The following is a 214,497-nucleotide window of genomic DNA, read 5'->3' on the forward strand; positions in this document are numbered from 1 at the left end:
TACTTAGTGAATGAAGGGAATAAGGATCGGAGTACCCACATACTGTACGTAAGGTGCTATCGAGCTGACTGAAGTACCTATTGTGCTTTACTCAATCAGCGACTCTCTTCCTTTAGTTTTGGCTGATGAGGACGCAGGAGTCTTTTTGCAGCTAGAGGTAAAAGCAGCATTTGCGCAGCTCTAATAATCCTGCACAGAAAAAAAAAGAGAATCACAGTTTCAATACAAACTAAAATTGACCCCATCAGTGAATGTATGTAGGCTTAGGACACTATAATGCATGTTCATTGCACTGCTACAGAGAAGTGTGTCTTCAGAAAGGCGAACAAAGTGTGAGAAATGAAAAACAAAAAGGAAAGAGACAATTTTGGTCTTTTGTCCAGTCAAGTGAAAACACACCAAGAACAGGAAATGACACTAAAACAATAATAAGGAAGATGGAGCCTTTTTTTTTTCAGAAACTGAAAAAGTTGACTTAGACAGCATCAACACATGTGAGACATAACGTCAGCTCTCAGTTCATTCAAGTGAGTCCGTCAGGAGACTGGATGAGAGTCTTTTAGTCTATTATTGCTTCTCTGGCTGTCTGATACAGATTTAACACCTCATCCAGAGTTTGGTTATTGCTTAGTCTTTAGCTTATATGATATCAAAAGCATAAACACAACATACACACGTGTACATCATGTGTAGCCCATGTTGGTAAATAAAGTGTAAGTTTGTCGGTTGCATTTGTTCTTTCTCCTTCCTTCCTCTTGTTCTCTTATCTCTTCTTCTTCTTCTTTTTCTTCTTCTTCTGGGCTCAAAATCAAGTCATTTTTGCTCCCTCCACAGAGAGAGCAGTTGTTGGTCTCGAGCATGGTGGTCGTTCTACTTCACCATCACACAGCTACTGAGCTGCTGCCCGCCCAATCCCAACTCCTGCATGTCGGGATCTGAGCCGGAGGCCACACCCAGGCTCCACACCGCTGGCTTGGACAGAATGGGGAAGGTGCCTTGTGTTACAGATGGTGGCAGCTGCTGGAGGCTGGAGTGGGGATGAGGGTAAGGTTGCTGGCTGATGTGCAGGCGAGCCTCGAGAAGGTAAGCAGCTGAGGCCACGGGGGACAGCGAGGATGAGTAGCAGGACGAGGAGGACGAGGAGCAGCCGGTGGAGGAAGTCTCTAGGGTTTGCGGCCAGGGGTTCTGCTGTCCACTCACTGAAGGTGGCTGAGGAGGCAGGGCAGAGGTGGTGGGGGTGTCAAACATGGAGGAGGAAGCAAACACAGTTGTGGGCGGAGGAGAAGGCGACTGCTGCTGCGCCAGAAAGAGCAAGGGATTCTGGGTAAGTCCAGTCTGAGCTGCTTGGACCTGAGGCTGCGGCTGGTGTTGGATCTGCAGCATTCTGGAAAACAGAGACAGAAGATCGGACTTATTATAGGGGATGTGTGTCTGTTTTGAAACTGCAGTTCCCAAAATGCTTTGGGGCATATACAAAGGGAGTATGATTCTTTCATGAGATTATTTCCTCACAGTTTTGACACCTTCTGTGCTTCATGATACAATATTTAGCGTCTCACCTTTGCTGGTGCAGCACCTCCTCCAGCATGCTGCGGTGCTCAGAGAGGGCAGGAACCAGTGAGCCTCGGCTGCCACGGTTACAGGAGAGGGGAGGAACAACCTGCCTCGTCAGACCCTTGATCTTATTTAATCCCAGAAGCCCTTTAGTGCGTGTGTTTTTCCTCAGCTGCTGACGGAAAGCTTTGAGGCCTGAAGAAAGAGCATGGGAAAGTGTTACACAATACTACTACTCTGATCCTTCACTGTGACACAGTAGATGTGAGAAAACTTGAATCGGATTAAACAGTCGATGCTTGAATTCACGATCCTGCTCCTGTACCTTGTGTAAGGGAGGTGTCGGAGGCTCGGCGACCTTCCTGGAAGCTGGCGGCTGGTAGGCTGCCCTGGGCCTGGGGAAGGAGGTGGGAGGAGAGGTTCAGAGGAGCTCCGGCTGGCAGCAGAGCCCCAGAGGCCGGAGGTGTTGACATCTCACCCATAGCAGCCTGTAAAGTAGTGGTGGGACTGGATGAGGACTTCAGGCAGCTGTCAGAGGAGGCGCCATCAGAGGGACTGACCACAATACCTACATTTAAAAGAACAAAGAAGGAATTACATTAAGTGGAGCCGATAGAGCGAGGATTAACATTTCCCTTTGACGTTTGTCCGTCATACTCACATGGAGGGTTGCACTGGTGGAAAGGGGCCGACACCTCAGCCAGAGTGTGTCTGCGGGAGGTGGTGGTGGGAGGGAGAAGGGGCCCAAGAGATTGCGATGCCTCCTCCTCCTCCAGATCTCGGGGTCGCACCTCCTCGCTGATGCTCGTCTCCAGCAGGCTGTTGGGTGAAATGGAGCGATTCCAGAGCAATCTGTTAAGGCTTGCCTCCACTGGAAACACCACACGCTGAAACAGAGGCAGGACGACCGTGAGCCACTGAGGAAGACGTCTGAGCTCCTGGATGCTGTCAGGTTTTATTGAATGTGTTTACCTGGAACAATCCGCCTTGATCACACTCCATTTCCGGGTACACAGGGGGAGTATTTTTGGCTGGAATTGAAAATGCTGTGGTCCTAAAGCTGTCAGGGGACTCCATTATGACCTGGGGGTAAACAGAAAGCACACAGTGTTTCAGACTTGAACTACAGGATGCAGGTTGGATCAGGACTAGTCTGGGCTCGATACATCCAGCTGGACTGCTCACCTCTGGGCCAGTGGAGTCTGAGGTGCTCCTGGGTCTCTGGCTCCAGGTTCCACACTGGCGGCTGAGCTGCTGGGTGCGATGCTCTCTCACTCTCTCCAGCAGCAGATAATATATAGCGGAGAAGTGATTGTAGCTGCTGCTCTGCAGGGACTGAGGGGAAAAGGATGGAAAAAAGTAGATTAGTGGTTTGGCCGAGTTTATAGTCATCCCTCAGTCTCTTTATAGCTTTCCTCAGCTCTCTACCTCTCTACGGCTATAAAAAATAATCTGTTTGGTGACAGCAAAGCGAGAAGTCGTTTCTGCTTTTGGAAACAGAAGGATAACTGTCCCAGCAAGCTGAGTGATAAAGCATGTAGGGATATATGGTGGGCCCCAATGTGATGCCATACATGTCTGACCTCACCTCATGAAACAAGTCTCCTGAAACTGTTAACCCTCAGTTTATAATGCCACTATAACATTTTTACAATAAAACACCAATTTCTTTCTCGTTCAGTCACCTCAATAGTCCTCTGACGGTCGATGCCCAGTGTGTTCATGATGCCCAGGACGGGTTCACTGTAGTCGCCCAGGTTTGAGTTGTACTCGGTCAGTGGGCGGCTGAGCGTCTTGTGGGCGGCCGTTGGGTCCGCCAGCATCCAGCGGTGCTGCTTGATCTGGGCCATGCTGATTCTCTTGGCTGGGTCCACCACCAGCATCTTACGGATCAGGTTTTCACAGTCTGGAGGACGTGAGCAACAAATGATTGTGAGCAATTTGCATTTAGATAGAATTGGTAATAGGCAGTTATCGTCAGATGTCAGTGTAATGGATACCTTGAGACATGAAGAAGGGGATTCTGAATCGTCCCTCTGTGACTCTCTGTCTGAGCGCAGGAAGGCTAGGTCCGTCGAATGGAAGAGAACCGCACACAAGAACATAAAGAACGACACCAAGGCTCTGTGAAGAAAAAGCAAAAAAGCCAACGTTTAGTTTTTAAATGTTAATGGTTACCTTTTATTGATTCATGAAGTCTATATTCTCCCTATTCAAACTTACCCAAATGTCAAGCTGAGGCCCCTCATACTCTTTTCCTTCAAACACCTCAGGGGCAGCGTAAGGCGGGCTGCCACACCATGTGGACAGAGGCTCCCCTGCGTTGTAGAAGTTTCCAAATCCAAAGTCTAGAAGACACATAACAGTTGTGTTATTTAAACTTGTTTGTTTTCTCTGCATTCCAGTGTGAGCTGCTCAGGGCACTGGGACACAGATGTGTGTCCTTCCTTTCAACACTGTGTCTTGTGTAATTTGTCATCCCGATGATTAGGCATTCACAGATCATATTGAACTAATGTTAACATATCCTCATATTCCCTCTCACAAAGGACTGTTGTCTGGCTCTGCCCTGAGAGTTGAGCAGGAATATTTCGTTATGCAACAGTGTCTGCTTGTGCTCTAAAGTCATTTCTGCTGTTTGATACTAATCTTGGTTAAATTAGTGAATTATTCACACTTAATTAGCACAAAGACAGCACGACAATGGTTTTAATTAGCACAGGAATCCAACAGCAGCCGATGCTGTCTCCGGGCGAAAACTGAATAGAATACTGACGTAAAATCAGATTAAGGAATTGTCTTCTAATAAAAATCAAGTCTCCTATCGTAAAGCCTCTTGTAACCATGGTAACGATGAATGGCGTATCACAGACCTACCAGCCAGTTTTATATTCATGTTGGCGTCCAGCAACAGGTTCTCGGTTTTTAGGTCGCGGTGGACGATGTGGTGTCGATGGCAGTAGTCCACCGCCGTGAGAATCTGCCAAAACTTATTTCGTGCTTCTTCCTCACTCATGCGGCCATTTGAGGTCAGGTGGTCTGCAGGGGACAGAATGTTTCAGCATGAGTCAAGCATATTGTGGTGATCAACAGAGTCAGATTACGCTCTTATTTGCAAATTTGAGAGCTGAACTCACCGAACATCTCTCCGTTCTTTGCGTACTCCGTCACGATGTACAGCATGTCTTTGGTCTCCATGACCTGAGAGACGGAGAGATGAAAAGAAAACAGTTGATTTTAACTGGGCCATGGGCAGCTGGTGTGACGAAGAATTTGTTTTCAGGTTAAAATCAGTTCAAAGACCTTCCGTTGAGACTGCTCTAGGCATTTCTTGGACTGGGACATTTTTATAACCACAAAAATCCCCTTCTCATACTTCTCCATAGACTTGTTCCACTCGCACAAAACACCCAGGATTTCCATGATATGTCCTGTTGCATAAGCAGGCCGTCAGCAGCTTCCTGTGTGCTTTTATATCATGTCTGGTTAAAGTGTTTATACCAGTAAACACAGACCAAAACAGTAACACCCAGACAAACATATATTAAATGGTTAGAAATGTTTCCCTGAGGCACTGGTTAGCAGCTTGGTACTGAATTTCAAGCTATTCTTTATTTTGATGTCTTGGAAACAGAATTAAATGCACACGGGCTGTTCACACGGGTTCCGTCTAATGTATCACAAACACCATCAGTGCGATTGCGCAGTGCACTTTGTGGGCCTGAGAGAGACGCAATGACCAATCCTTTTCAGGAGCTCATAGAAAGCTTCCATTTCCTGGGAGAGCCCTCGGGAACAAAGCAGTTTCGCTGAAAAGGTTCCAAAACAAAACAATTTTTTTTGCCGGATGACAAAGCCCTGTTTGGGCGACGCTGCCGGCCGAGTCTGAATTAAATGTCACTAAATTCCACTGAATGGTGGAGCGTGATTCTTTTCAAGCCACCAGCCACCTCAGAAAGCCGAGCAGAGCGTGATTCAATGCACAGACTCCTCCGAGCAGGCAGTAGTCTTTATCTGTGAGATAGGGCAGCTCTCTGGGGCTGTCACCTTGAGGTGCGGATGACGTCATGGTTCTGAAAAACAGGCACGGCACGTCAAGGGCCATCAGCACCCAACCCCCAACCCATTTCCTCCAGAAGGAGGATTAACCCCTTAACATCCATATTTTGCCATTTTCTTTGCCATTAAGTAGCTTTTAGAAGATCTTTTACATTTAGAAACTCTGGGATCTCCACTATAATCTAAAATATATGTTTTATGTTTGCACAAATTTATGCTTTATAGCATTTCTACCAACCACCCCACCGGTGGGAGGGGGGGGGGGGGATTTAAGGAGATAAAGAGATGAGTGTGCTCGTTGATACAAGGTCAAATAGAGGATGAGACAAAGACATGGGGAGGGAGATTTCAATGATCCTTGACAATAAAGGGAGAAAAGACATTTTGTTCCCATGAGACCACATGAGAGAATGGAAACAGCAGCTGATTCATCAGGGCCAGAGGTCTCAGACGGCTCCCCCGAAAAATTGCAGCAACGCTTCACAGGATGCAAGACTGGGATCACATGATGTTCCTGGTACTGACCAAGTACCAAGCATCTGACTAACATTACCTCCCACAACCCATGGGAGACATGGAGACATTCACAAAGACAAATGACAAACAGGGCACAGATAGATAGAGATCACCCAAACTAGTTTACAGATCCAACGTATACAAATATAATCGAATAGTTTATATTCTCTTAATTATCACATGTTGAGATCTATAAGTCATTGATAGTGTGAACAAAGAACATTCGACCTCTGACTCTCATTTATTGCATTTTTTAATTCTAATTTTATATGTTTCACACATTTCTGATTGTGAAATTAAACAATGAATTTCAACAGCTGTTATATTAGCCCTGAATGGAAACGCAGTTAAAACCTCTGAGCTGGCAAACGTGTAATATATTATATAACAGAGATTTTAGTGTATCATTACTTTCTAATACATATTGTCTTTTCTCATCCAACAATTGCATTATGGTTAACTACTAATATTCCAACTTATTTAAATTCTTAACAACATATAATGTCACAGCAATTTCACATCGCTGACCCATGTTACATGACATATTGCTGAAGAGCACTATTACACATTTCTGTGAACATTTTAAAATATATAACGAGCAGTTTCATTATTGATTTATCCATTAATTATGTTTATGGATAAAGAATTAATTATTTGATGTATGAAATTTCACAAAATAATTAGAAGAGATTTGTTGATTTATTTTGGTTGGCCTTTAAAGTTATTTTGACCAACAAGACAAACCACAATGATATTTAATATTTTCTTGACCATCACATAAAACAAATAAAAGCAGCAGATGTTCACAATTGAGAGGCTGCAAAATTAACTAAAGCATCAATTAACAATTATCAAAATTAAATTATAATGGATTCTCAACACTCAGCTTCTACTGTGTATAAAGGGATATAACGTCAGCCTCTTATTTTTGCATGTAAAATAAGTGGGCACTGTTCACCTTCAGGTATCAAGTAATTAAAGAGTTAAACAAAGGGCAGACACAAAATCCAGAATTAGAAAAAAAGGAATTGTGTGTTGATTTACCATGGGTGTTTGTTTTGTGTGTTTACCAGCAGGCATGTGCCGCTGCACTCATAAGGTCGGCTGAGGGAAAAAAGCGGATTCTTCCCACTAAGTCCTCAATTTGATTAAAGGTAAAGCAACGTGTTGGGTAGTCGTACTTCACGTGAAGAGCGGACACATTGCACTTGGCTTGAACAGATGCTAAGTGGACTTAACGCTCAGACCAGTGGTCACAGCTTTAACCAACACTGTCCTGACCGCCCTGTTTCCCATATCTCTGCAGGCACCTGACATTTTATATGAGAAAACAGCTGATTAATGCATTGTTCTCTGGTGCCCATGATCATTCTAACTGTAACACACACACACACACAAAGGGAGAGGTCAAATGGGTTGCACTAATGCCACTGTGCTGTTCTTATGATTCAATGTGCTCTGAGAGACAGCAGCTCAAAACAAGCCAGTTCAAACCACCTGGACAACAAATGCCCCTTATCCACATGTCACCAGTAATGAGGCACACAGCTCTGCACCACAACATTGTTACTGGGGGAAACACATTTGTCTCCCACTTTCAAAGCTTTCCGCACTTAACTCCCCTGCACATGGAGCCTTCCAGGCTGCAGGGTTTGGACACCGTGCGGATGTGATACCAGTTGAATAACACACTGCTCCACTCACACAGCGTTGTGCACACATACAAACACATGCATGTGAAACAGACACACAGCAGGGAGATGAAAGATGATACACACCTGGTACAGCTTGATGATATGGGGGTGGTTCAGCAGCTTCATGATCTGCACTTCTCTGTAAATTTTCTCCAGGTTGGAGGGATTCAGCCTGGTCTTATCTATGATCTTTATGGCCACCTGAGAAGAAAAACACCGAAAATTGAATATATAGAAGGTTTTGCATCTAAAATACACATGGGCCAACACTATAAGGAGAAGAGATGCTGACCTGTGTTTTGGTGACTTTATGTCTGGCCAGTTTCACCACTGCAAAGTTGCCTTTTCCCAGGGTGCGGATAATTTCGTAGAAGCCGACCTGCAGTGGTCTTCCCTGGGCAGGGCTGGACTGAGTCCCCCGGCTGGTCTCTGTCATGATCACCATGCTGCACCAACAGTCTGACGTTACACAGTTGGAATGAATTAAGGCTCGTACCTGCAGAGGCAAAGACAGAGTTGCAGACTAAGTATATCTGGTAGATTCTGATTATTCACTAATGTGAATATTTTACATTATTTAGACGAATGCTTTTATCCAGGTATGCAAAAATATAAGAGTCAGTATTTGTGGGTCTGTAGTGCAGCAGTGTGAAAACTCTCTTCATCATTCGTGAGTTCAGTGAGGAAAAGAAAAGCGTAGAGTCAATATGGTGCTAAAATGTTTATAGTTAAACAGTGTGCGTGAAGATAAAGGTAATTTTAAGCGTACAAATGTTTTTCAGTTGTTCATTTGTGTATTTTCATTTATTTGTAGTTGTTTTTAAGTGAAAAATGAATTACAATTGTTAGATGTTTTTGAATGTGTTCGTTGTGGCTGATTTATAAAGCGCAGGAGGTCAAACAAAGTTCCACAGAAGAGAAGCGTTGTTGACTGAAATGAACAGTGAACAGTGAGTCCAGCTGGAAAAGTGTACAAAGGGAGTTTTACCTTAAACAGCGGACATGAAGAGTCTTCTCTCGCAGTTCACACAGATCTCAGAGGAGGCATCGACCATTCCACAACCAGAGACAAGTGTCAACAAGCACCGACACAGAGAGACACCACAGCAGAACACTACTTTCCCTCCTCCGTCTCCACTTGGACCGGGTTGGACTTGTTGTGTTCGGGGGCCCGGGACTGCGGCCGGTGCTTGGCTGTGCGCTCCGGCGGAATGCGGAGCTGAGGGCTTCTGCTCTCACAAGGGGAACTCCTCCTCCCTTCCTCCCTCCTTCCTCCCTCCTCCCTCCACCACCATAACAAATTGATACCCACCTTATTAACGTCACACCCGCGTCAGAGCTCCGCGCTGGGTGCAAGGCCTGGCCCGAGCGCAAGGTACGGGTTGCCCGGCAACCGCGCGGCTCGGGCGCACGGTGACGCGTGTGCTGATGGTGGGGTTGCTCTGGAGATGGGGACGGTGACGTCAGTCGTGGGGATGTGTCACCACGTGATGTTTCCCTCTGCCGGGGCCGCTGCTCGCGGGCACCCGCGCGCTCACTGCGCCGAGCGACTCCAGCAGGAGCCAAGTTACTGATCTACAGTCAGACTGAATCCAGTGTGTACTTATTCTACACCGTGAATAGTTAGTACATTGTTCTACTCTACAGATTCTACTCTAAAGATTCTACTATACTCTATTCTACTCTACAGATTCTACTATACTCTATTCTACTCTACAGATTCTACTCTACAGATTTCACTATACTCTATTCTACTCTACAGATTCTACTTTACTCTATTCTACTCTACACATTCTATTCTACAGATTCTACTCTACAGATTCCACTATATTCTATTCTACTCTACAGATTCTACTATACTCTATTCTACTCTACAGATTCTGCTTTACTCTATTCTACTCTACACATTCTATTCTACAGATTCTACTTTATTCTACTCTACAGATCCCACTATACTCTATTCTACTCTACAGATTCTACTTTACTCTATTCTACTCTACAGATTCTACTCTACAGATTCCACTATACTCTATTCTACTCTACAGATTCTACTTTACTCTATTCTACTCTACACATTCTATTCTACAGATTCTACTCTACAGATTCCACTATATTCTATTCTACTCTACAGATTCTACTATACTCTATTCTACTCTACAAATTCTACTTTACTCTATTCTACTCTACAGATTCTATTCTACAGATTCTACTCTACTCTATTCTACTCTACAGATTCTACTCTATTCTGTTCTACAGATTCTACGCTACTCTATTCTACTCTACAGATTCTACTTTACTCTATTCTACTCTACACATTCTATTCTACAGATTCTACTCTACAGATTCCACTATATTCTATTCTACTCTACAGATTCTACTATACTCTATTCTACTCTACAAATTCTACTTTACTCTATTCTACTCTACAGATTCTATTCTACAGATTCTACGCTACTCTATTCTACTCTACAGATTCTATTCTACAGATTCTACGCTACTCTATTCTACTCATTACATATTCTATTCTGTTCTGTTGTATTCTATTCTTATCTATTCTACAGCTTCTACTCTACTCTATTCTGTTCTATTCTACTCATCACATAGTCTGTTCTGTTCTGTTCTATTCTGCTCATGCTCAGCTCGTATTTAATTTTAATTCTACTGTACTCTATTCTATTCTATTCTACTCTTATGTTCAGTTCATCGCAGCTTCTATTCTATTCTATTATTATGCTTTGCTCATCACACTTTCATTCTATTCCTTTCTATTCTATACTGTTCTGTGTGCTCTGCTCTGCTCTTTTGCTTTAACTTGAAGAATAAAACAATTAAACAGTAAGTTATTTGTTGGCTTGTGCTTCACGTGAACTTGACCACCCCCATTTGCTGACTGTGTTCAGGCACAGGCTGATAAGCTGCTTTGGGATTGTGAGGCAGCCTGAGGCTCAGGAAACTGCACAGACAGAGAGAGGAATGGATTCTGCTTAATGTCAATACAATTTGGATGAAAATATCTGCAGTCATTCAAGAAGGGCCCAGGCAGTGATCCAAAACAGAAATCCACCATGAAGTATAGACAACACGCGTGTAGAGAACGGCCTAAAGATATTTCCAAATATTTATAAAGCATGAATTTAAAGTCTCATTGCTGGCGACAAAAAGTGTTGAAACTTTTGCACATGCCACAATTACTGTTACTTTCCCCTTATTATTATTTACTATTTAATAAAATAAACACAGCATTAATATTTGCAGGAAAGTATTATCTAACAAATCTGTATTCTTTTTGATTGAGAAAAATGTGATAAATTATTTTTTATAAGCAATACTAATGATACAAATAACTTCTAGACTTAATTATAAATAGTGTCTACTATTATAATTCATGACCATGAATTAAGGTTTGTGCAGACAGAAATCAATAACTCTTTAACTGTCGGCTTCCTTCAGATACTCGTGTCTATTCGGATGCTGTTAGGGTTCATTAAACGCTATAAAGCTTATTTGCTATTTACTCAGTGGCTCAGCAGTAAATCAGGTCAAAGCACTGTACTGAAAAAGCACAAAAAGCTCCCTCTCTGCTCTCAGCTCAAAGCAGGTGGGACATAGAAGAGGGAAGCAGCACTCTGACAGAGAGAGAGCGAAGCAGTTTGAGACAGAAAAGAACAGACGAGACAGACGGACGGGAAACAGGGAGGGAGGGAGCGTTTCCAAAAGACGAGGAAAAGAGTTGCATGAGAACCAGATGACACGGTGACACAGAATAGATACGCACATGCTTCTTATTCTTCTGAGTTTGGTTTATTTGTGGGCGGCAAAATCAAATGTAACTGGTATTTGAAGGAAGAAATTAGACTGCATCTAATTGTCAAGCAACTAAATGTACAATATGAAACTTCGCCAGTGATGACATGGTGAAGCAGTGTGGGATCATGGGAGTGGTTGTCTTTACCACCATTGCTGATGAAAATCAACCTGATGCAACTCAGCCGCAAATCATGTCCACGGATGTTTTATTCAAGTAATGCAGCAAACAACAATAGATAATCGTGATCCATTAGTTGAGATCAATACAAGTGAAAGGAAAAAACTGGCTAGCAGTGTGTTTTTCCTTTGCACCACAAGTTAAATCTGAGAGAGGCAAAGCCACAGATAAAATGGATATGACGCAATCAAAAGAGGATAAAATGTATCATCCTGTTACTTTAAAAACATGGAAAACTTTTTGAGATATTTCCGATAATGTAAATACACAAGTCAACAAAATATATAACATGGGTCAAGTCGATTTTTTGACATTTTAATGAAGAATTGTATAATATAAAAACACACATAATAAAGTTACATAAAGTGTCGCCACTGTCTGTTGTGCAACCAGAGACAAAGTTAAAACCAAATGAAAGATGACACTTATAACACGTTACAGGTGTTGGACAGACTGCAGCATTTCATAACATGCAGAGTCAGAGCGGGTGAGAGCAAACACCAAACATCAACCTCAGCACAGGAACAGACTCAACGCTCCCTCAGTCTGAAATGTTAAAGAAATGCAAACCACATGCAAAATGTTACAGCTGAAAGGTCACACAATATTTTGATGCACACTCACGACAAAACCACACAGCCCACTCTGCTCCTCGTCTCACTGTTGTCATAACCAAACGTCGTTTGAATATCGGCCTCACTTGCGTGCTACAGTTGTTGTACTGCTTGAGTGTGGATAAAGCAGACACAGTTGTGTAAACTGTGCGATGAGATGACAGCATGAGCTCACGTATCCGTGAGCAACCTGGGCCTGTGTTTTTCAAACAAGTCAGACTTTGGAAAACTAAACTTTAGGACTTTTAATAAACACACTGTGACGACAAGTAGTTGTTAAGAGATACTGGTGCATTGAAACTGCCTTTAGTCAGTTAGATTGTGTATGTAACCTACTGGTTTAAAAAAAGACAAAAGAAGACTTGATAAATATAAATAAATAATTAGAATGAATCATCATCACATTTAAAGTCTTTTTTGACGTGTAATTCTAAGAAAATTCAGAACTAACATGTGGGGTCAAGCTGGGAAGGTAGTTTTTGATGCTCAACCACAGCACATAGAGATAATCCTTTTTCCCCCTGAAGAAATTAATAACAGTCTTGTGAGCAGGAGACTTGAAAAACATGTTGGATGTGAGTCAAACCTCATTCAACACAAATGAGCCTTACAGGAGCAACCTTTATTTACTGGAAATGACTTGACACCACACACACACACACACACACACACACACACACACACACACACACACACACACACACACACACACACACACACACACACACACACTTATGATATTAATTGTTTGTGAAAGTCACGTGTTTAAGTCACAGTTAGAGTTTGCTGGAAAGAAAATACTGAGATACTTGTGTAGATTATCTGCTTCTCTCCTCTATCAGTTGTGACTAAAAACAGGTGACTTATCTGACACATTTTCCTGTACGCTGTTTGTTTGTTACCACAATGATAGAGCCACGCGTGGGTTTGCTCTTTTTAGAGTGTTTCTGGTACCTTGTTGTCTAATGTGGGCGCTCAAAGGTCAAGTCAAGGGGTATTTCAGTCCCTGGTTTCATTTATTTAAATTTCAAAGGCTTCAGATACTTTCCTTTGCAGACTCACTACGAACACATGGGTGTATTACAGGATGTAATGAGAAACACTTTTCACCCGTGGACTTTTTGCCTTTTGGTTGCATCTTTTCATGAGTACTCAGACTAACCGCTGCCTAGATATCTGAACACATCGATAAACAGCAGGCATGCAGGGTTTAAAGATCACACATCGACGTCTGTTAAACTGGTGTCATGTAATTATGACTATCTTTCAGATCTAATTGAATTCCAATGTCCCCTGGCTGCACTTTTCTGACAAAACATATCAAGGTTAATCTGGACTTGGAATTCAAGATCACAAGACGACAGAAAAGCCTTTGATGGTGAGATGTGTGTCTACCAAACAAGATTAAAGCTGGCACTGTGGGAGAGGAACAAATCCCATGTTTTAAGTGGGGCAACACATAATTATACAAAAAACATTATAGACGCTATAGCTGACATCTTATTTTTCACATCCACAGTTTGTTCAGCTTTGGAATCACTGCTTTTCTGTTTCTCACAGTTACTTGTGGTTGACTTAACTGTCCAGACAAGATTTTCAAATTCTGTCCTCACAGAGACCTCTCAGCACTGACTGAAGGGACCACTGTGTCACACGTCCCAACTCTTAAGTGTGATACTGTGTGCTTCAACATCTGTACAACCTGACTTACTAAAGAATTAGCCTGAGATTGTTTCCAGGCTGATCACACACACTTTCTCATCCTGATAGTGTATAATGTTCATTTACATTTGAAGTGCATGGTTATTATTTACAACTGCCTATTTATTAGATTTATTCATACGGATGAAGTTTTGTACAGGTTCAAATTTGACCTGCTGATGGCTCGAGAGGAGAAGTCAGAAAATAACTTAAAGCTAGGGTTGGTAATCATGGAAAAGCTAACAAATGCAGGCTACACTTTGGAAATCATATCATGCACATCCCCCCCGTCTTTCATCTGCCTTCTTGTCAAAGCTACACCCATATAAACACACACTGCCTGACGACTGCTAGAGGATAACTTTTTTGTGAGTCACTTGCTAACTTTTGGCTTTTGTCATTGCTACTGTGGTGTATGCCTCTCCACCTCCCAGGCCTGTGAAGACTTTGAGCATGTGCAGTGAGAGAACGGAAAGGATGTGCTCAGGCAGGTTGGTCGGTTAGTGACACACAAGTACACCAGTGGACCATTTCATTCAAATCCTGTGGGGAACATGAATGGTTATTCTGAATGTGTGAACCAATAGTTATCATGTAGTTAACATAAACCTCACACTAGAGGAAAAGTCAGGGGAGCATCAAAATCATTAAGACAGAGTCAGATTTCATTGACGCCCATTCAATTGTTCCTGAGATATTTTCAGTCTGGACGAATTTTGTACTCTGAGATTGCCATCCATAGAGACTAAAAGTCACCTGTAACAGCAACTTACTATGACCCATACTTACTTTTTATTGTTGGGCAAGCTGTAATGATCATAGAAACTATGATAGGGACAAAAGACAAGGAACTCAGGTGACACCGCTGTAGAACATGTAGTCCATGTTAGGTGTAGGTTTAAGCATGATTACACCTGTCCTCAAACAAGAACTAGTGTTAATGCCAACCCCAATCTTTTCTTATGTCAACCAAGGTGTGCCGAAACAAAACCAAGCCTTGATCGTTCCATTAGCTTAACAGCATGTTCATTATTGTAACCATGATGAAGAAGGGCTGGTATGCTCGTTGCCTTTTGGCTCGCTATTTCAGAAAATACCCACATGGGTCTTATCAGAGGGGAGAGACAAACGACCCATAGGTGTTGAGATTGGAGGATCTGTTGCATCCATGCCATCTATAGCATAATCACCACAGCACCCGTCAGCTCGTACAGGATACGCATACTCACATGATTAGCAACTACAGTAGCTTTCAGTTCAGGTCTGCTGTGAGGTCATGGATGCTTCCTGTTTTGCCAGTGTGATTTGCATGTTATTTTCTCATTAAACATAGAACTTTTTATTTTATTTTGCTGTATATTTGTGAAACATATGTACATACACATCTGACAAACCTGGGGCTGATGTTCCACTCTCCGATCACCGTCCATTTATCCATCTTACTCCTTGGTTTTATGGCCCCCGACAGTCTGTGAAAAGCGCCTTTGTCTGATCATTTGGTGTCATTGTGTGTTGCAGAGGACAGGAGAGCTATTCTTTCTGGGTAATTAACGCTGGTCTGTCTGTGCTTGTTGACTTCGGCAGGCAGGGGCTGTCCTCGTGAGTTTGTGCGTCAAGCTATCATCCAGGAGGTCCAGCACCAGCCCTCACCAAACAAACAATTCCAGTGAAGAGGTCTCACAGATTTCTTACTAATATCTCACATATTTTGGGGTTTGTGGTCAGAATTACTGTACAAATCATATTTATCAACGATAATCACAGATATTCCCATGGATGCCCCAATGAAATTCATCTAGGTTGAAATGGAAAATCACTCTATTTTTAACAGAAAACACATTCAGTTATATAATGTGGTGGAAATACAAAATGTTCCCTGAGAGACAGGGATTTACTAAATTGAAATTAAATTATTGTAATCAAGTGATCATCTGGTCGTGGTTCCATAGTTTGCTGGTACAGGCCTCAAGGGCGTCAGAGTCCTGGAAAATGTTTGATTCAACATTGAAAATGAATAACTTTATTCATCTTACTTGCATTGGAAGCCACGTGCAAAGATAGGCTTCAGATAGCACAAGTTCTTTTTCCGATTATCTTTGAGATAGTAGAGTGAGCTTGTTGACAGCTTGGCTGAAAAATGGCATAGATCTAGGCATACTTATGTATTGTAGACATATATAGTAAGACAGAGCCTGATAGAATGATTGGTTGGAGTTGTTGTCCCATAATCTCCCCAAAAACCAATTAACTGAGTTATATAATTAGCAATCTGATTTGTTAAGTTTTCCTGTACTTTGTCACACATTAAAAGTCAGGGCATAGACATAAAAATATTTTATACCCTGTATTGTATGAAAGCGCTCTATACCTGTCACAGGTATGTTTTTTTTCTTTTTGCAACTATCAAGAAATAAGTGACGGAAAAAAAGAGCTTTGAACAAATTAATGTGTTGGCCTAGACCCCTGTACGCATTTGGTGAAGATAGTAATGCAGTGAAAAGGTTAGCTTTGTAGTAAAACCATTTAAATCACCTAAATTAGCAGCTTTTGTAGCCTCATTTGTCGTGTCGCATGTTTAGAGCTGTTTATTAAAGCACTAGTTCCTTTGGGCAAGCTTCCTATTTCTCTATTTCCAGTTTTTAAGATAAGCTAAACTAAGCTAAGCTGCTAGCGATAGCTTAGTTTATAGCATAAAGACATCCGTGCGTTAGCAGTCTGCTTTTGTAGGGCTACACCTCAGCAAAAAGCAAACACTGTAATTGCCCAACTGATAAGCCTTCATGAAGCATTATGCTGAATTGATTGTGTAGATTTTATTTAGCAATGGAGGCCTTTGGACACTTCTGTGGAGATAAAGTGAGTAAAAGATTCCTAGTATCTCTCACTCAGAATCACAATTGGGCTGTGAACTGTTTTTCACCCCGTTACCTTGTAATTATGTTCTGAGTAATGTGACGTCAAAGCGGACGAAAGCATGGCAACTTATTCCTTTTATTAGTTTAAAGCTAAACACGTAAACATAAGACACACAGAGAAAAGCAAAGTGATCATCAGATGCATCCTTGCTTCTTCGACACTTGGTGGCTATATATATCAATTATCAGTTTTTTATGTTCACCATACATGAAAGTAACAAAAGCCCTTTCTGCTATAGAATGCACAGGGTATTGTACTATCAGCAGGGTCGCTGATACAGTAGTCCTGTGGTGTCAGTTATCTCAAGATGTAAATACCTGGCCTCTGCCTGTGTCTGCACACCAAGTTACACAAAGCCTTTATGAATGCTTGTGTGCGCAAAAGCCCCTCTGGAGTCAGAGCTATGTGCGTCATACCATGGATCAGCCTATTATCCTGGGCTGAGTGTGGCAGGGGAAGAGGAAGTGGGGTATCCAGAAAGGTGACCGTAAGCGTGAAAATGGGAATTAAAAGAAAAGTAGATCAAGCATCACAGTTGAAAAACTCAATGAATTGATAAAATGGAAAAGTATACAGAGAGAAGGTAAAAAAAAAAAAAAAAAGGAGGGGGGGGGGCATTTCATAAAAAAGAGATGAGAGGGTACAAAAACAGAGAGAGCAGCGATGAGGACATGATGAAAAGGTCAGTGCTGAGTGGAGCATGATGATGCACCTCTTGTAGTGATTTAGTGATGTAATGCTCTTATTCCTGCTCCAAATACATAGAGAGTGAATGAATTAAAAAGAAAAAAAAAATTCTGGGTCACTTTTATTTGCCTTTCTCTCTCCCCTCTAAACACACACACACACACACACAATCTGGACTAACAGGAGATTTATTGAATTGTCTTGCTCATGATGAAATAGATTTGATATACGAGACAGTGGAAAATTGGTGGAAAGGCATGAACTGATTACAATCGTGTGTAAAAGAAATAAAGCCATCAAAGCTCTCATCAGACTGCAGCATGTAGACGGGGATAAAGGGATGAAACTGAGCGTATAGGGGATCGAAAGCCTCATCCTGTGAACAAACAAAGCTAGGAGCTAAGATACTGATGCGGTTTAAAATTCTCACCATCTTACACACCAAGTAAAAATGTGTCTAATAGTTTTTTATCTAAGATAATTTTTCCCTACAACACATACAGTTTAACATATTTCCAGCTGTAATCACACTCAGGATTGAACATTTTCAATGTGAGTACATCCCCGTGAACTGCTTTCAAAACTGCAGGTGGCGCCATCTTGGGCTGGTGACATCAAATCGCGAGTCAGTCTACCAATTATGATGTTTCACCGCATTCTCATCCCATCAACTTAAAACCAAGTTTACCAGTGATAGGAACTACATAAAATAACTGAAACCATCTTAGAGAAAAATGTATTTGACATGTCCATGTCCCATTTGCTAACATGGAGGAGGCAGGATTTAGGACCTATACTACATCCAGCCACCAGGGCTTCACTTTTTGGGAGCTGTTATGTCGTCCATTTTTATATGTAGTCTCTGGTTTGTCCATTTCCCTTGGGAAGCATGTCATAGTGCATCTATTTTTCTTGACAGGCATCATGATGACCGTGATCCGACACACAGCCAGAAGGGCCCACCATGAAGGACATGTTCTGCTGCATTATGTTGATTTAATTTATCGCAGAAATAAATACATGGTTGTCATGAGATTTTTAAATGTTTGTGAGTTACTGAGTTGAATTGTTTCATGGCTCAGATCAGATTGTTTTGTTGGCTGTATACGGCCTGAGGGCCGGAGGTTTCGCAACACTGATATACATAAATGTTTCTAATGTTTTGCACCACTTATTACCAAACAAGAACATAAACAAGGCATAATGTGTTTGACTTTAACAATGATTGGAATGTATCAGTATCCATCAATTTAAGTGCTGCTGTCAAGGCTGTTGCTGGCTGTTTAGTCTGAATCTGATAGGGTGGTAACGTTTCCTGTAATGCTGTCACATGTCTTCACAGCTCCAAGAGGTTTACTAATTCCTTTGTGAGGTACCTGGCAACAAAAATGCTGCATTCATGGTGCCCATTGTGTTAAGAGGTGTGCTCAGTATGTGTATTAAGTACTGAAATAATGTCCCTCTGTTCCAATGAAGACACCTGCGTACATAAGCACAAACATATGCATGAGCATGAACGCACAGGGTTTGAACATATTGTAGCCTAAACCCAGGGTATTATCAAAATCTGTAGGATCCTCTTTGAATCATCAATGTCTGTAGTGTAAGGTTACGTCCATTGTCGTTTGAAAACACATCAACTTGCTATGGATACAACTGGCGTGCACACTACTCCGGATATAAATCTGGAGGCAGAGACTCAGATTTTGAAACAATGACATAGACCCTAAAAACTTCTTGCTGATTGGGTATTGTCAGTCATGACGTAGAACCCCTCCTGGAAGAAAACAAACAGCATCAGCCTCGAGTAGAACACAACATGGATAATCAATAACGAGCGTTTGCTGACCGTGTTGTCTTTGCCAACAGCTGTTGTGCTTATATGCATAGGGGACAAGCAACTTGCAACAATTCCTATGTCCAGCGGGTTGGTAACATACCTGCCTATCTACACTGGCACGAGTGGTCATGTGATGTGTGTTTTCACACGGAGAGAAACTGTTAGTTGGTAAATGCCATTTTCAAAATGTAGTAGTGTGGCTGTAGCCTAAGAGCGGTTGGCTTGGCAATCGGCCATACTGACGTAATTCTCTGACGTAATTCATTAGAGGAGGTGACAAACATCACCGACTTGAAAGTGACACTGCAAGAGTCCAGATGGAAGGAAAGTTGTAAATGTAATCCCTCCAGGTGATGCTGCATCTTGTGCTTCTGACCTCTCTGCTCAGTGTCCATATGGTCTCTCAGCTGGCTGAAGTCCAAACAACAGCTTCTAAGAAGGCAAAGGAAACAAGTGCAGTTAGAAGTAAAGACACATGCAGCTTCAGCGGTTTGTTAAAGGAAGCAGCATCTGGTATTAATTTAAGTTAGGGGATAACATTTGGATGCAGGGTGAGACTCCAGCAATGCTCAGGTGGTTCATCATCAGTTACTCGTCCTTGTCAGCGCTCATCTAAACCGACCTCTCACTCTTTTGTCTATGCCAGAGCCAATGCGTCATAACTCACTTTATTCATTTCCTCATTTTCTTTGTTTGATGCCTACCACTTGACCTCCATCATCTCCCGGCACAGCTGCCGGTTCGGAGGCGACCGGCAGAAATGCTCTGCGTCAAGCGTAATGTGTTTTTGATTCGGTGCTGGAGAGTTTGAGAGACGTCTGCCAGGGAAAATACAGCTAAGCGTGGATTAAGAGACCTAAGCTGGGTGAAGGAGGGTGTCTGAGAGGCAGAAATGACATCCAGGACATCTGTGTGTTCGCCTGCTCTGGCAATGTGAGCACGGGGAAGAGGAGGGGGGGTCCGCTTCTGCACCAAAACCAAAAAAGGAAAGCTAGAGCCTGGGCCGAGAGGTCATTCCTCGATGTTTGTACGATGAGTTGTATTGTGGTTATAAGTTCTTCTAACTTTCCTTTATATCCATTTTCGTCCAACTGGAACAAACGTATGTAGACACATAGTGGAGCAACATTCACAGACAATTGAATTACCGACTATTGGAAGAATTATATATATTTAATCAATTGTTTTTCAAGCCAACACCAACAGGTTAGTTGTTTCTGTAAATGTTTTTGATGGATAAGTTGACATGACAGAATGTAATGTAGTCATTATCTGAGACAAAACTTTAATCTTCAGCTTCTTTCTTATCTCCTGCACAAAAGCACTTATGCACTCTCTGCAAACACATACACACGTACACGCACACACACACACACACACACACACATGTACACACACGCACACACACACACGCACACACTCTCTCTCTCACGCTCCTCACTCGTATGCCAGTGATCCTGATGTGCCAGAACAATAAATTCAGAAAATATGTTCCAGCTTACTGTGGACCCGCAGGACTGTGGGATCATTCAGTCTGAAACGGGTTTTTTTTATTCAATTTTTGATGTGCCGCGCTTACTGGTGGTATCAAACTCCACGTGCTACTGCGCAGAGCAAAAAAGGGAAGAACACAGTGTACTAAAACCACCAGGCACATGAAGCATGCATTCATGAAGCATGCAATTATGTGTCAGCATTCAGCTTTTCACAGCTTAGTATTTCTGAGTAACTCTTCATTAGCATTATTCAACATACATTATGCAGTGAGAGCCCGAGTATGGTCAAATTAAGTTCTTTATCCATCCTTTCATAGAAGTACTACATCTTTCCGAAGCTGATTTCAAACACGAAGTCTGGAGAATGTCCAGAGAATTCGGTCTGGACTTTCTCTGGAGTTTGTTTTTCACATATGATGAACACAGCAGGAGATTTTCTGCTCAGACGTGTTCACAAGGACACAGAAGTCACCGGAGCGTTCAGGTTTTTGTTTACAGCACAGTGACAATGGTATTGGCCCTTATCACCAAAAGCTCTCTTGACGTCTTCCTTTTTTCTCTGGCTTCTTCTACATGTACGGTACCGCTTTTTTATCTTGAGACATTTTGTGCTTTTTTTTTGCGTATGTTGCACGTGAGAAACATCGTCAACACGCCCACTTGCACACAGTGAATCCTCTCGACGATCTCGTGCTGTTTTGTCACATGGGCTCAGTTGGACATTTTCCAGAGTTTTTAATAGGGGCCTGGCGGCAGAAGGTCAGAAGAATGTCAGGAGATTATCTGGAGTTCCGCACATGGCCTGAAAGCAGCTTAATTTGCACCTTTACTAGAGCGGCTGTCTAAAATGTTGTCAGACACACTAACAGACAAGAAGCATCGGAGCTGGTCCCTGTCTGAACCACACAGTGTTTAGAGTTGTGTTTAGCTTTGTTGCTAAGGGCTGCCGTGAGATAAAAGCCAGCAGGAGATAGTTCCTCCTCTGGTCCCCTGTCTAACACGACCTGTTCCCTTCATCCAGTACCAGGCCACCCACTGCTCACTTTAATCATTAACCTCAGATTAACTGCAGCACAAAGACCCTTCTTTGTTTCCAGGCTTTTCAACCTCCCAACCCCCCACCCCCCCTTTGTTTTCCTTCCCCCTGCTTTATCTCCTCTCAGTAGTTTCTGCTGCAGCCAGTAAATGTCAACCACTTAGGGAAGAAAAATAAATATCCAAGAGTGTGGAGCAGCCAGAGGAGTCACCTGCCACACTACGCAGCAGCATCTGCTCATCCACCATAAAACGCACAATTCACTGTCAGACCTGATGCCATTTTTAGCAGCAGGGATAAAAAGCTGCTCGACTCCAAATCAGCACAAAACACCTGTTTAAAGAGGATGTGACTGATTATATCTAATGAATTATGCTCTTTTCGGCACCAGCTACAGCATGTATGACGTCAGCCTCATTGTCTGCAGTGTGCGCTGCTCTCTAGGAAATTTTCTCCTTTTCATGACATCCATGCCTCCCACACTATGAGTCAAATATCATTACCTCAGTGTGATACTGTGTATAATTAACATGAGGTGCATGGTGACATTTCTGCAACCCCTTAATGATGTTCTGGGGTTTTGAAGATGAAAGTGGTGGAAATATATTCCTGCAGGAGTGACTGTATAAATATCTTGGTCATGCAGCTCTGGTGGGCAGATGAACGCCTCATACCATCAGATTTTTAAAGCCAGCCACAGCAGGAATTTCTTCCTCTCTTTCTCCTCCTCATCATTTTTGGTTTGATCAAATCAGTTTTTTCTGCCACAATATAATTAATTCAATCTATCCTCCATCACATCAGGCATCTTCTTTTATGGATACGAGAGTCACTGTCACTGCTCTCCTCCTTTTCTCTCTCCCCTGTCCCTCCACCCTCCTCCTCCTCTGTGGCAGTGAGCGGTGAGCAGACTGCTTGGTCAAAGAGACGTATGGGCAATGATGTCAGCAGCCTGCGTCAAAGTCTCGGGGGCACGTTTACAATCTTCTTAACCGAACTGAGCCTTCCATTGAGATCACTGCACACTAATCAAATCTGCACTGCTCGCAGTGCATCTTTGTGTATATCTACGTCAGTTTCCTCCTCCAGCTCAATCCCTCAATTTCTGAGAGGAAGAAAAAAAGTGCAGCCACTCTTCACATGTGCAGTGCCTTGGGATAAACAGACACCAGCACACATGCTCGAGACATGTGGGGAGAGATAGCATGTAACCTTGAAACAGCACCTTTTCTTCTTGGTTGATCAATAGAAGTGACTGAGTTGCATCAATCCATCATAGTTTTCCCTGTGGACTGTGGCTTTGCTGAGAAAGGAATAACATTATTTCTGTAATTTTTTGTTATTATTTTTGTTTTGCTATTTTTGTATTTTTCATTTTACTCCAGAATTCACTTTGTTGACTGCAGGCCACCATTAGTGTATGGTTGTTGTGCTGCTGAACGATTTTTAGCTTCCAGCAAACTGAGTCAGATGCTCTGGGGTTTGCATTTGTGCATGACTGCACCATTAATTGCCATAAACACGGCATGTACTCAGGTTTGGTTTCAGAGTTGGTAAAGACAAAGGGTGGAGTGGAACGAATAAACAAGGTCGTTAAACCAGAGGTCACTTTGTGGTTACATTTGTAAGAAAGCCACATTTGCATCATCAAGGACGTTTATAAGACTTGGTTTATTATTTTTTGACACAAATCACGTCACTCTCATTACATTCTGTTCTTATTTACAGCATGCAGCAATTCAAATCAACTGTGTGGGTGTACAATTCTGACCTGATGACAAGGCGGCTGTGGCTCAGGAGATAGAGTGGGTTGTTCTCCTACATTCCGCATGCCGAAGTGTCTTTGGGCAAGATACTAAACCCCAAACTGTCCCTGTGATAACAGTGTGTGAGGGATGTGAAATAGAGTGCACATAGATGCACTGTATGTATGTGTGTCATGGGTTAATGGCAAAACTGTAAAAGGATTTGAATGTTCATCAAGTCTATATAAAAAACTATATGAATACAGAGCATTTACATGACGAGAACAAAGGCTAAACAAGTCAAGAAAAATAGTCTGGGAAACACAAATGTCACATATGTTTAAATATTTCACCGGACAAATGCAAGATCTGACTAAATGGCTGCAGTTGAGAAAACTCAACTCTAACAAATGACATAGCAATCTATCCATTCATTGTCAAGATGGACCAAAATGAATAGCTGACTGAGATTCTCATCCCTAGAGCCATAAAGATTTAATGAGACTGTCAGGGTTATTCTGTGAACCTTCTGAACCCTCCTTTAAAGAAACAGAATATATTATAAAACTGCTTTAACAGGCAGAACATTGCTCCTCATGAGAAATAAACCAAACCAGTGAGTTCTGTCCCTAATTGAGCTGCTGCCATGTGTAGGTACAGCCCAGTGAATACAGCGACTCTTCACAAATTATCTCAAGCTTATATGCCCTCGACAGCCTGAACTGGCATCATTACAGACAGATGAGAGTCTGTTACTGTTTTCCACTCCAGTCGTCAATGGGCTCTCAGCAGCTGCTCGGGCTCGACTGCAACATCCATCAGAAGGTTCAGCAACATTGCAGAAGTAGGTTGTTGGGGAGAGGCAGGGAGTGTGAGGTAACCCATTAACTGGTTAGAGCTGTCAGAGGGGCTGTGACCACACAAACAGAGCATTTGTGCTGCATTTACGTCAGACAGCAGCTGTGGTTCATCCCTTCCCCCTGCATTACTATAAGAGTCAGCCAGACGAGCTTGCACGACTGGGAAAGAAAAACACTGCAAGGGACCATATGTTTGCGTTTGCGGACACGCTGATACACTCCACATTGCACAGACGCACTAATTGGATTAAAGTGGTTGCCGATGGTCTTTCCACTAAGGTGACAGAGAGAGATTCATACACACATACATAGGGAGCTTCCATAATCCATGACATCTGCTATAATCCTCCTTGGCATTTAGTGCATGAGGGCTGAGCGATTATAACAGGTGTCATGTCTTGTTTGAGACAGGATTATTCTGGCTTTCAACAGCATGTGTCTTGCAGCCAACATAAGTGTGCACGACGGTGTGAAATCACTCGGCTGCTCATAAATGGCGTTTATTGTTTTAATTGGAGTGACGTCTACTGTTTGACATCTCATCTCCCCTCTGCAGAAACTGGAGCAGAAAAATATAAAAGCAGAATAAAACTGAAGCAGCACAGGGTTAAAGGTTGGGGTAGGAAAATAAATCAACAGGAGAAAAACAGACAAAGAAAGAAAGAAGAAGTCGTCTGCACCAACTGTACTTCACACTTCTCTTATTACTTTTGTTTTCCTTTCCTCTCATTGACGTCAAAGTAGAATAATGTAATAGAAGAGAATATATAGAGGGCATTTTTTTGCCGTGACAGTCATTGATGTGTGAAAAGGTGTGTGCGTGTGTGCGTGTGTGTGTGTTTGTGTGCCCAAACTAACTGGGTCACACTCTCAGTGTGTAGCTTTGCAGCATGGTTACAGAATTATGCACAGTTGTAGCTCAGGAAATGTGAGCTCTCAATGTTACATAAAGTTTACACAGCACATTTTTAGTCACACAAAGTTAAGAGGAAATGGACTGAAAATGACACGAGGACTGTAACACTGGTGGTCTATTATGAAGAAAGGTCATGAAAAGACCAAAACAAATGCATTAGTCTGTCAATCAGTACTTTTCAACTTTCCCAACCTCGATACTGAAGATGGCTCATCATAAGAGGAACAGGAAGAAGACTTTGGACTAACATTCATTTTAAAATGAGATTAAATGACAGAGAGGAAGGTACAGATTATCAAAGTTAAATATTACATTTAATTTAGTTTGCCAACATAAAAAATACTTATTAACAGAGAAATGAATTAAGTTTGTTTAAATTTTGTTTAACAAGTTATATTAACACAACTGACAAATGGAGCGAACCCTGCGAGCTACTTCAGGCAGCCAACTCGAGCTGCGCTGCTCCAACCATGTGACACACATCTTGTGACATACCTCATTCTCCACAATCATCTATTATACACACCCACCTTATTAGGCGGTCTATTTAAGGAGAGAGAAATTTCCCATCAACCCCTTTGCTTGCACTGCTGCTGCAGTATTGCTACCAGTTGCTTCAGTGCCTCCACCACCCCAGCATCCACCTGTAGCCTCCGGGGGTTACAAGTATTTGCTCGTCACTCCCATCATATCTGTGTAATCGTACTGGGGGAGTAATTGAGTCGGAGCCTAGACGCCAAACACAAACTATGTTCTAATAGTGCAAAAAACTGTTGAACGTGAGTCGTCTGATTGAAATAATAGTAATATTTGTCATAAATATAAATATCATATAAATATACATAGGAATATCACCAACTTAATTTTTTGTGTTCATGAAAGTTGGTTAACTATTTCTTTTTTTAATGTATCAACATACAGATGGACTCTGGTTTATTTTAATTAAGTTATTACATTTCTTATTAAGTCTGTTAAAAGCCATTATTCTTAGTTCAACTAACTATTTTCTTCCACCCAACATGTGTAAGAGGAAATAGAGATATCTGTGTATTTTAAGCTCTTTAGAAACTCTGCATGTTTGAGTGGCATTAAATGAGAGAAAAACTACATGCATGTGCACAATGACAGTGTTATGCATGTACTTTTCTGTTTTGAAGAGTCTGTCCCTGACCTTTAGCGTTCAAGCTCCCCAGAGCAAAATTGAAAGAGAAGCTGCAACCGGAGTCCTGATGGACAAAAAAAGTAAAACAACAGGTGTTATTTGTAATCTCTGTGTGAGAGCCGACACAGCGCTGCCGTCAGAAGCAGCTGATGTCACCTCCAAAGCCGCCCCTCCACACACTGCATCACTGCTGAGCCCGATGATCGCCTTACTTCTCCTGGGAGAACACCTCACTGAGTGCATAGTGACTAATGAACTCCTCCCAAAGGTACATCTCTGCAGTCATGTTGTCTTTTTTTGGTGCAGGGCCTGATGTAATCTGATGAACCAGAACTTCAGTATCCGCAGGTGCTCCACAGTCTATTGTAGACTCATGTCCTGCAGCTAAACATTCATATAGCTGAACATATAGGACACAGAGCAATGCAGTGCAGCATGATGAGTACTTTCAACTGATGGTGTAACAGTGTGTGTGTGTGTGTGTGTGTGTGTGTGTGCCCGCAACAATAGAGGGAAGAAGAATTACTCTGCTTTGTGTACATTTGGTTGATTTGGTTCCAAAACATGTAGCTCTGAGATAAGGCTGAAACAAATATCTGTAAGCCACAGAGTGATGGAGGAGGATCTCACATTCCTGTGTTAGTATATGTTAAAATAAAAAGAATCAAATAATCATGTGGGAGTTATAACATGATATTCTGCATAATGTCTATATAATGCCCGTAGGAAGATATGAGGCTCATTCATTATCTTTAATGACATTAAATGTATTATCTGAGTTGTCCCTGCTGTCTTCTAATAGGTTCCCTGGAAATGTGTTGACTGCACTGAATCAAAAGTTATTATCAAGTTTAACCACCAACTACTCTCACTTATGTCAAATTTCAGTATAAATTGATTTGAATGATATGTAATAAAACAGGCTTGTAGTTTTTAGTCTTTCTGTGGAAGAATGTTAGATGAAACCATACTGATAGACAGTCCAGCCCTGACAGAAGATTCAGTTCTTACAATAGAGACAAAGAACTTTTTTTCACAAATGACACAGAAAAAGGTCAAATTATCATGACTGTTATGAATTTTATATATGTGGCCTCTGAATATGCCCCTAACTGGATGTATTGTTGCAGTAATGATAACAGTAATAACTTGTCGTGATTAAAAGCTACCCTGACGGCATCAGTGTAAATAATGTCAGGACATGATGCAGTTGTTCAAATGTAGCTTCTCATTTATCCCAGAAGGCGGAACATTAAACTCGTGAGCTTGTTCAGTGGAGTGTAAATGTTTGTCATGTTGACATGTGAAACATTGGTCAGACTGAGGCTTCTGGGAAAAGATTTACAACAGGAGGAAGCAGTGGTCTCCAGAGCAGGATTTTTACCTTTGACCCAGATAAACTGTGTGCAACTTGTGTAGTGAGTAAATGAGTAAGAAGTTGCTTACTTCCAGTGTATGTTGGAAATATAAATGCATACAAACATACATACTGAAAACACAATATCTTTAAGATAGTGATGTTTTTTTATTTGTTGATAAAAGAACTTTAAATTTGGCTGACTGAAAAATACTATGAGAACCATAAAAATATTAATGGTAAATATTGTGTATTTCATTGTAATTGTGTATTTCATAGAGATTTATAAAACAGAAGAATAGTTTGAAAAAGCAAAACTAAACAGAAGTTGTAATAAAATAATTCAAATTATCTCAGGATTTCATCATGACTCAGACAAACAAAAATATTTCACCTATAATTCACGTATAAGTCTAATAAATAGTTGCAGTAAATGGGTGTGGGAAATGTTTTTGTTGTACATTTTCTTGCTGTGACCAAAAGGATATTAACTTAAATTGAAAATGTATTTCAGTACTTCTAATAGAACATTTATCCATTAATATTAAAAGGGTCTGAAAATAAACATTAATTTAAAACTCTAATATTTCTGCAGAACTTTTGCAGAATTGTGTTTTTATGTTTTAATCCATGAGTTACAGTTGACACCATCTTAAACCTTTTAAGCTTTACCTAAGGTGGTTGTCGGCTCATTTAACAGTATCAGAAATGTCTTATCCATAACTTTACAGTGTCATAATCAGAGTTCGAAATCAACCATCTGACCGTTACACCACGTTTATCTTCCTGGTCACATCAACTAGTGGCACAGTGGACATAAACCACTTTACAACATAATTACTTCTTGGTGAAATAGTGACAGAACGTTGTAAAAACATGTTAATTCCGAGCACGTTTCAGCTGTAACACTAATCAATGATTTCCTCTATATGACCGGTAGAGCCCCAGAAACAAACATCAGCAAATTCTTGTAATCCTAATAAAGTGGCTGTTTTTAGGAAGTTTTCATCAGTTGTAAGAGCCACTTAGCAACCTGCACTTGTGTGTTACCAAATATTCGTGTTGGTTTGACATGTTACTTATGTGCTTAAGTTATTCAAGTTTATACAACAGTTAAGGTATATTTTGAATTGTATGTATTTGCTAATTCATTATATATTGTTTTAGGTGCTTATTTACAGCTTATTGTTTATGACAGTTGGAAATTCTGTAGTGCAGTTTAGTAGCTTAGCTATATATTATTGACCACAGGGATTTGTTAAGAGCGTGAAGTCTGCTTAGCAGTGGTTCCATACAAGTTTTTGACCGTGACACTGTGATATATGAAACGTGCAACCTGCAACTGGCAGTGTGAATAGAACAATGGAGATGTAATGGATATTTGGGCCATATGCATCCCCAGGTCGGTAATGGACAGAGCTAAGGTGTGTTGATAACTGTTTTGGCTGAAACTGGTCAAACAAACCCTCTCAAGTTTTTCACCGCCTGCCATTGAAGAGTGTTTCTGTTGGACGAGTCAAACTTAGTAATCACTCTGCTGGCTAACATTATGTGGCCTATTAGAATATGGAACAAGGTAGAATGGCCACTACATCAATGTTGCCAATTTTTTTTTATCATTCTAAAGCTTGAATGGTATATTTCTGTCTTTAGTCTGCTTGAAAATCTGATGCTGCCTTACAACATCCTCCTTTAGCTTTAAAGGAGTGAGTGTAGATCTCAATTAGTTGGAGGATTCTCGATAAAATTTCATAAACCAATTTAACTCACTCATAAACACACAAGTGCAGCACATTACCATGAGGTTGAGAAAGCACATATAACTCTTTGTGTGGTTTTGTCCATGTGTGTGTTTGTCTGTGAGGGAGAGAAAGGTTTAAATCATCTCACTCACTTTCATTTAAGTCCGATGTCTGTAACCCACCAATCCCCCTTCTGTTTACTGAAGTGAAACCTAACACCTTTGCGTCATTCCTCTTTCGTGTGTGTGGAGTTGACTCAGAGCTGTGTTATCAAAAGAAAGCAAACAATCCTTTGAAACATGCAAAGGGAAGATTGGGGAGATGGTTTCGACAAAAGGGAAGCTGTCAATGGAACTGCGCAAAGAGGCAAGTATACGTGAACTGAGCTGAGGTTGAATGAAGAGTTTCAGGTCAGTGTGGCCAAGTTGAGCAAACAGACAGCAGACAAGAGGGATATCGACCCGGGCTGATAAGCTATCAGCGGACATTCCTGTGCAGATGTGTAGCCAGAGCCACCTGCAGACATCAGGACACAGGACCTGGCAACAGGTTTCTAAATTCGCATCGGAGTGACGCACGACGAGGGAGAAAGATAACTCATCAGAATAACTTGACACTCAACAGAACTGAGTGTGATTCACCCACAAACAGGTTTCAGTTCATTCTTTTTTCACTATAGTGACCCAACACACACACACTTACATAATACATTCCCTAGCCCCTTACCCTAACCTTAACCACCCAAACTAAATGACTAACCCTAAAACCAACTTTTAACCCTCAAACAGCCCATTGAAAAAGTGAGGACCAGTCAAAATGTCCTCACTTTCCAAAAATGTCCTCGGTCTGTACGGTCTATGCTTAAAATGTTCCTCACAAAGATATAAGTACAGGAACACACACACACACTACCTTGCCCTTTTCTAATGATCAGTGTTATGACACATAACACTCAAGATAAAATAGATAATATCTGAAGTGTCCTTTGAATCTCTTATTGTGTTGTGGTATTTCATTATGCCATAAATATGTTGTCTGATTTACATTTTATCTTAAAGGCCACATCTTTCAGTGCAAAATATTTTGTTCTCGAAACCCGGGGGAAATAGGCTGTGTCCCGATTCAGGGGCCCCACAGCAGTTTTAGCTCTTTTGTGCAGCTCAGCCACCCGCATGGCTAGCTTGTTAGCTTTGTCACCAAAACACACTAACACCTGGGACAGGTGAGCCTGAGAAGGATCCAGCTGTTAAATCTTTTGTTGTAGATAAATATTTGTTGGGGCCTTTGAAATGGAGCAGCCTGGTTCCACCGCCATGACAGAATCAGTCTTGAAATGCAGCTTTGAAAGGATAGAACCCCTGAATTGGAACTAAATAGTGACTAGAAAACCATTTTGGATCTTTGGCTTTCCGTCCCCTCAGAGGCAAACACTTTTAAGAAACACATAGAGGAGCTGCAGTTTTCCTTTATAAAAAAGTAGGTTTCTATAATGTTTGCATTTCTCAATAGATTTCACTGAGTTGTATTGAAAGTTTTATGATCTTCGTGGAGCACTAAAAAAATTTTTCCAGTTACTTAGAACTGGAGTGAACCAGTTCACAAGTGCACCCTTCACCTACCTTCTGCATGTGGGTCAGGGTGGACAGTGCAGGGGCATCATTCTATGAAACCAAAATAAATTTCTACAACAGAGGAGCTTTAATTGAAGTAAAACCTACATCATTGCTTCTAACAGCCTCCATGAATCACAAAAAAATACTGTGTCAACTGTGTACCAGCAGAACCATGTTCCCACCCTGAGCCTGATCAATATAATCAATGCAATTAATGTATTCACCAGTGATGACAAGGAAGGAGAATGTAGTGGGAGAAGAAAAAAAAGTTTTGGTCCTGCATCACTTTTGATCCTTTTTCCTGTTCAACATTAGTCTGGTAATAGGAGAGAAATATTAAAACGGTGGAAAACGACATGGAGCTGATTATACCCATCATTTCCAACATTTTGATGCCACAGGGAAACCTGACAGAAGACTTAAATCAACAGTAAATTTCCACAGTGCACCTTTTTCCTCTTTCAGTGTTTGTGTCTCTTTTAAAATAATCCATATTAAATTGCAGGATTTGAACACACTGTGACTTCTTCTGTGTGGCAGTACATTAAATATTCTGTTCTATATTTGGAGCATCAAGTGTGTGTTTTAAGTGTGTGTGTGAGTAACGTACAGTATTTGTGCATAAGTAGTAAGGACAGTAGGGAGAAGGGAGGAGTGCACTTGTTGTAAACTGGTTTCCTTCAGCTTGAAACATTTCTAGCATACCATCGTGCTGCTTCATACTAATTAGTGTCCAAGTCCATAAATATTGACCTAGATGTCACTGGCTGAGAAGAGGTGAAGGAGATGACTCGGGTGAACTGTGCCTCCCTCAGCATGCTCAATGGTTTGCTGGTGAAGTGGAGCATAATATCATCACACTGATATTGGAATGACGCACCTCTCTGAGGTTCACTAACATTCTCTTCACTCCAAAGCTTTCCTCATAAGAGAAAATGTCTCTGCAGTTCACCCAGTGCAGGCACAGGTTGACCCGGTTGGTGAAAATGGACGGGTGGTTGATGGATGGAGCAATGAGAGCAGGAGGGGAAAAAACTTTCCAACACTGTCTCTGAGTACATGAGATACTTCCACTCGTTACAATTTTGAGGTACTCAGAGTATTTCTATTTGTATTTTACTGTCTAGCTCTTCACCACTGCAATTCAGGGGGCTGTACTAAAGATATACTATAATGAATAAACCAATAAAATGTTTCTCCAGTGTTTGCTGAATAATTACATCTTCTTTTTTGTCTGAAACCTACCAACTGATAATGACAATGCCGACATAGTGTCAGGTATGGATGTTAGACTGCAGCTGGACTGATTCACAGCCAGGGATATGAAATTAAATGACATGATATCGACCCATAACTGGTCACTTCTGGCTCAGGAGGGAACTCACCAGTGACTCACTATGGTCAATATCTCCCCCTAGTGTACATGAATAACAATTCAACACTAAACAGCTAGTAAATGGTTTGCCATTTCAAAATAGCTCATGTGGATTGTTATAGTTTTTTTGTTTTCAGCAAACCTTGTGATGAAAGATAATTATACCATTAATGGTAAGATGGGGGGAAAAAGACGAGCAGATATTTTCTGGTGTCACTGCTTGTGTCAATCAGTGTCAGACCCTGTGTGTCAATCTTTTTATATCCGTCTATGGTCAGGGCTTGTGTTTGACCAGTTCTTGTTGTATACTCCCATCCTGTGGTGAAAAAGAAACATTACATTAGGAATTTAGAAATTACTTGTTTCTCATCAATTACGGAGAAATAGATCTTTAACATTAAAACATTACTCACATTTGTATTACAAGCATTAATCATTAGTCTGTGTGATTCAAGCTGGTGATCAATATTCTCTTTTAGCTTCACAGAGAAGAATCTGACTGTAGGGATACTGAAGGTAAATGGATAATGGAGTCAAAGTTATAAGTTACTAGTGATTACAGTACATACAGTGAGATTAAAAAAATGTTTACAGAAGGGAAGAGTTGATACTGGAACATTAGGTGTCAGGGTTATGGTTAGTACTCACTGGTGCATCACTACTGTTAATAAAGAAAAAACTATAATCCTATTGTGGCCAGTAATATTAATTAAAATAGGTGAGCAAAAATGTCATAAAGTAAAAATACAACAAAATGCAACAAATATGGGACCATCCTGTAAATGGGCGACAGGACAGCTCCCCAAAAGTGAAGCCAGCCAGACCCCCAGTCACGTCATGTATGTCAGTCTGGACAAGTGTCACAAGATAAGGGACGTCGCTCTGCGTCGTTCTTTTTTTGAATCTTTTATGGTTGGACAATTGAAAATGAAAAATGGGACAACGCTACCCCTTCACAGCTACAAGCAAAGTGAAGGTGTAACGCAAAGTGTCAAGGCTGAGGGGTGAGACCTATACAGTCTATGACCAGAGGAGAGGAGGAGGAGAGGAGGAGGAGAGGAGGAGGAGAGGAGGAGGAGACGAGAGGAGGAGGAGAGGAGGGTGAAATCCAGTCCGGAGTGTGAAATCCAGTCCGTTGTGTGAAATCCAGTCCGGAGTGTGAAATCCAGTCATTTGTGTTAAATCCAGTCCGTAGTTTCTTGCTCTCTCTGCGTATCTCAAGTTTCACTCCGGCGCGTGCTCTGCCCTCTCGGCTTTGTGTTGTCAGGCAGAAAGCCCCCCCCACACACACACACAAACACACAGAAGGGTGGCCCTGACACACACACTCACTCACACACTCACTCACTCACACACACACACTCTCACTCCACCATCTACGATCACAATCCGCCTCTCGTCCCGTCGTCTGTTCAAACCGCGGTCAGCCATCGTCGGTCATCTCTGCACCCGCGCTGCGACCATGTCGGCGGGAGTGGAGTCTGGATTCTCGAGCGAGGAGGTGCTGAACAGCCGCTTCCCTCTCCACCGGGCGTGCAGGGATGGGGACGTCGGCGCCTTGTGCTCCCTGCTTCAGTGCACATCCAACCCGGCTGACCTCAACGTGGAGGACACCTTCTACGGCTGGACGCCCGTACACTGGGCCGCTCACTTCGGAAAGGTAGGCCGGGTTCTGGTGTTTGACGGAGCGGGTCTTTGTTCATGGAGCTCGGTCTGGTCTCGGCCATTTCCTGATGTTAACTGTTCGCTGATGAGACCAAACAGCAGCCATGGTTTACTGGAGGCGGACAATGGACCATTAACACGAGCAGGCAGCTTCCACATTACAACAACACCGAACAACGGCGTTCATCGTGTTTTAGCCACTTATTGTTAGCTAGCTAACATTTTATTATTATGAGCGGGAAAATCTTCAACGTGAAGTCAATGTCCTGTTAGATGAGAACAATGAAACTTCAGCCTCACCAGACAAAACACTAGTTATCTTGGCTAATCCAAGTTAACTTAGAATTCAAATAGTTTTATAAAACGAGTGAACACAAAGCTGGAGTAATACAAGTAATTAATGTTCTGTACGTGTGTGAGCTTTTTACAGGAAACATGGCGGACACAAAAAGTCCCTTCAAAGACAACTTTAAACGCTAATAACACGTTTCTTACGAACTTCATCGACCCCAGGTAAACACGCTCAGAGACCTGTAGTAAGATTAGTTTCACACCGACTACTCTCTGGAGAAGGGCAGGGCTATACCCTGCAGGAATTGGATTCATGCCTGAATCAATAAAGGACAGAGACAGGCTGAGTGTAATGTTTCATTTGTGCTTCTCTTGTCTGAACCCGCACAGTGTCACGTCTTCTTCCAGAGCAATGAACGGTGATTACTGCAAACGTGCTGTAAAGTGTCTGACTTCCTCATCCATCCATCCATTTATTCTTCCCTCCCCTGTCTCTGCACAGCTGGAGTGTGTGATGCGTCTGGTTCAGGTGGGATGTGGTGTGAACGCGGTGACCTCCAGGTTTGCGCAGACGCCCACTCACATTGCTGCATTTGGGGGCCACCCTAAGTGCCTGTTATGGCTACTGCAAGCTGGTGCAGACATTAACAGACAGGTAAGGCATAGGATGCACTCTCAACACACGCTCTGCACACTTGGAAAAAGGTTTCAGACAGACATCGAACTCTTCCCCAGGGGTTGTATGTGACAAGGCTAATGTCCCCTAGTAAAAGCTCCAGAAGATGTCAGGCCGTGGCAGCACGCAGCAGGAAAATGTCCAGAAAATTCTTTGTGAGTGAGTTGATTATGTTTCTGACTTGAGACAGATGTAAAACTGGAAAAAAAAACAACAAATATCTCAGGATGAAAAATATTTCTAACACACAGACGCAGATGCAGACGTCATCTTGAGAAGGTGTGGAGCTTCAAGAGTTTTTGGGGATGCAGGCCAATTTCAATGTGTGAAGAAAAATGTGATTCCTGCAGTGAAATGTGTCCATCAAGTGTGCGCCAACCAGCCTCGCCTGAACATTACAGACATTTTCCTGTCGTCATGATTGAGCCTGATCCAGACAATCTCTTGCTATGTTTTACTTATCTGTAAGGCAAACTCTGGAAAATGTCCTGACCCTATTATCTGGAGTTCATGTGTAAAAAAATTAATACGCCAGATAATTTAATAGTTCAGGCGGGTGCTTTCAAAATCACTCAGCAAGTCAAGAACGTTCACAAGAATTTCACTTGTTGACATTTGCCAGAGAGACTCGTGTAAACATGATCTTTCACATGGTTTGCTGGCTACGCTGCGAGGACAGCAGCACATAACAGAGTTACGTTTAACAACAAGTCACTTTTTCATTAAAAAATGAAAGAACATCTGCTATATACTGGCAGTGGCACAAATGCTAGAGTGAAAAGAGCAGAGCTGTGTGAGAGGCTGGGCTCACGCTGATCCCATCAAAGAGGATCATTCTAACTCGAGGTCATGATCCTTAGCATGTATTGTTACTACTTAGCCCTCCACTTGACCTATATTCAGATTATGTGTGTCAGCTCCACTACTTTTTGCCTGTGACGTCTTTGCCTCCTCATGTATTTTCATGCTCAGGCTCTGGGGGTTATGTTTTATGCTGCGCTGCACCGCCGAGAGGAATCAGATTAGTAGGTCACATTCACATAACATGTTGTCGTCATCGCGAAACACATTAGTAGTGATTTAGCTTTGAATTTGCTCAGCAGATGTTAAAACACCTGGTAAAACTCTAGGATTTCCCTTTTTTGGATTTATGATATTTTGACTGTTGGGACAGTAGATGAGTGTAGCATGTGAGCACAGCCCACAATACATTGTGGTTTGAGACAGCCTTCTTAGTGTGTGCTTTTGTTCTCTTGCTCCTTTCTATCCCTCCCCTCCATCTGCACTAATGTGCAACTGTAAATGTGTGTGGGTGGTGGTGAAGTCTCTGTGAAAGGTTCAGCCTCTGTTACACCCTCTGTTACACCCTGTCATAGCTCATGCAGTTTATTTTTTCTAACTGTGGAAATGTAGAAGAGGTTGTATTTGATTTAAAAACTGCGTCATACATATTTATAGTTAGTTTAGGAAATAGAGAAGTGAAAAGTGTAATTTTGGTCGCTACTGCTTCTTGTTGTGCTTAACATAGGCACAGAAGTAATGACATCTGATCTACTGAGCGAGCCACATGGCTCTCATAGCACTGCCATACAAGCCAGTACCCAGTCAGATTTAACTTAAGCCTCTTTCATTCAAAGTTATTGTGATTAAAAGGCTGAAACACCTCAAGGGACCATTGAAGATTATTATTTTCATGACAACAACCAGTCTTACAGAGTTCAAATGTGATGGTTAAACAACTGTTCTGTGGCCCTTAAAATTAAACTGTATTGAATACCTTTTATTATAAATCATTCTTTTTTTTGCTTTGGATTTTTTTTATAACTTTGTTTAGATAAGTGCAATACAAATACAGTTATATAGTCTCAATGTTTTTGTGTGTAACTGCAGTCTTTTGTCGTCACTCAGGACTATGTGGGCGAGACGCCCATCCACAAGGCTGCTCGTGCGGGCAGTCTGGAGTGCATCAACGCTCTCTTGATTCAGGGAGCGAAAGCTGAGTAAGTCCAACAATGGGTCATGTGCCCACATTTGTTTTTCCTCTGTACTATCCAACTACGTAGTTAACACCTTTACAAGGGATCACCACCAAACTCAAATCACACACGTAACAAAATCTAATGACGGATTTAAATGCAGCTTCCAAATGTCAGAGAGTCTGTGAAGCAAGTGAGGGAGTGAGCAAGTTTGTACAAGAACTGTTAAAAGAAGTATAAACTTGACATTTTTGATACCATGGCTGTCTCACTCATACTCAGCCAGAAAGAAGCTGCTTTAATATATGGTAAATTAGCCATAACTACATTAAAGTGGTATGCTATACATAATTGCAAATGAAAAACCAGCATACATTGTTTTTCTGGTGGTAAAATGTGATGCTGGAAAATGTCAAGAAACATTCACATTTAGTTTAGTTGAGTTTATTTTGCACAAAATTGTGTGAAACAAAAAAGTTACATGGATGAAATGTTAAATACTTATAGGGTGTGATAGAAACCAGTAATGGCTTATATGAAAACTACAACCAAATATAACAAATAAATACAATACTTAATATTCAATATAGTTGTATATTAGTTTACAAGAGTAAATTGGACATTAAATAATATCCCATTAGCGTAAGTAGAAGCATTTCATTAAATAGTCACTTTTGTGACTTTTTGTCGGAACGGTAAACTGTTGATAAAAGACAAAAAAACCCCACAGTGTTTATCGTTCAACCACTTCAGCTCAGAACAGTCTGATCATGAGATGTGTTGTTAGAAAGTAATAGAATTGATGGTGCTCCCTTGAAAATGTGACACATTTTGTTAATCCTTGAAATTGTTGTTTATCATTGCAACAATTCACATTAAGTTGCCCTCCGTGTGTAATAATGTTAACAATCAAACTGATTCCATAGACGATGATTAAGTTCCTTTTTATTTACTTTCAGTAAACACCTTTTAAAATTCCTTTGTAATTTGAGGAAGGGCTGTTATAACAAAGTTTAATAATTAACTTGGCACCGCGCCCTCGATCCTAACCAGCGCCTGTAAATTCATAAAGTTTATTACTCAGACATGAGGACAACTTAATGTAGAAGTTGATAAAACTGCTTTTAGACTTGTAGATAATTTTGCATGATCTTTGTTAAATCTAGAGTGTGGTTTTCTTTGTTAACATTTGTTTTGGTTATTGTCTTAAATAAACAAAGCCTGACTAGATGACCAAATGCACATTGCCTCCTTTTTTAATAGCTTTTCACCATCAGAAAGAAAAGATGATATTTCTGTTGCACAGAATGAAACTATTTATTTCACACTGGACGTTTCCAGGAGATGGCACAAGATCTGCAAGATCCGATTATTTGAGATTTGTCGACACTATTTTGACAAAAAGACAATTCTCACCCTTTCCCCAAATACAATGAGATAAAAAATAAGTAAATATGGACTTTGAAATAATAAGCAAAATGACTTTAACCGGCGTAGACCATGTTGTTACTGTTGGTAGTTTTAGTTTGTGGATGAATACTTTGCCTCAGTTGTAATGCTCAGCCACACCTTTACAACTGGTAACTGTTTTTGTGCTTTGTCAGGATGGTAAAAGATTTAGTTACTGTTGGTGCAACTGAGGCATGAACAAAAGCATAAAGAGACACAACTCATCTTTCCTGTTTTCTAAATTTAGATCCAAGGCCTGCAGGGAGGTGAAACAAATATGGGTCATGATTATTATTTCTAAAGGCCAGGCAAGTCAGTCAAGTCAATAAACTAAGCACTTGATTTTCCACATGTCAGAATTAACTATTTACACACTATAAAAATGTGTAAACATTACATCTGTGCTGCTTGTTAATATTGCTCGAGCATTGATTAAATAATACATTTGTCTTGGGTTTTGCCGGATTAAAGTGTTTTTTTTAATGCAAAAATGATGAGATGTTAAAATATGCAGACACATTTAAAGTTCTGTAGGTTGATCAACCAGTCTTTCTTCTCATCTAAACTGAATGCATTACCTGCAGTTTCATTTTTTGCCACAAGCTTTATGCCTTTTCTTTCTGATCTCATTCAAGTACAGAAGCTCAAAACAACCAGGGAGATTGCAGATGCCAACTTATTGTGTGTAGCTTTTCTATGTTTTTATGCCATCAGCAGAGAAATGGTCACTATGTGGTCAAATAAATGAGTTTACCAAATATTGTCATAAAAAAAAGAAAAAAGAACCATTAATTCCATTGTGAAATAAAAGCTTAAATGGGTGGGCACATGTCAGTATGAAGATAAACAGTTTGTATTTGATGATAATAAATAAAATATAAGAATAGTATTGTTTACTTTTGGCCTCTGGTTACCTCTGGCATTCAAGAAAGAATGCAACCAAAGCTAACACACCTTTTTAAAGGTTGTTGAAAGACGTAGAATCTCTTCCTCATTGTTTCAGAGACCACATGTCCCACAGACGCTACATAGAAATAAAAGGAAATATATATTTAATGGATGAAGGGCGAGCCTTAGGACTAAGTCAGTCAAGTCAAACTTTGACAGGATGATTTGCTTTTTACTTCTAGTTTAAAAGTTTACTTTCCCCAGCATATGAACTCCCTGGTTGCTTTGACTGCAATGCTTTTTACAGACATGTTTTTGTAATTACTTACAAAAAACCTTTCTTATGGACATCATGTAATGTGCATTTGGTTATCAGCTGATGAGTGATATTTATGATAAAAATTATATGTGATTTTCTTTTCCCTGCAGATTACAGATACTGTATTTAGTTTAGTTTATCATTAAGACATTTTTTTGTTATGACACAGTAATAGTGGAGCTCAACAGGGAGGGAAACTAAGAAACACAAGTGGGAATGAGGCTCATGATAAAATAACGACCTAGCTTAAAAATGTAATTGGTGTCAAAGGTCTGTTAATGATGTTGGATATATTAAAAAACAAACCCAAATCTTAAAATCATTCAAAAGCCAATTTATACACAATGTTCTTTTTTTTTTTTTCAAATTCAAATTAAATAAATATATGTCAATCTGGAGAAATAATATTTTATTGCTTGTGTGCACATTAATGTTTTTCATAATACAAATACTGAATTCAATTAAGAACGTTATCATTTATATTTAAAGTTATTAATGAATTAAAAAAACAATGAAGTTGATGCATCAATATTTTCACATAAGTCATAATCCTAAATACAAGACCATTACTGCCCTATTAAAGTTGCGTTAACACATTTATACAATTGAAAATGAGTTGTAGTTTACTTTTCCAGCTGTTACAACCCAGTTTTAATTGCCGTAACATTTCAGCAGAGAAACAATAAACATAATGATCTACAGTTTAGATTAGCTTCATTAATATTTTGCATGTATATATTTTTCCTGGTCAGTTACAGTCAGTAGAACCTGGATCACTTGACATGAACATTTTACTGGACACTTACATGCGCTCCTTTTTCTTCTTAAGATCTTTGTCTCTGCCACAACAAAAAAACAATGACATAAAAACGACGAACAATCTTTGGTGGAGCCTGTAATGATAATTTCTAAAAGCTATAAAAGAGCTAAGTCTCCTTTTGGAAAATTCTTTATCTCTGTTTCTAAAGTTGCTGAACGCCAGCCAGAAAGCATTCTGGCTTACACTGTGGCTGAGTCACACACAAACAAATCAGGATCCAGTATTACAGAAGATAAATTCCAATTTATAGTTACACCTATCAAATGTAAAAGAAAATACTTTAATGAAGCTCTAGAGTCAACATAATCAGTCATGTTTTCAAATTTAAATCCTGTAACCTAGATAACCAAATAAAACAGTGGTATTGCTATCTATATTGCTGCACACAGACTGGATTGGCATTATTCAATTTAATGATACAAACTTTATGTGAGTAATATTTCACTCCTTGTTATCACAGATATTTCATCACTTGAATTCTTCTGCTCACGCTTCAGCTCGTTGACTCCCTTTGAGGATTCTTGAGTATGGAGACATCTCCTACTCTCGAATCGCTTTGTGCCACCACATGCTTTCTCTTATCTTCTGTTCCCTTGGAATTTGAGGAGACTTTGCCGCTGGGGCTCCTCCTGTTCTTCTACGAATCAGCAAGGTGGGTGGAAAAAAAGAAGCCAAGTAGAATTTAGGAGAAATCACACTATTTTGATTCATCTCTGATTTATTAGGCGGGACAGCATCGACCATCTCTCGCCATCTGCCACTGATTCAACGCACTCAGTTGGCCGAATGTGTACATAGACTCACTGTGGACACATTTATTGTCCAACAGCCCCTGATGGTTGAGCGTAGGTTTGATGAGATCATCGATCTGATACTACATCTGTTTTGAAATATTTGAATGTATTTCATCATCTAAAATATGAAGTACAGCTCTCGCCCTCAGAGACTTTAATACATTTAAATGAAACTTCAGCTTCACAAAATTGTCAAACTTTTTTTAAATAAATGAACCAGTGGTGTCGTGGTTGGAAACTTTCTTCTTGAGTGGACTATTCTCATCACTTCCTATGTCCCAACCGTCCCATCGTCTTGCACTCTGTCTGGACCGAGGAATTTATCTTGTTCAGTGGCAACAATAGAAGAGTCTCCTCATCCCCATGTGATGCTCATCCTTCTCCTATTAGATAGTGAGTCCAGCTTTCCACTGGGACAAGAATTTCACATCTGCATTATCTTTAACTGGATGAGACTGGAACTCACCTGTGGTCTTTCCCAGACTTCATTAAGAAGCGTGCCTCATTCGTCCACTTCCTCTTATCTCTTCTCCATTTAATCCTAATTACACCAAATGCTGAAAAATCATCAAAAGTCATTGGTTCTGTTTCTTGTATCTAAATTGAAATTAAATCATTAACAGACCTTAAAGGATTTTTTTCCTACAAACACAAAAATATAAAAAAATCTATTTGAGACAATGGAACAAAAACCAGCTTAACTTCATTGTGTGATTTAAAAACAACATTTAAATCCCAAAATAAATAAATAGATAAATAATATCTAAACAAAGCTCTAATAATTTAGTTTTTTCGTCCATAGATCTCACTTCATAACCCATTGCTTCCTAGATGGGTTCAAACAATTGTGGATATTAAAAACATGACCTATTTCTTGAACTCCAACAGATATCCACATTTGGTCACAACAAAACGAAAAGGTTTTGATGTATTTGTCATGAGCCTCAAGGTGGCGCCCTAGAGAGCTAGCAGCAGGTAGGACAGTGTTTAGATGCTTTGGTGATGAGAGTAGTGCAGAGACAGAGGCTCAGGGCAGCTGAGTGAGATGGGTTAGATTTGCTTAGCATCTTGTACTGAACTATTAACTGTTTAATGCTAACACTCATCCTGTTGCAATGGTTATTCACTGTCATTTCACTGTACCAAATATTCTTTACTTTATACTCAGAAATGTTTTGTTTTGTATGTCACAGTATTTATTAACCCTATACCGTATCATAGTCTGTTTTGACATCTAATCTTTGTCACCTTTTTCTTTATGAAAGTGACAATAAGTTACGAAAAACGTTTTCTACACTGTTAACAGAAACGGAACCGTACGTCTTAATGTTTTGCAGCCATTGAATTGGAAATGACTTGGTTTTTTCAAGTAATCCTAGAAAGGGGGAGAATAGACACTGCTGAGTCTGCCCCGTTCCCTGGGATAGCCGCACTGTTGTGGCATTGAGTGTTCTCACTATCGCTTCCTATCTACACACTGGCAAACTGTTGAGGTATTTCTTGCGGTGATTGGTTTTAATGCTAGGTTTTTTTATGAATCAAAACTGAAGTTTTAGACCTGCATGCTTTGCTTATTATCCATAATTGTTCCTGTATATAGTATTTTTTATTTTTGTTTGTATTTTATGATTTGTTTTTGATTTTGTGAACTAACCATAGGAGCCCTTTATATGGACAGGTTTAATCACGTGAGTCCCATATCAACATGTAGCATGATAATAGGCTGCCTCTGGAAGGTTAGACGATAGTTAGAGAAGATACATAATGTGTGCATAGGACGGAAAAGCAAAGCATACCAGGCATTTACAAAGAATTAACGCTTCCTTTTTAAATTTCCACATTCAATTTGGATTCATTGGTGTTATTAACACTTCCATGTTATTGGATCAATTCATACTGTAGATGTCAGGTCTCACTAAAGGAATATCAAACATTTGATCATTGGTTTTTTTGTTATCATAAAGGGATTGGTGCATTTCAATAATGCAAGGGTCATCTAATTATTAAAGCTAAAAGATGGTAAAAGAAAACTAAGTTATGAGGAGGTACATTAACTAAATGATATTGGAATTTAAGGTGCAGATTAAAATGAAGATTGTGGATACATTTTGAGATAAACAGAAGAAATGCACTGAAACAGAGGAGAGATTTGTAACTGTGGGATCATCTGTAACTATGTTTTTCCACAGATCATTTGTCAGTGATTTAAGGAGGTTCAGACACTCCTGGACATTCTTATTATAAATCTTATTTCAGATTGTCCAGAAAGTCTTTTTGTTTGTATCCAAAATGTTTGAAAGCCATTATGACCTCAGTAAGAGTCTATTGGAGTTTCTACAATGGCTAATTGGTCAATTAATGTGACATATTATATTTTCTAAAATGGAGAAAGGTCATTAAATGCCATTTTCATCATGGTGGGCTTTGTTCTGAGGTCAACACACATGTTTTACCACTGTACTTCCTGTGGACAACAATCCTGATTTAACAAAGAAATTATTAAAAAAGAAATGTTTCTGGTCAAAGAATAAAATACTGAAGAACTGATTTTGACTTAAGACTTGTGTTTGTAAAAATAGTAAATTGTTGACTTATCCAAAGATTAAAAAGCAGCTGATTACATTTAAAAAGGAGAATTTCTATTCCTTGAAGTGAGACAAATTCATCTACCTTATCACAAAATGGTTCTCGGTATAAATGTAATTTCTTGGAAAAAAAGAAACAATCCCTTGGAAGCGTTAATTTTGAAGGGGACGGGTAATGTGCAACATGTTATTGTGTGATTATCTTTTTACTTTTGTTGCTTTTCAATTCTTTATGAAATGTTTTTCATGTGCACTAGTTTTTGAAATGTTTCTTTTTTGCACAATTGTTTAGAGAAAAATGCAGAGAAAGAAGAAAATCTCAGCAAAATGAATGATCGAACAGCAACAGTGCATCTGAACTGATCTCTTGTGCCAACCATTGTGTGGACATCAATGTACATGGCTTCAGCAAAAAATGGAACAGAATAAAGCTTCTAATAATAATCTCGTTATTAGAGAACCCACCAAGTATGGCATTTTATTCAACGCAGGTGGGCATTCATTGTCCTCTAGTGTATTTTTATATTAAATGATCTACTTATGGACAAGTTTAAATGATTTTCTTCACATTTTTGATTAAAAGTAGAAGCTTGGAAATGGGCCAGGAGTCCCACTTCTTCAACAAAGACCTGGCTGTTTGCTTTGAGAGCTCATTTTGCAGTGCGATGACATTTACGCTCAGAACAAGCACAGCATTGTTTTGTAACTGACCAATGGACAGAAGAGAAAATCTCATCATTAAGCTTAACAAGAATCTGTTGGTTAGTGGGATATTTTCCCTCTAAATCGCTGACAAGCTGACATTTGTTCCTGCACGGTAATTTCACAACAGCAGGAGAAAATAGATTTTTTATCCAGCACTGAATTTACCAAAAACTGCAGTAATTCATATTTAATTAAAATGATTATTCTTCTGTATTGTTTTAGTTGCATTGATATGACTATTAATTAGTTTTATTATCCAGTGGAATTCTTTCCATACTGTTGTAACATGTACAGGTCTCAACATTGAAGTCCGATGACACTGCATTGTTCCTTCATTCATTATTGCACAAAATCAACCTACTCCTGCTGCAACTGGAAACGATTAACACAACTGTGTCTGCACAGCCTCTACTTTGAGTTACGGATGGTTGAACAAATGCCTCATACAGTAGCACACTGTCTCTTATTTCATTGTCTTGTTCATTTTTGTTGAATCAAGATGAAGACAGGGTCTTGGGAGTTTCATCTTCTCTGGAGACACACCTGGATTCCTGATGCTTGAAGATTGCAGTTGGTTCTTTCTTCATGCTGTATAATCACCACTAATTCTGTGGCTCTTCCTCTGAAGATACAAGTGGGTTTCATGCTGGCTTCCTTCGGATCAAGAACTTCTGGATCTCGTACTTGTTTGGAAGAGTTCAACAATCTTGCCATGCTGTGTCACTCTCACAGTGTAACCCTTTCACCCAGTGTCTTTGTACACAACCTACAGTCACATGCACGAGTGATCTTGCTCTTTGTGCAGCACAAATTTGGTGAATGTCAAAACCATAACCTGGAGATTCCATGCAGAAATTCTTGAGCAGTGTCACTTTTGGAAATCTGAGATTACCGTGAACTTCATCTCCAAACCCTCCATGGTCTTGTCTTTCTTGAGCTCTTTACATCACCTGTAGAATCAATCTTCTTTGGATGAAGTCATCCTCTACAAGTTGTCGAGTTGTTTCAGGTGAAAATGAACAGGTGCATCCCCACAGATGTCTTAGTCGTGTCCTTTTGCAGCAGACGATTCCCCAATCATTTGGGAAGAGTAGTTCTTTGGAAGATCCAAATGATCCAAAAGGGATCAGTCGTCATCTCATGAAGATGACGAAGAGGATGTGAGGTGGTAGAGCAGCACAGGCTATTTCTATACATCTGTATGTGTGTTCATTTGTGAACGTTTGCTTTATGAGTCTGTATGTGTGTGTGTGTCTGTGTGTGTGATTGGATGTGTCTTGTTTTGTTTGTTTTGGATTTGTGTGAATCAAACGTACAGTGCGAGATTCTAACACTCCCTCTTCCCGTTGTGCAGTATGAGGAATGCCAGTGGGCTGACTGCTGCCGACCTGGCCCACGCCCAGGGATTCCAGGAGTGTGCGGAGATTCTCTCCAATGCCCAGAACTTCCAACAAAACATGGCTCTGTCCCATAACGGGACTTTTCTGAGCAGCATGACCCAGAATGGTGGCCACATCCAGGGACGCAGCTTCCTGAATGGCATGCCCAACAGAAAGAGGTCATTTGATGGCATGGAAGCAAACCCAGTGAAGAAGTCGAGACCTAACGGTGGGTCACTAAGCCTATCAAATGGCTTTTTAGTTATTTTTCTATTTTAATGTCTTCTAAAGCAAAATTATATTAGTTTGTTGATGCTTAAACATGCTCCTAAGGTGGTTCAAAATGTATTTTTATGTAGACTTAAAAGTAAAGTAGTAGTATGCAAGTACACAACTCTGCTCAACACAGTCCAGGTAAACTATGATTGTTGTATCATTACTCTACTCTCTTTTTAAATAAGTATTACTTATTTTAGAATTAGAAATTGATTGTAAAATGCAGTATTTCTAAATTAATTTAGCCTAGTTTTCAGCAGACTTGTTCATTGATTTGTTTGCATTTTCTTTTCAAATGTGTAACATATTTTTTATTTTATTCATGACTTTCTCTTAGGTATGAGCATGCCACCAGAAATGCTGAATGGTAGCAGGCCACTGGGTGGAGCTGGAGAGACCCAGATGGAGAGCATGAGCATGGAGCTGACGGCAACGGTAACCTCAGGTGGGCCGGGACCCTTTGCTTTTGGGCTGAATGGGTTTGCACCTCTAGGGCCGGGGCCCATGGATCATTGTGAGGACCGGAGGGGACTGGACAGGACGAGCCCTGCAACTAAAGAGCTGGAGGTCATCACGGTGGCACCAATGCAGACCCCATGTCGCTGCACCAACTCTTATGCCTACCTGTAGAGGGCATGTGTGTCCATTCACACATTCTAATGCTCCTGGGTGTCTTTTTGGTTTGGCTTAGCATTTTTTTGTATTATACATGAATAATAGACATTTGTTTTGATTTGGTGGTTAACAACATTTAAGAGATGTATAGCTGTCTGTGCTGTATTTTCTACTTCTCTGTGTACCTCATTATACTTGGATCGTTAAAAGTATTAAGATTCCTTTGTTTTACAGTTTATATTTAATACATCTCCAGTTATACAGATAATTGTGTAATCCTTATTTTTTAGATCTAGAATAAAAAGACGAGTTTTGTTTTGCACAATTATACAATAGCATCCTAGATATTTGTATTCTCTCGACACAGTTGAATCCCCTGTGAAAACGTAGGCCATATTGGATTAACAGAAAGTCTTAGTCATGTTCAGTCTTTGTTGTTGCTTCTCAAATTGTGCATTGTTCCATTGCAGTGTAGGAGCTAGATGATTGGTCAACTGAAGATGTTTTCATTTGCCTTGTGCTGAAAAGTCTGTGAATTTCAGTAGCATGTCACCGGTTAGAAACTGTAACGTTTCTGTACAGTTCCGTTAAGAGAGGTGGCCACAAAAGAACTCCCTTAAAACTCCCATGAGTTCTAAAACCTAAATGTTGATTTGAAGGTTTTCTGTTCAGTTGCTCCAATATTCATGATTTCAATGAACGTTTTGATTGAATACATTTCTATGAACAACGATGTGTGCCTGAGCACTCTTTTAATGACACTGGGGAAATGTCTCCTGATGTAAACTGCCACCATGCATTAGCTGATGCTGTTTTATATTCTAGAATTACCTTATGCCAAAGCATATCCCAACATGAATGTAGCCTGTAAAGTTTAAATTATTCACTGTGCAGCTTTTTTCTTTTTTTTTTTTTGTAGTTTGTCGATTATGTACTAAGACATTGTCGTCCATAAGCTTGGATTTTTGTTGTTCCCCTGCAATTCCTCTGTATTCATTCTGGCTATGTGCTTTATCGATCTTAAAGTGTGGTGTGAGTTTACTGTGTGCGTGTTAGCAACGTTTTTTTTAAGGAACTAGCAGGGCTTGCACATGTGTTATATAATACGTATGTTATATTATAATAATATTAATACCCAGTCTGATTTTGAAACAGATTTTTGGCCATTTTACAATCAGTAGTTGCGATTAAATAGTTCTGCTCAAGAAAATTTGCATGGATTTCTAAACTTTGCAAAAAGCCTTATTTCTTGAGATGTATTGAATAGTTAGAACAGTAAATTACTGTTTGTTGTTTTCAACTTTTATAGCAAGTGGTAGGGAATTTCTTTCTGTATTTTGTAGTACTACTCAATGTTAAAGGTGGTGTCTGATCATTTTGTGTTACGTGCCAGGTTTGAGTGTATAGTTGACTCAGTTTGGAGCATTCAGTGCTTAGTGGTGCGCAGGATTAGCTTTGTACTTGATTGTATGAAAATATTAAATGTTGATCAATTTTATAAACGTGACTGTGGTCGGCCTGTTGTTTTCTTGATGTGCCCTCATGCATCTATCAAGCCCGGTCCTGTTGACATTTCTGCTGGTGTGCAAGATAAAATAAGAGGAGTCATTTTCACTTTAATGTGAAGGAAGAATTATAAACATGACATTTTTACTTGACTAAACTTTTTTTAATATAAATCCTCTTGCTTGGTTGTGGGTTTTTTTTGTTAATGGTGTCCCAACACGTCTGGAAGACTTATCTGTGGATAAAGAACTAGGTCACTAGTGTCGTACAGCACTAACTGTATGCTCAGGCACCCAAAGATAAGAATGTGACCTATTTAGAACGAGGTCTCTGGTCAATACTTGTATGACATAACACTCTGCAGTGCATTCCAGTGCCTTTAATTGATTAACATGTAACTTCTAGTGTGTTGAAATTTGGCCACAAATAGACCTCGATAGTAGTGCAAAACAAAATCAATCCACGAGTATCTTTTGGCAGCTCTTGCTTCAAATTGTCTTTACAGAAGCAAGGATATAGTCACAAGTTCATTCTCTACGTGCCTTTTGACTTATTGTCTCATTTTCAGTGGCAGGTGAGAGACGCTGCAAGGATCTTTTCTCAAACGGTCACAATGAACCGCAGCCTCCGCTTGGATTTGAAGCAGCAGCAGAGATCCTCAGCGGTGACAGCTCTGCAGGCAGCCTGGTGGAGCACCTGAAGTCTGTTAAAGCACAGCAGCTGTATGACCAGGTCTTCTTCAGCACCATGCTCCTGCACCATGGATCATAAAGAACAAAGGAGCTAGTCGGCGGTCCTTTTGTTACTTGAATGTCATGTCATCTTAACAAGAATTAATTTGCCTTAAAAACCAGAGTGGTCCTGTAATTCATTGATCCATTTATTTTTGTGTTGTTGTAAGGGGCAGGCCCGTTGTTGTGCATGGATCTGAAATGTGTAAGTGATGAGTTTGATTAGCAAGTGGATTTTTGTTTTCTTAGTACTTAAAAGTTTGGTTAAACTGTAAATAGCCTTGTTTTGAGTCGTTATCTCGACCATGTCTTCTGATTCCGTCTCAACTAGAACTGGGGTGATCCTCTCTTGTTAACAAAAGCATCCCTCAATAATAAAAAAGAGTTTGCAAAAGTTAAAGCTTCCTCATTTTTCATTTCATCTATGACTCTTCATCATATCTTATCATGCCAGCGATCTATTCTAGAGCGGTGTTGTTTGTCTCTTTCAGGTCTGTATTTAAATGGGACCAGTGGGCTGATGAGTCTTGCAACAGGGAAACTGAGCGTTGGTGTAGATTCACCCACTTTTGTAGATTGTCCCCGGTTTTGCCTACTTTTACCCTCGCTAAAAAGTCAAATATATTACAATACAAAACTACACATTCAAAGGTGCTTGAACTTTAACTGTATGGGTTGGGTGTGGATAGTTACTGCATCTCTGACACAGTGTAAACGACACAGTTTCCAGTGGAACTTAAAAGTCGGGGTTTACGTACACTTAGATGAGACCACAGGAACTTTTCATGTTTTTATCAGTTGTTCTTTTTACGTTTGAAGAATCAAAACCTCAGTCACTTCAATTATATTGGATTTGTCCACAACTCTGTTCACCCCTGAAACTCCAAAAGTGTTTTGTGGACTCAAACACTTCACCCACCCCTCCATCTGCAAAGTGGTGAGTAGATAATAACGACTTTTGAGTGAACTACCCCTTTAAATAAATCATAATCCTGGTAGAGATGCCATCTGAACCCCTGATCTATGATACAGATCTACTTCTCCATATTCCTTCAGCCCCACAGGACAGACGACAGGACTTGTTTCCCCCCTCGTGTGTCTCCAGTGGTCTCACCGCTCTCCCCCTCTGCAGCCTCGCGGGCACAGCTGCTGTGGGTGAGCCCAGCTGTCAATCACCTGTCAGCGGGCTCGACCTTCATCACTGCGCTGCTGCACAAACACCACGTCACCGGGACCACGCCCCGCGGCACACAGCGCCCTTAACACTTACGGGGGGGGGGGGCGGGAGAAATACTGGAAACTACTAAAACAATATCACACATTCACGCATCTTAATTCAGCGTGATTCGATTATAAGTCTTAATAATTAGTTGCAACTAAAGTAAAGGCTCGCGCTGATATTCCTTGATGTATGTTTGTAAAACGTGGCACTTCTGACCCCCCCCCCCCCTCCCTCCATCCTCTCGTGACATGGTATGGTCCGGTAAACCTAGCTGGCCTAACCTGAGGTTCAGGATAATCCAGAGAAACAGTTCAGCCGCTGAGGGGGAACCAGACCACCGACCAGCACCACCGACCAGCACCACCGACAAACACCACGGTATTAAATACAGAGACAAACCGCGGACGCACCGGTGTTGTCACTACGTGGCCTCTCAAGATAAACCATGTCGACCCCGGCCAGGAGGAGGCTCATGAGAGATTTTAAGCGGTGAGTCAATACCGAGAAATTACGCGGATGTTGTCGGGTGAGATATGATTTGCCAAAAAAAAAACCAAACAAAAAAAAAAACAGCTAGCATTAGCTTAGCTCCTCGTAGCTAGCCAGTGTGTTTGTTGTTGTAACTTTAAGTCTGAAACTTCGCCGGAAGCCGCAGTGAACTACAGGCCCGGCGCGAGCGACGCGTTGCTATCGTGTGTGTTTTCAAGAAGCGGAGACCTTGAAGTGAAACTGTGTTAGTTTGTGACGAGCGCCTCGACCGAAGCTAGGTGCTAACGTTGCTAACAGGCAGGGTATAGCAGCTACTGTTTACGACTGCTTCAAACCAGCTTGTCTTTAAATGTCCCTGACAAGTGGCCGATCGGCCACATTATCCTCGGTCAGGACACATTTAATGCCACTTATCTGATGTTAATTTGACCCAACATCACCTTTGGTCAGTGAGAGATGCTAACCAGCGTTGAAATGAGACATCCACACGGTTGTTCACTCGTGTTAGTGAAAGTTTGGTTGGTGTAAGGTTGTTAAATCGCTCATGGCGGATTTATTCTTTAAAAAAGGTGCAATATCATTAAGTATCATCCGAACCCATTGAGTTGATTGTGAGGATTAAACTACCTCAATAGAAGCAGTAGATTGATGATAGGTGTTTTCTTTGTGACCAAATGTTTATTACCCACATGGAAGAGGAAGACAAACCACACTGCTGTGTCTCTCAATGAGGAAATACATGTCTCTGTAACTAAATGTACATTACCTGATTACTTTTTGGGTGTTTTAACCTCATCAGCGTCAGATTCTATGGTAGTTTTTGTGTTTTAACTTCTGGCTGGACTCTTTACCTGCATGAATTTGGATAGGTGTTGGAAGTGATGTGGATTTCAGCCCTGATCTGTAGACAAGACCTCGGAATGTAGAAAATGATTGTATTTCAGAACAGAGAACTAGAAAACAGACGACTGACAGCTTTGATTACTGTGATTTGTTTGTACAGCGTGTTGCAAAGGGTTTAAGAGTTGAAAGTTTTCTATCTGTTGGGGTTAATGTGGTGAGAACCTTGATTTCTCTTGTGTTAATATGCAATATATACCCAATAATATAATAATAATATACCCAATATGTAAGTTCTTATAAAAACTGTTCTGTTACTGTAATTGCAAGTCTGTGACTAACTAGTTTGTTATGATGTCAACGCATCTCTATTCATAACATCATAAAGATGTTATGTAAAAGAGAATATTGAACATTTATGCATAATCACGCCACAGACCAAATTGATTTACAGGGACAAAAGTACGAGTCATTACATTGGTGAAAGTGACATAACCAAGGTGTGAAAATATTCTTTCATTATTTTATCAAAACCACTTCCTCTGTGACGAGGAGGTGGAGTTATGTTTGTTTGAAATGTGAAATTTGGATGTTAAATTATTTAAGAGGCATTTTGATTGTGGCTTTCATCTGACTCTACTGTACGGCTGAAAAAATCTAGTTATCATAATTGAATAAATATAAGGGTTATAATGGTTTCTTTTTTTGTTATGAAGATTACAAGAGGATCCTCCAGCTGGTGTTAGTGGTGCTCCATCTGAAAACAACATTATGGTGTGGAACGCAGTCATTTTTGGGTAAGACAATGATACACAGCCTAAAATAATCAGTTCATATTGAACATAATGTTCAGTGACTAATGCAAATCAAACAGGTTTGTGTGTGACGCATTTAATTCATGTCTTTATTTTCCTCTACCCTCACAGCCCTGAAGGAACTCCCTTTGAGGATGGTAAGTAATTCAATGTAGCAAAGTATGAAGTGAGAAAGTGATCGTATTTCCTGGAACTTGACTTTGCAGAGGCACACGTGGGGGCAGTAGTTCTTACTTTGATGTGTATTTGTTTTAGAGTGGCACTCGACCCAAATCTAATTTAGTTTATCTCATTAAACTCACCATAAAAATTTGAATGATGACATTTTGAATCCTCCGTGCCTGGAGGCATTATGTTGTCGGGTTGTCTCTTCTTTAATCTCTTGCTTGTGAAAGCAGATTTTCATAAACGTCTCAAATGAATTCCTTAAAATTTGACACAAACGTTCCGTTGATAAACTGAAATCTGGTGATAAAACAAGGTCATTGTGACCTTACAGAACATGTTTCTTGCCATAACTCACAAAACACAGGGCGGACTAAGGGCGGAGCGATATGACTTCAAATCATTATCACAATTATTTCAAACTTTTTCCTCCATAACGATTAATGAATTTTATTTTATGACGGAACATAGTGGAAACGTGACGGTTCGTGAATGCACGTACTGGGAAAAATATCAACAGCATTAACCCACAAAATGAGGTCGGTGAGAGTTTATAAGTGTCGGGTTTGATACATTTTTATTAATTGCCCAGCCCTATGACCTTTGACTAAATACCGTCTTCTTCTTAATGAAACTTGGACTTAAACTGTAACTTGACAAGATCTAAGATCAAAAGTCAGTAATTCAAGTTCAACATTTAAAACAAAACTTTTCTTGGGTTTTACTCTTCCACGCACCTTTTCTGCCTTAAAATTTATTTTTTTGTTCTGAACCAGAGAGACGAGTTCAGTTGTTCATATTTTTTTGTCTTTTGTTTGTGTCAAAGGTACATTTAAACTAATTGTAGAGTTCACAGAAGAATACCCCAACAAACCTCCCACAGTACGATTTGTGTCTAAGATGTTTCATCCAAATGGTAAGAACATTGACTCATGAACTGGCACATTAATGCTTTACTGTTATTTGTGGGTAGTTTCTAACAGTTTTTATCCTCAGTCTATGCAGATGGCAGTATATGTTTGGACATCCTACAGAATCGTTGGAGTCCCACCTATGATGTATCTTCTATTCTCACATCTATCCAGGTAAGACGTTTCCATATGCCTTATTTCTGTTTTAAAACCAAAAGTGAAGAAAAACAAAGATGTTTCCAACTTTAGAAAGATGCAAAACTGAAAACATGTCTCATTAGTTTCCTTTTTTAAAATTCTTATTTTTCCATTTATCAAAACAGTTAAAAAATATCCATGATAGGCAGATACTATTCTCTAACTGATATATCAGATGTGCTTTAAACAGCAGCCTGACCTGCTTTGTATGCAGACTCTGTTGCTCTATAATACCTATAATGAAAGCCTTTATCGATAAAAATACATTTGTTGACAAAAGAAAGACACGAGAGTGATATTGTACACAAGTTGCTGACATAAAATAAATGCACCCTGTGTTTAAAGAACATGGAGAATTAAAAATCACCAGGACGTAACATGAAAGCTTTTAGTCATAGACTGTGGTAGTGGTGCACTTCAGCCTCTAGTGGCCACAATTAATACTACAGAAACACAAAAATATATCATGGCTCTTTTTCTCAAATTAGTAGGAAAAAAAAATCTCCTGTTTCACAGATAAAATTATTAGTTTAAAAAAAGTTAATCAAAAGTATGTGGGTAGTTTTCTTTCTGAATAACAGCTGAACTTGCTACATGTTTTACCATAATAAACAGAATAAATTGTTAAAAATTAGCTTATTTACTTTACTTGAAAATGGGAAAATACTTAATTTAAAACTCTTGTAAATACTGTATTTTCGAATTCAGAGAGATTTTCCATTTGTGTGACTACTAGGAAATGTTGTCACTATTAAGAAGAATGGTGAAAGGGCCCCCCTCACTTTCCTGTTTCAACAGTTGTTTCAGGACAACAATTAAAAATGTATAATTTTACACATTTTAAATCTCTGGATTTGAGATGCTGGAACTTGGTTTGTTTTTTTCGAGAAAAAGTTTTTTAAAAATTCCAATTATCAGTCTTTGCACCTGTTGTATTAATAATGGTGATATAGGAAACATTTGTTGAACATTTTTGGAAATAACAATCACAGTCACAGTAGTCTGGTGTAAAACTTCCACACGGAGCTGTTAGTGCTTAATAAGCCTGACGTGTGTGTGTGACTAATATGTCGATGCAAGTTTGGTGGTTTTCCTCTGAAACGCTCTCTCACTGTCAGTGTTTATCTTCTCATCCTCAGTCTCTGCTTGATGAACCAAACCCCAACAGTCCGGCCAACAGCCAGGCGGCTCAGCTCTACCAAGAGAACAAGCGGGAGTACGAGAAGCGCGTGTCTGCCATTGTAGAACAAAGCTGGAGAGACAGTTGACCTGACAATCCTGATAGCTGCTCTCTCCATTGTAAAGCTGTGTGTGCTACAAATTTTGGTGGAGTATCTCTTAATTTCTGGCCCCCTCAATCTTTTTGATTTTACGCTTTTATGCACTTTACCTTCAACCTCCCTTCATAGATTGTTTTTTCTTTCTTATCCATCAGGAGGAATTTATTTTTTCTATTCCCTGCCCCTTTTCTAGTCCATCAGGGGAAATGTGCTGAATCTTGCCTTGATGTTTTGTCAATATGGACTTGTGAGCCATTACCCAAAAATTCTGGTGTGTTCTAACATGCTGTTGTAACTCGTGACTAACTATGTGAACCATCTCAGAGGGTGTCATCAGTTGGTCATGGGTCGTCCTCTGTTGTGCCCCTGATCTGTTCTGTTCGTGTTCACAAGGCTCCAGTGTGATCACCCCCACCTTTCCTCAGAAGAACGAGCAGCCTGAGCGTTACGGACTACGACGAAATCAGACATCTTAATACCGTGTATTTTGCTGTGTTGTGAACTCTGTTACATGCATGACAGTAAGAGTGTACTCACGTTCCTGTTCAGTACTCATGTATATAAGGAAACCTGCAACTGAATTTATGTACAGATTTTGCACTGGTTGTCTCCCATGTCATTTTTTTCAGCACTTGTAAATAAAAAGGCAATTTCATCCTTAGGTTGTTTTTCTTTTTACGCGAATTAAACATGTGACCTAAAAGAGTCATTTTGTCTGGGACCAGGATCTGAACCATGGTTTTGTGTACTAATGTAATCATCTGTCCTGTAACATGGAGGTTAAAGCCTTGATTTAGTAACATGGAGGTGCACTCTTGTTGAGATGAACACGTACGACAATGTTAAAGGTTTGCTGGTGAAATTTTAGTGAGTTTATCAGATTCACTTCATCCGGAGAAATGTTAAAGATCACATACGTATTTGTTTTGAAATGTTTTATTGGTTAGTTGAGTTTATATAATGGAGTGGGGCGATGCTGAAGGCAAAGTGAAGACAAGGGAGGGGACAGCTGGTTACAAACATGCAGTTGTACTGTGGCAATTCTTTACAGAATTTAGAGAGAACAATCGTTTCTCAGCTATGCAGCAGCTACAAAAATAACTATGTACAAGACCCCTCTAGTCAATATTAAAACAAGTGTTAACAGTAAATGGAAACAGAGACGAGACATAAAATTAAATGTAACGCAGAAGTGTTCGTAGGGTCGGGCAGAACGAGCTACCTGTTGTATGCCCTCTCCTTTTTGGCTCGTTCTAAGGCCTTGTCCATGGTCTTCTCATTCTCACCTCGACACTTGGGGCAGTACCACTTTCCCTTGGGCTTATGATGGAGCCCGACGCAGGAGAAATGAAACCACTCGATGGGACATTCGTCGTTATCACAGCCAATCATTTCGCCGTAGGACACCTGCTCACACAAGCAGTACGTGGGCTCATCTGGATCAATGGGAAGGTCTGGAGGTGACACTTCTCTCTCAGACTTTCCTTTTGACCGTTTCTTCTTCTTGGAGGATGTTTTGGCACGTTTTTCCCGAGACGCCCCCACTCCCACCTCTTCAGTGTGATCCAGACCCGCGTAGCTTTCACGATTTTCTCCATTTTTCTGGCGTCTTGAGCGCTTCCCTCCGCTTTTGTCCAAACCAGCAGAGCTCGGTGTCACTTCATCGCGCTTCTTGTCGTGGTGGCTGGGTTTGCCTGGAGTGATGGTGGCTGATGATGTGGACGTCATGGATGCTGCAGTGGTTGTCATAGATGTCGCTGTGGGAACGTGGGTCTCGGGAACTTCTTGAGAGGAGAGGAGAAGTTCAGAGTGCCAGTCGATTTGTCGTGTTCGGTTCTCGACCAACTCCACCTGAAACAAAGCACATTTAGCTTTTACTGTCTGTTTTTTGTTTTTACACAACTTAACTTAATGCTTATAAATGTAAAATAGAAGGTTTATCGTGGGTCAACCCCCGTTTGATGAGATTACATTAACCACTTCTCTGGGAGATAAAATGAAGTTGGATCTTTACGTTAAAATAAAATGAATGAATAAACTATAAATTGTATTTCTCACATAATAGACAAATCTAATTTCAACTTCTCAGAGGAGACGGGTAAATATGGTATTTTATTTCTAATAAGGTTTTAGTGTGTATCTATAAGTGGGACAGGACAGGACTCTCTAAGATGTTCTCTCTACTTTTGTTTTTTGGTGAAATCCAAATGTGAAAAATACAAAACATAATACTATTAAAATAAAAACCAAAATGTCTTTTAGCAGGTCTACAAATTCTTTTCACTTCCTTTATCCTATTTATTTGGAGTTGATTTTCAGAGTGTAACTGTTGCAGGAGCTGCTTAATCCTCACACGTTCACCTACATTCACATTTAGACGTTTGCAAGCGAGCAGCTCTGCTGAAGAAGCTGCAGGATGTTACTTACTCACCATCTGACCAGCAATCTGGATCTTTTCATCCCCGAGCTCTTGACTGCGGATCAGTGCCCTCTGAATCGATAACTGAAGCTTGCGCCTCTGAACTGAGTCGGATTCCCTTCGATACCGTTCGTAAGCATCATCAAGCTCCTTCAGAACATCTGCCAGGAGAGAGGAAAAGAAAATTCAGGTGGAAAAAGGAATACTTGAGTTTAATCATTAGCATAAAAGGTAAAAACACAAATGTTGTCCTGTAGCTTATTCCTTGTCATAATGGATTAATTTGCTTTTCATCTATTGTGAAGAATGAACGGTGCTTTGATACAGTCTGATACCACAGCGCTGCAGTAAATACTACTTGATTAAAATATTGCTTTTGATATATCATTAGTGTTGATTTGGTAAGTACATGCTTATTTGCACAGTAGTATTAAGAGGCCATGAGTTTAGTGTGCTTAAACAACAACTCATGTAAAACTGGGAGGCGTTTTCTTTGTTACGGTATAATAGTCAGTGTTTAGTGTACTGTGATCCACTGTCTGACTTCTTTACCTTGATATCTGGCATCGATTTCCTTCATGAGCGACACACTCCTCTGCAGGTCAAAGGGAAGCGATTCCACCAGGTCCAAATACTCCTCAACATAATTCACAACAACGTGGCCTGGGTCGCCATTGGTCGGGTTCAACATCGCGGATCCCCAGGACTCTCTGACACATGCACCTGTTCAAACAGAAATCGTTATTAAAATGTATTAAATTGTCATTCTGTGAGCTTTTTGACAAACGTGTATTTTCTTTGCAACTTCAACTTAATCCCCTTGTATCAGATGTCTTCAAAACTTTGTCATTTGCACAACGATTACATACACTGGTGACCTGCTCTCTCTAAGCATGCTCAAACATATTTAGAAAGAAAACCACACAAGCAAAAAATGTGAAAATAAAAACTCAAATTAATGTTTAAACTAAAGGAATAAAATAAAAACATGCACCTAAAATATAAATATAAACTAAGCACAGATATTTAATGAGATAAATATGAGATAGAATGTAAGTCATACTGCTGAACAGGCAGCTTTGTCACCTCGTGTTTTTGACAGGACTAACACAGATGTCTGTGCGGTGACCTGAGATCAGCCGGTAAAAAACCGTGTGGTGAAAATGTGACGGTTTGAGGGAGCCACTGATCTGCGGTCAGCCATCCCGAACATGCTACGTGTAGTAATAATAACCTACCGACGGAAAACAGAGTGCAAAGCTAGTGAGAGACGAATATAAATAAACTGCAAGTGATGAATAACAGAGAACATGATGCGACCGGGCTCGGAGCGAAGCTGTTAGCTTAACACTCAGCTAGCTGCGTTTCCCGGTTAGCTGTAGCGTCAACGCCGATGTGGATGAATCACAACCAGACATGCTAACATGAAAACCATCAGCTCCACTGCTTCGTGTTACCATCACCCGCAGACCTCAGCACCGGTGAGCTACATTAGTCGCGATTGCTGATGCTAGCTGATGCTAACTTAGCGTGGAGAGTTCACGTTAGCGTCACGTAAACGGCAGCCAACTTTCTGCTCTGCGTGAGTTTCACACTCAACGCTTGATTCGCGATTCTTGAATAATTGTGGCGTTGGCCGCAAACGTTGGCGAAGATTTGACACAAACAATAAACACACAACATTTGTTAAAGATGAACACGTTCCAACAACCACATCGTTTACTCACAACAATCACACACAACTCAAAATCCACCCACTGGCGTTACACACACACACACACAACAAACAAACACACACACACACACACACACCGGAGCTTTAAGACTCGTTTCTACCACGTTAACTACAAAGTGACTGCTAGCCAAATTAGCTTATGCTAGCCTTTAACGTAGAACGGCACTGCGCGGAGCACGCTATTAAACGCAACACAGACAAACAACAGGAAACGCGCAACACTTGCACAGTGAGTGAAAAAGTCACTCCAGTAAAAACTCACCAGTTTGTCTTTAAAGTGCTTTTTTTCCTGTCGCTTGTCTGGAGCTGACGTGATCACCGGACACTGGGATGCTGCTCTCGCTCCTGGCGCTAGATCGTGTGTGTGTGTGTGTGTGTGTGTGTGTGTGTGTGTGTGTGTGTGTGTGTGTGTGTGTGTGTGTGTGTGTGTGTGTGTGTGTGTGTGTGTGTGTGTGTGTGTGTGTGTGTGTGTGTGTGTGTGTGTGTGTGTGTGTGTGTGTGTGTGTGTGTGTGTGTGATGCTAGACCCACAGCGGCTAATTTTAGCTGGTGGCTAAAGTGCCTGAACAAATATACATCAGTGTTAATGTAGACGGTTACAGCAGATCCAGGCTGAACACATTAATGAAATGATAAGTATCATCTCGGTTTTACCACTAACGAGATTTCTGTCTGGTTTCATAGTAACGTAACAAAAGTGTTTCCATAAATCAACATCGCCACCATGAGGCAACAACAACGAACTGTGATGATGATGATGATGATGATGAGGAGGATTGTGTTTTTAAAAAAAGGTCACTCAAAACACAAACTATAATTTATTATTTATTTCAAAGTTCAAACAGGTGTCTAGGTTCTCTGTGTCTTTGATGGGCATGTTTGGTGAATGCATTTAAAATTCTACGTGACGGACGGAAGAGACAGTGTTGGTTTGTTTGTTTTCCTGTATTTAATGAACCTCATCCAACAAGTGGGTGTGTGTGTTTTATTTCCAGCGCTGTCTTTTAAAAGGAGACAACTCTGTAACCTTCTTTCAAATTTAACTAGGGAACATCCCGTCCACCCACAGGATCTACTACCAGTCTTTTAAGAATGCAAAACTGTGTATGGATCTTTAGCTTTTTAAACAAGTTTGACATGAGTTGATTGTTTTCAGCTTTCAAATAGCTTTTTAAAGGCCGAGCCAATCTCCGGGATCATGTCCGAGGTGGTGGTGGATCTGCCGTGTCGCTGGAATGCTTGACTGTTGCACTGCCTGGTGAGCGAACAGGCTCCGAATGCTGCAACCACTGATGGATTCATACTGAAGAAGACACAAATTATGGTTTTACTTAAAATAAAACAACACAAATATGGGAAATTTATTTAATCTTGCAATGTGACAAAAAGCATGTTTGCATGTTTCAGCCGCTAACTTCCGGTTTGCAACCCGACAAGTTTCCTACGTGACAATAGCAATGTATTTGAACTGAAACTGGAGATTTCAGTTAGGTTGTCCACCAGTTTCCCACAGGGACTTCTATAAATGTGATGTTTTCATTTAGGAGAAACAGGAAGAATAAATAAGGCAAAGCATCATCCTAATTGTTCCGGCTTGAAAATGTCCTCAATCAAAACAGTTAAGGATAATTTCTTTGTCGATCAACAAATAAATTATTTAATCTCAGTTCCAAAACACACTAAATATTATCTGGGATGATCAAGCAAGTTTAAACACGTAGCAATTTGAGTTTCATAACATTGCGAGGTGAGTGCAAACCAATAGATGCTGTGAAGGTCTGTACAAAATAAACCGTTTGGAAGTAGTTACCATAAGTTTGTAGTTTTTGCAGAAATAAGATCATGTGCTGAAACATGTACAGACACCGGTGTGTTATATGCTACCATTAAAAGCAAGTGTGTAAGATTTAGGTGAAAGGGATTTATTGGCAGAAATTGAATAGAAAATAATCCCACTGATGTTTTCACTAGTGTGTTTCATTTAAATTGTACAAATTGTTGTTTTCTTTACAGAGAACGAGCCCTTTATATCTTTTATTAGATATAATAAAGCGGGTCCTTTCTACAGAGGCCAACATCTTTTTTTTAAAGAAAACTGGACAAACTAAACACCTTTTGAATTTTTATGACAACTGAAGGCTCCCACAGGTTCTCTGTGAGGGGTATTCAGCTGCAACATGCAACGCCACCACTAGATGTCACCAGATGCTTCACATTGAACCTTTAAATCACAGAGCACACACAGCCAAACATGTCTTCACCTTTTGACCCCTCCAGTTGCAGCGGCAGCATGAGCCCAGTGAGCCAGCACTCCCATAGATCCAGACAGGAGGTCGCCCTGTCCGCCACATCTCCTCCCACTGCCCTCAACACTGCACCAGATCACTGAAAACAACAAGTGTCCACTTGAGATGACAAAAACAAGAGTGTCTCTTTACACATCTAAGTAGCAATGGGAAATCTGAAAGCTTGTTAAAGCATGTCTGATGAAGTTGTGTTTTTACTGACGAGATGTGCTTGATACTGACCTTTACTGCCATCTGTGATGAGATCCTGTTCTCCTTTTAGCACCAGAGTGAGGTTGCCCATGGCTACACTGAGCTGCAAGATACTGCGTTGATGGTCACTACTGTCCATGGGTTCGTGGTGCTGTCACAGCAACACACAGAAAGCCACACACACACATTAACATACACAATCATGTGTTGATTGTCAGCTAGTAACCGACTGGACTCTGCGGAGGGACCCACCAGTGCCTCATATAGTCGCGTGAACTCCATGAAGTTAGGTGTGAGGATACCTTTCTCGTACCCTTGAATAACAGATGGTTGCTGTGTAACAAGCCATAATCCATCCTGTTGAACACACACACACACACACACACACACACACACACACACACACACACACACACACACACACACACACACACACACACACACACACACACACACACACACACACACACACCATGAATCCAGTGAATCCCATCTGCTCAACAGCTGAAACATGATTTGATGAACTTACCGCATCGATGATTATAGGGATATCTCTTGCTTTCGACTTCTCTATCACCTCCTAAAAGTGTGAGAAAAAATGTTATCTAGAAAAAAAATAAATATATAATCCTATGTACTTATGTAGTAGAACATGAAACAAGCCAACTAACATTCTCTTTAGGCTGCATTAAACCACATGTTTATGTACTGCTATACTGTACCCGAGTCCTCATTCTACACAGTCACATTCCACAACAAACTGATGGGTCAAAGCTAAAAACATCAGCAGCAGGGTTCATGTGCTTTTTTCTCAGAAATATATAATCATCATCTTTCTCCCATCTCTCTGACAATCCCACACATCTACATACTGTAGTGGGTAAACACATGTGCTCTTTACTGATGTTTTCTGGGAAATCAAATTACACTCTCCTCAGTTCTAGATCATAAACGTGTTATATTGTGGTGCACAGGTTAAAGTAATCACAGATCTCTCTAACAATTCTTAGGCGGTGATTGTTGTTTTCAACCCAGTTCATTTGTCAGTAGGATTATGCAAAAACTACTGAACTGAAATCCATTAAACCTGATGGAAGGACGGGACACGAGCCAAGTACATTTTGGCGTGGCTCCCAACAAATGGGCGGACGCAGAAATTTTTCAATTGCTTCTTTTAAAACTGTGAGATAGGGTATTTCTTTGACATTTTGACTTAATAAATAATACATGCATTCTGATGAGAAACACCAGGAATGGTTTGGGAACTGTTATCTATGAGTGCGTGTAATTTGGCGAGGATCCAAATAAAAAAATTCAGATTTAGCAAATGTGGTTTCATCATCTGGACTGGAGATTATGATTTTGTGATCTGAACTGTTTTGTTGGCACAGCTTTGAGGCTTGATGAATTTAAGGGGACTTGGTGGATGTGTGTGCTCTGCTGAGTGGAGGATATGTTATCTTATCTTTTGTCATGTTAGATGCACAAGTAGCTAAGACGCTGTTTTGAGTGAAAGAGAGAGAGTGAATATTTCCCACGTGCCTTAGCTGCTTTCAGTAATAAGTCTTCTCTCCCTAGACCTGGTCCCACCACAAGGCCGTGCAGTCTCGGGAGCCATTTTTCAATCTCCTCCACTGCATTAGGACTGTCCCTTGGTAGACACATGCACAAACACACAAACACATACATATTAGATGTGTTTGAATGCACACATTATTGTGTATTACCCTGGTTATTTTCATTTTTCCAAAAGTCATTCACTTTCCTTTGTGTATAAATAACCTGCCTTTGTAATAACACATGCTTATGGATCGTCACTATGACAACCATTGTGCACAATACAACTCTGATAATGTATTCCTGAAAGCAAATTAATAGTTTTTATACTTCATGATGAATATAGGCATCATAGAAATTGTTACCACACTTTTATTTTTTAATCAAAGTTTTAATTTCCTTAGTAACAGGTGCCACTGATAAAAAAACACACACTATTCCTTTTACTAATGATCATACTGTTGTCAGAAATGATCCTGTACTCACAGAACAGGATGAACTATAAGCTCAGGGCTGTATGACTTGATTACAGTCGCAGCATCTTTGGTGCAGAACACATGACACAAGTCGGCCCCCTGGAGACGAGAAAAAAAACAGTCACAGCGTCAGACGATAATTTTAGTCTCTTCAAAGTGAATGCCAAATCTGTCAGAACGAGTATTTACCACTTTCAGCGCAGAGATTGCAGCAAAGTATGGGGCTCCAGTATAGCTTCAGGGGGTGAAGAGAAACAGTGTTGGGACAAATGTAGAGAATAACAAATGAGGGATGATGTTTCTATTGAGGAGGATTTGGTCTTTGTGTCACATACTCTTGGCATCCTCCAATGATCCCGATACGTCCAGCTTGTCCCTTGTGCTTTTTGGACGTCAGTGGGGGGACTATGCTCTTTACTAGGGAGATGATTTCATCGTCCATGCCGCTGTGTGAGGTAGACCCCAAGCTGTAGTAGCGTTCAAACACTGAGGGCATAAACAGATAAGTCAGCAGATAAGCGATGTCTTAACTTTCCATGGACACACGAGGACAAAAGTTTGGCAGCAAAGACAATGAATACACAATTAAAACCAAACTAATGTACGGTAGATAAAGGCTAAATTAACATGTGGCGCGACAGCTCCATCACTGAGCGCTCACACGACAGCTGACACGCCTGTAATTTCCAATTTCCTCTTCACACACTCCACTTCCCCGCTGCACACATGACATCAAAACCAATACCTAATGCCTGGGGATCTGGTTCCAACAGTTGACTCTGTTGGCTGTAACAGTCTGTTTGGGGTAAAGGACGTCTGAGATGACCTGAGAGGCCACGTGCACATGACGGGGAGGCACTAGAGAACACAGGCGCACGGGCAGGGGTGGAAGCCGTCTTGGAGGGAGTGGCTGCGGAGCTGGCCCTGGCTGAGGAGGAGGAGGAGGAAGTGGAGATGCTGGAGAACATCTGGCCGAGCATCTGGAGCATGTGCAGCTCCCTGGCGTGCTCGGCCTCTCTGCGGCGGTCCTCTGCCTGCAAGCGCTGCTCCTCCATGCGGTAGAAGTTGTCCTCGGCCTGGGCGCTCTGCTCCAGGAACTGCTCCATCAGTTTCTCCATGGGGAAGTTTGCACGCCTCTTCCTCGGCCTCTTGGGTGCTCTGGGTGGCACGTTAGTAGTGGACTGGGTGCTGTTGTGTGGCCTCACTGAGGTGCCTTGAGTGGAGAGAGTGCGGGGGATTATGTGATGCATCAGATAGTTGAGGTATAAATGATTAACAACATACAGTCTGCATCCATCCAAGAGAAGTAGAAGGAGGGATCACTTACTGTTATTCCCTGCTGTCACTTTAACTGGAATCGGGATGGGAATGGTTGGGTATTCCAGCTTCACCTCAGTCTCTGCAGGGTAAGGACACTCCCCTGTGCAGTCCGAGTAAACATCCTGGGCGTCCTCTCCATCCTCCTCCAGGCCATCCACGGCCTCCTCTCCTCCCATCCCGCCATCCATGAACTCCCGGGGGTCAAGAGCGGGCCGGTTGCTCAGGATTCCGTCCATGGCCTCGTAGAACTTGCAGATCTTGTGATACTGGCCGTTGTTGCGCAGATTGCCCTCCTTGGCCAGCAGATACTGCCTCTTGAGGCTCTTGATGCGCACCCGGCATTGCTCCGGCGTCCTCTCGAACCCCATCGCCCCGAGCCGCCGGGAGACGTCGCGGTACACGAAGCTGTTTCGGAAGTTTCCGTCCAGCGCCGCCTGGATGTCCTGCTCCCCCCAGATGTTCAGCAGGGTCCTCGTCTCCACGTCCGACCACAAGAAGCCCCGCGTCGTGTTCGCTTGCATGGCGGAGCCCGGGAGTTCTCACCGCCCAGCGGCGCTCGGACTTGGACGGAGGTGTTGACACTGCGGATTATGACGGACGTCTGGATGTTGGCTCTCCGCCGCATCAAAGCCGCGGGGCGCTGCCGTCCCGAGCCCCGTCAACACCGACGAACCGGCCCGCTCGTCTTCTCCCAGGGACTGAATACAGCTAACAAGTTGTCAACCATCACATTAACCTGCACACATCAACTCTTTGTACGCTAGCTAACACCTAGTCCTCTGCGTGTGGCCTATTACGTCTTTAGCTAAATACGTCGCACGGTACTTGGGGATAAACTGACCGGGGATCGGCTTCCTGATCTCTGAACGCAGACTCCCCCTCCACTGGCTTCGTTTAGAAACTGACCTCTGATCAGTCCTGAGGGGGGAGGGGGAGGTGGGGCAACTTCACCTTTCTCCCCCGCCCATGCCCGGTGTCTGCGGGGTCCTAGAGACCCAAATCAACCCTTCACCAACATGTAGCTAACAGAAGCTAAGCTAACTAGCTATGGAGTAAAATGTCGGCTCGCTCCCCTGCGTGTTTACCTCTCCTGTTCAAACACACGTGTGTGGCGAGAATAGACAGTGTGAGTGTGATGAGGGTGAAGGTGAACATCTGGATGTACTGCGGCATGTTGTCACCTCTGTCCCCGCAAGACACTGACTCCTCTGCCTCCTCTTACCGACACTGGATCTGCGCCTCCCCGCTGACAGCTGCAGACACACGGCTCTGATCATGAGGCTCCGCGGTGCAGGGGGAAACTTATGGTGCCTTTACAGCCTCCTCGGACACTCCACGATCCCACACTGTACAGGTCTGTCAACAAACCAGGAGCCAAGCGGAAGTGACTTAAAGCTGCAGTTCCTCTAACGGCCTCCAGGTTTGCTTCACTGCAACAACAATGCTGACTGATCGCACTCTTACAAGTAACACACACTCCATTTTGTGCAGCCTTTTTTTTTATACATGTTAGATTTTTCGTTTTTCTATGGAGCCCCTGAATTCCCCCAAAATATATATTTCAAGATAATTATCTAATGGGAATAAGATATTTATCTTTAAAATGTTGCTCCTTTTTACCACACAACATGAACGCAGCACAACGAAGCTGGAATTTGTTTAAAATCTTGAATCTAAAATCCTAAGATTAAAAAAACTGCATGGAAAAGGCAGAATATAAAATATTACACCGTACATTCATATATAATAATAATAATAGTGTTGTGTTATATTGACAAGAGCCTCTCAAGTAGAAAAGCTCATTTGGCTTTTCTCCTGTCCTGTCCTGTGGATTTCAGAAGTCTGAAGAAGTTCTGTCCTCACAGTTTTTTGTGGTAAAGTAAAATAATTGTGTCACAGTAAAGTTCATGTATAAAAACAACAAGTCCAACATGACCAACCAGGCTCAACGCTCGAGGGGGTTGTGCCCTGAGTTTTGCCTTGCAGGTACAAATAAAGTAATACATAAACAACATGACTCCCAAACTTGGCTGTAGACAGTTATTTCCTTCTTTTTTATACTTTTATACCTTTTTTTGCATCTCCAAAGTAGAAATGTCCTCCTCTTTTGGACACAGTCATTTTCAATAATACAAACACTCATTTTCTGACTATGAAATTGATAATACCACTGGATAAATATAATATTAACACGACAGGTTGAATTCTCCTTTTCTCCGCTCAATTGTTCTTTGTTTATTTATTTTTTGCGGGATGTGTTTTAAAAAAAAGTTAGGTACGGTTTATTACATATCACCTTGGTAGATCAGATGTCACAAAATAATTTAGAATCCACAAGAAAGAAATACAAAACAAATGAGAGATCAACCTAGTTATTCAACAAATGTCTATCTCACTGTGGAACATAAATGGCTAGTGAACCGTTCATCTCATCTAACCTGCCCCAGTAGATAAAAATCAGAATAACATTATGACAAAAATAAAAAATATGTTGGACCAGCCGCAGACGAACCTTCCTGCCAGACAACACTCAGGGCAGGTCATTTGAAAAATACATCACAATAAAGGATAAATAAAATAGGAGAAATACTATTATCATATTATTATAATTAAATAACACTGTTAATGGCAGTGTTAGAAATAAACTCTGGTAGAAACTGTGGCGATGACCCAGACAACACGCAGGGAAACCCTCCTACCTCTGCCTACCAGACAGCACTCGAGGATTAGCTTCCCCACTCCTCGCCTGTTCACCTACTTCCTGCTTCACCTCAGTAACTTGTGAGGTCCAGGCTGAAGCAGCGGCTCTGACGGGTCCTCACCGAGCCTCGCTGCGGGGAATGGCGTCTGTCAGAGGAACTTGTGCGAAACGAGGAGCAAGTTTTACGAACTAGACCCGAACTTATTTTCCCACGAGTCATAGGAAAGCGGGAGCTCTACCCCCCCCACCTCCCTCCCCTGTCCCCCGGCAGCATCACCAGCACCATGCCCGAGGTGTCGAAGATGAAGAAGCCCGACGTGAAGCTGGTCCTCCTGGGGGACATGAACGTGGGGAAGACGTCGCTGCTCCACAGGTACACGGAGAGGAAGTTTAAAGACACCGTCAGCACCGTCGGAGGGGCGTTCTTCCTCAAGCAGTGGGGGCCCTACAACATCTCGATATGGGACACAGCCGGTAATGACCTCCCCTCTTCGTCTTTTCTGTCTCACAGTCTGTTTTTTTTTAACTCTTATCCCGTTTTACTCACCTGAAAACGCGTGATCCCGCCACCTGAGACAATCACCGGCATGTGACCGCTGCTCAGAGCCACCAGTTCTCATGACATGAGTCATGAGTCATGAGAACTTGTGGCTCTGCTGCTGGACATGTCTTATTTACCTTCAGTGACAACATGTCCCGTAGAGTCCTGATCCATGACAACTGTCCAGGTCAACACATCAGGAGAACAACATGTGGAGCCAGCTCACTGATGAACAAACAAGCTGTAGAAACAACTTCACATCTAATCTCTGAATCTGTGCACAGCCACACAACCTCTGCAGCAACACCAGGTCACACTAACCTGTTTTCATAAACCTTCAAACCTGCGGTCATTAATACAGGAGCAGATGAGGACGTTTTTCTCAAATTCAAGTTTATCTCTCAGAAATGGAAACTGCAGTTTAACTGTTAGTAAGATACATAACATGGGCTTCATTAGGTTTTACTGTTTCATATTTATTGTCGCCACCCAGATTATTTAACGAGAATAAACAATGGCTTCTGGCTTCATGTCAAGCTAAGCCTTAAAATTAAGTCAGTATGTTGTGTCAAATCAAACATACTTTATTCTGCTATAGCAAGTGCAGAACAGTACATTGTGTAACAAACAACAACAAAAAACACTATACAAGGACACATAATGTATTACCCAGAATAATAATGCTATGTCGTATGCTTTAATTTTTAATCTTACAGAAACTGTTTAACACTCATTTATTGTAACGTTTAACTGTAATAAGATGAATAACATATGCTCCAGTAGGTTTTACTATTCATAGCAAATTATGTATTTGTGGGTAATGCCACACGATGTTATAAAATTGTCAATATAAAACAATAAATTATGATAATTATATAAAAAGAGATTGGAAATTGATTCAATTTCTCCCAAAAAATATTCTACTATTCTGATATTCAACTTTTAACTGTTTAGAGTGAAATCGTATAACTGAATATATTAAATAACTTAAAGTGAATTTGAATAAATGATGCAATGAAGTAAAAGGTTGAAGCATTTTCTTAAGAACAAAGATCTGTTTGTAAGTTGATCAAACAGCCATCACGTCACTCATCAAGTCAATTTCATGTTTTAGTTTCACGTCACTTTTAAATTGCTGATTCTAATTTCTGGTAGCCTGAGAAAAAACATTTTTAACACGCCCATCCTGGCTTTGGAAATCTGCGATGAAAGTTTTGTCACACACATGCTTCTCCTGAACTTCTGTCCCCGAACAACCCAGAGGATGTCGTAAAATTAAAAATTTCATGAAGTAACCAAATCAGGGTCTTTCCATCTGCTGTGACTTGAGTAACAGTACATTTCTGCTGATGTATAAAGCCTCTAACTGCGCTACATTCCAGTATTGAGTAAACATGAATTACTGTAACTCTTCTTAGGCAAATACACACTTCACAGAGCTAGTCAGTGAGCCACAGAGATAAGGAAACAAGGCCCATGTTACCAGTAAAACCATTTCTGGCCTGTGATCCCTAACTCCAGGACCTGTGACAGGAGGCTGCAGCTTTTATTTCTCTTAGTCAGTGTGGGGGAGAATTCTCAGATCAGTGCTGACTCATCAAACTGTGAGACGGTATCAACAAAACGGAAGCTGTGACACAGTGATGGTGATAAGGCTGACAGTCAGTCAGACGTTTGGCTTGTCATTTTGAAACCTGGCGAAATCCCTTTCAGTTCTACAGACGTTGCCCTTTTAAGTTTGACAGTTTCTTTGCAAAGCTCCATGCCGCCTTAAAAAGTGACTACCCTCTTCCTCTTCACAGTCACATGACAGGGTGATGACAGGAAGACTTGACTCCCCTGTGCTCTAAACTGCCTTTTCCAAACTTATCTGCAATACTGCTTTCCGGAGGCAACTTAGGGAAGAGAATGACAAAGTTAGTAAGATAATAATATGCAAAACTGAGTATCTTTTATTACCCTGTTTACATGTTTTGGTCCCTGTCCGTTTGTTTGTTTGTTTGTTTTCCAGCTAGATTACACAAAAACGACTGATTAGATTTCCAGGAACAATGTTGGAAAGATGGGACATGGGCCAAGAAATAACCCATTACATGTTTTGTGCATATCCGGACCAGATACTGGATTTTTTTGTGTTCATTTTCTTGAACATTGTGAAATATGGTGAGAAAGCATTTTCACACCTTTCCCAGGAAATAGTGCTCAGATTTTTGATCTTTGATAAAACAAAAATATTTAGGGGACAGAAACCAACAGATTTACTGCAGTACGGTTGTATTGGCCTTTATCTCAGAAAACATTTTAGCATGTCTTATCAGAGCAAACATAGGCGTTACTGATAACATCAACACTGTGTCTTAGTGTGAAAAATACCTGAAACTGAAGCAGCTAAATGGAAATCAGCAGTTTTTCCATTGTATTTACACCTGTGCTTCTCCTGCTGTGACATGTTGAAGTATCTTCTGTGAAAAAGGCAGATCACATTCCATTAGTTTTAGTTAACAACTGGTAACCACCAGATGCCCCCAGTGGAAATGTTTTCACACAATGTCGCCTTTCAGGGATCCCAAATATTTCAAGAACAAAGGATGATTCTGTGCTCAAACAGCTGACTGTCTCGCACAATCTCTCGCTGTGTCTTTTCTCATCTACTCCTCTTGCAGTTGTTGCCGTAATGACCATTTGTTTATGTGACTTTGTCTCCGCAGGTCGTGAACAGTTCCACGGGTTGGGCTCCATGTACTGCCGAGGTGCGTCGGCTGTCATCCTCACCTACGATGTCACCAACTGGCAAAGCTTGGCTGAGCTGGAGGAGCGCTTCCTGTCCCTGACCGACACCGCTAACCATGACTGCATTTACGCCATAGTGGGCAACAAGGCTGACCTCACAGACCCTAAAGCCCAGTTGTCCAACGACTCAACTGGAGTGTCTGAGGATCACACCCAGTGTGAAGAGGAAAGGACAGAACCACAGATGCTGTCCGCGTGCCCAACACCCCCGGCCTCCCCTGCGTCCCTCTCTGGGCTGATCCTAAACAAACAGGTCACCCATGAGGATGCGGTGGCTCTGTATGGGAGAATACTGCGCTACAAGGGCCTGGAGGACAAGAGCAGCCTGCCCCCAGAGAAAATGTGCTTTGAGACGAGTGCCAAGACGGGCTACAACGTGGACGCTTTGTTTGAGACGCTGTTTGATCTGGTGCTGCCCTCCATCCTGAGGAAGAGAAACGAGAACCGAGAGTCTCCCACAGTCGACCTGGAGGCCGGCAACAGGCGGAGCAGATCGACTTGCTGCTAGAATCTGTTTTTGTTGACTTGTTTTTAACAAAAGACAGTCAACAGGTTGGTCTAAGCACCAAATTCATGCTGTGATGGTACCAATTATTTGCCTTGATTAAGACCACACACACACACACACACACACACACACACACACACACACTTTGATGCTATGAAGATGATCAGAAAAGTTCAGTGTCCAGAGACATTTCCTTTTCAAAGATTGTAAATCATGTTTCCTCATTACTCTGTGCTTTTTGAAACCTTCCACACTTTCAACTAAAACTGCACTTGTATCCCAAAGATGTGTCTGTGGGAAAATAATGCACGAGTCAATCACTGCTATTTTTTAAAATTGAAATTTAACAGCACTAATTGTTAGTTGGGTGGCACATTTCACTGTGTTTATTAGAGTTGAACCTAAAGGGGTTTTTGATGAATCACACTTCTTTTATTTACTGATCTTTATATATTATTGCCACTTGTGGAACCTTTTCAATGAGTGTAAATAGTAAAAACCCCTGTTGAATTTTTACATAATAAAGATTTTTATTTTGCAGTTTGCCTGGTCTGTCAGATTAAGAATTCAGTATTCAGACACAAACTCTGGAAAATGTTTGAAATCCGCTGCTGAAATTACATGTTTTTGTTTACAACACATTGACACCAGTGTTGACCTTAATCCTTATCACCAAAAGCTCTCAAATCCAGTCTTTCTAAGTCTTTGTTGGCATCATCTCTTTCTCGTCCTGAGATATTTGTGTTCCTCTAGTTTTGCATCAGCTGTGTTTAAAAAAATACCAACACACCCACTCGCTTCCTGCAAACTTTCATGCCCTATTCTCACATGGCGTCACTCTGCCATTTTCCAGACTTTTCACGAGGGGGATGTCGGGCAAAAGGTTCAGCAAAAACGTGTGGGGCAAATGACTCGGACATTTTCACTCTCTCCTCTGGAAAATGTCTGAAAAACGTTTGGACAGAAGCTCGTGTGAGAAAAGTGACACAGCAATATAACAAACAATATTTATTTTTTACATTCCAATGAAATGAAAATAAAATAATTACATTGCAGTTAAAACAAGTCAGTATTTTCCATTTGCATCAAACTGTTTATTTCCAAATAAGTGAATGTAGATAAAGTGGAACATTTGACCTACTTTGTAAATTGGGTAAAATACTAATAACCCCAGATCAGTGACCAGACCGAGGACTTGCTGCAGTCAGACCTTTGATCGAGGCTGTTTACGTTCTGTCCTGTTGGCAGCGGTTAAATAATTAGTAGATTTGCAAAGGGAAATGAGTGTGGCATGAGTCATGTTAGATAAGGCATACATTTAAAACTCTTTGGGAACTGGGTCAAGTTGGTTCGGCTGGTTTAAATACAAAGAGAATCAGTGCATTGTATGAACATTCGGTGCATGAAAAATAAAGAGCTGTGGGCTATTTTTGCAGTAGTCGGATAAAGTAAATGCATATTCTAAAAATAGTTTTTTGTAAGAGCTTTGGGATAAAAGCAGTATAGTGACACCGCAGACAACACTCATCATATGGCTGAGAAGCGGGGTCAGTGGTTTTATGGCGGGCCGTAAACCCTATAAACAATAAAAACATCTAGATAAACTGAAGCAGTGCATACACACAGGCATCTTTGGTTCAGCTGTACGGTGTCTGATCTGTGTCATAGTAGCTGAGGTAATAAGTTAAAACAGTAAGCACCAATCCACATTTAACATAAAATACTTCTCCCATAAGGCTGTTGGCTTCGTTATGGGGCTTCTGATTTATCTACAATGGGACATTTCACTCAAAGAGGAATCACACAGTCATTTCATATCTGAGTTCTGTGGGAGAGATTTTTGCTCCATTTGCATTGATCTAAATCTGTGGTTTTCGTATATCATGGATAGAGAGATTACACAAGACCACCGGCGACGGAAGGATCAGTTTCTTTTGTGTCTGTTTGGTCTCTCACAAGTTCTTCATGCAGACCTGGCAGCGGCTGATGCGTGCCAGGAGCTGGCCTGCTTTCAGCGTCTCTGATTCTGGGTTAGCGTGGAATGACTGATCAATGGAGGTTAGCCAGAAGCTCTGCTTGTTAGCGAAATAGTGGCACGTCCCTTTGGCTCCATTACACTCGATGAACGGTGTCGTGCGGAAGTCCTCCAGGCAGGAGCCGGGCGACGACAGGGACTGACCTCCACCCTCGTTTCCTGCTGCTGTGTGCTGTGGACATAAAGGCGAGAGGGGGAGGAAGGAGAAGCCAAACATTCAATAAATAACATGGAAAATAATGGAAATAACAGTGAATACGTTTCTGCCTTGTACAGTCAAAAACTGAAAAAAGACAGGAGATAAAACCAAGTGTTTCAGACAGAGGCTGAAAAGAGGGGCTGCAGCAGATTACTCTTCTAACTCCAGAAATGAAATCAGGACTCACCATGAGGTAGGAGTAGCCGATCCACAGGCTGCGCCAGCCGGCAGGGCACTGTGGGATGGTGATGTCTTGACTGTGGACTGCGATGGCAACCGACGGAGCTTCACACACCGAGCAGCGGCTGATGTATGGTTTTATGTCTCCCTCTTCCACGGGCATCATGGGAAGAGGAGCCGTTGTCGACAGCCAGTAGGACTTGTCATTTCTGCTGGCGTAGTAACATAGGTCTCCAGGATTGCAGTAGAGGAAGGGCATGGTGCTGAAGCGTGGGAGGCAAGAGCCGGCCAAACCTGAAAAGGACGAATAGGCCAAATTATACTTTGCAAAAAGACAACACAGATTTGGTTGTATGACACATTTCATACACATTCTAAGAATGACCCTAGATAGGAAGTATATCATTTCACATTTAAAAAGGATTGAAAGTATAAACTAAAGGTACCATGTCATGAATGTATGCCTCCGGCAACCGGTGAAGTTGCAGGAAATATGGTGTTAAACAAATGTTTTTCATTTCATGTCACTTCACTATTTTATCCAAATAGACATATGTATGAAAGTTGGTCAATTTTAGAATATTAATTCTTGACTTACTGCGCCAAAAGTGTTTTGATAAAGTACGAGTGCCTTTTGACCTTTGTGCCAAGCTGAATGACATTCCTTCAAGATGTTCCTGAGATGTTCAGTTCATTAGAATGGGATGGACTTATATAACTACAGTATATGTTTGTTTGGATGACCATGGCAATAATCCTAGTATTTAAACATATATTGGGAATTAAAAGTTGAAAAATTTGCGGCCAATGAGCCAGAACTGAAAATTAAGGGGGAACAGCAAATCATAATCTAGATAAACCCAGATAAACATAAACCAACGTTAAGATAACGGAAGCTAGCATTAGACAAAATTACTGCAGAAAATCCCCTGAATGAACTGAGCTATTCATGCATTTTATAACTTATGACTTCACCTTTTTATTTGTAAGAGGAAGAATGTTGAAAACTAAAGTAAGCATTACATCTGCTGCTAATGTTTTCCAGCCATGTGGGTTGGCAGAGCTAAGAGCAGGCTTGTCCTGGCTGGCAAACTTTAATTAGATAGTGAGTTAGCGCTACTTGAAATGTGAAATATTGTCATGCCCTGAAACTATCGAACTAACTAACCACTAGCAGAAGGAACCGATGAGGCCGACCACTCTGGTGCGTCTTCTAGTTCACTGGATCATGTCAGAGCAGTTTAATGTGGGGAAGAATGAATGCATTCTGACAGGACTGCACTATAAGACACTCACACTGGTATATGATAACACAGTGTTTTATTCTTCCAGAACTGTTTGTAACTTGTAGAATTTAGAAATGAAATAAATCTTTTGTCCATCCCAACTTACCGAGGTCCTGGTTGTGGGCTTTTTCCTGGCCCTCAAGGTACAGCAGACTGTAGCCGTTCCACAGTTTGGACATACCCACGGGACACATGGGCGTCTGATCTGACTGACTGTGCTTCACCAGTAAGTAGCCAACGCTGACACTGCGGCCGGCCATGCCAGGTAACCCAGGGTTTCCAGGGCTGCCGCGGTGACCTGTTGGTGAATGAGGAGGTGTTTTTTGCAGAGTGAACTAATTCTTCTTAATAATAATATCCAATCCAAAAACAGTTACAAAACATGTTTTTATAATAGGTATTTGAAGATTTGAACCTATATCATTGTAAGCTTTTCCTTATCTGAAAATAGCATGTTTACTCAGTTTACCCTCAAACTCTGACAACTTCATCGTCTAAAATGTTATTTAATACAACATCTTGGTCTTGAGGAACATTCAAGTCATCAGCTCACTGCGAATCATTTTCATTTCAGTGCTCAATTGTTCATTCCCTGAAACAACTCTCACAAAAAATAACAATCACAACCCTCTCAGTGACTGGTTCCCTGCTTAATTCTTCACCTACTTTAGAGCCTTTAATCCAGGCTTATCAACCTAATCCTAAACTGCCCCACAGAGTCAGACACACCTTCCATGCCTTGCAGACCGGGGTGGCCCATTTGTCCGACTTCTCCACGGAATCCAGATGTTCCTGGTGTTCCACTGATCCCCGGCATGCCCTTCTGCCCAATGGGTCCCACGAAACCTGTAAAGTAAGCGGTGACGTGGATGTTGTTGAGCAGGACATTTCTCACTCAGAGATGCTCAACAGCCTGGTTTTATGAGAATAACTGACCTGGATCACCAGGAGGACCCTGTGGCCCTATTTCCCCTCTAACCCCCATCGGTCCAAGGATACCCTGTGGTCCCGCAAGGCCCCTCTCTCCTGGGACTCTGACGGGAACTGGAGCAGGACCCTGGCTTCCTGGGAACCCACGGTAACCTGCAGCAGGGATGGATTTCATAAAGACAAACACAAAAGGGCACATATGCTGCAGATACATGATATCCAATGAGCAGTTGGTATATTAGTGCATAATGTACCTGATTCCCCAGTATTTCCTTTTGGACCAGCTGGTCCTCTTTCTCCCTTCACTCCAGTCATACCAGGAACTCCCATCAGCCCTTGCTCCCCTTTCACACCTATAAGAAAGAAAAGATTGCAGATCATTTTATCAAACAACAATATACAGCACCGGTGTACCATCTTTGGCACTGCAAAGTTTATTATTTATATTATCGCTTACTGTTTTCTTTGCAATTTTTTGTATTATTCTGTATATTTTAATATTTGCAGGTTATTTGACTCTTGAATTCTAAAACACTGACACTACAACTAATATTTTATCATTCTAATTCTGAAAAATGTATTAGGATGCTGTGTTGAACGTTGACCCCTGTCTGTCCTGCACCATGAACTCAACAAAAACATGTTCTGAGGTCTTAAGGTTTGTTAGAACGGCAATAAACTCAACTCAACTCAAAGGTTAAACAAACATTAACTGCAAAAACACTGAACTGCCATAAAGTAGTCATACAATCAGTGATACAATAATGTTCAAGTATCCTAACATAATGATATTGTTGTCATTTTACAATATATTATTATACTGATTATTTATTCCATCATATCACATATCGTCCAAATGGAATAGACTGAAATGTATGCCGTTCATCATCTGTCATTGCATTTGAAATTTAATTCATCCTAAAACCTTCTATTTAAGAAATGGCACTCATGGTATTGTGGTCATTTGAAGGCAACATTCTGGTAAATACTTAACTTTGAAAATATTCAATATTTCATTCATACCTTTCTTCCCAGAAACACCATTAGGCCCCCTGTATCCAAATGATCCTTGATCTCCTTTAAATCCTTTTATACCAGGGACTCCAGGAAACCCATTATATCCTGATATGCCCTTTTCTCCAGGGGGAGCATCCAGGCCGGGAAATCCTCTTGGTCCAGGGAAACCTGAGGAACAAATCATTTAGTGTTGATAAATAGACATAAAATGACCAAGAGCTCAAAGTTAACACAAACTGATGCTTAAATTATGCAGATTCAGCAAACAAATATTATATTATATATTATAATATACAATCAACATTCTCTGACTTTAAGTAAAAATATCAAAATAACACTTTGAATCACAATCCTGAAACTAATCGAGAACAGTTGGAAATTTCTCCAGGCAAGATTTCTATTCAATGCATGTACATTTTTGTTTTAAAATCACAAAATTCAATGCTGGTGTAAAGGGTGTGAGATAAGGTTTGTTAAAATCAATTTGATCTAAGAAAATGTTTTAAATTCTCTGTAGCAAAAGCAGAAAAACAGATGTGCTCCAATGTACCAAAGTGATCCCTGGTCACTTGGATTGACGTTTCCTGTTCATTTTCTTACCTGGTAATCCTTCACGTCCTATAAAACCAGGGTCCCCACTGGTTCCTGGTCTGTCTGGGGTCCCATCTGGTCCAATGGGGCCCCGGAATCCTGGTGGCCCAGGATGACCCTGGTCACCTGAACAAATGAAACAAGGGATGTTTCAAGTCTCAAAGTGGTCCAAGCACATTGCAGCATACATTATGAGCATCATTAATTCTATCAGTGAGATGTCAGCAGCTTGAAGGCCTATGGTCAAACTGGGGGCCCTGAGAATGTAGCAGAGTAGTGGCTGACCTGGAGGTCCTTCGAAGCCTTTCAAACCCGCAGTTCCAGGAACGCCCGGCTGGCTGTTGGTGTCACCGGTCTCTCCCTTCGCTCCTTTGACTCCGGGCTCCCCAGCTGGTCCAACGATATCCAGACCTGAGAAGAATATGGCCAGAACAAATACACATGATGAAGAAAAACTGAAAAAGCGCATGTTTCCTTTAAAGTATTTCTCTAAAAAACAAAAAAGAGAAAACAAAATACTCATAACTGAAAAATGCAACAGTCAAAGTTAAATGAATGTAGGTATTATAAGTTTACATCTCACAAATTTAGCTAATTTTTTATATCAAGACTTCGTAGGTGTGTTTTGATCAGATTTGACTGACTGAGAAATCTCATGAGAAATAACTAAAACAATTGTGTGTTCATATTGAACCTGGTTACAGAGTTTCTTTGTCCTTTCTTTTGTAAGCAATCTTTCTGTAAGTAGTATTTTAAACATTAATGGTTTATTCTAGTAATGATAGATACACAAAGGGATGGTTTGGATAAATTCTTGTCATACCCGGTGTTCCTGGGATACCCTTCTGTCCTTTCAGTCCATGTAATCCATAAAGACCCTTCAGGCCAGGGAAACCTGCAAACATTTGCACAGATCAGATGGAGTCATATGGTGGAGTGACAAGTATTTTGTTTTAGGAGAAAAGAAAGACTTAGCACCGATCTGATCTTGTTACCTCTGTTGCCTGGAAACCCAGGAAAACCCGGGTGTCCATCTTTTCCAGGAATTCCAGGAAAGCCTTTTTGACCCTGGTTACCAGGAGTTCCCCTCTGCCCATCTGAGCCTGCAGAAAAACAAAATGTACATGGTTCAGAGTGATTACAGTGCAATACTGCTATAATACATACCATATAAATACCATGATATATCTAAAATGAAATGTGTGAGTGAATAAAATCTCTTACCGCTGTGTCCTGATATTCCTGGATCACCTGGACCTCCTCTTTTCCCTTCAATGCCATCAAAACCAGCAGCACCCCTGTCCCCAGTGTATCCAATCAGTCCTTTTTGGCCTGTCAGGAGGGTATCCAACATTAAGGATGAGAATGCAAACAGGTGCGATCAACAAAAGAGAAGAATTAATAAAGCTGCATGAGCATGTACCGAGAACTCCTTGGAAGCCATCCTCTCCTCTCAGTCCAGTGGGTCCTGGAAGGTCTATCCTAGGACCTTTTTCACCTGTAAGAGTGTTCAAATATATTTTATCACAGTGATTTTAAAATTGGAAGCTGAATCCCACATGGTGTGGAGTTTAAAACTGAGGTTGTACCTATGACCCCCTTCCTTCCCTTGTCTCCTGATGCACCATAGGCTCCAGGACTTCCTTTAATTCCCTGAAAAGGAATACATGAATATGAAATTAATTATCGTTGCAAATACATCACTTAACCTGAGATGTTGTGGTGAAAGAAATAAAATGGACATTAGAAGGTTTACTCCAGGAATTTATTATGACGGGGGAATAACAGGGGACAGATTTAAAGAAGAATGGTCAAACTTAAGAGGCCGAGATATGCTGAGAGCTTTATCCTCTAGTATGGGTCCACAAACACTGCATCGTACATTTTTCACATTTTATTGATTCGTTGATTTGAAAACTCCCCAGAGCCACAGAAAACATTTTGTAAACTGAACTTTGAAATTGTGAGTGTCTTTTGGGACATATTAATCAGCACTGGGGGCCACTTGCATGCATTTTCTCAGCATGGTTCTGCTCACCCTGTTTCCCGGCATTCCTTGAAAACCAGAAATTCCTCGATTCCCAGTGGGGCCTGGCATTCCCTTTATCCCTGGGAGCCCCTGTGCACCTGGATCTCCGTAATATCCTTTCTCATTGCTGGGATCTCCAGGTAAACCATGAGTTCCCTCCTTGCCAGGGAAACCGGGGAAACCCTTAGAACCTGGAGGAAAGAGTAAGATGTAAGAAAGAGAAGCCTGGGATGACAGAGAGAAGGAAGGAGTTGCTGATGTCAGACTGTAGCTCCGCACCTCTTGGCCCAATGAAACCTTGATTTCCTAGATGTCCGCGGTCTCCCTTAACACCCTTCATGTCAACAATCATCTGGGCAGGGATCTGAGGCTTTGACCCTTGTTGACCACTCACACCACGTTCACCTGGCACAAGATGGTGAAGAAGAACGGGATGGTAAGTTTATGTGGGGGTCTCAACAGAACACAGCAGACTGACACATTTCTTGAATCGCAAATATTATTAAATTATAAATCAGTCTTACCCTTCAGTCCACTTTGACCTATCACTCCTTTTAGGCCGACTTGGCCCGGCACTCCAGGTTCTCCTTGCAGCCCCCCGAAGCCCTTCACCCCGAGATCACCCCTTTTCCCCTCGAAGCCTGACATGCCGGGAGATCCTTTGTATCCTGGGAAAGAAAAGGACCATCAAAAGTGAAAAACAAAACAGAACAAAAAATTCATGATATTTGATTTTCAATATTACTCGACAGAGTACTGACAGGATTATCAAGTCAAATATTAGGAACAAACCCTTCATTCCTGGGACTCCTGGGCGTCCATCTGCACCTGGCTCTCCGGGATTACCAGGTGGGCCAAACTCTCCAAGGACACCGTCATCACCGTACCCCCCAGGGATTCCTTTTAATCCAATTGGACCTGGAGGGCCTGATTCTCCTTCAGCTCCCCTCTCTCCAGTGAAACCTGAGCAGGATGATGAACCATAAGGACACAAGAAAAAAGACGGTCAGAAAGGAACAGGAACATTTCTGAGAGAGGGTATCGTGTGTTTGCCATGTTGGCCTCACCTGGCTGTCCAGTAGCGCCACGAGACCCAGGTGGACCTGCTTGCCCAGGGTCTCCAGGGTAGCCATACTTGCCAGCAGGCCCAGGCCTCCCTTCCTCCCCCTGCAATCCTCTAGGTCCATTCTCTCCTTTGAAGCCAATCATTCCTGGCATGCCACCCATTCCTGGTTTGAATGGAAGAACAAGAACATGACACAACAGCTCCCAAATCCTTTACTATCCTACAAATACTGAAGGTAAGGCAAGAAGTCAAAGTAATACAGGAAGGTGAAATAAACTGTTGAGTTTGAACATCACTTACCTGGATAGCCGGGTTCTCCTTGATTCCCAGTCTGGCCTCTATTTCCTTGAAGCCCAGGCATCCCAGAGTCACCGGGAGGTCCAGGTGAAGCCCCAAAGATCTCACCATGGAAACCCTTTTCACCTTGTGCCCCGTGTCGGCCGGGCACACCGGGCAAACCAGGGGCACCAAGTGAACCTTTGCTACCAGGAAATCCCAGGTCACCACGTGCGCCGGCAAAACCTTTTGGGAAAACCATTAAATTAAAAGTAAAAAATCAGGAAGAAGGATACAATTCAAGTCAAATTTCAGATGTGATCCTCTCTATCTGATGATTGGCCTGTGTTTTCTTGTCATTCCTTACCTGGTGGTCCAGAACGGCCACCTATGCCTTGCTCTCCTGTTTCTCCTTTCTCTCCTTGAACACCAAGTAGACCCTGTGTTCCTTTTTGGCCTTGTAGACCTAGTTCACAAAACATAAAAAATTATATAAATGATTCATAGATATTCACATGCAGGGAATACAGAACAATATCTTCTTGTTGAGTTACCTGGGAAACCTGGTAATCCAGTGGGTCCTGGAGGGCCAGGCTGCCCAGGAGGTCCTGGATCTGCATTACAAGGACCTGAAATTAAAAAACAGAGGGTTACTGTTTAGGGCAACATCTTGGTAAAAGTGACTGTTTATGTGTGACTGTTTTATATAAAACTATTTTGATTGTTGTCTGCTGCCCAGCGTGGGTTGTTTTTTATAACATGACACTATCATTACATTAGCTGGTATCTCAACACACCGAACATCAAATTAAATCATCATGCACACAAGTCAAATAATAAAAAGGCAAAGCTGTTATCACAGAGCTGTTAAAAAGGAAGCAATAAGGTGAAAACCATTATACCGGCTACCTGTTACAGTCCGTCCTCCATCTCCTGTCGAACTACAGCCGCCTTTTAGTTGAAAATGAGAGAGAATGAAAGAGACAGGCATTCGGAACCAGAGTTATTCAAAAGCACAAGTATTATCTCAAACAAGCTCAGCTGCAGCTGGTTTGAGGGATGCAGTCCCTGCATCAAGGAGACAACAGGGGGCGAAGAGAGAGAGGTAAATTAAATGGCAACATAACCTCCTCATGCTTCCTCCTGTTTTAATCACAAGCCATTAATGTTAATTCCCATTTCACTGCTTTGCATAAGAGAATATTTTCAGACAGTCATGGTAAAATCAAATATTTAGATTGAAAACAGTTAAGAATCACTGTAAAGTAGTGAAAGCCTTGAAGGAGTAATATGCAACATGTTTAAGACTTGATGAAAAGGAAGAAGGCAGTGGTCAGCTGCCTCTTACCTGGACTACCAGCTATTCCAGGAACTCCATCATAACCTGCCAGACCGTCGTCCCCAGGTAAACCACGATGGCCTTTGGGGGCCCCAAGGACTGCACCTGGCTCTCCTCTCAGTCCAGCTACACCGGGTTGACCAGGTCGACCTGGGAAACCTTTGTCTCCACGTTCTCCCCAGGGCCCTTCTCCCTGTTGACATGAACCAGTTATAATGTGTATCTGACCCTATGCTCTTAATAATGTAATTGATAATGATTTTAAATATGATGAGTATGTCATTATAACAATGACCGATGGACTCACCGGAGGACCTTGGCTCCCAGGGATTCCTGGTAAACCGTTTAGGCCTGGAACACCTTGTGCTCCTGACTCACCGTCTCTTCCAGGATCCCCCTGATCTCCAGGATATCCTGCGTAGATCAGACACACATAAAGATATTAAAAAAAAAAATATATATATATATATATCTATATATCTATATATATATATATCTATATATAGATATATATATATATACAATCCATACACTCCTGCATCATCACACATGTACATGCAGTAGACAGTTGGTTACTTTATTCTGCACTTGTAGCCCTGGTGCTGATCTGAAATTAAATAACATATAGACTGCACCTTTCTGTGTTGCCACAGTTGCTTCCCCTTTTTGGCCTTTTGGCCCCGGTTCCCCATTGAGCCCATGTGAGCCCTAAAAGACATCATATGAAAGAGTGAGGGAACTAAAAAGAACGTAAAATAAACAATGGAATAAAATAATTATGAGGATATATGAGTTTGTAATTCTTTTTTAAAATATGTTTTTCATGATTTGTCTCTTACAGGGAACCCATCATCGCCTCGGGGACCTGGGTCTCCTGAATCACCCTCCTGACCAAACTCTCCCATCATCCCAGGATCACCACGATCCCCAGCAGGGCCAGGAAGCCCCGATGGAGAGTTTACAACACTGCACTCACATTCTCCATGGTCACCTACAGGGACAGAACATGGTGCATTATGAAGTATTTAAAGAAACACTGATTCTCCTGTCTGACCAAGATATTACCAATAATTCATCATGATGTGAGCAATCATGGTTACAGCACCTTTCACTCCTTTATAGCCTGCATTGCCAGGCCGTCCTCTCCCACCTGGAGCCCCCTTAAAGAACTCAGACCCTGGGAACAAACAGAAATACAGCAAATTCATTTTAGAAGAAAAGGAGGGAATTAAATATAGATAAAACTTAGTATGGGATTATCAAAACAAATGCACAGTAAACCACTCTCTCACATGTTCCTATTGCTCCAGGAGGACCCCTGATCCCTTGGCGCCCGTCGACCCCTGGGGGTCCTACACTGACTGCAGGGCTCCCTGGTTCCCCTGGTGGGCCCTTCTCTCCTTGTTCCCCCTTTATGCCAAATGGCCCAAAAAAGTCCCACACTGAGAGAAACAAATGGAAGAAGGTTCATATAACAGACAAGTATGTGCAACACTCTAATGACTACAATGAATCTGAGTCTGTGGATCAAAGTGTGGAGGATTCTCTTTGTTTAGCTTCAGCTGATGGACCTTGTTGTTGCGTGTCAGAGGCAGGACGTCCTGGGGGTCCGGGGAAGCCTTGATCTCCTACTGGACCCCTCTCTCCATCTGGACCCTGCTCACCAAGGGGACCTGGCGGTCCAGCTTTTCAAATCAAAGCAAATAGAAGAAACATTTGTTAACTGCAACAGGTAACCTCGACTGCATGAATCCATTCTTTAACCCATGTAGCGCTCCATCAGATTATGGATGAAAGTTTATAAAGGGGTTCTAAACTAATGTAGCCTCATTTGAGCATGCTGTAATAAAATAACAATAATAAAAATTGTTGTGTTTATTATACCAGATTTCTTCTCTTCATCTGTCACTAGGTTTCTCTGTTGTATTTATTTGAAAAAGACCCTTAATTTATACCCAATCAATGACTTTTAAGTCATTAATTATTTTTCATCTCATCCAGCTGCCCCCCGACACCACCTGGTCTGCATCCTGTCAGGTGACGCCCCTGGAGGACAAGAAGCTTGATTGTTCCTCAGTTCTCTGCTATGAATATGAATAACCGTCATCAGGTCCATATTTATCTTGAGCACTTGACTTACTGTGGTCGATTAGAGCTGAACTTCAGTAATAAAAAAATGCCCCTACCAGAGTTTCACTTCATGTCAGCAACAACTTTTTAAAAAAGGCCATGAACACTATCGGATGTGTCACTCTCTGTTTCCTCTTTTCTGTTGACTCATTTTTCTTTTGTTCTAATCTACATACCTGCCGTAGACCAAGGCCAGGATCCAGATGAGATCAGCTCTCCTGGTTCACCTCTGACTCCCTGAGGCACAAAGTTAACGTCAGTCTTTGCGAGTCTGTGGTTTCAGTGTCATTATTTTGCGTGAGCACAAAGGTGAGATGTGGACACACTGTTTGAAAATGACAACCACACTTGTCCTGTTGCTGTAATGTGTCTGATCAATATCCTGTTTTTCCTTTTTTAATCGCTGTGTGTTGTTGTTTCACTTCTCTGGGGCATTTTTCACTGGATTCACTCGCTGCTTAACTTATCAAATGGAAGCATTACACATGTCTATTCTACAATTTAAAGCAAAGTTTTAGAGGTTTCAACAATATTTGATGTAGTAACAATATCTTACTGACACCTAGTGGTGGAAAATAACCTTCATTTTCTTGAATATTTTGCACATGTTGTGATAATAGTGAAATACTCAAACACCATGCATAATTTTGCAGCCTCAACATTACATTGGAATATTTTTAGAATCTTTAAACACAAACATTTGAAATCTATGAAAATTTGAAATTCCCTGCCAGATCTTAAAAAAACATATAACTTTGTAATAATGACAAGTTTCCCACCAGTTTGTGTTTCAATTTTTTCAAAACACATCATATGAAAAGTACATGACAGAAATATAATTAATTAATATTGTTTTCGTAAAAAGGAATTAGTGATTTGTCCCGACAACGTGCGTGAATTTTAAGAAAATGTCTTATTTTGTTCCTCTGCAAGTAAAACTTGCCTAAAAAAGGTTAAAAATAAATAAAACTCTTCTAAGAGTCACAGTCTTGCATTAAGCATTATCATGAACATGTACATAAAGTAAGAAGAGTTAAGTTACGTTTAATTTTAGAGGGAAGCCCCCTGTAAGTGTTAAAGTATAAACTAGGTTATTATTACAGATGCATTAATGTATTAGTAGCATTTTACTGTTCTGGATCTGGTTGAGTGGAGGTAACTTTTACTTATTCATATCATTTATAGGTAGTTTGATCTGTATCATTGCATCATGATTCAAAATTTAATGGTAACGAAGAGGAAAGTAACAAGTTACTTCACAGTGCAAATAACTCTGATTTGTACAGTGCAGTACTTGTGTAAAGGTACTTAGTTACTTTGTCAAAATACTATTATAAATGCATATATTTTTGTCATCAAGTTGAAAAAGGTTTGAGAAGTTAAAATCCAGGAATCACACAGTTGTGTTGCTTTCTCACCTTAAATCCATCTCTGCCTCTTGGTCCTGCTTCACCAGAATCCCCCTGATCGAGATTTTTCATTTATGAAGTTATAAAATGACATTTTATTCAGATTTGAAGATACAATAATAAAAGAATCTTTCACACAGACATACCCTTGGCCCAGGTCTCCCATCTGCGCCTGGTTCACCCTGGAACAGCATTCAAAAACAGCATTAAGGGCAAATATCATGTGGATAGAAGACAGAGTTTTGCTGAATGTGAAATAATTCAAGTGTGCTGACCCGTGATCCAGGGAATCCCATTACACCAGTTTCTCCTCTGTATGACTGAGATCAAAGCAAAAAGTGACGTCAGTGTCATGGTGACGTGTGGATGTTTGTGTGTATGTGAGTATAAATAGATATAAATGGGTAAAATCACCAATGAAACGATGACATACCTCATCTCCTCTTTCTCCTTTAACACCTTTTTCTCCACGATGCCCCTACAATAAAGACAGTTGAGTGTTTTTGTGGAACATCAGTTTGAGTTGCTTACAGCAGGGTAATGACTGAAGATTAGCACATGTTGCTGATGGACAGACCGGGATTCCATAGTGGGGTCCGTAGGGGGGCTCAGAATAAGGATGGGTAGAGTTTCCTTGCAGCCCTGGAGGTCCAATGTCCCCCTGTGGTGGGAAGAAGGAAGTGCCACACAAGTCAGTCAGCTCAGAGAGAAAAAAATCATCATTGGCTGCTCACATCCTCATCCTCTACATGTGTACCAATACCAAGTCCTCTTGTTTAAACCTTACTGGTAGAATTACAGAAATATAAGCAACAAGTAAGTAACAGTTTGATGTATTTCATGAGCTCATCATCTGTTCTAATGTACAATTTATCACATTAGTTTGGTGAATTGTAAAATGTATTAGAAGTTACATTTAATTCAAGTATACGATCATATAATTGTACATAAGTACAGTACTTAGTTAATGTACTTTGAAAGTCTTATAAATGACTTCATGTTGTAACCACTGACTGGACAGACATTAGTGATGCATTTGTACAAACATGGCCACTCACTTGGTCTCCTCTGGTTCCTTTAATCACTTTGGTCATAGTGCCCTGCTCAGAAAAACAAAAATACAAGTGAGGTTGTCTTCTTACATTTGCTACAGTTCACACACTCTCTGCAGTATTTACAGTCATGCAACAAGTTTGGATTTTGTTATATTATGTTCATGTTGTTGTTACGTTACCTTTGGTCCACGAGGCCCGGGAGGCCCTGGGGGACCCTTTCAAAAGACAAACAACAGGACCCTGATAAGTATTTTTACATCATAATAGATTTGGCTTCACAATCCAAACAATTGCACAAGCTTCACCTTTGGTCCTGGGAAGCCTCTGTTACCCTGCCATCCTGGCTTTCCTGGAGGCCCCTGAAAAAAAACCACATGAAAGACCAAGTCAGTGGGAAAGAATTGCAATTGATGAAAAGTACATTTTAGATTATTCATTGGATTTAACTTGTCTTACAAATATTCCGTGGATCCCTGGTGTGCCTGGATTTCCCTGTGGAGGGACGATTAAAGAGTTATGACGTTAGCAACATCTGTACGACTTTCCAGCTAAATAAAGGTATAAATGCATGTTTATGGAGCCAGATGTCATTAGTAAAGCAATATGTGATGTGAACTCACCCTGAAACGCTCCATGTACACACTCAGCTCCAGAGAGTCTCCCTTCTCTCCCTTCCTGCCTGATTGTCCCTTGGAGATAAAAAGCAATGGTGAGGAAGTCAAACTCTACATGGTTTACACGTCACTATCTAGACAGGGTTTAGAGTCTCACTTACAGGAAAACCAGGTGAGCCGTTATAACCAGGTTGTCCAGATAAACCTGAGTCTCCCTTCGTCCCGTTACAACCGTCGGCACCCGGCCTCCCTCTGGGCCCAGCTTGTCCTGGGTGACCCTGCAGTGAAGTCAAATCAAAACAGTCACATCAAGCAGAATAAATGTGAAAATACAACTTGATGACTCTGCTTTCATCCAGACTGGAGGATGGACTTACAGGTATGCCATCATTTCCAGAAAAACCAGGAATGCCGGTTTGTCCCTGTGGAGCAACAAAAATGAAACATTTAAAAAAAGATTTCACTGTAGTTTGTTTTAAATAAATATATATATTAAAAAAAAGACAATGATATTTTACCACGCTTCCTTTAGGACCTAGGATGCCACTATGGCCACTGTCGCCTTTGTGGCCCTTTGGTCCCTGGATGCCGTGATCACCTGGTCTTCCAAAAGGCCCCTGTGTACCATGGGGACCAAGAGGCCCAGGTTGACCCTGATGTCGGGAGGTTAGAAAAAAAAACAGATTAAGTTAATTTCAGTGAATGAATTATTCAAATAAAGTATTGCCCTCTGTACTTTAATTGAAATTAATAGTTTTATTAATCAATCAATTGCATTATCATTTTTTGTCATGAGTGTTGTTTAACAAAAGCCAGACTAACAATGGAGATAACCTTGGTAAGAAAACAAAGTAAACTTACCTTTGGATGAATAAGAGGATTTAAAAACAGGAAAAGTGTTAATTAAGGGTTTAGAAACAAAGCATCACAACAATGCAACAAAAGAAGTGAGATCATACATTTCACACCATGTGACGATGTGATCATTTGATTTTGTGTTTCCGTCACAAGGGGGAGACAAACTATTCTATTCCTCTTCATCAGCGCTCCTCGCTCTCTACAGCCCCCCAGTGGTCACTTAGTGTACTTGAGCTTCAGAGCTTTAAAGTCACACAGACAGGACACTTCTCTAGAAGAGAAGGAAACAGGTGATTTAAAAAAACACTCACACAATGATTTTCAGTTTGTGTTACTGTCATTCACGTGTCTGGGGAGATGCTCGAGGGGCAGAAAGAAGACAAGGGTTGGTGGGATGGAACCAGAATATGAACAGAACTGCCAGGGGTTGAAAATGAAATGCAAGGGTAAAGACACGAAGAGAATTTGGTGTTTGTATGTTCTAAGGTTGATGGGGTCAAAAAGTAATGACCTGTGAGGTTTAGGGGCCTGACAATGTTCCTGTGAGAACCAACAACCACAGCGATGTTATACGACCCCAGACAGAGATACTTTCTGGGCCCTGTGATATAAAGCTCGAGCCAAAGGGTCTCGAGGGAACTAATGAAACTGCAGGGAGCCTAAACAATGTCAAATAACAATTCAAACAATCTCACTAACGAATCCTGATGCAGATAGTGTGAGATAAATATAAATGATGCATTTGCACTTATGCAGCTTGTGTGACCTGTGTGTGTGTGATTGTGCGTTTCGGGCCAAAAAGCCACCCATAAGGCTTTTTAACAGGAGGTGTGTGTTTTCTCTGTGCAGCTGCTGCCTATAGAGCCGACAACAGACACACACCAGTCCTGTGAAAACAACTCAAACACCACATGAACAACAGGAGTGTTTTATAGTCTCTGCTGTGATTTTGTACATTTACAAATGAAAACAGCCAGAGTTTCAGACTTGATGTGATAAATATATTCAATTTAATTTTATGTGTATAGCACCAATTAGCAATACATATTATCTCAAGGCACTTTACGTAGAAGGTCGAGACCTTAAAAATGACAGAGAACAGTTCCCAAAATGAGCAGCGCTGTGACAACTGTGGAGAGAAAAACCTCCATAACTGGAAGGAACCTTGTACATAGAACCTCTAACCAATGTATCTTGCCTCACGCTGGTTATTTATCATTAATAAAAACATCACAAAAATACACCTTAAAATAGAAATCATCACAATCTGGATTTATTCACAATATTATGAAGGGTTTCCAGTATAACGGAGTTTTAAAGACACCTGAGATGAAACTGTAGTCTGCAGGCAGCTCTGTGAAGCTGCACTTATCTGTTGGTCCTTGAGCTAAATGCTAATGTTAACAAAAAAGACACAAAAAAAGTCTCTGCCCAAACACCGTTCACATTGAAAGGATAATAATTAAGCAGACTCATTTAAAAAAAAAAAGACAAATGGTTCTGTCAAATGAATAGTTTGACAATAATTCACATGGAGGGAGAAGTTAAATATACAGTGATGGAGGAGAGGAGCGAGCTGGAGAGGTGTTATTCAAAAGTGGTTTATTATTACTGGGGAGGGGGGGGTTCAGTATGCACCACTGCTGACTATCTTTCTGCATGGCTTGAACACAGGTCAGATAAATACCAGGCTCCTTATACAACTGACAAATGGGGGACATGTTTCAAAGGTCATACTGTCTAAGAAAACATCGACAATGCTGGATCTAAACACTGAAACATAAAGGGAGACATGCACCTTTGGATTCCATAAAGTTCATGCAGGTATACAGCTGTAAAACTGTTGTTCCTTTACACCTCATCATTTCCTTATTCCTCTATTCTCTCCTGAGCCGGTCCTCCCCTCACTTTAATTACCAGTCCACTGCAGCTTCACTTCTGTCATCCCTCCATACTCCCCTCTCTTATCTGCTCACACTACTTCCACACAGCATTTCCTTGCCCTCCCTAAACTCTGGGGACTCGTTACATACCATCGCATCTAATCTATCCCTCCTTTGTCTGTCTGTATTCTTTCCCTTCCTGTCTCGGCTCAGCAAAGACTAATCAACATGTTAACCTCCAAATGAGCCATCGACAGATTACGAAGAAAAGAAAAAAGAGACGGCATGAAAAAGTCACAGGAGATGAAAAAAAGTATGGGAGGAAGCATAAAAAGGACTGGTATTGAAAAATACATGACAGGAGATTGACGGTTCAGGAGATTGTTCGGGTCAGACGTGTTCACAGAAACTGGAAATTGTCCAGATTATTCAGGTGAGGGACGTTTTTGTTTTTGATGACATCTTCGTCATCATCTTGTAATGTGTACGACTCGTCGTTTTCATCCTGACGTTTAAGTGTTTCTGTTTTGCCTTCCACTCCCTGGCAGTGACTTCTCTGGACAATGTCCTGCTGTGTCCTCACATGGGCACACTTGGACAATGTGAATGTGAAGGAGTCGGACATTTTGGTTCTCACATATGTTCCCTTCGAGAATATCCCTAGTTTGGATGATTTCAGGAGATCATCCAGAGTTCAGTGCACGTCTAAGACCAGGTGTATTGTGACATAGCTTCGGGTGGATGGACATGTAGTGGAGCAGAAACCATGAGACACAGATCCTGACATCTAGATGAGTGGAAGCTGAGTGATCTTCAAACAAACATGATTTAGATTCCCTTAAAGGAAACCGCTCACACACACATGCATGTCTGTTCAGGTCTGAGTTCTTCTCTGTGAGTCTTTGAAGGCCCGTCATGACTTTACCAGGTTATGAAGCTCAGACATGTGCTTCTCTTGGCTCATTTCTGTAACTGTAGCTGTCTGCGCTGCTTTATTTTTCTTCCCGTCACAGTCGGCTCATGTCGTACCTTCAGCCTCACGTCTTGTGAGCTCCGTAATGGCGAGCGGTGAGCCGTCAATCAGCAGTCAGATCTACTAAAGTCACAGAGGCGTCTCCACAAGTTCAAACTTCTGGCTTCAACCTTGGTTCTGCATGTCATGAAGTCAATTTACTTTTAGACTCTGAATATACGAGAAAGTGGAGTTTTTAAAACAGAGACACCAGGACTGTGAAAACTTCTCACCCCCCCAACACACACACACAAACACACACACACACACACACACACACACACACACACACACACACACACACACACACACACACACACACACACACACACACACAGGCCGGCTGAGGTTCACAGTTCATTCCAACCCAAATATCCAAACTAAACAAGGTCCAAAGAGGTTGATGTTTTACAACTGAATATGAGGAGCCAGAGGTTCAGGTGTCTATGTTAGGTTAGGGTCAGTTCACCTGAATAGCACATAAAACATATTTTCTCACATGCTCTTTTTGTGTGGATCTTCAGCTATTTACTTGTAAGGTGGGATTTTGTTTGTGGTGCTCACAGCAATGAAGGACATATTCTATCTAAAAAGTTCAACAACTACATCACTTTAACAATTTATCCTTTTCTTTACAAAAACACTATGAACATTTTATCAGCAGTTATGTGGGTCAACTTTTCAGCATAGAACAGTTTCAACCAAAACAAAAGATCTCACTGTGAGATGTGGATTATAAATCTAAATACAAATCGGAATCTAAAACAAACACGTTTTTGGCATTTGACATATTTAGGTTTCAGCATTATCTTAACCTTAACCTGATCAAGTGCCTTTGTGGCATCTCACCCGTATCCAGACATCTCTGGAAAGTCCCTGCTCTTCACACTATAAAATGCAGTAAGAATATTCCTCTCCTTGTGCGTATGTGGGTGTGTGTTTGCATTTCTCGTTCCTAAATCACAGATCTATTAAAAGTTCCCCCCATCTGACAGCATCAATTTCATCAGACTGTCCCTTGGGTGGAGGGATTTGGGAACGACCCACTAAGAACAGGATGGGAACACGCAGCCCAGAGTGCAAACCTCTGACCTCAGAGTGGAATAAAATAAATCAATAAACAACTGGCCGGAAGCCTCCTCCATTATTCAATCTCTCTGCCAAAGACAAAAAAAATATATAGATGACGTTTTGACTCTCAAACGGAAACTTATACAGATTAAAACCCTAATTCAAAGGTGGGAGGTCAACAGAGGAAGGATGAATCCCAGGAAAATATCAGTCTTGGATACAACCATTAAAAAGTGCCATTAAAAAAAAAGAGAACAAAATCTAGTTTTGTTTTTCATGAATATTCAACCCTGTATTTACTCTGTTGCAAACAAAGCTAATTCCTGTCCATGTCCAGTGTACTTCCAGTGGTTGTATATACTGCATCTCCTCAGAAATAACATAGAATCTAAAGTGTCGGGGTGAGGTAGGACCAATGCTATGTGTTGTGAACTTTACCCTCTGATGTCATAAGTGTGGGACAGGGTGCTGCCCCCCCCCCCCCCCCCCCCACAACACTCGTGTCATGTTTGCTTGTTCTAATTAACTTATTATCCTGGTGAGTGTCTGTGAGCTGCCTGCTGCAAGAATGTCGACAGAATGACGACAGTAACTGAAGAGTATTTACAGTACAAATCAATCTTTATATGTTTTACTAGACTCATATGCAGTCACTGTGACTTTTGACCACTGAAATCTAACCAGTTAATCTTTAAATTCAAGGTACATCTGGTCAAAATTGAAATTTCCCAAGGGCAGACTTGAGATATATGTTCAAGAGGCCGAAAACATGATTTGTGAGGCCACCATGGTCTCGACCTTTGACCTGTCGCCACCAGAATCGACTCAGTTAATCCGTGAGTTGAAATGTATATTTATACCAAATCTGAAAAGATTCTCTCGATGCGTTCCTAAGTTAACACGTTCACAAGGCAAAAGAGATTCACACGGTCACAGTGATTTTGACCTTTGACCAGTTCATCCTTGTGACAACTGAACGTTTGAAGTTTAAAGAAATTCCCTAGAGGGGTTTCCAAAGATATTACCTTCACAAGAATGGAAAAGATGGATGAACAGACAACCTGAAAACATAAGGCCTCCAGTCACTGGCTGTCACAGACACTGAGGCATGAAAATATTACGATAAAACAGTTGTAAAATATTTTAAAAATTTAATTGGGCAATAAAAGAATTAAGAACCATAAGATCATACAATTGCAGGAAAATTGTTTCATTTCTAAGACATAAAAGCCAATCACTGCTCTGATCTGGTATTGGAGTGGAATGGAGGGAAGAAAGCAAAGATGAATAGAACAAATGAAGGAAGGAAAAGTTGGTGTGGAAAGGGGAAATTTTACAGAATGATTCAAAAAAAGAGGAAAGGGATAGAAGACAAAGAAAAGCGAATGAATTAACACAAGGAAAGAAAGAGGAGAGGAAGGAACGTAGATAAGAAGGATATGAAATTGGAAACAAGGGTGGAAAAGAAGTGGCCAGGAAGGAGAGTTGCAGCACATAAACACTAAATATCGCTTCCTAACTCCCACATCAGGCCTCAGACGCTCTGGTGGATGGGGTCCCACTGCTCTGTGACCCTCCTGAAATATTTTTCTTGGACACATTTTTCTTAGACTCATTTCCTGAGGATCTGCATCTGAAGCCCCGAAGGGGAAACAGAGAATCAGCTCCCCTGGAGGGGTAAGGGGAATAAGGGGTTAGGGTAAAGCACTGAGAGGGCCCTCAACTGGAAGCCCCTGAGGAGGAATCAGGCAGAACAAATAAACATGTGTAGATGATGTTTAGATATCTATTAGAGTGTGTTTAGATCCCCTGGCTGTAGTCAGGGAGGTCAACTTTCTGGAACTCCTTGATGGAAGAAAATGTCTTCTAAAAGTCCCAGATGATGAGGCCGTACAGGCTACAGGTGGGACAGGAAGTTATGAAAAATTGTCTCTGTTGCCATGGGGACAAACCTCAAAGCCATATTCCTTTGAAACATAACTTGAACTTTCGTGTTCTCAGCTGCACAATGACAAATTCCACTGACTCATCTGCTTAAAATGCCCCATGGGGAAAGAGATAGATGAAGTACAGGGATAAAAACAGATGACGTTCAGACAAACAGAAGTCATTTGTTTGTCCCCTCGCTTTGTTTCTCATGGAGATCTGCTGCTCTTTGTTTAAACGCTCACAGCACAGTGGTTTGGCCCAGTTTACATTAGCATTAATGTGTTTAGGCTCTGAGCTAATTTCTGCATGCACGTGTCGTTTTTCCGTCGAGCACGTGCAGACGTATGTGCCAGAGATCCGATCCGCATTCAGACCAGAGCGAGGGGTCTGATAATGACCAGTGGTTGGCCTGACGTTTGTGTGTGTGTGGGAGAGAGAGTCTGCATGTGTATTGAGGGTGTATGTTGAGGAGCAGGACTTGAGGGGGGATCCCAGGCTGAGAACAGAACAGCTTGCACCTCCAACTATCCCAGAGGTCTCTGGGGTCCGACACCTGTGCTATTGCCTCATGGTGGAGGAACGAGGCGTCTCATGTCTGTGGTCCAAGCACATGTGTCTAAACAGTTCACAGCTGCAGCTTGCATGTGTATGTCTGTGTGTGTGTGTGTGTGTGTGTGTGTGTGTGTGTGTGTGTGTGTGTGTGTGTGTGTGTGTGTGTGTGTGTGAGAAAGAGCGAGACATGGTGCAAGGTCTCGAATGAGGTGTCGCCCTCACCTCAGAGACCAGCCACCTGTGAGCTCGTATCGGGTGTCGGCATGAGTCTGTTCGTAATGAGCTCCATCATGGGCGTGCAGCCTCTAATATAATCTCACTGTTACATTTATCACTGCGATATACTGACATTACACTTTCCATACAGTGGATCACCCAGAGCGCTGTGTCTTTGTGTTTATAAAGGCCCACAGAGGAAAACTCAATTTCCTAAACAAAGCTGTTCTCTGACATTGAACATCACACCCCAGGGCACAGAAATATGTGGATTGTATATCGTGTGAAACTGTTTGAAAGGACACAGCAGCAATGGGCACATGTAAGAACGTTGTTATAAACCCTATATACTTGTTTTTTTGTATTTTTCATTAGGATTTGTTATTCTTACCCAAAGATGGTTTCACTGATAACAACTGCAGTAAAAACATTATAATCACTAGTTGTCAGCAAATAGAACATTGATAACTTTAATGTATAAATAATAAATAGCCTGAGGTTCTCAGCAGATAATCAATCTCGATTGGTGTTGGTTTGGTCCCTTTGCCTGGGGCCTCCAAAGTCCCTTGAAATGCTTCCGATCTCAACCAAAGCCCATGGTCGTCCATTAATTTGTTGTTGCAGTATTTGACTCTGGACTGACACTGTTGTCCCTGCAGCCACACACTTTACCTGGCTGAAAATTACCAATGGATTAACCTATAATGAAAACTGTTAATTGCAGCTCGAGTCGACGTCTGTCTTTATTTTTTATGAATGGTTTTAAAAAATAAAACAACACACAGCAATGGTGAAAACTCATGTTTGGAAAGTGAGTTATAGAGTCAAATACCCAGCTGTGACATTGGCGCTTCTTGCCATGGACTTCAGCCAGTCACATTAGTGTCAGGGATACCCATAATCCTCAAGGTTTCTTTCTGCACCCTCTAACCCGTCCAGCTGGCCCGGCCCATGGTACCATTTTTGCCAATCTGTGAGACTTTTTCCATTTTCCCACATGGAGATGCAGCACCCACTGTCACTCCAGCTGCAATACACATTTCTCGATGGTTTACGAGGGAGCAAATCAGGGCAAAGGTCCAAGCATGTGTATGGTTTACTGAGTAAACGAATGAGTTGATTATCTTGAGTACATAAATTACATCAAGTTGTTATTCTTAATTTGAGGAAGCTGCTTATGGTGTTTTACCAAAATTGAAAACAATTGCTCCATGAGACCTCATCTCTGCTCCTGAGAAAAAAACATCTGCACTGAAAACATGTCTTCCTCATATAAGTGGAATAAAAATGAGAGGCTTTAGAGGAGATCTAATTGTTTCCTGTGCAGCCGGCCCCCGATGTAGGTTTCACAACAAGGCCTGATGGGGAACACATGCCGTTGCTGTGGTGACCCAAAGCTCTGGTCACATTTTTCCTACTCTGAGGATTGTCTTTGTGGAGCAGAACATTCCCTGAGCACAGCTTACAAATCAAATACAACTGTCCCAGAGGAGGACCAGCATCAACACCTTGTTTACCCAAATTTCATATTGTGAGAATACAGACTGAGACACATATGATTGATGTGGAAAACATGGTGTGTGTTTTCCAGTGAGAGGGAGATAGACTGAAACACTTCGCAACCATATTTCTCTGTGACCAAAATGTGACAAAGGGTGGTTAAGTTCAGAAAGCCGTGGGGCAACAATCTCCAGCCACAACGTTTCCCCTCACGCCATGTTCTCTGCCTGATGATAACAGTCAGGCTGCAGATGATAACAACAAGGCCAGTGTCTACCGCCAAAATACACACAAGTGCGTTATGTTTAAAAAAACGTGTTAAAGGCAGCACAAGTATAAACTACAGACCCTAGGGTGGCTGTGGCTCAGAAGCGGTTTGAGGTTCGATGCCAGCCTCATTTCAAAATGTCCATGGGCAAGATACCGAAGCCCAAACTGCCCCAAAGGCGGAGCTGTCAGTATATGAATGAATGGTGTGTGACTTGTATTGTAAAGCACTTGTTGATAAACCTGGAAAAACACAAAAATCTGGGTTCCACCGCATGTTCGTTATTTTTTATTTAATAAAACCTGTAACGTCACAAAAGCTTTTGTTTGCTAATGAAATGCTCCCTGGCGTCGGAAATATCATATTTAACTGGACTACATTACTACGTTAAGCTTATCAGCCAGACATGCTGACATTTGTAGATTACGTTTCAGCAGACAAAGAGGAGTTAAACCAGTCTGCCCTGTTTTTTGTTTTTTGCAGGATAAATGAAAAAGATTCAAACCATGTTGAGTAGTGCTCCCATCACGGCGCCATACAATCCAAGAAATCCAAAACTTGACAGACCTGCTATTTCTGGTTAGGTTTGCTGAGCTACGAGATCACTGTTTGTTGACGGTTTTAGCAAATGATTAATGTTCTGAAGCACTTTACAATTACTTTATCTTTAGTAATAATATATGCCTTTTTGTGCATGGTACCCAGTGTTTGTGTGTGTGTGTATTTTAAAAAGAGGAGCTCCTTTGTCCGCACGAACAATAGTCCTCTTGTTCCCAAACCGCAACCATCATCTTAAAATGTGAGAGCGAGCCATTTTTACAGGCTGTTAAAGGCTGACCACAGAGGGGTGCAGAACGGAGGGTCAAACCCAGCTTTGACATTTATGGAAAAAAAAGAGAAACGAATGGAGTACAGAATTTCTTTTGATTTTAGTGGCAGATGAAGATGTCAGTGAAGAAATATGATGTGAGCATTCAGTTTGCTGTACAGTAGAGTCACTCTGATTGTCGTTTGACTTTCGAGCAAGGTTTGTTCCTCACACAAGCTTTTGTGCTGGGTGAAAAGATCATGTATAATGTGAAAAAGTTACTTATAGTGATGAAATAACAGCAAATTATCACCTACTCTGCAGATCTATGCTCTGTGAATTGTGGTTTCAGCTCATCGTTTTGGTTTTTCATCATGTTTCTCTCCTGTCATTACTTTCAGTGATGTTGTTTCCAGATGCAGCAGGCAGCTGTTTCCAGCCAAAACTATCTCGATAAACTCCAACCGCTCAGCCCCAATCATCAGACAGACCAATTGTGTGGATAGTTGATGGAGCATTTAACAGCTGAAACTCAGATTTGGATCTGTCAGGTGGTCAGAAACATGACAAATAAATGTAAATGTTGCTGTGTGTCAGCTGGATGTGTGAATACACATAATTGCTTGTGACAAGGTTCTCTAAACAACTTCACGATACTTAAATGGATAACACTGTTGTGTTTAAAGGTTGTTATCAAGCCTGCAAGTTGTCGAAAAAGTAGATGTATTGATTATTTTCCTCATGAGGTAATGTTATCAATCAAATTGTAAAAAAATTAAAAAACTTAAAACTTGAAGTTGCTGGAACTGATTCTGTCAATTTAAGCTGTTACCTTTCACACTAAGAGTTCGTAGCCGCTCACCAAAGTTACAGAGTGGAAATGAAAGTGGCACCACTCTCTCTATTCCAGGTCAGTGTGTAGTTCAAGGTAAAAAAGTTGCATAGTGTTGCTTTAACTTGCTGTTTTTAGAACAATTTAAACTCTTGAAAAGTTCTTTGGACCGTTGTCCCAAATGTATTTTTGGGATTATGATGCTTATTATTACTTTGCTCATTGATCTGTGTGTTCAGTAAGTGGAGGAGTGAAGTCAAACAAACCACATGAGGAATGTGTGAGGTGTGGACATTTAACAGGCTATTGAAGACTTTCTCCTAAGCTTGACTTTAACGTCTTTAACCATAACTTTTAACAGGTTCACACAGTGGCTGAGACGTCTTTAAACCCCTGACCTGTAGCAACAGCCACCATAGATGCTTCTCTCCATCTTGTGCGCGTTACTGTACATTACCATCACTGCGCTGTGTTAACACACACAAACAGCTGCTGAGAGTCTGTTTGTCTAAGCTCCTCTCCAGACATGTCCTACTGCTCCACAGCTTTAATTTTCACACAGGACAAAGCCATCTCATGATCCCTGCTGAATTCCTCTTTCCAACAACCTAATGAAAGAAAATCCTTCTGTCTGAGAGTTTTAGTGAATGCAGCAGGGTTGTAACCTCCCACCCCTCTCGTATACTCACACTCATGTGCACCATCTTTTTTTACTCCACAGTTGATAGTTGTTCCTTGACAGGCCCAGTCAAGGTCAGAGTCAGGGTAGAGCTCAGGTTTGCATGTTTTGATATGAGGGACTTAAAACTGTCATTATAAATCATTTACCACTGACATGTGAAGCTACAACAAGCCCCTAATGTAAACCGACATGCCATGATACCGCCAGCAAATCAGATCACAAACTTATCAGTCCTCCTCTGCTGTCAGACTAATACTTTCTGTCTGAGGGGATGAAAAATGACTGACCGCTGACAGAGAGGCAGCTCTAATCAGAAGAGCTCATTCTGATTTAAGGTCAAGAATTCAGAGAGTTTATTTAAAACGCACAGGCTTCACATGCATATCACTACTGTCAGTTGAAAAAGTCACCAGGGGCAAAGGGAAAATTCCTGCTTTCCAATGGACTCTTGCAGCGCCCGTTCTAAACTTCCCTGTTTAAAATGGGCTATTTACTTGACCGGTGGTGATGCTAGTTGCAGTTTAGTAAAGCTTTAGAGCACTGGTCACCTGTTAATTCAAATTAAATTACTTTTGAACGTATCATGTGTCCAAGTATGACTTAACTCAACACTGCATTCCCTTTGGCCCTAAACAATACACAAGTGTGAAGCCGATAACATAAACCGGAAAGATTTCTGGAATTATTCGACGTCATGTATTTTTGAGTTTTAGGATTTGCTTTGAAAAGGTTTTATATATGAAGTGGTTGTAAAACATTCTCACTGTGCAGAGGTCATGGTCATGCAAGCACAGTCAAAACCCAACAAACCCCCCGTTTACGAGTTTACATCCTTCAGCGCAAACACCCTAAATTCAACTCTTTGATGTCTTTGATGAACGTACAGCATTCCTCTTGGTGCCGCTATCCCATCCTTTAGCAGACAGGAAAGTACATGACAGTCATGGGTACTGGATTCAGAAAGTAGGTATGTATGGCTTGTTTTTCATGGAACAAGGAAATCTTTGCCATTTATAGCTTCAGCCAAACACAGACGATCTTGTTCCCACAAAAACAGGGACTGTCCATATTAAAAAAAGATCAGTAGACCGTCATTGTGCTCAGCTTCCTGAGACGTTTGTCATATCCTGATCTTCATCAGCTGTGACAACCTTTTCCAGGGTGGAAAGGCCTGCATCCCTCCATCTGCACAGTGTCTGCGATGGTGACTAAAATCGTCACTTTCACACACACCACCCACATTATCTTTCCCTTCCGAACATATCATCTGTCTCTTAATGCATTTTTTTCTCTGCTTGTCCACTGTATGGGACGCTGAGCTCATGCAGATGAACGCTACTGTTCGCAAATCCAAAGTTTCTATTTCTCAGCACACGGTGCCACTCCCCAATTCTGAGAACTGAGGACACAGAGACTCCCGGCAACAAAAGACAGCATTGATGTCCTGAGCATATTTTCTGGTGAGGACGTGGGGAAGCTTGTGTTCAGTTTCTCGTGCTCTCCTTGATTTTTCATGCTTAAGACGTCTATTTTTACAGCACCTGAGATCATCTCTCGATGTGTCTCTCTATCTTCTAACACTCTGCATTTTCTTCGTAAAGGAGCCGACTCTATTGTCTGATTACAAGTGTGCCCTTTCCCTTCAGCTGTAAAGTGCACTCTTGTGCACAACTACTTCAAATGCTTTGTATGCCTAATTTGTTTCCTCATTATTCAGTTTGAACTTGATAGTTCTCCCTTTTTATTTCCAATCTGAGGAATCCAATCCAACACTAATGCAGGAGAACAATTAGGACTTTATGAAGTATGCTGCAGGCAGCTTGATATTTTTCTTCCAGGGGCAGTGGGTGGCAGGGCCAGAAAGACGGCTTGCCAAATCTCTTCCCTCCCTCCAAAGCAGAAAACTGGTGGAATTAACATATTTAGCCCCCACTGAACAATCCAATTCATTCTTCCTGTCTCTCTCACGCTCTCTCCGTCTGTCTCTGTCATTTGAATCCACTCAACGTCTCACTGTCTGTATCATGATGCCTGTTCTACCACATGAATTCTAACATTCATTCACAAAGTACCTTGTGTGACCCTCTGTCTACTGAAACATAATTCATGTTCCTTTCCCTCATCCATTACATTTTCATCTCACATGAAAAAAACCTCTTTGTCATTAAATGATTTTTTGGCCACTAAGGGGCAACATGACGCGCCGTCAAGACCTTTTATAGTTATGGTGAATGTGTTGCCAAGTAGTTGTTTATATACACACCCAACAGACACTGATGTCTATTGGCTGTTTGGTGGTAAACAGGCAGAGTACTGAGGGTTTTCAGGGTTTTAAAAAATATTGACTCCATCTTAACTTCTCCCACTGGTGATGATTCTTCTCCAACAACTGAATCCTACAACCTCACAGAGCAGCCAAACCAAGATGCTGACATGACCACAGCCGTCCATTAACAACCATCATCTAATCACCACAGCTGCAAGTCTCAGCAAATCCAGGCATCTGTGAAGGATCAGTTTGATCCGTCCAGGGAGGCGTTCGTCGTCATGACTCTTCTCTCGGGGGGAGAGATTTGGACGGACCGGAGACAGACAAGAAGCAAGAGAGACGGAGGGATGAACACATCTGTGAGAAAAGCCATTTTGGTTTCCATTGCATTCACAAACAAGCACATCTGTTGGGTAATGCATATGGGGGGGGGGGGGGGGAATTTACTAGATGCAATACATCAGAGATCACAACTGATGCACAAAATACAAAGACAAATGTCTGGATTCTTGGAAAGTCTTATCTATTAGTTAGAAATATAGCAACATGTAGAGAAATGTGACTGTAATTCATCTTTACCACATCAGATATTACAAAGCACTTAGAGTTCCCTCGCTGTTGAACTTGCTACATAAATAAACTTGCACTGGATGTGTAGAAATGTTGGAACTATGACCAGAGTCGTTTCGTACTTTTATCTTCTCTTATTTTTAAAGACAAAGCAAAAGAGGATGTAGAGTTCTGACTAAATAAAAAGCTCTTCACTCTCTCCAAACTGTCATTATCACTTCTTCACTGAATTATACAAATTATTTCCCTCACATCTTGTTAATGGAGAGAAAGAGGAAGAGAGAGGTGGTCCGCTGACTCCGTCATCGGACTTTTGCGTCCTTCAGATGTGGTACATGGAACTTCCTCTCTCTTTTTATCCTTGCGGGGTTTCCTGTATCCATGGCAAGCCTGCCAGTCAGAGGTCAGACTACTGTAAAGTTGATCTGGTGAATTCCTGTTGCGTGCCAAAAGTGCAGTTGCTAGACCAATCCTGTCTTCACTTCAGTGTTTTCTTTAAAAGAATGGTTCCCTCAGGAGCTGTTCTTCTGGTCGGCAAGACATTTCTGAGAGAACATTTCGGTCCTTTACCACATCACACAGATAAAACTGAGACATTAACAGTTCTTGTGTTCCAGTTTTTTTAAAGGGATAGCAGAAGCAAAGGAAATAGGTCAAATCTGCAGTGGAACATTTGTCTTTAAAACATACAATAGGTAAAACTAAATTTATATTTGGTTGTAGTTATTTGTGTTTATTTCTTTTTCTCTTCTAAATTTATATTTATTTTCAATAAGGTTTATGGTTAAATTGTAAAATATCAAGCCTCAACTACAACATCTTACATTTTTTAATATATATATATGTATCTGTATCGGCATCGGTCCCCCAAAATAATAAAAAAAACATCTAATAAATAACATAAAAAAATTAAGCAGACAGCAAGAATACCAGGGTGTTAGAGTTTGTTTTGAATTTGACCTTCCCCAAAATGGTAAACGCTATATTCTGTAGCTCAACAAAGAAGTGTTACAACTAAGCTCAGTTCGTAGCTTAGTTTTTGAAGATGTTTATTTCTGCATTTAAAGCTTGTTTCATCATTGAAAGGTACAAAAACAAATAAAAAGTTTATTATCACTGATAAACACATGTGGCCAGTCGTTGTGGAGATTATAATGTTGGCTGTCTGATTCTGAAAATGATAAAACTTTAAGTGTGTGGAACCTGAGCCCAGCTATCAAATGATCACTACAGCACATGTGAGGCAGTTTTATTCATGCAGATCCTCAGTCACTCACTCAACATTTGTTATCTCAGAGTGTTTAGTCTACGTCCATCTCTCTCAGATATAAAAACCCTCCGGCATCATGTCCGTCGCTTTTTTCTGTCTGTCATTGCTCTGCCTGATGTGTCTCCCACACTCCCTCCACTGAGGCCTCCTCTTTTGCTGAGGTTAATGGTTTGAACCTTGTCACTTTAACTGTAGCAACGTCTGATAAGTGTTTCAGAATAATGAGTCTCAGCAGCACAGTCTTCCACGTGGCTGAATGCCCACGTCAGTCTCATAACTTCACATTAACCAAAATGTTCACAGTTCATTGTTGTGATGCTTTGGTTTTCCACGAAAAGGGCTTTGATAAGACATGATGCTTCTATGAATTGTGTTGGAAACAGAGACAACTTTGCTCACATGAAGCACAGATCAGTAAATCACTCTGATAGTCACACAACATCCACTTAGTATTGACTTTAGTTAATCTGGAGAAATAAATGGTTTAAATCAAAGCAGCTTGGATGCTCTCCTTGGGTTTAAAGGATGAGCTTTTCAGAGAAACTTGGAAAAAGTCTCCTTCTGCAACCAAATTGTTGACATTATTACAGTTTCGGGCATATTTAGGAAGCATCATGTGCGATCATGGCCTTATTTGGTATATTCCAGAGAGAAAACCAAGAGCTGGTTAACACACAGGATGAGATTAGGAGAGAGACAGAGAGCGGCACATTTACAGTGCTAGTTAGAACAGTAGTTGGAGTTTGGGACTTACCCTGGCCCCCTTCTCTGGGAAACATTTGCAGTCTCCGCTGCAGTCTCTTCCTCCGCAGGGGCCGCTGTGCTTCTTCCCACCCTGTTACACACAAAAACACAAAACATAGAGATCAGCGATAGACTAATAGAGGTCACAGTGTGGATTAAATTGTTGTGTAGGTGTGACCGCCTGTGTTTGGTTACATGTGGTTTGTGACACGTGCATGCAGCGCTGTTGTACAAGTGTGGATAGTTGCTGCAGTGCTGTCTGCGCCATTGAGTAAATTGGTCCACTGTGCAGAGAGGATGTTTAGGATGCGTCTCCAATGACTCATGATGGAGATCCAGACATAATGGACAGCCATTAAAGTCCTATTCATCACAGAGGCTGTGTCCTGGTCCCACTGGACAGGCACGAATTGTCTTTGGATGTCTGCCTACCAACAAAACCACCCACCATCACAGGCCGATCTGTGCTAGGAATAACACGAGCACACACACACATGCAGCCCATGAGGTCAGCATTGACATGACTCGATCAAAGAGGTGACACAAACGGGATTTCCCAACCCACAGGTCAGAGGTGTCCTGAGCCTGCTGAGATATCTGGAGACATACATGACGACAGAACATTTGCTTTTATGTTATGTTTTAAAAGAAAATGTAAAATTCACACTGAACAAATTTGTTTCAGATCCTTTGCACATGAAGAACGCTCTTGAATCTTATTGTCTTTCTAAGTTGACAAACCGCTCGCTAGGAATTTTCCTGCTGTATTCACACATGGGCTCACTCTGATGTTTCCTGGAGGCTGGCGAGTAATGTTCTGTAAAATGTCTGAATCAACGGACACCGACAATTGCGTTCTCATATACAGCCTCTCTGGAAATTTTCAAGAAAATGTCTTGTGTGAAAGCAGTTCACATATTATGCTGAGAGCCACATCTTCACCTCCAGTGCTGCAAAACATCAAGACTTTAGCTCAGATTTATTGCTGGAATCAATGAATCACTGATCTAAATGCTCTTTTAATGGATGTGTGGGTTAATCAGTGACTAAACCCTGCAGCACTGTTTCCATTTAAATGCCTGGCTGGAAAACAAAGCTTTATGATAGTTTAATTATTCCACTGAACTTTTCCCGGGTGAGAATACAGATGTAACATGCACGATTGAGCTGTCGACTCCAAAATTTAGGTAAAAAAGGCTTTTCAGTGGCCTTTGAATTAGCGTATAAGTAATGTGAGCAAAACTGACTATACTATGCAGAGAGGGTCTGTGTCGGCCCACGTCCTCCACCCACGCAGCCATACCATAGCCTGTTCAGGCAGCAAATGCCTTGATACCCTCCCTTCGCCCTTGGCCACTTTATGCCCACAGTGGTAACAAAGTGGCTGATAAAGAATCAGAAGATTTCTCCCTCCACAATTTGACAGCAGATCCCAGCGATCCCGGAAGACAAAGGCCACATTGAGACCCTCCTCACAAACAAAGACCGTCTTTTACTGTGCAGACGCCGTCCTTTAATGATCCCCTATCGCCTCAACAAAAAGACCCTCTTCCTTGCCATCATGGAATGCACAAGGCTGCAGTTCTTTGCTAACTATCAGTGGATCTGAGGGGTTCCTTTCAAACTGCTGTTGGATCTAGTGAAGACAAGCTGTGATGAGCTCAGTTTCAGTCTGAAGTACGATGGTGACTGACTCCCCATTCTTCATTCATGTCCCTAACTTTCCAAACCAAGCATCATCTCTGTGAACACCTTGGCAACCTTTTATCCTCTTGAGTGGATGAAAAAATGTGACCTTTCTCCACAGTGAAGTGGAAATCCAAAACACGGACAATAGACCACATCATCCCCGGACACACTCACAAAGGAACAGCTCCCCATAAAGGCGATGACACATCACATAGCAATGCACCATCAATTCAACTTTATCGTTCACAGGTTCAAAATAGCTGGTGGCTGTTTCAGCAGACAATAGGATTGTGCTGCAGCATCCTGTTTTCTCCCCCCGACGACATAATAACACACTGGAAAGTAATTGGATGATAATGTGGGGGTGCATTTTCAATGAAGCATTGAAAAATAATACAACATATTTTTTAATAGAAAAACTATTTCACCAACTTTTTTCTATTGCTCTTCTTTTTCAGGGTGCTTCTGCATTGGTGCCGATTCACAAATACACAAATGAGCAAATCAGTAGACAATAGTTTAGGCGAGACAATCACAGGACACGAGGATGAAGAAGAAGACTTTAATAGGTTGATCCGCTTCCAAGAAAACTTGCACGTGAATTGTGGTGTATAAGGAAAGCAGATTTCCTTGTTGGGTCTGAGAAAACTGGACTAGAGATGAGACAGTATATTCAGATTCATGAAAAAAGTTTAAGAGCAGGCTTTTTAACCATGCACTGTATCAGATCAAAACTACAGGCCCAGAAGCTGCAACATGTAAAAAGAAAGACATGGATCCAGACCCCCCAGCAACACAGCAGGGGGTCGTACAGACCATTACAAATAAATCTGATACCTGTTAACAGTAGTGAGAGAGGTCGGGCTCCCAGTTTCAGTATTGAATATTTTATCAGGCTATTGCTACTTGTCTAGTAGTGAGTGGTGACACGTACCCATGAGTTGACGTCGCCCTGCAGCGTTTCACATTTTTACATAAAGAACCCATTAATATCTCCTTTCTTTATTCGAGAAAGAATTTAAGAGCGTAATAAACAACTTTCTTTATCTTTGTTATGAGGGCTGTCAAACAACAGCGTATATGACATGAAACAATGACAATACACACAGAGCAGTTCCTGGGATCTGGTTTGTTGTGATTATTCAACCAGGGCCTCTCGTTTACAGAACGACTCTACGGTGATGATCAGCTTTTATGTCCTATGAATTGCCGTCAGTGCCACAGATGTAAACATGCTTTCCACACAGATTCATACACACATTAACCTGTGCATCTGGGTACATCACTCAGACCAAACACGTGACAGCAGAATAAAACATTTTATGGTTGAAGCAGAAAAATAGGTCGAGTCCATCAAAGTAGCAACATGCTGTTTTCCACTTAGAACCAACATGGCGTCTCCTGAGCCAAAATAAAATCTATTCCTCTGCCATATGTTTAGAATAACAATAAAGATGGACGACAGGAAAGCTACTCCAAAAGTGAAGCCAAAGTGTCTCAATTTCCCCCTGGTGGCTGGCTGCGGTATAGGTCATGAATCCCACCACCTCCATATTAACGAATGGGAACAAACATGGAACAAATTGAAGTGTTATATGTCCAGCTCCATCTTCCGATCTCTACTGAGCAGATTCTGGCTCCGACTGATTGATCTTTGGTGCAAGGCGGCAACATTCATATCCAGGATATTTTGGCCTCATTTCTGGATAGTAGGAGAAGGTGAAGATGCGTCGTCCATCTTTATTTACGGTCTTTGTACTACTTTTTCTGTTTTATAGTTTTTTTTAAGGTACTTACCACCACCAAATATATTAACTTATACAGTCTTATGCTAACCTTTTTTTTAAGTGCTTCCCTGAATAACTAATTAAACACTGACACATGCTGTATGAGGATGACCTGTACATGTTCGTCGTGCTATTGGTCACTTTAATGCCTCCCTGACTGAGAAATGTTGTTTTTGTTTCCTCCCTGTTCCTTATGGCTGAGCTGTAGCATCACTCTGAACGACTCCTTCAATGTACAGTGAATGAAACAAAAGCAGCTGGGTCAGCAGCAACTCTTTCTCACTCTCCCTCCTCCTTCCTGCCGACACACACACATTCACAAATCATTGTGATCAATGCAGTTAAAATGAAATACGGAGGGTTTATTTGGCTTTGTGAAGCAGGTGAGAATTTGATTACATTTCTCATCTGTAAAGAAAGAGCGGCTACAGATGCTTTTACAAGCCATTAGCAATATGCAATGAGACGTGATGGAGTTTAAAACATTCCTCCTCCCCTCATATTCTACTTTATTATTATCTATAAATGTGAAGCATAGTTTGGTGGAGAGAATCACACTCCTACCAGGAGTCTGATAAAGGAAAATGGAGGCAGTGGCACTGAGTCTGAAATAATACAATTTATTCTCTGTGAAATGAGCAAAAATATCAAAAAGATAAAAAATGTTGGATCTGTTCCGTAGGCCAGATCCACATCAAACTTTAATGTGTTGATTCATGCACCATGTCCCACTGTTCCCCCAAAGTTCATGGAAATCTATTCAGTAGATTTTGCATAATCCGGCTTAAAAACCAACCAACCAACAAAATAACAAGGACAGGGGTGAAAACATAACCTCTTTAATTAGACACAAAGCTTTTTTGGGAATACTTTACTTTTGATTGGTGCCTTCCTCTGCTGTATAGAGTCTTGAATTATTAGTGCCCTTTTTTGGGTCTCACGAGTGAAAAAAACACCAAATTCCACATTTAGGAAGTTGGTAAACATAAATGTTTGTCCTTTCACTTTGGTTGATCATCATCTGTGAACGGACTAATTCTTACTCTCCAGTCTTTTACAGTGCACCACCATCGCACCATCGTATCATTCAGATGTGATGATCGACGGTTTGTTTGATTTGTCTGTGGTCAGCTTGGATCGCCATAGTCTAGTTTTTCTTTTTGTGAACAGTAATTTTACCAGAGACATAACCACTCTCTGTCAATGTCAAGCAGCCAAACTCAACAGCGTCTCTGCCACGAGAACAGGCCGTCCACCAGACAAAAACATACGACAAACGCAGACCAAACAAACTGAAGGCAAATTATAAATACAGATCCAGAGGAATAATTTCAGCTTCAGCTGATGGAGGCACGTTAGGGCCCTGACCTCCAGCTGGAATCAAAAACCAGAGGATTGTGGGAGGATTATGGTAAATTAGAGGAATCAGGACCGTCATAACGACGTCTACAATGATTAGATACATAATCCCTGCATAGTTCAATATTAGAAATGTCACTTTAAGACATAAGGGGAGAGAGCCATTCAATTTGAAATAATCTTAAAAATGTAGGTTAATGGAGGGCACTGCACAAAACACCCATTAATGGAATTCAGAAAATGCTTTGTGAAGCCTCTCCCCTGTGAAGAGCACAGAAGGCATAAAACAAGCACACACACACACACACACGCAGAAGGAGACAGATGTGAGTCCTTGGTGTTGACACATATATGTACATTCCTATCTCTGTCTGCAATCACTCACCAAAAATCCAATGATACCAAAAAGATTCCTTACTTATTTCACTAAAAACAAAACTTGACATCATTTCATTTTATTATTTCTGATTTGCTGTTGTTCAAACATTCTCAGATCCAACTTTGTGCCACAGAGAGATCCACGTAACACAGATCAGTCTGAGGCTGGTGATGGAAACGTCAAACTGCCTCTTTGTGCCGGTTCCTCAGTTTTCACACATGAAACGACAGAGAGGAGCGTAAACAGTGTTTGTGTGGGACCCCTCCTGTGTTTGAGGTATCATATGAACTGAGATCACAGACTATCACAGGACAGCATGCGTTTGATCTGAGGCTGGTGGTGACACAGTTGTTTCCCTTCACTCCCTCTCAGAATGAGGAGGGAGATGGCTGCTGTGATAACGGTAATGAAGACTCTTGAGACGAGGACACAGAAACTAAATCCCACTACAAGAAAACCTTAAGTGGTTAATCTATGGGCTGTTTGTCAGGGGCTGTTACTCATCATGTATAGAGGATTTGACCTGTGGCCTTCCCACTGACCCAGAGGAATCTCTGATCCCACCATTCAATTCTTAGAGTGACCATTTCCCTTCTGTGGTTACTCGTCAGGAATACTGGACCCTCAGAGGACTGAGAGAAGTGCCACAAAACGTAAAACCTTGACAGGAGGAGTAAGTAAAAACCAACACCCCTATAATCATGCCAAGCAAGTAAGCAGAGTTTGAACAAAAGGAAATTGTTTGAACGTGACCCACCATGACAGGAGAAGCCTTTTAGCAGGTTGACTCATATTTGAAAAACCTGCACATTTTGTGTAAAAAGTGTATAAATCAAAAAGAGCACAGGTTCAGTAAAACCACAACTCACATAGGTGATTCAGAGGTACATAAGATATTCACAGATGAATGCAATTTAGGTTATTCACTTACTTTAATCTAACTATATACTAAACTACTAACATAAGAATTGAAAAACTTAATGGAACAATGTATGTATGCGTATTTTTCAAGTGCATTGCATTTTCTGATGACTCTGCAACTGAGATGAGGGTTGGATGAGGTTGTTTTAAACAGCTCAGCTTTAAATGCCTCTTAACTCTTAATGCAAAGTTTAGCTTATAACCAAGTGGCAGCGCACTGTGTCGTCACCCACTGGTCTTTTAGCTGCTCAGCTGAAGCTTGGCTGAGTTTGGCGTTTCGGCCAAAGCCATCTTGTTTTTGTGAAACCAGAAGTAACCGAGTTTAGTGCGAGCTCGAGGACACTGAACACATTGATCAGTAGTGATTTCTCTTTGTAACCAGTGGAGTCGCCCTCTACTGGTCATTAGAGAGAATACAGTTTGAGGCTGAACTGAACTGACAATACAATATGTAGTTTCTTTTGGAACATCAATTTTGATGAAATATGATGTCATAAATTATCCAGGAAGAGGAACTACACGGCATGTTGCGTGTGAGTTTGCACATGTTTTAACGATTTCATTTGGATTGTGTGTGTCTGTGTGCATTCATACATGCACATACGTGCATGAGACCATTTGTCACTGTTATGACGTGCTAAGGTTACAGCTGCTCTTCTTCACACTAATGATGTGAAGAGAACGCGCAAAACTTTGAATTTGAAACACCTGGTTCCTTTCAACAAGAATCTCTGAGACAGATTTCTCTACATATGTGATGGAAACAGATGAGATATAACTTGATGCATATCTGTGCTATATCTCAGTGTCAGAGCGAGAGCAATTCAATACTGGGTGTGCGATACTCCCTCTGCCAGCTGAGAAGCATCTCTGGGAAGGACTCACTGTAACGCCAGAGTTAACATCTGAATTATGAGGAACGTTTTTATCTATGCTAGCTGATAAAGCTCCATGAATGGGAACTGCTGTTCCGTCAACCACTTTGTTCCTGACAAAATATTTCAAAATCTTTAAAAAGATTGCCAAGAAATCTGATATGGACATTTGGATGGATACGTGTGTGTAATGTGATGCTGTCCCTAACCTTTTCCTCCAGTTCCGTGCAATTTGGTTTTAGAAATCCACCCCCTTTAGTGATCAGTTTAGCCCTGGACAAACATCATCACTGTAAGCAGTTTCTACTGTACTAGCATTCTGTCAGGACGTGAAGGTTATGACAACGTCCTCCAGTGTCGATGTTTGTTGTTGTCAGAAACTCATTCAACTCTGCACGGACCTCTGGTGGTTGTATTGCTTTAACAACCTTGGTGGAAGTATCCAGGGAGTAATGATACCATAATTTGAAACGGACATATCTCTTTTCGTTGACGGCATTAATGAGCCGTTAGTCTTGTTCAAAACTAAAACACATTGTTTGATTTCTCAATTTGAATTTTTGCTGTTTTATAAAAAATCTGTGTAGTTGGTCGGGAACCTCTTCTTGTTTTCATCAAATGAGCATTTACACAGACAAAGATCCTGATTTTACAGACATTTCACATCTTTTCACAGTGAGAATAGACAAACGTGACCATATCACTTCTGAGGAGGGATTTGGGTTTTGTTGGATATAAAAGAGGAGGGAAGCTCGTTTAAAAATCCCTGTGACTTTGTGTGGGAAGATATAAATGGTAAATCATAAATGTCTGTGCGAAGTTGAGAACTGAAGGAGTTGGTGACCACATCATGCTTGAGATTGTTTCTGTCTGGCTGTATGACTCACATGTGGGTGATAAGAAATGTTATCCTCACAATATGTGTCTGAAAATCTGCTGTTGCAAAGCATCTGTGAGCTTTAATTAATTGCCGGATACAGAGAGAAACCTGCTTGATCTCCACTGAAGACATTTCAAGTCACAAGTTAATTTGGTATTTTATTTGTCAGCATAATAAGTACCTGTTTTTAAAAAATGGAAGTGAAGTTGTCAGAATGTCAAAACAGGGGTTTGAACTTCTTGTGCACCTTCGCCAACTGGCAATAGTGCAACATAGAATTGTGGCAAATAATCAGATTACAATTCTCAAACAAACAAAAAGGTCAGACAGACGCACACACACACAGAAGAAAAATATCAAACAAATCCCTGGCACTGGTGCAGTTTTTGTTGAGCCACGTCTCGGTGTATAACAAATGTCCCCAAGGCCTTGACTAATTGTGATAAGGGGAATTCTCATGGCAGCTATAATGGATTCTACAGATTTTATATGCGATAAACAGTAATGCTTGTCTGCACCATTGCTTCTTTACACCTCATTCTGCTTCCTGCCACACCACCATCAACTTCCTGTTTCAGAGTTAAAGTGCTGAAGTCACTGCAGGCATTTATTTAACACCCAGAGAATATGTTTACACTGACTGAAAATCAGAAGAAAAACAGACAAAGAGAAGAGAGAAAGAAAAAAGACTGAATGAAAAAGACTGAACACATGAAGCTGTGATTCTGTGCGTCAGTGTAGAGCAGCTGTAGAAACCGATTTAACAGTGAGTAACATCTTTAGATCACATGGATCCATACCAGTTGATGTGTATTTTATAAAAACCAATCAATCAGCTATGTACTTTGCTGGTCTTGATCACTACTCACTGCACTTTACGGAGCAGTTTTGCCATTCAGCCATTCACACACATTCATACAGTGCATGTATGTGCAGCCATCAGGGACAATTTGGCGTTCAGTATCTTGGCCAAGGACGTGGGAAAGACTGGGATCAACCCTGTGGATGGTGGACAATCCACTCTACCTCTTGCGCCTGCAAGTGTTGCAGATGTTCATCATTATGCATCATATACACATATTTCATTTTTTACTTCACACCCTCACAACGACTGACAGTCCATTTCTTGGACCGAAATGAGCAGCATAAAAACGTTGACTGGATTTGTGAGGTGATACGTTACAAAAAGTGTTGAGCCAAAGCGCCTCAAACTTTACATTAGACTCATCACAGCTTTTATATATTAAATCTGGCTCTGTCACACGTTCTTTCATAGAGACTCATCTTTTTATTCAGAGACTGCACCTTATAGAATTTCACATTTTAACCCTTAGGAATCCTAGACTAGTTTTGCCGTTATTGAATGTTGTGGATTTTGCTTTTATACACCACTAATGTCTGGTTTCTGTTTTCAGCACAATATTGCCTTTATGATGCAGATTTACATTTTTCACAGTTTTTGTTTTTTTACACTGTGATTTCTTGGTCTGATTGGCAAATCCTGACAGTTCATTCTTTTCAATTTTAAACCTGTATTAAAAGTAAAAAACCTTTTTAACTTCATTGTTTTTTCACCATGGATATGACACAACAATTTGTGCAAAAAGTTGGCTGTTGAATACAGAATAAAGCAGGGGGACTACTGAGAGGGTCCTGCAGACACAGGGGACAGGGTCACTCTGCAGAGGGCAGGACGTGATTTTGAAGGAGAACATGAACTCATGAGCAAAGGGACATGGAAGAAGCAGGACGGAGCAGAGACTCCCACCGTATCCTCTGGTTCAGATCCAGTGTAAACACAGCTCCGGTTTCTGCCCCAGGCCTGACACAGCTGGATATTCCTCCTCCTTTAGGCCTCAGGTCATCAAGAGACTTAACTCCATTTCCCAGAGGGCTGTGCTCCTAATGAGGGCTTCCTGCTACAGAGTGAATTAAATGGAGCTGCTCTGGTCTTTGGTGCCAAAGGGCCGACATGTCAGATCTGGTTATGGTGATCGCTTCTGCTCGCCCCTGATCCATGAAATCCAGATGTGAGGACACGTTCAATAACACGTGGGCACCTGAGGATGCATCTGTTTGTTTTACATCTGTGTATGACAAGACAACGTCCTCACAGGGAATTCACATGTGAGGAACATCATCCAGAATGAGAGATGAGATTGAATCAGCTTTAACTTAATTAGTCGTGTACATAGAGTTCCACACACTAAATGGTTTGGATGGCAGGATGATGTGGGATGATTCATCCTAAAATGGAAAATGATTGTGTGAGCCAAATTCAACTGCAACCCATTCCATAGTTTTTGAGAATTTATACTCCAGTTCACAAACATAAAGCATTTATGAAGCCAGAGGAAAAGTCAGGAGCCAAAGTCATTGAAAAAGTTTTCATACATAAACTCCGTAAAATGTCTGGAAAATGAGGTCCCGACATGCAGTGGACTTCCACACTTGACGAGCACAGAAGGACATTATCTGTTTCCGATGCGCTCGAAACAACAGGAACATATCCGGAATGTTCAGATGAGGGGAGGCGCCTGAGTAGAGCAGGAGGCAGAATATGATGTATGAATCCCGCTGTGGAGATCACATGTTTTTCTTTACACCACATCAACATCAGCTAAAAGCTCTCGAAAGTGGTTTTCTTTCCAAGTTGACATCTTTGTCTGTGTTTTCTACATGTATGATGCTTTTTTTTCCACTTTTGCATCTGTCGCGTGTCATCGACACGCCCACTCCTGCTGTATTCTCAAATGGGCTAATATTTTCACAAAGGTGCAGGAAAGGTTTCGCAGCAACTGACTTGGACATTTGTGTTCTCATATACAGACCCTCTGGAACATTTCAGGAAAATGTCCGGACTTCGGTTCATTTCTAAAAACAGCATAAGATTGATACTGTGGGCACTGTGTGTGGATTTAAGTTTGGAGGAAATCTACCAAATACTTTCTGAGATAATTCAGTCTGGACCAAAGTAATTGCAGGCAGACAAGCAAATGTTGCCATGTATGGCGTCACACCACTATTACAGCTAAAAGAGGAGGAAAGAAAACATAGAGTAAGAGCGAGAGAAGTTGGACACGGTCTTGTTATCACAAAGTGTGCATTTAACTTTGTTAACATTTTTCCCATCACAAGAAGTTATTCACTTTAATCAATTAGACCACAGCTGGGATGGAAATGAATGGTCCAAGTCTCACAGCAGTGAGATCAGTGAATGGCCCTCAGTGTCTCCTCCACTCAGCAGGCACCTGTCGAACCAAACAGCTCAAAGCTCAGAGTGATGCTGTGAGAAAGGAGCACGTACTGTCTTTAGGTAAACACAGCTGACACAATCCTTCCACATGAGCTCACTAGGAAGACTCACCTCAACTGAGGACAGACAGACGCACATGTCCGAGGGCAGCACGAGGGGGGAGGTGAGGGGGGATAAATGGGGAGAGAGCTGAAACGTGAAGGAGACAAGCTGAGGGAGGACAGACTCTCTGCCAAGTGTCCCTTTCATAGATAGATGGAGAGAGAGCAAGGGGACAGAAGACAGGGCAGACAGACCAGGGGCAGAACAAGGCTATAAAAGGAAGTGAGAGACTGAAGCATGGGACGACTGGGAGGACGGAGCCTTTGGAATTCCTTCAGCACAGCCTGATGGGACCCCTGTGTGTCCCACCATTAATCACTGTGAGACAGAGAGAGGGCAAAGGACAGGGGTGGATATATATTTATAAATATACAGTAAATGGGAGATTTTCCAAAGACAACTTCCAGAATGAACCTCACTTCCGAACTCAATTCCAAGTCAAATAAAAGTCAGATCAAACTGACAGAGTTTACGAATGCAGGTTAACTCGACACAAACCAGAGAGGTGATGAAAAGTGTACATTGTGCTTCCATCTTAGAGTTATTCAGCAACAGAGGTACAGAATGGATAGCGTAGGTGTGCAGACCATAGACTAAATAGATGATGCATCCTCACTTTCCCTAAATATCCAGAAATGAAGCCAAAGAATCCTAAGAACGCTGCCATCTTGTGTAGTTGAAGCCAGAGTCTAATAAGTCTGTTTGTGTACATACAGCTAAGATAAGCACTTCTCAGAAATCAGTGAAAGTCAGAGAGGTTGTGAGTCGGCTCTTTTAGTGTAGCCTGTGTTGTACCAGGGCAGAGGTTTGGTGTGTGCGACCACAGGCTGTCACACATGACTGGAAATGAAAATGAAGCATGAACAGTGATTATCCACGGACTCATTCCACTTTCCTGTTGCCCTTTCTCCTGAACTTTTACATATTTTCTCATCATTACAACAAAAGAATAATTAAAAAGTCTTGATGCCAGGCAGCCCAGAGGAGGGATGGGGGAAGGATCTGCTGACCAAGCTGACAGTGTGTAGTGCTCTTGTAATGTGATGGAAGGCAGCACATTAATGTAAAGAACACGTGTTCAGTAACGGGATCAAGCCACGTGGACCACACAGCACCAGGTAACATCAACCATCCACTGACATGAACATAACTCACCCATTTTGCAGGTAAAACATAGATGGTAAAACTCAAAACTTAAAGTTTAAGGCGGATCTATATATATTGGCCCGGGTGGTTTATCCACAAATGTGTGGACACTTTGAGGAATGAACTGAGCACATTTAAAACAGGACTTGAATTTTAATTGATTTCATTTAACATCTAAAATGTAATACATTTTATGCTGCAGAAAAATTACTCACATCAGACAAATAAAACAGCCATCATGCCCTTACACATCACATACTCTTCCCCAGCCCTGTCTCATGTTGCTGCTGTAACGTATGAGCAGGCCTGGGTTAACATAGTGAACATACATCCCAGTAAATGCTCTCTGGAGTAGTCTAACTATGTGGGGTCCGGCAGGGCTGTAAAGCAACTCCTGACATATTTAACTCCACCCTGTTTCCTTTTTCCTGTTTAGAGAGCTTCTCTGGATAACCTATTTTCTCTTCACACAATTCTGCTCGCAGGATGTTTCCCATAAAGTCAAACTTCGCTGAGCCCAGAGATAAACACAGCCCCCACACTCTGCACGTGCAACAGAGCGAGAGAGCGAGAAAATTAGGAACCTAAACCAATCTCTCACAAAGGTATCATAACGCTCTGATTTCAACAGGTCCTGTAATAATGCAGGCGATGCTTGTTTAAACTGGGATGTCTGCGCCAGTGGGGCAAACATCCGAGCTCACCAGGCCTTTCCTCGCTGTTACAATGAAGAATCACAGACTAATAAAATAATCAGCACCACAAAGTTACAAAAAAAGGGAGGAAAGAAAAGAAAAAGCAAAGAAAACATGCACATAAAATACATGTGTCCACATTACACAGACGTAACGCAGAACAAATGCAGAGAGGTCAGAGGGGTGATGGCAACACCTCAGTGGAAAGTGCATGCCTCCCCTGCTTCAGCCTCTTAATTAACTCCCCCCCCCCACACACACACACACACACACGCAGGGAAGCCCCACACGTAGGCTTCTCATCTGAGCCTGTGGTTTCCTGCAGCAGCGCACAATGGGGCTCTTCCACTGATTGTTACCGCCGCGCGATCTCGATATCACAGCCACAGTTTTGGCAGGGGATGTGCTTGCCATATTTCTGCCCTTATCACCGGCAGACATCTCCCCCCTCGCCCCGAACACACGCCTTCCTCCCCCATAAAACAATCACATTTGAAAGCTCGGTCACGTGTCTGCTTTTCATTTGGTGACCCCCATCACCCACCGCCCATCCACATCGAAAAAAGCACCATGCATCGCCTTACACCTTTTAACTAGTGTGAACTGCATTTCCATCTCTTTCCCCTATTCTCTTGTGGATACTAAGAAAAGCTTGAGTGCAGTTTGACTTGTGGAATACAACACCAAAAAGGCAAATGCAGCAGAAACATTTATCACAATCATCCACGGAGCTGAAAAGAGGGTAATTTGTAAAGCAGACGTTTCTGCAGGGCTTCCAGATACAGTCGGGATGTGAAGCCAAAAACGTTTCATCCCCGGCTGCGGACGAAATTTCCACAACTCACACATCCGTCGCATCATCCCCTCATTCCATTGCGCTCGCACACATCTTGAAATATATTCTCAAACACGAGAATCCAAGCCCCTCAAAGGATCCTATACAAAACATCCTGTTAACATTTCTGCCTCAAGAGCCTTCCGTCCTCCGCCAACAGACACTGATAAATGGTATTTGTGTGCGTGTGCAGAGACGGGGGGTCTACCTGTGCAGAGTAATGTTTTTGCCATCATGAGCCACAGGGTTTAATTTCCTTACAAAGGTTTGACACTGTGTCTTCGTGTATATCTCAAAGAAGGAGTTACAGAAATAGGATCATCTGCTGAGTCGTAAAACCTGTCCTGTAATGTGTCACAGTGAAGTCGAAGAAGCTTTGACCCATAAATCTGACTTCGTTTCATGGTGTAGCACTGGGTTGCACTCGTAAAAAAGAGACAGGGGTAAAAAAAACAAAGAAATGGAACATGAATTGGGCCTTTGAGCTGAACTGATTAGTAGATAAAGTTCTCATTGTATCAGTAATACTGCTAATTTGATTATTAATTATCGACAAGCAGAGGTCCAAAATATTTGGTGTCTCCGATTTCTCGAAGGAGAACTGTTGTATGTCATACGTGCGTCCTACACAGCTTTGTGGGCTGCATCGACCTGTACTCACTTATGTATGACGTCAGCAGCATGTTGCCTAATCATCTGTTGTCTTCACTAACTGTTTTGAATAAAGTGCATTAGTCTTTCTGTTTGAAAGGAGACAATAGAGGAACAGATTCAATCTGTCAATTTCGTTGACATTATTATCGTTTCCCAGCAAAATGAACGTCTCATTGTTAAATCGTCAAAGACTACAAACAATATACCTTCATTTAATTCTTCTATTCTAACTTCTAATGCTGTCTCAACTTCCTGCAACAAGTCATTACTGTGCTTTTCATGCTGCAAACCATTCATTGTTCAGTTCGGACTGAGGAATCTTTTACACCTGTTCATTTGGTTCAGAAAATAACAGGTAGGTTCAATAAACTGTTGGATGCAGCCGCACCCCCCCTCTACCACAACAACATCAGAAAGATGTCAAGGTTACTCATGGTGTCCAGGATGTTTCTGTTCTGAAGGTGTGTTGAAAATCCTGCCACCGTAGAGAGAGGAATGACTTAACCAAAGTTCAGACGGGGATAACGTCAGTCTCTCTTCTCATCATCGTGTTGTACTCACTTGTACACATAAAAAGTAATGAAACGTATGTTGCGAATTAAGAAAAAGGATTTGAGAGTGAAGCTTTGTTTTCTCACCTCCACACACCTGGAGAATCTGTGTGTTGGGAGAGTTTCAGATACGTGAGTGAGTGGTCAGGTTTGTGAAAGTGAGAAAGCAATAAAACTTTGACCTCTGTGGTTCAACAGTGTCTAATGAAGGGGGGAAGTAATCCCCATATCTAAATGACCCCCCCCCCCCCCCCCAACATGACAGGGCAGAGTCCCACTTGGCAGTGGGACGTGAAAATCAGGGAAACAACAAAATTGAATCCCACATGCAAAATATCTGCAGAATTACATTTTCAATAATCAGGGGGAATTCCAAATGTAAGAACGTCACGTGGAGTCAGATGGTGGGAAAGAGCTGTGCAGCCTGTAGGCGGGGGTCTGCTTCAAAGAAGTAAATCAGTCCCGAGGGTTACATTTGGTTTTGATATTAAACAGAAACAGACACAGAAGATTGAGAAATTCTGTGTCAGATGGGAAACATCATACAGTGACACTGGATCTGTTACCACTTCCTGCACCATTTTTACATGTCAAATCAGGCCCTAACCACCTCCAGCTCACGACTCAAACTTGTTTTCCTTTCAACAACCTCTTTACGCAGGCACATGGAGATATTTTTCCAAAAAGTCAGATGCTGTATTTTACGTCACATCCAGAAACTGAAGGTATCTTGTTTTATTTTGTGTGGAATCAATGTGAGCTGTTTCTTCATTTCAGAGTTAACTTGCCTGCACTGAGCACATGGACATTGCCAAAACTAAAATTAGCCTCCAGCCTCTGAGTGTCACCACACTGGAGCGAAGCTGCACAATTAACAGAGGAGCCGAGCTGGGTCACACGCTTTTAATCGAGCCCCGGCGAAATCTGATAAAGTGAGACACAACGGGGCCTTTTCATCACACCCGATAAATAACTTTTCATCTGACAGCCTTGTGTGTGATATTAAAGCTCGGACAGAGTCACTGAACATCTGACATCCCGCACAAGCTTCAACTGATGAAAAAACTAAACATGCGCTTGGGCAGCAAGTTCACAAACATGCAAAAACACAATGTGCACAGTCAGCGTCACATAAGCGTTCGGTCTCCTAATGGGAAGTTGAAAAGTAATTCACAACAACCATTTTCAGTTTGTTGCAGTCAATCATCACCATCATCATTTAATGTAACATCTGTCGAAACGTTTGCGACGACTTGTGGGACTGAGGTGAAATCCAAGAGAGGGTTCGAGTACACATGTAGGTGTATAAAAACAACGTCTCCATTCACATGAGTAGGAGGTTGTTTCCAAAGTGGGAACAGTGACGTGTCAAGTCAGCAAACACACAGAGCTGCTCTGCTGATAATGACTCTGTATTTTGTTCAATAACAGGACATGCACCATGGGTCCATTCCCCCAAAGACTTTGCCTGTACATTTTAAATTAGCTCATATAGAACCAGAATAGGAACGAAAACAAATTTCGCCAAAAGGTGGTTGGCTGAGGCTGAAAGGTTGATGGATAAATTAGGGCTATGACGATTCTGAAACTGTGACTCAAACATCCACCATCTTGTTTCATGACGCAGGACGACAGAGCTATGATATCGCACCAAACCATAGCAACCGGCCCACCGCCCTCACCGGATGAGCTGCCTGTTGAGCTCCAATAACTTCACTGATGAAACAAAATTCTACAAATTACATGATAATAAAATGTAAATAAAAAAACTAGAACAGTATATTTCATAATTACTTCACTCAACATCTAGTTTGTTGTTTTTCAGTTGATTCACAAGAGCCCAAATGATTATTGGGTCCAGTCCTGATCCTTAGCTCAAGATAAACAACAACCCTGAGCGTTGTTGGTAAAGGCCAATGCTGAAATCTTCAGACTTAAGTCAACAACCGGCATTAATCAGTTGTTTATCAAACAAAACACAGAGATTGCATCATGTCCTCTACCCAAGTGCCAAACCTCGCCAATACCAAATTTCCAGTAGAGGAAAAATCTGAACTTAGCCTTGAGCTAAAAATCACAGAGACAGTGCATGAGATCTTCTCGTGATAAAGTTACGGATATTTGGGATCTTTCAAACTGACCGACACAGAAAAGATAAAACTTTAGAAGCACAGACACGATGACAAACTTATACTCAAACAGATCATCACGTCCACTGAGGTCATGACCTCACCCCTCGACTCAACCCCTGTAGGGTCAATGGGTCGAGCAAAGCACAACACGTAGCTCGACATGACATCACATATCTGTTTATTACCTCAGCCAAGAGGTTATGTTTTCACCCGTCTGTTTGTTTGTCGATGCAAAAAAGCACTGAACTGATTTGAACCCATTAAGTTTCCATGATGATCTGGTTAACGTTGCAGAGCCATGAATGTTTTTAATCACTCTTCCCAACGTTTTGATGCATTTCTCGACAGTTTAGTCAGTTTCTCATAATACAATGTGATGTTCTTGTGAAAAACGGACACATTTGTTGTGTTGAATCTATGATTCTTTGTTCAAATCCACATCAGAATCCAGATTTGATGAAAACATGTGTTTGGTCTTGACTTTAGGAATGTGCCCTTCTGCTGTTTTAGCTCATTCTGCAAGATACAAACTTTGTGAATGTGCTAATTTCAAACAGAAACATTGCAACACGATTCATTCCTCAAGACGCTGCTGCTCTGAGTTTTACTGCGAGTTACCAGCATGCCAAGCCAAAAAAAAAAACCCAACCCTCCTACTGAAGGAACACCCCAAACAGACACTCCCACAATCAGGTCTGCCTGTGTGTGTCTTAGTGTGTGTCAGTGTTTGTGCCAAGCAGCTCCAAGACAAAAAACAAGCCCAGATACCCCAAAAGATTCGTTTTCAATCCATGCCTTAATGGTCAACAAAACAAACAAAAGCCAAAACAACGTGGGGAGTGGAAACTTACCGCGTGCGCCCCGGAGACAAGGATGGCACAGACGAGGCACAGAAGCAGCAGCCTGGAATCAATGGAAACGACATGATCAATAACGATGATTAGTTCATGCTGATCGGTTTATGCTGTGCAGTGAAGTGCGCCCACGTTCTGTGTACCTCAGGTTATTCAGTCCTCTGGTGTGTTGGCCCTGCATGGTTCCTCTTACGCGCACCGCAAACTTTAGTCCCACGCCGCAGATTCAGATAACTTCTACAGCATGACTGACCTGAGGCACAACAACACCCCCAATGTCATCAAAACGGATTAACCATGAGCCAACACGTCTGATGTGCGTTATTGGAGTTTACATACATGTACAATAATCATATTTCCATGTACTTCACCACCTGCCTCGCATGGATCCACCCTCAGTTAACACTCACATGAAGCGGGGATAAAACAGTTTTTCCTGCGTTATGTGTCATTAATTTCGCCATCATCTTAATAAAAAGCTTTACTTACATTCACCCCAGTCGTGCGTAACGATGCCAAGATGACGGAAATCACAAGGGGAAGAGATGCGCGGGCTCCCGGACTGAAAACGTCCAGGTAACCGGAATAACCGTGGCACCAAAAAAAAAAGCACCGCTCCCCAAATATTGTCACAAAACCCGCCAAAGTGTGCAGAGTAGTCCCTCAACCTTACCGAGAGAAGCCAGAGTGTTTGTATCTGCAGGGTCGAGTCTCTTTGCATGAGGGTGAGGGTGGTCGTTTTTTGGGAGGGGGGTGTGGTGCTGCACAAACAAGCACACAGTTGCCCTGAGCAGAACCTCACATCGTCTCGGACTAAGATGCAGCCAAACGTGTTGCCCGAGCTCCGACGATAAGACAGAGAATCAGCCAAAGAAATTAAACAAGAAACGGTCAACAGGTGGTGGTTTGTGGGCACTCGGCACCGTTACGCACCGTCAAGATGCTGTTACCGTCCGGCGCCCTGTTCCTGCTGGCGGCTCTCTACTGCAGCACAGACCTGACACAGGCTGAGGTGGGTGGACGAAGGACTTCAGACACTTTTGTGTTGTTTTTATTCTGCAAAAAGTTTAATTTTAACTTTATCTGATGTGAGAAACTTTCAAACTTAGCTCGGTTGAAGATTCTTTTAGTTCTTCTTCATGCGTAAAAAAGTAATTCACATATGAATTTGCTGCCAACTCTGCTTTATCTATGATATATTCCAGTTTATTTACTATGTTTGTGTTGGTGCCTATAATGAACAAAGGTGTGTTTTAGCATCACTCAGAAGAAAGGTCTTTATTCCAGATGTTTATAGTTTTTAATGTATTATTGTGTGTGTCTGTGTGTGTGTGTGTTATTATTTTCTCTATAGTCGAGCTCTGTCATGCTGCTCTGAAAACTTTTGAGTTGAGTCTAGTCTCAGTTCAGCCTCCTTCACTTCTGCTGGAGAGGAGCAGAGGGAGAGGGTGGGGCAGAGATCCCACAGTAGCTGGTGTGTGTGTGTGTGTGTGTGTGTGTGTGTGTGTGTGTGTGTGTGTGTGTGGGGTTCATCACTGGTATGTTTAGCTAATTCAATAACCGTTTCATGAGTGTTTCTCTGGCTTTCACTGTAAAGACAGAATATAAAACTCTACTATTACAAAGTTGCTATGATACAAAACATTGTTTATCTGATGTTTTGTACTGAACATATTTTGAAATCAAGGAATCTAAAGAATTTTACAGTTCACATTTCAAAGAATGTCCACTTCTGATTCAGTCTGAGAGAAGTGGAAAGAACACCAGCCACTGTTTCATTAAAATTGACTTTATTATTTGTGAGAATGAAAATCAGACATTGTTGTGGGAGTAATGATGAAACAGATGTTTGTAAGGCTGGTTAGTTTTATCAGGATTTATCGTTTGTGAGGCACAGATAGGAATGTGCTGTTCCACTTGTTTCTCAATACAAATTCTTGTTTTTCAACCAACTCGTTGACAATTTGAATCATTAGACTTCTCCATCAACTGAGGTTCTACAAACCAAAGCCTTCAGGTTTTTAGTTTTTTCAGTGAGCAGTGGCATTGTACGTCTGGGAACACGTCAGAGTTAGCTGCAGTAAAATCATTCCGCTGTATTAAGTCATCATGTCTGGTGGGTGAAGGTGTCCATGACAGGTACAGGTAGCTGCAAACTTTGACCCAGGGTGTGTGGAAACTGAGGCAGCTGCCAGGAGAGGCTCAGAGAAAGACAGCTCACAGCAACTTCATTCATTGTTAGGGTAGTTAGTCCTCATTTGGATAACTCCTAGTTTAATATGTCACACAAAAGTGATTCTGAATCTCAGCCTGACAATTTATCAAATCAGAGGAAAGAATAATGCGATGGTTTGATAATTTGATAAAGTAGATAATGAACCTAATGGAAAAGAGAAGTGGAGAAAAAGAGCTTCAGTTCCAAGTCTCCCCTGAGAACTGAAACAATTTAGAGACTTAAAGTTTACGATCCTGTATGTTGAGATTCAGCCTTGTTGAACGTTCTGTACAAATGTACTGAAGCGCTCAGATTCCTCTGAGCAGCTCGTTGACGCATGAGTGCTTTATTCTAAAAGTGTGGGCGGAGTTTTCCAGTGGAAACCTCTCTCACACCAGAGCAGCAAAGCTCCAGGTGAGTTGGAGCAAACATCGCTGGACACTGTGAAGTGTGAAGAGCCTGTTCATCATTTCGTAGTATTGCACAATGTGTGATGTTTCAGAGAAAATTAACACCTCACTAGGGACCCGGAGTTTCTCCATCTTATGGATATATTTTCAGTTGTGATGGGTTCTAGCTTCGAGATGTCGTCATCACGCAACAAAAAAACAAAACATTGAGACTTACAGAGAAACAGATTTAGGATAATGGCTGCATGTGTCGACTCAAGTATAACATGTGATCTATACATATGCCACAAGTTTTCCCTACAGCTCAGATCGCTCATGCTAGAGTGGCTTTGAGTTTCCTTTCCCCAGATGTTTTATCACTGAAACAATCATTGTTCACTTCATTTCTCACAATGATCTCCGCCCTTGTGAGCTTTGATTCAGGGAGGTGGGTGGCATGGAGGTGTACGATGCTTGGATCCAACATATCAGGTTCAACAAAGCAGCAGAGGCAACTTTCATCCATCCTGGATTTGATACACTAACACAAGACAGACACAGGACATCTGGACCGAGCAGATCAGCGGGGGAGTTGTATATGTGGGGAACATCTCATCACTGGTCAAGTTTATTTTCTATTATTTCCTGGGAAAATTATGGAAATGTTGAAATTCTACTAACAAACAAACAAAAAGCTAATGGACAGGGGTGAAAATGTGAGTATTTAAATTAGAGTATTAAACAAACAAATACATACAAACACACTAAAATGACACAAACCATCTTTGAGCGGAATTTACTTGACATAACACTTTTTAACTTGGCCCGTGTCCCATCAACTAACATGGTGGAGGCAGGGTTTATGACCTGTACTGCAGTCAGCCACCGGGGAATGATCGAGAAACTTCTTCCTGATATTTTAATTCCAGCAGTTGCCTCCTGTTTTCCCATCCACCCATGGGAGGTGCAGAACAGGAAGTTTGTGAACCCGTCTGGAGCTTTCATCCGTCCAGAGCTGCACAGTGACGCCCTCCTCACATACATCCAGAGCAGTGACAGATATTATTGGCTGAAATTCAGTCGTATTTGTTGCTTTATTTGATATCTCCTTGATTCTGTGACCTGCTCCTTCATACATTAGAAGCTGGTGTCAGAGATGAATGTTTAGCTCATGTCCGTGTGTTTATGTATTCTTTATCTCCGTGTACACAGAGATGTGATGTTGACGGAGTATCACAGCCTCCTGTTTGGGCTCAGTGATAATCAGTGGAGCCTAACAAAGGTCAGGAGTGAATATACAGCGTAAACAACTCACGGTCAAACGCAAATGCGTGCAACCAAACTGTGACAAATAAACTGTAGAACGGGTCAGGACAACCTTATTTAAGGACGAAGCAACATGCTAATATTCACGTAGACCTTTGCTCCTGATTTTTTTCTCCTCATCATCTGAGCCTGAGTGAGTTTCTCCAATGTTTGGAGTTGTTCTCCCTTGGCGGTCATTTAATCTGGTCAGGGTGAGTCATCTGTAATTCCTAGAGGAGAGTGAGGAGGAGGAGGAAGCGCAGATTAGCAGATTCCTGGAGTGAGAGTTTGTGTGTGGGATGTTGGACGGATGGTTTGGGAAAGGCGGTCGATGGTGGGAGAGAAGAACCTCTCTGTGCTGCCAGGTCCCTGCTACTGGCTTGGCCGTGCTGTTCCAAGACAGGGTGAACCCCCCAGGGAGGATGAGCGCAACTCCCAGAGCCGTTAATCCTCATACGACCTGAGGAATGTGTGTGTATTGTCGGTCGAAAGCTGAGAATCATGATCGTTGGTGCTGCAGCCCAAAGTGCAGACAAGGCTGCTTGTTGTTTGGTCTAAGCCTGATCCTGTTGTAGATGACCTCCCCCCCAACACCTCCCACTGAGACAACGGCTGACTCTGTCACTCTGCTCCTGGCCACCAACCAAGCGTGCACCCTGGGAAGATGCAACCTGCCGCGACCCCTGCTCCCCGGTGTCATAAAAATGCCTACATTTGGAAAAGATGGGATTGTGTGTGTCTCTGTGTTTTGACAGGCATCTCTTAAGTCTTCTCTGACCTTGATACTCAACTGGTGTGGTAGCTTTCCTCCTGTGTGTGTTGTTACTGTGTGTGCCAAGTAAGGAGAGGATTAAATGGTGGTTAAACAAGATAAAGCCCCTTTTTCAATTCCCTGTGGTCCAAGCATCATTTCATTCAGATTTGCATCACACTTAGTTTTTTACACATAAAACCCTTTTTCCCACCAAAATGCTTTCACCCCGAAATTAACCCTCGGGATCGGTTTCTTCCCCGAGGTGTATTGTTATGGGGAAAGTGCAATTTAGCCATGTAACTGTGAAATTGGTGAGTCATAAATGTCATTTGCGGTTTGGACAGAGAGATGGTGTAATAGATACGTCTCTCTGACGGGGAGGTTGGAGGTGGGGAGTGATGGGGAAGGGAGGCTGCTCGAGAGGGAAGATGATGAGGGGGAGGTGATGAGGTTAGGAACCCCAGAAGTGGAAGAATGTGTGTCGGAGCCGGAGATGACACCCCGTAACAAATCTCAAAGTCTCACACTCTGTTCCTGGACCGTGTACATCCACCCACTGCTGCCACGGAGGGTAATGAAGACAGGGATGATGGCGTCATTAGATTAACGGCTTTTTTAGGGCCTGTGAAGTGAAGAGTGAAGTTCTGGCTTCTTTTTCTTCAGCTGTTCTCTGTCAGTTTAGTGTTTAGTCAATGTTTCCGCTGAATGCGAATGCTTGATTGGTGGATTGGTTAACTGAAACCCTCTTATTTAGTATATTTGAGTTCTGTGGTTACTTTGTGTGTCTGTGTTTGTGTTACCTCCACTGGACCTTGAGTTTTATGAAAGATAAATAGATGAATTGCTGAATTCAGGGATCTGGAGAAGGTGAAGGTTTGAGTTAGTTTCTTATGAAATAAGTCTTTACAGTTGAGCCTGTCCGTAAATCTTTGGTTATTTTTCCTTGAGCTAAACCAGGAAACTGTCGTCAACACTCAAATTACAACCAATTAATCAGTCACGTTGGATTTATGTGGTGACGACATCAGCTTCTCCAAACGTAGGGTTCCTTTGCTCTCAACAGGTTTAAAGGGGAATTCCTGTTTCTTTCAACCTATGTCTATGTCACTGCAGACTTTCCGAACCCCTCTTACCTAAGATTGAGCTCTTTTGAAAGTTGTTTTATTAATGTGGGTGTGTGAATGAATGTCACTTGAAAACACTTTTGGAATCGGTCCAGTAGATCCATGACAGTGACAGTGGCTCCAATTTAATCTTATCAACTGCTGAAGTCCAGGAAACATCCACTAAAAGTGTGTTTTTCATCAATGAAAGGCTCAAGTTGTTATTCTGGGTCTTTGCTAAGATTATTGGGAAACATTACACACGTCTCGCTCCAAGTTGAAAAATACTGGAATTCCCCTTTAAGATGTTGTAAACACAGCAGAGAACTAACTCTTTAACTCTGGCTCCTCTTGGAAACACACACTTTAGAATAAATATCCTCTAGTTGTAAATAACAAGTATTCTCCCATCACAAGACTATAAAATAAGGCCTCACATGCTTCACATCTGGCAAGATGTTCCTACCATCACTTATCAATCCTCCATCACACAGACTTATCTCAGTGCAGATGAGACGATAAGGAGAGAGAGTAAAGGAGAAGGTCTTTGCTGTGTTGAGTGGGTAACTGATGGATTTAGTGAATGATATCAGATATGAGTCTAATGTTTCATATATGTCCTATTGAAAGGTGAATGTGTCATGTGGTGTCTTCGCTTTAGACGAATGAGGACATTTCCTTTTTCTCTCAGGTAACCCTGACAGTGATGTCTCAACTGATTGGTCTGGTTTTTAACTCTGTCTGCGCCCCGGCACCTCTCACTGCAGACCTTCCTCTTCATCTCACCTGAGCTATAGAGTTACTTTTTAATTTCAACCAGCCCCGGCAGGACTGGACTGTTATTGCACCACACGAACAGCGGAAGTGGAATAATAGAAATAGCAGAGAGTGAGTCAGACCCAGTGAGACATTGGTCTTTATGGTTGTCCCATCAGTGATGATGTCCTGCATGTAAATATTTGGTTATTTTTCTCCAAACTAAACTGGGAAACTGTTTATTCATATCACATCCGATCAAGGTTAAAAGGGGAATTTCGGTATTTCTCAAACTGGACTCTATGTTTATCTCACTGCAGACCTTCCTTATTCCTCTTCTCCTATCTGAGCTAGAGTTACTTCTTAATTTGTACCAGACATGGTTGTACTGGAGTGTTATTGCACTAAATGAACAGTGGAGGTGGACTGATAGAGATAGCAGATAGTGAGTCAGACCCTGCAGTAATTCAGAGGAGCTGAGAGTGCCTGAGCATCCATACCTGGACCCTCGATCCACTTTCCAGGAGGAACAGATGCTTTATTCATCTCCTCCTGTGCTGCTCTTTATGCGGCTGTGCTCTGTTCACTTGCACAATGAGAATTGTCCATTTACAAAGCTGTTATTTTACTGAAGTTTCCCAGGAAAAAAAAGTCCTAATCAGATAAGTTTGAGTAGGAAATAAGCTGCGCCGGTCACGTGAAGCGACTCACACCAGGAGAGGAGGAAATCATTTAATGCGTAGCGGAGTCTATAGGGGTAGATTGTGTTATTTTTAGCTCATACGCAAGCAGATCTGCTGTCAGCATCTCTAAAGCCTCAGGGCAGTGAAATCTGTAAGTTACAGTCTCGCTATATGTTCAGACAGTAGTGATGTAATGGCAGTGTTTGAGATAAGGCCTGATGTGGAAACAGGAGAACAATAGAGAGCAGCTCTGTCTATTGGATAGCTATCAGCTTAAGTGTGTGCTCTGTTAATGGGGCGAAAGGGTTCAATTATCCATGAGTTTGCTTGGAAGTGAAAGGCCCGGCTAACAGCTGTCTTACTCTGGCCCTGGAATTTCCTCTTTCTCACATCTATGCTTTATAGAACCAAAACAGAATTTTGGAGACCAATACTGATATTGAGGATTAAAAAAATATCCAACACAGATTAAATCTGTTGTTTAATCGGTAGATTAAATTTTATTATAACAAGCAATTTAATCAAGTTGCTCCATTTTCCATACACCCATGGACATAAAGTAAAAAAATTAATAATCAAGATTGATCAATTATAAATCCTGTGTTTTCCCCCTGATCTGGATTCACACCTAAATTAAATTGGCTGTTCCCTGACAGATACGAGATCCTTCCACCAAGTTTTTGCAAAATCTTGCTTTTAAGCATGTAAACCAACCAACAAGCAAATGGACCAGGGTAAAAACTATGAATAGAAAAAAATACAACCAATATATAGAACTTAATAATTAGGAAAATAAACGTGTTAAAGGCAAATCTTTTCTTTTTTGTTTATTCTGCAAAATAAAAGCTCACGAACATTCACGTTGACAGCACTGTCTAACTTATGTATCATAAAACTGAATGTGTTTGTAGTGATGATATGAAGTTCAGGTGAATTCGTCTCTTGGGCAAACAACATCATGGTGTGTGCAGCATTCATGGAAAAGCCTTCGTTCAAACGGATGTGAAATAGAGCTCACATGCACACACACTTCCTGCATATGCCATCTCCCAGAAGGCTGCATCGTGTCACCTCTTATAACTGTGATGGTCCTGCGTCTTTATGTAAATGACTCACTCATATACCAGGTGCTTCCATGTAACGTGTGAATGTTGGAAACAGAGGTAAATCTTTCCTCTTCTCTGTTTCTGGAGGAAGCTGGAGAAATAGGAGTTTGCGTGAGAGAATTCCAGGTCGGACGTGTTCGGTTGGTACTCGTGTCACAGAGGTCACTGCTTGTCTTCACGTGCTGACGTTATTCCCAGATACCAGAGCACTCTTGAGAGAGACGGGGAGGCTGACCCAACCCCTTCTTGTCTTTGTGAGCATAAAAGGCAAGGAAGAGGCCTTCCTCCTCACAGAAAGAATGGCTTCCTCTGTCCCACATCCTGTGGCACAGTGCAGCATATTCACAGAGGAGCCACGGGCAGCGTTGAAGCACTTAGAGCCGAACTGGCTCTTTCTCAGAGAAAAAAAACGACTCTCGTCTTTCTGTTTCCACCATCCACTGATTTTCTCCCTCTCACTGCCCCGATACCTGATTTGTTCTCTGAGAAAAAGTATTTTTACTGTCATATTTTATTTCCGAGCCAAAAACCAATGCAGCTGCAAACAAGAGAAAGAAGGGCAGAGGTATTGGGAGCTTTAGATTTGACGTTTGTGTGTATTAGACTTGGACCGATCCTGTTCCTGTGGGATTGTTGAGGAATGTTTTTCTTTTTCACTGTTTTCACATTGTGGAACAATAACCACCAAGACCACTGATGTGTGGGCAAGTGAACAGAGCTCAGCACACAAATCAAAAAAGCCCATAATAAACTGCTGCAGTGAGATAAATCTTACAGCACCAGAGTCATCCTGTTGGATTTTCAATTTTGCACATCTTCTGCATCTGAGAGCTTCAGGCGAGACATGTGCACGTGTGTTTGCGCTGTAATTGGAGATGGAAAGTCCCGCCTAAGTCCAAAAGATTAGCAGGACTCTGGCTTAATTTGTTAACAAGGTAACATTTTGTCCACACACATGAGCGCCGAGGAAGATCTGAGTTATCATGATGACCCCTTAATTGAAAGCCCTGTTTGAACATCTAAATCCTCTCTAATGGCCTGGCCAGAGGTCGCAGGTCAACAGGAAGAGCCAGCGGGGGTCATGTGACCGGTCAAGATGGGACACAGACGGACTGGTTGATAAAGAGAGGTCACATACCTCTGTAATCTAAGGCAGCGATATTTTATAAGACCAGTTTTTGTCACTTTCTTTAGAGACATTTTTCTAAATTTTCACAGAATTGCCAGAGAAACATGATAACAAAATTCTGATACAGGGACATCAATGAATTTGTGAAATGTGGTGCAGCTTGATTGAATTCAAGGAAGCGCGTTTTCTGTAGACGACAGTGAGCGATTAGCAGTTTCCCTCCGTCAGCTGGACTTGCCCCACTTGAGGAGCAGCCAGTTCTAACACTATGCCAACCAGCGGGGCCTGAGAAACTCTTTAAAACACTTTTCCCATTTCCTGAGTTAATTTTACATGTGAGAATTCCTGAGTGGACTGTGAACATCTCGCCGCACATGCAGGCCTGTGCAATGTTCCAGCCTCCTGTCGCATGTCTGCTGACATGTTCAACAACTCCTGCAGTCCCAGTGGACGAGCTGTGCGTTCGCCGCTATGTCAGCAGACGGACATGTTCTGCTTCACAGTACAGGACTGTGGGCTCATGTTCATGTTTGACCCCCAGCGTTAAGCGTATAGACCTGCATGACGGTGATTGCGGATGATGTATCTGATTTTATACAAACCTTTGAGCCCCAGGACACATTAACCTGGTCCCACTTGGTCATGCATGAGCGCACTGATGACTGATTAGTGCATTTGTTCATTAACTTATGTGTGTGTGTTGGTTCTCATACTCCCACTCAGTCATTTCACATATATTTTCTTCCAATCTTAGATTTTCTCAGAGAAACAAAAGTGTATGTTCTGACTCTATGAATCCCACTAGGCTTTTCTCAGTGTCTGGTTTTCATTTTTATGTTTGTGTTTATATCCAGTGCATGTGTGTGTGTTTATATGCCTGCATCTGTGTGTGTGTGTGTGTGTGTGTGTACAGCTCTCAGTCGATGCATCTGCTTTTGGTTACAGAAGCCCTGAATTATTTCTATTTTGAAAATGGATACCTGCTGCCTGCATCTAGAATAGAACATGTTTTACATCACGTTGGTCTCAGCAAATAAGCGCTACAGGACTCTTCAAAAAAAGGAAACACTAAACACATCCCTGTTTTATTGTAAAATGTACATATGGTATATCAGCGGGTATGGAGGGCTTTGAATCTGGCCTTGGGTTCCTGTGGAGAACTGATGTGAAACTAAACCACTTTGTGTCCTCTGGAAGTGTTAGGCACTTGGAAATTATTATTTGCAATCATTTGCAAATTCATGAAATATTAATGTTAAACTTTACTTAAATGTACTGAAAAGAAGAGAATATGAAATATATTTATAGCTCACAGGAGTAGTTATTATGAAAATTTGGTTGGTTTCACATCGTGCGGTTCCAGTCTAAGCACGTGCCGCTCATTCTCCCACAGACACACACACACACACACACACACACACACACTCACGCTTGTTTACAGAACAAGTTGCACCAGAAGCCTCGTCTTCCAACTAAGGCAGTCCGACCAGAAAAATTCTCCTCTCCTCCTCCACCTCCGTTCTTTCATCCCAGCCTCTCAGGACCAGAGAAGGCCAGGAATGTCAGAGCAAATCAACCCCACACATTCTTAATACAATTATCTCTCCTCCTCCACTTATCTTTCATCATTTCTTTTTTTATTTGCTTATGTTTCGCTCCTGTTTCAGTGAGTTGACCGTTGACAGCATAGTTGTGGTCAGTAGCACCTGATTAGGAAGGAAAAGCTTAGATAAATATTCACAGAGACACTGACTGTTGACCTTATTCTGAAGAACGACAGTCCGATAGAATATTCCATTTATATTTACATGTACATATGACTTGTGTAGATTTGTGAGTTTTCTAGTTTGTACACATGTGCTTGTATTTTTGCTGTATGCTTCATAACTGTCTCGTTTAGTGCCACTTAATGAGCCAAGTAAGATCACAGTGACTTTTATGGAGTCAAACTATCCTGAGTGTCTCCATCTGTGCCTTGTCTTTATGAAGTGACTTACACAAGTTTAAACGTCCATGTGCTAAATTGGCCGGAACGGAGCTGGATCCAGTTTGATGGCTCGTAATGTCGGTGCTTTGAAACATTAGTTATCTGTGCAGGAAATGAGATTGACTTTAAAGGGGCACAGAAGCATGTCAGGTGTTTGACTCCTCTTGTTGAGGCTCATTCAGTCTACACATGAATCCAGATGTTAATGTGAAAGCTCAGGGATGTGATCGATTTAGCGGAGTTGCACAGTATTTACTGACGGGACACGGAGCACAGTATCTCATCAGACGTCACTGAGAGAAACTAAATCAGCCAACATGAAATCAACACAAACAGAAGACCAAAGTAAACACCTAAGTGTTGCAACAATCTGGTTTTATTGTGTACAGAGATAGTGACTCAGACTTTTAGACAGTTGTGAACTTTTGTGTATGAGAAATCCAGGCAGCAGATTTACCAATTATCTCCACAGCTTTGTGGCTCACAATAAAACAATGTGCTGGCACTTGCTTGTGTAAAACTCTGACTTCTTGGAAGTTCAGTCAATTTCTTTTTCCATTTAGGGGCAGCAAGAAAAGAAACAGGAAACAGGATTAGAGAGTAGGGGGAGAGATGCAGTAAATTAACATAAAAGTAAAGTTTAACATCTGATTTGAATTGTGATGGTCTGAGAAAGAAAGTGGAAGAGAAACAGAAAGTGTCAGTTTGCACATGTGAGTATCATTGAGAAAATAAATTATAACGTATGCTGTAACCATAACTAATGAACTTCAGATGTACTGATGAGAAGAAGCTTGATATTTAATCATTCTTAATTAAAATGTTTAAAAACTATGTTATACGTTTTATCGGCTTGTGTACTGACATTATCCAAAATATTTCCAACAATGTTTAAACCCAAAGGAATCCATCATTTTATTCAAGGTTATGGGATGTTTTATTTCAGTCTCCTTTTTACTGCGTCACATTGTGGCCTCGCCCGTCTCTGCTGTAACCTCTGAGGCAAACAACTAATGAGGAACAACTAATGAGGAGAAGCACACTGTTGGCCAGTTAGCCAGTGAATCCTAGTGGCTGAAGTTACATTTTGTACCTTTTACAAAACTCCAAATTACAAAGTGGAAATGTTGGCATTTCACTCGGTGAAATCCATTATCAGTGTGGACGGAAGGATCCTCCTCCACGTCCCCACAGCTGGAAAGATAAAACCGGGAAAAAAACTCTCTGACAAAACCCTTTTCTCTGGCCACATAGATTTTCACACTAGTTTGTAAGAAAACCTTGTGCTTTGCTGTCTGATGTAAGCAAATGTTCCTCTGCTCTGATTCCTGATAAGCGGAGTCACAACTTTGACCCATGACTGTAGTTAAAGATGCACAGAAGCCCAGAGAGACAAATTAAAACGGGATCATTCTTGTTGTTGTTCTTCTCTTCTCATCCTCAGGAAAATTTCACTGTCACCTGACTTCCTAAAACTTTCCCGACAGAAAGCCTCACGTTGTTTGTTTGTTTTCCAATTAGGACAAAATCCAATTAGTACAGAAAAAAACAGCATAATTGCAATGCCACAGCTGGATCCCATGGTTCCTTTGTGTGATAGCTGTTGTGTTGTCTTAATGCTTTTATTAGCTTTTATTCAACTGTTTGTACAGACTATGAATATACATGTGAAAAAAATCAAGGGATGTGAATGGACAAATCCTCCCACACTCACCACAAGGATTTATGAGATTCTGGTTCAGCAGCAGTGGGAGGTTATGGCAGGAATGTGATGTCGTTCTGAGAAAACGTCTGTAGATGACATTGAGCAGATGTTTGTGTGATCTTCATTTTTCCTTAAAACAGAAGGAAACCACAGTGAAACACCTACAGCTGTTGTACATGTACAGTCAATGTGGAGCACTGCAGCGATGGGAACAGCCCTGCCCCCGTGTGGTAGCAACCAGCACTGCTGTAATGCTATTAATGAAACCTGTGTTAGACATTTGTGCAAATATGTACAAGTGTTTCACGCAAGGGAAAATACTTGAGGATTTTGAGGAGACACTGAAGTACACTTGTCATGTTTAGAGGTTGGCTGCAACACATGAAGAGTGGATTTGCCCACTTCACCAAGAAGAACAGATGCAGCGAGTCATGCATCAAGTGATGAAGTTTATTCCTGATCTTGGAAACAGTAGCTCACAAAACAGTTCTCTAGGTCCATTCACCTGAAGCTTTCCATTCCAACCCACATACCATTACTATTGTAGAAAATTAAGTTTGTGGTGAGTTTCTTTTATCAGTATTATTGTATTTATATATTTTCTAAACTATGTTGAAATCAAACAGTACATAAAGATTATTAATGCCAGGTCCTTTCTAAACTATTCTGTAACAGGTAATACAATCCTCAGCCATGATGGTGCTGCCATAGTTATATGGCTCATATGTGGATCCAGTTATGTCACAGCTCTATACACTCAGCCTGGGTTTACATTAAACATGTTAAAAGACCTCTTGCTCTGCGTTGAGCTCCGTAATCTCGAGAGCAAACATTACTCATCACTTCCTCTCTCCTGAGCTCATCTCACAGCCGGACTCACATATCCAACTACGTCAGACATATCAGGCAAGTGTTGTTTAAACATGGGGCCTTTTGGGATGAGGCTTCAACTGACGCAACTCCAGGAACCTTGGCCACAGCACAGAGTGCTTAGATACTGTATCAGTCCATGAAGGCCTACGAACGTGCCTCTGTGTGCCAAGGCCTTTTTGTGTTTCCTGCGCGCTCCAGCCTCTGTAAACAATCACAAACACACTGTATCCACAAGCATGATGAGGCACTTATATTGCACAGCGTCCAGTGGATTTAATGCAAGCATGCGTCATCTTGGTTTTTCACAGACTGGTGATATCCAGGCCCGCCATCCAGACTTATAAACACACATCAGGAGAGGCTGCTGAGGTTTACTGGATCTGGTTCAGTTTCTTCAGAGCTCAGTGACTCACTTGTCACTGTATATTCACATAGTGGACGTTCATACTCATCACTGCAGAGCCTCCAGGGTTCTGCTCCGTCTGTTTGCTCTGTGGACGATCACACTGTTTGGGCTGAGTAACATCATCTTCATCTATTTATTTTCTCACAGTCTGGATCCAGAAAAATCCCCCTTGTGCACAGCCTGTATACTGCACTGGTAACGAACCACAGGGTAGAATACTCCACTACAAGTAAAGATGGAGAGTTTTAAACATCACCTGCAAGAAATCTCAAAGATTTTAGAAGTACTTTCAAATAAATGTACTTTAAGGAAATTTTGTAAAATGCCTGTATATCTTACAATACTATATATTACATGTATCAGATTATTGAAATATTAAGCTGCATCTTAATTATGGTGGTCAAAGAGGAGCTAGGTAGCTATTATTCTACTGTTGGGTAGTTTAATGACAATGTCTCATATATTAATAAGGTCAATATATCTTTTAAGTAAAGCATTGATCAGTAAAGTCACTCTCCAATTTCAATATCCCCCAAAGTCAAGTACTGATCTGATATCAGTGTTCTTGTAAATCCACATACTGCTACCTCACTGCAAGGAACTGATAGGGATCACATAATGTAACGTAAGCTATCTCTAAATGTGTGTTGTTACGTTCCACCACTGTTTGATTGTTTTAAGCATCATGGGTTTGTCTGATAACTGTTAAGGCCATCATCACCTTTCAACTCCATAGGCTGTATAGCTTGTGGTATAGGAAGATAATGATGTCCTTCATCAAGCTATATACCTGAGGATCTGGATGATAAGATGCCTCTGTCCTGCAAAGAGCCCAGATACCAAATCAGCTAGTCATCTGCTTCATGGCTGCAAGACTCATTAGCAAGATGCTCTTTTTGTGCAGATGACAGTTGGGTCTTTGTTCCATCGCTCCCATCTGGTGTTTGGGTTTGTGACTGTGCGTAACGGACGTGGAAGGAGAAACAAACGGGCGACATCAAAGCAGTGCTACTTTGATCTGCAGATTGCGGCAGTGTGTTTGTAGATCTAGCGGCAGACACCACAGGGTATAGTGGCGTTTCATCACGAGTGCACACAGCGTCGTTTCGTCTCATTTTGAGGCTGCATGGCCTCCGGCGTAAAGGAATGTCTGCTCCGTCTTAAAAGAAATTGTCAGACAAAGAGAAAAGAAAAAGGTCAGATGGAGGCAGAGCAACAGGTGAATGAGAGAACACTTCACTGAGAGCAGCTGTGATTTACTTTAGTGGTGACGACAATATGCAAACATGGTCCCTCATTGCATTAACATGCCTTAACTCCCAAATGCAATTGTGAAAAAGAAATCACGTCAATCCAGTACCAGGAGCTCTTCTCGCTGTGAGCCTGCAGGTTCGTTAGAATAAAACACACATGCGCAACCATCAGAATCCATATTCCTCCTCTGCTGTTTGTCTTGCGACACTAATCTGATCTGAAGCAGGTGTTCCTCAAGTTTTCCTGAGAAAACAATCAAGGAAACAGAGGTGCAGAAGAGAGATGGAGTGATGTGTGAAAGAGCAGGAATGGGAAATGACATAGTGCGGCCGGCCACACGTGCGTAATTCAGTGCAAATAGAGGAGAACAAGTGTGGTGGGACAGGGTGTGGGCAGCTGGGGCCCGAGATCCTGAGTGAAGTGTGTTTCCTGTGGTTTCCCATGGTCTTAGGTCCACATATTGATTCAGTTATCAGGTATGATGCAGAGGATTGCGTGTAGCAAGGAAAACATGGGAAGTGTTTGGACAGGATAATGAGTTATGGAACTCATGTGGACTAATATGAGATGTAAGGTTTAAACAGTTTGTCAGGGATAAAGATGAATTGTAACAAAGCTGTTTAGTTGTTGTGTGAGAACGTGAGAAACGGGCAGAAATATTTGTGGTCGGCAGGGCTCTGCATTCTCAGCCCAAGTCTGCAAGAGCCTGTCCAAAGCCCTGACAGCATCTTGGCCGGACGCCGTGCACGTGAGTCGAGCAACAGCTGGAGGATGGAGGGGAGAATGAGGAGAGGAGCAATGAAAGAAAGAGCCAAGGCAATTGAGGCCAGTTCCCAGGCTCCAGCCTCTGGAGACCCCAGAGGAGAGGAAGCAGGCAGAGGGGTGGGGGGGGCTAAAAGGGCCGAAGCAGCTGTGGCGATGATCTTCTGCCTGAAAACCCTGCTTCAAAGTTAACCAGAAGTCCCTTGATATGGTTTAATAGTAACTGATTACAGGAAACAAAGACTTTTTGTTTTCAACTGTATCATCAGTGAAATTAAAGCTGCTATAGTTAATATAGTGGCATTAGCAATGGATCAAATGATGTAAGTGCATGTGAACAGGGTTCCATGAAGTGGAGCCAAAGATGATTATCACACAAATCTGCATTTCTCTTTACTTCTACTTCATGTGTTTTTAAACTTCTTTCATCTGCATCATTTTCAGACGTAGCTGGTGTCGGTTTTTGGCAAATTAAACCTGCTACGTTAGCAACAAGTGGTGATGCAGTGACATCTAGCGGCTGTCTCGAGAGCCAGTGTTTGGTTTGTCTGTTCTGGGCCACTGTAGAAACATGGTGGTGCAACTTACAGGACTTATTATATTCCATATTTGCCAATTGAACCCCCTAAATGCTAATGTATGCTGCATTTATGTATAAAACTAGATCAGTTTCAAACGAGGTATACTTCACCGGCCACATACCTACATCTGTCCTTTAACATTGGCAAGTTTGTTAAGCAATACATCCACTAGAGGGCAGCATAGAGCTGAGAGATTCTGACAACAACAGAGAAGTTGGTGGAGGCTGCGATAATGTGGTCCAACTTACTAACTTGCATAGTCTTTCCTCCAAAAGTTCCTCCATTGTTGAAATTTCTTCCTTGTGTCCTATGATCGTCTTGCTTGAACTATAAGCTGCACTGACCCCTCATGATTTCCACCGGTACTGCTCTGTTATTTCGTATAAGCTTTAAGAAGATGTGCACAAATTAAAAGACAAAAGATTCCATCAGTATACGTATCTAACGTATAGCATAAATGACCCGTCAATCCTATACACAGGACCTTGATAATAAGTTACTGTTAAAAAGAAGTAAATGCTGGTATAAGGTGCAGGTGAGGAGGAGAACTCATGAATCAACCTTTGACATTTCACTGTCTCCTGTTTGAAAATGTTCATCTGTGGCACAGATCAGTGTCAGACTTGCACGACACAGTCAGGCTTGCTGGAAAACACTGCAGGAGTCCGTCTGTTGAGATTTACAGTGTCAGTGGAATATCTCTGAACCATCTAACAGGCTAAACATGCTATGAAAGAATGAAGGGATTGCAGTACATTACTCACATCTGCTGGATGACACCCAGTGACCCTCACAGGGTGTCTGTTATAGTGTCCAGCTGGTACACAGTATTTTCATTTGTGCCTTTCTCTCCATGTTTATTATCTTTATTTCAAACACAGTGATGCTCTCTCACTTTTCTTCGTGCAAGTGATGGTTCATTTGTTTTAATGTCTCTCCTCTTCCTCAGGGTTGTGGGACATCGTGTGGGAAATGTGACTGCAGCGGCGTGAAAGGAGCAAAGGTGAGGTTTATTTTCCTGATTAAATTTGTTTTGGTATTAGCCGTATAGTTCAGTTGGTGTATTCACTGATTCTAAGTGCAGACTCTGTAGGCTTACGTGAGGCTGAAGCAGCTGTCACAATGCTCGATACGATGGGACTAACGGGCTCAACCGCAGAACAGGGCCCGGGACGGGAACAAAGATCAGTCTGAATTAGAGCATGTCTTCACACACAGCTGGGCTGATGGCTCCATTCCCATCAGATAGAGAGAAACTCTCAGATAAAGATGAAAAAATGGGGGAGACACAAACCACAAACTGGCTGTGAGCCCTCGGGCTGTCAGCACTCCGCCATGACTGTGGATCACTGACCTGGAACAACGAAAGTTGGTGTCGGACAAAGATGATTTTTAATATGACTACATTGTTTTGTGTAGTTTATACTCTGAGTCATTCCTATCACTGTCTTGCTGCCAGTGAATCTAATCCAGAGGAAAATAGTCCCACATGAATCCACTAATTACTCCTGTTTGAGAGAAATAAAGAAAACATTTTTTTGTGCTTCTTTTTCTATTCTACTATATATCTGTGACCCATTTTGAAAGAATGTAGCTTCAGCAGGAATGAATGGGGCAAATGCTGAGTGCCACATAGATAGATATAGATTATTTTGTTTTAAAACTGTTAGTGACCACTGCTTTAAAGCTGTTGCAACTATGTCCGATTATTTTGCTGTTTGTGTGGAATTTGTATGAACAGCTCAGTTACATCAGACCACTGCAGGGCGTTATATCTATACTTAGTGCCACAGTCTAGTCTTTTATGGCTCATTCTTTAAGCAACAGTAACTCACCTAACAACAACAATAACAACAACAACACATCTACTGTCTGTGTAGGTTCAGTCAGACCTCTGTGGTTTCAAGCATTCTAACCTGCCGCAAGGCCCCAAAACAGCTTCTCCCCAAACTCCCCTGTGTGAGTTTTATGTCTTATGATGTCACTTCCTGGAGTTTCACAACATGGGGTTGCCATGGTAGCCCGAGACAATCCCCATGGTGAAAAAAACCACATCATATTTCGTCCACTAAGAGAAATCAGATGTGTTGTGTTCATGGAGCGTATATAAATCCAGAAGAGATTGGAGAGCTTGTGAAGCAATGACTCCATCTAGTGGCAGATAGTGGAAATATAATAATTACATTCTGGTTTGGTTTAAGGTCAACATGAAGGACACAGTGGGACCAGTATTTATTGTTTTCAAATATTAAATTAAACTGCATTAAACACTAAAGATATACAAGCCTTTATTGTGAATCAAAATGTAGTGACATTTTTATGTTCCTTACATTTTTCGGTGACATATTTTGTGACTGTTTTAACGTTGGTCGCGCAACAGATTAATCAATATCTAGATTTTTATCTTTTGTATCATTTACCTAACAATCTGTTTGTCACAGGGTGAGCGGGGATTTCCTGGTCTTCAAGGTAATATGGGATTTCCTGGGATGCAGGGCCCTGAGGGGCCTCCAGGAGCAATGGGCCCCAAGGTCAGTACACACTCACAAACACACACATTAAAATGAATAACCTGAAATAACTTTGGGTGGATCTGATATTTATTCAATGATTCAGACATGTGACATAGTCAACTGATTTTATTTGCCCTGACATATACAGGGTACACACACACACACACTCATGTGACTGCAGCAGGGTTTAATAAAGTTTGAAGACACAAAAAGAAAGTTTGTAGAATTCTTTAAGTACTCAAGTACTGAATCTGCACTTTTTCCATATTTTGTCTATAAGATAATAAAGTGGCCCAATGTCTTATTTTTATAATTTCTGTGGATTGTGCTGATCATCTGTCTCTTCTTAGGGAGATCTGGGTGAACCGGGGGCTTCTGGAATGAAAGGAGTGAGGGTAAGTATCAAGTTAGGATATGATATGAATATAATCATATGCACTATTTTTATATCATTGCTCGTGTTTAAGTTGTTGTATTATCTGGAGACAGTGGTGTTGATATGTTTGTGATGTCACAGGGTCCTCCTGGTCTGCCAGGTTTCCCAGGAAACCCAGGACTACCAGTAAGTTCCTTTCGTCCGCCTCCATGTCTCACATCTTGCATCTATAAAATAAATTAACCCCTGTTACCTGTCATGCAATCACCATCCAAACAGCCTCAAAATAACACAGTTCAGGTCATTTTATGTGGTGCAGGTGAGGAATTCAGTGTTTGTAGTTTTTGTCATTGAGTAGCTGCTGATTATTTGTTCTCTCCCACTCTCAGGGCATCAATGGAAACGATGGCCCACCAGGTTCACAAGGTATCCCAGGATGCAATGGGACTAAAGTAAGCCATTTATAAAAGGTTTTGAAATCAGATTTCTTTCCCCAGGTTGTGTGACCATCCCTGATGTTTAATCCTTCTGACTGTGTGTTTTTTTCAGGGAGAAAGAGGACGGGATGGCACTTCTGGTTTTCCTGGTCTTCAAGGACCTCCGGTAAACAAGCTCAACTCATGACAACTACCTCAATGACCAGCTCACATTCAGTTACTGCCACAACAAGTTACAATGACCAGCTTATGGAAATAGTTTTGTACATTTGAAAAAAGTCTCCTCAGACCACATAGGTTTGTTTTAAAAATAAAAACTGTAGATTGGAATTAGATTTCTACATAAGCTAGAAATAACTTAACTGATCAGTAACTTGAAATATAAATATTTATCCTACCAGTATATTTATACATCTCTCTCTGTCGTCACCTCTCTTCAGGGAATCCCAGGAATTCCTGGAATAAAGGTCAGTTGAAATTTATGAGTTTACATCTTATTAGGTACATTTTTTATATGAACCAATCTTCAAATATGATGAGACATGTGTTTTTTATTTTGCCTCTGAAAGGGTGATGCTGGTGGTGTGATCGGGATTGTTCCCTTGAAAGGAGACAGAGGATTCCCTGGCACACCTGGATTACCTGTACGTTTGTGTGCGTGCATGAGTGTGTGTGCTCTTTTGTTTTTGTGTGTTGAAACAGAGACGATGTAATTCGACGTGTTTCTCTTGCAGGGATCAATCGGACCTTCTGGACCCACGGGACCTCCAGGACCTCGCGGCTACCAAGGACCCAAAGTACGTTTCTCCCACAGTGATGATCCAGTGTTAACTTTCTATGAGTCAAAGCATCTGGAAATACTAGAAAAAACATAAAAATAGAGAAAATTCTCTGTAGATACTAACATTTCATGACCTGTCAGATGGATGATTCTGTATCAGTTTCAACAGTTTGTTTGACTGATTTGATATCTGTGTTTCACAGGGTGATCTAGGCCCCCCAGGCCCTCCTGGAGAGAAGGTATGACTCATCGTACATACAATACATTTTAGATTCATTAAAAATTTCCTTATCATCCAACTGAGACGACACTGTAACAGCTTTTTGAAAACTCCCCTGCAGGGTGACAAGCTGGCTTTTGTGAGTGAAAAGGGAGAAAAGGTGAGAATTTTAGTTTTTATTCGCTCTCTGCACAAAAAAGTTCTATCTTTCTTACAAAAAGAGAAGAAAACTTGCATTAAGTAAAGGTCTCATGGTCTCATTGTAATACGGTTGTTTATTGTTGCCTCCTCTCTGCAGGGTGAACAAGGATTTCGGGGCCCCCCCGGTCCCCCAGGACCTCCATCACAGGGAGTGGAAGGACACACCACAGTTTACGTACCTGGACCTGCGGTACTACCTCTGCTCTTTATGAACTAAACAGAAATTCTGCTAATTTTATGTACAAACCAATCAATAAATATCAGTTTATAAAGATATTAATATTGTGTGTTATTCCCTGAACGTGTTTGTGTTTTTATTCCTGCAGGGAGAGAAAGGACTTCGAGGAGATAAAGGAGACAATGTTAGTATTTTGCATTTGAGCGTTGAGGCGTCTGACTGCCTCTTACTGTGCACACTGGCTCTTTCTTATCTTTAATTGCTTTACTTCTTTAAAACGCTTGATTTTTTTTGCAGGCCAACTGCACTTCTTATGCCAATGGTGTTAAAGGTGAACCTGGACCACCTGGAGCCAGAGTAAGTGACAAAAATATATACACATAGAAATAGATCTGTACAAAAAGTTCAGTTCAACTACTGCAATTTTGCATTGTTGTATCTTATTCATAGTTTGTCATCTCGTATTTATTCTCTTGTTCTTCGCTCTATGTGCAATGCCCTTGATGTGCTGCTGGAACACAATCTATCTTTCTATCTATCTATATTAATAACAGTTACAGCAGCATTAATCAATGTGAGTCTGTTTCTGTGATTGTAGGGTAAACCTGGCAAAGATGGAGATGATGGGAGAAAGGTGAATAAAATAACTTATTGTGTAATCCTGTAATCTACTCTACTGTCCAACAGTTGTTTTTCTTTATTATTATAAAATACTTAAAAGCTAAAGTGCTACATATATTCACACAGGGAGAAAAAGGATTTCAAGGAGTTCCCGGATACATTGGTTCCCAGGTAATTGCACTTTTTAAAAAATGTATTAACTCTACTATGTAATGACATTAAATTTAAATTATGTTGAGAAATGATGATCTGACAGGCTGATTTAAAAATTATATCATTTTTCAGGGTGAAAAGGGAGAACGAGGACCACCAGGTTTTGTAAGTCATCTCACTCCTTCCTCTTTTCTGAAAACGCAACTATAACTTAGTTTCCCCCTCACCCACTTTCTTTCCAGTGGTTACAAAGGGGATCAGGTCTGAAAACTACCAGCAGATGTCGGCACATATTCATTTAGTTACAACTGATTTACTGATTTCTGATTTTACTAGTGTGTAAAGTCTACGACCAATCAAAGAAAATCACATTAAATCACTTGATTGACCTGACCTGAGAAGAAGTTTGCACACAGTAAAAGTTACTATATCAGCAAAAAAAATTACATATGATGGGTTCTCTTGACCAATTATAATTAATTTGGATATTGACATATAAGAAAATGATTCAGTATTTTTCAATTCCATCATGTGCTTGAGGATTTTGGATTCCTGGCCTCTCTGTTTCAATCTTTCTATTCTTTGATGTAAGTAATCTCATGCAAGAAAAGGTTTGGTACATTAAGCTATTTTTATAGAAGTAGGGATTTACCTGGAAGACAAAATAAATGCTACTGATTTCCATTGTAGGAAATGTGGGATACAGAATGAAAGAATATTCACCTATAACAGAGAAAAGAAATAGACATGAATCCTCAATCTATATGATTATCATTTTAGGGTAATGGTGCCCCTGGCCCTCCTGGTCCGCGTGGTCTCCCAGGGTTACAAGGAGAAAAAGGTAAAATGAGGTCTCAGTAAGCCTTCATATGTTCAAACTATATGTGGACCTATATGCTTTAACACTATCCTTTGATCCCACAATAACGCTGCTTCCTTCACTTTTGGCTTTCTTCTTAATTTTCAGGTTTTTCTGGGCCTCAGGGAGAGGCAGGTCCACCAGGTAAAATACCACAGTCTACTCAATGTAATACACATGACACATGCTAATCGGAATAACACACTAATGCTGGCTCTCTTCTTGTACCTTAGGCCGACACATCGAAGGGCCTCGAGGAGAGATGGGTCAGAAGGGAGACATGGGTGAGAAAGGAGAGAACGGTATAGAGGGAGTGTCTCTGGTTGGACCTCCAGGACAACCAGGTATCCCTGGACCCCCTGGACCACCCGGACTCCCAAGTATGTCACATTGTGCCACAAGCATTTGAATATCTGACAATGCGGCGATGTTTCCATTAAATGTAGACTTACTTTATGTGTTTGTGTGTTGTGTCTGTGCTATGACATGGGCGCACAGTTGGTTCTAGTCAATGCAACATCCAGAAAGGTGCTCCTGGCCCAGATGGGCCTCCAGGGTTGCAAGGGGAAGTTGGACAAAAAGGTAAGAAAAAACACAATTGCTGCTGATTAACAAAACTGATTTTGGACACTATGACAACCAGTTTGTTTGGTGTAGACTTCTAGATATTTCAGTTTATCCTGAACCAAAATAACAGGTGTGAAAGATGCCTCGGACCAGGGTCAACAGAGCAAAATTTACTTTGACAAAAAGATGGTCTTGGTCCAGATCAAACTGAATCATTGTTGGAATCATTTGTAGCAGTACTTTTTTGGACAGTTCACACTTTCGGACCAATGCAAACCAGTCAACTTGTGTTCTGCCTCATTGCCACAGCTGGATTTTAGATTTAAAATAAATTAAGATGAGATAAGTTAATCCTTTATTAGTCCCACAATGGGCAAATTGTCAGTATTACAGCAGCAAGAATCAAAATAGGCACCAATATAAGAAGTAACATGCAATCCTTAAGTGTAAGGAATATAAAATAGAAACATATGAATGGAATAAAACTAATATATACAATGTTAAAACAATAACAATATGTGCAGTCCAATATGACAACACTTGATTAACACATGAGTTTCTGTGCCATCAGGTGACAGAGGAGATACCTGTGTTCAGTGTGAGGCTTTCGGACCACCTGGTTTACCTGGTCCCCAGGGGCCTAAGGGAGATCACGGTGAGTGAAACTTATACATTCAGTGAAATTTGTGGCTTGCCTTTTAAGAAAGGGTTTGGAAATGTTATACAACCATTTCACTTCTGTGTAATTCCTCGGCTTTTTCAATTCATCCATAAATCTTCATCTGGCAGGTCCACCTGGGCCAGTTGGAAGCAAAGGAGAAAAGGGTCAGTTAGGCACTCCCGGACAACCTGGACGACCTGTGAGTAAAATAATATCTACGATGCTTCACATGACATTCCAAGCTGAATGTTTCACTGAAGAAAATTGAGAACGTCAAAGATATCAGAATACGTCACTAATATTTTTATTCAGTACATGATACATTCTTTTGACCTGTGCAGGGTACTCAGGGCACTCCCGGGTTGCTGGGAGCTCCTGGTTCTGTTGGTGAGCCTGGCGACATTTTCATAGCTCCTGGTCTGAAGGGAGACAAAGGTCTTCCTGGTCTTGCTGGTTCACCGGGGCGGCCAGGAGTGAATGGACAGTTAGGGAGAGACGGCCTCCCGGGTGTACCTGGCCTCAAAGGAGAACCTGTAAGTTTGTGTGTGGTTTCATAAAGTAATTACTCAGAATATCAGGACATGAGCATCACTAATGATAATTGATGACAAAACAACAAAAAAAAACAGGTGAATACATTTTTAAAACATGTTACTACTATTACTACCAATATTGGTTAAACTAACAAGTGACAAATGACCTCATAGTGTTAAAGGGTTTTCTCATACTGACTATTATCAGTGGACCTCAACTCCACACAACTTTTTAACAACTAGCCACAATTTTCACACACAACTTGACAAGAGATAAAGTTAACAACCACCTGGTGAACATACAGGAGATCAAAAGCAAAACTAGGTCAGACCTCCCCTTTCTTTAATCTTGCTTTTAGGCCAAAGAGGGCATTAAGGGTGAGCGTGGATTTGATGGGGACCCTGGTCGTATTGGAACCCCAGGAGAAAGAGGTCCTCCAGGTCTTCCAGGCATCGGCCAACCAGGAGAGCCTGGAGATAAAGGCAATCCAGGGAGACCAGGAATTCCTGGAGCTTCCGGAGAACCAGGTATGTGTGGAATAGACACAGATACTATCAAAAGAAAGAGTTAAAAAGAACTCATACTAGACTTTAAGTCAACATTGCACATGAAACACACACTGGTACAAAACAATCACCCAAATACTACAAATGTGTTCATTAATAAAGCACACTTTGCATCCACCAGGTGCAAAAGGTGAGCCAGGTGTGAGTATGAGCACTCCAGGACCTCAGGGAGTACCTGGACCACGTGGAGAAACTGGCAGACCTGGACTTCCAGGTGAGCAACATCATACATTGGTAGTTATGCTCCTCTGCGTAAGATAAAATCGAAAATATGAGAATAAGTCTGTGAACTAAATGTTGTCTTTGCTCTGGGAAATATCAATTGAACTGTGATGGAGGAGCAGAGTGTGATTATGAAATCACAAAAAAAAAATAAAAAATACTTAACATGCATTCATACTCAGATATTTGTAACAATTGATGGCAGTTAGTCCTGCTACTAAATAAAACATGTTGTTGGTTGCAGGGGACAGAGGTTTGCTGGGAGATGCAGGATTGCCCGGTTTCCCTGGACAGAAAGGTGAACAAGGACCCTCTGGAATCGGTTTTCCAGGGCCAACAGGTCCAAAAGGTGTGTTATTCCATGTTGACCCCATTCATCACTTCATGCAACACAAACATTTCATACACACAGAAAATGTAAACAAACTGTACATGATACCAAACAGGTACCTGTAGGACATGGAAATATGTATCTATGTTTCTAGGAATCAGTGGAATTCCAGGAGCTACAGGATTACCAGGAGAGCCAGGAAGACCAGGACAGGATGGTTTCAATGGACAACCTGGTTCACCTGGACAAAAAGTGCGCATTTATTGTTATTGCATGTTTTTATTCATTAATTGATTACAATTAATCTTTGTCTTTTACCATGGAAAATGTGCTACTGAACAAATACATCAGTCTTACAGTTTTATTGTTGTACAATAACATTAACATCTTAACACTAAAAGACTGAAATGTCAATGTCAAGGACACTGTGGCCAGAGATGGTGATGATGCAAGCCAGTAATTGTTTATATACCTTGTAGGGTGAACCAGGGCGGGGTCTTCCTGGCCCAAAAGGTTTGCAGGGCCCTCCGGGAATTTCTGGTTTTGAGGGAGAAAAGGGTAATATCGGACTACCTGGTATTCCTGGGCAAGAAGGGCAGACAGGACCTCCTGGACCCCAGGGAATCAGAGGTACTGCTGGCAACTGCGAAGCCTGGTTCGATATTGTCTATACTACATAGTTAAAATGCTCATCTTCTAAACTAAGTAATATATTATTTTCCTTTTTTTCTTTAAAATTAGGTGACGTGGGACCCCCAGGGCCTCCTGGACTGGTTGGCTTACCAGGTGAACCAGGAAAAGGCTCACCTGGAGCGCCTGGACCACAGGGACAACCTGGAGAGCCTGGACCACATGGTGAGCAAAAAAAAAACATAAAATCCAAACATTCCAAACAAAATGTCTGTCTGTCAGACTGTGAAATTATTTATTTATTATTATATCTTCATCTGACTGTCAGTTTGTGCAAATCTCTAAAACATATTTATATTTGTTGAACAGGTAGCGTAGGTGTGAAGGGAGAGAAAGGCTACCCTGGACCTTCTGGTTTGGACATGCCAGGGCTTCAGGGAGAGAAGGGAGCCCCCGGATTCCCAGGACCCGCCGGTTCCAAAGGACTGCCAGGGCGAACAGGATTACCAGGCAGGGACGGGCTGGTTGGAAGCCAAGGTGAGACAGACAAAGGGCTAACACATACACAAGAAAAGAAGAAAACAAAATCTTAAAACCTTTTCAGTCATTTTCATTCTTAACTGTCACCATTTCTTTTTTCTGTTTTACCTTGTAAATAGTTTAATTCCGTAATAAAATCAACATATTTACCTTTCTTGAGCATTAAATTACTAAGTAGTCATTTCATCAATGTAGTGTCAGTTTACGTTTTTTATACAGAGAAATGGTACTTCTTCTTTTCAATGCATTTATTTTGCTGTGCTTTTGATCAGTGTTAAACTATTGTTAATAAAACTTTGTAGTTCCTGCACATGTTTCACATTAAAAGCTTTCAAAGTAAAGGTGGTATTATGTCTTTTGACCAGTTGGCAGGCTTTTATTGTGAAACATCTGTGGCGAGAGAGCGTTATTGTCAGAAATTTTAAATAGAACAAAAGAATAGCCAAGTAGTAGCAAAGAAGTATTGACAATAATTTAGTGAAGAAGAGAAGTTTTATTGTTACTGTCCATTTCCATTTTTTAATACACACATCACTCTCACCACTAAGTGGCAGTAATGTATACTGTTAAGTGTTCAACTCACCATTTGATTTTACATGAAGAAAAGGAAAAGTTGACTTTTGGATGGAAAAAAAACAAAACAAACAACAACAACAACAAGGAAAACAAAAAATAATAAAATAATATATGTTCCTCCAGTTGCACTCTCCAGAGGAAGCTGTATTGGTTTTATTATGTGGGATTACTTTGTGTGTTTTTCTTTGTTAGGTCCTAAGGGTGAAATGGGGGTCATTGGGACACCAGGATTACCAGGATTTCCCGGAATATCTGGTACACCTGGATCTCCTGGTCTGAGAGGTGAGGAAGACCAAATGTCTAAATCTTAGAATGTAAGTGATTTTTTTTTTTCTCAGATTTATCAGCTGAAATATTTTTTTCTTCTTCATTTCAGGTGATCCTGGTAAAACTGGACCAAGAGGTGATATTGGAGAGCCTGGACCTAAAGGAGAAAGGGGAGAGCCAGGTCTTCAGGGACCTCCAGGGAAGATGACCGACATTGAAATGGAGCACGTGAAGGGAGAGAAGGGAGACCTCGGAGACCTAGGTACAAAACAACATCTTTAGATCTATGCAAGTATACATCCATCATAGAGATCTATTACAGGCAGGCCAATGGATGATACCGTGTATTGATATTTTTCATTTAAGTAATGTCTCAATTACCAAATGTTTGTTTTAAACAACATTTTTCCTTCAGGTAACCCTGGCGTCAGCGGAGAGAAGGGCCACCGTGGCATGTCTGGAGACCCCGGCATGCCAGGCAAAGATGGAGAGCCTGGATTACCTGGACAACCAGGTGACCTCTGTGACCACATGAACAGCATTCAAAAAAACATGTTAACTTATATTTAAACTGTGTCGACTTCATATCTCTTCACCCTACTCAATTTATTTTGATAAATTCTTGCCTCATTTTCAAGGGAATTGAATGAAGTAAAAAAATATTAATCTTTCAATTTCACCGATATGTCTTAGGTGAGAAAGGAGACCCTGGTTTTCCTGGAGAGCCTGGCAGCATGGGACCACCTGGACAGAAGGGCAACATAGGAGAGATGGGAATACCAGGTAAAATAAAGATAAATATGAAATATCACTCATGTTTATTGTGCAAAAGCTAAAGTTGACATTTAATTTTTATGTAACTTTATGTTTAATGCAAGTTTAATGTAACTCATTATAAATGGCTGCATTTTGTCTGCTTGCGTGTGTGTTTGTGCAGGTGTGGTGGGTCCAAAAGGCACTAAAGGAGAGTTTGGCACACCGGGACATCCAGGATTCAGAGGCACTGATGGACAGAAAGGAGACAGAGGAGCAGCTGGTGATCCAGGTCTTGGGATCCCGGGACATCCAGGAGAAAAGGTAATATTAAGATATAAGATCATTATTTAAGTAAAAACGCCAAGAATTTGTACATATAATTAAAATTTCCAAGCAGCTTTGCATAAATAACATATTGATATACATAATAAGCTTTTGTCATATTGCAATTGATGAAAATTATGTTGTGATAATTGTTCCTAATAATATCCCATTAATTATTTATAATTTTTAATTAAAACCAGTGCTATTCCAACATCTACTTTTCTGACTTGTTCCACTCAACAACCATCAGTCTTTACTTAGCATTCCTCCTCTCCCCTCAAAGGGTCAGACAGGTCAGCCAGGATTTCCAGGGTCACCAGGAGAGAAGGGTCAGAAGGGTCATGAGGGTATGCCTGGCAAACCAGGACTGCAAGGCCTCAAAGGAGAAAATGGAAGCATCGGGTATCCAGGTCGGATTTCACTCTGTCACATTCATCCTTTTGTTTACAAGCAGAGCTATAGATACTGTAATCATATGTGTTGTGGTTCTCATAGTGGTGTGTGTGTGTGTTGTACAGGTCAGCCAGGTAGACCAGGTGAAAAGGGTACCCCTGGGCTCCCTGGGTCTGCAGGAGTGCCCGGTCCTGAAGGCCGTCCCGGTACGTATTTTATCAGCTCGTCAGACCTGTTAATTCATGTGTTCAAGGTTTAATATAACATGAGCTTCCCAGTGTTATCCTTGAGAGATAAGTTTTTGTTAAAGGTCCAGTGTGAAAAGGTAGGTATTTTCAGTAGTGTGTTTCATCTAAATTGAGCAAATCATTGTTTTCTTTCCCCTACAATGTGCACTTTATATTTAAATACTCTATACAGGAGCGGTTTCTATGACAACTGAAGCCATCACAGGTTCTGGTGAGGGGTATTCAGCTGCAACATGCAACTTCACTAAATTTCCATACTGAACCTTTAAGATAATTCAGCCTGAGGAAATACTAGAAACTAAACTAATGAGTGCGATATGAAGAAATCACAGAAAGACGATTAGAATTCAAGTTGAAAGAAACTTTCGAGATCATCTGCCATGTTTTTTCCAGATTTCCAGTCATATAACTGTTCGAAGGAACGGCCTCATGTTGTGCCTGTGTTGGCCAAACACACTGACAGTTATTGTGTAAATGTTCTCCTCCAGGTGAAGGTGGCTTGCAGGGACCCCCTGGACCTCCTGGAGAGAAGGGAGAGCATGGAGTGGACGGCATCCCAGGATCCTCAGGGGAGAGAGGAGAGCCAGGTTAGTGTCAGAGGAAGTAGGAGAAGACTAAATTGCATGACTGACTTGTTGATCAGCTGTTAGTGTACTATACTGTCATTTTTTTAAATTACATATATATATATTTTTTTTCATGATGTTCTACTATTGTTTTATCATTGTTCTTTTTTGTTTTATTGGATTTCTGAGGATGATCTCACATTTCTCCACTATGCATTTGTTTTTCATTTTGTGAAGCCGCATTGAAAGGTGTGATAGAAACCCATTATTTAAATCATCTCAGAGACAAACATCACACATAAATTTAAAGATTTTTTAAAATTTTCTGACTGAAAGTTTGTCAAACGCTACCCATAGGCTTCAATATTTGATATTTTATGAGTAACTTGTTTTTTTTTCTTGGGCAGCTCTTGCACCTGTAGACCCCATCACAAAGACATCACAAAAAACTGCCTGTAATATATTTATTTATCTTCTGCAGGTTTCCCTGGCCGAGGTTTCCCTGGGCCACCTGGAGATTTCGGTGGCAAAGGTAAGTCCTGACCCGAATAACTCATCAGTCACTGGAGCTTAACAGAGTTTCATTACGTGACCTTCTCTTTCCTTTTCCAGGTGACAAAGGTAGTCCTGGCTTCCCTGGTACTCCAGGTCACCCTGGTGTCCCTGGTATCAAAGGTGACAAGGGACTTCCAGGATCGCAGGGACCACACGGTGAGACAGGAGAGAGGGGACTTCCAGGTGACTCTCTCGAGGGCCCCAAGGGAGTCAGGGGAGAGACAGGACAACCTGGAGAACCAGGTAATCGTGGAATACTTCACATGCTAATATACTGCATGACACAAGAGCCTGCTTCCAAAATATACAAAAGTTAGATATCACAAAATATAGCAGCTGTTACGGATGCATAAAGAGAATTTTTCAAAAATATCTCCTCATCTTCATGTCTGTGTCACACAGGATCCCCAGGGGCACCGGGACCTGCTGGTGTGCCAGGCAGAGATGGAAAAAAGGGAGATAGAGGAGAACAGGGTCCCCCTGGTTTCCAGGGAGAGGCAGGACACAAGGGTGACCCCGGAATCGTTGGACTTCCTGTAGGTCACAAGGCCGTTTTTTTTACTATGCTTATCATTCACGGTGCTTTCTGATGAGAGATAGTTGATACATGCAGAGTAAGATCATCTTTAATGCTGCAGAGATTGACACATGTGTCTCTAACAGGGACAAGATGGACTCCCAGGTATCGATGGACAGAAAGGAGAGAGGGGATTACAGGGTGTCCCAGGGTTCCCAGGTGAGTATATAGAGTGTGATATAGTGTGTCTGTGTATAACTTACAGTATGTCTGTAAGTGTATGTGTTAAAGGTGATAATTAACACTCTCAATTTGAAAATGAACTCTAGGTGTAAAGGGTAACTTCGGGGACATTGGATTCAAAGGAGAGCTTGGAGACAGAGGATTCCCTGGAGAAAAAGGTAATTCAGTCTGTTAATATTCAAAATGTGTAAACCCACCAATATGAACATGTTTCTATGCCTTAATGGCCATTAATTGTTAAATATCAAAGTGAGTAATAAAAACAGTATTGTCCATTGCTGGCGGTTGACTCCAAGAGTAAAAGATGTTGGTAAACTTGAAGATAACAAGAGAGTTGATGTTGTATATTTCAGGTAGTGAAGGCCCCCCTGGTCCCCCAGGGCCCCACACCTTCATTAAAGGAGACATTGGCTTCCCAGGAATTCAAGGTCCTCCAGGACCACAGGGGCCATTTGGTTTCCCTGGACAGAAAGGACAGCAAGGTGACTGATTACAAACACGCTCCTTCACATAATCTCCCTGTGATCCAACTGTTCTTCTAACCTGTGCACCACAACCATTTTTCTAATTGCTTCATCGTGTTCATTATGTCCTCTCAGGTTTGACAGGTATTTCTGGACCGAAAGGTGAAGACGGCCTCCCTGGATACCACGGTCAGCCGGGAGCCAAAGGAGAGCCTGGTCTGTCAGGGCCAGAAGGTGAGAGAGAGGCTCGCATGGATAAATATATATTTTTTTTTTTGTGCTTTCACAACGTATTAATTACCACATATCTTCAGGACCCAGGGGATATCCAGGGCCCCCAGGACCTGATGGTGTTCCAGGTCAAGTAGGTCCACCTGGCCCCTCCTCCATGGAGCATGGGTTTCTGGTAACCCGTCACAGCCAAACTGTGGAGGTGCCATATTGTCCTGAGGGAACGTCACTCATATATGATGGCTACTCCTTGCTCTACGTACAAGGCAATGAACGCTCTCATGGACAGGACTTAGGTAAGAAACACAACATAAAATGACAGGAAAATAAAAAACAAGCATAGATACAGGATGGAAATGATATGCTATGCAGAAATGGGAAGGTTTGTGAAGTAATTTATCTTTCTCGTGGTGCCCTGTTTTATTTTAGGTACGGCAGGCAGCTGTTTAAGAAAGTTCAGCCCAATGCCCTTCCTGTTCTGTAACATCAACAACGTGTGCAACTTTGCTTCTCGTAACGACTACTCCTACTGGCTCACGTCCCCCGAGCCCATGCCCATGAGCATGGCGCCTATCACTGGTGAAGGCATCAAACCCTTCATCAGCAGGTACATTCATGTTTGTGTCCCCACTGCTCTGTGCCAGATGTGTTTAATACCTGTGCAACATTCAACGTACTGTGTGTGTGTGTGTGTGTGTGTGTGTGTGTGTGTGTGTGTATATACAGGTGTGCTGTGTGTGAGGCTCCAGCCATGGTGATAGCAGTTCACAGTCAGTCCATCATGATCCCTTCATGCCCTCTCGGCTGGGACTCTCTGTGGATTGGCTACTCTTTTGTCATGGTAAGACTCACAGGATTAGGTCTGGAACTATTTGCAGTGTTTTTTTTAAATATAGAAGAAATGTCCTTCTCTGATGATCTGCTAAAGTTTTTTATTGTGTATGTTTGTGTAGCACACCAGCGCTGGTGCTGAGGGTTCAGGTCAGGCTCTGGCCTCTCCAGGTTCCTGTCTGGAGGAGTTCCGCAGCGCTCCGTTCATCGAGTGTCACGGTCGTGGAACCTGCAACTACTACGCCAACTCCTACAGCTTCTGGCTCGCCACCATTGAAGACAATGAGATGTTTACGTAAGGCAGACACACCCGCACACAGACGTTGTATCTATTGATGTAAAGGTCTAGCCTGATTCCATGATGTTACTGATGATGTCACAGTTTATGGGCAATTGCCATGAGGTCAATTTGTGTGATGAAAACAATGATGCTGACATCATAGAACCCTCTGTCAGTTTCATTTGGTTTATATAGATTATTTGATGTCAGTATTTAAAATCTTTGCACCTACTGCTCAACCAAAAATGGAATTTCTTGGACCTGCTAAGTTTGAGTTTGATGTGTGGTTGTCGAGGACATCAAAATACAAAGAGACAGAGATTCCTCCATTTATAGTTATAGCTCTGTTTATAGTATGTTTCTCTCTACCTCTTTTCCAGGAAACCCGTCCCGACGACGCTAAAAGCAGGCAGTCTCAGAACACACATCAGCCGCTGTCAGGTGTGCATGAAGAGGACATAAGCTCCTTTGACACGGGAGTCCTCCGTCCTGACATGCGAGCGACACAGCGTACACCAACGTTCCTCAACTTCCTGTTTTTGAAAGGATGGTGCTACTTCCCTGCATGTGTGAGAGGAGAGAGGGACGGAGACGTGGTTTGCAGAACATCCAGAGATCAAACTTTTACAAACCAGAACACAGAGACCAAAGCGGCCTATTGCTCCACGCAGAAAACACTAACATGATCACGACGCGTCTCTAAAGAATGGCACCGAGTTTACCACTGCACTGAGTACACGCCCACTTAACTGGTAAATGAGTGTTCATTTGGAAAGGGTTGTTTGTGTAAGTCAGGTGCTATTGAATCGTACTTATCTGCCTTATTCCATTTTGTTCCTCTTAAAGTTTCCTTCCCAAGTGCCACAGCATTCAAAGATATAGCTGCATTCATATTATAGATTTTCACAGCTTATAACTGTACTAATGTTAAGGATGGGACTCACCACTGGTTACTGAAACTCGAAATCACAACGTGTTGCCACCACAGATACTTCACAATCACTCTGTTGTAAATATGCATTCCTCTCTAACATAGTTCAACATACTCTCCTCAGGTTATTATTGAATTATTTTGTGTGTTATTAGCTCCATTTTTATTTATAAGATTTGTGAGAATATATCTGAGTATCTGAGATTTCATTGATCAGAAAAACGGTGCTTCTGACATCCGACAACCGGCGCCTTACTTACAAAACAGCACTGAATAGCATTGGCAGGTGTGTGTGTGTGTGTGCATGTATGTATGTGAGTGTATAGGCATGAGTGTGTTTGAGCTGTTCAGAAGTAATGTTTGTGTTTCCATATACAGTATATTGTTGCAAAAGCAAAGCAATAGACCAAAAAAAAAATTCACCTTTTCTCTGTCAGAAGATTGTGTGTAACAGCTGCGTGTTTAAGAATTTACTCCTCCCACATTAACTGAACCAAATCTTTCTGATCTCTGATCACAAAGAAATGCACATGTATATATATACAGTATACTTACACGTAACATTCTATTCTGCTCATGTACTTGACTGTTTCCATTTGTGAATGACTGTTTTTATCCCTGTTGAATTTTATGCAGAAATTATTTTTGATGAAGAGTAAAGGGTTTTCATGTCACGGCTGCACATTCAAGTTACACTCATACAGATGAGGAGGATTGTATTTCTAAGTGTCTCTGCAGACTGGGATGTTTTAAAAAGGTCTTAGGACAGATTTGTGTTTTGTGTCTCGAGAGAACGTAGTTTCTGTGTGTACCCTTTCAGAGCAACTGACAAGATGCAAAGTTTTCTACTGTCAAAGTAATTACTCTACACTGATCATAACCTGTTAATATTTGTTGTGCTTGGTTATGATAATGGGCCCCATGAAGTACTACACACAGTATCAGCATGTATTGCCATCATAAAACAAACTGTGGATCTTAACTGATTAAACAAACGCAACCAAACACACGTCATCAACGTTTGATATTTTCCGGATCTCATACTGTGTAATTTCTGCAATAAAATGATTTGTAGAATAATCGTATAAATTAATTCAGTAAAATGTGTTTTCATTTCTTTTCAGCAGGATTAGGGAAAAGCTACAGAACAAATTCCCATAAAACTTGCAGGGATGGGAGATTGGCCAAGATAGAACCCATTGAATTTTGGATGAATTCAGACAAAGGGAAAGATCCAGGAATATTTAATTCATGGCAAAATAGGACATTGGGTTGATATTTTAACCATTTTTTCAAGGGCATAATTCATGGATTTGATAAGTTTATGGGACTGATATTTGTGGGTGTGTGCTATTTGGTGCACAAAAAATTGCCAAGCAGGTTATTACATTTCATTTAGCTGATGCTTTGATCCAAAGCGACTTACAATAAGTGCATCAACCATAAGGGAACAAACCCAGAACAAGAAGAATCAAGTAAGTACAATTTGCATCAAAAGGTTATTTTTTTGTCCGTTTCTCAGCAGGATTACGCAAAAGTTGCAGGACATATTACCACAAAACTTGATGGAAGGATACAGAAATCTATGATTTAATCAGGAGGCAGATCAAAATTCTTTTTTTTCTTTCTTCAACATTACAAGGACGTTTTTTAACATTTCCCTCAGAGGACATAGTTCATAGATCTTGATAATGAAAATCAGGCATGTTTTGGGTATTGAGAGATATGATTGTGTGCCATATGGTTTCATAAGTGGACTGTTCTGCCTTGGTCAAGGTGCATGCTTTGTAAGTGCCCTCCTAGTTTTTCTGTTTGTCAGCATGAAGGTTTCTATAACAGTGCCTCAAAATGGCCTCAAGAGGGCAGCACAAGCATGATTAGTAGATCAATTGCTGACTGTTCATGTTGTCATGGCTTTCCATCTGGCTGATTCACCAGCCCACAGTGTTTCTGGGTTTTATTGTCACTGGCCATTATTCCACTGAAACAGAGAGTCGAGCTTGGATCTATCTTGAACTCAAGCCTCTGCACCAACACTTCCACAGGGCAATGCAACCACTACCTCAGCACTTCTGCTGGGACGGTGGCCAACAAACCCGTTCACCCCATGAAAACATAAACAGATCGATACGCTCCGCAGAGAAACAGATAACCCCTCCTTTCATCTCCACTCTCGTCTTTCATCTATTACCGGAATCCTATCCCTTGTTTCCTCTCTTGTCATTCGATGGGGAAACATGGGCCTTGACCCCTGACTATCTTCATAAACATGACTAACAAGGCCTTGACCTCCGACCGGCCAGTACAAGGTCGCTCAGATGGGAGTCACAGCATGGTGCACCACTCTAGAGAGGTCAAGTGGTCAAATGACAGGTACAACTGAGAGCAAAGGCTTAATGACCACAATCAAGAACACTGTTGCTGGTGTCTGCAGTTATGGCAAAGGTTATATTTACGGACAAGTGGTTTAAATAAAAGGCAAAATGTAACACAAGAGAAAATGGAAACATTTATTTTCAAATACAAATCAGTATTTTATATTGATTCTGTCAAATGCTGATTAAAATTGCATATAGAATTTGTAGAAATTGGATTTAGTCGTCATTGTTGGAAATAACTGCTTCCATCGGATATTTGATGGTGGTTTGTGTCTCATAACTAATGAGTAAAAATATGTCAGTTCAAAAGAACAGATAAGGAATAAAGTCGAAAGGAAAATAAAGAAAAGGCAATAAAGTCAGTTAAAAAAGTGTTTCCTGTATCTCTGTTGATCCAAATTGTAATGAGTTCATTCTCGGCTCATGTTTCATCCTGTTAATCCGTTTAGTCATTTTTTGCTTAATCCTGCTGACAACAAACAAACACATAAACAAACAAACAAACAAACAGACAGGGCTGAAAGCATAACCTCCTTGGACAGATGAAATAGAATATAATTTAAAATACAGATGTCATGAAGCACATAAATCACTGGAATTCACATGCAAATAAGCACATCCATGCAATGTGTTAGGGTCAGCGCTCAGCCTTGCTCAGGGGCTTTAGAGTTCAAAACTTTAACCTCTTTAAGTGTTTTGATCCTATTGGTTGTTTGCTGATACTGCTAAGTTGAGACCCGAGTTAGAGCTGGGATCACCTTCAGAGAGCCGGGATTTGTGCTGGTAAAACTTCAGTGCGATAATCTACCCAGGAAGTTGCTTGTGGCAGAAAAAGATAATAATCGAATAAATGGGAATTTAATACAAAATAATAAACAGAATTTAAATGAGTTATTTTTCACTCATGATGTTGAAATGCAAAGAAAGAAAAACTGCATCTAAAATATAGGCCTTGCCTCTTGCATGAACTAAATTAGAATATGTAATTCCTACAACATACTACATGTTTTCCAGAACGGGTTAGGGCTAGGGTAATGTTTACGATAAAGTTTGGGAATGTGTCAGGAGGTAAGTGTGACCTTTCACCTCAAGGGATCAAGTGCAGAGTCCACCACCACACCCCCCTGACCTGAGCTCTGCCTAATACAGATTAGTTTGCAACACAGCACGCAACACAAAACGTAACAAAAGCCATGCAGGGCAAACACTCACAAACAAACAGGCTCACGAATGTGCACCAGCGCACACACTAACTGTAAAAAGGGACTGTGGGTGGGAAGTGCAATTTACAGCTGAGTAGGTCAACACCTCCACCAATCACATCGTTTACTGGTAAGCTGCCACTAAGAACCCCATCTTTAGTTTGATTTAAGTGGCTTCTATGTAGTAGTCCTTTTACTACAGCTGCTAGTTAAGTATGATGGAAATTGGTTGGGCAACATTTAAAGTTGTTTTTTTTTAAAGTTTTTATTTTGTTTGTATCTGGTCTTTTTATTTTAAAATCCTGCACAGCCTCCCAGTTGTCTGTAGTTATTCTGGTCGATTAATAACAACACTTAAAATTGAAATGCAAAGTCAGTTGGATGGTGAGTGAAACTTTGCGAGTGTAAAGATTGTGTAGAGTCACCAAACCTAATAAACAATGTCGGGAGGCAGATCAGGTGCAGTTTGTAAACATTCACACAGTCGTCTTTAATGTATTTAACCTGTATCCCTGCAGCCAATCAGCTTTTCTCGTTCTCTGCCTCTTGGATATATACAATCAGTATTTTCTGTACGTTGGTAAATGTTTTAATCCTGTGTATCTGTTGGATAGAACAAGGTGATGGTCAGTTTGCAGTGAACACGTCTCACCCTGATCCTTGTTGAGATAAATGGGGATTGAAATAATCACACCTTGAGACATCTTATCAGGTCACTTCAGTAAATACACCAGCAACTGTGGTGCATGAGTGTTTGAGCAAGCTTTAAAGAATATAATTTAGAAGGGCCAGTACTATGTTTATTAAAACTAAATCATACTTGACAGTAAATATTAAACACAATCTCATGATATTCATCATTCTCATACTAACATGGAGGTGGAGGGACAATTAAGACAGTAAAACTATGCTAAGATTATGTCCACTTCTTCAGTCATATAGAGTTTGGCTCTGATCTGATCATGATCTCAGCAGGATCATTACTCCGATGTGCTCGGATGAGGCCAAACATGGTGCTTCCTCCATCCTCCTCCTCCTCATCTGCCTCCTCTTCCTCCACAGAAATTTCAAGTCAATGCACAGTGTCCACTCAAAAATATGGAAATAGCAATGGCAGCGCATGAATGAGAGGAGAACAGAACGCCTCCGCAAGCCGAGCGGAGGAGTAAAAAGGATGAGTGGACGTCACAGTAACAGAGAGTGCGTGGGTGAGAGGGGAAGAGTGGGAGTGCGTCTGTGGGAGGAATGTCAATATAGCTCTCAATCTGTCTTTATTCTTTGTTCCTCTCAATTAAATAATTCAAATTCTTGAAAAGATCTCTTCATATGTCTCTAACTATCATCGTCTTGATTCATGCGAAAATACATAGGTGAAGGCTCAAGTCGGCAGATGGTTGGCTTAGCTTGAAACAGGAAGAAACGATTATTCTGTCCAAAGAGAACAAAATCTGCCTGGCAGCATCGACAGAGCTCTTAAATATACATGTGATATCTTGCTTGTTTAATCTTTACAAATATGAAAGTGTAAAACCATCATGTGGGTTTTTACAGGGATTTTAGCAGGGACTTCCTGAAATTCTGTCGTCACTGTGAGGTTGACGGACAACCTGCAGTAAATGCAGAATCCCTGTTATGCTCTTGACCAAAGTTATGCTAATCAGACAAATGATGAATGTACCTTCCCATCAAACACTCAATATGTGTATTTCTGAAATAGTCTAACTTTTGTTTCTGGATTCAGATTCAGGAGGAAGTGAAGCATTAAGGATGACCACTGTGGTACAATGAGTGGCAGTGAGCACAGTACTGTCTGTTTGGCCCTTCTGGACCGTCAGTGTGATCAGATGGTTGGCAGTCGTGGATCGTTCAAGTCTCAGCCTGGGAACAGAGAGCAAACATGGGACGTGATGTTTGTGGAAGTCAGACAAAAAATGGGAACCATGGAAACACCGTCCGTTAAGACAAATCTGCTAGATGGAAGAAGGAAGGTAAAAAATGAAATACGCTGTGTGAGAGTGAAGCTCCTGAATTGCCTTGTCGTTGGTCTGACTACCATTGTGATGTCATGTGCGATCATTTGCCCTACATTTGCATAATGCACAGTTAGCGGCTATCGTCTGAAAAGCCCCCTTTACAAAGCCACGTAAAGCGAGAGCGGAGGCCAACATTTCCTCATTTCCGGGGGGGGGGGGGCAAAGAACAAAGAAGAAGAAAGAACAAAGTGTGGACAGTATGAGGAAAGTGAATTGTTTTGTGAACATTACAGATGTAAACCTTTTCAAGTAATATCCCAAATAATGAACCTAAATATGAGCATCATCATGTCTCCTTCGATGATTTAAAGTTGACTTATAATTATAGAAAATAAAGTAGGATTTTTTTCATTTATTTGCATGGAGGATGATTTGATTTGACACTGGGTGTATGTATCTGTCTTCTTTGGTTGTAAATGTAGTTCACATTTAAGCATTAAACTAAGAATAATAAGGTACAGTCTGTACGGTCCAGTCTTCACACCAACAAGGAGTGGTGAGTACTGATCTTTCAGAGTAGGAGAGGAGGACTGTGGGAGGTGTGTGAACATCAGCAGCAAAGGGTGTGAAGAATCATAGTTAAAAAATACATTTTCAAGAGAACACAACTTTCCCTGAACCAGATATGTCAATAAAGAACAGACGTGATTTGTTGAAAATGATTCGTATCGTAGTGCAAGTGGATCGACATGAGGACCGAGACACTTCACCCATGACCGACCAATATTTCTGTCGTGATGACCCAATGTGATGGCAGCACTTTCGTCGGCTTCAGGGTCTTGTCACATCATGATTTAAATGACCAACTAATGATTATCAAACTCTGTGTTGAGACAAAATGCATAATTGATTATGCGTGACACTGCCATCTGTCTTAATGTCACTTCCTCGTGTTAAAGGTTGAGGGGGAGCTCTTGGCTCACTGCACAGTGTTCGTTGACGGTGTTTTAACGACTACATCGCAACTTACGTTTTAATTTCCAGGCAGACGAGTCTGCAGCAGCGTATCATCCTTAGTAAATAACCTTTTACCGTGTTTCATGCTAAATTACCTCAGTTAATATTACAAGCTGGATGCAGGAATCTCGTAACAACTTGGCTACTTCATTTACATGCTGAGTGAAGTCATCACTTACCTCAAGCACCATTAACAGATGTGCTCCCACTAAAAGATGTCCAATTACAACAAATTAAAGGGCCATTCAGGCTGAGGCTGCATCAGTTTTCTAACACCTACAATCTTCAACAACTCAGTGGAACATTCAAAGTAAATGGAACTAAACGAATTGTTAATGTAAACGTAACCTTTAGAGGAGAGGGTCAAACAAAACCACTGGATATTTGATTTCACTTCTATACACTGGTTTTTATCACAGACTGCACTGGGTCTCTCAGCCATAGGTTGTATATATAGATGGAGCACATGACTGTTTCCCAAAAGTGAGGCCAAATCATCTTTTTCACCTCCTGGTGACTGGCTGCAGTATAGCTCATTAACCCCACTTCCTTCAAAATAAAAAAGTCAAAACATACATTTAATAGATTTTTCTCAAAGATGTTTTTTGTCATTTTAGGTTAATCTTAACATACTGTCCAAATGACATTAAAAGTGCAAGATGGTGGCAGGAACGCTAGAAGTAAGGGTGCTAAGTGCAGCATCTTCTACTGGAGAGGAGCTGTAACTGCAGGGTAAAAAAAGTTTACCAACTAACATGATATAGATAGATTGTTGAGTAAAATGATCTAAAGCTGGTGTAAAAGTTAGCCACTCAAATTAATACAAGTATCACAAATACTACCCTGTGCACTGTATTAAATACAACACCCTGGATGGTGGCACCCATATCTGGGATATTTAACCTTGGAGGAGGGGTGGAGACATGTCTTCTGTCTTTACATACTGTACAGTCTATGGTCACAGAACAAAATCTGCCCTGCTCTCTATGTGTTGTGCACACCGTGGTTAGCCGATTAAATTGTCTAAGATGTTGTTTGCTCTTTCAGAAAGCTGCATTGTTGATTTTCCCGGCAGGTGCTGAATTATTGAGCAAAGCCATCATCACACCAGCAGACCAAGTATTTACAGTACTATTAGGGTTGTTGTGGTGTTAATGGACCCTTCCAAAAGCTTTTCTGAAGGCCAGAGTAACACCTGCATCAACAAAAACACACGTGCACACGCGCTCGCAGACACCAGTGTTGTCACAGATTTGTTGTGGGGGTGGCCCCTCATGGGACTTGGTTGTTTTTCAACAGTGGTCTGCGCACGTCAGAAAATGTGCTTACACCATGGCAACACATGCTGGCTCAACAGTATTATGGAACATAGCTGTCCTTCAGCATCTCAAGAGACTTCAGATTAAACACACAATCACATGCAGGAGCCCTGTGGCGACAACATGTATGAAGGATGTAACAGACCCCTAAAGACTTTGCCTTTCCTGTGTTGTTTTCTGTGTGTGTATGCATGTGTGTTTCTGACCTTTTTATATTCGTGTGCCATGAGTCTTTTCCATCATCATGGGCAACGAGGGCGAAGCTATAAAGAGGCCGGTAACTGCAATCCCCTCCAGAGAGATAAGGGACGCCTTTGACCTTTCACTGAGCTCTGTGGAAACTTCCATGTTTGCAGTCTGCACCACGGACTCCCCCTGCTCCTCCATCAGCTGACAAACTGTTACATAAAGCGACATAGTGGCAACAATACGGCCACTATGTGATTTCCTCACTGACTAGGTCACCCTTCTCATTTCCCACATGCACACACACACACCTTAAAAGTAGGTCTTTAAAGTACCCCTGAAGGCTACACGCATGATACGTTAGTTAAAGACAGGCTTTCAGGCTAAAGCTATGAGCTTCAGGTCAAACAGTCCCATCCAACTAATGAAGAGAACATGTAAAAAAGAGCAGCATTGCATTATCACTGTCATAGACTGTGTATAAAGATGGACGACATGATGGCCCCAAAAAGTGAGGCCATGTCATCTTGATCGCCCCCTGGCGGCTGACTGCAGTATAGGTCACGAACCGCTCTGAATGCACACTAGTGGTCTCTGTCATTCTAGGTACACAGATGTATCTTCAAGTGTTCATTTATTTAATAAAATGAAATTATTTACTGCAATGAAAACAAGGCGAAAATGTCACGATCGACAACTGAGACTAACGATCGGTTGAACGCATTTATTGGAGGGACTTAAATGCTGCCGCTGTACATCACGATCACACGTAGGTTTTGTTTTTAGTGAATGAGTTTATATCAACACTCGAGATGCCAGGATTTTTTAAAAGCTAATCGTTGACTAATACTCTAGGTTGAATAAATGATTCATTAAAATATTTCTCCTTGCAGTTTATTGTCTCTCCTCGTGATGTCATGTGACCATTTCTGCCCATTTGTTTTTTCGTCTCTGTTCATGTCCTTTGTCTCAGGTCTTCTGTTCTAATCTTAATCATCTTTTAATTTTTCTTCTTTACAGACAGAGGTGTGGTAGAGACATTAGGATGCTTCAATCTCAATCAGAGGATCAAATTAATTTATGCAGCAGGACTCAGGTTCCTTTTAAGTAATGCATGTGAGGCCTCGTGAGCTTTTCCAGACTTCCCAAATGATCTGAATTGATGCTGACAGAGCCATGCTGTGTCGGGTCTACATTTATTAAAGGTTGACAGTGTGTAACTAAAGAAAAGGCATTGCTGCTGATGGAGAAGAGTGAAAGCGTGAAAGGCAGCAGTAAATCCTCTCATTTCAGCACTGTCACACATGAAGGCTCTGATCGTTTCTTGCATATCAAAGCTCCTCCCACACAGCGTCGCTGTCAAGGCCCATCTCAGGAGGCCGCAACCTGCAGGACCACTATTACTCACATCCCAAATGCCTACAAATGCAAATGTATATCTAATGACTCTCTCCTATATATTCTTTCAATACTATATATAATTTATTCTGTACACAAGGGCAGCCAAGCGTTAACACCACTGCCTCTTCTCTACACTGTTTTTCCACACACAGCTTTTTCCATTTCTGCTGTTTGTCTTTTGATTATTCTTTGGGGTGGAATTAAATTTCATATAAGGTATTTTAACATCCCTCTATCGCTTTAATATACTATACACTATATGTGCAAATATTGTATACATTTTACTGCCCACATATACATGAACTTTTACAGATGCACATACATGCATTTGCGCACATAATGTTCATACCTATGAGATATTCATTAACAAGGCCTCACTCTTGCCATCTTGATTGAAACCACATTAAACAGAGAATGGGACGAATAAAATGTTGGTATGTAAATGTATGTAAATGAAGAGCTGTGCTGCGGCATTAGACCCACTGGCAGCAGACATTGTGTTGAGGTGGCTGCAGGAAGAAAACCTCGATGCCACGGCCCGTAGGTTCCCTGCCCCCCTCGAGTAGAACCCTCTGACTTGATCTCATTATTCCATGCAAACTCTTAATTCTCTAACAAATCATTACATCTGAAATGTGGAATTATGCTTAATATATGCACAATTAGGCCTTGTCTGAATCAATTGTGGTAATCTTAATTAAACAATGGATTCATTATTGAGCAAATGATCAAGATCTTAATGCTTCTCTTTTGTTCCTATAGTCACCATACTGCAGAATGTATAATGACCTCTGGAAATTTGGGCTGGGCTTAAGGAAAATTAGCCCAGTCGTCTTTTTCATAAATTTAATTTAGACTTTGCATATGCTTATACAAAAGGACAGGGGATTCTTAACAGGCCAAACCTGCAAATATATTTGTCATTTTCAGAAAAATCTGATGAAAAGATCTAAACCAACAATGCATTAGTGTGTTTAGAAGCAATTTCCTGTACCCCATCTGTGACTTTTGGACTCCATCCCTAATCGTTCCAATCAAAGATGATGAAGAAAAAAGGGCACCAATTTCTAGTATGATTTTTATGTAGAAAATGATTTTTGAATGTGTTAAGCTGGGATTGACAAAAACATGATAGTGCCCATTTTCATCGTAACAAAAGAACGCATCATCCTGCACAATGCCATGGCTGACTGATGGTCTTTTGCTGATAATAGCAATGCACCACTTTGGTCCAGATTGAGTTTGCAAGTCTTGAATGGATTGCCATGAAATTGTAGAAACACTGACGTCTGTGGTTCTGAGCGTTAAAGCCTGTATCTCGACAACCACTGGAAAAATGTCCATATATTTTTGAAATGTATGTAAACCAGCTTTAAAAAAAGACTCCTGTTACCAGTAGTTTATCTTTGTGATGGGAATCAGAGCTGGATGTGATCTGTCGTCTGTTAAAATGACTGTAAAATGACTGAATGTGTCTCATCCGCTGATTGGTTTTCCCGTCAATGTCCGCGCCTCAGTCTGAGAAGGTTTGGTTGACATTCAACTGGCATATTGTTGTAGCCCTGACAGCTGCACAGTCATCGCAGGCCTACACAGCAGATAGTCTGTATAAAAATAAGCTGCAGCCGCTGTGGTTCTGGTTAAACTGTGGTGGGGTGAGAGATTATAATGTTTGAGGTCTTGGAGAGGAGGCTAGTTGGCATCAGTGCTGATCAGAGCCGATGACTAACCCTGACTACTGAATCATGAATATTGCAAACACCTGCTAAAGTTCACGGAGCCAAAAGTGTAACTGGATCTCAGTCTTGATCAACTATAAGATAGTGAAGTTAAATCATGGTTCGGGTCAGGATAAGCTGACAACACTCGTTTTTGAGCTCTGAGTTTTGAGTTTAAATGAATGATTTGTTGGTTTCAGATTTGTATTTTCGATGTTTCATTGCCTGTAGGTGGATTCATTCAGATTTAGGTGCATTGAGCTGAGTATAGATGTTTTGTACCATTTTTTTGTGATTCAGGATGCAGACAGTTGTAGTTGTCTGTCCCACAGGGGGTGTCCAGTGCCTAGGAGGATATTTCCTGTGTAGCTCTGGCAATTGGTCCAACTCCTCACATCCTCCTGTTCCTGCGGTTGCAAAAACCACTCTATTACTCCTCTACCCACACAGGCAGCCTGTGACTGATGAATGCACAGGCTGACAGTTTACCCTACTACAACATGTAGTATGTGATCTTCACCCACCAGCGGCTATAACACGTTGAGAGAAATATGTCGCTGTATCTCACAGCCTGTATGAAGATAACCTACAATAAACGGTTTATTTCTCAAAGCGGAGAGTCTGTTTTCTAGCGAATGAGTGCGATTGACTGTAAAAGAGGAAGATGGACGCGGATCATTCTAAAATGTTAAATATTTAACAGCTGCAGGCCCCTGAGCAATAGAGGGGAGGGAAAAGAGGAGAGGGGGAAGGAAGGTTGAATGATGGGGGAGGAGGAATGAAAGTGAGAAATATGAGAGAAAAGAGGGTAGAATAATATAAAACTCCATCCTTCTATTTCAATGTAGACCTCATTACATATTCATGTGATGGCACAGCCATTATGTGCGTGTGTGAGTTTGTGTGTGTACTGCGCAGCCAGCGATCATACATATTACCTATCACTTCCAATTTAATTGCACGTAACCAAGAGATGGGGCTCTCATATCAATAATTCTAATGATACCTAAAAGCAAATTCTCCTTTTTCAAATGATTTGCTTGAACGAGCTCTCTGGAGTGTTAGATTTATGTATTTATATGGGCTATGTAACTGTGTCTAGAATATGCTATTATGACTGATTCTTTCATTAGCAAAGCCTCTGTGGCAGCATGGATTTATATAAATCTGTATATGTGTATGTGGTTGTGTATCCTGTGTGTGTTTGTGCATGCATGTGTCCATGTGGGCCCCTCTGTCTCCATATAGAGTGTCATTACAGCCCCTATCAGCATCCAATTTATTAGATATCGCGTTGAACTTGTAGCATGTTTCACTTCAAATGAATTTGATTATGGTGCAATTTGTGTGTGTATGCAAGCAACATTCAACACATTATTATATTCAATTACTAATAACACTATTACCATTCCAAAAGAATGATTCATTTAAGAACAGAGTCTAGGAGAGTGCACAACTCCACTAAGGCCCAGCAGTCGCCTTTAGAAAGCACACTGTAATCCATAGATGCAGATTTTTATTTGCACACATTCATGAACATCATTCTTCAAAATGTGCCTTCTTTCTTTTTTTTTATCAAAATCCATGCATTGTTCCCTGGAAAAATGTCAAAAGTGCCCCATCTTGCAGTGTTAAAGAAAGAAAATGTAACGAGTGCGTCCTTTGGATAAGTTCCAGTCCTTTCATAATCAGTTCAGTAGTTTTTCAGTATTCCTGAAAGTCAAACAGAATGACGCTTGGTGGAGCCCATACCAACGCCAAGGCCAAACAGTCCTTGAAATTCAATCAAGATGCACCAAATTACAAACACTCATAGATTTTAGTCCTTTGATCAAAATCCATGTTTCAACCTTCATTGCCATCATGTATTCAGCGCTGACGAATGAAATAATGCTCCTAATTATAGGTGATAATAAAAAATAAATTACGAGCTTAAAAATATATGATCACATTTCACCTTTGTAACTCAACAGAAATGCATTGATGGATAAGAAAGTTGAGTGTGATGACAATTCATTAATTTCAGCAATGGGGCTCTGCCATATGTGTTTTTTATTAGTTTCAGGTAAAATCAGTTCAACATTAATGGGGACATCGCTGATTGAGTTGACAGTAATGGGAGTAAACTGTAAAATGATGCATATGTAATGAGGAAGTAATTAAAAACATATATTGGATAAGCCAATAAAATATTAATGGCATCATAAGAAAACAAATAAAAACAAGAGCTAATTTTAGATTAACACTCAAACAACCATCCTGCACTTTATCATCACCGTAAATTAGAAGTTTTTTTGTGAGAGGCAATTAAAACGTTTGGGAGGGGGATTTTCTTTTTGTTGGGGAAAAACCCTGTTTGAGTGTCATCCTCTCATTTGTGGCAAAGAGTCATCAATGTCTAATTTAAACACTTGATTGGCTAATTACACTACATGCATAATTTAACTCTGTGACCTCTCTTACTCTCTTTTCGCTCTTCATTAAAAAATGTGGGACATCCACACACACAAACAAACACACACACACACACACACGCATGCACACACACCACAAATACTAGTTTTAACACCACTTTCGGACTGTGGAGATTAAATGTAAAACCCTATTTCTCCCAGTTTAAACATGAAAGAAAAGAGATACTCTCTCTTTATATGAATGTAAAACTGCTTTTTAAATTATATTTTAGAATTTGTCACGAAGGGAAAAGATGGATATGGAGATCTGACCTATCACAAGATGTAGTATGTGAGAAAGTTACAGAGATGGTTGGATCAGTCATTTTCAGACATGAACCCTGAGGTTGAGGGGTGGCGTATATCAGCGCATGACATGACGTATGAATTCCGCTGTGGAAATCACGTTTCTCATCATATCACCACAGGCATCGGTTCCATTTACCAGAAGTTCTTGAGTCTTTCCAGCTTGAGTCTGCGTCTTCTACATGTGTGACACCTCTTTTTCATGATAATATATTTGTATTGTTCTAGTTTTGCATTAGTTTCCCCGCTGTATTCTCACATATAGGCTCACTCAAACAGTTTCCGGACATTCTACAAGGGGGGCTGGTAGGAAATGTTCCAGAAAAGGTTTGGAGCAACTGACTTGCACATTTGTGTTCTCGCTCACGACCCCTCCAGAACACTTGCGACCATCTGATGGAGTAAGCTGGCCCTTCAGCCTTCAGCAGTCTTTCTGAGGCATCTGGTTCTAACGTTTTAAACCTTGACCTTTAACATCATGTGATCCCTACAGCTGAGATCATCCTCAACCAGTAGTTATGTTTATCCCAGCAGATTGTCATTGTGTCTTTTTTAAGCAAGCTGTGCTGGTCTTACAGGATCAGAAATATGCTATTTGTGTATTTTCAAAATCATCCTCTGACACAGTTAAACAAAGACAAGTTCAACTTTTCAGGTTCATCATTTTATTAGGTTTTGTGTCTGGCAGATATATGGAAAGTAATCTGGTCATCGGTAGAAAGAAGGGGAAAATATCTGTTGTGTTCTTTACGACCATAGAGTCTCTGAATCCTTCGGGCATCGTGTCTTACACATTCAGATTGTTTTCTACAGCCAGTTAAAGTGGATTATAATCATAGTGTGTCTCAAGGGAGCATCAGTAACTGGATTTTTACTGCTTCCCTGCTATATTTCATTTTGTCCGTGGAAAACTGGGACAATTACAACTACTGCTAAAGAGAAAAAACTGCACTGCACTCAGGAAGACAAGCTGCTGTTTGGGATTGTGTGTTTGTTGTGGAGTTGTTATAGACTGACAAGATACAGTTTTATGTAGGCCTCAAAGTTGAATGAGTGACCCTCAATGGTTGGGAACTCATCTGCTTTCATGCTGTAAAAATAAGTTCACATTCATGCTTCTGAAAAGCAGCACTGTTGAAAGGTAAGACGATTAATTTCCTCTGTAGCCTGAGCAGCTTCTGGCCAAGACCCAAGACCCTTTTTTAAACACACTTTTAAAGAAATTGCTGTTTACCTTTATGTAGATTTCAGATCTGTCCTTGTTTGATGTGAGCTGCTGAAAAATTGCCCTGAGGGAATAAAGTTGACACTGTGCTTGTCTGCTTGTTTTAGTCGCCTCTTTAACACCGTTTCCAGCATGAACACTCACCTTGTCAGGACCAGTAGACCTCATTGGGACCAGAGCTCAGTCCTAATGAGGCAAAGTGTCATTTCTGAGGTTAAGGTTATGGTGAGGCACAGGATGGTCATGGTTGAGGTTAGGGATAAGGTTTTGATTAGGCTGTTCATAATGAATGGAGGCCAATGCAAAGTCCTAATAAGGATATCTGCACAAATCTGTGTGTGTGTGTGTGTGTGTGTGTGTGTGTGTGTGTGTGTGTGTGTGTGTGTGTGTGTGTGTGTGTGTCCACAGTATAAATGTGTGAACTTGTTGGTGTGAGAGACGGGATATTTTTCAGAGAGGAGAACAGAACATTAGATCAGTGCATCAGCTGATTCTAAATCACAGCATGAAAACACACAAACACACAAACAAGCATGAGTGAGTAACTTCCTACACCCTCCCACTCGGATCAGTTGTGTTATTTTTCCCGCTGTACATACTGTACATGCCACCTACATTCTTCTAATCTTTCTTCCACTAATCTATGTGTGGACTGTGACTGACCCCAAGGAAAAATACCTAGAAACTGATTTGTCATGATGCCGCAGTGAGCAAAACATAACACCACCCTGATCCAAACACGGCCCACAATTTCCTCCACTGTGAATAACCTGGTTAGTATCAGGAATCTCACTTCTGTCATGGAATCTGACTTCGGACTCAGATGTTCAAATACCGATCAAAACAAATGTTATTTAAAAGTTGATTATAAATGATTTCTCTATGAACACAGACACAAAAGAGATTTCCCCACTTTTCTGGACTGAAGCAGCGATGGAGGCTCATGTATCACTGTCATTTATTTCAAACCATGTGACTCCAGATAAGGCATAATTATGACAAATGACTGATGACAGTATTATGGAGCCTGAATATCACATGCGTTCATATCCGTTTAATCAAAGCTACAGGGAGCTAAGATTTCAGATGGCAGGCTGCTGTTGTATCTCTCTGTGTGGCCAGGAGAGTAATTTGTTCGGGGGGTGGGGGGGACGTGCTCATGAATAAATATGTTGTCTATGTATGTCTTCAGCCTACATAAACATATTATCATTGGTTTCTCCTCTGGCCACATAAGCATGCTGCGACCGTGTCTGCCTGATATGTCTCCTGTCCCTTCTAATGAGCTTATCAAATAAATATCCGTCTCAGTGACCTGTGAAATGAGAAAACCCGAGTCATTCTCTGTACAACGGGTTCTTAAAAGGGGTTGGTAATAATGTGAGGAGATAAGTTGGGGATCGTCTCAAAGAGTCAGATTTTAACTGCACAGAAAGGTCTCAGCCAAACGTAACGGGTAAAGATATGAGAAGTAAACATCTCCGCTGCCATTACTACACAATGTAGGTGAGGAATTGAACACAACATCACAAACAGCTATAATTGACTTTCTGATGCCGTTCCACAACAACTGTCCCCAACTTGCAGATTAATCAAAAAAATATATTAAGTCCGTGCTCATGAGTTGGTTAACTGAAGTAATCAAAACTGTAATCACTTGTGCTGTGGCTCAATAGAGCCGCGGGCAGCCGTGTCCAATAACACGAGGATCTCCATTGGCACATGGCGTCTTTCCTTCAGGTCAGCCAGGTGATCAATCAGACCTAAAACTTACCAAGAGAAATGTCAATTTTGACTCCACTGTATTGATCAGGGAATTGAGTCAATTATGGGTGACAACACGAGATTGAAAGGAGCGATCTATATCGTATGTGCTCAAGAGCACGGAAAACAGCTTTCATTACCATTAGCTGGTTACAATATTAGATTAAGGAAATTAAAGGGGTGGTAGGGAGCAGATGTTTAAAGAAATAAAAACGAGGTGAGCCTAAATGGTGCTGCCTCCTCGAAATGATGCAAACAATATTTCCTGGCAAATTTTCTCATTTAAATCGAATACATAGAAAATAGTTTACATGTGGTTTATTTGGTTTACATGTTTGACGAAAACACAAAATTCTTACCCATAAAATATTGTTTCATCTCAATATGTTAAAGTGGCTATGCGAACAAATATGTATTCATGAATTGACAAAAACATACACAATATGATTCCCTACATATTGACATAGTGACTTCTTGAGGGGAGTATTTACCCCAAAAATTAATTACAGTCTGTGAGACACTTTAAAACTTGAAAATCCATCATGTTTATAGCCACACAGAGGTTATGTTTTTATTTCATTTTGTCTGTTTGTTGTCAGCAGGTTTACTGAAAGCTACTGACCCCAATGTAATTTTGTGGAGGCATGGGGCATGACCCAAGGAGGACCCCATTACATTTTGGAGTGGATCTGATAAACGTATCTGGATCTGTTGGTTTCAAAGGTGGAATGACGAGTGTGTTAGACTTGGCGGAGGTACGCTCTCTATGAGTATCCTTCTAGTTATTAATTTATTTTCTTTGTCTAACTTATTTTTAACATGTGATGTCTGAATTATCTTCCAAAATCCATTTTCTCCAAATAATATATAATGAGAGCCATCATATCAGTATCAAGTCAGTATTACCACACTACATATTTTCTTTTCGATGTATATAACTTTTTTCTTTAATTCTGTCCTCTGATTTATTTATTTTGGTTCATGAGGGGTATAGTAGTATAGTAAATGGAGTTGAAAATAAGCTATTTTTTTCGGGGTGTTAATATCCTGTTGTGTCCTGGGTCCTGAACTGAACACTGGGATCATCTGACTTGAGTTATCCACCATTGGAACAAAGGTTAACAGATCCAATTTGGTCTGTGACCTCACAGAAAACATAAAAATATCTCTGACTCCCGATAACAAAAACATCAAAACATCACTGCCACAACAATATGAATCAGACACCCCGGGCTACGGCTGTAATCTGTTTTGTTGTTGACTAATGAGATGAGGCAGAGGCTTGGTGACGAGCGCGTGTCATGTTTGGATGCTATACATGTTTATGCTGTTCATTTGATGGGGCCTTATGAGGCAGCGAGCAGAGTATGACTGGACCTAATCTTTACCCCCCCACACTGCTCCAGCTCATCCTTAATCTTATCTCATCAGATTGGCTTTCCTAATCTGCTTTATGAAAGCTTATGAAACTAATCGTTGCGCGCAGTGACAGTGCATTGGTTGACTGTGAGACATTATGTGCTTGTGACTCAGCAAATGGACAACAGGGGGTGTTTATATTTGAAGGCCAGCCTGAACAGACTAAATGAGATTAAGTCTTCAACTCTACAGGCTTCTTCAGAGTTCCAGTAGACTTTGTTAAACCCTTTTTGGTTGTTTTCATGCACTATAAGTGAAAAAGGAGTCCAGAGATCGAGAAAAGGCCTATTTGTCTTGACAGGATGCCCCTTAAAGTCACAGCCCTCTCCATCGCGACATAAATAAACCTATAAAGACCTAATGGGTTCATATCAGGAGACGATGAGAGAGCCAATCTAAAGCCTTGTAAATCAGGTTCAGTTGGCCCTTTAATTAACTTGTAAATTAATGCACCATGCTGTGTAAATTGGAGGGTGATAAATATTCATGTTGTAACCTAAGAAAAAGGCAAGGACGTATCACAGACCTAACCAGATTGGGTTTGCAGGCGGCTCACTTTATGGGACAATCGCCCACCTTATTGGTATTTTATAGACAGCTGATTTGCATTTCTTATGCTTCATGGGTTATGCAAAAAGAAACCGTCACTCCCTCTGCCCTTGCTTCTCACTCCACACTACCCCCCACTCAGTTTTCTGGTTATCTTGCCACTGTCAGGTCATGGTATTTTAAAAGGCGGCTTGTCATGGACTTTAAACATTTTCTGATAGTCTACTCATAGTTTATCAGAGGTTTGAGCAAAACTGCAAGTGTTGGCCTTTTTATTTAAAGCAGTGCGCTCACAATACAGCCAGTCTGCAGTGGCTGTTATATTAGAGAGTATTAAAGGTCAGAGCTCAGCCTGCGTCCGTCACGAAGGAAACCTAATATAAACAGAGGGAACCCTTCTTATCCTACAGGGAGAAATCTGAGCCAAGGGGCTTTAGGGAGCCAACTTTGCCACATCTATTTATACCATTATGCGTCCATAGCACTTTAGGCATGGCTGAGGTAAACACAGTACAGCTTAAATAATGAGAAGCAGACAACCACACCAGTCATGAAAATATGCATCACTATACCCTTGAAGCAAATCGCTTCATTTAAATGTTGTTTGAGGTATGGATCGCAAGGGGTTGCTGCTTGATTTCTTTTCCATGGCGGCAGTCATCAAATCATTGCTTCTGGTGGCATAATTGACCTGCACAGGGACATGGTAATTGACCTTGCCAACAAGGTGGTGTGGTGCTGAGCCAGCACTGTGGGATGTAAAAGGAAATGATACAAGGAGGAGGCTGTTGAAGGTACATGTGTGTATGTGTGTGTGTGTGTGTGTGTGTGTGTCATTGGACATGCAATTAAAAAAGTGTCACTATAACAGGGGCTGATTATTGACAGGTAATGTAGTATGAGTGTAAATGTGATAAGTGATTTCACTGGTGCGCCCCACGTAGCCTGCATGGCCTCAGCAACTCATCTTCTCCACACCAAGTTCCAGATGCTCACACAGCGTCTTTCCCTCTGGCACAAGGCATCATTAGCCAATCTCAGACATGAACTCCAGAGGATGGCCGCAGAATTCGTTCCGGACTTTCTCCGGCGGTGGCCTTTCACACATTAACAATGCAGCAGGAGAAGCTCAGACACGTTCACAACAACACAGAAATCTCTGGAGTGCTCAGATAAGGGATGGCAGAGCACGCATAAGCAGGACGTACTGTATGAATTCCACAGAGGGGATCATGTGTTTTTGTTTACAGCACATCGACACTGGCGTCTGTCCTTATCATAAAAACTCTCTTGAAATCTTCATCTGTGTCTTTTATGTGTATGGCACCACTTTTTCATCCTGAGATATTATTTATTTATTCAGTTTTGCATCTGTTGCATCAACTACTTGTTCTTACATAAACTCATTCACACATTCTCCAGAGCTCTTACTAAGGGACTGGCAGTAGAAACTCTGGAGAATGTCTGGAGCCGCTCACTCGGACATTTGAGTTCTTCTATACAGTCCCTCCAGAGAATGTCTGAAGAATATCTGGGGTTCATTTCTGAAAGCATATTCCATAAGCCATCCACCTGGGAAACAAAGAATTACAAAACACATCTGTGGGCCATTTAGAGCTTGGCACAGGGAAAATTTGACTTATTCTACATATTAATTATACATTTTAATATTTTAAAAGACATTATGGTGTTTTTCCTTTTTTTTTCTTTAGCTCAACACAACTGAATAACTATTTTGTGGTGTTTTATTGCATTATTGTTCAGTGCATGTCTGTATCTTGATTTTTCTTTGAATTGCCTTAAACCAAATTGCCTTGTGGATAAATGAAGCTGTATTGTCTTGTATAATATTTCTGTGGTTGTTTATCTTTACTCTGTGCAGCCTGTTTTCGTCAGTGAGGCAGCTTGGAGCCTCTGTTGGGCCGGATGAGGTGCGTGGATCTCGTCCCCTCAGGTCACAGACACACTATTGGCTGCGCGCTCGCATCACCACCACCCCACCGCGGTACCCAGCTGGCTGCAGCATTTCATCATTACGCACATCACCAGCATTGACGCATCAAGATCAGGATAATTTTTTTGCGTCAGCAGGATCACTGATATTTATTTTTATAATATTACCATATATGGGTCACTCCTCTGTTTCCCCCTTTCAGAAGGAGGGCAGGTTTTTTTTTGGGACGATTACGCCTTAACCTACCGTAACCTTTAACACTTTGGACACAGGCTTCGTTATCATCCATTTTAATCCGTCGCATGGCGCACATAGTGTTTGTGAATGGGAGGACAGATATGGAGACGGTCAGAACCGGACTCAGCTCAGCTCGGGGCGAACATGAATAAAGCAGGAGCTTGTTATGCAAAAATAAATCCGCCATGTGTACGAGTCTTTGTCACGAACACATGGAGGGAGAAGCACGGGCGAGAAAATCCCGTTTGTGAACGCGTACAACCGGTTGGGTGAATATTGGATTCCCGTGAAGCTGTGTGCTGATGCTTGTTTACCAGCTGGAGAGAGAGAGAGACTGGAATGACTCCCTCTACAGTCACGTAGAAATAACATGGGGTGGTGCAAAAACAACACTGAGAGATAAGAGCACTGAGAATAGACAGAATAATACAGAAGACGTTCATTCACTTCTTGAAAAAAAAACAATCAATGTGTGTTTAACTCATGCTGCAGGTCACTGTGTGTTTTTTATTATGTAAGTTCCAACAGGGTCAACAACGAAAAGATCAATTCAACTCAGCAATAAGAGCGATGTCATATAGACAAATACAAATACACATAACAACGTTTGAAATGATAATAAATGACATATTATGTTATTATTTAAAACTAAAACCAATGTGACAAGTGGAAATAGAAGTTGTTGCACATTGCGTGTGAATGACGTAGATACAGTCTTTATAGGTCTTTTTAGGCCCACACAAATAAAAAACTAATAAATATAGACAATTGTTTTTGGTTTTAATTTCTGGTACTTTACTATAGGTACAGGTTCTGCCTTTTACTCCATATACACAGGACAGACAGACAGAAAGAAACTTTATTGATCCGGATGGAAATGTAGGGGCCTAACAAATAAAGAAAATCAAATAGGGGTAAATCTGACAAACATGAAAAGCCAAAGTGATGAGGCTCAAACCGAAGTAAACAGGTTATTACACATCGTCAGAGGTTGTTGCAGCGGAACAATGACGCAGATAAAGTCTTTATAGGTCAAGAACATGTTTTTCCAACAAAACATCCTCACACAAGCCAAATAAGTGCTGGATCATTCACAGGAGCAGAGCTGCTATAAATAAAGCGTCGGTCCTGACTGGCTACGCGCAAAAGAGTCGGAAGAGGGCAGAGTGATAGTAGGAGGGCCTCTCTCTCTCTCTCTCTCTCCCTCCTTTGAACCTGAGCCATCTCACTCCAGCATTCATGCCGTTTCCACCAATAGGCCCAATGAGCTGACTGCGCACCACCCACTATCTGTGTGTGTGTGTGTATGTGTGTGTGTGTGTGTGTGTGTGTATTTTTTTCTCCTCCTCCGTTCCCCTTCTGTTTTTTCCGAGCAGAGCTGGATGTGTAGACCGTCACATGTTGTTCACCCTCCTCCTCCTCCTCCTCCTCAGTCCGGACACCGGGAGACATGTGTTATTTATCGCTCAGCTGTGCCACGGGACGAACGGACGCTCGAACGGCTTTGGAAACTCCGGAGGATTAAAATCCAAAAAAAGACAAATCAAAACAACACCAACAAGCTCGAGCGTTTCTCCGGTAACTCGAGGAACGAGCAGCGGCGGCTTTTGTGTCTGAGCGCCGAGGACTAGAGATGGCGAGTCCGCCTCACGCCGGAGAGCAGCCGTCGGCGCCGAGCAGCGACGTGAAGAAGAGCGGATACCTGAAGAAGCAGAAACACGGACACAAACGCTTTTTCGTCCTGAAGGAGCCGAGCGAGGGCTGCCCGGCGCGGCTGGAGTACTACGAGAGCGAGAAGAAATGGAGAAACAAATCGGCCGCGAAGAGAGTGATCCCCCTCGACTGCTGCCTCAACATCAACAAGAGAGCCGACGCCAAACACAAATATCTCATCGCTCTTTACACCAAGGACGAGTATTTCGCGGTGGCGGCGGAGAACGAGCCGGAGCAGGAGAGCTGGTACCGGCTGCTGGCGGATTTAATGGCCGAGGGGAAAGTCTACGACGGCTCCGCGTCCAACTCGGCGTCCTCGCTGGTTGGCTTCGACGAGGCGAGCTACGGTGTGATCACGCCGGTCGCCGCCGCCTACAAGGAGGTATGGCAAGTGAATCTGAAATCCAAGGGCCTGGGGCAGAGCAGGAATCTGACCGGGGTGTACAGGCTGTGTCTCTCCAGCCGGACCATCAGCTTCGTCAAGCTCAACTCGGAGGTCGCCTCCGTCGTCTTGCAGCTGATGAATATCCGGCGGTGCGGCCACTCCGACAGCTTCTTCTTCATCGAGGTGGGTCGGTCTGCGGCCACGGGTCCCGGGGAGCTCTGGATGCAGGCTGACGACTCCGTGGTGGCGCAGAACATCCACGAAACCATCCTGGAGGCGATGAAAGCCATGAAGGAGCTGTCGGAATTCCGCCCGCGCAGCAAAAGCCAGTCGTCTGGTACGAACCCGATCTCTGTGCCCACACGGAGGCACCTGAACAATCTCCCCCCCAGCCAGACCGGCCTTCCCCGGCGGTCTCGCACTGACAGCATGGCCATGACATCTCCTGTGAGCAAGTTTTCCTCCTGTCGAATACGCACTGCCAGCGAGGGAGATGGCACCATGACACGCCCCATGTCAGTAACCGGGAGCCCGCTCAGCCCAGGGTTCCACAGGACCCTCCTGAGCAGATCTCACACCATTACAACCCACCCTTGCAGGACATTTGAATCTTCTTCCCTCCAGCACAGTAAGTCCATGTCTATGCCCCTGTCTCATTCCCCACCCATGGGTGCCCCTAGCCTAGCGAGCCTGTCCTCCTGCCAAGACACCGGTGCCCCTCGCCCCTCCAGTTGCAGTGCCTCCTTCTCAGGCTCACCTAGTGATGCTGGTTTCATATCATGTGAGGAGTATGGCTCTAGCCCTGCTGATGTACGAGACCTTAAGCTGTCGCTCACCCTCCGTAGCAACACTCCCGAGTCTCTCAGAGCTGAGACTCCCCCCTCCCGGGATGGCAGTGAGCTTGATGGCTACATGGTGATGGAGCGGCAAAATCTGAATGGTTACCGTCGGTTACCAGAGTTGGAAAAGGCTTATCGAAAGCGCACATACTCACTCACCACCCCCCGCCGGCAGAGGGCCCCTCCACAAGTATCTTCAGCCTCCCTGGATGAGTATACTCTGATGAGGGCCACATACACCAGCAGTAGCCAGTCTTCTCGCAGGTGTCACACTGCCTCCCCTAAAGGGACCTTTCCTGAGGATTACAGGGACGTCCAGATCGGATCTAAAGGTGTACAAGCTGACAGTGGCTATATGCCAATGATGCCAGGTGTGGCACCCCAGACACCAAGGTCCAAGGATGATACCTACATGCCAATGAGCCCTATGTGTGTTTCTGCTCCAAAGCAGATCATCAACCCCCGTTCACACTCCTCTTCAGCAGGGCTGGCCCCGCACACAGACTCCCCCGGGAGTGTTTCTCTGGAGGACAGTGGCTATATGCGCATGTGGTGCGGAACCAAGATGTCAATGGAAAGTACTGATGGAAAGTTCACAAATGGAGAGTACTTGAATATGTCTCCTGTTGATCCTCTTGTGTCTCTTACACCCCCAGACTATATCCTTAGTCCCTCAGGAGGAGATCCCAACCCCCAACTTCACAGACAGCCTTATTTTTACAGCTCTCTACCACGCTCACTCAAAGGCCTGTTGCAGCGCAATGGGTCCACGGACACAGACCAGTATGTGATGATGAGTTTACAGAGACAGCGGATAGAAGAGGAGTCCAACTATTGTCCTATCTCACCAGGAGACTCTGTGGCCAACAGCTGTCCAGGGACACTGTCCTCTGCTGTCTCTCCTCTCAGACTGGCTCGGGTAGATGGAGGCATGCTACACCGGAGTAGGTTGTGTCGACCCACCCGTCTTGCTCTGGAATCCCTCAGAACATTGCCATGTATGAGTGAACACCCTCTTCCCTCAGAGCCTCGCAGCCCTGGAGAATACATCAACATAGACTTTAATAGTGCAACCCATAACCCTCAGGCATCCACTGTGTCAGAGAGCTCTGAATCCTCTGTGAGTTTAAAGTGTGGAAAGGGGGAATCCCTTCTACTATCAGACTATACCAATGTTGAGATCACCTCCCCAGGTCAACTTGGTTCACACAAAGCTAAGGGTTCCTCCCCGCCAGGGTGCCTAAACCACATGCCTGAAGCCTTGACTTGTCCTCTGGTGAACACACAGCAGGGCATGCAGGGAGGTGAGGCGGAAGAAAAGGAAAAAGGCATAGGGGGACAGGCAGAGGAGAGGGGGATGGTAGAGGAATATCCTCTCCAACAGCAGGTGAGTCTGTTGTGTCAGCCTCTACCAGTCAAGGATGACTACACTGAGATGACATTCAGTCCTCCTGCCCCTCTCCCTGCTCTTTGCAGCACTGATGCTGCTTCCCTTCCTACCAGCCCCACCTCCTGTGTCCAGAGACTTAACCTTGGGAGCAGCATTGTGGACGGGGTGCCCCATGTCCCAGAGGACTCATTTCTCATAGGAGGTCCTTCATTGTCTGTCACTCTTGTGGATCCACACAGGGGGGCCAAAGTGATCAGGGCTGACCCTCAGGGTCGCCGGCGGCACAGTTCGGAGACCTTTTCCTCCACCACCACTGTCACACCTGTGTGTCCATCGTTTGCGCACGACACCAAACGGCACAGCTCTGCCTCCGTGGAGAATGTATCTCGGACTGTTAACAGCTCTGAGGCACCTGATGAGGACTGTGGCAACAACAGCCCCATGTGCAGAGAGATGTCAGCTGGTTATCAAAATGGACTTAACTACATTGCCTTAAACTTGATGGAGGGAAGCTTTGGAGGATGCAGGTTAGGGGGTTGTGATGGACTCCTGAGCTTCAAGACGGCCTGTGGCTGCAAGGGAGGCATGACTTGTTTTAACACCAGCCCCTACGCAAGCATGGGATTCAAGGAGACTGCTGCTGCTGTGAAAGGTGAGCGTCTTTCAAACATGTCACACTCACCCATTCACTCAGTGTGTTTTCATTCATGAAGGGAGTGGTGTCAGAGCTTGAGTACACAAGAGATCCACTTCAGGGGCACAGTTAACTCTTCAATGATAGGCTTTTGGAGGCTTTTCTTTCCAAAGTTAAGAATATATCTATTAGCAAATATGCTAAAAACAAACAGCTTCAATTTATGTGTCTGCATGTTTAAAACCGACTGGATTTAATCCACTGACTGCTGTCACACTGTTTATTGTCTCTGGTTTTAAAAGTAGCTAAAACACCACTGACAAATAACAACCTAAAGTTGTATGTATCAGTTGCTGTCCGTTTTTATTTTTGTGATTACATGCTGATAAATGATGTGTGTAAGGATAGCTGTTTTCAGTCTGTAAACACAGGCTACAGGAGTGTGGGGAGGGAAGTTGCTCTGCACATTGCTGTTGGGTGGAGGCTGTGATGTTTAGATAGCATTAGTCATTTACTCGTCACACCCATGACACATGGACAAATATTGATGCTGTGCAGTGCTGAGGACTTTATGCTTGGTCCTTGATCTGTTTGGATCTGCACAGAGATGTAAGGGAGGCAGCCCCGGAAAATGGTCCCTCTAAATAAATAGAATGAGAAAGTAAAAAAAAAGTTTAAAATTGAATTTAGATAAAGTCGCAGAAAACACCCATTGAAATTAGTTCTCCTCCAACTATCCTATTTTGAAATAGTTTTATTTTAAAAACTATGGCTGTGACCTCATATTTTATTCTGTCTGGCTTGGTGTTGCTGTTATCTCTGTGTGAATGGTCCCTCTGTCTCGAGGAGGGCCTTCAAAAATGCCACATCAATATTTCAAAAAACATCTAATCTGAGTGACTCAGTGCTACGTGTTGTGTGTGGGGATAAACTGTGAGCTCCTTATGACTGGCTGTCTTTGTGGGAAAGAATAGTTGCCTTCAAAATATTACATTTCACCTCATTTATTTTCTGTAGCATCAGTGGCTTTTCATGCACCTCAAAGAGGCAGGGATTATTTACCGAGATAGATGACCTGACCAGGGCATGTCAGAAGTTGCTGTTGTTTAAAAAGAAAACACACTGTGTCAGGATAATCATGAGTCGGGAGTCCGTGTTCCTGATGGTGAAATACAAGAGTTTAATTGCTGTTTGTGGTTTCACAACCAAGTTGTCTCGCTTTGTCTCAGTCTCTGTTGGCTCTCATGCTGTGAGCGCAGCCAGTGTGGGGCTTGGTGGAAGTCATCAGGTTCCCCAGAAAAACAAGTGAGTCAGTTGTTTATCAGTTGTCAGGTACTGGGTTTCAGGACTGGAATGTGGGCAGTGTGCAAAGGTTGCTGGGAGAGGTGAATGCTCACTTGTTTTTCTAACCTGGTGGGATGGACTCGGGGGGGGGGGGGGGGATGGGAGGATTCTCTTTTTTTTCCACTTTGAGAAACTTCATAAACATGCAAATGAAACAGTTTTACACAGCATCAGATTTTAAGATATGTCACAATTCTTCTTTTAAATGTCTCAAAACCACCAGACCTGTTTTATATATTGATTGACTTGTGAACTTACATATACAAAATGTTTCCAACAATGTTCAAACCCAGAGAAATCCTCATAGCATCATAGTGCCTTTATCCGTAGCTTTGCACGACTCTGGTATAACATCCAGGACAAACGAGGCATGAAAAAACACAACTAGCTAGTTAGCCAGTTGTTTTTACCTTCCACTATTTTCATCCGTGAACAGTGATCTGGGCCGTCAGCAGCATCTCCCATAATCTCATGGTTTCAGGACATTATAAAATATGTCTTTTGTTATTGTTTTGATCGAGAGACCCCTAGGGACTGAAGTTACTTATTGCACATTCTAAACTAGGCACACACACACATACATGTGAAGCCTCACATCTGCTTAGAGCCTCTCATTTATTGGGAAGTCATCAGTTTATTTCATCCTGGTTCTTTTCTGGACACCAGATATTGAATTTTGACCCTCCGTGGAGACATTGGTCCGAGGCTGTGAAAGCAGAGGAGGAGCAAAGAGGGATCTGAAAGAACAATGGTGATGGATGGAGGGATGGAATGACTTGTTTTGTTTTCCATGTCCAACAAAATAGACAATTGGGCTTTTGGCTGAAGGGAGGGAGAGAGTGAGGGGGAGGAATGAAGGAGTAAGAAAGAAAAGACAAAGAGATAGAGATCAGTGTTGTTCTGATAAAGGTTTGATCTTTGCTGCTGTGTATTGGTTATACAACCTCTTCCAAACAAATGTCTTTATATATAGTAGTGAACCACTCTGTTCTGATTGGATGTGTCCAGTGCAGCAAGTCATTGATACTAACATCAAAATACAAAACACATGTGTTTCTTGTGTGTGTGTGAGAGAAAGAGAAAGAGAGGGCACACCTGTTTACTACAAGATGACAGGCTTTGCCGCATTCTCTTGTTATCGCTGAGGGAGCCATAGTTCATATCCTCCACACTTTATCATTCTGAAACTGGTAGGTTAGGAAAACAAATCACTTGTCCTCATTTGGCGCTGCAGTGTGAGGGAGAGAGGGAGAGGGAGGGAGGGGGGTGCTGCTGCTTCACAACTCGATAAACATGCAAATATGTAAGCAAGTCCTACCTGCCTGTTTACAGAGGTTTTTGTCACAGTGAGGAATGTTAAAGTCTGTTAGTTGGTAGGTCACACTGCTGCTGTTGTTTGGGTTTTGGCCCTGACATTACGAGGGGCAGGGGCGAGGGGAGGTGGCGGGACCAGAGGAGTTGGGGGTTGTTTAGCTTTCAGTGCAGCCTTTCTGGCCCTGCCGCCAATGTCAGTTTCTTGACCTCTGAACCCGCACTGTGTGTTTGAGAGGCTTTAAGAGAGAGAGACATCGCCATCAGGGCATTTCCAGAAATCCCCACATACCGACTCTGTTTTGGTAAAGAGAAAGGGAGGCGAGTGTGTGTGTGTGCTATTTTTACAACTTTTTACACCCTTGTGTTTTAAGCTGTTCTAATCTTACCTCTCCTGTTAGAGTTCGTATGTGTTGCCGCTTCTTTCCTTCGTCTACAAAAGCTTCTTTATCATCCTCATCTCATCTTCTTTTTCCACTTCTGTCCTCACTTATCTCATATGTGTGTCTCTGTCTAAAAACAATCCTGCATGGGTGGGGAAGGGGCAAGTAAGGGAAAATTGACTCATACTCTCCATTTTTGGGTCCAGACACCCCCCCAACCACCACACACAGACACAGACACACACACATACACACACACTAACACTGATACACACATTATTTCCACTTAGTCTGTGAGTCCTCGTCTACTGTCTCGTCTTCTCCTGTGTGCGTACACATACACAGCCATCAGCAGATGGTGGAGGGGTAGTAGGGTCAGGGGTTTTGCACCTGCCCTGCCAAGCAGTGCTCACTGGCCCTACAGAGGAGAGTGACAATACGCTAATGACTGGCCACCATCTGCCACAACAACAACCGGGAGAAGGTGGGGGTGTGGCAAAGCAGTTTCAAGGAGCCATGCACCAAACATACCCCCCCCCTTTTTTTTCCGCCTTTGCTCCTCCTCCTCAGTTTCTCCTCCTCTCTCCAGGCACTGGTTTCTTTTTTTCAGAAGTCATGTGATTCAGCCCCCATCTCCCAATAAACACACACCCCCCTCTACACACACACAAACACAGGGGCGCATTGGAGCAGTGTGTTTTTGTTATTATCTGACCTCAGTGGACCCGTTCTGATTGGCTTTTCACACCAGAGGCCATAGAGGATTGTCTAACAGTGCATTAAACAATTAGCTAATCATATCTGATCAGAGCTACTGAGTTCATGAGCTAGTGGGAAAGTCTGACATTTCAAAATCAGTAGTCATCTGCTTAACTATAATCGTGTATTTACATTTTTCTTATACTTGCTCATAGTGAGATTGTACAATGTAGAAACTGCAGCATAGTCATTACAATACTGAAAGAACCAGTTTCAGGAAGATTAAACTCCACAAACAATCGCACCACATGGCTTTTTGAATAACGTACTGTGTTAGAACCTTTAGTCCCTGTCCTCACCCGTCCCGTACATGCCTCTGTTACAGACGTGCATACACAGGCCGCTTGATTCATAACTCTTTGAGCAAAGTAGGACAGGATGTTCCAGCGCCACATAAAAACAAAGTTAACCTAGCGTATCCTCAATTTAGCTTGGAGGTAAGAAGGATTACATTCACTTCAGGATTAGACATTGTTGAGTAGCTTGTTTTTCCAGAGGTAGAGGAAGAGATAGAGCGTCTTTGTGTGTGACATAAGTGTGCATGTCATACAGTACTCACACAAACACACACACTCAGAGTGAGTTCTGCCTAATGTAATGTTGACAGGCACATTCATTCATAAATGGAGCAGCTCATCGTAAACTCTCCTGAAGTCTCTGGGTGGGGTACTTAAGTAAAACATTATGATTATTATAACAGTAAGCTGAATGTATTTGCATTTTGGATAGAATAACAGTATATATATATATATATATATATACATATGTCAACTTGGACTCTGGGAAACAACTAATTCCACCTGAATATAATTGTAAGATTCATGAATAATAAAAATGAATGTAAAATGCCTTCTCAGTTATTTTTACTGACTTGACTTGTGATTGTTGAAACAAGACTTGATTTAAAAACACTTTGCAGAATATGTGTGTATCAGTGTGTAACAATGAGTCAGCAGGATAACAGGGTTACTGGTGGTGGTTGTTGTTTTGTTTTCCAGGCAGAGGTGTTGGAGGTCAGAGGTGAGGAGTCAGTCAGTGTTTGTTTGGTAGAGCGCTGCTGTAGATCAGGGAGGAGCCAGCAGGGCAGGAATGTAAACAGCATATCTGAGCCTGTCGTAGGAAAACCAGCTCTCAACATCAGATTTGTTGTTTTGCAGAAGCTCCATTTGCAGTGTCCGTATGATGAAAAAAAAGAAGTTGGCGATCCCCCTACTTCCTTTTGTGTTGTTGCTGGTTATAAATACAGTTGGACAAGTTCACCTACAACCCATTAACTTAGCTCTGCCACAGCTTGAAACTACTCAAGCAGACGATGCATCAACAGACACGAGCACTTGTTTACACTGACTCCAAAGCACCAGAGAGGAGGCTGCTAATGCATGTGTGTGTGGCCTAGCCCTGAATGGAGCACGGTTAAATTTAGCCTCTGAGAACTAAATAAATAATGAACAGAGCCTTGGTGTGTGTGTGTGTGTGTGTGTGTGTGTGTGTGTGTGTGTGTGTGTGTGTGTGTGTGTGTGTGTGTGTGTATATGTGTGTGTGTGTGTGTGGTGACAGGGGGGCACAGACATGGCTTGGGAGGGGTGGAGGGACATGCATATGTGCTCCAAAAAGAGGAGGGACAGGAGCCATTGGGTTTATTCCACCCAGCAGACCTCTGTCCCCCTGTCTCTCAATAGGACCCCCCACTCCACCCTCCCAAACTCCCCGCCCACCCACACTTTTCTCCGATCACCATGTGTTTCACCAGCAGCGTGTGTGTGTGTGTGTGTGGCGAGTCCCTGCATGTCACATTACCCACATGCACCATTGTTCATAAGCCAATCATAATGTTTCACAGTGTTTATGTTCGCGTCTCCACCTGGTTGCTAATCTGAGCTCTTCGTGATTCAGCGTTCCTTCCCGGTAGATCTCAGTCATTCCCACCCGAGTGTCGGCAGACTCATCCAGAAACAAACCCACACATGCACACACATTCAGATTGTTGCAGACCGTCTGTCCCATGACCTCACCGCATTCCCGTTCTTCTCTGTCAGGTTGATTCTGTTACTGTGGTTTTTCCACCACTTCCCACCGCAGTGTTTCTATTTTTCCTCTGTTGCTGACACATATGACTGTGAGGGGACAGAGCCCACCAATCCCATGTGTCCACAGCAGTGAAATCAATTATTTCCTCTGCCAAGGAGGTTATGTTTTCACCCCTGTCTGTTTGTGAGTTTGAAAATGTTTGCATGAAACTTGGAACGATACGCTCGTGAAATGTAGTGCCGCTCCTTTAAGGGGACTGTCGGGCCTTGCATTCTACTGAATGCTATTCTAGTTAAATTTTTCAAATGAACTCTCATTAGGTCACTAGGTCTGTATTTTTGCATTCCTGAGCATGTGTAAAAATGTCTCAACCTCTGCAATGTGTTTTTTCTCCCCTCTCTGATATTGTCATCGATAAGGCCGGCGTAGATAAAGCATTAAGATTGAACTTTAACATCTGATTTTCATTTATAGTGAGAATGTATAGGGCAGAGAGAGAGAGAGAGAGAGAGAACAGACGTGCGTGTGTGTTTACGGTGGGAGTAGCTGAGGACTGTGAAAGAAAGGTTTGTTTTAGAGAATAACGATCACATCCAGCTTTGTGAAAACAGCTCTTGTTCACGGCCGGGGAAGAGGGAGAGGAGACAGCGAACGAGGGAAGAAATGCAGCCGTGGAGAAGGGCTGCGTGTGTGTGTGTCAGCCAAGACTTCCGCTCCCATTCGATAGCTCTGCATGCAGATGAAACCTCACAAACAAGTACACAGGGGGAAGGGTCAGAGCAGTTTTCCGCTTAGAGAAAGCAACACTCTTGAGTTTATAGTATGTGAAAATACAACTCTTTGGTGTGTGGGAGTAAATCTTTGTTTATTTGGCTCCAGTGGATATGCAATCAGGATACTAGTGTGTATGTGTGTTGGTGTGTGGGAGTGTTGTTACTGTCTCTTCTGCTGCTCTTAGTGGCTGCCCTGTGTCAGCTGCACACTGCTAAATGCCACTCTGTTTTTCCGCTGTCTTGAAAGCACCTGCCACTTCAGTGTCTACCAGCTGAGACACACACACACACACACACACACACACACTCACACACTCACACACTCACACACACACACACACACACACACACACACACACACACACACAAAGGCAGGCCCCTGGAGCACTGCTTCCTTACTTGGTAACAGAGTGGGGGTATATGTTTGACCTCTTCCTCCTTTGTAATGCTTTTGCCCATATGAAGAATCACATATATACTATATATACTATCCTATATACACACTTATATTCAGTTTCTGATGGGAGTATTGATTGGGGAAGTCTATTTACGATACATGCAGGTTTGTTTCTGTAATCACATGACAAGAAACTCACTCATGTTTTTTTCATTCTTCTTTCAGAATGAAGGTTGATGGATCCCCCTCCCCCGTCTCCCTCCCTGTCCTGTGAATGTCGGATTTGGCTGCAGCCAAGTGACAAGGTCGCCACAACGACAGTTGGACCATGCGCTGCAGCTGATGTCCTTTGACCTCTTCGCTGCCTTCAAGGTTCACAGGGACTGCCATCACCATGGAAACATGGACACTTGACCCTTGCCCCAAATCTTCCCTCCGCTTCTCTTGGCGACAACAGATTCAGGCGCCATCGCTGCTGTAGTACTAGATTACTTTTGAAGAGAAAATAACAAGAACTTAAATGGACTACTAACTCTAACCATAGATAGGTAACTATTTATCTATTTATCTCTGTACGTAGGCCTGCAAAATTATTCTGCAGTATATTGTTTATGTTAACTATTGTTATTACCATTCTCACACTTTCAACTGGCTTCCTTTTGGCTTCGGCCAATTATCGCCAGAAAATCTCACCTGAAAACCTGTGAACCAAACCTGGAGAGCACGTGCGCACACGCACACACACAAAGAACCTTACATGCATACAGATCACATGTATTTATTTATTTATCTATCATGTCTGTATGCTGTAAATGAAATGTGTGTGTCAATTTTTATACAGATTGTACTGCAAAAGAGGTGGCATTTATGAACATATTTAAAATCAGAGTTAACATTTGCTTAAACAAAATAAGAAAACCCTACCTCAGCAAAAACCAGGTTGGTACCAATTCACACAGTAGAAATATATATAAAATATTTATTTTCGGAGGTGAATGTTTTTTAAGAATCACCAATCCAAAGCCTTACTCTAACCATCAGCCCTTGTCTGATGGACCTTTTTTTTAGTTTGGACCTATAAACACGCAGTATATCAAAGATTTACTTGATCATCTTACAAGACTGAATGTGCATCAGAGCAGAGTGAGAGAGAGATGGCCTCTCCGAGATTAAGCTCCTTCTCTCCCCACACATTTATGACAATATAATGTATTAAAAATCCATAGTAATATATTTATCAATATGCCTGAGATGGAGGAATTTAACACACTAAAAGAATTCTTACAGTGGAACTCTTGACACTGCATTGCATTACATGCAAGTGTCTGAACAATGCAGCACGAACCAGGTCTGCCTGGACCTGAGCACCTGATCTGTGGCCTGTCTGAGCCCAAAGCCCTGTCCACACTAATACGGATATTTTGCTAAATGAACTTTTCCCTCTATGTTCAAGCAACTCGTCCACACGCAAATGACGTTTCAAGTCAATAAAAAACATTTTTACAAACGTCTTCCAAAGTGCATGTTCATGTGTATCGGTGTGTGCATGTGAAACGTTTGATGACAACACAGCTTACTTGGCGCACACCAATTTTGTTTTGTATAATGAGCATGCACCAGAAACATCAATGGTGGCTATATACCAGTTTCGTCTACTGTTGGTTAGTACTGCTGAATGTAATTAAAAGTTTGCAGCTATATTTAGCATCACTGCACCGGCATTCACAGGGTTCTCTCTTACGAGAAGGATCATGGATGTAGACTTTATCGCCACCTACTGACCTGGCATGCTTGTTTGAGTGTTTGTGAGCATTTGAGTGTTTCGCATTCAAGTCCGTGTGGAGATATTTTGTAAAACAACGGTCGTGTGGATGGAGTTTTTTTTATATTTTAATTTTTTTTAAATGGAGGGAAAAATATCTGTTCAAAAAAATATCTGCAGTTGTGTAGACGAGGGCCAAGTCTCAGCATCTTTATAGACTTTACCAACTCACTGTTCACCTGTGATATCCTGCAGGAAGTATAATGACCTGTCAAGACAAGGGATGGGCACATGAATGTTTGAAGTTATTTGTATGGAGTAACTGGACAGCCCAGTATTGTACATTTTCTCACCTGATGCCTCGCTGTGGGCGTCTTGTCACACCACACCAGACAGCACTGAGCAATGTGGCTGAAGCCGGACGCAGTCTGTCCAACGAGCCGCTCCATAGCTTGAATTCACAGCCTCCACTGCACGGTCTTGCACTTACAAACTTTCTAGATTGTAAGACAAGACACGTTGAATGTAGTACGCTAGTAACGCTGTGTTCTGAACACACGACCCAAACAAAAAACATCTGCAACTACGGTAGTGAAACATGCAGAGGTAGAAAATGGAGACCATACCACAGACTCAAGCCGAATGAAAAGAGACAAACCAGGGGAAGTATCTTATTATTTATCTGAATTCACTGGTACCTAACCTTTGCTTCTATGCTGTAAATAACGCGATGTTACAGAGAATTACATCCAAGCAACCGCTGTTAAGTTAAATAACTTATGTTGTTTGTACTGTACATAGTATGTGTTCGAGTGAAATTTCTGATATAACAAAAGCACTAATTAAGTTATATGCTAAATTGTATGGTTTGGCTTTGATTTTCTCTTTTTTTAAACTGTCTTGTGAAATGGATGCCACTATGAGGACATTTTCTAATGCTGTAATTCTGAAAAAAAAAAAGATTTTAAGAGAAATCATTAATACTTGACATATTCAAAATAAATTCTTGTTACTACGGTACAACACAAATGGCATATATGCAATATTTACACTTTTAAGAATTAGTTTACAAAGATGTACCAAATGTATAAATACTGTTAATAATGTTTGTTCATACCTTAAATCAGACTTTTGCTGTTTGTACATTTTTTTTCTTCAAATTTGAAATGGAAACTTTTTTCTGGTTGTTTTTTGAGCAGTGTTTTTGCATTTGGATAATGTTTCAAGTTTTTATTCAGCATCTAAAGGTTACGATATGGGCCCCGGCTTATCTTGCTGTGTCTTTCATTGTAAATATTTCATATCTTGCATATTGTGACGCTACTAAGAGATGATAATTTAAACATAGTTCATTGCTTTAGATTGTATTGATTCTTTATAGACACATGCAATAAATAATGATGTTATTTAAGAGAGCCATTCACCTCTGTTTTCTTTCCTCCTCCTCGCCATCACATCACAAGCAGGAGCTTTTAATCTGTCATTTCAATGGATGCGCGCTGGAGCAGCTGCTCTGGTTCAGATTCCTACCTTTCATTTAGTAAACTCCAATTAGGAAGGAGAGAAGAAAGGAGAAGACATATCTTGATTCTTCCATTTATTTGATTGTTTGTTAAGCCCTGCTCCCCATTGAGAAGACACACATGAAGAATTGGGTGTAGGCCTAACCTAGCATTGCCTCCAGCATTAACATTGTTATTGTTTTCGCTGCCTGCCTCCCAGTCCCCACCCCCAGCCAATAGTAATTAGACCAGCGTGTTGAAACAGCCCGTGGAACTGGGAGGGAATAAATAATACTGATAGGATTATGATTTTTGCACCCTTAGCCATATGCTGTCAGATTATTCGTTCTCACAGCCCTGCTAATTAAAATGGTAATTAATGCTGAGACATAGGTCTAATTGTCCTTCTATGGATGGTGGTGTGTGTTTGGGATGGGAGGAGGGGTCGTGTGTGTGTGCATGTGCTGGACGAGGGACACGACATTCTTGTACTTAAATCTTAAGTGTGGCATGTGAGCGGTAAAGTGGTGGAGAACAGCTGGAAAAGAAGAAGGGGCGGGCTGCAGAGAAATGTACAGGTTAGACTGATGGAGGAAGGGCAGGGGGATAGCCTGGAGGCAGAGCTCTTCCATTAGGCACATTGTCCCTGCAGCATATGTAGGAGCTAGGAGGCTAATGAGAGAGCAAAGTGTGACAGTGTTTGCAAACCAAATCTCATCCATCACGGCTCTGCTCATCGCTCCTGTTCCGCCTCTGACACAACTCGCTCCTAAAGTTTAATTAAAGACGAGACTCAGAGAGGGGACAGAGTGTCAGCTGCAGAACACTGAGTCTCAATTTGTCTGATATTATATATTATATAACGTTCTCTGTAGTCAAGAGGAAAACTGAGATGCTAAACTGTCAAAACACAGAAACCTGAGCACACAACCGCACAAAGACTCCGTTCAGACCTGGAATCAACATCCATTCTGAGCGGTCAGCGCATTTCTGAATGCACCCATGAGTGGTCAGATCTCAGGACACATTGTGGACAAATTTGGGTGTGTTCAGACCTGTGCCTCTCTCTGGACAAATGTTGATACCAGGTCTGAACGGGGCCAAACTGATACTGAAATATTCAAGATAAACCCATGCAAATCACTCTTACAGTAACCTAATGGAAAACAAGCCAGTTAGCTTGTGAGTGATTTCATGTATGTGTGGGTGGGAGTTAGTTTTTTGTGTTGGTGGGGCTTGGTTGTACAACAGTGGATGAGACCATAAGAGCAACTTAAAATAACCAATTGCCCTGAGGAGTCATCAGCCTTATGGACGGAGACCTGCAGGAAATTCCAGAAAAGCTGTCTTGGACACTGCTTTAAAAAACAAGCATGAATGGATGGATTTGGATACACAGCAGATCAAAAAACATTTTATTAATGGAGTTTAGTTAAAGATGTACATCTTATCCGATCTGAAATAAATGAAAAATATAGGGACATTTTAATCAACGATTGGTTGACAAGTCCAGAGATTTTATCACATTTATCCTTATTCAATTGTCAGCATGTATGGGAAGGCCCAACTATTCTCTTATGTTCAGAATGAACCATGTTTATCCCCCTGTGATCACAGACAAACTGTTTCAGTGAGGTCTGTCTGCAGAGTTAGTTCTGCTGCATCTATATTGAGCTTCCCAGATATTTCCCACAGATCCAGTGAGCAGGAATGCAAACACATCAGCATGCAGGCATGTTTTCACCATATGTGTATATATATGTACTATGTTCTGCAAGGGAGGGAACGTGTGCGTGTGTGTGTAACTGAGCAGTGGCCACCTATTGAAATAGCACTTCCTGTAGTATAAGCTTCCCCCATGAACAGTGACTATCAACACCTTATCTCTCTCTCTCTCTCTCCATCACACACATACAGAACAGGTGAGTGTCATGAGGTAAAAACACTCTGGTTAGTGTTGCATAATCTGCCTGCTGAACTGTAGTAAACAAGGGTTAACTTCCTCTTTCCAGTGAAATGTGAGAAGGCAGAAACTGTCTCTTCCCATCCACTTTTACATGCAAGCACACACATGCAAGCATAATCACCCAAACAAAAACACTGCGTGAACCTCTGTCAGCAGCTATAAAAAAAAGAAAATACAAATGTGAGCAGAGTCGGGCTGCATTCAAACAAGCTAACCAGAAGGAATATATATATCTCTTTATGTAGAGAGTGAAAGTAGAAGGATGGGGAAATGCTGGGAGGAATCAGGGCGTTGTGCAAAGTCTTATCCAGAAGGGAGTTTGAAGTTAAAGTGCAGGTTTTCCAGTTCGGAAAACTCTTTCCTCGCAAACCAGTGAAACTATGCTTCTTAAGAAATGAGTCAGTATTGTCGCCCTAGTTGGATCTGACCCAACATGTATTTCACAGGAATGTGTGTGTGCTCCAGGTGTTACTCATGTTGTGGGGACCTTCAACTATCAACACACTCGTATCATGAGGACTTGTCTTCCGTGTGGGGACAAAAAGTCCCTGTGATGTTAATCATGACATTTAAAGGGGCAGACGTGTTTTAATGTTTGGTTCAGGCGGAGGTTTGAGTTGGAGAAGAAGTGGGCGGGGGGCTCACTTGCGTGCATGAGTGTGTATGTATATGCATGTGTGTCTGGTCAGTCTATTAAAACGACATTCCCAGCTGTTTTCCAGGTAGTGTTCTCACGCTCCTTGTGCATCTCCTGTTTCTCACACTAGCTGGCTGCTTCAACTGTAATCACACACACAAACAGAACTCCGCCTCTTTACTGGCCACCAGGTGAACAAAAACCCACCACACACACACACACACACAGCCGATGACAGAGAAGGGACCAAAACAAAGGTATGGGACAAATAAGATGTGAGGAGAGGAAAAACAGGGAGAGTCACGTAAGAGGGGTGGGGAGACAAAGGCTGAGGTTGAGGTGAGATGTGGGAAGGTGCGGGAACCAACGGGATGAGCTCATGCTCTCTTAAGGCCCGGCCCCTGCCCACCTTGCATGACTCATACTTGGCAGGTGTGTCTGCATGTGTGTTTGCAGCTGCAGGTCAGTGCAGGGTGTGTCCTCATTACACTACCGTGGGACATGTTTCCTCAAGCACAAGTGGAGCCATTCATCACACCAGCGTTCCAACAGCTTCCCTTCGTTGTTACCACACTCACCAGTCTAACCTATAGTGCTGCTGTCTGGACGTTCTCCTGAAATTACGTAGAGGAGCTAAATGTGTGAACTATTCATTCCAGCCCCCAAGTTAAATATCAGGAAGATGTCAGAGGGAGGTCCGTGTGGGAATACAGTGGGGAAATCACAGTGAGTGAGTGAGTGGGCGATTCAAGTTTGCGTGAGATGCAAAACTGAACAAAACAAAAAGAATACAAATATAAAAGAGAGGAGCCTTGCACTTAGAGGATGCTGACGAAGATGTCAACTTGGAAAGACGAGATTCAACCTTTGGTGATTAGAACCAATGCCGGTGTCGATGTGCTGTATTGAAAAACATGATTTTAGCTGAAGAATTTATTTTTCGTGTCCTGCCTCATGCTCCACAACAGAACCCCCCCCCCCCCCCCACTGAATGTCATGCACATTCCCAATTCTCAATTTTCCGCAGTTCATGTCTGAAACTGGCTTCAAGTGAGGATTTTTCCAAAGAAAGATTTGCATTTTCAAACAACAGTTTTCTGTAAACAGTAGCCCTGAAGAGTGTGTGATGTAAAGATGGCAATTGTGGAAACGCTTGAGTATGCAACGCTTTGGAAGTAACCACATCCCGCTGGGCAGCACAGTTTATAGGAGTGGGCCCCAACTACAAGTCCTCTGTTCCCCACCCTGCCTTTGCCTCAAAGTGATGGATGTGGCTGCTTCAGACGGCACACGACCTGCAGACAGCACACAGCCAAAAGCTCCTTAGAAGGAAACGCCATCTACTTCTTCGGCTGCTGAGTGTCAATGACGCATGGGTGTGTATTTCTTTTTCAACGTGTATGAATGTTGAATTTATGATGACACGTTAACAGAGGTTTGGATTTGGGGAAATGAATTGTCACTCTGGAAAACTCATTGCTCATCTATCACCTGAGGCAAACATGACTGCATTGCTCTCATTGGGTCGACTGATTGAAATCCTATGACCTTAAAAGAAGTACTTTTTTAAATTCTGTCATCTGCCAACAATTTACTTGGTGGCACAAGTTCGACATTAATGAAATTCCTTGTTTGATATTGTGGTAATTCCAACTATTACAACACGTTTTTTCATTGACGTGGTGGAGGATTCTGATCTTGAGCGTGACATCGAAGAATATCACAAATTACACAAACGCTTCTTGTATAAATGGTCCATTCTTGTAGCTTTAAATAACGTAAATATCCGAGGCTCAAGTTCAGGTAGACAAAACAATGCTTTTGTCTTTGCTAACAAGAAAGCTGACCAAAGAATAAACATACTACCTGGGCTGTCTATAGTCAGTGGCAGGATGTGGAGACATTTCACTTGTTCATGCATTTACTTGTCAGATTCCTTCTGAAATTTAAAATGTTAAAAGCCTCAACTGGTTACCAATGATCCATTAGCCTCCTGTAGCCATTTTACAGTGATAGAGGATGTGATAAGTGATGGAATGCATATGTCTTTAATCTTATTGGCTGCAAAAGTCAATGCACGGCTGCACTATATGACATCATATGCTAATTTCATAATGGCACCATGATGACATCATCACCTGACATATGATGATTACTGATGTATGTAAGCTTCGGATCATGTCTATACAGTCCCATGCGATGCAGGACTATCTTGACATTGTGTTGAATGCATGAATGAATGCAGAGTCTCATTTTTTTACTTTCACTTAATAAGTTCCTAACAAATTTAAGTAATTAATTGACCCTCTATTATTTGCTGAGATATTTTTGGAAAAACTGCTTTTCTGACCATATTTTTTTGACCATTCAGCTCCAAAAGTTAATTTTCTGCAGCTGCTGAGTTACTTTGTGCACACACAAACACACACATGTCTGAAAACAACAAAGTAAAATAAGTGTGATGACAGGCAAGTGTGCAGTTTAAGGCTTATTTCTTGCTCACCAGGTGCATGAGCACTCACACAAACAAGGTGATGAACTAAAAGTGCTGAAACCTTTTGAGAAGCACAAACTGATGCGCTCAGCTCATGTTATGTTGAATGAAGACGTGTGCATCTGCAGCAGAAAGGTTCTGCTGCTTATCTACGTAACTATCAGAATAATCAATGTATTCATACAGAATTATTCAAGAGCCAAAAGATATTTAGACAAGAATGTTTAATATATAACACAAGTATCTCTTAGTTCCTCTATATCCCTCCTCTCTCTCTCTCTCTCTCTATGCATCACTTTCGCCACATAACCTGCTCTTAATATTCATCTGTCATCTTTGGTGATGACCACACATGGTTCACTTCTTCTAATCTGTGTCACCTTCATCTACATTCTCCGTCATCTCTGATAATGCTCACGTCTTATCTTGGGCCGCTCTCCATGTGACGCACAGAGCCCAGCAAGGACGCGCGGCTTTCCATTCAATTTTCCTCGAACAGTCAATCTCACAGCAGTGCCGCGCTGTTTGAAAAACGTTTTGAATGATGATGGAGAGGAAGAGCGACGGAAAGTAAATTAAGGAGCTGAAGGACAACGGTGCCGCTGTTGTGCGTTTATATTTACACTGAAACATCTCCAGTCACAAAAGCCATATTCAGACTGTGCAGTGACCCAGAGATGAGGTCATTTGAGTCTGTGAGAAATTCTCATAGAAAAGTACAAGTGATAAACATGAGAGGTGGAGCCTGCAGAGAGGGGGAGGAGAAGGGATGGGGGATGGGGGTGTCTCATTTGGGAATTACCACATTATTATATGAATGATGGAGGCTGGCAGTGTAAATAAATAATTAGGGAAACACACTGCTGAACAATACGAGGTCTCTTCATTTCCAGGCAAAAACTGAGACCAGTTAAATCATTCATAAAACAGAGGCATTGATTGATTCCCCCACTCTTAAGTATTCATCTCTCTGACAACAATCACAAAATGGGCTCCGGGACACAAAAGGTTTCCCTGTTTGGCTTCTCTTGTATCAGTCAGATCACACAGCAGGTTTTCTGAGCGCTCCGGAGAGACTGACACCGTCTGGAAGTGGGCCATCAGTTTCCTTCAATCACCCCGATGTGGCGAGCCACGCCGCTGACAGCCGTCCACAGCCAAGTGATACCCCTCCCCCCCCCCGAACGCTAATAAACAAACACACAGCCTCCCTCAGAGTCCCCCAGGTGGTCTCAGTCAACACATTGAATGGAGCGTCAGTCAGTGATGGATAAAAAGAAAGACCATCTGCCCATTGCTCATCTTCTCTTCCCCTTGTCCTCCCAGCTATCCTCTCCTCCGCCGCTGCACTCTTTGATCCACTGTTTCTCGTTTAGCTTCTCTCTCATCCATCTTGGGTGTTCCTGCCTCGCTCCGAGCTCCAGACGGGCCGAGGGACTCTGGACACCATCCCTCACCCGGCTTTTCCTGTTGGGACAAATGGGTCCCTGAGCGCCCCTGGTGAGAGATGAGCCTGTTTAAAAACAACCATTTTCATTTTTTTCTTCTCTATTTGTTAATAATGTGTCTGTCTCGTGTGCCCTCTCATGCATGTGACATACATCAAACACAGCTCCTGTTTTCCATAAAAATGCCTCTGCTCCATTATTAAGTGATTTGTCAGAGATGTAGTGAGATATTCTCCAGACTTAGAAATTCTGAAACCAAGTCAACCCAAGTCGAACCATTCGGACTGGATGACCTACAAACACCTGAAGCAACCAAATAACGTTGTTTTACACCTGAGGAGTGTGTGTCGTGAGCATGCTTCAACCAAAGTGCTCTTTTTTTATCTGTCCCCAAGACATGGACCCATGCTGCGCGAATAAAGGAGCCTTCGCCTGTTTTACCTTTTCAGCACAGATCATTATCTAGTAAATCAGTTTTTATCATGAGAAATGATGTAAAATAATATTTGATGATATATTTTCTACACAGAATTTTCCCAGAGCTTCTCTCGTAATAAGATTCATTGGACATTAACTTAAGTCAGGATTCCTTATCTGTGTTCAAACTCAAACTCTGCCGCCAGATAAGTCTTCCTCTCGCAGTCACCCTCATACCGCATTAGCGGTTATCTTGTAGAAGGTGAAAGCTGAACAATTGTTTTTTTTAGGTCATTTAAAACTTTGTTATCCTGGCAATTGCGCAACCACATTCCTCAATGTACTTATTATTTGCAATATCAATGTCTGCTTTATCTTGTAGGTCAAACCGGGAGTTGTGAGATAAGATTTAAGAGGTTTTTTTTCATCAGTAATCAGATTGTACTTCTTATAGAAAGCCAAAAGGTTCTCTGAGTGCAGCCGCTACCAATGCCTTCAGGGAGGAGGGTCTGAAAGCGTGCGCACCTCCCCCATATTTGTAGAAGTAATGCACCCCCCCCACCCCCACCCCGTGTGAGGCTGCAGGCCTTGTGAAGCACAGGTACATGGCGAGGTTTAGACTAGCAGACCAATAACAGGCCGGAGTTATGCAAGCGTTGGCCTGACCCGAGCTCGGAGCATCATAACAGCTTTAATGAAAACCAGAGACAGCAAGAGTGTCAGCCAATGAAAACCAGCAAAGCTCCAACAACACTGAGGAGAGTTCACTACTGAAGCTTTACTAGCGAACAGACTATTTTTCTATAACTCTTTTTGGCCAATTTTTTCTCCCTACTTGCATCACTCTGTTTCTCTTTTCTCTCTCTCCTTGTCTCACTCGCTCTCCTCTTTTTTTCTCCTCGAGCGCGATAGGTTTTTCTCCCTTTGAGCGCTAGCAGAGCAACAACACATTCCTGTCCACATTCCAGCCTCAGGAAAAACAGTGTCCGGAACATAATAAAAGGCCGAGCACGTCATTTGTTTTTAAACCCACTTTGCTCTCTGGAACAAAGCCGTGCTGAGGGCAGGATCGGGCAAAAATGTGTTTGTGCGTAAGAGAAAGAGACAGTGAGATGGGATGTGTTTGTGTTTACCAGGATGTGTGTTTGCCATTTTTCTCTGTGGCAATGAGAGCATGATGAGCTTATAATCTCCCACCGCACAGCCTCCGCCCAGCCACACCACCTGAAACACAAACGTGCGGATCTCACTCTGATCTGCTAATATATCCTGACTGTCAGCACATCAGATGCATCATTCCTCTCCTCCGCCTGCTGTTATTGACATTCTCTCCAACTTGTCTCGTTTCTCTTCCGTGCTCCGGGTCACTTTGAAATCCTCGGGTTCACTGTGACCTTGTTTGGACTGTACCTGCTCTCTCAGGTCTCTGCTGCACAAATAAACAAAGACGGACAGACACACGCACATGGCTGCACACACAGTAATAATCATCGGACAGCTGATAAGAGGAGCTGGACATTTCGGCGCTGTCCAAGTTTGCACTTGTTTGTTGTGGAGATGGCCTTTCATGTGTGTGTGTGTGTGTGTGTGTTTGTGTATGTGTGTGTGTGTACACTTTGATAATTATCCATGCAAACAACAGTCTCCCTGACAGAGGCGGCAGGTTGAAGGTCAGACTAGTCTGAGGAGTGTTTCAGCCGTGGTGTATCCTTGGTCAGAGAACCTCTTGACCTCTACATCCTGCCTGGAACAATATCACTTTTACTCCCCACCCCTCATCACTCTGAGCGTGACCATAATGGATTTTGGTGGAAAAGCCCCCGTTTTGACATTTCTCATCATTCATCCATTTTACGTCCTTAATCCATCCACCACCTTCCCCCCCCCGAACTCCTCAATCTCTCCACATCTCCAGGTGGCAGAAGTAACTGATACTCAGAGCTTCTGACGGACCAATCCTGAGCCCGGCTGACCTCATCCTGTCCTACTCAGTGTCTGCTGCTCCCCAGCCGCCAGCCCCATCAGTAGCTCAGGAAGCTAATAATCTCCTTCCTGTATCTGACACAGGACGTGGCAGCCGGCGGAGCCCGCATTGGAGGGCTGCGCGAGTGTACGAGTACGCACGAGCACGATGATTATTCAGCCATAACGGAAGTAATAAAGACTTCCGCTGATCGCTATCAGTGTAGACAGAGGGAGTGGAGAGATAATACAGCCACGGGGTGTATGCGAAACATCGGAGCAGAGCTGCACTGACACCCAAACAAAGCTGCTCCCTGCGAGGCGGGAGATTCCACATACCACTCGCATTATTTCTAAATGTCACTAAATGTCAGTTGGTGTCAGTTGAAAGATGTGCTGGTGCCACACTAATATAAAAGTATGTTTTACAGTTACATGACAAAGATGTGTTAGAATGACAGCGTTACCCTGACACATGAGTTTTATTCACTGGGAAGATATTCTAGTAGGCTGAGGATTAGAGACATGATGCAGAGACGTAGCATTATGCAATGTCTTCTGGGAAACTGTTTTTTAAATGTACATGTGATCGTGCTGAGTCACAATGCACATATGCTACGTGACATATGCAACATACAGTAAGTTCCATATGAGGCGGATGCAGCAGATATGAAGTGTCATTGTCTGTTTTCACTTGTGCCTATTTGTTCTTCTGATTTTTAGATTTTCAGCAGATTTTGAAAAAAGTGCAGAGCTGAACTGAACCACACTTTGAGGAGGGATGCGAAATGAGCTGAGGAAGAAATCAATAAACTTTGGCACAGATCTGGTCAAATGGGCTGAACCAATCATACTTTTTTAACAATTTTACAAATTACCCAATTTCTCAGGAAATATTCTGGCTCTTGATGGAATGAAACGTGTTTTAAAATCTATAAATAAGTTGCTAATGATCCATCTGTGTTATAGGAGCGAGACAGAGGTATTTGTTTAGCAACCACTCAAGTGCTTTACAGTACGAAGTATTTTAAACCACCATTCATACACTGTCGGCACATCCGTCTTGACCATGGACACGGACAATTCTCAAGTGCCCAGAATCAAACCAGCCACTTTCTGATGAGTGGACCATCCTCTCTACCACCTGAGTCACAGCTGCCCACGTGTGCAGGATTGTTTGGCTTTGTCAGAGCGCTGGGCTCCACTGAGAACCTTCTAGTTAGTCAATAAATCCTGTGAAAAGTCCAAAATCAACAAAGAATGAATCCGATTTTAACTCTGATGTAACATATTCCCTCTGTTGTTCACATATGATCAATGAGCCACGTTATTTCATTATGTTAATTTCAAGCTCATCACACTCACTCTAAACCTGCTACTTCACAAACTTAATTAATCTGCAACTAAAAAATGATCTGTGAAGTAATATTTTTAGTTTTCATAGTGTTTGCTCTAAAACAGCAGAGCCTGGAGGCCACAATCATGAAGGTTCATAACTTAAACTGTTTGCTTGAGGAAAATATGAGGAAAAATAAAGTGCAACTGGCAACGGCCACAGTTTTGGCCACAGTTTTGTCTCTCAACCAGTTTTTCCATCTCCACTTATTTCTATTACCCTCTGTTGACTTATGAAGCCTAGTCTGAAGCTTGCATGATGTAAACAAGTGTGATCTCACTGAACAAAGTTTATTAGTGAGAAACTGAATATGCATTTCGTTTTTATACTCACTCACTCTTTCAGAAAATGACTCAGCCTTTTTCAAATATGCACTTGACCCGTTTTGTAAAGTTTCTGTCTCCTCTATCAACAATAACTGACTTTGCATTGTTGGTGGACGATAATAAAAAGAAAGACCAACATCCTTTATCTTGCTGAAACCAGCAGCGGTCGTAACAGCGAGCGCGGGGTCACTCTCTGTGTCCGATCGTATAAGAGATCTCACAGAGATGTTCCACACAGGAAACATCAAAAGGCCAAAGTTTAACAACCAGCCAATAAACCAGCAGTTCTTACAACCTGCTTTTATATGACCCAATATCACACGAGCACTCTGTGAGGACCTCAGGGACCAATAACTTGTGTCATTAATGACCGCTGCTTATCCTTCCTCTTGACCTGGACATCTCTTGTAAAAGAGGAGGAGGAAAGAGGGCAGCGGGGCCAGTCTACCACCGTTCGAGTCTTTACAAACAAATACATATCTTACTCTATTTTGATAAAGCCTATAGTTAGTTCTGGATCAGCTGAGTCCTGAACCATCCCTTAGTTATGCTGCTATAGGTGTAGACTCCTGGGGAATTCCCATCATCCATTGAGCACTTCTCCCCTTCTCTAAAATTGAATTGAAATTATTCTCAAGAGCAGCACATGAGACAATTCTGAGCCAAATGTCGTGAGGCAGCTTCATCACTTTGTTTCTTAAACTCCACCAGGGAGGTTTTCATTGTGCTTGTTACTGGACGGATTAGCTTGGTGGAAGATGTGTTGTGTCTGTCAGGAAACATTAACTTCTGGATTCTTTTCACTTATTTACCATTATATCATTTATCTTATTAGACCACCTCAGTTTTTCTTTTATATTTCTATAATAAGAACTAAACAATCACGTGTTTGTTCATCCTTGCCAGAGTTTTATCACAAACAATCTCATATAGTGACAAGAGACCATATAAAGCAGAAAGAAAACTGAAGTGAATCGATTATCTCCTGTTTCTCTGTCTCTTTGAGTGTGTTGCTCTGTCGCTCGCTCCTCTCCTGCCTCACGCCGCTTCATCTTTTGTCTGTCGTGGTCTTGAAGTTGTAATCCACACCTGGACGGGCGCCAAGCGTGTCGACACCTGCTCCAGGCCGCCTGAGAAAAACAAGACCTAGCAACAAAGAGCAAATCCTACTACTCCTCTGACCTTTCACTCCGGCTCTCAGTGTCTCCCTCACTGTTTGTGTTTCTCGACCAAAACCACCAACACCCCCCCTCCCACCGCTCACTTGTTGTGGGTCTGATGAATGGCTCATGTGACTTCCTTCCTGTTGTTTAGACCCCAGGGTTGCGCTGCCTCTGGGGTCAGTGTATCCCGCCATTCGCTTAACACACACACACACACACACACACACACACACACAGAGAATCTGATTGAACTTTAGAGGAACTCAATGACCAAGTTTCTCCTCCTCTGTATGGTGCTCTCCGGCTGACCTTTCAGTCGGTGGAGGACGGCAGACACTGGGGGGTTTGGCGGCCGCTGCCTCTTGTTGTGGCTAACTCAAAAAAGCACGGCCCTGTTTTAGGTCCAAACACTGGATGTTGTGTAAAGACGAATATTAACAGACGCACATTAGCTGCCGCTCAACTGCACACCGCTCTTCATCGCAGCATCAGTCGTCAGGGGCGACCACGACTTTTCTCTTTGAAATATGTGCAAGGTTTCGAGGTGAGCGCGAACAATGCAACCTCCAAAAAAAAATCCCTATGGGTTTTCACATGAGTTATCAGAGGTCCTGCTATCTCCCTTTTTTCCCAGAGCAGCAGGCTTCTGTTCCTATCTCACACCATTCATACACTTTGCCGATTCAGAACGCGCGTCAGAGGGGCCACCGTGGATCCAGAGTGTTGTCATGGTTACAGATAAGGCTGTGGGTTATCACTCTCTTCAGCTATGGAAAGCACATGACCGTGAGCCGAAGCACAATTGGTTTATGTGTGTGTTTGCACACGAGTATTTGACTATGGGCGCTTGTCCGTTTGCGTACGAAAGCACACACACGCCGACGGGAAATATGTCAGTGTCTGCATGATCAGAATTCTTGAGGAAGATGAAAAGGGGACATTCACTGAACTTTATCACTGAACTCATGTTCTGTAGAGTAATCTGTATGAAAAACAGCTCCTCACTTCAAAAATGTTCCCGTCGAGAATGGCCTGGTATTTGCTCTGGGGGTGGAACACTCTGTCTTGCTCTATGTTTAATCTTCCTGTGTGTGTGTGTGTGTGTGTGTTGTAAAAGCTTCACTCCGTGTACCTCAGCTGACTGAGAGAAAGGGCTGTTCTCCACGCTGCTCTGACAGCTCCGCAGAATGCCGGGTGCTAAGCAGTCCAAATTAGATCCACTTTGGCTGCATAACGTTCTGTTCCCAGCCCAGAGAACGATGAGCCCCCTGGCGCAGTGTCAAACATACGTTGGAGTGCTTCTCAACACCTCCTCCGAGGAGAGCAAGGTGACCTACTAGTGTCATGTCAGCCGTTTCAGCAGCAAGAGGGAGTTGAGAGTAGTAGTAGTACTTTCTCTGTGAGAAAGCTCAGGGTGTGTGTTAGGACTCCTGACGCAGACGGTAAAGACACAAACGGACACATGGTAGATTAGTCCTTTTCAGCGACGAATAGCTGCTGACGTCACTGATCTGTAGAAGCATCAGGCTTTCAAACATGTCTGTCTGTTATGTAAATGTTCTTTAACAGCTTTATGCAAACATCACAGGTCCTTGATGACCAAGTAAAGAGAGCATTAAGTGACAGTCCACCACCACGCAGCAGCAACAGCAGCTTTGTAATGAAATGTTCTCTATATGTTATATCACCTTAGACCGTGACCTTCCAACTTTAACCAAGCAGTTTTTTTAATAAAATAAAAGCATTTCAAGGGACATTGGCTCCTGGGTAAAAGGGACCAGAGGGACCTGACATCAAACCAAAAACCTAGTTGCAAGAGGACTTGTTAGGATGTAGTATTGTTCCCGACAATGGTGTTGTGGTTTCATTCCTGTGAACTAATATAATCAGCAATTCTAGGGGGGGCCCCTCTCAACTCGGGGCCCAAGGAAATCACCTGCCTCACCCATCCTGTTGCAGTGTCCCTGTCTAAATCCTTAACCGCGGACTTGTCAGGCATCTGTGTGAAAAACAGGAACAGAACACTAGCTAAAAAGTGATGTCAGCATTTGCACAGTTCAGGTTTTCTAACTGTCAGAATCTCTATACTTCCCTTTTGTGTTGTAAACATCAACCAGTAACATGGTGCCATCTTTACCACGAGACGCTCAGCAGCCACAGCAAAACACAGGAACAGGTTTGTCACAAACCTTGACTGAGCTCTTGAGCACCGTAGAATCAGAATCAGAAAAGCTTTTATTGCCAAGTAAGTTTGCACATACATGGAATTTGTTTTGATGTTGTTGGTGCATGTCAGGCATCGCTAAATATAACAAAATAAAAAAATCAAGTATTAAAATTTAGCAATATAAATATAAAAATATATACACAGTATGTTTTTTGAAGGTTAAAAAAAGAAATAAGAAGAGCAGTACAGCTGAGTAATTATAGTGATCACAGTATGCAGAGTATTTCCAATATTAGTATATAGCTGAGCGTTAATGTAACGCATAGAGTTGTGAATGCAGTGTCAATGTGACATATGGAGGCAGAGGTGGAGTGTAAAAGAGTGTCCTGATGGATCGCAGCCTCCTGCCAGAGGGGAGTGTCTCAAAGAGTTTGTGACCGGGGTGGGAGGGATCATCCACCATCTTTCCTGAACGCTTCAGAGTCCTGGCGTTTGAACATTGTGGATTTCCACTGTCAGTCGTCGGCACAGTGAAACAGTGGTTAGCACCTGCGCTTCACAGCGTAGGTCTCTGGGTTCGAACCACAGACTTCTGGGTATATAAACATTTGCAAAGAGTCTGCTCCTCACTTGACTTTTCATCAAATAACTAATTTCAACCAAAGTTACTTTTTTGTTTGGTCCATGTCCCATCCCCTAACACGGAGGAGACAGAATTTATGAGCTATACAGCCAGTCACCAGGTGGCAATCAAGATTATTTGTGTTAAAGTGTGAGCAAGTGTTTGTGTGTCGCCCCCTGTGACAGACAGGAGACTTGTCCAGGGCGTAACACGCCTCCCACACATTATCAGCCACCCCCCCCACAACCCTCAAAGGATAAGCGCTGTAGATAATAGATGGATGGATATACCGAGTCTCCCAGTTTCACACATAAACCACAACACAGCTGAGTGAGTGTGTGTGTGTGTGTGTGTGTACACGTGTCTTTGTGTGCTTGTCGGGTCTCAACACTTAATTTTCTTGACAGACGATAAATGCTGATGGGCTGTTGATGACTCAAAAGGTAAATTAGAACGGACCCAGTAGCTCACTGTGGTACCATTCAACTCCTCTCCAGCCATAAAGAGGAGCCAGCCATGCTAATGAAATTACTTATACCTCTTAAGCAGGGCAATTATGAGCTTAATTAGTGAGTGAATGGCTGATTGGATAGCTAACTAATGCTTGATTAAAACTGCTACAGCGCTGACTGTCGTTTAAAGTCAGGAGAGGGTCTATAGGCACGATGGGAACTGGGATTATTTTAAAGAAACACATGTGCGTTCATGTGGGATCAGAAAAAAGTCAGGGCGTTTTCCTCCCTACATTTCTCGCTGTATCTTCCCCAGATGTTCGGGGTTTAAATGGTCTGGGGTTTTCTCTAATCTTTCATTTTACCGCTGTCAGCAGAGACAAATGAAGGAAGAACGCTTGGCCACCGCACAGAGGCGGGGCCCGCAGGACAAAGCACAGAAGCATCTGACACTTCCCCTCTTGACCAAGCTGCGTCACTTTGCTGAGCATTTTTGCACACTCCTCCTGCTCAATTCATCTCACCTCCAAACGTGCGGTGTCCATGGAGTGGATGGTTTACAAACCCCTGCTGGGTACGCACAAGAGGAACTTCCCCCCCCACGTCACTCCTCGCAGGCTCATATAGACGGCGGTTTGCTTGTGGGTTGTTAATGTAAATATGACATACAGCAAAGAGAGGTCCTTGGAGAGACAGCACAATGGTTACGCCGCGCTGACGGGGCCTCCCGTTGCCATGGTAACCACACAGAGGTTATTGACATAATTTCAGAGAGTTCCTCGGAATCCCACCTTTGCAATATTTCTTTTATTTCCTTAATGCATTGGTTGTCAGGAAACAGACACAAAGCATGTGGAGCTACACACATACTGTTCTAATGTTAAACACAAATGAGAGCAAGCGTTCGATTGGGCGCTGAGGTCAAATCTTTGTTGATTCCCTTTTCAATTTGTGAAATCTGCACTAAAAGAGTGTGTAGCCACATTACAGACACAATTACAGATAATTGTTCCCCTATGAGTCCTGAGCACCTCGCCCGACACATCTATGTAAACGTGCAGAATAAAGTGTGTCTGTGTGACTCCGTCAGCAGCACAGAGCTCTGCTAATTGCCATGTTAATTAATTTTATCATCAGAGACAGTTTGATGATCTGCTGACTGCTGAGGAAAAAGCAGCAGGGACACAGGATGATTTTGGGGGCGGCTGCGTCTGTTCATCGAGGGTGGAGCAGACAGGATTCATCTTCTCTTACTGATCTGCCATCAGTGATTTATCACTTTGTTTTCCTTTTCTAAAAGCATCATTATGATTTTACATCAAAACGCAGATCACATGAGAGTTCGCTGGATGCTGATCCCGTTCAGTTTTGGGAATTTACACGGTGGGTATGAAGACACAAGACTTACCTCACGATGAGGGTTAATGACAAACAGTATTTGCATCATGATTCATACATAAACTGATCTACAAACGTGTTAGCAAACAGTTTCTGATACATTAAATCAAATAAACAATACTGACTTTCCTTTTAGCTCTGTTATTGTGCTCCACCAAACAGAGAAAAATTAGCAGCAGAAGCTAATTGTTCCAATGTTTTTTCCGGTTAGTTGCTGACCTTTAGCAGAGATTTTTTTGTTGAGCCATTTTCCTGAAAATGACCAGAGGGGCTGCATGTGAGAACGCAAACGTATGAGTCACTTGCTTCGGACAGATTTTGGGATTTGTTTCTGCCAGCCTCCTAATAAGATATTCAGAAAATGTCAGAGTGAGCCTCAGAGAGAGAACAGAGCAGGAAAATGTCAAAGACATTTCTAAAAGATGCAAACCTGAAAATAATAATAATACAAATATCAAAGCTTTGGAAACATCTGTTTCTGGAAACAGAGCAGATGAGCAGAGCTGCGGGTCTGAACTAACAACGAGACACAAGATACTAAAATGCTCTTTATAGATGTGGAGCTGTTGGGTTGGATATAATTCACTGAAGTGACTCTTACATGAAGCTGTGATCCATTGTTGATCTGAAACATTAATAAAGGCAGGGGCGGCGGTGTTGTGCACATATTATGTATGTTGTGCATCTCCTCCTGTGTGACTGTGTTTTGCCTTATCTGATGTTTCTAAGGCTGATCTGATGCGACGGATGTGTCTGAGGAGACAGAGCTCAGAGCCGTTAATTGAAATTTGAGACAGTGTTGAGATGATGTTATTGATTTCCACGCAGACAGCGAGCATGCTGCGCGGAAGTCTGAGCCGCTGTGAGAGACGGGTGAAGAGGTGAAGAGGAAACAACGGCAAGGGTCAAAGCGGGATAAAAAAAACTGGATGGAGGGAGGAGGGAGAGCAGAGAGGGCATGAGGGGGAGAGGAAGGGATCACGAGGTTAGAGTGGGGAGTAAAGTGGGGGCTGAAACGTGGACATTATGGGGCCTTTTACTGCTTGGAAATGAGCCGCCATCCTTCATGTGTGTTACAAGTACAACCTTAAACCTTTGGCTGTATCATAACGCTGGTGCAGGCCCCAGCTCGAGGAGTAACCCTCCCAGCCTCTTCTTTACAGCATCGATCAGACTGGAGCACGTCAGTCCCAGGGCTGTTTATAAACATAAACCTACAAACCCTCCAACCACAGCTCAGGTAATCAATAGAGGTGGGAATCGTGTTTACTCCTGTGTTTCATGGCCTTTAAATGTCTCACATTGAGGGAACCTTACAGCTTTCATTTGCCTCCTGCTCACAAACAAACACAAAGACAAACAGTTCAGTACGTCAGTGTGTCTCTGGTGGACGTGTGAAGGTGGTTTGTCGACCAAAACGATGACACACGATCGATACCCTGCCTCCTGACGCTCATTGTCCATAATGCATGCGATGGTTCCCTCTTCCTTAAGATCCCAGCAGCAACCATTCAGTGCTGAGGAGGAACAACAATCACCTGGTCAATGCCAGTGGGATGCAAACATTTAGGAAACAGAATTTTCGTTTTTTCTGGTCCAGAACACTGACAAAGGGAGAACAACCAAAGAAAACAACGGTAACCTTCATTGTTGCATTTAATGAAAGTAATAAATAAAAACGTGCGGGAGATACAGTCCTCAGGGCCTAAATTAAAAGGGTTCAACATATATATATTCTATATATATTAAAGACGAGGATTTTGTATGTGTGCAGTTTGTGTAATAGAGGACACACTATTATCTGCAAACAGTTCTAAGTTCTAATTGTAATTTATAATATAATAGTTCATGGAGCTTAATGAAAAATCACTCGTATTTATAGGACTGATGTGTGTGTGTGCAATTTGGTGCAGCTTAATAGAATCTAGTTTATTCCTGTTTGGAAGCTAATGAAGTGAATAAACTGAATGTTGTTGTACAAATAGTTTACAATTAAATTAAATAGGTATGTGGTCATTTATTTTCATCATTAGTAAACTGTCATTATGGTTTTTATCCACAATGCTGATCATGAGGTTGGTGGGGAGGAAGAGATCTGAAAAGTGGAACCAAAGCATTTTAGAAAAGAGATTAACAAATGAAAATGAATCAACAATATGGGTGTATGTTATTTCTAATATGCATTTCAACCCTTTACAGCAGCAGCACTAAAGATCAGCATTTCAGCAAACTACAAACATTCTGTTAATGAAAATCTCTAGTTCTAATGGTGCAGTGGGTTCTGCCCAGTTTAATGACATAATCAAAAACGAGAAAAGAGATTTTTTTTTAGCTACGACATCATCATTCACTCAGCAGCCACCCATATACAAGCAATGACTCCGTAAAGCCACTCGAGAAAGTTGATCTTGCACCATGTCTCTGCAGCACTAAAGGTTAACGCGGTTATTTTAATGACTTTCATAATAAAACCCAGATCTCAGAAAAAAAATGAGCAAGGTCCAGACCTCAGCAACCTCATAAATGACTGCAGGGGTGATGAAGACTGAAGACAATCAGGGGAAACAGAAGATATATGGCGAAGGTGACCACATGGTGACCACATCTAGAGGCCCAGACGAGAGGCTGAGGGGAAGGGGCTGTGGGTTTGATTAAGGGCTTATTGGTTTAGCATCAGGGGGAGGTTTGGTCCAAATTTCCTCTTGGCCATTTACCCCCTCTGTGTAATGGTGGACCTTTTCAACCTGGAATAGATGACAACATGGCCCCGCTGCCACTTCCAGAGGGGTGGGGATAAATTCACAGTCGTTAGCAGAGACCTGAACAACAAACACCTCCACTTCATTATTTAAGCAAACCACAAACCTGAGAAAAATCCACTGAACACAGGTTAACAGTTGTTGTACCTACATTTCTTAATATACCATATCTGGTATCATATTTATTACTCAACACCACAACTACCTCTGATGTGCACAGCTCCAGTTTGCACATAAAATGCACATGCCTGAACCTCTCCCTACCAGACATATATCATCACATATATATTACTTCCTTCCATCCTCACAATATATTTTTGAATTCATATTTTTCTCTGTATATAGTAAATTCTTAAATATAAAATTTGAATTTCATTGACTGTATCAAGATTGATCACCTATATACTTTTTTTTTAAATGCAGAGGGATTCACAATATAAAGCACAACTCTCAAACACTACGTTGACCTCCATCATTCCCAAGATGCTGAGCTAGTTAGTGAAAAGATTTCTTCTAAACTGAATTAGCAAACTGCCCCAACAGGCCCATTGCATCTCTTTTGAGAAGCTGTGTTTTCTTTGTACACACTGAAATATCAAGCTGGTGTTTTACGCATGGTGGCTGTTACGTCCCCCCTCAAGAAAAACAAAACCTGGTACACAGGGGCGGCTGCTGGGGAAACTAACAAAACACTTAAAGGTTCAGTGTGTAGAATTTAGTGACATCTAGTGGTGAAGATGCATGTTGCAGCTGAATATCACCTCACTTCACCCTCCCCTTCCAAACATGACAGAGAACCTGTGGTGAACTTCAGTTTTCATAAAAACTCAAAAAGGTTTTTAGTTTGTCCAGTCTGGGCTACTGTAAAAAACACAGCAGCCTCTGTAGAGAGGACCCACTCCTGATGTAAATATAAAGTATTTAAATATAAAAGTCTCAATCGAGAGAAAGAAAACAATTTAGATGAAACACACAAGTGAAAACATTGCTAGGATTATTTTATATTCAGTTTCTTCCAATAGATCCCTTTAACCTGAATCTTACACACTGGACCTTTAACACATCAACAAAACAAACACCACAGGTTCTTCGGTTCTAAATGGTAACGGAAGATTACAGTTCCCAACCGTCACCCTCTAATTCTATCAAAAAGAAAGAGCAACAGAAAATTTGGAACTCAAGCAAAAGATAGTCACAGAGAAAGAGAAGTCTAAATAAAACTGGGCCAACGACAAATTCTTAGGATAAACAAAACCAACAATTCAAAACCAACCACACAAACTCAGAGAGACGACTGAAGGTGTCGACCCTCTGACAGAAACAAACAAATGAACAAGGAAGTCAAACCTTCTTATATCTCCTCCCAGCCAGGGAGGTCCAGGTGCATCCCATCGCTCCTGACGAAGGGAACCTGTGACCTGGATCCTGATCATGTGATCTCCCCGTGTCCAACACTGTTTTAGTTCAGGGCGTTAACATGCTGATGAAAGCAATGTTTTACAGATTTAAGCTTCCTATTGTGTAGAACATGACGAATAAATTCCGCTGCGGGAACCAAACGTTTGTTAGCAGCACATTGGTACCGGCACTAATCTTCATACCTCTTCAGTCTTCTTGTTGACGTCTCCGTCAGCACCTTCTAGTCTT

The 214,497-nt window shown here is 41.8% G+C and overlaps 9 protein-coding genes across 22 annotated transcripts in view; 5 read left to right on the forward strand and 4 right to left on the reverse strand.

Annotated features, from left to right (window-relative positions):
* The window catches only part of sik1 (salt-inducible kinase 1), a 10,758-nt gene extending 1,358 nt beyond the window's left edge, over positions 1-9,400 (reverse strand). Inside the window, exons 1-15 of one of the 2 annotated variants that reach the window (XR_011244300.1) lie at positions 8,812-9,247; positions 8,116-8,319; positions 7,908-8,024; positions 4,692-4,755; positions 4,432-4,593; positions 3,778-3,902; positions 3,555-3,678; positions 3,240-3,460; positions 2,740-2,889; positions 2,527-2,637; positions 2,216-2,441; positions 2,033-2,122; positions 1,880-1,949; positions 1,560-1,749; positions 1-1,384 (exon numbers count right to left, since the gene is read on the reverse strand). The exon at positions 1-1,384 is cut by the window's left edge and continues 1,358 nt beyond it. Coding sequence is in view for 1 of the 2 variants with exons in the window: in XM_020090294.2 (XP_019945853.2) it covers positions 871-1,384; positions 1,560-1,749; positions 1,880-2,122; positions 2,216-2,441; positions 2,527-2,637; positions 2,740-2,889; positions 3,240-3,460; positions 3,555-3,678; positions 3,778-3,902; positions 4,432-4,593; positions 4,692-4,755; positions 7,908-8,024; positions 8,116-8,268 (2,400 nt within the window). In the remaining variant the exon portion in view is untranslated. Of the gene's footprint in view, positions 1,385-1,559; positions 1,750-1,879; positions 2,123-2,215; positions 2,442-2,526; positions 2,638-2,739; positions 2,890-3,239; positions 3,461-3,554; positions 3,679-3,777; positions 3,903-4,431; positions 4,594-4,691; positions 4,756-7,907; positions 8,025-8,115; positions 8,320-8,811 lie in introns of both variants that reach the window. The other variant, XM_020090294.2, reaches the window with a different exon arrangement.
* A 24,724-nt stretch (positions 9,401-34,124) lies between these two features.
* On the forward strand, positions 34,125-49,943 carry ankrd10b (ankyrin repeat domain 10b). 2 transcript variants are annotated; one of them, XM_020090138.2, is made up of 6 exons: positions 34,125-34,528; positions 35,327-35,479; positions 37,409-37,500; positions 46,391-46,644; positions 47,029-47,136; positions 49,381-49,943. In XM_020090138.2, exons 1-6 carry the CDS (start codon positions 34,331-34,333, stop codon positions 49,581-49,583), a joined length of 1,008 nt encoding a protein of 335 aa, XP_019945697.2. In that variant the 5' UTR covers positions 34,125-34,330; the 3' UTR covers positions 49,584-49,943. The 2 variants fall into 2 exon arrangements, with proteins under 2 accessions (XP_019945697.2, XP_019945698.2); XM_020090139.2 differs by having other exon boundaries at positions 34,126-34,528; positions 49,387-49,943.
* Positions 49,944-50,831: 888 nt separating this feature from the next.
* ube2al (ubiquitin conjugating enzyme E2 A, like) lies at positions 50,832-56,124 on the forward strand. The gene is made up of 6 exons (XM_020089787.2): positions 50,832-51,254; positions 52,811-52,891; positions 53,021-53,046; positions 53,901-53,990; positions 54,071-54,159; positions 55,323-56,124. The coding sequence occupies exons 1-6, from the start codon at positions 51,211-51,213 to the stop codon at positions 55,449-55,451; spliced, it is 459 nt and encodes a 152-aa protein (XP_019945346.1). The 5' UTR covers positions 50,832-51,210; the 3' UTR covers positions 55,452-56,124.
* Positions 56,125-56,383: 259 nt separating this feature from the next.
* On the reverse strand, positions 56,384-60,093 carry ing1 (inhibitor of growth family, member 1). 4 transcript variants are annotated; one of them, XM_069532877.1, is made up of 5 exons: positions 59,340-59,475; positions 58,992-59,116; positions 58,435-58,605; positions 57,895-58,043; positions 56,384-57,314 (listed from the first exon to the last, which is right to left on the reverse strand). In XM_069532877.1, exons 3-5 carry the CDS (start codon positions 58,571-58,573, stop codon positions 56,682-56,684), a joined length of 921 nt encoding a protein of 306 aa, XP_069388978.1. In that variant the 5' UTR covers positions 58,574-58,605; positions 58,992-59,116; positions 59,340-59,475; the 3' UTR covers positions 56,384-56,681. The 4 variants fall into 4 exon arrangements, with proteins under 4 accessions (XP_069388978.1, XP_019945343.2, XP_069388977.1 ...); XM_020089784.2 differs by lacking the exons at positions 58,992-59,116; positions 59,340-59,475 and adding an exon at positions 59,880-60,093; XM_069532876.1 differs by lacking the exon at positions 58,992-59,116.
* A 335-nt stretch (positions 60,094-60,428) lies between these two features.
* naxd (NAD(P)HX dehydratase) lies at positions 60,429-68,842 on the reverse strand. 7 transcript variants are annotated; one of them, XM_020089778.2, is made up of 11 exons: positions 65,475-66,655; positions 64,893-65,360; positions 64,483-64,633; positions 64,337-64,382; positions 64,158-64,246; positions 63,657-63,765; positions 62,644-62,694; positions 62,367-62,471; positions 62,145-62,265; positions 61,878-62,001; positions 60,429-60,919 (listed from the first exon to the last, which is right to left on the reverse strand). In XM_020089778.2, the coding sequence occupies exons 1-11, from the start codon at positions 65,986-65,988 to the stop codon at positions 60,769-60,771; spliced, it is 1,929 nt and encodes a 642-aa protein (XP_019945337.2). In that variant the 5' UTR covers positions 65,989-66,655; the 3' UTR covers positions 60,429-60,768. The 7 variants fall into 7 exon arrangements, with proteins under 7 accessions (XP_019945337.2, XP_019945339.1, XP_069388975.1 ...); XM_020089780.2 differs by lacking the exons at positions 64,893-65,360; positions 65,475-66,655 and adding an exon at positions 68,716-68,842; XM_069532874.1 differs by lacking the exons at positions 64,893-65,360; positions 65,475-66,655 and adding an exon at positions 68,167-68,305.
* On the forward strand, positions 68,453-72,547 carry rab20 (RAB20, member RAS oncogene family). 2 transcript variants are annotated; one of them, XM_020089786.2, is made up of 2 exons: positions 68,453-68,642; positions 71,418-72,547. In XM_020089786.2, the coding sequence occupies exons 1-2, from the start codon at positions 68,453-68,455 to the stop codon at positions 72,005-72,007; spliced, it is 780 nt and encodes a 259-aa protein (XP_019945345.1). In that variant the 3' UTR covers positions 72,008-72,547. The 2 variants fall into 2 exon arrangements, with proteins under 2 accessions (XP_019945345.1, XP_069388979.1); XM_069532878.1 differs by having other exon boundaries at positions 68,642-70,872.
* A 453-nt stretch (positions 72,548-73,000) lies between these two features.
* col4a2 (collagen, type IV, alpha 2) lies at positions 73,001-123,714 on the reverse strand. Of its 2 annotated transcripts, XM_020089776.2 has the most exons (48): positions 123,232-123,714; positions 122,886-122,995; positions 122,740-122,791; positions 104,638-104,718; positions 88,682-88,816; positions 88,541-88,585; positions 88,325-88,441; positions 88,170-88,238; positions 88,006-88,041; positions 87,855-87,908; positions 87,729-87,764; positions 87,553-87,594; positions 87,072-87,155; positions 86,928-86,972; positions 86,770-86,814; positions 86,641-86,676; positions 86,504-86,548; positions 85,262-85,322; positions 84,527-84,640; positions 84,248-84,397; positions 84,061-84,132; positions 83,795-83,946; positions 83,591-83,663; positions 83,263-83,369; positions 82,965-83,148; positions 82,526-82,567; positions 82,171-82,245; positions 81,984-82,082; positions 81,641-81,862; positions 81,342-81,503; positions 81,067-81,237; positions 80,799-80,942; positions 80,554-80,679; positions 80,284-80,465; positions 79,835-79,898; positions 79,669-79,743; positions 79,470-79,577; positions 79,241-79,348; positions 79,069-79,140; positions 78,531-78,656; positions 78,255-78,371; positions 77,661-77,822; positions 76,892-76,990; positions 76,644-76,790; positions 76,437-76,553; positions 75,814-76,005; positions 74,429-74,715; positions 73,001-74,214 (listed from the first exon to the last, which is right to left on the reverse strand). In XM_020089776.2, exons 2-48 carry the CDS (start codon positions 122,921-122,923, stop codon positions 73,960-73,962), a joined length of 5,025 nt encoding a protein of 1,674 aa, XP_019945335.1. In that variant the 5' UTR covers positions 122,924-122,995; positions 123,232-123,714; the 3' UTR covers positions 73,001-73,959. The 2 variants fall into 2 exon arrangements, with proteins under 2 accessions (XP_019945335.1, XP_019945336.1); XM_020089777.2 differs by lacking the exon at positions 82,526-82,567 and having other exon boundaries at positions 123,232-123,435.
* col4a1 (collagen, type IV, alpha 1) lies at positions 123,542-158,415 on the forward strand. The gene is made up of 52 exons (XM_069532873.1): positions 123,542-123,754; positions 140,700-140,753; positions 142,192-142,281; positions 142,614-142,658; positions 142,781-142,825; positions 143,029-143,091; positions 143,189-143,242; positions 143,517-143,543; positions 143,646-143,720; positions 143,811-143,873; positions 144,061-144,096; positions 144,199-144,237; positions 144,376-144,468; positions 144,605-144,640; positions 144,754-144,813; positions 145,055-145,090; positions 145,204-145,248; positions 145,363-145,395; positions 146,011-146,071; positions 146,198-146,233; positions 146,323-146,469; positions 146,588-146,671; positions 147,228-147,311; positions 147,446-147,516; positions 147,659-147,850; positions 148,210-148,378; positions 148,539-148,631; positions 148,884-148,988; positions 149,125-149,222; positions 149,450-149,600; positions 149,712-149,825; positions 149,970-150,137; positions 150,909-150,998; positions 151,093-151,245; positions 151,399-151,497; positions 151,677-151,766; positions 151,921-152,060; positions 152,347-152,473; positions 152,582-152,662; positions 153,193-153,291; positions 153,752-153,802; positions 153,883-154,068; positions 154,228-154,361; positions 154,489-154,561; positions 154,672-154,743; positions 154,939-155,067; positions 155,185-155,283; positions 155,364-155,576; positions 155,710-155,887; positions 156,007-156,121; positions 156,234-156,406; positions 156,772-158,415. Exons 1-52 carry the CDS (start codon positions 123,683-123,685, stop codon positions 156,851-156,853), a joined length of 4,923 nt encoding a protein of 1,640 aa, XP_069388974.1. The 5' UTR covers positions 123,542-123,682; the 3' UTR covers positions 156,854-158,415.
* A 21,304-nt stretch (positions 158,416-179,719) lies between these two features.
* On the forward strand, positions 179,720-193,556 carry irs2b (insulin receptor substrate 2b). The gene is made up of 2 exons (XM_020090170.2): positions 179,720-183,402; positions 190,605-193,556. The coding sequence occupies exons 1-2, from the start codon at positions 180,057-180,059 to the stop codon at positions 190,607-190,609; spliced, it is 3,351 nt and encodes a 1,116-aa protein (XP_019945729.2). The 5' UTR covers positions 179,720-180,056; the 3' UTR covers positions 190,610-193,556.
* The last annotated feature ends 20,941 nt before the right edge of the window (positions 193,557-214,497 follow it).

The sequence above is a fragment of the Paralichthys olivaceus genome, chromosome 10, assembly GCF_024713975.1.
Source record: "Paralichthys olivaceus isolate ysfri-2021 chromosome 10, ASM2471397v2, whole genome shotgun sequence".
Classification (NCBI taxonomy): domain Eukaryota; kingdom Metazoa; phylum Chordata; class Actinopteri; order Pleuronectiformes; family Paralichthyidae; genus Paralichthys; species Paralichthys olivaceus.

What these genes read in the sequence shown, in the direction of transcription:
- col4a1 (XM_069532873.1), top strand. Translation starts at nt 123,683, where the DNA reads ATGCTGTTACCGTCCGGCGCCCTGTTCCTGCTGGCGGCTCTCTACTGC. An exon ending in ATGGAGATGATGGGAGAAAG is followed by an intron (nt 145,091 to 145,203) that starts GTGAATAAAATA and finishes ATATTCACACAG; the next exon opens with GGAGAAAAAGGATTTCAAGG. An exon ending in TGGATTACCTGGACAACCAG is followed by an intron (nt 151,498 to 151,676) that starts GTGACCTCTGTG and finishes GATATGTCTTAG; the next exon opens with GTGAGAAAGGAGACCCTGGT.
- ankrd10b (XM_020090138.2), top strand. Translation starts at nt 34,331, where the DNA reads ATGTCGGCGGGAGTGGAGTCTGGATTCTCGAGCGAGGAGGTGCTGAAC. An exon ending in GAAGAAGTCGAGACCTAACG is followed by an intron (nt 46,645 to 47,028) that starts GTGGGTCACTAA and finishes ACTTTCTCTTAG; the next exon opens with GTATGAGCATGCCACCAGAA. An exon ending in GACGGCAACGGTAACCTCAG is followed by an intron (nt 47,137 to 49,380) that starts GTGGGCCGGGAC and finishes TCTCATTTTCAG; the next exon opens with TGGCAGGTGAGAGACGCTGC.
- ube2al (XM_020089787.2), top strand. Translation starts at nt 51,211, where the DNA reads ATGTCGACCCCGGCCAGGAGGAGGCTCATGAGAGATTTTAAGCG. An exon ending in CTCATGAGAGATTTTAAGCG is followed by an intron (nt 51,255 to 52,810) that starts GTGAGTCAATAC and finishes TTTGTTATGAAG; the next exon opens with ATTACAAGAGGATCCTCCAG. An exon ending in AGGAACTCCCTTTGAGGATG is followed by an intron (nt 53,047 to 53,900) that starts GTAAGTAATTCA and finishes TTTGTGTCAAAG; the next exon opens with GTACATTTAAACTAATTGTA.
- col4a2 (XM_020089776.2), bottom strand. Translation starts at nt 122,923, where the DNA reads ATGCAGGGCCAACACACCAGAGGACTGAATAACCTGAG. An exon ending in GACCCCACTATGGAATCCCG is followed by an intron (nt 86,973 to 87,071) that starts GTCTGTCCATCA and finishes TCTTTATTGTAG; the next exon opens with GGGCATCGTGGAGAAAAAGG. An exon ending in AAGGAATGCCGGGAAACAGG is followed by an intron (nt 79,899 to 80,283) that starts GTGAGCAGAACC and finishes ATTCCTTTTCAG; the next exon opens with GGAATTAAAGGAAGTCCTGG.
- naxd (XM_020089778.2), bottom strand. Translation starts at nt 65,988, where the DNA reads ATGCAAGCGAACACGACGCGGGGCTTCTTGTGGTCGGACGTGGAGACG. An exon ending in CATCACAGATGGCAGTAAAG is followed by an intron (nt 62,002 to 62,144) that starts GTCAGTATCAAG and finishes TGTTGTTTTCAG; the next exon opens with TGATCTGGTGCAGTGTTGAG. An exon ending in GCAACTGGAGGGGTCAAAAG is followed by an intron (nt 60,920 to 61,877) that starts GTGAAGACATGT and finishes TGTCTTCTTCAG; the next exon opens with TATGAATCCATCAGTGGTTG.
- rab20 (XM_020089786.2), top strand. Translation starts at nt 68,453, where the DNA reads ATGCCCGAGGTGTCGAAGATGAAGAAGCCCGACGTGAAGCTGGTCCTC. An exon ending in CTCGATATGGGACACAGCCG is followed by an intron (nt 68,643 to 71,417) that starts GTAATGACCTCC and finishes TTGTCTCCGCAG; the next exon opens with GTCGTGAACAGTTCCACGGG.
- ing1 (XM_020089784.2), bottom strand. Translation starts at nt 58,573, where the DNA reads ATGTTGAACCCGACCAATGGCGACCCAGGCCACGTTGTTGTGAATTAT. An exon ending in AATCGATGCCAGATATCAAG is followed by an intron (nt 58,044 to 58,434) that starts GTAAAGAAGTCA and finishes CTCTCCTGGCAG; the next exon opens with ATGTTCTGAAGGAGCTTGAT. An exon ending in TCCAGATTGCTGGTCAGATG is followed by an intron (nt 57,315 to 57,894) that starts GTGAGTAAGTAA and finishes GCTTTGTTTCAG; the next exon opens with GTGGAGTTGGTCGAGAACCG.
- irs2b (XM_020090170.2), top strand. Translation starts at nt 180,057, where the DNA reads ATGGCGAGTCCGCCTCACGCCGGAGAGCAGCCGTCGGCGCCGAGCAGC.